General features: G+C 37.1%; 1 protein-coding gene across 1 annotated transcript; it reads right to left on the reverse strand.

Moving 5' to 3' along the window:
- Positions 1-20331: 20331 nt before the first annotated feature.
- On the reverse strand, positions 20332-230818 carry NRK (Nik related kinase). The gene is made up of 29 exons (XM_037821841.1): positions 230762-230818; positions 223893-223958; positions 118044-118100; positions 116630-116701; positions 110377-110502; positions 105895-106005; positions 94089-94179; positions 91315-91445; positions 90187-90241; positions 78956-79034; positions 77707-77882; positions 76122-76185; positions 74536-75700; positions 72040-72147; positions 51728-51795; positions 49836-49930; positions 47244-47341; positions 45861-46219; positions 42629-42971; positions 39370-39556; positions 38770-38925; positions 36890-37033; positions 35168-35326; positions 30827-30928; positions 29041-29181; positions 28611-28762; positions 25572-25731; positions 22142-22281; positions 20332-20427 (listed from the first exon to the last, which is right to left on the reverse strand). The coding sequence occupies exons 1-29, from the start codon at positions 230816-230818 to the stop codon at positions 20332-20334; spliced, it is 4758 nt and encodes a 1585-aa protein (XP_037677769.1).
- Between the last annotated feature and the right edge of the window lie 57540 nt (positions 230819-288358).

The raw sequence follows: 288358 nt of genomic DNA on the forward strand, positions 1-288358 counted from the left end.
AGTACCATGCTATTTTGAGTACTGTGGTTTTGTAATAAGTTTTAAAATCAGGAAGTGTGAGACCTCTAATTTCATTCATGTTTCTCAAGATGGCATTGCCTATTCAGTGTCCCTTATCTTTCCATAAAACTTTGATGATTGAGTTTTTCATTTCTGTAAAGAATGTTGTTGGAATTTTGATTGAGATTGCATCAAATCTATAAATAGGGTAGGATTGACATCTTTTTTTAATTCATTTTATTGAGATATATTCACATACCACGCAGTCATACAAAACAAATTGTACATTTGATTGTTCACAGTACCATTACATAGTTGTACATTCATTACCAAAATCAATCCCCAACACCCTCATTACCACACACACAAAAATAACCAGAATAATAATTAAAGTGAAAAAGAGCAACTAAAATAAAAAAGAACACTGGGCGCCCTTGTCTGTTTGTTTGTTTGTTTGTTTCCTTCCCCCACCTTTCCACTCATCCATCCACAAACTAGACAAACGGTGTGATCCCTATGCTCGCCCCCCAATCCCACTGTCCCCTCTCATAAGCCACATTTTTATACAATTGAGGATTGACATCTTAATGATATTTGGTCTTCCAATCCATGACCATGGAAAGTCCTTCTATTAATTTAGTTCTTTGATTTCTTTAATGATGTTTTGTAGATTTCTGTGTGCCAGTTACATCCTTGGTTAGATTTATTCCTAGATATTTGATTGTTTTAGTTGCTGTAGTGAATAGACTTTTTTCTTGATTTCTTTGCCTGATTGTTCATTGCTTTTATATAGGTACATACTATTGATTTGGGGTTGTTTCACTTGTACACCACCACTTTGCAGAATTCATTTATTAGCCCTATGACCTTTGTTGTGGATTTTTCAGGATTTTCTGCATATAGGACAATATCATCTGCAAATAGGGAATTATTTGTTTCTTCTTTTACAATTTGGATGCTTTTTATTTCTTTTTCCTGTGTAATTACTCTGGCAAGAACTTGCAGTACAATGTTGTATAACATCAGTGACAGTGGTCATCCTTGTCTTCTTCCTGATCTTAGAAGAAAAGTTTTCAGCCTTTCACCATTAAATAGGATGTTAGCCGTGGAATTTTCATATATGCTATTTATGATGTTGTGGCAGTTTCCTTGTATTCCTAGCATTCTAAATATTTTTTCAAGAAGGGGTGCTGGATTTTGTCAAATGCTTTTTCTGCATCAACTTAGATGATCCTGTGATTTTATTCTTTCACCATGTTGATGTGGTATATAATAGCAGTTGATTTTCTTATGTTCAAACAACCTTGCATATCAGAGATAAATCCCCCGATCATGGTGTATAATACTTTTAATGTACTCTTGGATTGCTAGTATTTTGTTGAGGATTTTGCACCTGTATTCATAAGAGATATTGGCCTGTAATTTTCCATTCTTGTGGTATCTTTATCTGGCTTTGGTAGGAGCATGATGTTATCTTTATATAATGAATTAGGGAGTGTTCCATCCTCTTCAATTTTTTGAAAGAGTTTGAGCAGAATTGGAGTGAAGTCTCCTTGGAATATTTGGTAGAGTTCTCCTGTGATGCCATCTCTATTGAGCTTTTATTTGTTGGGATGATTTTGATTATTGATTCAATCAATTTACTAGTAATGGGTTTATTGAGATCTTCTTTTTCTTCTTGAGTCAGTTTAGATAGTTTGTGTTTTAAAGAATTTGTCCATTTCATCTAGGTTATCTAATTTTTTGGCATGCAGCTGTTCATAGTATCCTCTTATTGTCCTTTTATTTCAGCATAATTGGTAATAATGTCCCCCTTTTCCTTTCTGATTTTCCTTATTTGTATCATCTATCTCTCTTTTTCTTTGTTGGTCTAGCTAAGGGTTTGTCAATTTTATTGATCTTTTCAAAGAAACAACTTTTGGTTTTGTTGATTTGCTCTATTTTTTTCCATTTATTTATGTCCACTCTAATATTTATTTCCTTCTTTCTGCTTGATTTGGGTTAGTATTGCTCTATTTTTAGTTCCTCCAGTTTTGACATTATGTCTGATTTTTATTCACCCTTCTTTTTTAATGTAATCATTTAGAGCTGTAAATTTACCACTTGGTACTGCCTTGGCTGCATCCCCCACTTTTGTTTTGCTGTATTTTCATTTTCCATTCACCTCAATATATTTCCTAATTTCCCTTGTGATTTTCTTTTTAACCCATTTGTTGTTTAAGAGTATGTTGTTTAATTTCCACATATTGTCAGTTTTCCAAATCTCCCTCTGTTATTGATTTCTAGCTTCATTCAATTTTGGTTGAATAATGCATATTGTATGATTTCAATATTTTTGACTTCTTGAGACTTGCTTTGTGACCCAACATATGGTCTATCCTGTAGTATGTTCCATGTGTATTTGAGAAGAATGTGTATCCTGTTGTTGGGTGAAGTGTTCCATATATATTTGTCAGTTTGGTATGGTTCATTTAGAGTGTCTTCCAATTCTTGTATTTCCTTATTGATCTTCTGACTAGATGTTCTAACCATTATTGGAAGTGGTGTATTAAAGTCTCCTATTATTAACATCCTCAATTTCTTCCTTCAAACATTGCAGTATTTGCTTCATATATATTGGGGTTCTGTTGTTAGGTGAATATATATTTATAACTGTTACATTATCTTGTTGAATTGTCCACTTTATCCATATATAATGACTGTCTTTGTTCCTCATAGCTGTTTTTGACTTCAAGTCTATGTTATCTGGTATTAGCATAGCTACCCCAGCTCTCTTTTGTTTCAGATTGTTTCTACCTGTTTAATATTGTTCTGCTGGAACTCTCTTTTCTGCCATCTTTCCACAATCCTCATAATTGCCTTTAATATGGGATGGTGTGATTTTTAAGACCATGTGTCAATTTGGCCAGTTTATAGTGTCCAGATGTTTGGTCAAGAAAAAATGGCCTGTTTGTTACTACAAGGATATTTCATGGACTTAAATCACTAGTATGCTGATTGCATCTGTGGCTGATTACATCTAAAATCATCTGAGGAGATTGCCTTCAACAATGGGAGAAGTCTCATCCAATAAGTTGAAGGCCTTAAAAGGTGAAGGGATGGTTTTAGCCTTCAGAATGGAGAATTTCCAACTCTACTTTAGCCAGCCTGCTGCTCCTGTGGAATTCACTGAACGCCTTCATTGCAGTTCCCAGCTTGCTGCCTGTCATATGGAATTCAGACTTGCCCATCCCCACAGTTGTGTGAGCCAACTCCTGTAAAAAAAAATCTCATGATATTTATATTATATATGTGTATCCTGTCTTTCTGTTCCCCTAGAGTACCCTGGCTAATACTGTTTTTGATACTGGGAGTGGTTCTTGTGAAATAGAATCTTAAGTATGAGATTTCTGAGTTGGTTCTGGAGGTTTAGGAATTGCTCCCTGAAACTTATTATGTTCAAACTCACTAGTGACTCTATTCACAGCAATCAAGATGGCACTGATAGTCCATGGTGTGCATTGGCAATAGAGATGCACAAAATATCACCACTGGATAGCCTCACTTAAATGTTTATAAGAGACAAGGTTCTGCATGAGAGTGTTTTCTGACATCTTGATGGAGATTTGTGTAGTTAAAAAGTATAATGATGTTGGCTTGCTGTTCTTAAATATATTGTATACTGTTCTAAAAGAAATGCAAGAGATGAAGGCTGAAAATTTCCCAACCTAAGTGCTGCATGAAGGACTCAAAAGATTCTATGGGTGCCATGAAATAAAATCTTATTTCATGTAGCTGCAGACTTGAGATTTCTGAAAACCAGACCCAGAGTCTCATTGTGTGTGGCTGACTTATGACCAAAATTGAATTCCCAACCTTGCAGGGTGTCTGCTGTTAATGTGAGGACATTGATTGGAAAGGAATGAGATCCTGAAAATTGAAACAGGGTCATATGTGTTGATAATTATAATTGTGGAAACATTGAAACCCCAGATTCTGCTGAGCCTTTGTCAGATAAACCTGTGATGTTCTGCCCTAAGGAATCAGCTACCTAATCTCCACCTGAAGAGATTAACTCTACTGTGACTGATAAAGATGTAAACATTTCCAAGGAAGAAATATCCCTTACACCTCTGTCTGAAGAGATTAATCCTGTCCAGATGAAAATGCAATGGAATGCTTTGAGGTAGTTGGCTTGAAAAACACTTCTAATTTTTCTTATGACCCACCCCCAGCATTCCTCTTTTCTTCCAGACCTATAACTAAACTGATGTCCCAACAGGCCCCAAACATGAAGTAAAAAGTGTGACCCATGAGGAGGTGCACTATACTCCAAAAGAACTGCATGATTTTTACAATTTATATAGGCAGATTTCAGGGATGTATGTGTGGGAATGGATATTATGAGTGTGGGATAATGGTGGAAGGAACATAATGTTGGCTCAAGCTGAATTTATTGATATGGGCCCACTAAGCAGAGTCTCTAGTTTCAATGTTGTAGCTTGAGGGGTTAGAAAGGACATTAACAGATTGGGTGGTTGGTTGAAACATGGATCAAAATATGGCCAACATTACCTCAGGTTGAAATGCTAGAACTGCCCTGGTATAATGTGGATGAGGGGATTCAAAGGCTTGGAGAGTGGAATGTTAGAGTTGATTTATCATGGAAGACCTACTCACCCACCCCAGGAATGTTCAGAGGACACATCTTTCACCAGGAGTATGGGAATAAATTTGTGAGACTAACTACTCCATCATCCCTGAAGATCTCTGTATTTGCCCTTCTCTGTAGGTCAGATATTACTGTGGGAACTGCTGTCAATGAGCTGGAATCCTTAAACACAGTAAGGATTATTGGATTCTGAGTTGGCAGAAGCATGTGGTAGCACTTAATCACCAAAGACAAGGTGTGCATGGCTACCATGATGGAGAACAGACCAAAAGTAGCAGTCAAAATAATCAGACTCTCAGGGACCTATGCATTGGCTGGTAGATCATGGGGTACCTAGAAGTAAAATAGATGGGAAATCTAATAAATTCTTACTTGATCCATATAAGCAGAAGAGTTCCAGGTCAAGAGAACAAAAGTCTAATTTGAATTACAAAAACAGAGAGTCGCAGGCCCTTAATCAATTCCCAGACTTGAGACAGTTTACAGACCCAGAGCCCCTTGAATGAAAGGATGCTTGGGTGCCCTTGGAAAAGGATCCTGCTACATTGCCAAAAATTTTTACTGTTAATCTTACTTCCACTCTTCTTCAAACAGACTTATGGCTTTTTGCCAGAGTAACTGTGCACTGAGGAAAAGAAAATAATCAGATATTTGGGAGGGTTATTAGACACCAGTTGAATATGACATTATTTCCAGGGTACTCACAACATCACTGTTGTCCACCATTCAGAGTACAGGCTTATGGAGATCAGGTGATCAATGGAATTTTAGCTCAGGTCTATCTCACACTGAGTCTAGTGTGTCTCTGAACCCATGCTGTGTTTATTTCCCCAGTTCAGGAAGGCATAGTTGGAATAGACATACTCAGCAACTGGCAGAATCCCCACATTTGTTCCCTAACTTGTGAACTGTGGGCTATTATGGTAGGAAAGGTCATGTGGAAGCCACTAGAACTGCCTCTACCTAGCAAAATAATAAATCAAAAGCAATAACTCATTACAAGGGGGATCACAGAGGTTAGTGCCACCATAAAGTGCTTGAAGGATGCAGGAGTGTGAATCCCACCCCATCCCCATTCAACTCTCCTATTTGGCCTGTGCAGAAAAGAGATGGATCTTGGAGGGTGACAGTGGATTACTGCAACCTTACCCAGTTGGTGACTCCAATGCAGCTGCCATTCCAGATGTGGTATCATGGTTGAAGCAAATCAACACATCCTCTGGTACCTGGTATGAGACTATTGTTCTGGCAAATGCTTTTTTCTCAATTGCTGTTATCAAATACCACAAGAAGCTATTTGTTTTCACTGGCAATTGGGGAATGCAGTAATGCATTCACACTCTCCTACATCAGGGGTATATCATCTCTCCAGCCCTATGTCATAATCTAGTCTGCAGGGAATTTGATAATCTCTCCCTCCTAAAGACATCACACTGGCCCTTTTTATTGATGATATCATGTCAATTGGACCTAGTGAGGAAGAAGAAGCAACTACTCTATACTTAATTGATAAGGCACTTATGTGTCAGATGGTGGGAGATAAATCCAACAAAAATACAGGGTCCTTCCACCTCAGTGAAATTTCTAGGTGTCCAGTAGTGTGGGACATGTCAATATATCCCTTCAAAGCTTAATGATAAGTTGTGGCATCTGGCCCCTCCTACAACTGAAAAAGTGGCACAATGCCTATTTGGCTTCTTTGGATTTTGGAGACATCATATTCCTCACTTGGTGTGCTACTCTGGCCCATTTATTGAGTGACCCAAAAAGCTGCTAATTTTGAGTGTGGACGAGAGCAAGAGAAGGCTCTGTGACAGGTGCAGGCTGCTGTGCAAGCTTCTCTGTGAATTGGACCAAATGATCCAGCGGATCCAATGATTCTGAAGGTGTCAGTGGCAAATAGAGATGCTGTCTGGCACCTTTGGCAGGACCCTGTTTGAGAATCACAACAAATGCCCTTAGGGTTTTAGAGAAAAGCCTTGCCATCCTCTTCAGATAACTACTCTCTGCTTGAGAAGGAGCTTTTGGCCTGCTACTGGGCCATAGTAAAGATTGAACACTTTACCATGGGCCACAAAGTTACCGTGAGACCTGAGTTGCCTATCATGAGCAGGGTGTTGTCTGACCCACCAAGCCATAAATTTTGGCATGCACAGCAGCACTCCATCATAAAATGGTAGTGGAAATACAAGATAGAGCTTGAGTGGGTCTTGAAGGCATAAGTTACATGAGGACATGGCCCAAAGGCCCATGACCCCCACTCCCACCACAATACCTTCTCTTTCCCTGCTGGCAACTATGACCTTTTAGGGAGTTCTTGCCTGGTTAACAAATGGCGCTTCATGATATGCAGGCACCACCAAAAGTGGACAGCTACAACATCACACCCCCTTTCTGGGATCTCCCTGAAGGACAATAGTGAGGGGACATCCTCCCAGTGGGCAGAACTTTTCAAGCAGTGAACCCAGTTGTTCATTTGGCATGGAAGGAGAAATGGACAGAGGTGTGTTTATATACTGATATCTTGGCTGTCCCCAATCATTTGGCTTGATGTTCGGGGACTTGAAAGGAACATGATGGGAAAATTGGTGACAAGCTTGGGGAAGAGGTATGTGGATAGACCACTCTGAGTGGGCAGAAAAACAGGAAGATATTTGTGTCCCATGTGAATGCTCACCAGATGACTTCAGCACAGGAAGATTTGAATAATCATGTGGATAAGATGAACAATTCTGTAAATACCAGTTGACTGCTTTTCCCAGCCACTCCTGTCATTGCTAAATGGGCTCATGAACAAAGTGGTCATGGTGGTAGGAATGGAGTTTATGCATGGACTCAGCAATATAGTCTTCCACTCACCAAGGCTGACTTGGCTACAGCCACTGCTGAGTGCCCAGTCTGCCAGCAACAGAGACCCACACTCAGTCCCCAATATGGCACCATTCCCCAAGATGATCAGCCTGCTACCTGGTGGCATGCTGATTACTTTAGACCACTTCCATGGCAGAAATGGCAGTCATTTTTTCTAACTGGAATAGACACATACTACAGATATTGGTTTGCCTCCCCTGCACACAGTGTTTCTGCAAAAATTACCATCTGGGGACTTATGAAATGCCTTATTCACTGTCATGGTATTCCACACAGCACTGCCTCTGATCAAAGAACCCACCCCAAAACAAAGATATGCAGGAATGGGCAAAGCTTATGGAATTCTCTAGTCTTACTATGTTCCCCATCATGAGGAAGCTGGATTGGTAGAATGGTGGAATGGCCTTTTTAAGAATCAACTTTGGTGCCAACTAGGTGGCAATACCTTGCAGGGCTGAGGCAATGTTCTCCAGGAGGCTGCATATGCTCTAAATCAGTGTCCACTCTATGGTGCTGTTTCTCCCACAGCCTGGATACACAGGTCCAGGAAACAAGGGGAGGAAATAGAAGTGGCAGCATTCACGATTACTTGTAGTAATCCACTAGAAAACATTTTTGATTCCTGAATTGAAGCCTTAAGGTCTGCTGGTTTACAGGTCTTAGTTCCAAAAGTAGTAGTGCTTCCAGCAGGAGATACAACAACAATTCCACTGAACTGGAAGTTAAAACTGCCACCTGGCCACTTTGGGCTTCTCATCCCTCTGAGTGACAAAGAAGGGAATTACTGTACTGGCTCAGGTGATTAATCCTAATTATCAAGTGGAAATATAACTGCAACTACACAATTGAGTTAAAGAAGAATTTGCCTGAAATACAGGAGATCCCATAGGGTGCCTCTCAGTACTACTATACTGTGTGATTAAAGTCAATGGAAAACTGCAACAACCCAATCCAGGCAGGATTATCAATGGCCCAGAAACTTCAGGAATGAAGGTTTGGGTCACCCCACCATGCAAAGAACCACACCCAGCTGAAGTGCTTGCTGATGGTAAAGGAAAATGGGATGGGTAGTAGAAGAAGGTAGTGATAAATACAAACTATGACCATGTGACCAGTTACAGAAACAAGGATTGTAATGGTATGAATATTTCTTCCGTGTTTTGTTATGAATATGTTTGTATATGTACAAAAAGTAAATATCTTTGTTTTCTTTTCCATCTTATCCCTTTAACATATGACCTAAGTTGTGCTAGTTCATGTCATAGTATTTAAGTTATAGTATATCAAGTTTAAGAGTGAATATTACCCAAGGACTTGCACCCTATTTTGGAGAGATTTAGTGTGTTTCCTGTTGTATGCAGAACAGTTGAATACTTTTAAGAAAAAATGTCTGTTATTGTTTTTCCTAATTTACATATTAAGAATGGTTTAGAGTGATGTGTATAGTTGTCAAGTTGACAATGGATGGACTGTGATGGTTAAGTTCATGTGCAAACTTGGCCAAGTAATGGTACCCAGTTGTTTGGTCAAGCAAGTACAAGCCTAATTGCTACTATGAGGACATTTAATGGACTTAAACCATCAGTAAGTTGATTGCATCTATGGCTGATTACAGCTATAATCAACTGAGGAGATTGCCTTCAGCAATGAGAAATGTTTCAACTAATCAGTTGAAGGCTTTGAAAGGAGAAGTGATTTCAGCAGTCAGAATAGAGATTTTTCATCTTTACTTCAGCCAGCCAGCTTCTCCCAGACAATTCATGAAAAACCTTTATTGGAGTTCCCAGCTTGCAGTCTGCCCTGCAGAATTTGGGCTTGTACATCCCCACTGTTACATGAGACAAAACAAAAATGATTTTTTTTTATTTGCCAAGTGAAATCATTTGAAATTGCTGACAAATATCATTCTTTTGTCACCAGAACTCAGATGGTACTTTGGTGAATCAACAAATGGATTTGTGAATTTTAAACTGTTTTGAATAAAATAGCACTAAGGCAATCAATCCATGAAAAACAGGCCCAATTCTCACTTTTAACTCATGTTACTCAGCCTTTGCTGTATGGTAAGCACCAAACCAGGCACTTGAGCATATAGCATGGTAAAGCTATAAGAAAGAGTCAATCCCAACCCTGATTTTGTATTAATCCACAAAGTAGGCTGTAGATTAGCTCCTGGAAATACAAATGACATAAATATGCAAATCATAGAAGCCGAACAAACTCCAATAGAATAAATCCAAGTAGGCCTCCTCTGAGACATATACTAATCAGATTGTCAAATGCTGAAGAGAAGGAGAAAGTCTTGCAAGCATCAAGACAGGAGTGATTCACTACATACAAGGGAAACCACATAAGACTAAGTACTGACTACTCAGTGGACACCATGAAGATGAGAAGGCAGTGGCATGACATATTTAAGATTCTAAAAGAGAAAAATTGCCAGTCAAAAATTCTTTATCCAGCAAAGCTCTCCTTCAAAATTGAGGGAGAATTTAAAATTTTCACAGACAAACAAATGCTGAGAGAATTTGTTAACAAGAGACCTGCCTTGCAAGAAATACTAAAGGGAGCTCTACCAGCTGAGAAAAAGAGAGAGAGAGGTCTGGAGAAGGGCACAGAACCAAAGAATATTAGTAAGGGTAACATAAAGGAAAAAAAAAGAGGGGGGTAGATCTGACAATTAAAAACTGAAGGATAAGATGGCTGGTTCAAGAAATGCTTTCACAGTAATAAACTTGAATGTGAATGGATTAAACTCCACAATTAAAAGTTACAGACTGGATGAATGATTTAAAAGTATGACACATCAATATGCTGTTTACAAGAGACTCATCTTAGACCCTGTGACACACAGAGACTGAAAGTGAAAGGGTGGAAAAAAAATTAAAATGCAAGCATCAACTGAAAAAAAGCAGGGGTAGCTATACCAAAATCAGACAAAATAGACTTCAAATGCAAAGATGCCATAAGAGACAAAGAAGGACACTATATATTAATAAATGTTACAATTCACCAAGAAGAAATTATCTTATGTGTTTATGCACCTAATCAAGGAGCTCCAAAGTACATGAGACAAACATTGGCTAAACTTAAAGGAACAACTGACATTTCCACAATAATAGTGGGAGACTTCAATACACCACTATCTTCTATAGACAGAACCAGACAGAGGAACAATAAGGAAATTGAGCACCTAAACAATGTGATAAATTAATTAGACTTAACAAATATAGATCATTATATCCCAAAGTACCAGGATATGCATTCTACTCTAGTTCTCATAGAACATTCCCCAGGATAGATCATATGGTGGGGCAAAAACCAAGACTTAATAAATTTAAAAAGATTGAAATTATTCAAAGCACATTCTCTGACCATAATGGAATGCAACTAGAAATAAACAACCACCAAAGAACCAGGTCTTTCACAAATATATGGAGGTTAAAAAACACACTCCCAAACAGCAAGTTGTTCAAAGAAGTTGGAAGAGAAATAGGTAAATATCTAGAGATAACAAAAATGAGAACACAACATAAAAAGACCTATGGGATGTAGTGAAGGTGGTGCTGCAAGGGAAATTTATAGCTCTAAATGCATGCAACAAAAAAGAAGAAAGAGCTAAACACCAAAGACATAACTGAACAACTGAAGAGGCTAGAGAATGATCAGCAAACTAACCCAAAAGCAATTAGAAGAAAAGAAATAATTAAGATTAAAGCAGAAATAAATGAGCTTCAGGAAAAAACACAATAGATGGAATAAATAAAACCAAATGTTGGTTCCTTAAGAAGATCAAGAAGATTGACAAACCCTTAGCTAGACTGACAAAGTAAAAAAGAGAAAAGAGACAAACAAAATCAGAAATGAGAGCAGGGTCATTACTATGGATACAAAAGAAATTTAAAAAATCATAAGAGGATGCTATGAACAATTGTATGCCAACAAACTGACAACCCAGAGAAATGGACAATTGTCTGGAAACATATGAACTTCCTTGACTGACCCGAGAAGAAATAGAAGACCTCAACAAACCAATCACAAGCAAAGAGATGCAATCAGTCATCAAAAATCTAACTAGAAATAAAAGCCCAGGGCCAGATGGCTTCAGAGGAGAATTTTACCAAACTTTCCAAAAAGAATTGACATTATTCCTGCTCAAAGTCTTTCAAAAAATTGAAGAAAAAGGAACATTACCTAATGCATTTTATTAAGCTAGTATCACTGTAGTATCAAAATCAGATAAAAATACTACAAGAAAGGAAACCTATAAGCCAATGACTCTATGAATATAGATGCAAAAATTCTCAACAAAATACTTGGAAATCAAATCAAAAGGTACATTAAAAGAATTATACACCACAACCAAGTGGGGTTCATTCCTGGCATGCAAGGTTGGTTCAATATAAGAAAATCAATCAATGTACTACAACACATTAACAAATCAAAAGGAAAAAAACACAAATGATCATCTCCATAAATGCTATAAAAGCATTTGAAAAAATTCAGCATCTGTTTTTGATAAAAGCACTCCAAAATGTAAGAATTGAAGGAAACTTCCTCAATATAATAAAGGGCATATATGAAAAACCCAGAGCCAGCATTGTACTCAATGGTGAGAGACTGAAATCTTCTTCTTAAGATCAGGAATGAGACAAGTATGCCCACTCTCACTACTATTATTCAACATTGTGTTAAAATTTCTGGCCAGAGCAATTAACCAAGATAAAGAGATAAAATGTATCCAAATTGGAAAAAAAGAAGTAAAACTGTCATTATTTGCATGATATGATCTTATATTTGGGAAATCCTGAGAAATCAATGACAAAATTACTTGAGCTAATGAAAAAATTCAGCAGATTGACAAGATACAAGATTCATGTGCAAAAGTCATTAATGTTCCTATACACTAGTAATGACCTAACTGAAGAGGCAATCAAGAAAAAAAATTCCATTCACAATAGTAAATGAAAGAATAAATTATCCAGGAATAAATTTAACCAAGTATGTAAAAGACTTCTACACAGGAAATTACAAAATGTTACTAAAAGAGTTGGAAAGATATTCCATGTTCATGGATAGGAAGACTAAACATCGTTTACATGTCAATTGTACCCAAACTGATCTACAGTTTCAATGCAATTCCAATCAAAATTCCAACAACCTAATTTGCAGACTTGGAAAAGCTAGTTATCAAATTTATTTGGAAGGAAACAGGGCCTTGAATTGTCAAAAACATTCTAAAAATGAAAACAAAGTGGGAGGACTTATACTTCCTGACTTTAAAGCCTACTAGAAAGTCACAGTGCTCAAAACAGCATGGTACTGGCACACAGATAGACATACTGATCAATGGAATCAAATCTAGAGTTCAGTAATAGACCCTCAGATCTATGGTTGACTGATTTTTGATAATGCCCCCAAATCCAGTGATTTGGGACTGAACAGTCTGTTCAACAAATGATGCTGGGAGAACTGGATATCCATATCCAACAGAATGAAAGAGGACCCTTACCTCACACCCTATACAAAAATTAACTCAAAGTGGATCAAAGACCTCAATATAAGAAACAGCACCATAAAATTCTTAGAAGGTAATGTAAGGAAACATCTTCAAGACTTAATAATAGGAGGTAGCTTCTTAGACTCTACATCCAAAGCACAACCAATGAAAGAAAAAATAGATAAATGGGAACTCCTCAAAATCAAAAGCTCCTGAACTTCAAAAGCCTCTGTCAAAAAGGTGAAGAGCCAGTCAACTCAATGGAAGAAAGTCTTTGGAAACAATATGTTCCAGTTTGGATGTATTATGTCCCCAAAAATGCCATGTTCTTTGACACAATCTTGTAGGGGCAGATGTATTAGTGTTGATTAGGTTTGGACCTTTGGATTAGGTTGTTTCCACAGAGATGTGACCCACTCAACTGTAGGTGATAACTCTGATTAGATACTGTCCATGGAGGTGTGGCCCTGCTCATTCAGCATGGGCCTTGATTAGTTTACTAGAGCCCTGTATAAGAGCTCAGACAGAAGGAGCTTGAAGCTGTAGCTGAGACAGACATTTTGAAGACCAATGTTGGAAGGTGACACTGACATTTTGGAGAATGCCATTTTGAAACACAAACCTATGAGCAAGCAGATGCCAGCCACATACCTTCCCAGCTAACAGAGGTTTCCCGGATGCCAATGGCCTTTCTCCAGTGAAGGTACCCTATTGTTGATGCCTTACCTTGGACACTTTATGGCCTTAAGACTGTAACTCGGTAACCAAATAAATCCTCTTTATAAAAGCCAATCCATTTCTGGTGTTTTGCACTCTGGCAGCATGAGCAAACTAGAATACAATATATCTAATAGGCGATTGATATCCTGCATATATAAAGAAATCCTACAAGTCAATGACAATAGGACAAACAGCCCAATAATAAAATGGGCAAAAATATTAAAAGATATTTTTCTGAAGAGGAAATACAAATGGCTAAAAAACACATGAAAAAATGTTCATCTTCACTAGCTACTCGGGAAATGCAAGTCAAAATCACAATGAGATACCATTTCATACCAGTAAGAATGCCTGCCATTAAACAAACAGGAAACAAGAAATGCTGGAGAGGATGTGGAGGAATTTGGAGTTCATTCATTCCTAGTGTGAATGTATAATGGTACTGCCACTGTGGAAGACAGTTTGTCTAGTCAAAAAACTAGATATTGAGTTACCTTATGATCCAGCAATTCCACTTCTCAGTATATACCCAGGACATCTGAAAGCAGTGACACAGACATTTGGACATCCATGTTCATAGTGCCATTGTTCACAATTGCTAAAAGAAGGAAACAATCCAAGTGTCCTTCAACTGACAAGTGGATAATCAAAATGTGGTATATACACATGGTGGAATACTATGCAGCAGTAAGAAGGAATGAGGTCCTAAAACATATGGCCACATGTATGAACCTTGAAGATATAATGCTGAGTGAAATAAGTCCGACGCAAAAGGAGAGATATTGTATGTTACCACTACTATGAACTCCCTGAACAATGTAAAATCAGTGTCTTATAATGTTAGAATATAGGGTACCTAGAGATAGACAGAAGCTAGTAAAGGGGGAATGATAACCTAATATGTTCAGATATGTTAATGAATGTGAATTTAAATGTATGGGAATAGATAGGGGTGATGATTGTTTGTTAATGGGGTTATAAGTATCAGAGCTGCATTGAGGCTAACATGATTGAAAGGGGTTGTTTAAAGGTATGTATCCCACAGATTAGCACTATAAATATAAATAAGTGCTTGCATGATCTACTTCTAAGGTATGACACTGGTACAAAGAGTTAACAACAGAATGGTATATGGGAAAAGCTACCTATTGCATACTAGGGACTATAATTAATAGGAATACTTTAATAGTACTACAAAAATACTAGGGATAAATAATTAAGGGCTGATAAGAGCTTTGAGGTGTTTTGGGTCATGAGAATTGTTTAAAACGGAGAGTGATGATTATTGTACAACTAAGTGAAAGTGAAGACAATGTGAGGTACTGATTGTTTATCTTGGAAAGAACATATGGTATGTGAAATTAGGAACCCCCTACTTAATAAGTCAAGCCCTCAATCTTGAAACTTGCTTTTGTGTAACTTATAGCTATAAAGGGGAGGCTAAGCCCACCTATAATTATGCCTAGGAGTCACCCCCAAGATCCTCTTTCGTTGCTCAGATGTGGCCTTTCTCTCTCTAAGCCCAACTATGCAAATAAATTCATTACCCCCGCCCCCCACATGGGACATGACTCCCATGGGTGTGAGTCTCCCTGGCAATGTGGGACACAACTCCCAGGAATGAGCCTGGCCCTGGCATCAAGGGATTGAGAGTGCCTTCTTGACCACAAGGGGGAAAAGTAAGGCAACAAAATAAGGTTTCAGGGGCTAAAAGATTTCAAATAGAGTCGAGAGGCTGTCCTGGAGGTTACACCTATGCAAGCTTCAGCTATGTATGCCAAATGGCCACAGCATGGCAAGCCCAAATCAATAGTAGTCTCAAAAACCCTAAAGAACACCCTGGTCCCTATCTGAGACTCTATAAAAAGTTTCACTCACTAAGTTTATTTTTCAGAAACTTAAATTCTCTAGAGTATTCTTATGCCAGATAACTCCCCAAACCCAGAGGCAACAGCCTTTTCAAGAACATCAACCAGATGCACCCCCCTTTCCCATAAAATAGACACCCTTTTCAACATGAACATGTTAGGGTGGTCACTGCCCAGCTATCCCTGAAGATTGAGAAAGTAATCAAATGAGAGGGAGGGGTGGCAGCAGACAAGATATGATTTAACAAAGATTATGAACACTGAATCTCTATATAAATATATTTCTTTAGTTTCTAGGTTATTAGAATAGCTAGAAGGAAATAAATGACATGGTGGAACTGTAACACATAGCATTCTTTGAAATTTGCTCTATAGCTACGTGTTAAATTGTACTTTGAAAGTTATCAGCTTTCTGTATATATGCTATATTTTAGAATAAGGAAATAACTGAAACTATGGTACTGTAACAATATCATTCTTTGAAATTTCCTGTATAACTACTTGCTAAATTGTATTTTGAAAGATATCACCTTTCTGCATATATGTTATATTTCACAATAAGGAAATAACTGAAATTGTGGAACTGTAACCCATAATATCCTTTGAAATTTGCTCTATAGCTACTCATTGAATTTTATGTTGAAATTTATCACCTCTGTGTATATATCTTATATTCCACAATAAAAAATGAGGAAAAATAAAAGAGTGGCCCCGATCATTGGCTTTAGTATTTTCAGAAACCCAAGTATCCTTGAGTGAAGGTGTAAATCACATTGCTGCAAAAAATATTCAGTCTAGATTTCCTGCATTGGGGTCCATAAACTCACTGTTTCATTTGTGAATGAGAAAGTACTAAGGTTACTTATCATGACCTATCCCATCACTATGCTTTGGTAAAAGGTCCCTAGGATAATTCCCTCTCTCAACATTGGGGCCTCACCCCACCCTAGCTAGTTCCAATTTGCAATGATACTTTTTCCTCTTGGCTCACAAAACCATCCATTCAAGTACTTGAAGCATGTTGCCCTACATATAAAGCTGAATAAGTCAATTTAATTATAATAAAAATTGAATTTAGTCTCTAAATGTCTGGATACACTTGACGCGTCTGGGTAGCCCAGCTCCTGAACACCTGGCCACACTTGAAAATTTAAGACCACATCCAGCTGGCCATAAAGGGAAGGTCTAATGAACATCTCTCCGGAATGACCTGAGAAAATAGGATGTGCTTGGGATCATGCCACTAATGCTTCACTGTTGGCCCCAAACAAAGGACTTAATTTCCTTGACACCCTGCAGGCTGCCATAATTATTTCATCTTCCATTTTCCACCATCAGCTTACACTAGACACTTTCTTGAATACTAAGAAACTATAAATTTGTACTCCTCTTTGGATAGGGTTTACTCCTCCTTCTTCTTCAGTACACTTCAGGATACTGGGGTGAGGTGGGAGGTAAGGCAGCATTAAAACTTGCTTGGGTTTTATCCATACTGTGTGAATCTGTTCCTTGGTGTAAAATCCCATAAATTTGGAGAGAAAACAATATGTTCCTAATTCCACCAGAAATTTCTTAACCAGATTAATAGCCCCTTCTTTGGCCAGACTTTCTTTTGGGACAATAGGTATAATCCCTAATATCTTTCAATCAGTGCCTAATTACAGGTTTTAAATAAATGAATATTCCACCAATGATTTCTAATTCTAAGGCACTAGACAAGGATTTTTCAATAATGTCATAGACCAATAATTTTAAACATTTTTATTTTCACAAGTTAAACAATTATTCATTGCAGACTTTCTGATAAAACAATTAGCAGTCTCAAAGATCATTTCAAGATTATTTTGTTAGAGCACAGATTGAATACAAATTGATTTAAATAGGTGCATTTCTCAAAACTAATTTAAAAGAGTACTTAAAAGATCCCATTGAATGCCTGTGACATTATTCCTAGTTTTATGAATACTGTCTCAATTGAATGACTTGATAGAAAAGTGATTAATTTATCTAGAAACAGATAGCATTGAAAATAATAAAATTTATGCATTCTAATTGTGTGTGTGAGATTCTCCTTTGTTTATCTTTATAATGACTATTCCCCTCTTCTTGCTTCTTCTTCTGATCACCTTATTTAAAGGCTTTATCTCACAGAAATTTTCTTATCATGCATTTTCATCTACCATTTTCTAGTTTTCAAATATTTCCAATAATGCTATTTTGGACTAGGGCTTTGATTGAAAAACTAAATTACACTAAAATAAAACTGTAGTCTTGTCCCCAGTGCTGCTCATAACCTGTTGGAAATTTCATGCTTCAAGTCCCATGGCTAGGGAAACTGGCTTGTCAGGAGTCCCCCTCCATACTTCTGTGATTGGTAGGGCTTCAAGGTGCTGCTGTTTACAAGGTGGGGTGTATATATGATTTCTTCTATTACAAAGTGCACTGATTAAAATATCATTGTACCTTCACTTTCTTGTTTCAGCTGTCAAAGGATCTAAAGATTCCATATGGATTGACATCTAAATTGGAAATATTCATTACCTATGAACTACTTCAAATACTTTCAATCCCTTCTGTTTGCTCACCCAACATTACAATCTCTCTTCTTAACATGTGCCCAGATTCCTTTCCTCATTAACAACTTCTCCTTTAAAGCTCAGTTACACATCTATAGTCTCTCTTGCTTGGTTACTTTGGGACATTTTTGTAGATTTAGTTCACATTTTTCAATGTTTACTGGAATAATAGGCACAGAGCATAGTGGGAGCTGACTTCCTAAAATAGTTAACTGTCTTATTGCCTTAAAAATGATTTTAAGATACAATTATTTTTGAACCTTAACTTTAAGTAACTATTATGAAGAAAATGAATTCTTAAAAGATTTGATTCTACACTCTACTTAAATGAGAAAATTTTCTGAAATTCAAACATAGCAAGCTCCATTTGGTTAGTGATGAGGTACTTGCACAAAGTTCCCCACAGCCTTTTTGGTGTACAAATTTATAATAATAACTACTCCTAAAGAAATAATTTGACATAAAAGTTCATTTTCTTTTTTAATTACTACATTTGAAAAGTCGTTTGAGTTGTAAACACTCAAGGGTAAGCCAGTTGTAGGATTACATTATTGTGTCGCAGTAATAGAAATGTGAATCACATTTATTTCCTTAATTCATGGATTCAGGCTCTCCTAAATTCTCAATATTGAGCTACTACACTCTGATATAAGTTGTTAGGAAAATCCAAATCTTCATTTTTGCCACCAAGGTGTTGAGAAATGATGTGCTGTTATGAAATAACACAGCTGCTTTTGTATTTTGGTTAACAAGGTAGTTTGAAAATTATTACCCCACTAGCACTGCCTTCAGATTTTAGAAGCAGAACTTAGAGGAATTATACTGAGGTATACTTCGTGGTAGTTCTGTTGTTTCTCTCTTTCCCCAGAACTAACCATGATATTGAGAATGGATATGCAGAAATTATGCTTTTCACAAGGTTGCAATTACCATAGGTGACCAAACTCACCCACCCCCCCCCCCATATTTATGGCATCTATAAGATATTTCGATAACGGACTACTGTGACTTTCACTATTCAGTCTAATTTTGTGAATTTAGATATGTGATGAAATTTGTATTTTTTTCAAAATCACATTAAGTCCCTACATATGGGATTAATTGCTGATTTTACAGCAATAAAAACTTGAAAAGACAAGTATTGGCAGCCAAAATTTTTGTGGCTATGCTTTTTGTTTGTTTGTTTAATAACTGGAGGGCAGCTTTGATATAGCTTAATCTGGGATTGGTAGAATATTTGGTGCTGTCAGATGGTCACCCTGCTGGCCAGTTAGGAATTTTGATAAATTAACCAATCAGTAGTTGGATTAGACTTTGACACCTACTATAAAGTATTAAGACACACACACACACACACACACACACACACACACGGAAAAACTCATTCTACAGTACATGTGTATAGGAGTTCAGCCTTGTAGTCAGGCTTGCAAGTGTATTATTTTGCAGTTTGTAAAAACAGCTATTGCACATCTTTGGTGATCTGAGGGAAACTGAGAATCTGAGGCTTTCCTCTTATCAGCAGAAAACCAGCTTAGCATTGGGTGAAAATAGCACAACTGGTCTCTAAGCTTAAATGTGATGGAGTTTCTTAAAACAAACCATTAGGAAATGAATGGCCTTTTATCACTGTAGTTTTCTCCAGGAATGAAAGTTGTTCCACCTTAGCCTGGTTTGCAGCATGGACCCTATTATTTTCATTTTGTGATTTAACATTTGGTTCTTCATATGACTTTGGAAAAATCATATATGAGTTGTTGCTGTTTTACTTTTTTTTTGGAAAATTTCAGTCATGGTCACGTCTTTTAAAAACTTCTTGGAATCTAACCCATAACAGTTTTCTTTACTCCATGTTGTAAAATCTCAATATTGATACTGTCCAAACTGTCCAAAGAGTAATGTTTGAATTCACAGTAACAGCAGTTACAAAGTTTGTGCAAAAGATATTGTACACCATTGGAGTACATAGAGCTTGCTATAATTAATTTTATATAAAGTTGCATTTTTTGTTAAAACTATTCTATACTACAGTAAAAGTTAAGTGTCTGATTTAATTTTTCCCTAACAATAAAACTGAATGCTCGTTTAATCACAGAAATTTGAAGATTCAATTTGTATAATGTTGCAATAAATCATTGGAATCTTTTAAACACAACAATTGCTTTGGAACTCTTCAAGTTTTCCAAGGGTCATGAAGTAAACACGGCTATGGTGATTGCGCAGAGTAGAGGTAAAAAACAGCTTTAAAAAGAGAAAAATACACCATCAGTAAATATTTCATACATTTTAACCTGATGCTTGATAAGCAAAAGTTTTAAGTACTAGGAAACTACTATAACCTCAATTTATCCACATCTGCCAAATAAAATATAAAGCCTTACTATTTTTCTGAACAAATTTTCTTCAAATTAGGGAAAAAGAATTTAGATTAGTATGGTATTTAATTTATATATTTTTAAATAACCTTTTACCACATTCTGAGAAATTGTAGTTTGTGTGCTTTAAATAAAATTAGTTCCTTGTAAGTGACATTCATCTGCTGATGTTCTTGATTACTTTTGGCGAAAAATTTCCTTTTCCTTTTTTTTCAAAAATAGTCTATTACTTTTAACTCAAGTTTGCTTTTCTTTTTTTTAATATGAGGAAACAATTAAATTATTTAGACATTGCTTACCATTGCTTCTGGTGTTGAGTGGCTGCTGAAATTTTCTACTTTGTTATTTGCTATTTCAATGTAATGGACCAAGATCAACAGGTTGATATAATGATTTAACCACAATAGCTTAGAGGAGGACCTATTGTGTAAATATAGTCTGTGCCATAATGAAACTTAGAAAAGAACATGGACATAAATATCAGAGACTTCCTTTTTAGGATGAGTGTTCTCAACATCCACAATTGTTATACTTAGGAGCAGGTTGTGAAAGAATAATAATGATGATAAAAACACACCAGCTACCCTTGATTTAACACCTTTTATGTGCAAGGTACTTTGTGAGAGCCTTATTGACACAGTAACGACAATTTTCACAATGACCCAAAAGTAGTTATTAATATCTCAATTTTAGAGATGAAGAAACTAAGGCTCAAAAAGATTCATCAAACTTCCAAGGTTCTCACTCCTAGTTTGGTGGCAGACCTAGCACTGCATCTTAGGTCTGTCTCACTTTGAACACTGGTCCTCTTCCCATTACATCCCTTTGCATTGCCAAATCAACAAATTACCCTTCTTTGATGTAGAGTATTTTATCCTGATGTTCTGCAATCTTGAATCCTCTACAATCCCTTTTAAACATGAATGTTTTCTAATCCTAACTTCACACTATTATTTCTCATAATATGTATAATATGTGTGGATTGTAATGATTTATAGTGACTTTTCAATCTAAACTATCTGAATTGGTTGTCAAATGTATCAAATTACACAGTTTCCAAATCTTGATTTTATTTTTCTTTCCTGCAAAGTAGACACAGTAAATATTAAATGAGATAGCTTTTAAAGTACCTAAACACAAGACCTACCACATAATTAGGTACTCAGCAAAGGCAAGCACTTTTTCCATCTTCTGTTATTGGATTGTGCTGAAAGTTCCAAAAGACAGATTTGCTCTACCATTCTAAATAAAAATATCATTTTAACATGAAAATGAAAGGACTATAGGATAAAGACAATAATGGATTTTGCATTAAACTAAATAATAGCTAAGCTTTGCTTACTTAGGGTGTGACAAGAATGTTTACTTTTCTGAAAATGGTTTCCCTTTGAAACCAAATTTCATTATTTACCAAATCATTGTTTCTGAAACAAAATGTAAAATTGTTTTTATCAATATATGCCTGTTTGAAAAATGTAGCACCAATACATTTATGGCCAGAGGGAAAAGGACATAACTTTCTTTAGTTAATTTTCAATGCTTGCTTTATTTTTCCCACAACTGGAGGATGTAAACTATACCTTGTCACCTCGGGTACACAGGAATCTCAGCTTCTTAATTGACCTGCGCTTCAGCTCACTTTCCAGAATGCTTGTTTGCAAAGAGCGCACTTCAATGGCCTTCTGACCCCATCCTGTGGTTCGCTGTGTACACGCATAGGCTATAATAAAAAAAAATCAGAAAAGCACAAAATCTTTCTAACAGTGATAGAAAATTATAACCACAATCAATTTTTTATTATTAAGGGGCTCATTATTACAGTTCAAGTAAACAAATCTCTTTTTTTCCCTCCTTGTATAATCAGTCATTTGGCCATTTTACTGCTCGGGAGTGATGTTCAAATTAGCACCACTGTGACCAACACTGAATTTTTAGCTCTCGATTCTTCCTTGGTTTCATATTCTCCAATATTCTCCAAAAGCTAAGGGTTAATTCTACCCTGTTTGTAGAAATTCAAATATACCCCAAGCCATCCTTTATTTTACAGTCTAGGTGAAGTACAGCATTCCGTAAGGGTTTGTATTTGTGCTCAAGTGACATATATGGAAACCTAACTCATAAAAATGAAAAATGTTAAGAAAAATGACTTACTCAAATGACTTTAGTAACTCTAATGCAATTCAATAAATTACCGTGCTACAAGCAGAGCAAAGCGAATTGGTATCATTAAGGCTTTCTCCTGTTCAGGGATTTTTTATAAGATTTTAACGTTTTGGCCATATTTTATATTACTTTGTAACAATAAAGATTATGACAATAATTGCCTTAATGCTGGAAACTTAATTATGTAAATAGCCATATAGTCAGCTGCTCCTGAAAGGGATTTTCTGGTAAGGCGAACAGCATTACTGTTAACTGTATAACTTTTAAGTAGATATTCTTTATGTAATTTATGGGGAAGCAAATTTCCATTTAAATAATACCAATAATATCAATAATATCAAGATTTTGACTCAAGCTAAAATAGTCTAGAAAACAACAAAATTCCCATAGCACCTTGATTAAAATCTCAATACAATGAATTAATTTGACTTTCCATTTTCTTTTATTATAAAGGCAATAAATTCACATTGATATAATTATAATATAGTTTTTAAAAAATTCTTCATCTTTCTCAGTTTCTAAGATGACTTTTTTAAAACCAAAATTTATCTGGCCTATATTTGTATACATTAACTATGTATAAAGGGACTCAAGAAGGAATTATTAAACTTCCATAAAAATGATTGTTATTAGGCATGGTATGAGCCATTTTTAATCCCTCAGCTATAATTTACCAAGCATCCAATATCTCCTGCTTCCTTTTACAAATCAAATTATTTACTTGTATGAAAATGACATCAAAATTGTAATTAAATTACAATCATATTTTGATTCAGAAAATTGTTCTACTAGGAAAAAGATTTGTAAGTCCAATTTCAGACTAGACTTAAAATCACCCAAGATATAAGGGAAGTAAGGGGAACCATAGTGGTCCGAGTGATGGGAAAGTAATAGATTTATTCTGTCTGGATTTGAACATTTTCACTTATGTTACTATGTCATTAAAACTGGTATTTTTGTCAAAAACCATTCAGAACACAGATTTCTTAATGCACAGACTACTTGCTGTGTCCAAGTACAAAATATGACTTCACATAATTTCCACTTTAGTCCTGAAACCAAAGTCTGCTGAAAAATTTGACATATGAATCTACCACTTAACCTTGTTAGTAAATAGCTGTATGGGTCGGCTTGCTTTCTGAGATGGGACATGATGATTTGGAAGTAATACCTGCTGAGGTTGTTAAGACTCTGTATATTTGTTTGGAAATCCACAGCAATGATCCAATTGTTGCAAACATTTATTATAACTCAAGAAAGTATAAAATTCAGATTGGGGGCATTGGGATCTGGGTTAGTTTTAAATAACTAAGCATTTTTTTAAGACAGAAAAATAGTGATTTACTTAATATCAGTGTTACACTGTAGTCTTTGGAATATTTTCACAATCAAAATAACATTTTCTTGTAGTGCTATAATTTATTTTATATATATAGAGAGGGAGACATCTTTCAAATTCCGGCAATTTAAAATAGATTTTTCTTTTAGGTCAGAAGTTGTCCTGCCTACGGGCAAGAACTATACCAGATGGTATAAATATAGAGTTTGTTCAATTTCCCATTTGAATCGATTATTCCCATTTCTGATTAACACATTGATAACAGAAGTATCACTGTAAAATTTAGAACAAGATTCATTATTTTTAGTTTCTTTTGTCCCAGTTCTGTCAATTATGTTGTAAGCATTTACCTTCTGTCACTTAAATGGTTTAAAACCCTCTGCTGAGTTCTTACCTGCTTGAAGAATTTAGAACAGGTTTTCAGGACAATCCTTACACTGAATATGTAAGCAAAAAAAAAAAAGGTTTTGCAGATGCACTGCAAAAATGCCATCATCCAAAAATGAGAAAAATGTCCATTAAAAGGCCATTTTTTCAAACCAGTCTTTAAAGTCATATGAATACCACATTTAGCAATTTTATACAGATTTTAGAAGCCTCTGGTTTCTCTATTCTCCCCTCCACCCCCACTCACACTCTACCTCTGATGTTTTCTCCATTAAATTTTACCTCCGTTCAGGAATAGTTATCCTCCATATAATCTTTCTATCCTGTCTTAAAATTCCTGTTTCTCATATGCACCCTGTTTCCCATCTAGAATCACTCCCATAGTCCCCAAGCTTCAGAGTTATACACAAGAGTCTTTGATTATTGTGATTATTACATCATTACTATGATGATGCTGATGATGATTTCCCAGCTCAACAACACTGCATTAATTATAAAGAGAAAAATATCCTGGTCTGACAAAGATGAAAAGGCAGTTTTCTTTATTTTGTCATCTGGATGGGCTATAATAAGTGTTCCAATTAAGACAATCTATCTATTTTCTAAATGAGGGATGACGAAGTTTTAGTGACAAACAATATGTCACATATTTAGTTTGTATTTGATTTTTCCACAAGAATATTTGGCACTAAACATAACATTACTGACTGAAAGAAATAGAAACATTTTGTTCTTTTTTATGATTATTTGTCAGTCTCCTAAGATAAGTGAAAATCCCTTAAAATCAATGTGATGGAAAGAAACATTTTCAACATCTGTGTAAAGTCTTCAAGCACAGAAAGTTAAAACAGAGTTATAAATTATTATGAAATAGAATTAGTCCATGTTTCAACTATATAATTATTGCAAATTAATGACTCAAATGACCAAAATCAGCCTCTTCATGGTATTATCATAAATGTTTTAGGTATAAGACAAACGTATCACCTTACAAAAGGAACTGGTATGCAGGATCCCAAATTAACACTCTGTGCCTTGAGAAAATGTGATAATTCAGGAAACCTTTCTTAGGACAATTTTTTACACTTGAGATGCTTCTCTGAGATCATTTTCACACATACCTACGGAAGATGGTATGTCTTTCCACACTTCAAGGATCTTCTTGAAGAGTTGTTCATTTGCTTCCATAGAAAGGGCTTCGGCATTGAAGGTGAGCATCATGCCAATTCCCAAGCAATTAGGTAGAATGATGATATTCTGTGGTATAATGATTTCCAGGGGCTGGAATTATGTTTCATAAAGTTTTATATGTCTAACATTTTATCACTACTACTTTAACTGAAGCAGCTTGGCTTAGCAATAAAGAGCAAAAGGGGTTTTAAAATGCAGGGAAAGGAAGAAAAACCTCTATTGCAAAATTAAAGTGCATGCCATCTAACAATTGAAAAGAGCCTTCTTTATGGCATGAAGTAGTCATTGTTTAATATTCTCCCTTTATATTTGTAAGAATCTGTTGCTTGAAAAGGGTTGAGATATGTTTCTAATGCAGAAAAAGTTTGCTGAAATTTCAGTTTTATGTATAATGATAGAAGAAACGTTGCTTGTACAGAGTTAAATTTAAGCTTCATATCAGCATGTTAATGAACCCTTTAGTAATGAATGTGTGAACCAAATAGCAAATACACAATTGCTGATTATCAGCCAATTCATTCAAATCAGAAATAAAAATTAATTTTAAAAATTGCTTGAGCTTAAAATGTTTACAAAGCGCAACTTTATAATATTTTTCACTACTTGGTATATAACAGCCTCACACACACACACACACACACACACACACGCCTCAAAAAAAATGTAGGATTTCTTGTCTAATTTATATAATACTAAAATACATTCAATACATACAGGTGTATGACTCACATGAACCAAGTAATTTATCAAATTCAAAGACTTATTAGGTGACATAATATGAAAACCTAAGAAATACTTAAGCATTTCTAATTTTCATGTGACCTTTGCTTAAACTATAGATATTGTCACATTGACATTTCTCTGAAAAATGAATGATTATAACAATTATGCTACTTTTATCATTTCTCCAAATTAGCAAATTACAGGAAAAAATAAAATTCAGAAACTATACTTGCCAAGCCTGGCGTACTCGGGACAATTGCTTGAGGCCATGTCTCAGCAACTACTATCCTTAAAACTAAAATGGGGATCCAGAGGCGAAAAGCAATTTTAATGCGTTGCCTGGGCACTCTCATGAGCATTTGAATCAGAGAAAAGATGCAGGAAGAGAGAAAAAGAAAGTACAAGAAAGGTTGTCTCAAATAAAATCTGTTTAAATAAAACTCGACTGCTGCAAATCCAGAAAACCTCAGCCTCTTGCTCCTCAGATGATTCCTGAATTAATCAAATATTCTTTAACACACATGGCTCTCTTGAAGCATTGCAGCTTTTGTAATCTAGCACTCTTGGAAAAATATTATTTTTAGTATGTTCTGTCTCAGAAGATATCTTTCCTTGCCTTAGATTAGAATCCTTTCTTGGTGGGTCAAGTCACCAAGGCATTTAGCTAAAAATATTTCTTATGAATGTACTACATAAGGTACCCTAATTAGGTCAGAAAATGATTTTAAGTAACTCATCTTCTCCCGTTCTAGCTTCCACAATAACTAACTAATGATTGCTTAAAAAGAAAATAATTCTCCTTACTTATCAGTCAAGTGGCACACAAGGTTCAGCCTTCATGAATGGCTTTTCAAATAAGTGTGAACTTTGACAAGAACAGAAATGTTCAGTACTGCACTAGTTTTTAAATACAGGCTATCTGACATGACATAAAAAATAAGATGTAAGGAAGTTATGGTAGACACACCAATCTGACGAATACTGTAAAATTTATCTCAAAAATAACCTGACTTCATATCTAAGTGGCTTTGCCTGGGCTTGGTTAGGTATTTTCTGTTATCAACAGGGTGATTTCTATATACTCCTAGTTGACAACTGGGAAAACACTTTCTTTAAAAAAATTACCTAGTAATGGTCTGACAATTGCTCTCTATAATTTTTCAGAGATGTATGAAAACTTCTGAAGGCTATTAAAAATATTATGCAACCAGTGATTTAAAAGCACATGTTTTCTCCTGGACTTTTTATATTATACTAAACCACTAAAATTGTAGTTGTTTATAAGTTGTGGAATTAAGAAAAGGTGAAGGAGAAAAATGTTAAGCTTAGCCCTTCCTATTAATAATTTTTAATAGGACAAACATAATTACCATCATCAATCCTGAGATACAGTGGAATGATGTGTATGTGTATATATTATGCTATGTTGGAACTCCTTACATAAATGATGTGTATGGTGTTTTATAACTATCCATTTTGCAGATGTTGTAGCATATTTTCACTATAATTAATTATATAATTAATTTCACTATAATTAATTATAATTAAAAGAGATTGAGTTGACATGCAATTTATTCGAAAACATTGAATTTTTTGAACAGCTATTTCAACTATAACCGATATTATAAGAGAACATCATGATAATTTGCTATACAGCAGAGTTAAAGTAATATAAACTGGAAAAAGAAGGGGGGTATGCATAATGCTGCATATTTTAATGCTTGTGTTATATTTTTAAAGAATCTGTTGAGGAATTATAGGGGTATAGAATGACTAAAGAGCAAGGATTGCAAATTCAAATGCTTACTAGGGCCAGTTACTATAGATGCTAATGGTGACTAGATTGGGAATGCAGAGCATATATTCCATCTAAAAGGGGACAAACATGAATCAGTTCTGGTTGATAATGACCAGATAGAAATAAGTGCCTGAGGTTATCAGATCTTCTGGCTTTTAAACAGGAGTCCAACTTTTTAAATGTAAATTACATTCATTAAAATGGACAAAAAACACTGTGTCAGACAACAAAATCTATCTGCATAATAGATTCACATGCCTGGACTATGAGACCATCAGCAACTTTTGTTTATCCATGGTCATTCTATGGCACTCTATACTTACCTTTTAGGTCTAGTTCTGGTATAGATATCACTAATCATATTTTTGAACCTTTAATGGTTTTGACAATTGGAAAAGCTCAAATAGCAATAAATAATAATTTCTGAGATCTGAAGGTGTTATCTTACGTTATTTGGCAAGGTCACATCAGACATAACCTCAGATTCTGCATCAATGATGTGATAGTCATCTGCTGAGCTGAAGAAAATCTTTAGTCTTTTGTCAGAACCAATAGCCAGGTCAACTGTCACTGGCTTATGGCCAAGTGTTGGAAATACCTATAAATATATAAAACCAGATATGGACAAAAGGTAAAAAAAATTACACTATAAGGCAAAAATTTCCCTACCTTTCTGCTTAACAGATATTTAAAATCCAGATTGATTTTAAGAATGTTATAATATACTTAGAAACCTATATATTACAACTTTCCTTAAGTCTGTTACTGCAACAAGGATATATTTATATTCAGATAATAAATCTTGATTTTCCCTTCAAAGGTCAAATTGCCAAGGATAATAAGAGCCTTTCACTCTGCTGTATTTAAATTCCTTGTGTTAAACTTCAGCAAATGAAGGAGCTCATCTGGTCTCTTAAACCGGTTCACTGGATCAGCTGCCTGTATTTTTGCCAGTATTCGAATATAGGTTTCATAGGACATGTAATCTCCCTTGGAGTCTGCTGATTGATCAATGCATAATTGGTAAAGAGTGAAAAAGGCCAGACATGTTAGCCTACCATATACCAGGGTAACTCTAGGCTCCAATAGTTCCTTGTCCAAGGAAATATAAGGCCCAAATAGGATTCACCGCCAAGATCAGTTCACAGTAGAGGACTGAGAAACACAGGATTCATGATATTGTAGTCATGAAGTGGGATTCAAGAACTGAAGTGAGGATATATATCAGGAACTGTAAATCAGACTAGACGAAACATTGGTACTCATCTCTTTTCTTTCCAGCTCAGTACCAGACAGCTTTGACCAATCAGCAGACTCCAAAGAACAACCCATATCCAAATACTGACAGCTGATCCAAGGCCCAATTAAAGGAGGTCAGATCTAAGATGTGATCTTGTCAGGGCAAACTCAGGCTGTCTATATATTAGTCTGTACTATTTATAAAAGAGCAAATTTATTGTACAAATAGACATTGAAGGCAGTCATATGAATTAACCCATCTTTATTTTATATGTATGTTGCTTTGGCCTACAAAATATACCAAGCAACAGATCCTGACCTAAGGTACAGACTTATTTCATGAATGCTTTGCTGGGGCCTATCAGGATGCGTATCTATCAGTACTTTGTAAAACCTTGTCCATGGGCCAATCAAGATGTGTATTTATCAGTACTTTGTAAAAACTTGTCCATGGAGTTCAAAACCTCCTGGGACATTTGTTAAAAGTATAGATTGCCAGGCCTCACTCCAGGTCCACTAATTCAGCCTGGGAATGGGTCTGAGATCTGAACTTTTACAAATACTCCAGATGATTCTGATGTATAGCCTAGGTTAAGAGCTACTGGATTCTATATAACACTGCCAGTTCATTAATCAGTCCTATGAAATAAATTTGAAGTAATCCTATTTAAGTGGAATGGCTTTAATTCTGGAGCATTATACATGAGGCATTTTACATTAAAACCATCCCAAGTTTATGGGATGTGATAAAAAATAAAAGTTCATCAGTAACTTAATTGTTTAGGACTCCAAATGGTTAAAGTCCAAGTTTGAGTCAAAGAAATTCATTTAAACCATAATCAAGGTGAAAACAGTACTAGTAATCCAAATAAGCCTCATAATATTTCTAGAGAGAAATGTGTTTAGAATTCCAATTTGGGAGAAATATAGACCCACACCTTTCCTCCCACTCCCCTCTATTATAGCCTGTTAATCACATCACAGGCTGGTTCTTCCCTCATTCCTCCTCCAATAGGGCTCTGCCCTTTACCACACCTTTCCCTACCTTCCCTCTGTTCTCTGCCCCCCACTAAAATAGAACAGGGACTTTATCAGCTTCAAGCCACTGGTGTGGCATCCAAAACCCGTGTTTGGGACTCTAGAAGAGTAGGTCTTCATGTTGACTGCAGGAATTGGGAGTGAGAAGTTGTTGGGAACATCCTCGAAGGGGAGGGGTCAGGGATTTCCCTCACATTCTCCCTTGTTCTGGTTCCTTTGAATTATCTAACAAAAGTGTTAAATGATAATTACTGACAAGGTATATTCAAATAAAATTAATTGTAGTAGAATGATTTGTATTTCTGCATTTATATTCCAAGATACTGTTCAGTTTACAATTTTTTCAGAAAAGAAAAAACATGATACAAAGGGAAAGGGGATCACTCACTTTAATGGCAGTGTTTTCATCAAAGGACTTTGGTGCCCACACATAAAGATGAATTGAAGATTTCAAAGCAATTGCAATATATGTCGTTTCTTCATGTTGGACTATAATGATAAAATACAAAGAAGAAACAGTTGTACAGAGTTAACAAGAACACTTGTGTATGTGCATTTGTCATTGAAAATGTTATAATCACACTATAAGATCACAGAGCAAACATTTTTAGAAAAGCTACTTGATTCTTTTTTTTAAGTTAGAGAAGATGTGGGTATACAGAACAATCATATATAAAATACAGGATTTCCAAATTTCACCCCACCGCCAACACCTTGCATTGGCATGAAACATTTGTTACAATTAATGATAGCACCTTTTTATAATTGTACTATTAATTAAAGTCCACAGTTTAACTTAGCATTCCCTGTTTGTATTGTGCAGTTCCATGGACTTTTTAAAAAATTTATTCTGTTACCATATATACAATCTAATATTTACCCTTTTAATAATGTTCAGATATAACTGCATTTAAAATGTTGTGCTACCATTAGCACCAAAACACTTCTGTAATTACCAAAACCAAATTACCATAATTACCATTACCATAATAGTAAAAAACCATAATTACCATTAGAAAAACACTTCCATAATTCCAAATAGGAACTCCATAGAATCAGAATCTCTAATATAGGTTATCATGGGATGATTGGTAAGTTACTTGATTGCAATTTGATGCCCCAAAAAAGGTGAAAAAATTACTACCAGTTTTATGGAGTGTATGCATTAGCTTTTGAGAGAACTCTACATTGTATACTGAAAACTACAAAACAAATAATGGAAATTAAAGAAGATCTAAATAAATAGCAAGACACCATGTTCATTAACTAGAAGTCTTAATATTGTTAAGATGATGGTATTACCAAAAGCAATCTACAGATTCAAGACAGTCTCTGTCAAAATTCCATCAGCCTTTTATGCAGAAATGGAAAAGCTGACCCTAAAATTCATGTGGAATTTCAAGGGACACCAAATAGCCAAAACAAACTTGAAAAAGAAGACCAATGTTGGAGAACTCACACTTCCTGATTTCAAAACTTGCCATATAGCTACAGTAATCAAAACAATGTGGCACTGTCATAAGGATAGACATATAGATCAAAAAATAGAATTGGGAGTCCAGAAATAAACCCATACATAAACAATCAATTGAGTTTTTACAAGGATGCCAAGAACCTTCAAAGGGAAAGAACAGTCTCTTTAACAAATGGCACTGGGAAACTGCATATCCACATGTAAAAGAATGAATTTGGATCCCTACATAACACCATATGTAAAAATTAACACAAAATGGGTCAAATACCTAAATGTAAGAGATGTAAGGGCCACAACTATAAAACTCTTAGAAGAAAACATAGGGTCAAATCTTCATAACATTAGAGTTCACCATGTATTCTTAGGAATAACAACAAAAGCACAAGCAACAAAAGAAAAAATAGATGAATTGGACTTCAATAAATTAAAAGTTTTTGTGCATCACAGGACACCATCAAAGAAGTGAAAAGACATTCTACAGAATGGGAGAAAATATTTGCAAATTATATATCTGATAAAGATCTATTATGAAGATATATATCAAAAAACATTTACAACTTAACAAAAAGAGAAACAATCCAGTTAAAAATGGGCAAATAAATAAACATTTCTCCAATGGAGATAAGCCCTTAAGCCATTTCATGGCCATTAAGAACATGAAAAGATGTTCATCGTTAATTATTAGGGAAATGATGATCAAAACCACAATGAGATACACATTTTACACTTACTAGGATGGCTATAATCACAAGACAAGTGTTGGGGAGGATGTGGAGAAATTGGAACCGTTGTTCATTGTTGGTAGAAATGTAAAATGGTGCAGTGTGGCAATATTACCCAAGAGAAAAGACAACATACACATCCACAAAGACATGGAGGAAAATGTTCATAGCAGCATTATTCATAATAACCAAAAAGGGGAAGTGTGCAAATTTTAATCAACAGGTGAATGGATAAACAAAAGGTGGCATTTCCATATAATGAAATACTATTCAACAATAAAAAGGAAGCACTGATGGATGTTGCACACAATACAACATGAATGAATCTCTGAATCTCGAAACATTATGCTAAGTGAAAGAAGTCTGTCACAGAATACCACATATTGTAATGTATGATTTCATTTATATAAAATATCTAGAATAGACAATACTATAGAGAAGAAAGTGTATCAGTGGTTCCCTATGACTGGAGGCAGGGGTGGAAGTTGGAAGAAGTGTGAAATTGGGAATAACTGATAATGGATATGGAGTTTCTTTTTGGGATGATGAAAATTAGATCTTGGTGATGTTTGCACAATTCTGTGAATATAATAAAGACCATTGAATTTTATACTATAAACAGTGCATTTTATGATATGTAAGTACATCTCAATAAAACTTTTTTTTCTTTGCAGAAAAAGACCTTAAGTAACAGTGTACCAAGTCACAAGCTAGTAAACGTATGATTGCAATAATGTTTGTCCACCTCTATCTGTGTCCTTGACCATTATGCTATTCTGCCACTTCCCCCAAAAGAGGACTTTGAAACACAGATGATGCTACTTTTTCTCTTGATTTTTGACATTGTCCCCTTGAGCCTGCTCTTCAATGACTTCCCTGGAGTTAACTTCTTGTCAGCTTGACCAATTGTATCTTCTTGCTCTCAACTAACCTTTCTGACTCATATGGAATTTATTATCTTATCTGTTAGACCTATACCTTGTGGCTAGGATATTCCTTCTGGCTTTTCTAGGCAAACTCTATATGAGATCAATATGCAAGGTCTTTTTCTCTTAGTATGAGCCTCGCTTACCTTTTCATTGTCTTTTGTACTCTTCCCAAGTAGGTCAAAGGAGCATGATTAATTAACCCCCATCAAGCAAGGAAATTATCCATTTAGGAAACACTTCCTATAAATTTAAATAGGGCAGTAATTGGTGTTGATCCATTATTTCATGGATCATGGAAGGCTATGAAAATCCCATGCAAGTATGAATACTTTGCTGTCTTCCTGTGTGAAGATACTACTGTTCTACTTGCCAGTAGGACAAATGTTTTTGGTTGTTCTGAGAGCGGGGATGAATTTTTCTGGGGTGTGCTAGGAAAACTGGACTTACTTAGTCTATCCTCTTACCAAGGTCACAGATTTACATGATGACTACATTTGTAACTATCTCTATTGAACTAAAAATTTACAATTAAGTAGGAGGCAGTTCTGCTATAGAAACTCTTGTATTAAAGACTGGGGATATATTTCATCTCTGGGACTTCCAAATTTACATAATTGGATTTGGAGAGAAGTAATGACACTTAAAACTAGAAGAAAGTATGTATTTATTTAATGCCTAAATTATCTGAGTACTTAATTCTCCATTTAATGGTGTGCACATACATATGTACACACATGTGACAACATATCCTGGGAAAGCCACTCAATGTGTAGAACAGAAATGGTCAGGCAGGATAGAAATATCTTGTTGCAATTCATATAATGGAATTCCAGCTGTGTCCTATCTATGTCACTAGTTCTGCCTGAGGAAGCAATTAGTGAAGAGGGAAAGAAGTAAAAGAAGGCTGAAAAAAATAGAAAGAATTTGCTTCAGAAATAGAACAGAACGGGATGACATTACTTCCCAGTTGCTGACAGCTGAAAGCAGGATTCTGAGACACTAGAGTTGTTACTCCATTTCACAGTGGATGTTTGTAAAGAGACAGAGTCTTTGAAAACACTCTAATCGGGCAGGAAATATTTGGCAAATATATTCATGAATATTGACAGTGTGAGCAGGAGTCAGAAGATCACAAAAAAAATTTCTTTTTGACTTGTAAAGTTTCCTGGTCATTATGAAAAGAAATTTTCCAACTAAAATTAATGATTTGATTCTATTTTATTGCCGTTCCAAAGAAAGACACTATCAAATGAATCTCCTTTCAGGTTTCTAAAGATACATCTAGAATATTTATATATTTGAAGCTACTAGGGGCAGGAAAAAACAATCAGTTTATCTGGAATATTTAGGGTGCCAGAAAAAAAGAGGGAAAGTGAAAAGAAAACCAATCTTAACTTCAATAGCAATTTCAGTCGATCAACATTTTATTGCTAACAACCATGACATAAAAGACCTGGAAGATGTCTCAATGAAATTCACTCATCTTTGTATTTGAAACTGTAAATTTCTTTTCTTTCTCTACTTTGCCTTTCATAAAAATTTATTTCACTGAATGAAAGGAAGCAAAATTCGTATAGATATAATAAACATAAAAGGTACTTACGGACACTGAAGTGTTCACAGCCTGTCAACTTGTCAATAGCTTTGCAGGCTTTTTCTATTGTAGGCATTTCCTCTTGCCTTCTTTTACTTTCTGGATCATCATTCAAAATCTTGTTCCTAAGCCAGGTCAAATGATATACCCGAAGTCTGTTCTTATGGCCTGATAAGCAAGAAAAGAGAGTATTTCAATTCAGCTTTTCTATTTAAAATACATTGCATCAGAGTCTCCCCTTCAGAGTTTGGAAATGTGATAGTGAAGTCTTTCTTAGTCTCTTGCTCCCAAGAGATAATCACTTTCTTATCTACAGTCTGCCTACATACCTGTCTGAAGTAGATTTAATACTGTCCTTTGGGGCAGGTTAATACTTCCACTGTGCAGGCAACAGAATTACTATCCATTCATTTGTACCTTGGCTTTTCCCTAAGTCATGCTTCCTCCCTCCCTGGGGTTCAGAGACCCAGAAGCTGTCCATGGTAGCGTCAATACTTGTGTATGTATGAGAGGTGCATGCGATAATATTGACTGGGTGTTCAGGACTGGAGTGGGCATCTTTGAGCTCTGTTTTTTAGCATACTTACAAAATAGTTGAACAGTTTATTTTTTAATCCAATTTCTCTTTAATTTTAATATTCTAATTGTAAATCACATCAAATTCTTACAATTCATTTAGAAAAAACAGGTCATTAAAATTACACATTTCTCTTCCTATACAGTGACTCTATAGTCATTTTTCTTAGTCATTTTTAGCGTTCATTAGTAGAAGATTTCTAGGTCCAACAATAGGATTCTTATGTGATGTTTATGTTTTTATGTAACATTTTTGAAACAGTGTTAAGTTTCAGGTATCTATTTCTATTATCATTTTTTTCTATAATAGTAAAATAAATATGTGCTTTAAGCTATTAGATATCTTTGTATACTGATGTTCTCAACACTATTTGATACAAAAATTATCCACATTTGAGAGAAATGGAAGCATTAAAGAATGGCAGATTTGGATTAGAGAAAGCTGGATAAAAAGTGAAGAAATTCATTATCTCTAAGCCACCTAGATGTTTTCAAAAGCTAAATGTTGCTCTGTGTACCTCAAACAATTATAAACAAGTGATCATGAAAAGTGATCAACAAATCATGAATTCTGAGGATACCTATAGAGGGTTTTCTTCTCTAATCAAAACTTTAAGCAAGAGTTCTACTACTGTGTGAGAAAAATTCAGAGGTTTTAGGGGCTTCAGTCTTGTTTCTAATCCTATCTGTAGGCTTTTGTGATAAGGCTGTGCTGGGGATGACAAAGTCTCTCTCTTATTCAATTATTGCCCATTTTTTTCTTTGTTGCTTCTAATGCATCACAAGAAAGATGTATGGTGGATGTTGGTGGTGGTCCTATATGCATGTGTGAGTGAGAATTCCAGCTGTGAAGTAGGTGGCTACTCAGAAAAGAACCTGAGAGAATGCAAATGGAGTGGGTTTTCTCATCCTTGATATCCTAGTTGCATTACAATCAAATATCCAGACACCAAAAGAGTCAAGCTTAACGTACCTCAGAAATTAGTTTATATTGTAAATAGATAAGAAAATACAAATAGCAAAGTTGGAGTCCCAATTAAAGGTTATATTGAAAGTGTTCTCTTATGAACACTTTCACCTGTGAAAGTCTTTAACCCAGTTTGCAATCTAATTAATCTGCATAATTACTCAGTTAATTTTAGTTCTTAAACAAACCAGAGATGGTAATCAGCAAATTGAGTGGCTCTAGAACTTGAATCTGACGGAATGGTCTTCGTTTTATAAGTTTAGTAATGTCTGCTTTTCCACTTCTGTCCATCAGATACAGATTAGCTCGGGTTCCCAACAGCAAATTCACTCCTGTTCATATTTTAAAAAAAGTTCTATATTAGCTCATATTATTTTTTAGAATTGCATGTATATTAGTATTTTTAATATTCCAGTGAATTTTACCATTTTAAGCTAATATTAACCTCAGTCTGTGTAAATGTAAACTCACTACCAACTGAACAAATTTCACAGAAGTATATTAACATAGAGAAATTACTGTAATATTCCAGTGGCAGGTATCTGGTGCACTGCCTCACAAATAGATCTCTGTACCCTTTGGTAGTGTCCCAAACTTTTTATCAAAACAATCAACCCTTTTGAAAGTGACCAGTAAGCAGTAAGGTTATCTAGCACATACAAATAATTCAATTCTGTTGATTTCTCATTCACAACTATAACTAAGGGTTTTAATGCTTTTAAAATAATTATATGTGAAATAATTATTTTAATTGAATGATTGCTATGCTTAACCATACATTAAAAAACTGTTACATTGCTAAATTCTTGTGAAATTAGTTCCAACTTTCACGTATCTAATTTCCTACACTCTCTTTTATTTGTTGGCTGGCTCTTTTGGTTCGAATATAACCACTGTTTAAAATCCAAATGAGAGAACTGAAATAGAAGCTAGAACTAAAGTTTTAATACACTTCAAACCACTGTGGGGATTTTCCCCCACAAATTGAGAAATAGGAGACAATCAGCCAAAGTATTGTAAAAGAGGAGATATAATCAGGGTCTTCCTACTTCCTCTTGGAGACTATTTTTGCTCCGTAGGTATAGGGAGAAAAGACAGGTGTCTTTGGCCTCACTTTCCCATTCTGTTCTTTACCAGTTCTTTAAGTCATGGCCAGTGGCAGATTTAGGAACTGCATCTTCCTCCCACAGGGGAATCAGGGAAGCATGGGCAAGTACAGTTAATTTGACTATAATCTTTTATTTATCAAAATATGAAATTGCAAGTTATAAAAATAAATAACTGGACATTAACCATATCTCTGGGTAATTGCCTGACTGAAACGTTAAGGAAGTAAACTTTGCTCTTGTTATCTGACACATATTAGCAAAACTTTGATGATGACATGCTTTTTCTCTAAGTTGTTTAATCCATATAATTATAATGTTTTCTACAGTACTCTATTTTTTTTTATTTAAAATCCTGTCCCTCATTCAACAATACATTAAGGAAAATCTGTGAAATTGCAAGTCAGAGGATGGCATGCACTTTGGATTTCTCCCCTCCTTTTTTCATTTATGATTCAGACTGGCATGAGGTAAAATATTGTCTCAGCACTATCAATGTGTTTATAATTCTTCTGAAACAAAAAGATTGAAAAATTCTATCAAAGTTAAGACATTATAGAAAGAACTTTCTCTACAAATCCTAGACTATTTAAAAAGAAGATCCTGCAGAATTCTTTCTTGTAATACTTCATTATGTATCATATGGTGGACACTACCCTGAATTAGAAATACCAATCTCAAATTTTTAAGTCATGATGACCTAGTCAAATATTATATTTTAGCTAAGTTACTTCCAGTTAAAAATAAAAAATAGAATAAAAAGGTGGGGTGTCAATTCAAACATCAAACTTCATTGAGTGAAAACAAAATAGCTGAACCAATTCTGAGCAAAGTATCTACTAAAAATATATTTTTTTATTTGACTGGAAACGTTTTGCTAATAGTAGACAAATGTTTTAACTCTATGATTTTCACAGATTTGTTACACAGGTTAAAAATTTATGTTCTTTAAAAAAACTCACCCCACAAAGATCCACAGCAGATCTCAGAAGTGAATTCCTTATCATACATGTGGATTAGTGGTTTTTTACATGCAGGCGAGACATAGGGTGGGTTAACATTGACATCAGAAGGTTGCTTAGGTAGTTTCTCAGGTACTTCCACTAATCCGGCATATGCTGCAAAGAAGTAAGTGGAAGATACTGAGGGAAATTACTAAACTATATACCATATGTGCTTGGATGTTTCCACTAGAAAAGTTCCTTTTACTTTATTTTAATTTTAACTGGAGGTATTATTTCAATAACTCCTAAACCATCAGATAACACAAATCATGTTGGTTAAAGTACAATGCTGAATATGGATGTATTTCAAGTTACTGTGACTAGAAGCAAACAAACAAAAACTTAGATGAGGGACTCAATTTCTCAACTGTTGTTCCAATTGGGTACCATAAAGATTCAGTAAGTGATAGATTTTTTTAAAGCACATATAAATCTGAATTTATGTCAACCAAGTAATAGCGTGATTTGATTCTTTGCAAATAATCAACCAGTGGTCAAACACTGTATTTAATACATGAACAGATAATGGCATTTGGAGATCATATTAAACACACTTACAGATGGCATTGGCAAAGTCAGCATTTCCAGCCCTACCAGAATCTTTGGAAGGAAATGAATGGCTGGCAGAAAAATCTGATTTTGTTGATGATTCGGATACATCCTTACTGTCATTCTCATCATCAGGTGCTGGGGGTGCAGTGCTGGAAGCACTAGCATTTGAGGCCTCACTTCCACCATTTGGCACCTAAAAACAGAATCAAAAACCATTTTGTTAGGAACTTAATAGTGGGAGAAACATGCATAGATGTCATTTGAAAAAGAGAATGCAAAATTTGCATCATTTATAATTCTACATTCTTATAAAATCCACATTTACTAATAGAACTCAACAATGTTTTCAAGAGAGAGGAGAAACATAAGCTTCAAGTCCTCAATTATACAATTTGGGGACCTAACGTTTGTGGAATTTTTACCATATAGCAAGTAATGTGTTGAGGCACCTTATTTACATATTTTCATGAATCCATACAAAAACCTAACTATTTCATTTTACTTATCAGGAAACTAAAGCTCCAAGTTGATATAGTCAAGGTCATAGAGCTAGTAATTAGGGGAACTAGAGCTTAAAACCAAAGTCTATTTGATTGGAAAGCTTACATTCAGCCAAGTGAAAAAATTAAAAGCACTGGTGTTGGGGTATCAGTTCTACTGCTTGTAGGTTTCTTCACAAACTGGGGAGCATGAAAAAACCTGTACTGATAATTTTCACATGACAAAGCTAATGATGAAATTTAGCCTATTTACATTTACTTTTAGAGAAGAAACTCCAGGAAAGGAGCCACAACATGTGACAGAATTTATGTGGGATGCCATATTCTATGGAAAAAAAACCAACTAAAGGCCTGTTTGTTGATACCCTCTTTCTTGTGTCTAAACAGACATTCTTGACATTGAGAGAACTGTGATGTCTTATAGCCTGGCTTTTGTGACCTTTCCAACCATAAAAGTATGTCAGTATGTACTTTTTAAACTTAAAATGAAAGTTAGATCCATTCCCTCTGGAAATGTCAAAAACACTTTTTAAGATAACTGGAGATACACTGTGGTAGTATGAAACCTGTGTTGGGACATCCTGTTTTAATGTATTGAATTAAGATGGATAGATAGATAGATAGATAGATAGATAGATAGATAGATAGATGATAGATAGATATAGTTAGATAGAAAGATATACTTTCCCACTGATACTGCTTTCCCATTGGAAATATCTGGGGAGTTCCCTTCCTCCCGTTTTGATTTTCTTTCCTTTTTTTCATTGATTTATTCCATAATTATCTTGTGCCTATCATGGGACAGGCTCAAGGTTGGACCCTGGGTTTGGGTGAGTGGATTGTGTTGATTTGAAACTGTATGGACCCCAGAAAAACATGTTCTTAAGGGTATTTGACCCATTGTAAGTGGGATCTTTTGATGAGGTTACTTCAGTTGAGATGTGGCCCAGATTGGTCTCAATCCTCTTACTGGAGCCCTTTATAAGAGAATGAAACTCAGACAAAGAGAGAGAAGCCACAGAAGCAAGAAGCTGAAAGCAACAAAATCTGTAAGAGAACGGAAAGACCAGCAGACACCACCAAGTGCCTTTCCATGAGGCCGAGAACCTGAGTATCGCCAGCAGCTGGTCTTCAGGAAGAAAACATCATCTTGATGATGTCTTGATTTGTACAATTCTCTGCCTCAAAACTGCAAGCTTGTAAACTAATAAATTCCCATTGTTAAAGCCAATACATTTCATGGTATATGTTTTCAGCAGCCTAAGAAACTAAAACAGGATAGAGGAAAATGATCAAGGGTGGATTATACATAGTTCCTATCTTTTGAGAGTTCATAATCTAGTGTGATGAAAGTCAACTAAACAAATAACTAAACTACAATGTGACACATACTGTCTTAGTTTACTAATGCTGGAGAATGCAAAACACCAGAGATGGATAGGCTTTTATAAAATGGGGGTTTATTTCACTACACAGTTACAGTCTTAAGGCCACAAAGCGTCCAAGGTAACACCTCAGCAATCGGGTACCTTCACCGGAGGACGGCCAGTGGTGTCCAGAAAACCTTTGTTAGCTAGGAAGGCAGCTGGCGTCTGCTCCAAAGCTCCGGCCTCAAAACGGCTTTCTCCCAGGACGTTCCTTTCTAGCAAGCTTGCTCCTCTTCAAAACATCACTCCCAGCTGCACTCTCTTTCTTCCCCCCCGAGTCAGCTCATTTATATAGCTCCACCGATCAAGGCCCACCCCGAATGGGTGTGGCCACGCCTCCATGGGAACACCTCATCAAAACCATCTCCCACAGCTGAGTGGGGCACACTCCAAGCAAATCCAACCAGCACCAAAACTTCTGCCCCACACAAGACTACAAAGATAATGGCATTTGGGGGACACAATACACTCAAACCGGCACACATACTATAACGGAATTATGGGCAAAATATTTGCAAGCACAGGGGAAGTGGTGTAAAATTCTGTGGCTTGGAAAGTCAAAGACAACTTTTGAGTTGGATCTTGAAGGATGAGTAGTTCACCAAGCAGAGAAAGGCTGAGGAGGCAGCTTTTCAGACATAGGGAACAGCTTGCACAATGGCACTAATTCATGAAATAGTATGGCATCTTCAAAGCCAGTTTGTGTGAAAGGGCAATAAGCTGGGAAATTAGGTTGGCATGACCTTTCTCTGTCAGGAATCCCTCCTGTGTTATCTAAATACTCTCCATTTTTCATGTACTATTCAAATTCCTTGTGCTCCAGGAAATCTTCTCTGTGACAATTCTTATTGATTCCGCATCTGTGAATCTATCTAAGTATTTTAAGCCTATTTATAAAGTCAATAAACATTCATAAGCAACAAAATAATTTTCTAAATATAGTACATTACTTCAGTTAAAATTATGTTGAGACACCATTGTGAATGTAATTAATGTCACTGAACTGTATACTTGAATGCGGTTAAAATGGGAAATGTGCTGTATATATGTTATAACAATACATTTTTTAAAAAAAGAACTCTGTTGGGATACTACCACAAGCAAATGATCTGAGTAAAAAGGCAAACAAAAAGAAGAGACTTTTATCACTGGAAATAAGTAAGAACCATCAGTATTAGAAGAAATAAAGATCTACCATCCAAAGCTACAATTAAGAATGTTTAAGGCTTCAGGTAGAAGGTTAAAATCTATCTGGAATAGTTGCAAATGGTACATATCACATGCGGTAATACATTCACAATGAGAGGAGTTCAATTTATTTTATGAATGATGCATTACCTCCTGTTGATGTTCACGGTTCTGGAATGCTTGTCTTTCCCATCCTGGACCACATGCCTCTGAGCAATTTTCTCCTCTTCTGAGTCCATGGGTTCCACTGTCTTCACTGGTTCCACTAAGTCCCTTACCTCTATTACTCCTGCCTCTTCTTCTACTGCCTATATTGGCTCCATGTCCTTCATGGTCGCCAAAGGCTGCACTGACCACACTGGTTGCACTTCCTCCATGATTTCTACTAGTTCTTTGGCTTCCATAGCCTCTACAGGCTCCTTCTCTTCCACCACTTCCATCTCTGTCATCTTGTTTGTAGCTTCTACCTCTTCCACCTCTGACATAGCTTGGCCTGATAACAAGCTCCAATTAATGAAAAAAAGCAACCAACAAAAGTACATTTGAAAGTCAAAATGTATAGGATGCATCTTATACACATCTATCATATCCAAGACATTTTGTGATATATGTGAACACACTAAAAATGCCCTTGTCTTGTCAATCTTAAAAACTGAAACAATACCAAAGCCACTGTCAATTCCCTAGAAGCATTTGAATGACAGAGACAAGAGAATGTCTATTTTTTTGTCAGAATATTTGTTAGATTAGTGGCATGGATTACTTCATGCATTAACATCTTCACAACCATCTGAATGGTCTAAGGCATATTTTTTACTCAATCAAAACATATTTTAATAATTATTGCAGATTATGTAATTTATGTTGTATTAATTTTAACATCTGCCTTGATTCTCTAACCTGTGTGTGAAGTGCTTTGCTACAGAGTCAAATTGGTCTATTACTACCACCAGGACATTCAGTAACATAACTTATATTGTATAGAAGTAGTATGGTCATTTAGTTCTTTGATAAGAACACTATGTTTAACAAAACGTCCCAATTCTCTCTTCTTGCATAAGAGACAACATTAAAAATGTGCCTATAGTCATTCTAAAAGCAAATTCTTTGGACAAGTGAATTCCTGGTAGATATTTTAGCTGGAAAAAGTATTCAAAGAGATATTGAGAATTTCTAAACAAGTTAACCACATAAAGATTATCCTATGCCTAATTTAAATTTATTATATATATGGAAATGCCTCAATTGTTTGAGAAGTATATAACTATGGAAATTAAAATTGCTTAGTGGATATTATCTAAGTTATCTAAAAGATATTTATAAGGGTCATACCTATTTACAAGCAAATTTTCTCATAATGATAAAGCACTCCACAATAACCCTTTGCTCATATTTTCCTCCTTAACCGTTGCTATTACTTACCATCAACAACAACTTGAGGCAACAAAGGAAAAGGGAGACATTAGAAAGATTAGCCTTATAGTGACTTGAACATTTGCACTCCCCTGTTTGGCTTTTATAAAAGTAGCTTAGATTCTGGAGATACAGAGGGCATGACAAAAAGGGAAATGAGCTCTTGAACTACCTGGCTGACAACTGAAAGATCTAATCCAACAGAGAAGAAGAAAACAATTATAAGGTTGGGCAGGCAGACAAAACTCAAAGCATTTAAGACATCATTCATTTAAACATGGTTTAGGCTATATACAAGTAGATGAACTGAGAAGAGTTTGTAAAGAGTTCTTCAGTTTTCCTATATGGAACAAGTTATTTGGTTAAAGACCAGATTCCCCCAGTTCTTTAAATAGACTTTGTAGAAGTCTAGGAAAGCAATACTATGTATGCGACCATTAATCAATTTTCTCAGAATTTCAGCTATAAAATATTTCTGCTCTAAAACTAGGTTGTATTTGACCAATTGGCATTCTGATTTAATTGATCTAGGTTGTAGCCCAAGTAACAGTAATTTTTTAAAGTCCCCAGGTGATTCAAATGTGCAGCCAAGATTGAGAGCTATTGCCATCAAGCAATGAGTTAATTATAACAAATCCCTTTATTAAAACTGTACAGAAAAGGTGGAGACATTTATGGGTCATAATGAGATCCTATTTGCAAACACTAGTTCCATGCTCAGGAAATAAGCTTTTAATTTCTTTTTAGAGAAAGAACTCCAGTTTACACAGTAAGAATAGTTTTACAAATGAATAGAAATATTTATATGATGATGATGTGACTCTCTAGACCAGTGGCACTGAGGCTTTAGTTTACAAGGGATACTCTGATATAGGATATTTGTAGTGGGGCTAATATTCCGTACTTTAAAGAAGCTCCCTAGCAGATTCTAATGCAGGGGTTTTAGACTGTAGTTCCTCTATAAAAGAACAAGCCTTGTATTTGATGATAAAATAAATGGCGAAAGCTATGATTTATCTATACAATACTCTGCCTAAATCTATTTCTCTAAAGTTTGATGTTCATCACAACTGTAATTGTTTAATGTTTTTGCTGAGTTATAATTTTAAATATATATTTATATTATATAATTATATATTTATATATATTCTTGCCTTTATAAACTGAGTTTTCTTAAAATGTGGATGATCTGTGGTCTGTTCTGTCATGTACTTCCCCCCAATGACATTATTTGAAAATTTAGCAAAGTTTTGTATGAATTGTAGTATTATAAAGCAAACAATTCTTCTACTGTTAATGTTTTTTCTAAAAATGTAAACAAATACTATACTAACTAATCTTTGAAAGATGTTTAGAGCATGGGTGATGAAATGTACATAGGAAACAAATGGTGGCATGCCAAAAGCACTACTTCAGCAAATATTATCACTTTGGGAAGCTACATTATAAAAAGATAAAGTAGACTGGTACTGAATTAATTTACAGCAGTTTTCAGAATTCCAAGAATAACGCTTTGCTAGTAAGCTGCAGTCTGAACATATCAAGCAGTGAGAGTCGATTTTGCAATTCATTTCTCTGAGCAAATTTCGAGCTTTTGTTAGCAAATACCAGGGCTTCATCTTATAGATTTTAGGTAGTACATTTCATTTGTTTTGCAACTTACACTGATGCATTTTACAAGGTAAAATGAGTCACTAGCAATAATTTTAACAGAAACACCCAGACCATTTCAGACCTAAAGAATGAATAAATACTTGAAAGCTAACAAAATGTAGTCCACAAATAATGCAACATTAAGTGCTCTGCATTAAGAAAAACCCTCAAAATCTAATTGAAAATCAAACCATTAACCAATATGCGAGTGCATTTAATTCACCCTTTTGGTAATGAATTCTGAAAATAAAGGAATGATATAAATAGTTCTGAAAGTGTAAAACATGGGTAGTACAAGTAACACAGAAAAACCAACCTTGGCCAATGAGCATCTTCATCACGACTATTGTCTTCATCATCAACAGTTTCATAGTTGTCATTATCATCATGATCATTGCAGATATCATAAACCTGATCAATCTGGTTATTGAAGCCATCATTGTCATTGTCTTGGTCATAGGAATCTTCATAAACATCATCATCATTATTGCCATCAGTATCAGCACCAGCATCATAGAGTTCAACATAATCACCATCCTCTTCAGGTGGCTGAATGACAGGTGCAGGAGTTAACCAATCATTCCGGAAGATTTCAGAGAGTGCATTATAGCCTACCCATTCATTTGTCAAGTATACGGGGGGTGATATTTTTCCTACTTTAAATCCATCTGGAACCTGTGTGTACAAGAAAGGTTAATGCAGTCACTAGAAGCAGTTAATTTGCTTCTAGATTGGAAATTTTCCAAGCAAAAACATTTTTAAAATATTTTTTCAGTTAAAATGAAGATGTCCACTCAATGGCTAGAGTCAACATTTTAGTAAAGATGAGATGGCAAAACCTAAATCTCAGGCTGTGATTGTTAATGACCTTTCACGATCACACAGGGCAAAATTTACTCTCTTGGTTTTTTATTACCCTACTTATCTGCTGAAGAGTAGACATTTTCTTTGATGCTGGAAAGTAGAACAGATGATTTGATGACCTAGAGTACACTTTTTCCTTTTGTTTTATCCCCTGATATATTGGGAAAAACACATAGCTCTTAAAGTTAGTATGTTAATTTCCCAGCTCTTGTTTTACATACCGTAGGTTGCCTTAAATCTTCTGAAACACCTCTAAAATTCAAATTAATATAAATCCACCTTTTAAGGATTATATGTGTCATATAGCATAGCACCTTTGGTGAGCCTGGAAAGGGTGTATGTGTATTAAGGTGGTGTAATTACAAAAGTAAAATAGAATGTTCTGAAAGCCCAACTGCAGGAGGAGTTCATAGACTTTTAAAATTTATGCTATCAGAAGACACTTTATTTTCACTAAATGTTTTATTTTTATACATTGCTACATCACTCAAGAAATATTTGGCAAAACTTGGGCATCTAATCTCTATCCCTTTATTTGAGGTTAGTTTCTACAAATAGCTCTTTATTACTCTTCTCTCAAGTATGTTCTATCTGACTCAAAAATGTGAAACTAAAGTATTTTCTGACCAATTAAAGTGTTTTCCCATTTCAAATTTAATTTCTGGATTTTGTTTTCTGCCTGCTAACATAGCAGTAGAAATCTGTCATAAAAGGATTAACAAAAAACACTAAATTCTTTAACCTTTCCCTCTTTAAGTTAAGACCAAAATGTATAAGTCAAAACAAATTGAAAATTAAAAAGGACAGACATGAATGTATTAAGAAAGAAACCTACATGGACATCAAGCAGCAACTTCTGATCAATAGTAGAATAAGGTGGTGATGACTGGGACCTCCTCCCAGTCACAGGACTCTCCTCTTCAGAAGATGATTCTGTGGAATGCCAAAAGGAATTAATAATAGTGGTGACCACAGCAATTGCCTTTATTGTATAGTGTGCCAGTTCAACTGGCTAGTATTTTTCTCATATCTTCTTATGATTCAATTCAAGAAATATCATCTGATAAATTCTCATGATGTCAGGACCCCAAGTTCTGTTTTCAGCATTAGTAGCAGGCTCAAGTTTTGTTCCATCTGTAGACCTACATGGCTAGTCTGTTTCAATATTAAATGCACACCTGCTAAACATTTCTATCTATGCAAGAATTGAAGGGAACTGACAAGTAGCTAGGTAGTTCCATTAAAAAGTGTATCAAGAATGGGAAGGGCTAGGTCCTACTACTGACCTCATGTACTAACCAGTAGAAAAAGAGCCCAGCATTGTGTTTTAAGATGATGGAATAGCTAAAAACCTTAAGAGGAGAGTAGACTCTGATTCTTAGTTTCCCATTTTCCACTCAATGATATATCCTCAAATATTCCAGTATACTTGGGGAGTGTAGTACTGTTGAGAGACAAAACTTATCTGGGAAACTTACTATAGTAGTGGTATAGAACCTTCTATGGTAATGTAATAGAACTTTCTTCAGAAGCGCAGTATAACTTTCTGTCGTCGTGAAAATGTTCTGTATTTGCATTGTCCAGTACATTAACCACTAGCCACATGTGGTTATTGAGAAGTTGAAAGGTGGCCAGAGTTACTAAGGAAATGATTTTTTTTAATTTTAATTTTAATAGCCATGTGACTAGCTGCTATCACATTGGACAGCTTAATAATAATGTGAATGGTTTCATTTATAAAACAAATTTATTCACTTGGAAATTTGGCTTTTTCAGACTAAATGTTGTATATAAATAATACCTGTTGTTAAAATCCATTGAGTATGTTAAACAGGCTCAAAAATCAGTAGGTCTGGGTGAGCACACTTAGAAAAAACTTCATTAACAGGCAATTCAGGTCTCTGTTTATTGTTTTTATGGGCTTGAATTTTGAAGATAAATACTACTACCCCTCTTTTATTTGCAGCCTTGGTACATATAGGCAAGATATAGACACTACAACTCCAAAAAGCATGTATTTGCAAATATTGTTATATTGTTTATGACATTACACTGAACACTTATTACATTTTGGCCCCTTTATTCTGGCATAGTACCACTTGTGCTGTTTATTATTTTTCTGCAGGACAGCATTTTCTCTCAGGTGTCTTGGTGTGGTATTAGAGAACTTGAAGCAAGTTTTTAGTTTGGTACTCTGATTTCCAGCATGACGAAGCATGTAACTCATGGGAACTTCCAATGGCCTATGTAGCACACATAATAAAATAATAGAATTTTAGAAGTGGAAAGAACATTGCCTATTATCTGCACAGATGCTATCTCCTTCTCCCTCTCACCTCTATTCATGAATACTTTGGGGCCTAATACAGAATTTCATTATTTCAAAAAGGCAAAACTTAACACATAAATTAACTTTGAAATTTTGTTTGCCTAGTATTAGTAAAATTAACCCTCATCAGCCAGAAAGAAAATATTCTGGGGAAAAAACAATCCTAAAGTAACTGTACACTCTGGCTTTTCTTAATTTTCACAATGCAGTGTTCCTACACTTGGGGACACTATCTATAAGAATTCTGCCATTATCTGAGTCTCTTTAGAAAAAGAGATATGGAGTTTTTAAGTTTAGATCTTTGAATATGTGATTTTCATAAAGTGAGGTATACCTATATGTCCTTTTAAAAATTAACATTTATTAAAATCTGTATGCTGCATTTTTACTGATGACCTGGGGATTCAATAAGGCATTTTGCCTTTGTTTAACTTACCTAAATTGCTTAAATGGATAATTACAGATTTTATGATCCAAGGCACAACTTTTTGCTTTTTTATCCTAATATTTCACAAATCTTTAATTAATGTAAATGCTCAAAAAAATCTTAAAGTAAAACACTTTTTTGAAACTCATTACAATTTAAGTCATTTTCTATTGGTTAATTTATCATATATTCTAAGAAAATCTTCAATTTATACAATTAGAGATGTTTATGAGATTCTGTATATATTTTATTTTTGTGAGGTGAGATAACAAAGTGATAAATAAAACCCATGCCCACAATTATTCCAACCAGTATTCTAAACGTTACCTATAAATTTTAGGTTGCTGATAAGACATCTCTTAAGTTCCTTTCCCATATTTTTCTTACCTGGTACAAAGACTAAATGAAGGTGACTCTCCCCACAACCTTAGAAACATTCCTCACTACTAACAAAGTGAAAGAAGAAACTTCAGAAAAATTAATTTCCATTTCTTAAAGGTCACCACTGATTACCCAATTGCCAAATCAAATGACTTCCTGTTGTTAATCCTAATCGACCTCCATAAAGCTTTTGATACATTCTGTGTTGAAATTCTTTCTTGGCTTCTGCAAAATAACTGTTAAGCATTAGCTCAGTGTTGTGATTCTTGAAATTTTATGGTTTGAATCACCTGGTGCTGCTGGGCAACTTTGAGGATTTTGTGAACTCCTTTGTCTGATATCAATGGGTTTCTGAGCTTGTTCCAAAGGTGACCGCTGAGGAACACTAATGAAAAGACAGAAAAACACATGCCATGTCCTAACATTCATAAAGGTAATGTACAACTCAACATAAAGACCAACAAAAAGCTTTGCTTAAATATATGGGTATATTTCAAACTGAAAAGAAGTAGCGCAAGTAATATTTTCCAATTTCCATTTTCCTCCAAACCTGCTGTTTTACTTAGAACTGAGAAATAATATCCAAAATATATAAATAAAAAAACTGTTTCCATACAGTATATATGTCCTTCACATATAATATTTATAAAAGTTCCTATAAACTTTCTTTAAACTAATATTTAGACAATATTACTATCTGAGTAACAACAGAAACATATACCATATATGAGGATTTTAGCAAGATAAAAAGCTGAGTAATCGATACGTTAAATATTCCACTATTATCATCTATATTTTAAATGCTTGGGTTTCATGTCTTTTATGTCCTGTTCCTGATTTAGAGGGATGGATGGATGGATGGATAGATGGATTAGATACATAAAATTAGAAAAATAAAATTTTCTTTACATTTTAGTTCTTGCTATTCAAATTCAGTGAATACTTAGAATTTTCCTTTGGACCAGTGCTGCTAAATTTTGCAGCTGCTTTGGAATTTCTATGTAGGAATGACTTTGTTTGTTGACTTAAGCCTGGAACTGACAAAAATATTTTCTATGACCCCAAATTTTAAGAAAACCTTGTGTTTTATTTAAATTATTTTTATAAATTTAACCATATTTAAAGGCAATGTATTAGCTATGCATAAATTTAAAGATCCTTTGGTTAAAATGAACAATCACTTTTAGCTTAAAAGTTGGTTTGACTTTTATATATTGGATTTTATCATAAAGCCATGCCCCACTTTATCAAAAATAGCTTCTGAAAACTAAAATTTTTTCTTTCTTTGTGGTCAGAAGGGCCATGCCACCCCACTCATTGAGTGCAGAGAAAGAGAAAATTCCCAGTCTTGCTTTCTGGACTTTCCAAGATTTCTGAACACCATTAAATCTGAGAACATAAATATATAAGGTTAAAATATTGAGGTAGGTATATACATACTACATACTATCAATTCTCTGCCATCTGACCATATTATCAAGTACCTTGAATATAATAAGTGCTCAATAAATATTTACTGAATGAATGAGTGAATGAATGTAGGCTTAGTTCTCTCCATTATGATTTGGGTTTGGAGGGGCTGTGATTTTCAAGGAGAACATACTTTGAAATTTGGCTTTCAAATATAAAAATATCACACAACATCTAAAATATGGATCTTTGAAAATTACTGAAAATCACCATTATTAAAGTGATTTAAACATCCAGTGACTTATGTAAATATGATAAATAATATTTTATTGATAGACTAATTTGAGTTTTAGATTTGATTTTGGCTATATGTTATTTTCAGCCTTGCCTCTTTTAAGACGTTAGCTTCTGAGGCTAAAGGGATCGTCTGTGAATGTTTTATCATGCAGGGAAAGTCACTTCAAAATTTCATGTCTTTTTATCCCTGTTATTAAAGAATTCATGATTTTCTTTCATTAAATTGTGGATCTTGACAGTAATTATCAAATGAAATGACACTGAGGTTGAAGTACATACAAATGTGAAGGACCTACTTAATGGATCTTTGCAGCTGAGGTTTTAAATGTGGACCAATGATCAGAATGAGGATGATGTTCTCACTAATATTTCAGTTTTTAGCTCAGTCAGCACTTGGTGTAAAAGAAACAATCTTTAGTTTTCCATGTGATAGTAAATGATTAGCAATTTGAATATTGAAATCAGAGACACATACCTTAAAGGGAACTTGGCATGGTGTGCACAGTCTTGGCTGTAAGGCATAGAGTTAGATCTTTCTTGAACCTTAAAGACATAACCCAACACTTCACTAGGATTTTCAATAATTAATTCTTTTGAGTTATTAATTTATGGGAAACGCCTTTCTTTATATATATATCTTCCTAAAAGACCAATTCATAAAATCTGATTTTCATAAATGCTTCCTATTTTCCCAATTATTATAGTATAACATTAGAAAACTGCTTAACCATAATTTGTGAAGGAATCCTTGCCTCCAATCTCATCAACTCATTCTACAGAAGTACAGAATTTTGTACAAGAACAGATTCTGAAGATAATATAATCAAACATCCTCATTTTATTGTTGAGAAATCTGTGTCACAGAGAGGGAAAATGTCTTTTCTAAGGGTTTGACAAGTCAGTGAAAGATCTAGAAGCAGAAAGCAGGTCTCCTAACTCCTAATTTAATGTTCCTCCCTTTGTATCATATTGTTTTTGTACCAAGTCCAAACTTTGCACTCAAAATTTAAGAATTTAAGTCACAACTTCTCACTCTTCACCCTTTTAAGCCAACCATAAATTTTCACAAGTTGTAACACACACAAATGCATCATTAAAATCTCTCAAGAGAGAGACGTGGGCCAAGATGATGGCATAGGGAGGTTTGGAATTTAGTTTGTCCTCTAAGGCAGCTGGTAAATAGACAGTAACTGTCAGGAACAACTGTCTGGGGGCTTTCATGACCAGACACACATTGTACACCAGTCTGGGACAGGTGGAAGGGTGGAGATCACAGCACAGAACTGTAAATAAAGTCTCCCAAGCCATGAGGCTGGTGCTTCTCCCCTACTAGCATGGCATGCTTTTTGAGGGTCATTTCCCATGGGAAAAAGAAGCAATCTCTACTAGCAACAAGGGAAGATAGCTCAACCAACCTCCAATTGCAGATTTAATTAACAAATTCAGGCTGCTGAAAACATGCTACAAGTATAGATAAACCTAGTAAAAGCACAAAAAGAAGTGAGGGGTCTCACCCCAGCTGAGAGGAAGTGGGGCTGACAGAAAAAAAGCAGAGGCTTTTGCAGTTGGCTGAGTGAAGAATACTGGAAAAGGGCTGTGCCCCAAGAAAAGGGAAACATAGAGCCAGTTACCAACTCCTGATCTTGATTGGCAAACCTGTGGGGCTGGGGATTGGCTCTGAAAAGGTTTTAATTTTTTTTTTTTGTTTTTACTTTTTAGCAGCCCACTAAAGAAAACAGGAGGCACTTTCATTTGTCCACACTGCTCCAGGCAAGGGTTGAGTTAAGATATGTCTGAGAGACAAAATAACTAGTCATGTGAAGAAGATAATTCCCTGAAAGACATATCTTCCCCAAGAAAAGAGGGAGGCAGGGCCCAGCACAAGGTGTGGCCCTCATTCAGAGAGTTCAGATGCCAGGGTCTGGAAAACAGAAAGAGTTTAAGCCTGACTTCTGCCTCAATCTCTGTTTCACCATGCCCTGGGCCGGGACAGGGTCTGCTGAGAATTAAAGGCACTACACCACTTTACACCAGGGGAGAGCAGTGGGTTGGCAAGCACCAACTGTTTTCTGGGACAGGAAAAGCACAAAATCAAGAGGCTTCACAGAAATGATTGGAATACTACTGGGTCTCATCCCCAGGGAACCTTGATACTGATTAAATCCTCTTTCTGTGACCTGGGCCTGTCTTGTCTGCAAAAATCTGATTGGGGTCTATCCTATCTGGGGATACCTTCTTCAAAAAGACTCCCACATAGTCAGGGCAAGAACCAGAGAAACGAGAGCTGAAAAATTCTGATCAGTTGAACAGAAGCTATTCTTGAGGCCTAGAATAAGTTGAACTGAATGTCAAAGAGCAGATAGAGGACACAGCCAGCCAATAAGAATGCCCTAGGTAAAAGGGAGAAAATGACCTCAAGGATAAACAAATAAAGGAAATCATGCTGAAAACATGCAACAAGCATAGATGAATCTAGAAAAAACACAAAAGAAAGTCAGAGGTCTCTCCCTGGCAGAGTGGAGGCAGGTCTGATGGAAAAAAAGCAGAGGCTTTTGGAGTTGGCTGAGTCATACCAGGGTGTATGGAGATATGGCTCAGTCAAGAGATCAAACTAATTTCCAGTGAGATACAGGAGTTGAAAAAATAATTAAAGATGTTCAACAAATCTTCTAAATCAAATAAAAAAGTTGAAAAAAATATGGCAAAAGAGATTAAGACATAAAGAAGACCCTGGGTGACAATATGGAACACCTTGAAAGCTTGGTAAAAAAGGGCAGAACTTATGGGAATGAAAGGCACAATAGAAGAGGTGAAAAACACAATGGAGACATACAACATCAGATTGGAAGAGGCAGGAGAAAGGATTAGTGAATTAGAGGACAGGACATCTGAAATCCAGAACACAAAAGGACAGGGAAAAGAATGGAAAAATATGAACAAGTTCTCAGGGAAGTGAATGACAACATGAAGTGCATGAATATACATATTATTGGTGCCCCAGAGGGAGAAGAGAATGGAAAAGGAGAAGAAAGAATAATGGAGGAAATAATCAACAAAAATTTCCCAACTCTCATGAAAGACAAAATTACAGATCCAAGACGCACCGCATACCCCAAACAGAAGAGATCCAAATACACCTACTCCAAGACACTTACTAATCAGATTGTCAAATGTCAAAGGTAAAGAGAGAATTCTGAAGGCAGCAAGAGAAAAGGCAATCCATCACATACAAGGGAAGCTCAGTAAGATTATGTGTGGATTTCTCAGCAGGAGGCATGAAGGCAAGAAGGCAATGGTATGATATATTTAAGAATTCTATATCTGTCAAAACTGTCCTTAAATTATGAGGGAGAATTTAAATTATTTTCAGACAAATAGACATTTAGAGGGTTTGTGAACAAAAGATTTGCTTTACAAGAAATACTAAAGGGAACACTACAGTCAGATGGGAAAGATGGGAGAGAGAGGTTTGGAGAAGACTGTAGAAATGAAGATTATCATTAAGGGTTAAAAAGAGAGAAAAGAATAAAGTATGACTTATAAAATCCAAAAGACAAAATGGTAGAAGAAAGTACTGCCTTTATAATAATAACATTAAATGTTAATGGATTAAACTCCCCAATCAAAAGACATTGTTCTAGTTTGCTAATGCTGCCAGAATGCAAAACACCAGAGATGGATTGGCTTTTATAAAAGGGGGTTTATTTGGTTACACAGTCACAGTCTTAAGGCCATAAAGTGTCCAAGGTAACATATCAGCAATCAGGTACCTTCACTGGAGGATGGCCAAAGGTGTCTGGAAAACCTCTGTTAGCTGGGAAGGCATGTGGCTGGCACCTGCTCCAAAGTTCTGACTTCAAAATGGCTTTCTCCCAGGATGTTCCTCTCTAGGCTGCAGTTCCTCAAAAATGTCACTGTTAGTTGCACTTGGGGTATCTGTCCTCTCTTAGCTTCTCCGGAGCAAGAGTCTGCTTTCAATGGCCATTTTCAAAATGTCTCTCATCTGCAGCTCCTGTGCTTTCTTCAAAGTGTCCCCCTTGGCTGTAGCTCCTCTTCAAAATGTCACTCACAGCTGCAGCTGCACTGAGTTCCTTCTGTTTGTCAGCCCATTTATATGGCTCCACTGATCAAGGCCCACCCTGAATGGGTGGGGCCATGCCTCCATGGAAATATCTCATCAGAGTTATCACCTATAGTTGGGTGGGGCACATTTCCATGCAAACAACCTAATCCAAATGTTCCAACTTAATCCCCACTAATATGTCTGCCCCACAAGAATTCGTCAAAGAATATGGCTTTTTCTGGGGGACATAATACATTCAAACCAGCACATTCCACTGCCTGGACCCCAGAAAAACATATTCTTTCCAAATACAAAATACATTCATCCCATCACAATATCACAAAAACTTAAATCATTTCAGTAACAATAGTTAAGTACAAGATCCCATCAAAATCAATTATAGGCGTGGTCTCTCCTAAAGCAAAATTCTCCTTTAGCTGTGGATCTGTAAACTTAGAACAAGTTATGTGCTTCCAATATACAAAGGAGAGACAGTCACAGGATAAACATTCCCATTGCCATAAGGAGAAACTGAAAGGAAAACAGGGCTAACAGGACCAAAACAGCTCCTAAAACCCATAGGACAAACTCCATTAGATTTCAAAGTCTGAGAGTCATTAACAGAACAAGGTTGCATCCTTGGGGCTTGAGAGAGTGGGAGTGTAACCCTTCCTAAGGGCCTTTGTAGCAGCCCTTTCCTCTCCAAAAGCTCGGGTGAGTGTTCCAACATATCCACACTTTGGGTAGACCACCTTCTTGGCCCCACCCTCCTCAAATATTGGGGCAGCAACCGGATTCCCTTCCATCTCCGGGGCACACACTCAACCCCTTCAGAACAGTGTGGTGGCAGCCAGGCTCTCTCCAATTTCTTGGGAATGTGCTCCACCCTCTTTGGGACCTGGGGTGGCAAAACTCTTCCAGAGCATGAGGCAGAATGCCCACCCTCAACCTCTGGGGCAAACTCACCCTTTCCATGCATGTAGGCCACTCTGCACTCCCAGCCCAAGGCCTTTTGACTCCAGACCTCAACCTCCATGGCTCTGTCTTTGAAGAAATTTTTCCTTCAATTTGTTCCTTGTCTGTCTCCTCCAATCCAGACCAGCAATGGCTCTGTCTATAAAGATCTCAGAAAAATTTTGTTGGCTTTGCATGAAGCACACAGGGGTCAAAGCCGTCAGACAATAGGACTTTCCACAAATCCTTTCTGCTTAACTCCTTTTCCAATCTTGGCTTGTACTGAAATGGCGGCTGGGTTCCATGTTTGGTTACATCCTCAGGTTGGGCTGTAGCTTCTGGGATTCCACACCCTGGAAGCTCGTAATTTTCCAAGCCATCAACTTCTGGTTTCTTTGATCCCAATAGTTCAGTTCTAAGTTTATTTCTCTCTGCTTGCATTTTACTATAAGCTGCAAGGAGAAGCAAGGGTACATCCTCCACACATAATCTGGAGATCTCCTCAGCTAAGTATTCCGGGTTGTTGCTTTCAAATTCTTCCTTCCATCTGACACCAGGACTCAATTTTGCCAAATTCTTCACCACTTTAAAACAAAGGATTGCCTCTCTTCCAGTTCGCAACAACACATTCATTGTTTCTGTTCAAGGCCTCCTCAGAAGTATCTTTAGAGTCCATATTTCCACAAACAGTCTCTTGAAAGCAGTTTAGGCTGTTTCTATCAAGCTTCTCACAATTCTTCCAGAATCTTCCCCTTATCCATTTAAAAAGCCACTCCAACATATTTGGTATTTGCAAACTCAGCAGCAAAAGCACTCCACTTCCCTGGTACCAAAATCTGTTCTAGTTTCCTAATGCTGCTGGAATGCAAAACACCAGAGATGGATTGGCTTTTATAAAAGGGGTTTACTTGGTTACACAGTTACAGTCTTAAGGCCATAAAGTGTCCAAGGTAACACATCAGCAGTCAGGTACCTTCACGGGAGGATGGCCAATGGTGTCCAGAATACCTCTGTTAGCTGAGAAGGCATGTGGCTGGCATCTGCTCCAAAGTTCTGGTTTCAAAACAACTTTCTCCCAGGATGTTCCTCTCTAGGCTGCAGTTCCTCAAAAATGTCACTGTTAGTTGCACTTGGGGTATCTGTCCTCTCTTAGCTTCTCCGGAGCAAGAGTCTGCTTTCAATGGCCATTTTCAAAATGTCTCTCATCTGCAGCTCCTGTGCTTTCTTCAAAGTGTCCCCCTTGGCTGTAGCTCCTCTTCAAAATGTCACTCACAGCTGCAGCTGCACTGAGTTCCTTCTGTTTGTCAGCCCATTTATATGGCTCCACTGATCAAGGCCCACCCTGAATGGGTGGGGCCGTGCCTCCATGGAAATATCTCATCAGAGTTATCACCTATAGTTGGGTGGGGCACATTTCCATGCAAACAACCTAATCCAAATGTTCCAACTTAATCCCCACTAATATGTCTGCCCCACAAGATTGCATCAAAGAATATGGCTTTTTCTGGGGGACGTAATACATTCAAACCAGCACAGACATACACTGGCAGAATGGATTAAAAAACGGAACCCGGCTATATGCTGTCTACAAGAAACTCACTTTAGACACAAGGACAAAAATAGGCTGAAAGTGAAAGGTTGGAAAAAGATATTTCATGCTAATAGCAACCAGAAGAAAGTGGGAGTAGCTATATTAATATCAGATGATGTAGACTTCAAAAGTAAAACAATTAAAAGAGCCAAAGAAGGACACTATATATTAATAAAAGTGAAAGTTCATCAAGAAAAAAATAAGAATCTTAAATATTATGCATTGAGCCAGAGTGTGCCAAAATAAATGATGAAAACACTTACAACACTTCAATACACCACTCTCATCATTAGATAGAACATCTAGACAGAGGATCAATAAGGAAACAGAGATTTTGAATAGCATGACAAGTGAACTAGACTGAACAGCTATTTATGGAACACTAGACCCCCCAACAGCAGGCTACACATTTGTCTCAAGTGCTCATGGTTCATACTCCAGATTTGCATTGGGTCACAATGCAAATCTCAATAAATGTAAAAAGATCAAATTATACAAAACACTTTCACAGATCATAATGAATGAAGTTGGAAATCAATAACAGGTGGAAGCCTGTAAAAGTCACAAATATATGGAGGCTAAACAACACACTCATAAACAACCAGTGGGTCAAGGAAGAAAAACCAGAAAACAATAAATATCTCAAGGCAAATAAAAATGAGAACACAACACATCAAAACATATGGTATGTAGCAAAGGCAGTGCTGAGAGGGAAATTATTAACCTAAGTGCCTATATTAGAAAAGAAGAAAAAAATTATCAAGGAACTAATGGCTCACATGTAGGGACTAGATAAAGAACAGCAAACTAACCCCAAAGCAAACAGAAGGAAATAAGTAGCAAAGATTAGAGCAGAAATAAATGAAATAGAGAGCATGAAAAGAATAGAATCAATAAAACCAGAAGTTGATTCTTTGAGAAAAGCAGTAAAGTCAATGGAACCTTGTCTAGGCTGACAAAAAAAAAAGAGAGATTATGCAAATAAATAAAATCAGAATGGAGAGGGGAGACGTAACTACTGACCCTGAAGAAATAAAGGAGTTAATGAGAGGACACTATAAGCAACTATATGCTAACAAACTAGACAACTTACACGAAATGGACAACTTCCTAGAAAAGCACGAACAACAAACACTGACTCAAGAAGACATAGAAGACCTCAACAAACCAATCAAAAGTAAAGAGATTGAATAAGTCCTCAAAAACCTCCCAAAAAGGAAACATCCAAGACCAGATGGCTTCACATATAAATTCTACCAAGCATTCAAGAAAGAAATAATACCAATACTGCTCAAACTTTTCAAAAAAATTGAAGAGGATGGAAAGCAACCTGACTCATGCTATGAAGCCAACATCACCCTAATACTAAAGCCAGACAAAAATAGCAAAAGAAAAGAAAATTACATACCAATCTCCTTATTGAATATAGATGCAAAAATCCTCAACAAAATACATGCAAATCAAATCCAGCAGCACATTAAAAGAATTATACACTGTGACCAAGTGGGTATTATGCCAAGTAAGCAAGTGTTGTCTAACACAAGAAAATCAATTAATGTAATACACCACTTCAATAAATTGAGGGGAAAAAACTACATGATCATCTCAATTGATGCAGAAAAGGAATTTGAGAAAATTCAATATCCTTTCTGGATGAAAATACTTCAAAAGATAGGAATAGAAGGAAACTTTCTCAACATGATATAGGGAATATATGAAAAACTCACAATGAACATCATACACAATGGGGAAAGTTTGAAATCATTTACTCAAAGATCAGGCACAACATGAGTATTCCACAGTAACCACTTGTTGTTAAACATTGTGCTGGAAGTTTTAGCTAAAGCAATTAGGCAAGAAAAAGGAAAAAAGCCTTCCAAATTGGAGAGGAAGAAGTAAAACTTTCACTGCTTGCAGATGACATGATTCTATATGTAGAAAATCTCCAAAAATCTACATTAAAGCTACTACAGCTAATAAATGAGTACACAAAAGTGTCAGGATATAAGATCAACACTCAAAAATCAATAGTGCTTCTACACACTATTAAGGAGCAATCTGAGGAGGAAATCAAGAAAAAAATCCATTTAAAATAACAACCAATAGAATCAAATATTTATGAATAAATTTAACCAAGGACATAAAAGACTTATATACAGAACTACAAAACATTGATAAAAGAAATCAAGGAAGACCTAAATAAATGGAAGGACATACTGTGTTCATGGATTGGCAGACTAAATATAGTTAGATGTCAATTCTACCCAAATTGATTTATAGATTCACCGCAATACCAATTAAAATTCCCCAAACTTATTTTGCAGAAATAGGAAAACCAATAATCAAATTTGTTTGGAAAAGCAGGGTGCCCTGGATAGGTAAAAATAACTTGAGAAAGAAAAATGAAGTGGGAGGTCCACACTACCTGATTTTAAAACATATTAGAAAGCTACAGTGGTCAAAAGAGCATGGTTCTGCAATAAAGATAGGTATACTGACCAATGGAATCCTATTGAGTATTCAGAAATAGACCCTTTTATCTATGGACAATTGACCTTTGATAAGGTGGTCAAGTTGACTCAAATGAGACAGAGCAGCCTTTTCAACAAATGGTACTTGAAGAGCTGAGTATCCACATCCATAAGAATGAAAGAGCACCATCTTTCTCACAACTTATACAAAAATTAACTCAAAATGGGTCAAAGACCTGGACATTAGAGCTATGACCATAACACTTACAGAGGAAAATGTAGGAAATTATCTTAAAGATCTTGTGCTAGGAGTTGATTTCCCAGAACTTACACCCAGAGTGTGAGCAATGAAAGAAGAAATAGATAAAAGGGATCCCCTCAAAACTGAATACTTTTGCACATCAAAGGACTTTTGTCAGGAAAGTAAAAAGGCAACCTATGCAATAGGAGACAATATTTGGAAACCACAAATCAGATAAGGGTATATATATATATATATATATATATATATATATATCAGAATATATAAAGAGATCCTACAACTCAACAACAAAAAGACAAACAACCCAATTTAAATAAGGACAAAAGATATGGCAGATACTTTTCCAAAGAGGAAATACAAATGACTCAAAAACGTATGGAATGGTGCTCAACTTCACTAGCTATTAGGGAAATGCAAAACCACAATGAGATATCATTACACACCTACTAGGATGGCCATTACCAAAAAAAAAAAAAAAAAAAAAAAAAACCCCAAAAACAAGAAAACAGAAAACTACAAGTGCTTGAGAAGATGTAGATAAAGAGGTATACTTATTCACTTTTCATGGGAATGTAGAATGGTGCAACCACTTTGGAAGGCAGTTTGCCGGTTCCTCAGGAAGCTAAGTATAGAATTGCCATAAGATCCAGCAATCCTATTACTAGGTATATATGCAGAAGAACTGAAGGCAGGGAAATGAACACATGGACATGTGTACACCAATGTTTATAGCAGATTATTCATGATTGCTAAGAGATGGAAACAGCCCAAATGTCCATCAGTGGATGAGAGGATAAATAAACCGTGGTATATACATAAATGGAATATTATGCAGCTGTAAGACAATAATGTTAGGGCACATACAACAATGTGGATGAACCTTGAGGACATTATATTGAGCAAAATTAACTAGAAACAAAAGGACAAATACTATAGGGTCTCACTAATATGAACTAACATTAATGAGCAAACTTTGATAACACAGGCTGATAACACAGCTATCAGGAGATAGAAAGAGGGTAGAGATTGGGCATTTGATGCTGAAGGACTACAGAATGTTCAGCAGGATTGATTGTATAGATCAAGAAATAGATAGCATAATACTGTGTGATGGTAGCATAATATTGTAAAGCTGATTGTGAGTATAGTTGGAAGAGGAAGGCTAGGGGCATGTATGACATCAGAAGGAAACAGAAGATAAAGACCAGGACTGCATAACTTAGCGAAAACTACATTGGACAATGAAGGTAATTAAATGTGCAAATATTAGAGTGTTTTTACACGAAGGAGAACAAATGAATGTCAACATTGCAAGGTGTTGAAAATGGGATAGTATATGGAAAAATCCAATCAATGCAAATTAGAGCCTATAGTTAACAGTAACATTGTAATATTCTTCCAGTAATTGTAACAAAGGCAATATACCAAATCCAAATGTCAATAAGGGGACTATAAAGGAGAGGTATGGGATTCTTTTTGTTTTTATCATTGCTTTTCCTTTTCATTTTTCATACTTTTTAATTTTTTCCCTCTTGTTCTTTCTTTGTGAAAGAAATGGAAATGTTCTCATATAGACTGTGGTGGTGAATGCATAACTATGTGATTATATCAGGAGTTATTGATTGTTCACTTAGGATGAATTGTATGGTTTGTGAATAAAACTGTGTAAAAAATAAACAGAAGGATTTAAGTCCTGGAGAAGATGTGGAGAGAGAGATGCCTATTCACTGTTGGAAGGGAAGTAGAATCGTGCAGTCCTTCTGGAGGGCAGTGTGGTTGTTTCATAGGAGGCTAAGTATAGGGTTGCCATATGATCTTGCAACCCATTATTTGGTGTATGCTTGAGAGAACGGAAAGCAGGGACATGAACAGACATTTACACACTGGTGCTTATGGCAGCAGTATTCATGATTTGCAATGAATGGAGGTGGCCTAAGGGTACATCAACAGGTGAATGTAAGTGTGAACTGTGGTGTATGCGTACAGCTGAATATTGAGCAGCTTCAAGAAGGAATCAAATTGTGAGACCTGCAACTAGGTGAATGAACTTTGAGGAAATTATATGGAGTGAAATAAGCAAGAAATGAAAGGACAAATACTATAAGGCCTCACTAATATAAACCCAGTATAATGAGCAAGCACTGAGAATTGAACTTGAGAGCATAGGTTATCAATGGGATAGAAAGTAGCCAGAGATTGGGCAATCAATGATGCAGAAGTACAAAATATTCAATACAGCTTATTGTAAATGTTCTTAGAGTGTAAGCCCTTACAGCAGTCAAATCTATTTCTGGGTTTTAACTGTTATTTAAGGGAGGTTTTTTGGGTACTAAACTTATATTCTCTGTAGCACACCATCTAATTTAACCTGGGTGGTCAGTTTATTTAATAACATAATTACATGGAACCTAGAATAGGGAATGAGATCTTGGTATTCCATACAGGTCAGTGTACTACCCTGATATATCCCAGAGTATTTTGGGCAGAAAATAAAAAAAGTATTAGCAACGCTCCCTTAGGGAATGAGGAAAATGTGGAAATATTAAACTTCCCCACCTGGGGAATTCTTGATATTCTCACAAGCATTAGGAACTCCCATTTTAATAAGTCAAGTCCACGATCTTGGGGCTTTCCCTTTGAAACTTATTCCTGCAAAGGAAACACTAAGCCTACTTAAATTATGCCTAAGAGTCACCCCCAGAGACCCTCTTTTGTTGCTCAGATATGGCCTCTCTGTCTCAGGCAACTCTGTAAATAAATTCACTACACTCCCCTCTACGTGGGACGTGACTCCCAGGAATGAGCATGGCCTTGGCAATGTGGGATTGAAAAATGCTTCTTTGACCAAAAGGGCAAAGAAAGTGAAACAAAATGGTGTTTCAGTGACAAAGAGAATTCAAATAAAGTTAAGAGGTCATTATGGAGGTTATTCTTATACATTATATAGATATCCCTTTTTAGTTTTTGTTGTATTGGAATAGCTAGAAGTAAATATCTGAATCTGTTGAACTGTAATCCGATAAACTTGATTCTTGATGATTATTGTATAAACTTATAGCTTTTATTCTGATCATGTATTTGTGAAAAACTTGTGACTCACACTCCCTTTATCCAGTCTATGGGCAGATGAGCAATGAGGGGGATAAAGGATTTGGGATGTTTTGGGTTCTCTTTTTCAGTTTTATTTTTTTCTTTATTTTTGGAGTAATGAAAATGTCCTAAAATTTATTGTGGTGATGAATGTACAACTATATAGTGAAACTGTGAGCCATTGATTGTATACTTTGGATGGATTATGTGGTGTGTGAATATATCTCAATAAAATTGTAGTTAAAAAAATCTCTCAATAGTGAGTAGTTTTATCCCATTTTCAAGAAAGTATTTTTCTTCACTTTACAATTTGACTATTCTGTCATAATCAGCATTCCAAAAACTTTCACTTCTAAATGAATTAATTTGGATTTCATTAATTATACTGCCATCTAATATAACAAAAACCTCAAGAAAGAGCATATATGATGAACTAGCTTCTATCAGAGAGGTAAATTTCTGTCAACATTAGTAGTCAGGACTACAAGATGTTACCTTGTTTAATTTAGTTTAATACCATTAGGTTTCTACTCACAATGGTTTTAACATGTGCTTTAAATAGGTCATTCTGACAAGCAATGAGGCAGTCATCTTAGATTCTTTTTTATGCAATTTTATAGAAATATATTCACATATCATACAATCATCTAAAGTGTAAAACAATAGTTCACAGTTTCATCATATAGTTGTGCATTCAACAGCACAATCAATTTTTGAAGTTTCATTACTCCAAAAAATAAAAATGAAAATAAGAAATAAAATAAAAGTAAAAGAGAACACTCAAAACATCCCATACCCCTCCTCCCCCCACTTACTTTTTAAATTTTTAATTGAAATACATTCACATACCATACAATAATCCAAAGTATAAAACAATTGTTCACAGTATCATCATATAGTTGTGTATTCATCACTGAAATCAATTTTTGAGCATTTTCATTACTCCAAAAAATAAAAGAAGAGTATAAAAATAAAAGTAAAAAGAACACTCTAAACATCCCATATCCCCCTCCTCCATATTATAAATTTACTTTTTGTCCCCATTTTCTACTCTTTTGTCCATACACTGGGTAAAGGGAGTGTGAGCCATAACGTTTTCACATTCACACGGTCACACCATATAAGCTAGTTATACGCTTGCCTTCAAGAATCAAGGATACTGGATTGCAGTTCAACAGTTTCAGATATTTCCTTCTAACTACTATAATAAACTAAAAATTAAAAAGGGATATCTATATTACACATAAGAGTTATCTTCAGAATGAGCTCTCAACTCCATTTGAAATCTCTCTGCCATTTTTTTTTCAAGCTTATGAGTTCTTCTTCATGATCATCCAATGTCTTCTTTATATCCTTCATGTCTTTTGTCACATTCACTCTCCCTTCATTGATTTGATTTAAAAGATTTGTTTGAACATCTATAATTAGTTGTTTCAACTCCTGAATCTCAGTTGAAAGGTTAGTTTCTTCCTTTGACTTGGCCATATCTTCCCATTTCCTAATGTGGCTCATGATTTTTGCTGTTGTCTTGGCATCTGAATTTCTTGATTGGTTTATTCTGGAGGTTGCTTTCTCTCTTTTGCCTAAGGTATTCTTGTTGGTTGACTTTGATCTCTATCTTTTCTTTTTTCTCTCCCTGGTCAGTTGTCAGATTGGCTCTGCCCCCTGGTCTTCCCCCCAAAATCAGGGACCCACCATGGCCTGCCACAGGGATGGTAGGTAGGCACTGGGCACTCCAGCAAGTTCACTATGCATGGTAATACAAGTCTGCTGGCTTCCAGAGGTACTCTATTTTCCACTGGCTAGCAAAACCTGGATTTGTTTTGGGGCCCTACTTTAACGGCTGTGTCTTCCCTATTTCTGAGGCAAAACAGGGCTGGGTTTTCATACAAGGCATGCAGACTGTTCAGCAGATGGTGCCGTTCAGTAACTTAATCATCCTCAGAGTTTGTTTTGCCTTTGAGCACAGGCTTTGTCTGACCCAGCCAGGTGAAACTGCAGGATTCCTATGCCCTCATCTCCCCCCACCCACCCAGGTCCTGAAGTCTAAGTTCTCTGAGGGAGGGCTGCTGCTTGAGCTGGGCCCCGCTCCCTTTACTTAGGGAAGATTCCCCCCACCCCCCACTGAGGGAATTATCTTCTACACTTGAATTCCTCCTTTGTCTCTCTGACTATCTTAACTTCACCTCTGCCTGGGTCAGCACAGACAATTGAAAATGCCTTAGGCTTTCTCTAATGGGCTGCTTAGAATGAGAGATAAAAAGGAAAAATAGCAAAAGCCCCTTTTCAGAACCAGTCTCCAGCCCCTCAGTTTCACTGGTTGACTGGTGTTTGTACCCAGTTCTCCATGCCTCTTTTCCTGGGACACAGCCATTTTCTAGTTTTCTGAGCTCAGTCATCTCTAAAAGCCTCTGTTTTTAGTTACGTATTTTTCTTCTTCAGCCCTGCCTCCTCTATGCAGGAAGGGATCTCAGATTCCTGCTTGCTCAGGGCTTATTTGTGCTTGTAGGTTGTATTCAGCAGTCCAAATTTGTTAAATTAAAACCTCAGTTGGAGTTTAAGCTACTTTCCCTTGCTACCAGCAGGGACTTCTTCCTTCTCCCACAGTAAAGTTTTGCAACTCACCCTGCCATGCCAGCAGGGAGGGGCACCAGTGCTACAGTTTTACTTACAGTTTTTATGCTGTGATCTCAGCTGTTCCACCCATTCCCGATTGGTGTACTATGTGTGACTAGTCACGGATGTTCCCCAAAAGTTGTTCGAGACTACTTACTAGTTGTTCCTGGCTATTTACCAGTTTCTCTAGAGGAATAACTAAATTCTTCACCTCCCTATTCTGCCATCTTGCCCTGGCCCCACCATGTTAGATTCTTATAAAGGACATTTCAGCATGTTACATTTTATTTAAATTCAGTTTTACTGAGAAATATTCACATATCATACAGTCATCCATGGTGTACAATCAGCTGTTCACAGTACCATCATATAGTTGTGCATTCATCACCACAGTCTATTTTTTGCACATTTTCCTTATACCAGAAAAAGTTAAAATAAGAATAAAAAATAAAAGTAAAAAAGAACACCCAAATCATCCCCCCCATCCCACCCTATTTTTCATTTAGTTTTTGTCCCCATTTTTCTACTTGTATTAGTTAGGGTTCTCTAGGGAAACAGAATCGATGAGAGATATCTATAAATACAAGATTTATAAAAGTGTCTCATGCAACTGTGGGTATGCACGAGTCCAAATTCCATAGGGCAGGCAGCAAGCTGGCAACTCCAATGAAGATGTTCAATGAACTCCTCAGGGAATGAACTGGCAACTTTGGTGCAAGTGTTCGATGAACTCCTCAGAAAACAAACTGGCAACTTCAAAGAACTCCTCAGGAAGTGCTTTGTTAGTCAAAGAAGAAGTGAATGTCCTCTATCTGTCTCACTTAAAAGTCTTCAACTGATTGGATTAAATCCAGCTTACTGCATTCTCTCATTGTGGAAGACACACCCTTCATTGATGCAATCAGTCACAGCTGCAGCCAATTGACTGATGGTTTAATAAACCAGCCTGTTGGTTTACTAACCACCCACAAACATCCTCACAGCAACGGTTAGTCCAGGGCTTGCTTGACCAGACAGCTGGGTACCATCACCTGGCCAAGTTGACACGTGAACTTAACCATCACACTACTCATCCATCCATACACTGGATAAAGGGAGTGAGATCCACAAGGCTTTCACAATCACCTTGTCACCCCTTGTAAGCTACATTGTTATACAATTGTCTTCAAGAGTCAAGGCTACTGGGTAGGGGTTTGATACTTTCAGGTATTTACTTCTAGCTATTTGAATGCATTAAGACCAAAATGGTTACCTATATAGTGCATAAGAATGCCCACCAGAGTGACCTCTTGACTGAAACTTTATTTCATTTCATTTCTCATCCCCCTTTTGGTCAAGAAGATGTTCTCAATCCCACAATGTCGGGTCCAGATTCATCCTCAGGAGTCATATCCTGCATTTCCAGGGAGATTTACACACCTGGGAGTCAGATTCTATGTAAGGGGAAGGGAGTGAGTTCACCTGCTGAGTTGGGTTAGCTAGACAGAGAGGGCCACATCTGAGCAACAAAGAGGTACTCAGGGGGAGACTCTTAGGCACAATTATAAGCAGGTTTAGCCTCTCTCCTTTGCAGTAACGAGCTTCATAAGGGCAAGCCCCAAGATAGAGGGCTTGGCATAACAAACCACCAGTCGTCAGTGTTTGTGGGAACATCAGCAACAATCCAGGTGAGGAAGTCCAACACTTCTGCATTTCCTCCCAGCTCCTCATGGGGGCCCTGCATATATATATGTTTATTTTCTGCCCAAATTGCTTTGGAATGTGTCTCTATTTCACACTAATCTGTACAAACCTACCAGGTCTCACTTCCTATTCAAAGGTCCGTGTAATTATGGTATTTGAACAAACTGTATGAGTTAAATTATTTAGGAAATATAGATCCTGCACCAAATAAACATCTCTTCCCTTGACCTCACATGGAAGTTGAAGTTTTAAAACACAGTCAGCATTGTTCTTTATCCTTTGGCCCAATTTGCCCTAGTCCTAACCAGATCTGCTTAATTCATATCCTAATTGAAGACTGGACTCTTTTTCAGCTTTTTAAAAAGTTGCTGTATGTGCTAATACTGACATTCATATCTGCCAAGCTCTAGCATTGAGTTTCAAGTGTCACCCAGATACCCTAAGTTCCAGGGATTGAACAGGTTATACACAAAGGGATCAGCATCTCCGAATCTGGAGGGAGCCACTATATGAACTCAGGAATAGATGTGACTGCTGTAAGAGCTTACAATATATGAAACATTACTATAAGTGTTCCCCTGATAAGCTGTGCTCTAAGATTCAATTCTGAGTTTACACATTGTAGTTAGTCCATGTTGGTGAGGCATTATAGTGTTTGCTTTTGTTTCTGGTGCATGTCACTCAAAACACTGTCTACAGGTTCCATTCACCTAGTTGTGTGTCTTACAGCTTCATTCCTTCTTGCAGCTGCTTGATATTCTATTGTATCCACAAACCACAGTTCGCCATTCCGTTCATCATTCTATGCACCCCTAGGCCACCTCCATCCATTGCAATCATGAATACTGCCACCATAAACACCAGTTTGCAAATGTCCATTCATGTCTCTGCTCTCAGATCTTCCAAGTACATACCCCATAATGAGGTTGCAGGACCTAATGGCACCCACATACTTAGCTTCTTGTGGAACCTCCAAACTGTCCTCCAGATAGGCTATACCGTTCTGCCTCCTAACCAACAGTATGTAGGTACATCCCTCTCTCCATGTTTTCTCCAGCACTTTTATCCCTATTTATATTTTTTCCTACAATTTTGTATAGCTATATTCACATACCATACAATTATCCACAGTATACAATCAGTTGTTCACGGTACCATCACCACAGTCAGCACTTGAACATATTGATTACAATGAAAAAAAGTTTTTTTAATGAATAATGAAAAAGATAATAAAAAGAAAAATAAAATATACAATAGTAGGGTCAGACAACCACTACCAAGAATCCCATATCCCTCCTTATATCCCCCTCTCATACACATTTAGCTTTGGTATATTGCCTTTGTTACATTTAATGGAAGCATATAACAATGTTACTGTTGACCATAAGCTCCAGTTTGCTTTGATTATATTTTTTCCCCAATACCATCTCCTTTTCAACACTCTGCATGGTTGACATTCATTTGTTCTCCCACATGCAAGAACATTTATATATTTGTACATTTAGTCACAATCATTGACCACCCCAGGTTTTGCTAAGTTAAACAGCCCCAGTCTTTATCTTCTATCTTTACCCTAGGTATCGTACACGCCCCTAGCCTACCTCTTTCAGCTTTACTCACTGACCTCTTTGTTCCATGTAGTTACAATATTGTGCTACCATCATACAGTATTATGTTATCTATTTCTGGATCTATACAATCAATCCTGCTGAACATTCTGTAGTCCTTCAGCATCAAATTCCTGATCTCTACTCTCTTTCTATCTCTTGATAGCCTGTGCTATCAGCTTTTAACTCTCAAAGTTTGCCCATTAATGTTAGTTCATATTAGTGAGACCATACAGTATTTGTCCTTTTGTTTCTGGCTAAGTTCATTCAACATAATGTCCTCAAGGTTCACCCACGTTATTATGTTCCATGTCTGTGTGCCAGTTGCTCTAGCGGGCTAACTAAATTACACACCTCTCTATGCTGCCATCTTGCCCCACCCCCCATGTTAGATTCTTATAAAGGACATTACAACATGCTACATTTTTAAAAAATCTAGCATTTTTATGATGATAAAATCACTCTCTAGTTTCCAGAAACTATGCTAGCCTTAGTGTATTATTTTTTTTCTCTATAAAATGACTTAACAAGGCTGTCTTTACCCTCTAGTAGACAGATAGGTGATAAATTAAAAATGTTGTCAATGTTTCACATGATTTTCTAACCAGTGTTTTCAAATATAACCAAATGTTTGGCAGTATGCAAGATAAGCATCTGCCTGACTAACTTTTTCCACAGATAGCTGGAATCATGTTGACCCAGTCTAGACCTCTTGGTTCACAAAACTGATTTCAGAAAGTTGACCTGAAGCTAAAATTCCTCAGAATAGATAAAGGCCCAAGATGAGAAAAACAATACCTATTATGAACAGTATATGACCTGAGAAATGGAGAGAAAAAATGATTAGTAAGAATAGCAAGGCTAATGATGCATTCCAAACCAATCAGACACACTTCATTACATTTCCTGCTTAAGATACCATGCTTAATAGTTATTACCCAAGAGTTAAATTCCTAATTTAACAAGGCAGAGAGAAAGACATATTGCCTCTGCTAATTAAATAATGAAATCCAGTTTAAATTTCTTCTGCTGGTGGTTAGTATATATAAAGAATTACTCTTTGTTTTCACTTTCACATGATTATTAGTATCAGGGGAGCATATTTAAAAATAATTACCCAAGAAAGACTTCATAGTAGACTCCTGAAGAAATACAGTGGTCTGGGTCCATCTGAGGCCTTTGTGTCAGTTAGGAACAATGATCATGCTCCTGATCCCTCATCAACAAGGCAGGTGTTTGAGGTCTCTACACACTCACATAGTTAATGATGCTACCTTGTCTACATAGGAAATGAACCTATAGCTCTGGCCTCACCAATAACATGTGCTAACCAACATTTAGTATACTGTTAACATAGTAATGGAAACAAAAATGAACCTATATATTAAGACTGACTTGATTATTCCCATAAGTAAGAAAATAAAACACAGATTAAATGACCCAGACCCTGTCACAAACTGCATCCCAGGACAGAGACAATTAAGAGAGCTACTTGCTTATTCCATGGACAATAATTTTACTTAAAAGAATGGCAGTTAAACTGTGATTATTCAAATTTGGGTATTCAGGAGACATTTTATTTTAAATTAATGGAGTAAGACTGTCAATTCCAGGAAAAATCAACTGATGTTATTTGTTAACAATGGAAAACTTTGAGCTTTCAAGAAAAAATTAAAATTTTTGAAATCTTGTATATGTCACTGTGCTCTTGAAAACTTCCCAATACTCAATAATTTTCATGATGAAATAGGGGGCAATATTAACAAATGTGAATTTTTTGATGTTGCATAATGAAACATATAAATATTTGGAAGATCTGCATATGCAGTAAACCGATATTTTCCAACTGATCAATGCATGATGCTGCACAATCATGCAGGAGCAAAAAATCTATTCATAATACAAAGGAGACCAAATTCTTAAAAATTCGTTGATATGATTTTAGTATTCATTTGTCTAGTTTTTATATATTATCACAGAAAATCCACAATCATCTGAAAAGGCTATGAAAATTCCCCTTTTCTAACTATCTATTATGTAAGAAGCCAACTTTCCTCATAAAATTATACCAAAACAACATATGGCAACAGACTGAATGCAGAAGCAGATATGAGAATCCAGCTGTCTTCCATTAAGCCAGATAGATTAAAGTGATCTGCAAAAATGTAAAACAATGTCATTCTTCTCTCTAAAATTTTTGTTTTGGAAAATATGTTCATTTTCATTGAAAAATCTATTTATGTTAACATGTAATGGTTTTATTATATTTTAATGACAATAAAGAGCTTTTAAATTTTTTCAGTTTGGTTTCTAATATGATAAATATTGACTAATACAACCCATGTTTAAAAAAAGGTCTCCAATTGTAATTGTACAGGAGAAAAAAAGCTTTGAGAACTGCTGTTCTAGGAATTTATTAATATCACAGCATCTCATATTGAGAAATTTACCTCATTTCCTTTAGGATTTGGGACATATGGCTGCAATGGTTCTATTTGTACTTCAGCCTGAATTGAATGAAATACTTCATCATTGTCTGATGACTCCTCTTCTTTTTCCTTGAAAACAAAAAGGGAAATACATTTTTTAATTGTTGTTAAAATGCAAATTATGGGAGCAACTGCTGCATCCCAATAAACAATTTAAAAAAGTAATTTCCTGATATTAAAAATTGTTTTACACTGGTATTTTGTAAAAATATTTAGTTTGGATTCCTTTCAGTATTTGAGAAATGATACAGATTCTCCATAGAAACTTATAGACGTGCATTTTTGCATATATATTCAGGGGGATCACTGACCTCCTGAAGCTCCTCTATGGGACCCAATTTAAGAATCCCCATCTAAAGTTTCATTAACTCATCACTCCAGACTAGTTATTACATTTCATCAGCTGTTATAACTCCAAAGTTTGGTCCTCCTGCTGCAGTGGGAAATCTCTAACATCATGGCACAAATATTTTCCACTAATTGAGCACTAAGAGTTTAGGAAAGATTCTGTTTTCTCATTTGAACCAGTAAATTTTATCTCTTCAACTCAGAATAATGAAAAGGCATTTTCTCTTTTGTTGGTGAGTTGAAGCACCCACATTTGTCTCCAAGTTCTAGTAGAATTTCAGGTATTTCAGAAGACATAGGATTTTTACTACATTATCAATAATTTTCTTTTCCTTTATGTTTTCTTTAAGAACCACATAAAAGCTATAACTACTCATACAAGATCCTAGGGTCACAGGATTGGTAACTATTATTATTGGCTTTTTCTTCCAATTTAGAATGGTTTCCCACTTATATATTTAAAACATGGAATGGTAATAAGTATGTGTCATGCTAGTAATATTGAGTCTCTTAGGGATGCATAAAATTATCTTTGTTTATGAATATTTTAATGGATTACAGTGGTATAATATTTCTGTTTGGGGGTGGCAAAGTCAACAGATGTTCACAATTTAAGTAACTTCCCTAAGTAGGTGGGGAAGTGTTTTAGACAACGACTATATAAATTCAAAGCTTCAAATTAAAAATACAAAGAATTCTCAAAGGATCATTGAAGCAAAATTTCTTCTCAACTTACAATTATCCGGAAATTTCAGGTCAATTTATTTGAAACACAAATCATTTAGATAATCTTCTCTGGAACAAAGGAATATTTATTTCATTTGCTTTTTTGTTTTTTGTTTGTTTGTTTGCTGTTTTTTATTCTGTCCTCACAAAGTTTACAATTTATTTGGGAAGATAAGAAATAATGCAGACTATTTCAATCACAAGAGACAAGAGCAGTGCAATATAACAATAAAGAAATGTTCAAGGCAGTCATTGATAACATAATAAAAGAGGGGACAAAAAACAACTACTAAGAATTAAGATGGAAAATAACACTGTGGGCTAGCAAAGTAGGGAAATGGGCCTCTCCAAAGGTATTTGAACCTGGATTATAAGGATCAGTGGAATTTCACAAAATGAAGAAGGGAAAAAAGAATTCCCTATGAAAAGTGAAGGCTTAGCCAGATGACAGTGCATCTCTGCTAGGCAAGGAGGACAAGAGAATAGTGAAAGTGTGAAGGAAATCAATGAATGTTTGTTGCATAGATGGATGCATGGATGGATGCGTGGATGGATGTGTGGGTGAGTGGATGGATGAATAAATGGATAAACCCATAGGTTGCAGAGGCTGAAGCTCATTTTTCTGAGATTTTCTTCAAACACAGCAGCATGATTATGAGTTGTATTTACTTTACAGAATAACTACTTTAACTTGTCCAGATGAAAGAAAGGCATTGTGAAAATCCATAATTACTTGTTGAATTAAATCACTTGTGTGTGATCAGAGCCATAACGACAGGTCTGGACTTAGGAGGTAGTGTGGCCTTTCAACATTGCATGTGTGTGCTTTTTCACAAATGCTTGTGCAGAAACAGACACAAATCTTTGTTCAGGGAATTTATTTTCCTTTTTACTGTGTGATGCCAAATGTCTGTTTTGACTCAATTGTCATCTTTCAACTTCCCATGTGTGGGAGCCCAAGGCCCCATGAGTCAGAAGAAATGAGACTCTTGGACCCATAATAATGGTTATATCAAGTGTTTACTTAACTTGGGTAAAGGATCCAATTCAGCTGGCAAGTAGTCCTTGCTCCTTATTCTCATCCTTATCCCTGACAAAAGCGTGGCCTAGGACCAAGGGCTTCTGGGAGCAGCATGAGGTGGAAGTCGCCCCCTCCTCTAGCTTTTAATCCTAATAACTAACAAGGTCACATTACTAACATAATATGCTTAATTCCTGCCTTATTCCACAATAGGATCCATTGTCTGGGGTTTTGATACTGAATTTATGACTTGGCCACAGAGCCTGGGGCCATCATTTGGTTTTAAAGAGGAAACCGTGAGTATAAATTAGCACATTTGGACTGCACATTTGACTCAGAGTGAAAATATCAGAGACTCTTACTTTTGTGACTTGTCTCAATTCTTCATGCTGATTAAAGACATCCTCCCATTTGTGTTGGCGCCTTTGCCTGCGTGCTTCTAAATCTGATAGTTCAAACTCCTCAGGACTCTGTGACGACTTGGTCTGAAACTTCTTTGGTGATAGTCTTTTTGCCAGTGCCTGCCTTAGACTAGAAACCTTTGATTTTTTCTTATGTGCCTGTTCTGGTTGAGAGTAAAACATGTTTGATGAGAGATTTTCCATCAGAGCTTGCAGTGGACCAAGTGGCTTTGAGTTATGTGAATTTGGTGCTCGAAGCAAGTTTCTTGATAGTCCTTCTATCAGTTCTTGAACTGAATTGACTGCAAGCAGGGGATTTAGTGCCCAGGCCTGTGCCTGAGGTGTCCCTTCAGTTTGCCCCTCTATTGGAATGAGCACCTGAGTATCCAAATGTAGTGGCAACAGCACGTGGTGGTTCTGCGACAGTAGTGGCAGGAACACTTGGGCGTGTACTCGCAATACCTCAGGTTCCTCTGTCTCAGGCTCTGCCTGTACAGGCTCAGCAGCCTGTTCCTGTACCTCTGGCTGTTCAGGTACCTGGTTCTGCTCCAGCTGCTCTTCTGGGCCCTGGTTCTGTTCTTGTTGCTGTTCAGGGGCCTGCTCTTGCCTTTGTTGTTGTTCAGATATCTGACCTTGCCCCTGAAACTCCTCTGGTACTTGATCCAGATCCTGTGGCTGTTCTGATACCTGGGCCTGAGTCTGAGCATGCTGTTTTATGGTTACCTTGACCTGTACCTGTAGAGGTCTATATGCCTTAACCTGAGCCTGTAGTGGCTTGAGCACCTGGGCTGCCCTCCGTAATCGTGGGGGTGCCTTTACCTGCATCTGTAGAGGCCTAGATTCCTTAGCCTTAACCTGAGCTTGTAGTGGCATGAACACTCGAGCTGCCCCTTGTAGTCGCTGAGGTGCCTGAGCCTGCCCTGGTAGAAGCCTAGATGCATTGTCTTGAGACTGTACTGGCATGAATACCCGGGCTGCTCCCTGTAGTTGCTGAAGTGCCTGGACCTGTGGCTCTACTTGATCAGGTAACCAACGTGGCTGAGAGGATTCTCCATGCAGGACTCTAAGTGGTCTACATGTGCTGCTGGTTGGCAATCTCAGAAGCTCATGAGTACAAGAAGGTCCTCTATATACAAACATAAAAATGGTTACCACACAGTTAGAATTTTCAGTGTAATTGAAACCATTTAGTGAATGCTTTTATTTATTTTAAAAGATGTACATTTTGTGTAGTGAAGATATTTTCAGTAAATCTTTCTTGAATCATTCCTATAATATCTGAAATATCCTTTGTATTATTAATATATTCAATTCTGAATGAAGTCAGATAATCCACTTAATTATTCTATTGCCAGATGTTAAGGAGTCTTTGGATAGTAATAAAAAATTCTCCTCAACATTTACATTCAATATTTCCTGAAAATATAGACCTGTTATTTGTGGTATCAAAAAAAGATTGTCTTTCTGAGTCAAACGCAGCAGTACACAATTAACTGCCTTATGTGAATTACTATTATCAAATTACATATGTAATTATTCTAACACACCTGAATCTTCTCATGTTGTACTGTTCTTTAATAGCTTCTTCTCTTTCAAAGATCAGAGGTATCCCTTTTTATGAAAGAGAAAAAAACACATAAACAGTCAGCAGAGATGCATGATTTAAGACTCAGAATAATCACTGAATTCACAAGGGCAAGAAGAAAGTAGCCTTCCAAATATACTTGGTTGATGATGTAGACAATATCCTAGTTCCTAGGCCTACTTTTGCAGCAAAGTGCAGATATCCCATATAGAAGAATTTCTCTGGTCATAGAAAAGAGAATTTAGCCATATAATTGCTGAAATTCTGAAGAGAAAGAAGAGAGACACAGGGAGAATGTGACAAAAGAAACTCTAAGACATAGGTAAGCATGGTTTGCAGCTATGGTCTTTAGATGTAAGGACTTCCTGGTTTGAGAGTAATCTTTGGTCTTTTAAATGAAAAGGTAAAATCTTAATCAGAGTTTACATTTAACATGAATAAAATGCTCAGTTTCTTTCCCATCAGCTGTGCTGTTATTTCTTAAATATATGTTTAGAAGCAAAAGATGTTCCCTTTGAATTTCCTATATTAAAATGTTTAGAGCAACTATGTTTTCATCTTCCTTTCAACCTCCAAATAAATCAGACTTCTGCAGCTAGCATGCTGGAAATCTTGCAACTCTGGGAATTAGTTGATTCTCAGTATACATGTGGTCTTCCTGCACCCATTTAAGACTGGCTGGCCTCTGTGATGTTGCTCCAATGAATTATGCACCGTGATTAAATTAATTAATTCCTGTTACTCCTTATTCTAAAACAGGATATATATATACTTAAGCCAATGGAAAAAGCTCCACTGCAAATAATCCTACAGCAGATCTGAGGATGCCTGCTATCTTTTTCAATTTCCCCTTCTCCACTCCACTATCACTATCAATCCTGCCAAAAGACCATCAAGGTTAATGTGGAATGTGCCACATCATCTATATTTTAAACTAGAACATCCTAAATAGTTTCCTCTGGACTTGGTGAAAATACATCTTGCTATTTTTGGTATTAATAGAGAGATGCTTATTTTTATTTGTATAAATTAGTTCCTTTAATTACATCTTGTAGTTGGAGATTGGTGCCATAAAACTTGCTTTATATGGTACACAGACATTACATTAGAATTAACAGTCAATAATTGGTTAATTACAAGCTCCATTTATCTCAGTAGAGTTAATTAAATTTCAGCCAAAAAAGAACAGTAAGTTATAGATTCCATTAACTTTTTATTAATTTATTCCTTTGATTAGAAGTTTACTTAAAACACAATTGGCACATCCCAAAGTTCTTTTTGGGACTTTAAGGTCTTTGTAAATATGAATACTTTCCAGATAATTGGCAAAAATTAATAATTACACACACACACACACCCCTCCAGAAAGATAATGGATTGAATAAGAGCACATGGCTCATTAATGGAAAAGCTAATATTAAAGGTTTCAGAGTTATCACTTTCAACCCAATTCTTAAACAAATATTACTTTCTCCTGAAGAAAAGTAAATGTATTCTGCTTCCATCTGAATATTCATTCCAGTAACATGAAACTTTGCAGATTCTACCTTTTTTCTGTCTTGTTTTAATGATTCCAGTAAGATGCTTCTTTAATGACTCAACAACGTGTCCTTCATGTTTTATATTTTGAACAAATGGGTGATGAAGCATGTTCACAGAAGTGGGACGAAATAGGAAATTTTTTATCATGCACTTTTCCATGAAATTGTGAAACTTGCGAGACCTAAAAGTAATGAACCAAAGGGATAAAAGAACATTCTCAGGCCTACAACACCTCCCCCCACTCCCCATCCACATTCCATTCTGCAGGCCATATATTTGGATAATGCTGCTTCTAGCAATAATTGTCTTTTAAACTGCCAAATATTCTGCAGTTTTATAATATGTATTATACATGAATGTCATTAAAATCTCAGAAAAAAAAGGCAAGAGTCAATGGCATTTTCTACCCTAATAATAGTAGCTATTTCAATGAGTTCAGCTGTATGTTCATGGTAAAATGTGAAGTGGAGATGTGGCAATTAAATGGTTAATACAATATACGTAGACCATGAGACTAGCTTGGTCAGCCCACAAAATCATACTTTGCATCCCGAATATTTCACTTGACTATATGCACTTTGAGCTACAGAAGCATAGATGTAATGATTCCAAAAAGAAGTTAACAACACAGGGCTAATTAATCTTATAAAATGGTCCATGCAAAAAGATGTGGCCCGAAAGCATGAATCTGCATAAAGGACTAAACAGAATCACAAGGAAGAATATCAGCAACCAAATCATAATCACTATTTGACCACAGCAAGCAATAAATACTAAGAACAGCAAGAGTTGCAGGGACAACATCTACAAGCTTCAGAGAGGAGTTCCCAAGTTTAGCTGGCCTGTAGTACCCTGAGAGACAGAGTCCTTTGCTCTAGGTCTATGAATGTTTAATGGGCCAAACAACAGGGTTGCATAGCATAATCATTGATTGTCTATCTAAGCACAGTGAACAAATTCACAAATGGTTGCCCTTGGTCCATCCCATTACTGGGGAAACAAATGAACACACCCATTAATATCAGGATAGAAATGTCATCATAGTATACTATAAAGGATATTATTTATTTCTAGTTGGCTAACTAGTTCTTAATGAAAAACTGGTCATTTAGATATTCTTGGTAAGGTACTGGATATTAGGATATACTGTCCAACAAGGATAGTGAAGCAGGACTCATAAAATGCATTAAAACTTCTTTGCTACATAAAAATGTCAAGTCAATGTGTTTAGGAGATTAAGACATTCATTTTTACCATCCACTGGATTTGACTGTAGGAGCAGATTCCCGCAAAATAACGAAGAGGGCTTCCAAGGGCTGAAGATTGCACAGGGCTGCAAAGGGAAATAGGTGAGTTTAGAAAGAATGAGAAGGGTAATTACAGAGCATACTCCTCATTCCAGAGGGAATTCTCAATGTTCTTTCACACATCATGTTGAATAGACACTCAGGAATCAATAAAAACAGAAAAATGTAATTAAAGTAAAAGCTCATTTTAACACAAACAGTACATCATTCAAGATTATACAAGATTCTGAAGCTTTGCCATCACTGGATGTGTAAATGCAATTCAAAAATCAATAATAAACTAGATAAAAATTTAAAATATGTGATTGATGAATTATATCTAGAAAAGCAAACCAAAGGTGGAGACAAGCACACTTCTGTGTTTTTGTATTGCAGGTATCTACAGTTGTACAATTGGAATATGTAATGATAGGCTGAAAAATACAGCCAGGCTGGTAGTTATGCATGATAACATATAAAGGAGGATGATTTAGTAATATAGAAAGCTTAGAGCAATATGTTTGGGAAGCTTAGAATCCTATGAAAATAGATAGTAATCCAACTGTTAAGGGCACATCCTCTAAGGTAAGAACACCTGGGTTCAAATTCTAGCTTGGCCTTTGTGGCAAATTACTTAACTATCTGTGTCTCAGTTACTTCATCTAAAAAACAGGGAGTAGATCAGGAACTCCTTCACAAAGTTGCTGTGAGGATTAAATGACAACCTAACTTATAAGTGTCTTGCACCTGGTAGATGCTTGATAAACACGAGCTTTTAATATTATAAGAAAGATTTCAACTATCTGGCACTTCATGTCTGTGCCAAATTACTGGGATTTTTATTCTTTTTCATATACACAGCCATGCAAAGTAAGGCTTATTCCAAATATGTGCTGGATAAATTAACTACCCCATGGGTTTGGAAATTCTGTCTCACGTCACTTATTTCTTCATATGTTTTGATTAAAGAAAATGGGCAGTGAAAAAACTCTCCAATGGAGAGTCAGTGTAAATTTCATATTCATACTTCAATTATACCATTCATGTGATGGCAGTTTGATATTAATGACCCTTCAGAGACATCTTTCCTCTCCAAAACACATCTCTGGTAAAACTACAATGCTAGACTGACCTCTCATAGTAGTAGAAAGAACTCACAAAGGTGATTTTGTTAAAATGATATAAAGGCAATTGTTCAAAGGTTAAGCTTTGATCTCAATTACATAGGTATTAATAATACATGGTGCAGATTATAATTGAGGACAGAATTAGTTCCAAGCTCAAAAATAAGGATCATATTTGACTCTTTTCATTCATTAACTGTGTCCAATCAGTCACCAGTTTCTGTCTTTTTAACATTTTGTAAGGGAGTTATACTATATTAAACAGTAGTCATCTATCAACATCTGAACATCATTCAGTCAACTAGCAGCTTCTTGAGATGTCAAGAAATAGGGCAAAGACTAGATAACTTTTCATTAAGGGAAGGGAGAAGTCCACAAAGGAATGGAGCATAAGGTGGGTATAATAACTATGTGACCACTAGCTGTGGATGTTTTCCTATATGGACTAATATTAGTAATACTGGTAAATATCACCCCACTCCCATATCTCTTAAAACTGCCTAAGTTTTCACCATTAGAGGTTCATTCCTTTGATATAGCAAAACTCCTTTAAAATATATATATATCTCCTTGGGTGAGAAGTGATTTAAGTAATAGAATAAGGAGGCAATGGGGATGGCCCTGACATTCTTTGAGAAGAATTTCTAAGAAGTGACTGGCATTTGCAGAGGAAAAAAAAAGTTAAAATCAGAAGATTTCTTTTCTTTATGTAAAGAAATACATCTCTTGAGGGGTTAGAACCATACTAAACTGGGCTTAGTTTGAATTAGATTAAATAATGTGGTTCACTCCTAACAAATGTTGAGATCTGAAGTAATCTTCTGAATAATGAAGGAACAGGTCTTTTGATGGGAGAAGAGTAAATTTGAATCATGAAGCATTCTGGTAAATATTGACCCAGACTGTGAGGGAGGGAAAATACAAGGAATAGAGGTAGGACTACAAACAAGCATGGCTGAGCTGACAATATTAGAAATAATCTCTGCAATTTCAAAGAGAAAGTCAAAATAGGGAAAGATAGGGTTCAGATTAAGGTAAACTGACTAGTGTAGATCCTTGACAAAGTAAACTGATGACTTTACCTGTTTCTCCAGGAAACGATTCACCTTTCTATTATGAGTAGAGGAGCTAAAACTCTTGTCTACTCAGTATTAATCAGCCTGTGATATTCTGATGTTATGTGCTTGGTTTAAAGCTCTCCATTTTAAGTTTGAATTCCTACACAGAACACAAGAACTGAAGGAAGCTTGAAAGGTCTTTTTGTACAAGGGTCCAGGTCTTCTCTCTTCTTAGAATCTCTACAGAACCCTTTCAATTCTTTTCTCTTTTTATCTTTCCAGGAAAGACTCACCAAAGAAGGGCAAAATGAAGGGAATTTTGTTATCTGGACCTCAGAGGCAATTACCAGATAACTGTCACTTTGGAAGGCCCTCTCCTTTGAGATGATAATTATCATAACCTGAAGGATATCTGCAATTAAACTGAAGACCTTGAATTCCATGTAAAGTTAGCACTCCAGGCAACAAAGGAGATTAGCAAAAGAGAAATGTTTTAGTAGAGTGGCGATTTCAAACTGCTTATGGCTAAAGATGTTACATTCCAATTACTTATCCAGGCAGGCATGCCCTATTTTCTTTTCTTTGTAAATTCAGAATCTCCTGGCTCTCCTTCAAGAAGCTTGACAGGTGCATATTCTGTACCAAGCTCCTTCTCTGTACTCCTCCTCTGAGTATGCTCATCTCCCTTTCTACCCTCCCATGACTTAATATTTTAGAATGAAAAAGCAAAAAAAAACATGATCAAGAAGTGCAGCCCTGTCTGCTCCCACACTTGCTCACTCTCACCACCACAGAACCTAAATGCGATCTCAGAGGACTTATTAAATCTTTTAGGGAGAACAGTGTAGATCTTCCTACCAAGCCTCACTTTGGTAAAATTACCAGTATTCCCTCCTATCCTGTGGATGGGTACTCTAAACCAAACTATAGTTGAGACTGTAGGTAGAAACTTATAAAAGATCAAGGGGGGTGACTTCCAGGAAGACGATGGAATAGGATAGGCAGAGTTCAATCATCCACCATGGAAACACTAGAAAAAAGGTAGAAAATGACTGGGACAGTGACTCCAGGGTACAAGTGACCAGACTTCTACATTATAAAGGGAGGACCCAGATGAAAAAGCAGAGAAAATATGACTGAGAGGATGGGATGAGTTTATTCAATCATGACTACACCTGGGGCTGGCTGCTATATGCTGGCCAGAATGGGTGCTGGAGGAGCGGTACACTCCTGCATTCCCACTTTTGTAGCCAGCTGGGGATATCCTTTCTCTCAGACCCGCAGCCAGGAGTTCCCACATGGGAACATGGGAGCCATCCGACTTGTTTTGTCTATGCACAGAGATCTTGATGAGGTACCCAGTGCCTAGACCCCATCCCAACCTTGGTTTTGGGGGAGACTTGGGGGCACTCCCCTCAGGAGTAGGAGGGGAATGTAGAACAGAGCTGATCTGATAATTGGCCAGTGAGAGAAACTATCTGGGTCCTGCTGCCCATATCATTTCTCCACGGAGGCCCAAAATGCTCATGGCCTGGCAGAGATGTGGGGACAAGGGAGGAAGCAGCACTGAAGTTCCAGGAGCTCTTTTCCCATCTCAAGGCCCACAGATGCACACCAGCCTGGATTTTGTGGGCCAGCTAAAAGCAAGGTACTCCTGAGCCAGCTGCAGGCTGGGCAAGCTGAACCTCTCAGTCCTACAGCCTGAGGGCAGTCCACATGGGAGCCTGGGAATCACTAGACCTATTGTGCCCACAAGCAGATTTTCCATTGAGGTGCGCAGTGACCCCACCAAGGGATGGCCACTTCCAGCATGCATGGAGACCCATGGCATTGACTGGACTTTCACCTGTTCTGGACCCTGCCCAGCCAGCTGCCACAGTCAGGGAGAGACAGGCTTGAAAGGGAAGAGGTGATCCAAGATCACCATCTGCTGGGAAGACAGGGAAAGTGCACTCTGGCAAAATGTCTTTCTGCCCAGCCTTTAACTGGACCTCAAATAGAGTTGCACCTCCTGTGTGAGGCCCTGGACTTGGTTTGTCTGGGAAATACTGACAAAACAATTACCAAACTAGACCTTCAAAACAACCGCAAGCAACTACAAACTCTTAGGTGAATGAGGGAAATCAACTTTGGAAATAACTTTTTCAAGATAATCAAATGCCTAGAAACCAAGAAAAAGTCACAAAACACATGAAGATGAAAGAATATTTGGCCAAGCCAAATGACCAAATTAAAAAGCCAGAAGAGACACAGAATTTGGAACAGCTAATCAAAGATGTTCATACAAATCTCCTAAATAACTTCAGTGGGTTGGCTAAAGACATAAAGGATATCAAAAAAGACACTAGAAGAATATAAAGAAGAATTTGAAAGGGTAAATAGAAAAATAGCAGACCTTACAGAAATGAAAGATACTGTAGGTCAAATTAAAAATATACTAGACATACACAGGAGCAGATCTGAAAAGGCAGAAGAAATAATAAGCAAACTAGAGGACAGGGCAACCAAATCTGAATGCACAAAAGACCAAATGGTGAAAAAGATGGAAAAAGTTGAATTGGATCTCAGGGAAATGACGACATGTAGCACAAGAATATAAGAATCATTGGTGTCTCAGAAGGAGAAGACAAGAGTAAAGGGCTAGGGAGATTATTTGAGGAGATAATTGGGGGAAACTTCCCAACCCCTATAAAAGACATAAATATGCAAATAAAAGAAGACCAATGAACTCCAAAAAGAATAAATCCAAATAGACCAACCCCAAGACACATAATCATCAGACTATCAAATGCTGAATAGGAGAGCCCTGAAGGCAGCAAGAGAAAAGCAATTCACCACATATGAGAGAAGCCACATAAGAATAAGTACTGACAATTAGTGGGCACCATGATGGCAAGAATGCAGTGGTGTGATATATTTAAGATTTTGAAAGAGAAAAATTGCCAGCCAAGAATTCTTTATCCAGCAAAGCTCTCCTTCAAAAGTGAGAGAGACATGGATTAGCACCATGGCTTCCTGACCTGACTCCTTGTTTCCATCCATGTTCCTTTTCAATCTATTCTCAACATAGCAGCCAGAATGATCTTGTTACAAAATAATCCAATTATGAATTATGTCTCTCCTCTCTCCAGAGCCATGTAATAACCTTCCCACCTAACTTGGAGTAAAACTTAAGTGCTTACAATGACCCCTGAATACATTTCTGACCTCATTTTGCATTTACACTTCTCTTATTCTCAGGGCTCTATCTAGATACACTATCTCCTTTGCAGCTTGGTGTCTTTGCATTTACTGTTCTCTCAACCTGAAACAGTTTTCCACTAGATACCCTCATGGCTTGTTCCCTCTATCTTTCAGATCTTTACTCATAGGCCAGGCTCTCCATGGCCATGCTATCTACATTGCAACAATCCCCACTACTCATTATACTCCCCTCCTTTATTTTCCTTTAGAGCATTTTCCACTTTCTAAATGCTCTCTCTTTTCTTACTTGTCTTATTTATTGCCAATCTCCCCACTTCATTAGAATGTAAGCTCTAAAAGATTTTTTGTCTATTATGTTGATTGTTATTTCTCCAGTGCCTACAGCAGTGAATATGACATAACAGATGCTCCATGTAAATTTATTGGGGGGTAGGGACAAATGAATATGAGGCAAAACAAATAATAAAACCTAATATATCAACCAAAAAAAGTGAGGGAGAGTTTAAAATTTTAAGACAAACAAATGCTGAGAGAATTTATTAATAAGAGACCTGCCTTGCAAGAAATACTAAATGGAGTTCTGTTGGCTGAAAAAAAGAAAGGAGAGAGAGGTCTGGAGAAGGTCACAGAATTGAAGTATATTTGTAAGGGTAACTTAAAGGATAAAAATAGAGAAAGGAACAAAATTGATCAGACAAATAAAAACCAAAGGATAAGATCAGTGAATCAAGAACTGCCTTTACAGTAATAACTTTGAATGTTAATGGAATAAACTCCCCAGTCAAAAGACACAGATTGGCAGAATGGATTAAAAATATGATCCATTTAAATGTTGTTTACAAGAGACTCATTTCAGACCCAACGTTACAAATACATTGAAAGTGAAAGGATGGAAAAAGGTATTCCATGCAAGTTGTAGCCAAAAGAAAGCAGAGGTAACTATACTAATATCAGAAAAAATATACTTTGAATGCAAAGTTGTCATAAAAGACAAGGAAGGACACTATATATTAATAAAAGGGACACTTAAGCAAGAAGAAACAACAATCATAAATATTTATGCACCAAATCAAGGAGCCCTAAAGTACATGAGGGAAACATTGGCAAAACTGAAGGGAGCAATAGAGGTTTCTACAATAATTGTGAAAGACATCAATGCATGACTCTCTTCTATAGATAGAAAAACCAGACAGAGGATCAATAAAGAAATAGAGAACCTAAACAATGTGATGAATGAATTAGACCTACAGACATACATAGGTCATTGCCCCTCAAAACACCAGGATATACATTCTTCTTAAGTGCTCATGGAACATACTCCAGGATAGATCATATGCTAGGGCACAAAACATGTCTTAATAAATTTAGAAAAACTGAAATTATCCAAAGATCTTTCTCTGAACATAATGGAATGAAGCTGGAATTCAATAAGCACCAAAGAACCAGAAATTTCACAAATATATGGAGGTTAAACAACACAAACTTAAGCAATCAGTGGGTCAAAGAAGAAATTGCAAGAGAAATCAGTAAATATCTAGAGACAAATGAAAGTGAGAATACAGCATATCAAAACTTATGTGATGCAGCGAAGGCAGTGCTGAGAGGGAAATTTGTAGCCCTTAAATGCCTACATTAAAAAGGAAGAAAGAGTTAAAACAAAAGACATAAGTGAACAACTGAAGAAACCAGAGAAAGGACAGCAAACTAACCCTAAAACAAGTAGAAGAAAAGAAATAACAAAGATTAAAGCAGAAATAAATGAACTATAGAAAAAAAAAAACAATAGAGAGAATCAGTAAAACCAAAAGTTTCATTCTTGGAGAAGATCAACAAGATTGACTAACCCTTAGCTAGACTGACAAAGTCAAAAGGAGAGAAAAAGCAAATAAATAAAATCAGAAATGAGAAAGTGGTCATTACCATAGATTCTGAAGAAATAAAAACAATCATAAGAGGATAATATGAACAACTGTATGCCAGCAAACTAGACAAGTTAGATGAAATGGACAATTTCCAAGATACAAATGACCAAAATTATACTGACTCAAGAAGAAACAGAAGACCTCAACAAAACAATCACAAGTAAAGAGATTCAATTGGTCATCAAAAACCTTCCTACAAAGAAAATCCCAGGGCCAGTTGGCTTCACAGGGAAATTAATCAAACATTCCAGAAAGAACTAACACCATACCTGCTCAAACTCTTCCAAGAAATAGAAGAGAGCACTACTTAACTCATTCTATGAAGCTAACATCACTCTAATACCAAAACCTGATAAAGATACTACAAGAAAGAAAAACTGCAGGCCAATCTCCCAAATGAATATAGATGCAAAAATTCTCAACAAAATACTTGGATACCGAATACAATGGCAAATTAAAAGAATTATACACCACAACCAAGTGGAATTTACTCCAGGCATGCAGGGGTAGTTCAACACAAGAAAATCTATCAATGTAATGCAACAAATTAACATATCAAAAGGGAAAAATGATATGATCATCTCAATTGATGCTGAAAAGGCATTTGACAAAATTCAGCATCCTCTTCTGTTAAAAACATTTCAAAAAGGTAGGAATCAAAGGAAACTTCATCAATATGATAAAAGGCATATATAAAAACCCACAGCAAGCATTGTGTTCAATGGTGAGAGACTTAAACTCTTCCCCCTAAGTTTGGGACTGAAACAAGGATACCCACTGTCACCACTGTTATTCAACATTGTGCTCTAAGTTCTAAATATTAGAAGGTCGCTTCTTAGAACTTACACCCAAAGCACAAGCAATGAAAGAAAAAATAGATAAATGGGAACTCCTCAAAATCAAATACTTCAGTGCTTCAAATGACTTTGTCAAAAAGATGAAGTGGCAGGTAACTCAATGGGAGAGAATATTTGGAAACCAGATACCTGATAAGGGTTTGATATACAGTATATGTAAAGAAATCCTACAACTCAACAACAAAAGGACAAACAACCCAATTATAAAATGGGTAAAAGATATGAAATACAAATGACTAAAAAGCACATGAAAAGATGTTCAGCTTTATTAGTTATTAGGGAAATGCAAATCAAAACCACAATGAGTGAACATCTCACTCCTATTAGAATGGCCATTATTAAGCAGGAAATGACAAATGTTGGAGATGATATAAAGAAATTGGAACACTCATTCACTGATGATGGGAATGTAAAATGGTACAGCCACTGTGAAAGACAGTTTTGCAATTCCTCAGAAAGCTAAATATTGAGTTGCCCAATGACCCATCAATTATATATATGATGGAATATTACACAGCAGTAAGAAGGAATGAGGTGTTGAAGCATGGGACAACATGGATGAGTCTTGAGGACATAAGGCTGAGTGAAATAAACCAGTCACAAAAGGACAGATATTGTATGATTTAACTGATATGAACCACCTACAAAATGTAAATTCAGAGTCTTAAAATGTAGAATATAGGGGATCTAGAGATAGACAGAAGCCAGAGAAGGGAGAGGGGTTACCTAATATAAACAGAATTGTTAAGAAGTTGAACTTAAATGTTTGGGAATTGATAGAGGTGATGGTAGCTCATTAATGGGGCTATAAATAATAGTGCCATACTGAAGGTGAATTTGATTGAAAGGGGTTGTTTAAAATCATGTTCTCTCACCAACTAACACTACAAATATAAAGAAGTTCTTGTATGAAATACTACAAATGTATTGCACTTGTACAAAGAGTTAATAATAGAGTGGTATATGGGGAAAATTTACCTATTGTATGCTATGGACTATATTTAATAGTAATACCTTATTAGTACCATACCAAAATTAGGGGCAAATAATTGTGGAGGATAAGGGATATGGGGTGTTTTGGATTTTCTTTTGTGTGTGTGTATATCTATTGTTATTTTTCTCTTTGGAGCAATGAAAATTTTCAAACATTGAAAGTGATGATTATACAACTAAGTGAGGATACTGTGAGACACTGATTGTATATTTTGGATAGAATATATGGTGTGTGATTAAATCTCAACAAAATCTGCAGATTCAAAAAGTAAGTAAATGAATAAAAAACAGAAAGATACAAGTGCTGGAGAATATGTGGAGAAAGGGATATATCTATTCACTGTTGGTAAGGAAATAGAATGGTACAGCCCATTTGGAGGGCATTTTTGTGGTGAAAATTGTTGAACTGTAACCCAGTAGCCTTGATCTTTGATAATGTTTGTATAATTATATAGCTTTTGTCTTGTGACCATGTGCTTATAAAAACCCTGTGACTGATACCCCTTTTATCCAGTATACGGATAGATGAGTAATAAAATAAGACATGCATGGGAAAAATTAAAACAAAACAAAACAAAAAAGAAGTGCAGACCTTCAAAATATAGACAGCTGGTTGTTTGAAAAGTCATGGCAAGAAACACGCAAAAACAATGGAAAAATATATTAACCTTGATGCAGTCATGCATCCTGACCAAGTCCATGCATCAATACCAATATGAAATACTATATTGTGCATTTAAAGAGAAAGAGAGAGAGAGCACAAAGATAGCTCTATCTAACACAATCTAAGCATGTTTCCCAAACAGAAATAATCAGGAGAGGATGAGGAATAATAGGAATCTCACCAACTTAATTCAACTTTTCACATGCTTCATATGTAACTTTTTACCCGATATAAAGTTTTCCATCATTAAAAAATTCCTCACTCAAATTTGGGCCTTTCTAGCTTTCTGGGCACTAGAAAAGAGGTAGCAGCAACCAGATCTTCACGTCTCCCCCAGCTTTATCCCAGCCCCTTAGTGATTTTCCAAGGGACACCAGGAATCCTTAACAATTGTTACTACTATTTCTACTCATTGACATTTCTCCCATTGGCCTTGAAAAATAGTGCTAAAGCAGTCTAAGCTTAGAGCTGTTTGGGTGTACATTGTGTAGATGGAACATAAAAGAACATAGGAACCTATATGGTCTTATTGGAGAAGGGAAGCAAAGCAATCCCCCTACAAACACACTTGACATTTTCCCACTTCTCACCCAACAATACCAGAAATGCTTTTACCATTTATGCCTTTGGAATTAGATATTGAATACAGCAAATATGTCATCCTTATGGAGTTATACATTACATCATTAGCAATCATTTATAACAAAGTTCCCATTCCATTTTCACTTTTCTAACATAGTGCGGTGCACTGAGAGAACAGGTTGTTACAGGTTGTTTGAATGATGGGGATTAGAGGGAAACAAGAGGAACTGCTCACATCTTCTGTGGCAAAATCATAGAGGCTTGTGGGAAGCTGAGGGCATTGGGCTACCTGAAGGGGCAAGGAAGGCAGCAAAGGTGAGCTTGATCAACTCCAAAGAAAAAAATGCTTACTTCCCAACATTGTTGTGGATTGGCCAATTTCAATGAACCATTGGTGCCTTTCCTCAGCTGTCACAAAGAGTCTGAACAGTAGCAATGAAGCACTGTAAACGTTCTGAAATCTAAATATCCCTCTAGTCAATAAGAACCAGAAATCCTTTGGATTCTGGTTGGTCAGGACTATTGAGGCTGAATTTCAACAACAGACAGTCATCCTAAAATAAGATATCATAAGGAGAAAAGTCCAAACTGGTTTCATGTACATGTATCTGACCATTCTGATGAGAGTGTTTGGCAATCACCAGAAAGCCCCCCATTTAACTTGACACATAATGTGTGGCATCTGTGTGGTCAATAAAGGCTGAATAGTACAAGTAGAAATCTCATCTTTTACAGAGACAGAATTCTATAGTTTGTTTCCCTAACTTTTAACAAATATCTAACATTTTTACTCACGAGGAGCCCCTTCAGCCATTTCAATAGCAGTGATTCCCATGGACCACACATCACTCTGCAAAGAAAAAGATGGCAAACAATGTCACTAAGAACTGGGAATCTGTTGCAATGATCCAAACAATTTAATTGAATTCTTAGAACCCCAGTTTATTGATCTGATAGCTTCAAAGGGTTGTTGTGAATGTCTAAGCTTAAGCTTTCTTTCATCTACATAGGGCTAAAAAGTAAAAATAAATAACTAGAATGTGTGAAAGAATGTTGAAAAACTAAAATAATTATACAGCTATAAAGTATTATTTTTACAGCAAGCCACTTGTAGAACATTATGCTCCCTTATTTTCCATAGATCCTAATTCAGCACTGGACATATAATAGGCCCTCAGTAAATAATTATTTTGTCAGTCAGAAAGAGGGTATTTAAGGGAAAGGGAAAAGAGATGAGCCAAATTAGTCAACTTCAAGTATTGAGTCCTAGGTTCCACACAGAGAGACCACAATGAACTTTTTGGATGAATTATTATATGAATAATAAGTGAGGTTTTCCAGTCTGTAGCAAATGGAGAGTTCTCGTTCCATATCAGCTTTTTGAAATGTGTGTGTATATATATATAGACCAAATTGCAGCTTCAGTGGAAATTTTAATAAATAGTATGAATTGTTACTTAATTTGCCTATTACACTGATTTTCTCTGTGGTTTTGGAGGTGAACCCTGCCAAGGAATTTCTCCATTACCCTAAGTAGTCAAATTATTTTTTTCTTTTTGGATCTAAATTGCTGTGGGGATTAATAATAGCTTTACATTTATTCATTTTTAAGTATACAGAGCCCTCTGCCCCTGGAAGTTAAATTTCCAAATAAAGCCATGTAACAATTTTTACCAAGACATTGCAAGAAACATGAAATAGATATTCTTCCTCAAATCTGGATCACTTCCAATGGTCTACTTTGCAAATGTTCTTAGAAAATATTATTTTTATGCATATAATCAAACCATATATAGGAATAGAGGTTAGTATTTCTTACAATGGTGTAATGCTATTCATTTTTCTATTTTATCATTAAAAATAAACTTTAGTCAAAAATCCTTTCCAGACTTTGATTCTCACTGTCTGAATCTTCATACTCACTCTGTAATCATAAGAGCGTCTTGGGTCCTCATCACAGTTTATCACTTCAGGTGCCATCCAGTATGGTGTCCCAATGAAGCTATTTCTCCTCCCATTTGTTCTGCTCACCTGGGCACTTACTCCAAAATCCACTGCAAATTCAGCATATGTCAAAAGAATTAATCAGTAATAAAATGCTCAATAAGTTATTGCTTTAACTTGGAAAGCCAATACAAAAATGACAATGGGTAAGAGATTTTCATTAGAGCCCATGAGCTTTACCATGAAGTCTACTCCAGGAATACTGGGAAATAGGCTTATGCTGCTGTTTATGTTGGAAAGAGACTCAGCAGTGCTAGTATAAATCTATGGTAGGTTTGGCTGGATGTTTCCCATTGATATTAAAATAACATTCCAACAGTACACCCTGAACTTCTGAAGTGATAACATATGTATTGTTTGGACCTGCCCCCAAGCTGGAGGAAGAAAAGTACTCTAAGTAACATCTAAAAAATACAAAATCATTTGACTAGATTCCTTGCTGTTTATAGGAAGCTTCACCTATGACATGAAAGTCCTATCATGTTGATGAAGAAAAATGAGTATTCTGATAGAATTTAGTTTAAATTTAATTTAAATTCTTCTACAGATCACCTGAATCCATTGCAATATCTTAATGTTGACTATAAATGTTCTGTCTTCTATTCATCTGTGGGATACAGTATTAGAAAATAATTGGCATAGTATATTCAGAAACAGACCAAAAAATGGCTAGAGTATAGTTATTCAGTCCAGAAAAAATAAAACAGAGATGAAAAATAAAGTAGATTTTCTAATTTAGAATGATTTCCAGGAATCTCGAGTATGGGTAAAAATGCCAAAAAAGCAGCTTGAAGAATTTTTAGGAGGAGAAAAGAAAAAAAAAAACTAACAATTTAAGGGATTCCTTAAGGAAGGCTATAACAAGATGAAAATGTGCATAATATTGTGAAGATCACTACTGGTTATTTTGGGAGTAGGTTAAATCGTAACTCAGCATTTGCTCTATTGCTTACAGACAACTTTAAGGGCCAAGAAATACCTATGAAGACAATATAGCATACATCCAGGGAAGAAAATGAAAGTATAAAAGAATGGAAGAGAGGTGAAAATGGAAGAAAAGGAAAAAATAAAGAAAAAGAAAAGCTGAAATTAAGATAAAAGACCTCAACCATGGTTTAATTTTACCTTTCTTTTAATGACCTAGGGATTGGAATATGAGGATTATTAATCAACTGCAATTGTAATACAAGCATTTTCCTGTCTCTTTCCTTTCTTTCAATTCCGGGTCTTCCTTATAATGTGTTGCTAAAATACATTGTGATCTGAGAAAACTAAAGCTAAATATATAAAGATTATGTGTAAAATAAGCCTGATTAAATTCTAATTGCTAAAAGGTTTCTCTTACAGACTAAAGCACATGAGTACATAAGTTTTAGTGCATGGATTTCATGACAGATTATTTCAGTGGCTTTTTGCTTACTTCCAATTTCTCCTCTGTGTTGCAAATGATTGGGTTGGCCAGCAATTTAACAGAAGTATGAGGGAATGTTGCTCTATGTTATAATGTAGTGTTTAGCTTTGTGTTGGACATTTGAATGTGAAATCTACATGCCCCTCATGTAACACTGTTTCTTAAAATTGTGTTTTAAAGAAAGTGTTAAGAAATTTTTCTTAAAGTTGTCTATCTTTGTAGTTTTCAGACACAAAAGATATAAATCACTTTCTTGAAATTACTTTTCACTTATTTAAAGAACAATAACTACTCCCATGTTTCTTTCACAAATATTCAGTGAAAAATATCCTCAATTAATGAACAAAAGCTCTACTCTGGTTCTAGTTGTTTAGCAGGATAATGAGAAATATCTTAAGGTCATATGTGAGATATGTTAGGCAAGAGTTGATATACTTAAAAAATAATAAATGCAGGGTATGATACCTATGATTTATGTTATCAATGAAGTTATTTGCCATTGCATCATATTGCCATTATTCATATGGTATTATTTAAGAATCAACCAAAAATATTTATTTTAAACATTAGAGGATGCAATGTATTATTCCCCATGTGCCCATGATAACAATATTTGTAGTCATTTTCAAATACATCATGCCACGCAAACCCTGGAATAGAGGGACTAGGACTTCTTGTCTTTTGATTTCTAATTCTGAATTTGATTTGGATATTATTAGAGCATCATTTCTAACTGATATCATCTCTTTAAATATTTGAGGAAAAATCCCAAAGAAGAACTCATCCTTAAGTAATTTAAAAGCTATCACATATTCTTGGGAAAATATAACTCTGTGATGTAGAAGAATTGTTTTTCTTCTTCTTTTTACTTTTTTGCATCCTCATCCACTACACAGACACTTGCACATGGTAAGTACTCAGTCCAATTGTTGAAATGCATATAATAGCTATATTTAATAGAAAACCATGTAATGACTAACAAGTATGGGATTTTATATGAATCAATGTATAATAATATAATTAAATCATAAATTACCTATAATTAAAAAGTTGTTTTTGTCCACATGATTTAAGAGAAGCAGTTAAGTTCATCTTCTTTCCTTGCTCCACCTCCTCTACCCGAAAAATTTTCAAATTTTGACTGGCTTTGCAGGTGAGGAAGACCCAGACAATAAGTAGAGGATACTGGCTATGACATGAAAGAAAGCGCAGCTATCTAAAAGGAGTTTTCTCCATTGAGATATTTTGGGCCTCATCTAAAGTAATGTAAGAATAAACTTACCCAGTTTTACTTCAGCGTTATGAGTCAGTAGCACATTCTGACCTTTAATGTCCCGGTGAATTACTTGGTGTGCATGAAGATGAGCTAAACCCTGTATATACATATAGATAAAAAATAAAAGTCACATTAGTATATTATTCTTCTTTACTGGCACTGTTTTTAGTACTTTGGGAGAAATTTTTGGTAAGAAAAGTGGCCCAGGTTTAAGTTTTGATGTGATACCCTTTCTTTAGACTGGAATTACAACCAGTTCCCAGAGTACTACCTTTGGCTATACAGAAAGGAAAACAAATCAGAACAACCATGCAAGAAAAGGAACACCAAAAGGAGTATTTATATACATTGGGCTACTTTACCTTCCTTCCTACCTTCCATATTTCCAACTGAACATGAGTAAAAGCCTGTGTATTAGTTAGGGTTCTCTAGGGAAATATAATCAATGAGAGATATCTATAAATATATGATTTATAAAAATGTCTCACGCAACTGTGGGTATGCACGAGTCCAAATTCCATAGGGCAGACAGCAAACTGGCAACTCCAATGAAGATGTTTGATGAATTCCTCAGGAAACAAACTGGCAACTTCGAAGAACTACTCAGGAAACACTTTGTTAGTCAGCCAAAGAAGAAGTGAAGGTTTTCTATCTGTCTCGCTTAAAAGTCTTCAACTGATTGGATTAAATCCAGCTGACTGCATACTTTCATGGTGGAAGACACGCCCTTTGTTGATGTCATCAGTCACAGCTGCAGCCAATTGACTGATGATTTAATAAACTAGCCTGTTGGTTTATTAACCAGCCACAAATGTCCTCACAGCAATGGTTAGGCCAGTGCTTGCTTGACCACACAGCTGGGTACCATCACCTGGCCAAGTTGACACATAAACCTAACCAACACAGTCCAACCCTTGTCAACTTGGCAGTTATACACATCACCTAAAACCATACTTTATCTCTAAGTAGAGAACAATAACAGACATATTTTGCCTGACAATACTCCGCTGTGCATTGTACAACCGGAAATGCATTAAATCTCTCCAGAGTAGGGTGCAAGTCCTTGGGTGACATTAACTCTTAAAATCAATTTCCTTTCGCTTAAATACAGCAAAATGAACAATACAGATGTCATATGATAAGGGGATAAGACAGAGAAGAAAACAAAGATATTTGCTTTACAGACAAATACAAACATACTCAACAAAACAAGGAGGAAATATTCATGCCATCATAGTCCTCATTTCTGTAACTGGTCATGTGGGGGTAGTTCATATTTACCACTACCTTCTTCCACTACCCATTCCATGTTCCCTTTACCCTCAGCAAACATTTCAGCTGGCCGTGGTTCTTTGGCTGGTGGGGTGACCGAAACCTTCATTCCTGAAGTTTCTTGGCCATTGGTAGTCCTGCCTGGATTGGGTTGTTGCAGTTTTCCATTGACTTGAATCACAGGGCATGGTTGTGCTAAGAGATGCCCAAGGGGATCTCCTGTATTCCAGGAAAACTCTTCTTTACCTCCATTGTGTAGTTGCAGTGCTATTTCCCCTTGATAGTCAGGATCAATCACCCCAGCCAGTACAGTAATCCCCTTCCTTGCCTGTTGATTCAGAGGCATAAGAAGCCCAAAGTGGCCAGGTGGCAGTCTTAACTTTCAGTTCAATGGAATTACTGTTCTGTTTCCTGGTGGAAGCACTCCTCCTTTTGGAACTAAGACTTGTAGACCAGCAGAGCTTAAGGTTGCAGGGACAGGAAGCAAAAATTTTCCTAGTGGATCACTAGGAGTGATAGTGAGTGGCTCCAGTCCTGTTTACACCCCTTGATTCCTGGACCTGTGAAACATGGCTATGGGAGAAAGAGCACCATAGAGTGGACACTGATTCAGAGCATACACAGCCTCCTGGAGAACACTGCCCCAGCCCTGCAAGGTATTGCCACCTAGTTGACACTGTACTTGAGTCTTCAACAGCCCATTCCACCATTCTATCAACCCAGCTGCCTCTGAATGATGGGGAACATGGTAAGACCAGAGAATTCCGTGAGCATGTGCCCATTCCCTCACTTCATTTGCTGTGAAGTGGGTTCCTTGGTCAGAAGCAACACTGTGTTGAATATCATGATGGTGGATAAGGCATTCTGTAAGTCCATGGATGGTAGTTTTGGCAGAAGCATTTCATGATGAGAAGGCAAACCCATATCCAGAGTATGTGTCTATTCCAGTAAGAACAAATTGCTGCCCTTTCCATGATGGAAGTGGTCCAATGTAATCAACCTGCCACCAGGTAGCAGGCTGATCACCTTGGGGAATGTTGCCATATTGGGGACTGAGTGTGGGTTTCTGTTCCTGGCAGATTGGACACTCAGCAGTGGCTGTGGCCAGGTCAGCCTTGGTGAGTGGAAGTCCATGTTGGTGAGCCCATGCATAACCTCCTTCCCTACCACCATGATCACTTTGTTCATGAGCTCATTGGGCAATGACATGAGTTGCTGGGGAAAGAGGCTGATTGGTATCCACCAAATGGGTCATTTTATCCACTTGGTTATTAAAATCTTGTTCTGCTGAAGTCACGCTCTGGTGAGCATTCAGATGGGACACAAACATCTTCATGTTTTTTGCCCACTCAGAAAGGTCTATCCACATACCCCTTCCCCAGACTTCTTTGTCACCAATCTTTCAATCATGTTCCTTCCAAGTCCCTGACCATCCAGCCAAATCATTAGCAACAGCCCATGAGTCAGTGTACAAAAGCACCTCTGGCCAGTTCTCCTTCCAAGCAAAGTGAACAACCAGGTACACTGCTTGAAGTTCTGCCCACTGGGAGGATTTCCCCTCACCACTGTCCTTCAGGGATATCCCAGAAAGGGGCTGCAGTGCTGCAGCTGTCCACTTTCAGGTGGTGGCTGCATATCCTGCAGAGCCATCTGTAAACCAGGCCCGAGTCTTCTCTTCCTCAGTCAACTGATTATAAGGAACTCCCCAAGATGCCATAGGTGTGAGCTGGGAAAGAGAAGGCAAGGTGGAAGGAGTGGGGGCCAAGGGCATTTGGGCCACTTCCTCATGTAACTTACTTGTGCCTTCAGGACCCGTTCAAACTCTATCTCATGTAAACCATTTCCATTTTCTGATGTGCTGCTGTGCATGCCCGACTTTATGGCTTGGCGGGTCAGACAACACCCAGCTCATGATAGGTAACTCAGGTCTCATGGTAACTTGGTGGCCCTGGTTAAGTGTTCTGTCTCTACTAAGGCCCAATAGCAGGCCAACAGCTGTTTTTCAAATGGAGAGTAGTTATCTACAGAGGATGGTGAAGCTTTACTCCAAAATCCTAAGGGCCGGCATTGTCATTCTCCTATAGGAGCCCACCAAAGGCTCCAAACAGCATCTTTATTTGCCACTGACACTTCCAGCACCATTGGGTCAGCTGGATCATATGGTACAAGTGGCAGAGCAGCTCGCACAGCAGACTGGACCTCTCACAGAGCCTCATCTTGTTCCAGTCCCCACTCAAAACTAGAACTTTTGTGGTCACTTGGTAAATGGACCAGAGTAACACACCCAAATGAGGAATATGTTGTCTCCAAAATACAAAGAGGCCAACTAAGCATTGTGTCTCTTTTTTGGTTGTAGGAGGGGCCAGATGCAACAGCTTATCCTTCACCTTAGAAAGGATATCTCATCCTGCCCCACACCACTGGACATCTAGAAATTTTACTGAGGTGGAAGGCCCATGTATTTTTGTTGGATTTATCTCCCATCCTCTGCCATGCAAATACCTTACCAATAAATCTAGAGTAGTTGCTACTTCTTGCTCACTAGGTCCAATCAAGATGATCTCATCAATATAATGGAACAGTGTGATGTCTTGTGGGAGAGAGAAATGATCAAGATCACTGTGGACAATATTATGACATAGGGCTGGAGAGTTGATATAACCCTGAGGTAGCACAGTGAATGTAAACTGCTGGCCTTGCCAGCTGAATGCAAACTGTTTCTGGTGGTCCTTACTGACAGCTTGTCCTAGTCTGCTAATGCTGCAGAATGCAAAACACCAGAGATGAATAGGCTTTTATAAAACGGGGGTTTATTTCACTACACAATTACAGTCTTAAGGCCACAAAGTGTCCAAGGTAACACATCAGCAATCGGGTACCCTCACCGGAGGATGGCCAATGGCCTCCGGAAAACCTCTGTCAGCTAGGAAGGCAGCTGGCATCTGCTCCAAAGCTCCGGCCTCAAAACGGCTTTCTCCCAGGACGTTCCTCTCTAGCAAGCTTGCTCCTCTTCAAAACATCACTCCCAGCTGCACTCCCTTTCCTCTTTGAGTCAGCTCATTTATATAGCTCCACCGATCAAGGCCCACCCCGAATGGGTGGGGCCAAGCCTCCATGGGAACATCTCATCAAAATTATCTCCCACAGCTGGGTGGGGCACACTCCAAGCAAATCTAACCAACACCAAAACTTCTTCCCCACACAAGACTACAAAGATAATGGCATTTGGGGGACACAATACACTCAAACCGGCACATTCCACCCCCTGGAACCCAAAATGGCATTATCTTTCCAAATACAAAATACATTCATTCCACAATACCACAAAAACTTAAATCATTTCAGTAACAAAAGTTAAGCACAAAATCCCATCAAAATCAATTTAGGCATGGTCAGTCCCAAGGCACAATCTTTCTTTAGCTGTGGATCTGTGAACTTAGAACAAGTTACGTGCTTCCAATATACAAAGGAGGGACATTCATAGGATAAACATTCCCATTGCCATAAGAAGAAACAGTAAGGAAAACAGGGTTAACAGGAGCAAAACAGTTCTTAAAACCCACAGGACAAAGTCCATTAGATTTCAAAGTCCGAGAGTCATTTACAGAACAATGTTGCATTCTTGGGGCTTGAGAGAGCGGGAGCCTAACCCTTCCTAAGGGCCTTTTCGACAGCCCTTTCCTCTCCAAATGCTTGGGTGAGTGCTCCAACATTTCCACACATTGGGGAGACCACCTTCTCGGCTCCACCCTCCTCAAACCTCGGGGCAGCTCCCGGATTCCCTTCCATCTCCGGGACACACGCTCAACCCCTGCAGAACAGTGTGGTGGCAGCCAGGCTCTCCTCAATTCCCTGGAAATGTGCTCCACCCTCTTTGGGACCTGAGGTGGCAAAACTCTTCCAGAGCATCGAGGCGGAAAGCCCGCCCTCGACCTCCAGGGCAAACTCACCCTTTCCATGCATGTGGGCTGCTCCGCTCTCCCAGCCCGAGACCTCCTGACTCCAGACCTCAACCTCCATGGCTCTGTCTTTGAAGAGATTTTTCCTTTAATTTTTTCCTTGTCTGTCTCCTCCAGTCCAGACCGGCAATGGCTCCGTCTATAAAGATCTCACAAAAATTCTGCTGGCTTTGCATGAAGCATGCAGGGGTCAAAGCCATCAGACAATAGGAGTTTCCACAAATCCTTTCTGCTTAACTCCTTATCCAATCTTGGCTTGTCCTGAAATGGTGGCTGGGTTCCATGTTTAGTTACATCCTCATGTTGGGTTGTAGCTTCTGGGATTCCACCCCCTAGAAGCCTGTAATTTTCCAAGCCATCAACTTCTGGCTTCTTTGAACCCAAGAGTTCAGTTCTAAGTTTATCTCTCTCTGTTCGCATTTTACTATAAGCTGCAAGGAGAAGCCAGGATATGTCCTCCACACGTACTCTGGAGATGTCCTCAGCTAAGTATTCCAGGTTGTTGCTTCCAGATTCTTCCTTCCATCTGACACCAGGACTCAATTTTGCCAAATTTTGTGCCACTTTAAAACAAGGATCACCTTTCTTCTAGTTTGCAACAACACATTCATCATTTCTGCTCAAGTCCTCATCAGAAGTATCTTTAGAGTCCATATTTCCACAAACAGTCTCTTTAAAGCAGTTTTGGCCTTTTCTATCACGCTCCTCACAATTCTTCCAGAAACTTCCCCTTATCCATTTAAAAAGCTGTTCCAACATGTTTGGCATTTGCAGACTCAGCAGCAAAAGCACCCCACTCCTGGTACCAAAATCTGTCCTAGTCTGCTAATGCCGCAGAATGCAAAACACCAGAGATGAATAGGCTTTTATAAAACGGGGGTTTATTTCACTACACAATTACAGTCTTAAGGCCACAAAGTGTCCAAGGTAACACATCAGCAATCGGGTACCCTCACCGGAGGATGGCCAATGGCCTCCGGAAAACCTCTGTCAGCTAGGAAGGCAGCTGGCATCTGCTCCAAAGCTCCGGCCTCAAAACGGCTTTCTCCCAGGACGTTCCTCTCTAGCAAGCTTGCTCCTCTTCAAAACATCACTCCCAGCTGCACTCTCTTTCCTCTTTGAGTCAGCTCATTTATATAGCTCCACCGATCAAGGCCCACCCCGAATGGGTGGGGCCAAGCCTCCATGGGAACATCTCATCAAAATTATCTCCCACAGCTGGGTGGGGCACACTCCAAGCAAATCTAACCAACACCAAAACTTCTTCCCCACACAAGACTACAAAGATAATGGCATTTGGGGGACACAATACACTCAAACCGGCACACAGCTATTGAGAAAAAGGCATTTGTCAGATCAATAGCTCATACCAGGTACAAGGGGAGGTGTTGATTTGCTCAAGCAATGATGTCACATCTGGAATAGCAGCTGCAATTGCAGTCACCACCTGGTTAAGCTTATGATAGTCCACTGTGATCCTCCAAGACCCATCTGTTTTCTCACAGGCCAAATAGAAGAGTTGAATGGGGAGGTGTTTGGTATCACCACCCCTGTATCCTTCAAGTCCTTAAGAGTGGCATTAATCTCTGCAATCCCTCCAGGAATCCAGTATTGCTTCTGGTTTACTATTTTGCTTGGCAGAGGCAGTACTCGTGGCTTCCACTTGGCCTTTCCCACCATAATAGCCCTCACTCCATGAGTCAGGGAACTAATGGGAGGATTCTGCCAGTTGCTGGGTATGTTTATTCCATTATGCATTCAAGCACTGGGGAATAATCACAGAATGGGTTTGGGGACCCACTGGACCCGCTGTGAGATGGACCTGAGCTAAAACTCCCATCGATCACCTGACCTCCATAAGCCCCAACACTGACTGATGGACCAGAGTGATGTTTTGGGTCTCCGGGAATTAATGTCACTTCTGAACTAGTGTCTAATAATCCATGAAATATCTGATCATTTCCTTTCCCCCAATGTACAATTACCCTGGTAAAAAGCCATAGGTCCCCCTGGGGAAGGCTGGGAGGAGATTAACAGTATAAATTTTTGGCAGTGTTAACAGGGTCCTTCCTCAATGGTACCTGGCCTTCCCCTCATTCAAGGGGCTCTGGATCTGTAAACTGTCTCAAGTATGGGAATTGATTAAGTGGCCATGACTCTCTCTTTTTGTAATTCAAGGGAGACTTTTGTTCACTTGACCTAGAATTCTTCTGTTTATATAGTTCAAACAAGAATTTAGTCAATTGCCATCTATTTTACTACTTGGTACTCCATGGTCTACTAGTCAATGCCATACGTCTCTGTGAGTCAGATTATTTTGACTGCTGCTTTGAGCCTGTTTTCCATTATGGTAGCCATGCCCACCTTGTCTGTGGTGATTAACTGAAGCCACTTGGCTTCTGCCAACTTGGGATCTGATTATCCCCATTGTGTTTAAGGATTCCAGCTCAGTGACAGCAGCTCCTACAGCAATATCTGACCTACAGAGAAGGCTGACTACAGAGCTCTTCAGGGATGATGGAGCTAGTCTCACAAATTTATTCCTCACAGTCCTGGTAAAAGGTGTATCCCCTGGACATTCCAGGGGTGTGTGAGCAGGTCTTCCATGATAAATCCACTCTAACATTCCAGTCTCTCTAAGACTTTGAATCCCTTCCTCTACATTATACCAGGGCAGTTCTGGCATTTCAACCTCAGGTAATGCCTGCCACCTTTTGATCCATGTTTCAGCCAACCACCCAAACAGACTGTTAACACCCTTTCTAACCCCTGGAGCTACAACATTGAATGCAGAATCTCTGCTTTGTGGGCCCATATCAGTAAATTCAGCCTGATCCAACCTTATATGCCTTCCACCATTATCCCACACCCTTAATATCCATTCCCACCCATGTTCCCCTGGTTTCTGTCTGTATAAGTTGGAAAACTTGTACTGTTCTTTTGGAGTATAGCATACTTCCTCATGGGTCACACTTTGTACCTCACACTTCTGGGCCTGTTGGGAGTTTAGTCTAGTTATAGGTCTTGAAGCAAAGACTGGTGGTAGGGGTGGGTCATGAAAAGCATTAGAAGTATCCCTCAAGCCATTTACCTCAGAATATTCTGTTGCATTTTCATCTCATAAAACAGGATTAATCTCTCCAGACAGAGGGGTGAGGGCTGCTTCCTCAGGGGAGGTGATTACAGGATTAGCAGGCACTGAAGAGTTAATCTCTTCATGTGGAGGTTGGATGGCAGGCTCCTTAGGGCAGACTGGAGGTGGGGAAGCTGTTTCCTCAGGGCAGACTGGAGGTGGGGGGCTGTTTCCTCAGGACAGCCCACTACAGGTAAATCTAACAATGACTAAGCAGAATCCAGGGTTCCAATGTCCTCACTGCCATTATTACCAATCCGTATGTCCCCATTCCAAGTTTCAGGATCCCATTCTTTTCCAACTAATGCCTTTACTTTAACAGCAGACACCCTAAGAGGTTGAGATTTTAGTTTACATTTTAAATCTGCTACTTGTACAATGAGTCTGCATCTGGTTTTCAGAAATCTCAAGTCTGCAGCCACAGGAAATAAGATTTTCTTTCAGGGCAAATGTAGAAACTTTTACATCTGTCATACAGCACTTAAGTTTTAAATTTGAAGCCTTTAGCTCATCCCTTTCCCTTATAACTTTATCCAACGTATCTAAGAGCAGCCAGCCAACATCATTATACCTCTTAATTCTGCAAAACTCTGTGAAGGTGTCAAAAACACTCTCACCCAGAGCCTTGAGTCATACAAGAGTATGACTAGGAGAATCAAACGGTGCTATTTTGCATATCTTCATTGCCAACTCACGCCATGGACTATCAGTGCCATCTTGGTTATTGGAAATGGAGTCATTAGTGCCTTTGAATCTAATGAGTAGAAAAAATACTGTAAAAGCCTATTTTAAGATTCCATTTGTCAAGAACCACTCCCAGTACCAAGTTGTATTAGTTAGGGTTCTCTAGGGAAACAGAATCAATGAGCAATATCTATAAATATATAAGATTTATAAAAGTGTCTCATGGAACTGTGGGTATGCATGAGTCCAAATTCTGTAGGTCAGGCAGCAGACTGGCAACTCCAACGAAGATGTTTGATGAACTCCTCAGGAAACGAACTGGCAACTTCAACGAACTCCTCAGGAAATGCTTCACTAGTCAGCCAAAGAAGAAATGAATGTCCTCTATCTGTCTTGCTTAAAAGTCTTCAACTGATTGGATTAAATCCAGCTGACTGCATTCTTTCATGGTGGAAGACACACCCTTTGTTGATGTCATCAGTCACAGCTGCAGTCAATTGACTAATGATTTAATAAACCAGCCTGTTGGTTTATTAACCAGCCAGAAATGTCCTTGAAACAACAGCTAGGCCAGTGCTTGCTTGACTAGACAGCTGGGTACCATCACCTGGCCAAGTTGACACACGAACCTCACCATCACAGCCTGGATATCTTAAATATCCTAGCTCAGCCATAGTTTTGCTCCATTTCTCATCCATTCATTTGTTTGGTCTAAAATATTTCTCCACAGCCTTGTAAGGGATAGGGTAATAAGGAAATTCATTTTAAAGCATTTGTAATGTATTGGCTTACCACACTCACTCCAGCCTATTCAACAATAAAATAACCCGTGACATGGTATGTAATGTTAGGCTGCAATGTAATCTCTCCAGTGCTAACTGCTGATTATTAATTGTAGTAACCATAAAAATAGCTAAAATTTGTTGATCCTTTTTACTTTGCCAGGCACTGTGCTGAGTGCTTTACATGGAGTAAATTATTAAATCCTCACTGAAACCCTTTGAAGAAGGTACTAAATCACCCATATTTCAGTTGAGGAATGAAAGACTTGGAGAAATTAAGTAAGTGACTCAAATTCACACAGTTAATACGTGGTGAAACCAGAATTCAAACTCAATTCAGAATTTGCACTCTTACTCTTTATACTATTATCACAAGTGAATCCAGACAAGATGGGTGGAAGGGCAGTAATATTTTATGAGTGGTGCTGTTGAGTTCTTTAATATCCTTCTTGAGTGTCCCTAAGCACTTTGGCCACAAAGAAATACTTGAGTTTGGTTGATCAAGTAGATTTTTGCTTTCATACAATTTATTGTCAGAGTAAAGAAATTAAAAAGTGGGGCAGAATTCATTGGAGGTTGTCTGTCTGCAAAAAGGTTGCAGATAGTTTTTGTCCATTTTGTAAACCAATTATTTCATCTGTTTCACCTTGCTCTTAATTCCTAATGATAGCGCCATAATTAAAAAAAATTCTAAAAATTTATAAGAACTTAATAAATATTCCCAAGTGGCTGTTTCCACCATCCATTGAACACAGTAGTCTAAGTCTGACAGAGTCATTAAAGGTTATGATTTGGAAGTGTCAGGTTACCCATCTGTGGTGGATTGAATTGTGTAACCCAATTTGGAAATGTTCTTGGTCTTCGTCCACATTCTGGTGGGTGTGACCCATTGTAAGTAAGATTTCTTCATTATGTTACTTTAGTTAAGATGTGGCCCAAATGAATCAGGTTGAGCTTTAATTCAGATTACTAGAGTTCTTTAAAAACTGATTGAAAATTAAATGGAGAGAGTAAGCATGGGAATCAAGAAGATGGAAGTCAATGGAACCCAGAAGAGAAAGGAGAAGATGCCACCATGTGCACAGCCATGTGATAGAAAAGCCAAGGACCAAGGATTACAGGCATCCAGTCCCAGAACACCAGTCTTCTGGGAGAAAGCTCATCTTGCTAATGACTTGACTTGAACTTCTCTTAGCCTCAAAACTGTGAACCAATAAATTACCACTGTTTAAGCAAACCCATTGTATTAGTTAGGGTTCTCTAGGGAAACAGAACCAACAAGAGATGTCTGTAAATATAAGAGAGTTTATAAAAGTGTCTCATGCAGCTTTGGGGATGCATGAGTCCAAATTCCATAGGGCAGGATGCACAAGTCCAAATTCTGTAGGGCAGGATGCATGAGTCCAAATTCCACAGGGCAGGCAGAAAACTGGCATCTCTGATAAAGGTGTTTGATGCACTCCTCAGGAGACATTGGCTAGCCAAAGAAGAAGTGAAGGCTTTCTCTCTTTTTCTCTTAAAAGTCTTCAACTGATTGGATTAAATCCAGCTGATTGAATTTGAAGACACGCCTTTTGTTGATGTAATCAGTCACAGGTGAAGTCAATTGACTGATCATTTAATAAACCAGCCTTCTGGTTTATTAACCAGCCACAAATGTCCCTGCAGTAATGGTTAGGCCAGTGCTTGCTTGACCAGACACCTGGGCACCATCACCTGGCCAAGATGACACATGAACCTAACCATCACACCCATTATATGACAATTGTTTTAGCAGCTGGAAAAATAAAACACCATCTTACAGTCTACCTGAAATCTACTTTCCCCAAAAGCTTTCTGGACATTTTAGAAGTCCTGCTCCAGAGTTTATGTTTATAATTTTTAATCTATAGTAATCAAATATGAGCAGGTATAAGATAAATTTTATATATTATTATCAGGTTATTTGAAAGCCAGGAGAGAACGATGATATGGAGACTCACCTGAAGAATTTCTCGGCAGATATAAGCAATCCAATCTTCTTTTAAACTCTGATTTCTGGTCATCCTTACTACATCAGTGACTGAGCCTGCTGCACATAACTCCATTACCATCTACAGGGAAGTCAGCAAAGTATCAAGAATTAGAAAGTAATTCTCTGAAAATATCTGGAGAGTTTTAGTACATATGGCTTGCATTTAGAGATTAAGACACTGAAAACACTGACTTAATTGTATGGAGGAAGATTCATTCCAAAGTCTACTAGAATCTGAAAGAATTGTGGGAAAAAAACAAAGATTTATGGAAGAAGGGAAGCCAGGTACCACACCAGAGATATTTAACCAAGTAGTAGGATTTGAGTTAAGCCTTGATGGATATGTAGTGTTTGGATATGCAGAGAAGGAAGAACATTCAGTTTATGAAAACAAAATAAGAACATGCCCTTAGAAAGCAATTTGGGCAGGTGACAAGTCTGAGTGATGAGTGGAATGGAATGAAAGGGATAGTTGAGGAACCCGTTTTATTGGGAGGTGGAGAGGCAGGTTATGGAGCACCTCAAAAGAGTTTGCACTTCAACATTCAGACTATGTTTGTTTTTTTGTTGTTTTTATGTTCAAATTCCAGATTATTTTTTCCCCAAGGATTGGCAAACTACAACACTAATGGAGAAATTATCAGTTACATTACTGTGGGTAATTCTTTCCAAATGGGATTACTGCTAAGGCAGGTCCATTTTAAGGCTAACGTCCTTGACAGCATATCTTGTATTTTATTTTGTTTTAATAATAAACTCAGTTACTCAGAAAATCTATTTTTGCTAGTGACTTGAGTGTTCAAATCTTTTTTTTTTATCTTCAGGCACTGAATTTCCTTCCAGAAAATATTAGCCAACTAGAGGACTGATCCATTTGAAGGAGAATATAACTATTATAGTCAACCTAGACTTAATAGGAACCTTTTCTTTAAACATAGGTTTATGAACGATTTCCCATGTCAAAGCTGCTCTATTAATAGAACAAAATATGTCTTTTCTTTTTTAGCTGTGTGTTATGGTCAAGTTCATGTATCAACTTGGCTAGGGTATGGTGTCCAGTTGTTTGGTCAAGCAAACACTGGCCTGATTGTTACTCTAAGGTTATTTTGTGGATTTTAATCAATAGTTGATTGCTTCTATGGCAGGTTACATCTACAATCAACTGAGGAGATTGCCTTCAACAATGAGAGAAGTCTCATCCAATCAGACAAAGACCTTAATGGGAGAGCTGATGATTTCAACAGTTAGAAGGAAGAATTTCTGTGTCTACTTCAGCCAGCCAGCTTCTATTGGGAAGTTCATCAAAATATTCTTTGGAATTCCCAACTTGCAGCCTGCCCTGACTAATATACTGTAGCAATTTAATTATTGTCACAGATGAAGGGAAGCAAAAGGATAAACTCAAAATTATGAATATTCAAAAAGCTACCTTATTTCCTTTTGGAATACTAAGATTTTCATTTTAGGAAACACCCCCCCCCCCATTTATATTTTTTCAAAACTGATGTTGCATTTCTTTCACCTGAACACACTCTCACCAGAAAAAAGAGAAGAGGTGGTCAAGGAAAACCAACAATACAGATAAACTTCAAAATGATAACTTTCATATGGAGAAATCAGGGTTGACTATAGGGAAGGGGTACAACATATATATATATACTGTGGTAGTGAAAGGAAAGGGGCTCATTTTGAACCATGAAAAAGATGAATTGAAATCATTCACAGAATCTATAATATAGGTTACCAAGGGCTGGGTTGGGGGCAGGGAATGGGGAGTTAATGCTTAAATTGCACATAATTTCTGTTTGGATTGATTGTAAAGTTTTGGAAATGGATGGTGGTGATGGTAGCACAACAATGTGAATATATAAGTAACAGCTATGCATTATATATATATGCATGTGATTAAAAGGGGAAATTTTAGGGTATATATATGTTACTAGAATAAAACTTAAAAGAAAAGTAATAGGAGTGTACAATACAGTGAAACTTATTGTAAATGATGGACTATAGTTAATAGTACAATTATAATATTCTTTCATCAATTGTAACAAAGGTACCACACTAATACAAATTGTTAATAATGGGAGGTATATGGGAGTGCTGTATTTTACATGGTTTTTCTGTAAACCTACAACTTCTCTAATAAAAAATATTTTAAAAATTCACTAAGATGCATCTCAAAAAATCTTGCCAGCATTTCCTGAGTCAGAAAATCTCTATGTGAAAGTAAGGGAAACTGTGCTAGTTTTTAAGCACAGTTCTTGGAATATATTCTTTATAATTGGTAATTAGAGAGCCATTTACTTGCTATTTGTTGTTCTGATTTACATGGGCAAGAAAGCGTGAATGGTTCCATGAAAACACATCCACAAGTATTTTATGCATTAAGTGCATTTTCATCCTTAGATCTCAGTTCAAGATTAATTCAGGTTCCCTTGTGATTTTCCCACATAGAACAATGTCATTTGCTTTCTGACAAATTATACACTTATTATTCTGATTATCTGATTAATATTGACCAGCACAAATAGACTGTGAGCTCCAATTGGCCCAGGACATGTCTATTCAGCTTACCTCTGTATCCCCAGCATCTAGCAGAATGCCTTCAATATAGATGGTGCTCAATGAATATAATTTTGAATGACAATGCACTGAGTACTAATAATATATATACAATAGGGAGACTTAAACATATCTCATAGCTTTCCATATTGTCAAGAGGAAAATCTTACAAGTTAAAAAAAGGCAAATAGTATATGAAAAAGCCAAACATTAGTCATTAATCTTGTGTAGCACCATTTAATAAACTCTCAACTGGAATTGTCATAGGATAGGAGATTCTAGTTAAGTAGACATTTGGGAGAAAATAAGGTTAAATTGAAGAGATTGGAATTTGATATTTCTCAAAGTATGGCACCAGACCAGCACCATCAGTATTACCTGTGAATGTGGTGGAAAGTGCAAATTTTTGGACCCCAGTCCTAAACCTACTGAATCAGAAACTGGGCAAGGGGCCCAGGAGATTCTGATGCATGTTAAAGCTTTAGAAACACTGTTTTAATTCAATCCCTGTTGAAAACCCTTCTATAATGCTCACTGTCTTGCTTCCTAAAGGCCAGAATATAGAATGCAATGAAGATCCTGAAAAGTCTCAGTCATTGTTTTGAAAAAAAAAAAAAAAAAGAACTATTATTTGATTGGGCTAAAAATATAAATTTAACAAATGTAGAGATTAAGTGTACACTAATCTCAGTTTATATTCTAAATATTCCTTTTTTAAAAAAATAAGGACATCCTTGATTGTGATGGTTTGAAGCTGTTATGTACCCCAGAAAATCATGTTCTTAAAGCTAATCCATTCCTGTGGGTGTAGAACTATTGTGGATAGGACTTTTGATTAGGTTACTTCCACTGAGGCATGCCCCAGGTGATTGGGTCTTACTCCTCTTACTGGATCCCTTTATAAGAGCATGAAATAGAGAGAAAGCACAGAAGCTAAGACAGAAGGACATGAAAGCTCTGGAAGAAAGTCACAGACGGAGCAGCCATAAGCTGAAAGCAACAAAACCCAGGAGAGAAGGACCAGACCATGTGACTGAGGGGTCCAGAATCACCTGATCACCTGTTGATGCCTTGATTTGGACGTTTTCACAGCCTCAGAACTGTAGGATTTTAAACTAATAAATTTCCATTGATAAAAGCCAGTCCATTTCTGTTATATTGCATTTCAGCAAATTTAGCAAACTAAAACATTGACCAAGGCTCATTTTCCTGTGATTTGCTTATTTTTCTTATAATGGAAGGCAGCAACAATTCTGGTAACTGTGGCTTAGGCATCATGGGTTCCAGTTAGCCAAGGCTTTCTGTAATTTATAGCTCATTTATCTGGAATATGTGATATTCCAGGCATGAAGACTAAGAAAATGGAAGGTCTATTAACCATTTAGAAAAGAGAGTCTAGATGTTATGTTTATATTTAAGCGCATATACTTTGCAAACACTTAAAATAAGCTCAGTCCAAGTACTAATTAAATTAATTCTTATCTAGTCATTTGCCATTATACAGTCTCATTTGCCAGTCCATTAGGTAGTCTCCTTGACCATACCTCTAATATATCAGCAAATGCAGTTATTACAAAAACAAAAACAGCAGAGCTATGTATTTGAAAAGGAATATGGTAGATATTTTCAGTATTCCTTTATGTCCTCCCCCATATCGCCCTTAAGCCCACTGAAAGGCACTTCAACTTATTTTTCCATATTTTATCCCCCCTCCCCCACCACAGGAATCAGAGCTCATTTTATCATACTACCTTGAGTAGTTGAGTGCTTAAGTTTCTTAAGTTTTCCTGTAGGTGCACAAAAGTGACATCTCTGTTCACAAAAGCTTATATCCTTGGGTAAGAGTTATTTTTATGGAATAAGAGCAGGGTAATTAAAAACATACCCAAAGTTGGTGTCTCTGACCAGGGGGACTCAGCTTGAAAAATGCACCATAGAAGGAAACAATATTTTTGTGAAAAGAGTACTTCTTCAAAAGGTTGAGTTCGGTTCTGAGATCCTCTTCCTCATCCTAAAGTATCAAAGAAGGAGAATCCTATAGTGACCCATTATATCCCACATAAGTTTATAATAAAATCATCAACTGGAATTGTCAATGAATGGAGGTCTCTGGCTAATTGGGAATTTGGGAATAAATAAGGGTAAAATGGGGATCTTTTAATTTGCTGGTTCTCAAAGTTTGATTATTGGAACAGCAGCAGTACTAGCCACTGTATAAAGTTTTTACTGAATGGAGTCATTATATTTTGTTTGTTTTTAACAGTTTTATTGAGATATAATTCACTTACCATACAATTTGCCCATTTAAAGTAGGCAAGTCAATGGTTATTAGTACATATACAGAGCTGTGCAACCATTACCAAAATCAGTTTTAGAACACTTTCATCACCCCAAAATGAAACCCTGTACCCTTTTGCTATCACCTTCAATTCTGCCATCTCTCCCAGTTTTTGGCAACCACTAATCGTCTTCCTGTCTCTATAAATTAACCTAATCTGGATATTTCACAGAAATTCAATAACATGTGGTCTTTTGTAACTGATTTCAAGGTTCATCTGTGTTTTAACATGTGTCAGTACTTCATTCTTTTTGGTTTGCCATTCATCAATGGATGGGTATTTATGTTGTTTCCACATTTTGGCTATTATGAATAATGCTGCTATGAACATTTGTATACAAGTTTTTATGTGGACATATATTTTAATTTGCATAATTTCTAGGTCAAATGGTAACTTTATGTCTAACATTTTGATGAACTAACAAACCATTTTCCACAATGGCTTCACCACTTTATATTCCCAACAGCAATGTATGAGGGTTTCAGTTTCTCTACATCCTCAGCAACACTTGTTATTTTCCACTGTTGTTTTTTTTTTTTAAATTCTAGCCATCCTAGTGGATGCAAATTGGTATCTCATTGTGGTTTTGTTTTACATTTTCCTGAGGATTAATGTTGTTGAGCATTTTTTCATATGCTTATTGGTTGTTTGTACAGATTCTTTAGAAAAATGTCGAACCAAGTCCTTTGCCCACTTTTAAATTGGATTGTCTTTATATTGTTGAATTGCAAGTGTTCTTTATATATTATAGATGCAAGTGCCTAATCAGATACAGGATTTGCAAATATTGTTTCCTATTCTGTGGGCTGGCCTTTGACTTTCTTGATAGTGTCCTTTGAGATGCAAAAGTTTTTAATTTTGATGAAGTCTAATTTGTCTATTTTGTTGTTGTTGTTGTTGTTTGTGCCTTTGGTGCCATTTCAAGGAAATCCACTGCCAAATCCAAAGGCATAAAGATTTACCCCTATGTTTTCTTCTATGAGTTGTACAGTTTTAGCTCTTACATTTAGGTATTTGATCCATTTTGAGTTAATTTTCCTATGAGGTAGGGGTCCAATTTCAATATTTTGCATGTGGATATCCAGTTGTCCAAGCACTATTTTTGAAAAGACTATTTTCCCCCATTGAATAGTCATGGCACCCTTGTTGAAAATCAAGTGGCCATACATGGGTTTATTTATGAACTATCATTTTATTCCATTGAACTATAAAACTATCCCTATGCCAGTACCACACTGTCTTGATTACTATTTGTGAGTCATCACATTTTAAAGGTGTTGGTTTGAGCTGTGCTGATGTTTTTAAAGGGTGTTTTTTAGATAATTTATTTTCCTAATCATAACAGTGGTACATGCATGTGAAAACAAAACCCAGAAGTATATGAAGTGAAATATGTAAGTTGTCTATCGTCACTTCTCCAACCAATGGGAACATCCTTCTAGAAATTTTTATATGCTAGTGCTGTAGCCAGAGAGATGACTAATAGAGATAAAGATATGATCTATAGACATAAATGAATATATTAGACATTTTAAAAATCAAAATAAGCTCATGGTGTTCTCTGCTGGATGTGTTAATCAATATATAGAAAACACCTTCCTATGTCAATAAACATAAATGCACATCCTTTTTTATGGCTGCATAGTATTGCATAGCATAGAGATATGAGTTTTGAGCTCAGGAGACAGATCAGGGCCAGAAGTATTGTTTTGAGAATCATCTATATAATGATACTTGAAGCCATATGAGTGGATGATATTGTTGCGGGAGAAGACACTGCTTCAAGAGACAGCTCTAGCTGAAGTTATTGAGTTGTCAGTCAGAAAGAGCATTTATACTGGTCATTAGAGCTCTGAATTTTACTGCTGATAGCCAAGAGTGGGAAATTCACTTAATCTTCCCAAGGTTCAACTTACCAACAAACAACTGATGGAAAATGGCAGCTATTACCTACCTCCATGAATGTTAGTGGTACCAAATGGGATAATATGCATAAAATTATTTGAAATTCTTGGGGAAATTGCTATAAATGCAAGCTATTATCACAGTGTATCTTCCTTACTTGACCTTCTCGTGAATTAGTCAGTATTATCAGAACTATGGACCTGCTCTCTCCACTTTTTACCCTAATCTACAAACATCAGCACCCTTCATTCCCAGCACACCTATTATAGGGAAGTGAAATGGGAAGCAATTCTCTTACATTAATCTTCAGCTATGTCTGCTCATACCATAACAACAACATGGTTTTGATAGTCCTTTTGTAACTTATTTTTCAGCTAATCTTAAAAAAATCTCTTTGCTTCTTAATAATCTAAAAATCACCAGATACTTTTTTTGTATATAGGTGCAATCCACTGGAGAAAAATCTTTTAAAATATTAACCTAAAAAAGACAAATTGCTGGGAATTTCCATGAATGTATCATTAAGTTTTGCCTTTAGGTGTTTTAGTCCTGTCTTAAAGGAACTCACAATCCAGGGGAACGAGATTCACATACATGAAAGTCATAATGCGAGATGAATACAAGATGTATACAGTGAAGTTGAGGGTGATGTGAGATGACTCGGGAAGTAATTCTACACTTGACAAATGGAGTCTAATTTTGAATTCCTTCTAACTTTAAACTTTATTTGATTTTAAATAGAAAGCTCTCCTACTAAATCTATAGAGGTTCAATTTATACAATCTATTCTGAAATATACTCTTATTTTATAAAGTGAAATAAATTTATAGTATGCAAAGGAAAGAAAACTTTTGAATTAATGAAACAGTCAAGCTCCTGTTCTGAAATCCAATAATCAAGGATAACTTTGACTTCTTTTAGGCAATGAATCAGAAATGGACCAATTGACATGAAAAGGGGTTTACCTCCAATTTTCTTCAGTTTACCCAGCATTTTCCCTCACTTTCCTGATTTAATGACCTGGAGGGGGAGGGGAGAATCAGACCTTTACCTGAAATGCATAGGTAACTGAATATATCTACTCATTTATCACCTTCCTTCTAAGTTTAATCTCTAAAATCCAGTAGGAAAGGTGGGCAGCCACATTTTATATATAGCTGTATTGTGGCTGGACCATACAAATCATTATGAAATAAATATAAGGCAATGCACTAGGTTCTGTAATGTCTCAAAGTTGATTTGGTATTTGTGTGTAAGTTATACTCTACCATATGCCCAGTATTCATAACATAGCTGGTAAAAGAAGTTTGAAATCTCAGAGAAGTGGCTAGCAGCTGCAGAACATTCTTTATCATTTCTCTAGGACTTTCCTGTGTATTTTCCCATAAACATTCAATTACTAGAAAATAAACCTATTTGTCTTTGGGGGGAGGGAAATGGAGCCTGATTTGTCCAGTTAATAACACCAATATATTGTTTTATAAAGGGAAGAACAAATAAAATAAAATAATGGCATAAAAAACAAAACAACCAATTTGCATGAGAATTATGAGGAATTAGGGTTCAAGTTTTGTCCCAACTTTCCAAGGAAGCTCAGTTAATAAGTTCCCTTCAAATTCACCTAACTTGTTTTCTATAAAGCTAAAATTTGAACCTTATGACTTTCATTCTTGTCAGGTAGGGACCATAAACTCATTTGTTTTTTCTATGATGTGGCCTTTCTTGAAATTGTAACAATATCTGCAATTATATAGAAACAAACTACAGGGACTCACAATTCTATGTGTACATGGGCATTCTCCATTTTTAGTAAGATACTGAGGTCCTGCAAAGAGGAATATGAACTCACAAATAGTGCAATAAACAGGAATGAGATGGTGGTGTGAGGTTAATAACACCAAGAACAGGTTAAAGAGAATCAATGGCAAAGCTGATTCCTCTACATTTCTGGGAAGGTTGATTTCAGGGAGGTTCTTTTTCTTTTTGAGTTATAAATGTCATGCCCCAAGAATGAACAGGAGGTCTGTACCCTTTACCTTGGGCTCTAGGAATCTACGTAGTTGCATTTGACCATACTTCTATCACTGTTTATAGGTAGGCCAAATATTCTGGTGTCATTTTATCTGTGAGGAACTAAGGCCTAGAAAGCTAAGAAGACCACTTTCCAAAGTACTTTCATGGCTTTTTAGTGGTCAACTTGGGATTTCAACTCATATTTCTGGACTTCCACACCATTACTTTTTCCATAAAGTCTTGACTTCAAAGAGATGTGTGCCCAAGTTATATACTTCTACCAAAAGATTCAAGATGATTTAGAATGCTAACTGGTTGATCAGTAAGTAGTTATTTTTTCTTACTAAAATATATAATGAGAGAATTCAAAGTCCCCAACTAAAAAATCTTCTAAGAGTGAGTTTCCTATAAAAAATGCAAACTCCCCCATAACAAATAAACCAAGATCAGATATGTTTGGAAAGCATTTGTGTGTTTGCCAGTCTCAATTAACAGGAAGCTGAGCTTGTGAGAAAAGCATAAGTACATAACATCCTTCAGATCAAGTGGATAATTTAAAACTTTCACACATCTCCAAGTAATATGATTCTGCAGCATTTCCTGGATCAGGGCCAATTGATCCCAGAGTGGCCCAATATTCTGCTTTTTGTCAAGAAGAGGCAGCTCAAGGATGCCAGAACTTCCTTTGTAATTTCACCCAATTGAAGAATCAAAATCTTTTTCCTTGTAGAAGGAACTACCAGAGAGGGTTTGGGGAAGTTCTTTAAAAGAGTTTTGTCACCAGAAATGTTTGATGAGGCCAGAATTGGTCAAATAATTATATTTTTCTTACATTCTCTCTTGCAGTTTCTTGAACCACCAAAACATGTTATTGATCAGTTCTAGACATTTCATTTGGATGTAAGTTGTTTCTCAAGATATATTATAAACAAATCAGGAGCCTAGTACTTAATAGATGAATCATGAAGCTATTTAGCAATACTTTTTTAATATTAGTAGAAAATTTCTCTGAATGTGATTGTGTGAATGAGAAATATTATTTTTAATATTCCTGAGAGAGCATGTTTATTAAGGCACAAAAAGTTGAAAGTATTTTAATAACAAATAGTTGACTACAGGAGGGAAAAATAGGAAAAAGATACCAGTGAATTATACCGATAACAGTAGGAATCCTGCTTTTAGCACCACAGAATATTTTGATAGATCACCAACATCTACAGAAAAGGGGGAGCTCTCTTTGCCCAATCTTATTCTATAGCCAACGAATGATCTGGGCCATAGAGACTACTTTATAAGGCAGTCAAAAATCTGCATCTTCACAGTCCTTCATGTATTGGGAACTCTGGACTTTCTGTTCAATTTTTCTATAAACCTAAAACTGCTCTACAAAATAAAGTCTATTAAAAAAGAAATGCATAGTAATTTTTAAAGCAGCCCTCATTTGTCTCATATGCAATGGCAATATTTCTTAGAATCAATAATGGCAAAAAAATCATTCAGTCCAGATCATATAAGAAGTTTGAAAAGAACCTTGAAAAGGCCAGCTTTAGGCAAGATTTGGACTTTGTCCCATTACCTCCTCATTTGTTGCCACCCAGCCAGAGTGTTCTGTGCTCTGTACATTTACTCAATCCCTCTACTACATTCAGGGTTTACCCCATTTTTTCCTAGTCGCTGCTTTCTGCCAGATGCAAGTGTTCAAATATAGTGAATGTATCTATGTGAATATGGTAAAATATATAACCATATTACCACTTCTTCCAATCAAGAACATTTTCATCGTGACCTTCTAGAGATAATGACACAACTCAAGGGGGTGAGTCTAAATCTGAAATTAACAGAAAGAATACTTGGGAACTAATGAGGACTTTAAGTACTCACGCTGTATCTCCACCCAACAGACTTTTGATATTTATTCACTCTCACTCGTCTTCCTATTTCAGGTAAAGGGGTCTGTAAAACACAACAACAAGCTGTTGTTAGACTCACTGGTACAGTCTGAAAATTATTTATGCTTAAATACTTGGTGCTTGTTTAGGACTCGATAGAAGAGTAGCATAATATTATTATCCCTCTCACAATTTTCGCTAATAGTTTTAGTAAAAAATAATCAGGTTCTTATTATATACAGAAACTTGGCACCAGATCTATAGTAAGATATTTAATGGTCATATTTATGGAAAAATTACAATTTGATGTTATTAAATTGCTTTTTTCCCTTACAATACCAGATAACTGACATTAACAACTTATGGAATGAACATAATTTTTTTAATATTTCAAAGGTCTGAGGATCTGAAATGTTGATTAAATGTGGGTCAAGTTCTCTCAGTTAAATAAGGAAATAAGTATAACTGTTTCAGAGAGTACTTTTACTCAAGAAGTACAAGGTTAATTATTTGGAAGCCATGGCTTTTAGGGCAAAATGAATCCACAAAACCCTATAACCCCTTGGAACTCACATTGGTTTGTGACATTTGACTTTTACTGGCAAAACAAAAAACATGCAACTCTTTAAATATTTTAAGCAATTCCCTGCACAAACTGGAAAAGAACAGTTTATGGCATTGATAACAGTTTGGTGAATCTGTATAGTTTTTCAACATAATATTTGAGAATATTCCTTTAGGGTATAGTGAAGTGAAAACTTTTTGACCTTTTCTATGTTCATGCTGATAGTATTTTGAGAAAGAGAGAAAGTCATGCTAAAGAAAGAGAACAGAAAAGAGTGCTTAGCAAATTCTATTATAATATGCTATGAACCATGACACAGTTTTGTGAATGTTATCAGGAACATTGTCAATTAAACTGTCTTTCTGTTCATCTGTTAGAAAATACATAGAATATGTGCATCTCTGACAAGTTCTTTCCTTCTATCGGTCATTGAGAATCTGATGGCTTCCATTCTCCAAAAAAAAAAAAAAAAATGTCTGGTGAGGGAAAAGAATATGATGGAACACAGAGGGATTAACACAGTATTAGAGGAAATTTCCTGTTTGCTATCCCTGGAAACAGATAAGCAACTAGAAATAGGAATAAAGATATTTTTCTCAACTTAATAGTATACCAAAATATATGGAACATCCATCCTGAGTGAGGCCTTTTTGTGTGGAAATATGATAAATGAATAATTAATATAATATACTAATAAATATAAATAATATTGAATAATAAGTATAATATAATAAAGCCAATTAATATAATTATAATTATATACAGTAATGACTTAAAAACTAATACAATATTTCCTGAACTGTTTATTCCAAGAACACTCTATTCAGGGACATAATATTACCTTACGAGCACTCATCACTTTAACAGCTGTAAATGCACCAGTCTTTTCATGGAGGCCCTGAAACACAGGACGGTGATAAGCATCAAATGCTGGACAGATAATTCAGCAACCAAGAAGCAAAAAAAATATATATATTTAAAATAAACAAGGTTGAAAACTATAGCATATAAGGTTTTATATAGAAATTAAATATAAGGTATCAAATAGTGAGCAGATATATTACATTTTCAACATTTTAAAGATACCTCAACCATTTCACTCAAAAAATTAAGCAAGCTTATGGAATATCTTTGCTTTATAATATTTATATTAAATAGAAGACTTAACTGGCTATTTAAAATTACTGCTTACTTATCCTTTGTTTAGGCTTATACAGTACCAAAACATCCAGGGGATGCAGACCTTTATTTCCACTGGACCCCACTTAACACCCCTAACAAGTTTCTCAATAATGATCACTGGTAAGAGTGATTCATAATTAATTCAATGGCTTCAAAACCAATATGTCCATATGCACCAAACAGATTTATGAATGGAAGAAGTTCTGGAAGATTCTTTCTTAATGAAAATGTGATTTCTAAGAACTTACTCTTATCCTGAATGCAAGTAAATGTTACAGATCTATAATTTAAAAGAATGAACATATAAGTTTGGAGTCAGAGCTGTTATTTTGTGGCTGGTGTCTTTTAAAAATATTTCATATTGTAGTCATAGAAAAAATTTCAGTCAGGTATTGAAATGAATAAGACTTCAACTTAAAAGAGAATGCCTTCTGTTGTAGTTCTCTAACAGAGAGCTTGTATTTGGGGCATTCAAACCAAAGATGTCACCTACTTACATCTCTTATATGAAAGCAGTAGCACTTTTACTTAGGAGTATCAGGATAATGTCAGTATCTGGGTAACCCATAAAGTGAATAAATATGCAAAAACTTTGATTCCTTGATTCCAGGAATATTATCTATATTGTCAGTTTGCTGTCAAATTTCTTTTATAAAGCATATACTTTGAAGTATATTAATGCTGCTTTTAAATGATTCCTACTTGTTTTCTCATCAAAATAAAGCCAGTTGATCAAAGTATTCCCAAAAGGAAAATAGCCTCACTCTATCACCAATGTTATATGCTACATATGAGTGTCAACACTTCTCTACTCTTCTCATTAAATAAGATTGATTGGATTTGACCTCACTGATTTCAGGTGACTTCAGTCTGAGTGAGCAAGCTCCCCCAGCAATGTCTTTCCTTTACCAGAGGCCAGTAAGTAGGGCCATGTGTCAGAAGTGGGCCATAAGTCTTTCCAGGAAATACAGTAACTCTAGATACACTGGCACCTTGACTTAACCCTAGTTCTCGCCAAAGAATTAATCATTGAACAACTCTACTGGTTAAATGGTTGTAGCACTGATGGGAAGTGACAGTGGATTGCTGGTTTCAGTTCAAAGAAAGGCCAGGGAGAATGAGGTCAAGGCTAAAAGAGAAGGAAGGAAACTAAGCAAGTAAATGGTCTGGACTTAGGATAAGGTTCAGAAACTAGTGATGGAGGTATGAGGAAATCACTAAGACCAGGCCAGCAGCTTAGGCTGGAATATGCCAGCTACCAAGCAGTAGAATTTTTAAAGGAAAGGATAAAAGTTAAAACATATTGATTGACTGGGATAAAGTAGAAACCCAAGGCCAAGACCTGTTTGCATAATCTAAAATCTTGGGAAAATATCAGAGGCAAATTCAGTACTAAATGAGAAATGGAAATGATACAGATTTTGTAGGAATCCATCCATGGAGCAATAGCATTGGGTTCTAGGAATAATCTTCTCTTTTTTCAGGGAACAATCAACTCCTTTGCAACCTCTTTAACCTGAGTTTGGTGCTTTCAAAAGAGTATGCATATGTGTTGTTTTCTGTCATTTGTCTTAATTTGGGCACCCTGTTTGGATGGATTGAGGTTATTTTACCAGACAGTTCAAGAAAGGGTTTTAAGGTGTACTTTTTGTAGGATTATGAAAACACCTGAGGTTGAGATGAGTCTATAAAACACTTGTAATATGTTTGAGACTCCCCAAGTTTATTTATATCTCTTGGAGAAATTACATATTAATATCTTTTATTTAGTCCTTATCATGACTAAGAAAGTGTTGTTTTACTAATTATTCATAAAACTTTTACTAGCCAAATTTTTCCTACAGATATATTCATAAATATGTTGAAAACTGATTCTCACACAGCTCTTAGTTAAAGGAGTTCAAATGTTTCCTTGCTTGATTCTAACAGGTAACTTATCAGCCAAACTACTCTTCTATTATTATGTGCAACACAAAATATTTAGCATATTAGCTAAAATATCAGTCATATATTGTCTGATCCGACCAAAGGTCAATAAGCTACAAAGATTTTAAAGTTTGGAATGCACAGCCATCATACTTATGTCAGACATTAATGAGATAACTGAATATTGTTAAAAGGTGAAACCAAGGGCCACAGAAGAGAGAAAATCAGCTGGGTTCTACCCTCATTACTCATGATTCTTTCACTTGAAAATGGCATAAAACTACTTTGCCAGACCATATATCCTAACATGAGGTTTGTAAAATATGCTCACTCTGTCTATAGAGGAATAAAACCTCAGGTCTTAAAACCATCTAATGGGTAAATATGCCAAAACCATTATACAAGCTTTCATGGAAGTCTGGTATATCCAGATAATAGAAAAATGGAAAATTGCTTCCTGTTAGTTAGCATTTCAGACAATTCCCCCTATACCTTGAGTTTATCAAACTTTTATTTTGAAATAATTTTAGACTTAGAGAACAGTTTCAAGATAGTACAGAATTCCTGTATATCTTTCATCCAGCTTCCTCCAATATTAAAATCTTACATGACCATAGTACAATGGTCAAAACCAAGAAATTAACAATGGTATAATGGTCTTAAATAAACCATAGAATTTATTTGGATTTCCCAAGATTTTCCACTAATGTCCTTTTTCCTGAATACAAACCAGGATCCCACATTCCATTTATCTGTCATGTCTCTTTAGTCCCCTCCAATCCATGGCAATTCCTCAGTCTTTCCAATTTTTCATGATCCTGACATTTTTGAATAACACTAGTCAAGTATTTTTTAGAATATCTCTCAACTTGGATTTGTCTGATGTTTTTCTATGATTGACAGGTTATAGATCTGGGGGAAGTATACCACAGAGGCAAAGTGCCCTTCTCATCTCATCTTACCAGGGGTAATGAAGGTTTGATAAAGAATTATCTAGTTTACAAATTATAAATTTCAAAACTAAACTTATCAAATTTTTTTGGAAAGTCAAATTACGACATTTCAAGTTATTTCCAATTTGGGGGAATATCTCAAAAGTAATAAAGCAAGGTATCCAGAATGAAACTATAGGTTACTCAATGATTGTAAGGAAAATTATGAATTGTATGTGTCCTGGTCACCTGAGATTTATCCTTGCTGACTTCATTATTAGCTATATTTTCTGTCAGTAAATCTAGGATACAGGCTCAGGTGTTTGTCTGGGGATGGGGGGCACCCAGTGCTAGAGCAGAGAACAGGCGATGGCTCTAGGTGGTGTCCATCTTCTAAAATCCTTTGTAAGCACAGAACCACATTGACAATGTTGAGCAAGGTACATGGTCAGATTAATTAAATACAGAAAGTGATAGTGGAAAAATACATTAAGGCAACAAAGCCTAATTATCAAGCATATCACTGTATCAAGATTTAGTCACTCCATCAGTGAAATCAGGCAAACCATAAAAGTTCTTGAGGTCTAGGAATATATTTCTTTCATCTTAGTGGCTGGTACATAAACCCTTTTTAATGAATATTAATTGAGTGAACCATGAATGGAATAACTGGGAAGGCTGCCTGGAAGAGGTAGAATGTCAATTGAACCTTTTTGAGGCACTGAAAAACCAACACTGAATTGCAGTAATGATCAATTTCTTGGGGATTACACATTTTAAACCATAACAGATGATTTAAAATAGCAATTGTGACAGCTGTGTTGGAAAAATCCATCATTCTGCAGCAGTTGATTACCAAGTTTTCCCCCAAAAAGAGTACAGGACAGTCCTTGATGGGCTCGTAAGTTTGATTAGATTAAAAACTCTTTTTTTAAATCATGCAGTTAAAGAAACTGTGTGGAAAGACGGCCAACTCTCTAGCAGTACCTACATAGTCTTTCCAGTTATTTGCTTTGCCTTCTGTTGGCAAATCCAAGCCACATAATCCCCAGGGCATTTTTTCTTTCTTTGAAATTGCTTTTTGTGTGGCAGAAGGCCATGAGGTATTCACTACATGCATGCCCATTGTGTAACCTTGCTTTTCACCCACACAGTTTTGTCTTTCTAGTTATTTGTTTGGGTATCAGCTTTCTCCTAGCAAACAAACCAAGTGATATTTCAAGGCCACCAAGAGTGCAGCCTTAAACAGCACCTGGGAGTACTTAGTGCTGTGCTGCAGAGGAATGACAAAACATGGTTAACAGGATAGTTTCTGTCAGCACCATGTCCATGCAGTAAAACAACCACACAGGAATAGAGAGGACTTTCAAATGTTAACAAGTCTGTATCATTACCTCCAACCAAGACCTTTCCTTAGCTAATTCTTAAGATGGGAAGTGATGATGGTTTGGTTCTTACTTTTTATTTATATTTTTTTATCTTTTTAATTTTTCCTTTCTTAGTCTTATCATCATCTACACCCTCAACAGCCTAAAGGGACAGATGGGTTCAGAACATTTAGGGTTAGAGGGGTGGCTGAGATAGGAGAGTATCTACTGCAGATTGATGGTAGTGGTGGGAGACTAGAGTTGAGGATGTATACAGGAGCACACCAATCACCTCCCAATTTACACATCATCCATCAGGAAGTTTTACTTATTTCTAAAGATTGTCAAAGGAGGAGATATAGTCTGTTTAGGGAGCGCCTCAAAGGAATTCTACAGACTTCAAATTTAGATTTGCTTTTTTAAGAAGTTTAAGGAACTCATAGAGGTGCAGATGTTTGATAAGTGTTATTTTATAACTGACAGGGGTATTAAGACACTTTTTTTTTTATAACTCTCACAAAGCCTACTACACAAAATTGTGCTCAGTTCATTTCATGGAGAATAGTCCCTTAACTGCCTAAGGGTGCAAAAGAGAGTCTCTGATTCAATACTTCTATGAGAACCTCAAAACCACAAATGTTTTGATATGTCCAAGTGTATCAAAATTGGAAGTTTCTTCTTGCATATGATTTTCTCCTTTTGGAGAGAATGCAGAATAAGCAGGAGCAGATATTTCTGGCTTTGAGCACGTTGAGCCTGGAGTTGAATAGACACTATTGTAGCAGTGACACCTTAGGATTGAAGCCTTCTATAATCAAGCTGTAACAGGGGTGAAAAACAACAGATATTCTTCCTTTAAGAAGAGTAACAAATAGATTTTTTCTGGACTTAATAAATATTGTTATGACATAGCCATCAATTTTAGATCACTGTTAAATTGTCATATAGTCACGCACATCATAAGGGTAAATTTGCACTCAAGCATGTGTATGTGATGGTGGGGAAAACAAGAATAACTTTAATGACAAGATATGTGAGAGAAGAGGTAGAGAGGAAAACCAAAGCACAGTATACCCCCAGGATACACCGGAGTTTTCTGAAAACAGCTGTAAAATGCTGCACCAGAGCAGAGTGCTCCAGGAGTGCAAAGGTCATTACTTGTCCGTAGGTGAATATTTTTCAATCCTATGATCATCTTTGTGGCTCTATTGTAAAGCCACTCAAAGTTTCTCACAACTCTCTTCAGTTAGAGAGCCTCAAGGGAGAATATATGAGCTAGTTAAGGTCTGAGGGCATTAGCCCACAGAAGTAACAGAAGTGCCAAGATTCTTGTCAAACTGGCACAAGTTTGGCATGTCAGGTGACATTATCTAATTCTCATCCATGCTTTCGCTAACCCTTAGCTAGTATCCCCAAGCCTCTTTTTTCACCAAATATCTGTTGCTTATACCCCTTTATTTATATCAGCTACAGAGATGAAATAGTAAGAACTCCAAATTCCTCACCTTTTCTTTATTTTCTTAGCAAACCAATTAGCTACTGAACTACTTATGGACAAATAATGACCTTTGAACTCCAGCAAAATCCAACAGAATAATGTTTTTCCTCTTCCAGAAATATGGAAAAGACATGGTCATGTTTATTATAACTGTGAAAGGGGTCAGAAGAGGGCCTTTGTGGTTTAAGAGGCTTTGTAGCTTAGAAACTGCCCTGTAATTTTAGGCAGTTAGGTGTGCTTATATAGCAGCTTCAACTGAGTTTTATTACCCCTGATTTTACTCCTGCAGGGAAAAATAGGTCTAAACATGTAGTAACATCATTTGCAAATGGAGCTACTCTCCATTGCACTACAGCCCTCAAATGGTGAATTGCACAAAATGGACAATAAAGTTCAATGTTTTTGGCTGTTGGATACTGTTCTAGTTTGCTAATGCTGCCAGAATGCAAAACACCAGAAATGGATCGGTTTTTCTAAAGGGGGTTTATTTGGTTACAAAGTTACAGTCTTAAGGCCATAAAGTGTCCAAGGTAACACAGCAGCAATTGGGTACCTTCACTGGAGGATGGCCAATGGTGTCCGGAAAACCTCTGTTAGCTGGGAAAGCACATGGCTGGTGTCTGCTCCAAAGTTCTGGTTTCAAAATGACTTTCACCCAGGATGCTCCTCTCTAGGCTGCAGTTCCTCAAAAATGTCACTCTTAGTTGCACTTGGGGTATTTGTCCTCTCTTAGCTTCTCTGGAGCAAAAGTCTGCTTTCAAAGGCCGTCTCCAAAATGTCTGTGTAAGCTGAAGCTCCTCTCTCAGTTCCAGTGCATTCTTCAAAGTGTTCCACTTGGCTGTAGCTCCTCTTCAAAATGTTGCTCTCAGCTGCACTGAGTTCCTTCTGTTTGTCAGCTCATTTATATGGCTCCAGTAATTTAATTCAGACCCACCCTGAATGGGCGGGCCAACACCTCCATGGCAATTATCCAATCAGAGTCATCACCCACAGTTGGGTGAGGCACATCTCCATGTAAACACTCAAAGATTGACACCTTCAATGCTAGTCACAAATTCAAGTTTAAAGTCACAGGCTATAACTGTGCACCTACTGAGGAAACTATATAGGAACGCTATGAGATTAAGGTCCACACTATGCCACACCCTCTGAAAACACTTCTAAGTTGCTCTATCTATCAAATTCTAGTGAAGTCATAATCAACTGAGAGAGATAATTATTTAGTTCCCTATATATGCAGCTTCCCTATCAAGATACCAATTCTTATTTTCCTCTGAAGGACCATAGACTACAAAAACATAAAGGAACTCAGGTACCAGAAGCCACTTTTGTCTTCAGATTTTTTCCTCTGAGTTCTTATTTTCTCCCATCATCACAGATTGCATACATTTTTAAAAATGGTTGTCAGGACTCGACCAAGGGGCAATGGGTGAGGGCAAGGATAAGGGAAAAGAATCAAACCCACCATAAGCAAACGGGTTTTAGCATACCACAGATAATGCTTCACTGCAATGTCACAATGTTTAAACACAGATTGCATTCTTTATGCAATGCATGAATCAGTTAACACTCATGCAAAATGCATTCCATCTGCTCAGACAGATGTAAGCTGCAGTATTTATAGTTCTATCAAACAGCACAACTAGTTGAAAGAAAAGCACAGAGACAGATGGGTGATGAGTGTGGAGAGGGGCTCGACTGAAAGAAGTGACTTTGCCTCAAAGTCTATCCAATCAAAATGAGATTCTCAACACTTCCAGATCTGTCCATAGAGGTAAAAGCACAACAGCCCTAAATGAGTATGAAGCTAAGGTGGAGAGCATTGATGCCTTAAAGAAAAAAAGAGTCCTTGCAAACTGAATAGTCTCTACAATCTACAGTGGTGATTAGCAGTAATCAAAGCTTTAGAAGTGGGAAGAACCTAAGATGGTGGCTAGGTGAGACAGGGCAAAAAAAACACCTCCATGAAAAATACTAGATAAAAACCAGAAAGTGACCCAGAACTCCAGTTTCAGTGATGCACCAGCTGGACAAGGTCTGCTAAAACCACAGGGACCATGCACTTGGTGAAACCGGGAGTCTGCATTCTGAAATGAGTGAGTAAGCCAGCTGAAAGCCCCATGGCCATGCTGCAGTGTGGGGAAACCAGGGGTTGGCATTTGGAGATGGACTAGTTCTTTAAAAAAAAAACAAACCCAGGAGCGGCTGCAGTTACAACGGTGAGAACTGTGCAGTGAAACACAGCAGGAGCAGGAGCGGGCTGTGCCAACCTCTTGGTATCTAGTATGAAGGATAGACTGCTGCTGATTCCCTCAGGGCCAGGGGGCAGAGGGGAGAGCCAAAAGGAGAAAGAAACCACGCTGCTTGCAGCCAGCTCCCCGGTGGGTTGGAGACACTCCTGCCCGGGGCTGTACCCACAGCCCAGAGCCGCACCAGGAAACCCAGTGTGACAGGTAGTGTATCCCACAGCACAGCACACACGCCACAATATCAGCCATGGACAGTGGCCTTGGGTGCATACACAGCTAGTTGTCCTGGAGCTGGGAAGGCAGAGCTGTGTGAAAAGGGGGAGGGGGTTGAGACGGCCCATTCAGCCACCTTTGCATCAGGCTGGGAGCACCCCTGCATGGCCCGGCGGCCCGGGGCTTCCCTTGAGGGATGGCATGCACTTGTGATGTAGCACAGCCGTCCCTCAGCAGAGGTCCTGGAAGATCACAGCTGAGAAGGGGGGACTGCTCGGAAAACCCAGGGACACTACGTCAATGCCAGGAACTTGTGGGTCAATGGCAGAGAAAATCTGGGGCAAAACTGAAATGAAAGCTTAGACTCTTACAACAGCCTTGAATCTCTGGGAACACCAGGGAGATTTGATTATTAAAGCTGCCCTGCCTCCCTAACCACCCAGACACATGCCCCACAAATTGTATTTTTTACATCTTGAAAAAACCCTATCAAGCAAAGCCAATGCCAAGAGGCCAAAAACAACAGAAAATCTTAAAGCATATGATAAAACCAGATGATATGGAGAACCCAATCCCAAATACCCAAATCAAAATATCAGAAGAGACATGGTACTTGGCACAATTAATCAAAGGACTACAATCAAAGAACAAGAGCATGGCACAGGATATAAAGGACATGAAGAAGAGCATGGCACAGGATTTAAAGGACGTAAATAAGACCCTAGAAGAGCATAAAGAAGAAATTGCAAGAGTAAATAAAAAAATAGAAGATCTTATGGAAATAAAAGAAACTGTTGGCCAAATTAAAAAGATTCTGGATACTCATAATACAAGATTAGAAGAAGTTGAACAACAACTTAGCCTCCTCGAGGAGCACAGAACAGAAAATGAAAGAACAAAAGAAAGAATGGGGAAAAAATTGAAAAAATTGAAATGGATCTCAGGGATATGATAGATAAAATAAAACGTCCAGATTTAAGACTCATTGGTGTCCCAGAAGGGGAAGAGAAGGGTAAAGGTCTAGAAAGAGTATTCAAAGAAATTGTTGGGGAAACTTCCCCAACCTCCTACACAATATAAATACACAAAACATAAATACCCAGTGAACTCCAAATAGAATAAATCCAAATAAACCCACCCCAAGACATATTCTGATCAGACTCTCAAATACTGAAGAGAAGGAGCAAGTTCTGAAAGCAGCAAGAGGAAAGCAATTCACCACATACAAAGGAAACAACATAAGACTAAGTTGTGACTACTCAGTGGCCACCATGGAGGCGAGAAGGCAGTGGCATGACATATTTAAAATTCTGAGAGAGAAAAATTTCCAACCAGGAATACTTTATCCAGCAAAACTCTCCTTCAAATTTGAGGGAGAGCTTAAATTTTTCACAGACAAACAAATGCTGAGAGAGTTTGCTGATAAAAGACCTGCCCTACTTCAGATACTAAAGGGAGCCTACTGACAGAGAAACAAAGAAAGGAGAGAGAGAGAGAGAGAAAAATTTAACAGACATATATAGAACCTTACATCCCAAATCACCAGGACACACACATTTTTCTCTAGCGATCATGGATCTTTCTCCAGAATAGACCATATGCTGGGACATAAAACAGGCCTCAATAAATTAAAAAAAAAAAACAAAGCACATTCTCTGACCACAATGGAATACAAATAGAAGTCAATAATTTTTGATTTGTAGCTCCACTATTTGCTTCCTACATGACATAAAATACACAAACTCTAACGACAAATCAGTGGTTTTGGACTCAATGTAAAATATGTAATTTTTGACAAGAACTATATAAAGGTGGGGGAATGGAGGAGCATAGGAACATAGTTTACATGTCATATTGAAGTTAAGTTGGTATCAAAGAAAAACAAGATTGTTATGGATTTAAGAGGTTAAATTTAAGCCCCACAGTAAACACAAAGAAATTATCAGAGAATATGACCATAGAGATGAAAAGTAGAGTATGGGTTATGAGAAGTGGGGGAAGGGGCAATGGGGAGTTGAGAAATGAGTGTAGAGTGGCTGTTTGAGGTGAAGGGAAATTTCTAGTAATGGAAGGTGGGAAGGTGATTGCATTACAACATTCTAAATGTGATTAATCCCACTAATGGAATGCTAGGGAGGGGGTGAGATGGGAAGATTTAGGCTGTATATATGTTTTCACAATTGAAAAAAAAAAGGCAGTCTAAATAGATGACAATTGAATGCCAAGGATGATCCTGGATGGGATCTGAGGATGGAGGACAGGAGGCTCAAAGGAACACAGTTGAGACATAAGAAAAAAAAAAGGAAATATAGAATGTAAGCTTTGTATCAATGTTGAATTTCTTGAACTTCTTAGCTGTGCTTAATGGGATTGCGTAAAAGAATGTTCTTGTCCATGGGAAAGGTATATGTGAATTATAGTGTTTGTTCAAGGATGTGTGCAGCTAGCTCTCATATGTTCAGAAGACAGAGCAATAGATGATGGTTGATAGATAGGGAGGGAGGGAGGGAAAGAAACAAACGGTGGTGTGACGGGATGTTAAAGTTGGTTGATTGGGGAAGAGGGGGAGGGCTGTCAGGGTATGCTGGAGTTCTGTGTATGGGGTTTGTATTGTTTTTGCAACTGTTCCTATAACTTTGAATTTATTTCAAAATAAAATTAAAAAAAAAGTCTTTAGAAGTGCCTAAATTTGACTGGAATAGACATTAAGATGAAGGCAAATGTTGCATTGATGTAAAGAAAGTAAAGGACATACTGATATCAGTTTGGTAGTTTACCATATATCTCAGGCCCTGCCAGACCAAAAAAGTTCAGGAGTCCACAGTCTAACCCTGAGTTGACTTAGGGCTACTTCTCCATGGAGGCTTCACATTCAATTGACCTTCGTGGGTAAAGTCCTATGCCCCAGTTAATACTTCACTCTATGTCCTATTCCTTCAGGATCCTGATATGGTCTTTTCAAAGTCAAAGAACTAGTTAAGAAACTAACATTTCCTTACTGATATATTGGGGGGAGGTCTCGTCTAGTGACCTCCCTTCTCACCATGGTACTACATGTGCATTTTAACTGGAGCTGTCTGCTTTTTTTATGAGGGTCGTTTTTTTAAATTCGTTTTTACTGAGATATATTCACATACCATTCAGTCATACAAAGTGTACATTCAATTGATCACAGTACCATTATATAGCTGTGCGTTCAACACCAAAATTAATTTCTGAACATTTTCATTACCACACACACAAAAATAATGAGAATAAAAATTAAAGTGAAAAAGAACAATTAAAGTAAAAAAGAACACTGGGTGCATTTTTTTTTCTTGTCCCCATTTTTCTACTCATCCATCCATACACTGGACAAAGAGGAGTGTGGTCCATATGGCTTTCCCAATCACATTGTCACCCCTCAGAAGCTACATTATTATACAATTTTCTTCAAGATTCATGGATTCTGGGTTGTAGTTTGATAGTTTCAGGTATTTAGTGTTAGCTATTCCAATTCATTAGGACCTAAAAAGGGCTGTCTATATTATGCCTAAGAGTGCCCACCAGAGTGACCTCCTGGCTCTTTTGGGATCTCTCTGCCACTGAAGCTTATTTCATTTCCTTTCACATCCCCCTTTTGGTCAAGAAGATGTTCTCCATCCCACGATGCCGGGTCTACATTCCTCCCCAGGAGTCATATTCCACGTTGCCAGGGAGATTCACTCCCCTGGGTGTCTGAGGATCTATATTTTCTAAACAGTATAACTACAGTTGGTTTGCTCAAACATCACGATTGCATGGAGCATTGAATAGAAAGTGAGATACGGTGGGTTGGTATAGGTTAGAGTGAAATAGTGACACATCCCATGGTACCATCATACAGCTGTGCATCCATTATTCCACAAAGGAAATAACAAAAAGGAAAACTCAAAGCTTCCCATACCAATAACCCCTCCTCCATTATTGAATCATGGTATTGGTATAGTACATTTGTAACTATTGATGAATGAATGTTAAAATACTACTAACTGTAGTATACAGTTTGCCATATGTATATTTTTCCCTATATAACCCTCTATTATTAACTTCTAGTTACAGTGTCATACATTTGCTCTAGTTCATTAAAGAGATTTCTAATATTTGTACAGTTAATCATGGACATTGTCCACAAGATTCACTGTTTTATACATTTCCATATTTTAACCTCCAGCTTTCCTTCTGGTGACATACATTACTTTAAGCTTATCCTTTCCACCACATTCACACACTGTTCAGCATTGTTAGTTATTCTAACAGTAACATGCTACCATCACATCAGTCCATTTCCAAACATTTAAGTTCAACCTAGTTAAACATTCTGTTCATAATATGCAACTGCCCCTCATTCTTTAGCCTCATTCTATATCCTGGTGACTTATACTTCATGTCTGAGTTTGCATATCATAATTATTTCATGTCAGTGAGACCATACAATATTTGCCCTTTTGTGTCTGACTTATTTCACTCAATATAGTGTCCCCAAGGTTTCTTCATCATCCCATTTTTTGTTTTTACTTAAGATATTTTTGTTCACCCACCATATATTCTATCCTTAGTAAACAATTGATGGTTCCCTGTATAATCACATATTTATGTATTCACCACCACCACTTTCTATATAAGGACATCTCCATTTCTTCCACAAAGGAAGAGGAAGAGTCAAAGAAGGTAGAGAGAAAAAAGAAAAAGAAAAAGAAAAAAAATGACATCAAAAAAGCAACAAAAGGAAAGATAGAGCTAAACTAAAGTAGAGTTAGAATCAGACAACATCACCAATGCAAAAAGTCCCACACCCCTCCCTTATATTCTTCTCCTATAGGCATTTAACATTGGTATATTGCCTTTGTTATATTAAAGGAAGCATAATATAATGTTTCTGTTAACTACAGTCTCTAGTTTGCATTGATTGTATTTTTCCCCAATACCATTCCATTTTTAACACCTTGCAAGGTTGACATTCATTTGTTGTCCCTCATGTAAAAACATATTTGTACATTTTATCACAATTTTTGAGCACTCTAGATTGCAATGAGTTATACAGTTCCAGTCTTTATCTTTCCTCTTTCTTTCTGGTGTCCCACATGCTCCTAACCTTCCTCTTTCAACTATACTCACAGTCATCTTTGTCCAGTATACTTATATTTTTGTGCTACTGCCACCCAAAATTGCATCCCAAACCTCTCCCTCCTGTCTTTTCCTATCTGTCTGTAGTGCTCCATTTAGTATTTCCTGCAGAGCAGGTATCTTTTTCACAAACTCTCTCATTGTCTGTTTGTCAGAGAATATTTTGAACTCTCCCTCATATTTGAAGGACAGTTTTGCCAGATATTGGATTCTTGGTTGGCAGTTTTTCTCTTTCAGTATTTAAATATATCACACCACTTCCTTCTTGTCTCTGTGGTTTATACTGAGAAATCCACACATATTCTTATCAAGCTTCCTTTGTATGTGATGGATCACTTTTCTCTTGCTGCTTTCAGGATTCTCTCCTTGTCACTGATGTTTGATAATCTGATTATTAAGTGTCTTGTCATAAGTCTATTCAGATCTATTCTGCTTGGGGTATGCTGCACTTCTTGGATCTGTAATTTTATCTTTCAAAATGATGGGACATTTTCATTGGTTATTTCCTTTATTGCTGTTTCTGCCCCTTTTCCTTTCTTTTCTGCTTCTGGGACAACCATAACACATACATTTATGTGTTTCATGTTTCATTCAATTCCCTGAGACTTTGCTCCTATTGTTCCATTCTTTATCCTATCTGTTCTTTCGTGTATAGGATTTCAGGTGTCTTGTTCTCCAGTTTGTGTTTACTTCTGCCTCTTGAACTCTCCTGTTATATGTCTCCAATGTGTTTTTCATCTCTTTTGTTGTGCCTTTCATTTCCATAGATTTCTGTCAGTAGTTTTTTCAAATTTTTGATTTCTACCTTATGTTCATCTAGTATTTTCTTTATATCCTTCATCTCTTTTGCCATATCATCCCTGAACCTGTTGATTTGGTTTTTGATTTGATTTAGCATATTTCTTTGAAAATATTTAATTGACTGTTGCATTGAAGTAAAACAATATCTCCACTGTATCTTGATTGAGGTGTAAGTTTATTCTTTTGACTGGGCCATATCTCTGCCCTTCCCAGTATAGTTTGTAGTCCTCTGTTTTCTAGGCATCTGGCTTCCCTGATTACCCCAATCAGATTTTCCCAGACCATAATAGGTTCAGATCTCAGAATGGTGTCATATTCAGTTTCAAGTCTTCCTGAGGGTGTGTCTTAGAGTTTGACAGACTTTCCTGTGAGGTCTCTAGTCACTGTGCTTTTCCTAACCTGCCCAGCAGGTGTTGCCTGTCAGCCTGTCACTCCCAACTGGTGTAAAGAGGTGTGCCCCCTTTAATTCTTAAGTTAGGTTGTTTCTGATTTGGCTGCTTTCCCCCAGGCCCCGGGGGTCTGAGTTCTGAGGGGGGTGCAGGCCCTTGAGCTGGGTCCCACCTCCTTCCTCTTAGGGAAGATACACCCCCTAGGGAGCTATCTTCTGCATTTCAATCATTTCTTTGTCTCTCTGGCTCTGTCAACTCCACCCCTGTCTGGGTCAGAACACTGTGAACTGAAAATGGCTGAGGCTCCACTGAGCCACTCAGGTTGAGCAGAGAAAGAGGGAAAGAAAGCCCCCTTTTAGAGTCAGTCCATAGCCCCCAATTTTGCCCATAGGTCAAATAGAGCACCTGGTCTTCTGGGCTCCCCCTCCTGGGGCACAGGTGTTTTCCAGCTCTCTAATGTCAGTCTCTAAAAGTCTCTGTATTTTTTTCTTTTTTTTAATTATTTTCATCTCCATCAGCCCCACCTCCTCTCCACTGGGAGTGACCTCAGGGTACTTTGCTGCTTGTTAGGGTTTTGTGTTTGTAGCTTGTATTCAGCAGTCCAATTTTGTTAATTAAAACCCCAGTTGAAGCTGGGCTGAGCTATATATGCTCACTCAGAGAATGCTGCTTTCTCCCACAGGGAGTTCCTGCTGCTTAGCCTGCCATGGAGGGAAGGCGCTCCCTGCAATGGGTCTGCAGTTTTTGCTTCCAGATTTTATGCCATGATCTCAGCCTTTCTATGCAATCCAGGTTGGTGTTCAATTTGTGTACAGTTACAGTTGTCCCCCAGCAGTTGTTCCAGATTATTTATTAGTTATTCCTGGTTGTTTATTAGTTGTTTCAGGGGACTAACTAAATTCCACAACTCTCTGTGCTGCCATCTTAGCTCCTCCCCTATCCCTCATTTTTGACAGAAAGTTTTGCTGGAAACAATTTATGGTTGGCAGTTTTACTCTTCAGTACCTTAAATATATCATACCACTACCTTCTCACCTACATGGTTTCTGATGAAAAATCAGTTCTTAGTCTTATTGAGGATCCCTTGTATGTGATGAACTGCTTTTCTCTTGCTGCTTTCAGAATACTCTTTGGCATTTGACATTCTGATTAGTGTATGTCTCAGAGCAGGGGTTCTAGAATTTATTCTGTTTGGAGTACATTGCACTTCTTGGCCATGTATACTTATGTCTTTCATAAGAGTTGGGAAATTTTCAGTCATTATTTCTTTAAATATTCTTTTCCCTTATCTTCTCCTTTCATGATATCCATGATGCATATGTTTGTGCACTTTGGGCTGTCACTCAAATTCCTGAGACATTACTCAATTTTTTTGTATTCTTTTCTCTATCTGCTCTTCTGATGGTATGATTTTGACTGTCTTCTCTCTTAGTTCACTGATTCTTTCTTCTGCCTTTTTCAATCTGCTGCTGTATGCCTGTAGTGTATTTTTAATTTCTACTATTGTGCCTTTCATCCCCATAATTTCTTTTATGTTTCTTTTTATACTTCCTAATTCTTCTTTATGCTAACACATTGCCTTCTTAAAATCATTTCTCTTTATCTCCTTGAATTGATTTATGAGATTTGTTTGAATACCTTTGATTAGCTGTTCCAACTTCTGAGTTTCATCTGAAGTTTTAATTTGTTCCCTTGACTGAGCCATATCTTCCTCTTTGTTAGCATGGCTTGCAATTTTTTGCTGACATGTGGAAGCATCTGATTATCTTGATGAATTAACTCTGCAGGTCTGTTTCTCCCTCCTGTCTAGGATTTTATTGTTGGCTGGCTTTGTGTTAAGGCTCTTCTTTGATGCCTGGTCCAAATTATTCTGTATCTTTAGAATAGCCTGTGTTTAACTGTTCAGGTTTTCTCAGGTGTTCATCTGATTGTTGCCCTGGATATGTGGTGCAATTTTTAACATTGCATATTTTGTGCAATTGTTTCAACTCTAGGAGGGAGCTTCCTTTCCTCTGTTACTTCTCCAAGAATCATGATCTGTTCTGTTTGCTTTTGTGGAGACTTCTCTCTCCAGTTCCTATGATTTGTTTAAATAACTTCCTTCACTCAGTGCCCCATTTACATTATACTTTTCAGTTCTGGGACCCATCCTATCTTATGATAGTTCAGTTTTACCCCACTTTTTTTCTGTGAGGCTTTTCTGCCTCTGGTTTCTTCCCTATTAGGGTATCTCACTCTGGCAAGCAAGATGGGGTCAATCCATAAAGGTTGGTCACTTCAGAAAAGTCTGCTTTGCCTTTAGGTGGTCCAGCTGACTGCACCTGGATTAAGTGATGGCACAAAAGTTCTTGTCCACATTTCTATTGCAGTCTCTCTTTATCACCCCTCCCCCCAGGGCCTTTTGTATTCAGCACGCCTCAATGGCTTGTGTTCTCCCCTGGGTCTTTGTGGACTTAGGTCCCTATTTGCAGATATATGTGGAATTCAACTAGCTACTGTGAGTCACTCTACAGTGTTTGCTTGTGGTGGGAGGGACCTAGGCCATGCATTCTCTATGCAACTCCCATGCTGCATGGGACTGAGTGAGAGGTGGGGAATGGGAACAGATGGGAAGTCTGGGACAGAATTTTCCTATCTTATATTTTTATTTCTCTGCAATTCAGCATTTGTGTAGTCCTTCTCTATTCTCTAAAATCCTCCATCATTCTATGCAAGTGAGATTTGACCTTTACTTTGCTAAATCTCTGGGGAGGCTTTTCCAGGGGGTGTCTGACATTGCCATATTGATGATCTGAGATTTACTTTTGAAGTGGGCTTGTATAAAAAGCAAGGTTCAAAGTCAGCTTCAATTCTTAGTCTGGAATTAAGTATAAATTAGGTGGCCAATCTATAGTTTATCAAGCTCATCCTGGCTAATCAGTAGACCATTCAAAAACTCTATGTCCACACCTGTTTCAGGGAACAGAGTGTGGTGTCCAGAGAAGAAACTTCATCCACACCCTGACCTGGGTAAGAAAGTATTTATTAGATATAGTTTTGAGACCAACTTTGTTTTTGAAAAGATAAACAAACATATTATGCCCCATTAATTTAGGAGAATTTTCAGGAAGGTCAATCTGAATAACCTCAAAATCTAAAAAGAGGTAAATTCGGTATATTGACTAAAGTTGCCTAATAAAGAACCTTAGAGAATCTACTTTAATAATTGAGTAAAAATGATTTTCAATTAACTCATCAAGACTATAGCCATGTTTAGCCTCTTCACTGTTCTTTACTGCATTTAATCCAATAAAAAATAAATGAATGCCTATTTCCAAAGCACTGTGCTAGGAAGTGTGTGACAGAAAATCTAGTGTTGTGAAATGGCTTGTGAAAGTTGTTGTCCTAAATAGACTAAATATTCTTCTTAGAATTTTGCCTGTTATATTAATTTTCTTAATAACATTTTTTTTCCAAGTAATCAACAGGCATTTATGAATCATTATGCTATGGGTGTATTATTATTATTTTATATTCTGGGGAGGTCTAAAATTCTCTTCCTATTTTATTGAAAGTATTATGCTTTTGATTGAATAATTAATCTCAGAATTACATGAAAATAATCATTTGACAAGTAATTATTTAGATGTGGGTGTGTTCAATTTCTAAACACATGAAGATTTTTCTTGTCATTTTATTGTTGCTTTCTAAGTTGAATTGAATTTTGGTCAGAGAATATGTTCTATAAGATACTGATTCTTTGGTGTTTTTGAGTTCTTCTTTATAGCCAAGCTATATAATCAATTTTTCAAAAGGTCCCATTTGTGCTGGAAACTATTGTGTATTCTCTAATTGTTAAGTGCAGGATTCTACATATTTCTAGGAGATTCAAGCTTAATTAATCGCATGCTTCAAATATTCTATATTGCTAACATTTTTACCAACATGGTCTATAAAGTTCTGAGACAGGCATTTCAAACTTTCCATTGTGATTGAGGATGGATTAATCTCTCCTTTTAGTTCTATCAGTTTCATCTCACTTATTTTTAGAATGTATATTTAATCATGTATACATAGATGTTCATATTTTTAAAAATATTGTACCCATAGTATTTTAATTTCTTCATTATGTAATAAAAATCTTTATCACTAATAAAAACAAATTTAACCAAGAAAAAATATTCATTTGGGACTTCATAACAGATTAAAACTGACCATGAAAATATCCACTTACTTTTATTGTTTACTTTTTGCTTTTTTTGTTTTGTCTCTGACTTGCAGTTTTTAAGAGTTATGCCACCTAGAGTATTTCTGAGGTTAAGCAGTGTTCCTTGGGCCAAACTTTGAAAACAATATAACTGATTGAACTAATTTTTTCCTGAATTGAGCAACTAGTGCCCTTTTTTAGCAGAATCTAAATGAGGAAAACATTGTTTTGCTATAGTAATGCTTATGAGGCTGTGAGACCAAATATCTTTATCCTAAATAAATATCTTTTTCAACAGATATAGAAATAGAGCTAGAGGCCTGAAAAGAAAGGTGGCAAAGGCATATGGCTTATTTTCTTTCTTTACTCCAATTTTATTTATTAATACACAAAATCTAATTTCTTCAGTCCCAAATTACAATATTTACATAAATAGCAACTCAGCAGCCTTTGCCACTTGTGTGGGTTTAAATGTTTGTTGCACTCCTTAACAGCTGCTGAAATGTATTGCAGGGTTTCCACTTCAGCAAGACAATTATATATATAAAAAAGATTTCACTATCTCTCTAAGCCCCCACTTGGGATTTCACAAAACCAAGTACTCTGGCTTCAAGGATCTTCACTGCTCTATGGTCATGAGTCATTGTCATTGAGGTAATTTAGAGGTTGCTTTTATTGATTTTGTTTTTTCAAATGCAAAATATATCATTTATTTGGTAATGACTTCAAAAATCTTAAATTAGGGGGCCTCAAATGAATTAAGCATCATCAAATTCATTTGTTTTTGTTTAAATTCAATTTTATTGAGATATGTTCACATACCTTACAGTCACCCAAAGTGTACGATCATTGTTTACCATATCAAAATATAGTTGTAATTCATCACTCCAATCTATTCCCCAAACATTTTCCTTGTATCAGAAAAAGTGAAAATAAGAATAAAAAATAAAAGTAAAAAAGAACAGCCAAATCATCCTCCCCCTCCCACCTTATTGCTCTTATCATTTATTTATCATATACTATATTGACACTCCATTGTGAATCCTAAGGAGTCAGAAATGCCTATACTCTTTATGGGTCAGTACTTGGAAGATTGTGAACTCAGGGGCTTCCTTCGGGAGAATAATGTTCCTGCAAAAATTAAGCCTTCCCTCCAAAGGTATGCACTGCTACTCTCCACTACTTTCCCTCCCACTATCGCCAATCCACCACTCCAGGTTTGGGCTTAGAGAGTGAGATTGTTTTACAATTGTCTTGTTGTAGTGGAAACCCTGCAATATGTTTCAGCAAATGTTTAGGAGTACAAGCATTTACATGCAGAGAAGATGACAGTTTAAAATAAACATCAAAGGCAATCTGGAAATGGAAAATAATGTCCCAAGAGGGGCTTATAGGAGACCATAGGTAGCTGTGTAGATAGGAGGTGTAGACCCATAAAATTTGACTGGATATTGGAGGGAGTGCTGATGGGCTGATTTAGCTTCCAGCCTGAACTGTTGAAAGAGAGAGGCTAGGTGAGGTGAGGCAAGGAGAGGATAGAGAAAACCAGACTGTGTAGGTAAGGGAATAGGGTCAGGCTGTGGGTTTTTGATATCAAGAGAGTGGAAAAAGTGTGGACAGAGCAATTCATTTGATGAGATTTTCTGCCTAAAATCTGTGAAGTTCACTAGTCTCTCAACAAAATCCAGACACCCTAAATGACCTAGTTTTAGTCCCCAAAATTAACTCTGGCCTCACCAAGTATTGCCTTACAGAAAACCAAAAGGAAACTAGTTTACTACCTTGACAAATTTAAATCAATAGGATTATTCAGGTACCAAGAACCATGTATATGCATGCTTGCATGTGTGTGTATCAATTAATATGTATATATTCATTTCACTTTAGGCAACTTGGTAAGACCTTGCCACCAGCTAAAAAAGCTATTTCCTTTAAAAATCTAGTTTCTTCCTCTACTTGGAATATTTGATGGCTCAGAGTTTTTCCATGGATGCTCATTTTATTCTTTTTCTTTTAAAGGATTTATAAACTTCCATCTCAAACAATAGGGAGAGTTTTTACTAATAAATAGGATGAGTAAATTGGCAGAATTTGACAGTTATAACTGGGCAGTGACCCATAGATATCTCAAATTCTCCCTTGTGTTACATTGTAACTAGATGTACTACACACTATCACAGGCTTAAATATCTATGATCTGTCAGTGTCCCATTTAGACTTTTTATATTAAGCAGCACTGACAACTGTGGGATCTTTTCTATAGGGATTCATAATTCTATATTTTGCCCTTCCAATATATGTTAGACTCAGCATATCTCTGTGGTATACATTCTAAATAAAGCCAGAGCAATAGAGAAGAACACTTTTTAATCCAAATTTTAATTCTCCATCCAAATTACAACTTAATATTGTCAAGAATGACACTGAATAACTTTGGATAAGGGAAAGACTGGAAGATTGTCCTATTGCACAAAGTGACTCACTTTAGTTAAACACATTGTTCTTATAGGTTGATGACCAAATTGACTCCAATGGCAAGAATCTTTGAGAAATGCTTTGGAAAAACCTTGCTTATATAGTCACCAGAAGTCACATAATATGGTGAGAAATGGCAGTCTGAGAAACATCAGATGGAGAAATGGAAGTTTAATAGAATTCAAGAGTGTGCAGCTCTCTCTTTCATCCAAAAAAGTGTAAAACAAAGTGCAGACTCTCACAAAAAGACTATATTTAAGACAATTTGGGGAATTATTATCTTGTAAAGAAGGAAATGAGAAGGGGATGTAAAACAGATCTTTCTAGGAAAGTTTGTAGGCATTAGAGTTGTTAAACAGAGAAGAAGAGGTTGAATGGTAACTTGGAAGATTGTTTTCAAATATACATAAGTCATGGATGCTGCTGAGACTAGAGGAAAAAGGAAAGGCATAAATAAAAACAAAATAGGAAAAGGGCTTTAATGAAAGCAGGAAAGATCTTGAAAGATTTTGCAAAATTTTGCAAGATTTGGCAAGAATTCCTCAGTAACTAGGATAACATATGGGAATAGCTAACTGCCTTTTCACAGATACTTAAAAAATGTGGGGGTGGGAGCACATGTGTGCACTTGCATATGTAACTATCTAAAATGAAAGTTTAAAATTTGGACAGTCTAAATAGAGGGTGTTGGAACAAAACTCCCTAATCCCTGATAGTTATTTTATTCAGTAATATAACTGCCTTCTTACATTCTGCAACTTCCACATCCTTAGAATCATCCCTAGTGTCTTCAGTGTCCTTTTTACCTTTTAGGAAATGCAATCACTGTTTCTGGTGTAAAAGCCTGGGCTGAGATTTCATGAAAATCATATATTATCCCACAACTTAACTATTGTTCCTTATCCACCATTTATACAACATTGGTTTTGTTTTTCCCAGTCATGACCTGGGGGATAGATGGAATATGACTTCTTTTGCTATTTTCTAAGATTCTAGTGAGTAAAATATTAAATTTTTAATTCTTAAACCAACTATACATTATACAGATCTAAAAGCAGTTTAAGCATTAATTTGCTAAATACAATGCAGAGCCACTCTGTCACAAATATACTGCCCACTGTAAACAAATTTAATGCACTTGCTAAGAAGCATAAAGGACAGAATAAGCACAAGCCCCACTACCTTGGTTTTAACACCTGTCACTAATTGTATCCATCATAAATGTTGACTTAGGAAAGTTAAAGCCCCAAACACACTCATTTAAAAACCAACTTTTTCTCCCAAATAGTTTGTACATCAATTGATCCATAGCCTAGTCCCCATATATCTTGTAACCCATTGCTATTCTTTGAAACAAATCTCTGGATATTCTCAGTCAAAGTAAAATCATGAAGAAGATAATATTCCTGAGATTTGAAAATTTATCTCTTCTTCATTTTGTAGACGTGTAATGACTTTTCTGTTATTCTTATTTTTTTAATTTTTTAATGAATAGATTTAATTTGTATAGGATAATTACCTAGATGTCCCTCTTTGAAATTTTAATGGCTCACCAATAAAAATTCTTCTTGGATTTAACAGAAGGAAGCCAATGATCACATTTATATGTTACCTTATTCAAAACTAGCTCTTTGATAATCCATTTCATTATGAAACTTAAACTATAGTAGATAATAATAATTTATTGTAACAAAGCCTCCAATATATTTATTTTCAATGTTAGAAACCACTCACATTTGCTTCTTTTGATGAAAAAAATTTCCAATAACTATTTTACAGCTAGTAAGCAAAATTTATATCACATCACTGTCTTTTGTGTGAAGTTCAAATATCTCAATAAAATTCAAGGCAGACTTCATTTTAAAAGCTTTGAGACATGGTTGAACTGTAGCCTATAGCATCCTTTAGGATTTGTTCTACAGATGCTCATTGAATTGTGCCTTGAATGTCTTCTCCTCTCTGTATACACCTTGTATTGCATAATAAGGAAAGAACTGAAATTGTGGAACTGTAACCCATAACAATTTTTGAAATTACCTATATTACTGCTTGTTGAGCTGTACATCAAGAGATGACAATATTCTGTATGTATGTTATATTCTACAATAGTGGAAATGGCTGAAGTTTTGGAACTGTGACCCATGATATTCTTTGAGATTTACTCTCTAACTACTTTTGAAATCATACTTTGAAAGTTATCACTGTTATGTATATATGTTAAAGTTCACAATAAAAAATGAAAAAAATAAAAGCTTTGAAAACTAAATGAAAAGAAGTTAAATAAACCCATATATTTATGGTCAATTGATTTTTGACCAGGGTGCAAAGTCATTTCAATTGGGGAAGGAACAGTCTTCAACAAATGGTGCTGGGATGATATGCAAAAGGACAGAGTTGAATTCATCCCTCAAACCATATTCAAAATCATCTCAAAATGGATCAAAAACCTAAATGCATGGACCAAAACTACAAAACTCTTAGAAGAAAACTTACGAGTAAATAATCATGACCTTAAATTAGTTAATGATTTCTCAGATATAATACCAGAAACACAAGCAACCAAAGAATTTTACTTCATCAAAATTAAAAACTTTTGTGCTTAAAAGGACACAATAAAGAAAATGAAGATAATGACAGAATTGCAGAAAATATTTGCAAATCATATAACTGATAAGGGACTTGAATCTAGAATATGCAAAGAACTCTTACAATCCAACAACAAAAAGACAAATGACCCAATTAAAATATGAGCAAAGGATTTGGATAAACAATTATCGTAAAGGAAATGCAAATCAAAACCACAATGAGATACCACTTCACATCCACTAAGAGGGCTATAATAATAATTTAAAAAAAAACAGGAAAGAGTGTTATCAAGGATATGGAGAAATTGAACCCTCATAACTACTGGTGAGAATGTAAAATGTGGTACAGCCACTGTAGAAGGCAATCTGGCAGTTCCTAAAAAAATTGAAGACAGAGTTACCATGTGACTTGGTGAGTCCACTTCTAAGTATATACCCAAGAGAAATGAAAACATGTCCATCCAAATCTTGTACATGAATGTTCATAGCAGCATTATACATAAGACCAAAAGGAGGAAACAACCAAAATGTCCATCAACTGATAAATAAAATTTGGTATAACCATATGATGGAATATTATTCAACCATACAAAAGAAAGAAGTACTGATATATGCTAGATGACCCTTAAAAACATCACACTACATGAAAGAAGTCAGGGGAAAAGGCTACATTTTGTATGGTGCAATTTATATGAATTGTCCTGAATATGCCAATCCATAGAGTCAGGTAGCAGATTAGTGGTTGCCAGGGTCAGGAGTAAGAGAGTAAGGGGGGATGACTCCTAATGGGTACAGGGTTTGTTTGGGGAATAATGAAACTATTCTGGAATTAGATAATGGTGATGATTGCACAACTTTGTGGATATACTAAAAACCACTGAATTGTACACTTTAAAAAGCAATTATGTGACATATCTTAATAAAGCTGTTATTTTAATAAGAAAATAAGTTAAATAATGCTGTGGACACTTTAAGTATGGATTTCTTCTAGTCTGAAGAACAGTTTATCAAAATAAATATTTTTTCATGATGCAATTTGATGTCTTAATAAGTAAAATCATTTAAAAATATGAAAATATGTACTTCATTTTTGTTCAGAATATTCCAGTCAGATGTGTGATTTCTTCATGGCAGAACTATGAATACAAAACAATTACATATACTGTTTCCTTTATTCTCATTTAAATAATGACAGTTATATAATCCAGCAACCAAAGAAACCTTCCAACCTAAAATTTACAGACACAGATTGGTTATTTCATGAAAATACAGATTTACTTTAGCATAATATAACAGGAAGAATTACTATTAAACTTGACCTACATTTGTAAAGTTTATGTGAAATTTTACTGGATGTAACTCAATAATTACAGAATTTTAAGTCTAAAAGAATATGTCCTTATTATTCTTTCTTGGATTTTCTGCAGCATATTTATGGTTGACTTGAAATGGAGGTGGTGATTATAAATCCATTGTCACATCCCATAATTTCCTTCAGCAAGATATTGCAGGAAGCAAGTTGGAGAAACGTTGGTTTATACCCAAGAGAATTTCTGGAGTATTCAACATCTACATCCCCAGAAGAAAGGGAAAAGGAAGTCAACAGAAGAGAATGCAGCCCTTTAATTCAATTCAGCAGTTCTATATACAATTATTGAGCTGAATTTAATTCAAATCTCTGTGCAAAGTTTGAAAATCAGTACACTTTGATCAGTGTCCTCAAGGACCCTCTCCTTTTCCTTTCCTAAAAAGGCACAGGTTTTCTTTAGGAGACTCCCCTCCTTTATTATGTAGCAGCCATATGCTTTGGAAATGACCCAATCCCAGTTTTAAGTATAGGACTGAATTGGTTGAAGTCAAGGATTGATAATCTATATCTCAAAAGGGCTGGATAGTAAATATTTCTGGCTTTGCAAGTCATAGTCTCTGCATAACTATTCACTCCTGTCCTTGTAGGAGCCATAGTGAATAGTTTGTGGGCAGTGTTGACCCCTAGTCTAAACCAAATTCCTGGGCTATGATAAGCCAATCCATGCATGATATTTCCTCAATTAAAGGGAGCCTTAGGAAAGTCCTGGTTAAAGGAGGTCAGTCAGCAGGCAGCTCAAGATTTCTTTTTCAATTATTATGGGATATTATATTTGGTATGCCCCAGATGTGAAGGGGGAAGTTATGGTTACAGCCAGCAGCCAACTTAAAACCATGAGGGAAGCCAACTCTGAGGGTGGAGCCATTACTTGCAGGAGAGCAGAATGAAAAGACTTGAAGAGTCACAGATGATTGAAACTCAAGTCCTGTTTAAATCATGCCTAAAGTCTGTTCTACTTCTGGATTTCTCAGTTAAGTTAGTTTTGTTTTGAGAGAGCTTTATGTTACTTGCAACTAAAAGATCCCAACCAATAGACACCTCAAATTTATAAAAAGAGGTGCTAAGACATGCACATAAGGTAAACTAGTGTGCCAATTTGGATGTATTAAGTCTCCCAAAATGCCATGTTCTTTGATGAAATCTGGTGGGGACAGTTGTATTAGTGTTGATTAGGTTGGAATCCTTTGATTGAGAGTTTCCATGGAGAAGTGACTCAATCATCTGTGAGTGAAACTTCTGATTTGATAATTTCCAAGGAGGTGTGGGCCCCACCCATTCAGGGTGGCTCTTAATGGAATCACCAGAGTCCTATATAAGCTCAGACAGAAGGACCCTGCTGCTGTAACTTACAGAGACATTTTGAAGATGGCCATTGAAAGCAGTTTTGCTGATGCTTTAGAGGTACTAGCCCAGAGTTTGTCCTGAGATGCTGACACAGAGACATTCTGGAGAACACCATTTTGAAATGCAACCTGGGTGCAAGCAGATGCCAGCCATGTGCCTTCCCAGCTAACAGAGGTTTTCTGGATGCCAATAGACTTTCTCCAGTGAAGGTACCCTGTTGTTGATGCCTTACCTTGGACACTTTATGGCATTAAGACTGTAACTGTGTAACCAAATAAACCCCCTTTATAAAAGCCAATGCATTTCTGGTATTTTGCATAATGGCAGCATTAGTAAACTGGAACAACTAGTACAAGCACTATAAAAGAATTGCCAAATATCAATGAGGCTCAGAGAAGAGAGAATCATAATTGGTTTGGAGTTCTGGGAAAGTTTTATTGAGTAAAAGATTTAAATTAGATTTTTGTAGCAGGGGTAGAACACAAGAACCAGCATGACAAAATATTCACAGGTGAAAATAGTGGGTTGAATTGGTGGATAGTCAAATATTACACTATGAAGGAGGCATAGGGTTTCCAAGGAAGAACAGCAGGGAATTATACTGGGGTCAGCATGAGGAACTGAGTAGTTTGCTTCCGAGTGGAAAACTTGAAGATAAATAAGAGGACCTGGCAATTGAACTGGGATTTCCAATAGAAACCAGGAAATATCTGAGGCACTGCCATGCAGCATGGTGATATTGACCATTAATCTGGAAGATAAACTGTATGTGCCAGCCACAGGTTGCTAACCTGTGTAGAGTACACATAAATCTCTGGGGAATCAAGGAGAATGTAAAACAGGCTTCAAATTTTATTTCCCAGATCAATTTGAGGGAGAAGATGGATGTGATTAGTAGGAGTATCAATAAAGCACTTGGGAGAGGTAGATGTCAGTAAAGCACTTGGGAGTGGTAGAGGTGAAACTTTCAACAACAAGCTTAAGTGACATCAGATTGACACTGAAATTACCTTGAGGAGGGTGAATTAGTTAATTGCAAGGCTTTTCCTTTGCAAGTTCTGTATGCAACTTTGGGTACAGTGCTAATTTGTACCCGCACTAGAAGGGAGCCAGATTATTATCACCTGCTCTTCTTGGTCTTTCCCAAAAGAACCTTTTGGCTGTCTTCTAAACTATGGTCAGCCAATATTTAAAGGGGATATCAGAACAAAAAATATTTTAATAAAACAAAACAAAATATTTTAAAGGAATACATTTGTATATGGTCAATCATTTAACACTGAATGTATGGTATAAAGAGCACTTTGGCACTCTGATGTGGTACAAAGATCACTTAGGCTTTTGAATCCTAGCTGTTTACCATCCCTTAACTATGTGACAGGCAAATTATCTAGCCACCCTGAATCTCAGTTTCCTCATCTATAAAATGGCAATGATGATACCTTCCTTACAGAACTCTTTTAGTGAGTAAAAGAGATAATGTACATGAAAAGATAAGCACAATGCCTGACATATAATATGCACTAATCAATACAAAAAAACCAAACAGGATTAATTCATTCAATGCAAGGTGCTAGGCATGAGCCTTAAAAACAAATTAAGTGGAAGTGGGGCAAGATGGCAGAGTGGTGAGGTGCAGAATTTTGTCTCTCCTCTAGAGCAGCTGGTAATTACCCAAGAACTATATGAAACAGTGTTTTAGGGGTCTCCAGTAACCAGTCACACATTGGACACAAGTTTGGAATTGGAGGAAAAGCTGAGATCACAGCAAACATTGTAAGTTCCCCAGACGAGAGGTCTGATGCCCCTCTCCACCCAGACCCCATGGACTGTCTTGCTGCTGACTCCCTGAAAGGGAAAAAAAGACAAAAAACAATCTGCTGAGGACAGGAAGGGGGGGCTCAACCCAGCCTCAACTGCAGAATTAATTAACAAATCAATTAATTTTTGGAGCCGGGGGTGGTAAAGAAGGGCTGGGCTCCAAGAAGGGGGGGGCACATAAAAGCAGGCACCCATTCCTAGGATCCAAAAAAAGCCTTTTTTTTCTTTACCCCTACATTTTGTCCCTTCTCAGTTCTCACTGACTCCTTATCTTTTCACATTTCAATAGCCCCCAGCAGGGGCAGAATTGAAGCTGTTGTAGAGTAATTATCAGACAATAGCACAAAGTACATCATTAAATGCTCTATTCTGACACTGACAAAACTTCCAGGCTGGGGAAAGGCTTTTAAAAGGGACTCCTTTTTTTTCTTTTTTCCTTTTTTGTTGTTTTTCTTTTCTATTTTTTTAATTGAAAAGTAACATATGTGGTTATTTTCTATCAGAAAACCCAAGTTGAAGGACTAGACTAGGATTGAGGGGAGACAGAGTACCCAGAACATCTTTGAATTCCAGATTCACTTCTGGAGAAGGTCTCCACAACTGTCTTTAACTGGCAACCCAGGCTGACCACGGAATTTAGCTGGAGATGCCCCAAAGAGGAGAGGGGAGAAGGGAATAGTGCCCCTGAGAGACAACTGGAGTTCCTAGGATTGGGAGAGTGGAGGGAGGTCTAGCTCAACTGGCAGCCCTCCTTCTGGGAACTCAGACCACAAGGGCTGGAATTCAGATTCCAGATTCAGTTAGCCACATCCTCAACAGGATCATAGTCACCAGAACTACAGGCATCATACCTCCTTACACTGGTGGGTGAGCTGTAAGCTGGCAAGTTCCACCTGCTGGAGAGGAGAGGAAAAGCACCAATTCTAGAGGCCTCATATGAGGGTCTCATTCTCAGGAAAACTCCATATCCTCCTCATGAGAACTGGGCATCTCTAGACTGGGAAAATCTGTCTGGGATCGACCATATCTGAGGAGACCCTCTCACAAAAAGGCTACACAAAGGCAGGGCAAGAAACAGAAAAACAAGAGGTGAAAAATTCTGATCAACTAAATGGAACCTAAGGTAGAGGTCTAGAATAAGTTGAACTGAACAACAGAGGTCAAAGAGCAAAGCCAACCAACAAGAAATCCCTAGGTAAAAGAGAGAAAACAAGTTCCAGAATAAACTAATCAAGAAAATCAGATGCCTAGACAACTTAAGATAACAAGCCATACTAGGAAACATGAAAATATGGACCAGCCAAAGGAACAAACTAATAGTTCAACTGAGATACAGGAGCTGAGGCAACTAATGCTAAATTAATTTAATGAACTGAAGGAAGATATAGCAAAAGAGATGAAGGATATAAAGAAGACACTGGATGACCACAAAGAAGAATCCATAAACATGAAAAAACAAATGGCAGAATTCATGGCAATGAAGGCCACAATTGAGGAGATGAAAAACACAATGCAGGGACACAACAGTAGATTTGAACAGGCAGAAGAAAGGATCAGTGAACTGGAAGACAAGACATTTGAATTCATACACACAAAAGAACAGATGGTGAAAAAAATGGAAAAATTTGAGCAGGGTCTCAGGGAGCTGTGTGACAACATGAAATGCATGAATATACATGTTATGGGCATCCCAGAAGGAGAAAAGAGGGGAAAAGGGGCAGAAAGAATAATAGAACTATTCACTGAGAATTTCCCAACTCTTTTGAAAGAGAGAAAATTAGAGATTCAAGAAGTACTGCATACCCCAAACAGAATAGATCCCAATAGACCTACCTCAAAACACTTACTGATCAGATTGTCCAATGTCAAAGACAAAGAGAGAATTCTGGGAGCAGCAAAAGAAAAGCAATCTATCACATACAAGGGAAGCTCAATAAGACTATGTACAGATTTCTCCACAGAAACTGTGGAGGTGAGAAGACAATGGCATGATATATTTAAGATATTGAAACAGAAAAACTGCCAACCAAGAAGTCTATCTCTGGCAAAACTGTCCTTCAAAAATGAGGGAGAGATTAAAACATTTTCAGACAGAAAGACACTGAGAGAGTTTGTGAATAAGAGACCAGTGCTACAAGAAATACTAACGAGAGTGCTACAGGCTGATAGGAAAACACAGGAGAGAGAGATTTGGAGAAGAGTGCAGAAATGAAGATTATCAGGAAAAGTAAAAGGAGAGAGAGGAAAAAATAAAATATGACATACAAAATCCCAAAGACAAAATGGTAGAAGAAAGTACTGCCCTTACAGTAATAACACTAAATGTAAATGGATTAAACTCCCCAATAAAAAGATGCAGACTGGCAGAGTGGATTAAAAAACAGGACCCATGTATATGCTATCTAAAAGAAACTCACTTTAGACACAAGGACAAAAATAGACTGAAAGTGAAAGGTTGGAAAAAGATATTTCATGCAAACAACAACCAGAAACAAGGAGTAGCTATATTAATAACAGACAAATTAGACTTCAAAAGTGAAGCAATTAAAAGACACAAAGAAGGACAATATATATTAAGAAAAGGGTCAATTCACCAAGAAAACATAACAATCATAAATATTAATGCACCAAGCCAGAATGCCCCAAAATTCATGAGGCAAACACTGAGAATGCTGAAAGGAGAAGTAGACACCTCTACAATAACAGTTGGAGACTTCAATACACTCTCATCAATGGATAGAACATCTAGACAGAGGATCAATAAATAAAAAGTGATGTTGAATTGTATGATAAATGAACTAGACTTGACACGTATAGAACACTACATCGAACAACAGCAGGATACACTTTTTTTCTCAAGTGCTTATGGAACATTCTCTAGGATAGACCACACTTTGGGTCACAAAGCAAGTTTCAACAAATTTAAAAATAATGATATTATACAAAACACTTTCTCAGACCATAATGTAATGAAGTTGAAAATAAGAGGCAGAAGGTCATAAAATTCACAAACATATGGAGGCTAAACAACACCCTCTTAGAAAACCAGTGGGTAAAGAAAGAAATTACAAGAGAAATTAGTAAATACCTCTAGACAAATGACAAAAAGCACAACATATCAAAACTTATGGGATGCAGCAAAGGCAGTGCTGAGAGGGAAATTTATGGCCTTTAATGCCTATATTAAAAGAGAAGAGAGAGCAAAAATTGAAGAATTAACTGTTCACCTGGAGGAATTAGAGAAAGAAAAACAAACTAACCCTGAAGCAAACAGAAGGGAAGAAATAACAAAGATTAGAGCAGAAATAAATGCATTTGAGAACAGGAAAACAATAGAGAGAATCAACAAAACCAGAAGTTGGTTCTTTGAGAAAATCAATAAAATTGATGGACCACTGGCTAGGCTAACAAAAAAAAAAGAGCGAGATAGAGATAGAGGTAGAGATAGAGATAGAGATAGAGATAGAGATAGAGATAGAGATGAGATAGAGATAGAGATAGAGAGGTCAGTAGATAGATAGATAGATAGATAGATAGATAGATAGATAGATAGATGTAAATAAATGCAATCAGAAATGGGAAAGGAAACATACCTACTGACCCTACAGAAATTAAGGAGATAATGAGAAGATACTATGAGCAACTATATGCTAATAAACTAGACAACTTAGATGAAATGGACAACTTCTTAGAAAAGCATAAACAACCAACATTGACTCAAGAAGAAATAGATGACCTCAACAAACCAATCACAAGTAAAGAGATTGAGTCAGCCATCAAAAAGCTCCCCAAAAGGAAAAGCCCAGGACCAGATGGCTTCACATGTGAATTCTAGAAAGCATTCAAGAAAGAATTAGTACCAATCCTGCTCAAACTCTTCAAAACAACTGAAGAAGAGGAAAAGCTACCTAATACATTCTATGAAGCTAACATCACCCTACTACCAAAATCAGACAAAGACACTACAAAAACAGAAAATTATAGACCAATCTCTTTAATGACTATAGATGCAAGACTCCTCAAGAAAATACTTGCAAATTGAATTCAGCAGCACATTAAAAGAATTATACACCATGACCAGGTGTGATTTATTCCAGGCATGCAAGGCTGGTTCAACACAAGAAAATCAATTAATGTAATACATCACATCAATAAATCAAAGCAGAAGAACCACATGATCACCTCAATTGATGCAGAAAAGGCATTTGACAAAATTCAACATCCTTTCCTGATGAAAGAACTTCAAAGAATAGGAATAGAAGGGAACTTTTTTAATATGATAAAGGTGATATATGAAAAACCCATAGCTAACATCATACTCAATGGGGAGAGACTGAAAGCTTTCCCTCTAAGATCAGGAACAAGACAGGGATACCCACTGTCACCATTGTTACTCAACATTGTGCTGGAAGTGCTAGCTAGAGCAATTAGGCAAGGAAAAGAAATAAAAGGCATCCAAATTGGAGAGGAAGAAGTAAAACTTTCATTATTTGCTGAGGACATGATTCTATATGTAGAAAATCCAGAAAAATCTAGATCAAAGCTACTAGAACAAGTCCATGAATACAGCAAAGTGGCAGGCTACAAGATCAACATGCAAAAACCTGTAGTGTTCCTATACACAAGTAATGTGCAACAAGTGGAGGAAATCAAGAAAAAATTTCCATTTACAATAGCAACCAAAAGAATCACGTATTTAGGAATAAACTTAACCAAGGACACAAAAGAACTTTACACAGAAAACTATAAGAAACTGCCAAAAGAAATTGAACAAGACCTAAAAAAATAGAAGAACATCCCATGTTCATGGATTGGAAGATTAAATATAATTAAGATGTCAACTCTACCTAAACTGATTTATAGATTCAATGCAATACCAATTAAAATCCCAACAACTTATTTTACAGAAATAGAAAAACCAATAACCAAATTTATTTTGCAGGGCAAGGTGCCCCAAATATACAAAAATATCTTGAGAAAGAGGAATGAAGTGGGAAGTCTCATACTACCTGACTTTGAAACATATTACAAAGCTACAGTGCTCAAAACAGCATGGCACTAGCATAAGGACAGGTATACCGACCAATGGAATCAAATTGAGTGTTCGGAAGTAGACCCTCGCATCTACAGATAATTGATCTTTGATAAGACAGTCAAGCCAAAGCAACTGGGAGAGAGCAGCCTCTTCAATAAATGGTGCTTGGAGAACTGGATATCCATTTCCAAAAGAATGAAAGAGGACGCCTATCTCACACCTTATAAAAAATTAACTCATAATGGATCAAAGACCTAAATATTAGCACCAAGACCATAAGACTCTTAGAAGAAAATGAAGGGCAATATCTTAAAGATCTTGTGATAGGAGTGGTTTCCTAGACCTTACACCCAAGGCACAAGCAACCAAAGAACAAATAGACAAATGGGAGCTCCTAAAAATTAAACACTTTTGTACATCAAAGGACTTTGTGAGAATAGTAAAAAGGCAACCTATGCATAGGGAGATGATATTTGGAAACCACATATTAGATAAGGGTTTAATATCCCAAATATTTAAAGTGATCCTACAACTCAACAACAGAAAGACAAACAATCTAATTAAAAAGTGGACAAAAGACATGGACAGACACTTTTCTGAAGAGGAATTACAAAATGGCTCAAAAACATGAAAAAATGCTCAACTTCACTGGCTATTAGGGAAATGCAAATCAAAACCACAATGAGATATCATCTCATACCTGACAGAATGGTCATTATCCAAAAAACAGAAAATTACAAGTGCTGGAGAGGATGTAGAGGAAGAAGCACAATTATTCATTGTTGGTGGGAATGTAGAATGGTGCAACCACTCTGGAAGACAGTGTGGAGTTTCCTCAGGAAGCTAAGTATAGATTTGCCATATCACCCAGCTATTCCATTGCAAGGTATATACCTAGAGGAACTGAAACTTAAGACACAAATGGACATTTGTTAAGCGATGTTTATTGCAGCATTATTCATGATTGCCAAGAGATGGAAACAGCCCAAATGTCCATCAATGGATGAGTGGATAAACAAACTGTGGTATATACACCTGATGGAATATTATGCAGCTGTAAGACAGAACAAAGATATGGATTGTATATTAATGTGGATGAACCTTGAGGACATTATGTTGAGTGAAGTTAGCCAGAAACAAAAGGACAGATACTGTATGATCTCACTAATATGAACAAATTTTAATGAACAAACTTTGAGAGTTAAAAGCTGACAACAAAGGCTACCAGGAGACAGAAAGAGGGTAGAGATCAGGCATTTGATGCTAAAGGACTACAGAATGTAGAACCAGAAATAGATATCATGATACTGTGTGATGGTAGCACTTTATTGTAAGTACACTGAACAAAGATATCTGTGAGTAAAGCTGAAAGAGGTGGGGTAGGAGAATGTATGACACCAGAGATAAAGATAGATGATAAAGACTGGGACTGCATAACTTGGCCAAAACTGGAGTGGCCAATAACTGTTATTAAATGTACAAATATAAAAATATTTTTACATGTGGGAGAGCAAATGAATATCAACATACAGAGTGTTGAAAAAGGGATGGTATTTGGGAAAAAACATAATCAAAGCAAACTGTAATCCATGGTCAGCAGTAACATTGTAATATGCTTCAAAGGCAATATACCAATGCTAAGTGTGTATGAGAGGGGGATATAGGGGAGGGGTATGGGATTCTTGGTAGTGGTGTTGTTTTCTGTACTTACTATTATATTGTATTGTATGCCATGTTATTTTTCTTTTTATCATCTTTTTACTATTCACTAAAAAGAAAAAAAACAACTTTTTTTTAGTAATCAATATGTTCAAGTGCTGATTGTGGTGATAAATGTAGAACTTTATAATGGTACCATGAACGATTGACAGTACACTGTGAATAAATGTATGGTATGTGAATATAACTATGAAATTGTAGGAAAAATTATATAGGGTAAAAGTGTTGTAGAAAACATGGAGAGCAGGATGTACCTATCTACTGTTGATGAGCAGGCAGAATGGTGTAGCCTTCCTGAAGGTCACTGTGTTGGTTCCACAAAAAGCTAAGTATGTGGGGGCCATAAGGTCCTGCAACCTCATTATGGGGTATGTCATCAGAAGATCTGAGAGCAGAGACATGAATGGACATTTGCACACTGGTGTTCATGGAGGCAGTATGTATGATTCACAATGGGTGGAGGTGGCCTAAGAGTACATAGACTGAGGAATAGAATGGTGAACTGTGGTGTACACATACAATGGAATATTGAGCAACTATGAGGAGTGAAGCTGTGCGACACTGAACGAGGTGAATGGATCCTGTACACAGCATTTTGAGTGAAGTACACCAGAAATAAAGGCAAACACTATAATGCCTCACCAATATGGACTAACTACAATGTATGTGCCAGTATGAATGTATTATGTCCCCCAAAATGCCATTATCTTTGATGTAATCTTGTGTGGGCAGACATATCAGTGTTGATTAGATTGCAATTCTTTGAGTGTTTCTGTGGAGATGCACCCCACCCAACTGTGGGTGATGACTCTGATTGGATAATTTCCATGGAGGTGTTACCCCACCCATTCAGGGTGGGTCTAAATTAAATCACTGGAGCCATATAAATGAGCTCACAAACAGAAGGAACTCAGTGCAGCCGTGAGTGACATTTTGAAGAGCAACTGAGTGACATTTTGAAGAGGAGCTACAGCCAAGAGGGACACTTTGAAGAATGCACTGGAACTGAGAGAGGAGCTTCAGCTTACAGAGACATTTTGGAGATGGTCTTTGCCAGCAGACTTTTGCTCTGGAGAAGCTAAGAGAGGACAAATGCCCCAAGAGCAACTGAGAGTGACATTTTGGAGAGAAGCTGAAGCCTAGAGAGGAACATCTGGGGAGAAAGCTATTTTGAAACCAGAAGTCTGGAGCAGACACCAGCCACATGCCTTCCCAGCTAAAGAGGTTTTACAGATGCCATTGGCCATCCTCCAGTGAAGTTTCCTGATTGTTGATACATTACCTTATAGGGCCTTAAGACTGTAACTGTAACCAAATAAACCCCCTTCATGAAAGCCAGTCCATTTCTGGTGTTTTGCATTCCAGCAGCATTAGCAAACTGGAACAGATTTTGGTACCAAAAGTGGGGTGCTGGTGCTGCTGTGCTTGCAAATACCAAACATGTTGGAATGGCTTTTTAAATGGATAAGGGGAAGGTTCTGGAAGAATTGTGAGGAGCTTGATAGAAAAGGCCTAGACTGCTTTGAAGAGACTGTGGAAATATGGACTCTAAAGATAATTCTGATGAGGACTTGAGCAGAAATGATGAATGTGTGGATGCAAACTGGAAGGAAGGTGATCCTTGTTTTATAGTGGTGGAGAATTTACCATAATTGAGTTCTGGTGTTGGATGGAAGGCAGAATTTGAAAGCAATGACCTGGAATATTTAGCTGATGAGATCTCCAAGCAAAATATAGAAGCAGTAGCCTGGCTTTTACTTGCAGCTTATAGTGAAATATGAGAGGACAGAGATAAGCTGAGAAATGAACTCTTGGTTTCAAAGAAACCAGAAATTGGTGGCCTGAAAAACTCTGGGCTTCCAGGGGGGAAACCACAGAAGGTACAGCCCAATGTGAGGATGCAACCAAATATGGAACCCAGCTGCCATTTCTGAACAAGCCAAGATTGGAGAAGCAGTTCAGTGGAAAGGATTTGTGGAAAGTCCTATTGTCTGATGGCTTTGACCCCTGTGTGTGTCATGCACAGCCAACAGAAATTTTGTGAGATCTTTATAGATGGAGTTGCTACCATTCTGGACTGGAGGGGACAGACAAGGAACAAACTGAAGGAAAAATTTCTTCGAAGACAGAGCCATGGAGGTTGAGGTCTGGAGTCAAGAGGTCTTGGGCTGGGAGATTGGAGTGGCCCACATGCATGGAAAGGGTGAGTTTGCCCCAGAGGTTGAGGGCGAGCCTTCCACCTCAATGCTCTGGAAGAGTTTTGCCACCCCAGGCCCCAAAGAGTGTGGAGCACATTCCCAGGTAATTGGGGAGAGCCTGGCTGTCACCCCACTGTTCTGCAGGGGTTAAGCATGTGCCCCAGAGATGAAAGGGAATCCAGGTGCTGTCCTGATGTTTGAGGGTGGGGCCGAGAAAGTGGTCTCACCAATGTGTGGATATGTTGGAGAACTCACCCCAGTGTTTGGAGAGGAAGGGGCTGCTGAAAAGGCCCTTAGGAAGGGTTAGACTCCCATTCTCTCAAGCCCCAAGGATGCAACATCCTTCTGTAAATGATTATCAGACTTTGAAATCTAATGGAGTTTGTAACTGTTTTGGTTCTGTGAACCCTGTTTTCCTTTCAGTTTCTCCTTATTGCAATGGGAGTGTCTAACCCATGAATGTCCCTCCTTTGTATATTGGAAGCACATAACTTTTTCTAAATTTACAGGTCCACAGAGAGGAATTTTGCTTTTGGACAGACCACACCTGTAACTTATTTAATGAGATCTTGTACTTAACTATTGTTATGGAAATGATTTAAGTTTTTGTGATATTGTGATGGGATGAATGTATTTTGTATATGGAAAGATCATGTCATTTTTGGGTTCAGGGGGTAGAATGTGCCCATTTGAATGTATTATGTCCCCCAAAATGCCATGATCTTTGATGTAATCTTGTGTGGGCAGACATATCAGTGTTGATTAGATTGCAATTCTTTGAGTGTTTCTGTGGAGATGCACCCCACCCAACTGTGGGTGATGACTCTGATTGGATAATTTCCATGGAGGTGTTACCCCACTCATTCAGGGTGGGTCTAAATTAAATCACTGGAGCCATATAAATGAACTCACAAACAGAAGAAACTCAGTGCAGCTGTGAGTGACATTTTGAAGAGCAACTGAGTGACATTTTGAAGAGGAGCTACAGCCAAGAGGGACACTTTGAAGAATGCACTGGAACTGAGAGAGGAGCTTCAGCTTACAGAGACACTTTGGAGATGGTCTTTGCCAGCAGACTTTTGCTCTGGAGAAGCTAAGAGAGGACAAATGCCCCAAGAGCAACTGAGAGTGACATTTTGGAGAGAAGCTGAAGCCTAGAGAGGAACATCCAGGGAGAAAGCCATTTTGAAACCAGAAGTCTGGAGCAGACACCACCCATGTGCCTTCTGAGCTAACAGAGGTTTTACAGATGCCATTGGCCATCCTCCAGTGAAGGTACCAGATTATTGATGCATTACCTTGGACACTATATGGCCTTATGACTGTAACTGTGTAACCAAATATACTCCCTTTATAAAAGCCAATCCATTTCTGGTGTTTTGCATTCGAGCAGCATTAGCAAACTAGAACAATGTGTAAACTCAGAATTGAATCTTAGAACACAGTCTAAGAGGGGAGCAATTATTGTAATGGTCCCTAGATTGCAAGCTCTTACGGCAGTCAAATCTATTCCTGGTTCGTAATGGCTATCTCCAAACTTTGAGATGCTGATCTGTCAAGGTATAACCTGATTGGTGTCTGGAACAATGGGTATTTCTGTGACACTTGAAACTCAGAGCTAGAATTCAGCAGATATGAATGTCAGTATTAGCGCATAAAGCAACTTTTTAAAAAGCTGAAAAAGAGCCCAGACTTCAATTAGTGATATGAATGAAGCAGATCTGGTTAAGACTAGGGCACACCAAGCCAAAGGATAAAGGTTGAAACTGACTGTGTTTTAAAACTTCAACTTCCATGTGAAACCAAGGGGAAGAGATGTCTATTTGGTGCAGGAGCTATATTTTCTAAATAGTATAACTCTACAGTCAGTTTGTTCAAACACCACAATTACATGGAAATTTGAATAGGAAGTGGGATATGGTCGGTTAGTATAGGTTAGAGTGAAATAGTGACACATCCCAAAGTAATTTTGGAAGAGAATTAAAATATACTTACAGGGCCCCCCCTGAGGAGCTGGGGGAAGGTGTGAAAGTGTTGGACTTCCTCACCTGGACTGATGCTGATGTTGTCATGAACATTAGGACTGGTGGTTTGATGTGCTGAGCCCTCTATCATGGTACTTGCCCTTATGAAGCTCGTTACTGCAAAGGAGAGGCTAAACTTACATATAATTGTGCCTAAGGGTCTCCCCCTGAGTGCCTCTTTGTTATTCAGATGTGGCCCTCTCTCTCTCTCTGAGCCACCTCAGCAGGTAAACTTACTGCCCTTCCCCTATGTAGGACCTGACTCCCAGGGGTGTAAATCTCCCTGGCATCCCAGGGATGAATCTGGACCCAGCATTGTGGGATTGAGAATATCTTCTTGACCAAAAGGGGGATGCAAATGAAATGTTTCAGTGGCTGAGAGATTTCAAAAGGAGTCAAGAGGTCACTCTGGTGGACATTCTTATGCACTATATAGATAACACCTCTTAGGTTTTAATGTATTGGAATAGCCAGAAGCAAATACCTGAGACTATCAAACTCCAACCTAGTAGTCTGGACTCCTGAAGATGACTGTATAACAATGTAGATTGCAAGGAGTGACAGTGTGATTGTGAAAACCTTGTGGATCACACTCCCTTTATCTAGTGTATGGGTGGATGAGTAGAAAATTGGGGACAGAAACTAAGTGAAAAATAGGGTGGGATGGGGGATGATTTGGGTGTTCTTTTTTACTATTTTTTATTCTTATTCTGATTCTTTCTGATGTAAGGAAAATGTTCAGAAATAGATTGTGGTGATGAATGCATAACTATATCAAGTTACTTTGAACAGTTGATTGTACACCATGGATGACTGTATGGCATGTGAATATATTTCAATAAAACTTAGAAAAAATCAAGTCAAAGACTGCACCTTAAAGGGATTCATTGTCAATTATGCTATAAAAAATTACCATCAACCAGTTATATTATTCTTTTCAAACTTTCTTAATGTCAGGGGATCACAAACTAACCATGGGCCCCCTCAGAAAGTTTCCACACACAGCCATTCCTACATATACAATTAGGGGAACATCACATATGGTAGTGCAAAAATCATATTTATGCATGTCACTGTACTAAAGCAAGGTATTTTAATTTAAGTGAACACTATAAAGGAGTTCTCTCTCATTGGATAATTTGACATGTTTTCTGGAAGTATTTTGCAATAGAAGCCTGGCTTCCATGCACTCAGTTGAGGAACATTCCAGTGTGTTTGAAAGATATGCAAACTTCTCAGCTTACAGGTTTAAGCCACATATTATCATAACCATAACTTGTTGAGTTATGAGTCACTAAATTCATGCTGGAACTGGCTATATACAATGATTTGACAAGTCATTGGTGTAAAAATAACCCTACTTTATCACAGGAGAATGTTATTTGTTAGGTTTTACTTATAGATGTTCCATAGAAGTTGAAGATAATCAAGTTCAACCACAGAATATGGTTTGCCTTGGCTCCCAGTTTTATTTTTTTTCAAAATCATCATCAAGTTTACTATTTCACCTTGGTCTATTTGTGTTTGGAAATGGAAATCCACCTCTCCCAAACATAATCAGGTTATATTATGTTAGCACAATGCAATGTTGCTAAATGAATTATTATTTCACATTCTATATTGATGCAATCAATAATACAGATTTTTCTCCTTTCTCTAATTCAAAGAGATATATTTAAGCAAGAAATTAGAAAAAAGCAAAACAGTAAAATACTCAGAAAAAGACACCTTCTCCTCTTGGAGGCAATGTTTAGTCTTTTAAGATGCAATCATTTTCATTCTATACCTTTTCTCATTCTCTTACACTGAGAACAACTTTTTATTAATTCACTTTCCCCCTGACCCTTTAGCTCCAAAAAACAAATAAAAACAAAAACAGAAAAATCCAACAATTCTCCAGAAACAAAGAAACTAAAGATGGTGAAAACAATCCTTTAAAACTATACAACTGGAGGGTGGGCAAGCTGGTGGAGTGGTGAGGTGTGGAATTTAGTTATTCCTCTAGGGCAGCTGGTAAATAGCCATTTCAGGGAAGTCTGGGATCAGTCATGCATCTTACAACAGTCTCGAATAAGTGGAGCTGCTGAGATTGCAGTGAAACCTGTAAGTTTCCCCAGCCAGTGGGCTGGCACTCCTACCCCCCAGGCATGGCAGACTGTATTGAAGCTTGATCCCTGAGGGAAAAAGAAACAATCTGTGCTGGGAACAAGGAGAGGGGCTCAACCCAGCCCCAACTGCAGAATTAATTAACAAACTCAGACAGCTGAATAAAAGCTCCAAGCACAGATAAGCTCAGAGCAGACATGAAAGAATATGGGAACAATCAGTCCTGCAGAGAGGAGGTGGGGCTAACAAAAACAGCAAAAATTAAAAAAAACAGGGACTTTTGGAGTTGGAGGTTTTCAGAATACTGGAAAGGGTCTGGGCTCTAACAAAATGGGGCACATAGAAATTCCAATCTGCAAACCTGGGAATCTGGGGTCCCATCCTGAAAAGCTGGCTTTTGGCAGTATTTTTTCCTCTTTTCTTGCTCTCCAACTCTTTATCTTTTGGCATTTCAATATCCCATCATAGCTCCTGCCTCAGCCCAGACCCCCACAAGGGGAGAATTAAAGTTGTCTCAGAGTAACTATTCAGGTGAAAGAGATAATAGCCTAAAGGGCTTATCTTTATAAGTCTACCCTGAAAAACTTGGGGGCTAGGGAGAGGCCTTGAAAAGGGATTTCTTTTTCTTGATCATTCTTTTTTTGGTACTTTTTTTGAAATAACTATTCTAAGTAGCTCATTACAGAAAGCCTCAAATATTTTCAATTGGCCACTGGACCCAGGCAAGAGAGGAGCTAAGATGGCTCTGAGAGACAAAGTGATGAGTCATGTGGGGGAGACAAACCCCTAAAGGGCATACTTCCCCAAGAAAAGGAAAGGTTGTGACACAGCTAAAGTGGCCACCCTCCTTCAGAGAACTCAGTGCCCAGAGGCTGGCAAACGGAAACTAGGTTGAGTCAGTCATACTGCAGGCAGGGACAAGGTCTGCAGAGAATTAAGGCACCTGTGGAATCTCTTTACACAGGTGGGGAGCTATGGGATGAAAACTGCCACCTGCTGGATAGGATAGGAAAAGCACAGAGTCTAGAGGCTTCACAGGAGGTCTGACATTCTGCAGGTTCTTATTCTCAGGGAAACTCCATACCCTCCTCTTAAGACCTGGGCCTGTCTGGACCGGAAAAATCTGATTGGGGTCAATCAAATCTGGGGAGATACTCTCACAAAAAGTCTACATAGAGGCAGAGCAAGAACCTAATTCAAGAGACAAAAAATGCTGATCAACTAAACAGAAGCTACAGTTGAGGTCTAGAATAAGTTGAACTGAATGGCAAAACACAAAGCCAACCAAAAAGAAAACCCTAGGTAAAAGAGTGTAAACAAGTTCCAGAATAAACTAATCAAGAAAATCAGATGACAAGACAGCTAAAAATAATGAGCCATACTAGGAAACATGAAAATATGTACCAGCCAAAAGAACAAACTAACAGTTCAACTGAGATACAGGAATTGAAACAACTAATTGAACATGTTCAAATAAATCTCCTAAACCAAATCAATGAGTGGAAATAACATGTGGTAAAAGAGATGAAGGATGTAAAGAAGACACTTGACCAGGAAGAAGGATTCATAAGCTCAAAAGAACAAATGGCAAAACTTATGGGAATGAAGGGCACAATAGAAGAGATGAAAAACACAATGGAGACTACAGCAGTAGATTTGAAGAGACAGAAGAAAGGATCAGTGAACTGCAAGACAGGACATTTGAAATCATACACACAAAAGAACAGGTAGGGAAAAGAATGGAAAAATACAATCAGGGTCTTAGGGAGCTGAAAACATGAGTGCACAAATATATGTGTTATCAGTGTCCCAGAAGGAGGAGAGAAGGGAAAAGTTTCAGAAAGAATAATAGAAGAAACAATCACTGAAAATTTCCCAACTCTTATGAAAGACATAAATTTACAGATTCAAGAATTACAGAATACCCCAAACAGAATAGATCCCAATAAACCTACTCCAAGACACTTACTGATCAGATTGTCCAATGTCAAAGACAAAGACAATTCTGAAAGCAGCAAGAGAAAAGTGATTCATCATATACAAGGGAAGCTCAATAAGACTATGTACAGATATCACTGCAGACACATGGAGGTGAGAAGGCAGTGGTATGATATATTTAAGATACTGAAAGAGAAAAACTGCCAACCAAGAATTCTATATCCAGAAAAGCAGCCCTTCAAATATGAGGAAGAGATTAAAATATTTTCAGACAAACAGACAGTGAGAGAGCTTGTGGATAAGAGACTGGCACTACAAGAAATACTAAAGGGAGTGCTACAGGCTGATAGGAAAAGACAGGAGAGAGAGGTTTGGAGAAGAGGGTAGAAATGAATACTATCAAGGAGAGTAAAAGGAGAGAAAGGAAAAAATGACATATAAAATCCAAAAGACAAAATGGTAGAAGAAAATACTGTGCTTACAGTAATAACACTAAATGTTAATGAATTAAACTCCCAAAAAAAGACATAGACTGTCAAAATGCTATAAGAAAACAGGACCCATCTGTATGCTTCCTACAAGAAAATCACTTTAGACACAAGGACAAAAATAGACTGAAAGTGAAAGGTTGGAAAAACATGTTTCATGCAAACAACAACCAGAAAAAAGCAGGAGTAGCTGTATTAACATCAGACAAATTAGATATCAAAAGAAAAACAATTAAAAGAGACAAAGAAGGACACTATATATTAATAAAAGGGTCAATACATACAGAAAAAGTAACAATCATAAATATTTATGCACTGAGCCAGAGTGCCCCACAATACATGATGCAAACACTGAGAACACTGGAATGAGAAGTAGATACTTCTACAATAATAGTAGAAGACTTCAATACATCACTTTCATCAATGGATATATATCTAGACAGAGGATCAATAAGCAAACAGAGGTATTGAATTGTATGATAAATGAACTGTACTTGACAGACATTTAGAGAACACTGCACCCCACAAAAGAAGGATGCACATTTCTCTCAATTGCCCATGGAACATTATCTAGGATAGACCACATGCTGGGTCACAAAGCAAGTCTCAAAAATTTAAAACTATTGATATCATTCAAAACACTTTCTCAGATCATAATGGAATGAAGTTGGAAATAAATAGCCAGCAGAAGGACATAAATTTCACATATATATGGAGTATAAACAACACACTCTTAGAAAACCAGTAGGTAAAGGAAGAAATTACAAAAGAAATTAGTAAATACCTTGAGGTAAATGACAATGAAAACACAACCTACCAAAATTAATGGGATGCAGCAAAGGCAGTGCTGAGAGGGAAATTTACTGCCCTAAGTGCATATATTATAACAGAAGAGTGAATCTCCAAGCTCTGAGATGCTGATCCCTTTGTGTATATCCTGATTGGTCTCTAGAACATTGGGTATATGTGTGACACCTGAAACTCAGAGCTAGAACTTCGCAGATATGAATGTCAGTATTAGAACCTATAGAAACTGTCAAAAATGTTGAAAAAGAATCCAGAATTCAACTAGAGATATGAATGGAGCAGATGTGGTTAGGACTAGGACAAATCCGCCAAAGAGTAAAGGAAAATACTGACTGTGTTCTAAAACTTCAACTTCCATGTGAGACCAAGGGAAGAGATGGTTAGTTGGTGCAAGAGCTATATTTCCTAAAGAATTTAACTCATATAGTTTGTTTAAATTCCATAATTACATGGAAATTTTAACAGGAAGTGAGACCCAGTAGGTTTGCATAGTTTAGTGTGAAATAGCAACACATCCCAAAGTAATTTGGGCAGAGAATAAAAATATATATGCAGGGCCCCCTGAGGAGCCAGGGGAAAATGCAGAGGTGTTGGGCTTCCTCACCTGTATTGTTGCTGATGTTCTCACAAACACTGAGGACTGGTGGTTTGATGTGCTGAGCCCTCCATCATGTGAGTTGCCCTTATGGGGCTTGTTACTACAAAGGGGAGGCTAAACCTGCTTATAATTGTGCCTAAGAGTCTCCCCCTGAGTGCCTCTTTGTTGCTCAGATGTGGCCTTCTCTCTCTAGCTAAGCCAGCTTGGTGGGTGAACTCAGTGCCCTCCCTGCTACATGAGGGGTATAAATCTCCCTGGAAATGTGGGCTATGACCCCCAAGGATGAATCTGGACCTCACACTGTGAGATTTAGAACATCTTCTTGACCAAAAGGGGGATGCAAAATGAAATGAAACAAAATTTCAGTGGCTGAGAGATTCCAAATGGAGTTGAGAGGTCACTCTGGTGGGCATTCTTATGTCCGATATAGATAACCCTTTTTAGGTTTTAGTATAGTGAAATAGCTAGAAATAAATACCTGAAACTATCAAACTACAACCCAGTAGCCTTGACTCTTGAAGACAATTGTATAGCAATGTAGCTTACAAGGGGTGACAGTGTGATTGTGAAAGCCTTGTGGATCACACTCCCTTTTTCCCGGGTATGGATGGATGAGTAGAAAAATGGGGTCAAACACTAGATGAAAAATAGGGTGGGATGGGGGATGAGTTGGCTGTTCTTTTGACTTTTATTTTTTATTCTTTTTTTACTTTTTCTTGTACAAGGAAAATGTTCAAAAATAGATTGGGGTGATGAATGCACAGCTATAACTATATGATGGTACTGTGAACAATTGATCGTACACTTTGGATAATCATATGGTATGCGAATATATCTCAATAAAAATGAATTTAAAAAGAGAGAGGAGCCAGCAAAAATCGAGGAATTAACTGTTCACCTGGAGGAACTGGAGAAAGAACAGTAAACTAACGCAAACAGAAGGAAAGAAATAAGGAATAGAGCAGAAATAAATGAAATTGAGAACAGGAAATCAATAGAGAGAATAACAAAACCAATAGTTGGTTCTTTGAGAAAATCAATAAATTTGATGGACCCTTAGCTAGGCTAAGAAAAAAAAAAGAGAGAGAGTGGATGCAAATAAACATAATCAGAAATGGGAAAGGAGACATAACTACTGACCCTGCAGAAATAAAGGAGATAACGAAAACTTACTATGAACAGCTATATGCTAATAAACTAGACAACACAAATGAAACTGACAAATTCCTAGAAAAGCATGAACAACCAACATTGACTCAAGAAGAAACAGACGACTTCAACAAACCAATAACAATCAAAGAGATTGAGTCAATCATCAAAAAGCTCCCAAAAAAGAAAATCCCAGGACCAGATGGCTTCATATTTGAATTCTACCAAGCATTCAAGAAAGAATTCATACCAACCCTGCTCAAACTCTTCCAAAAAACTGAAGAGGAGGGAAAGCTACCTAATTCATTCTATGAAGCCAACTTCAGCCAAATTCCAAAGTCAGACAAAGATACTACAAAAAAAAGAAAATAATAAACCAGTCTCTTTAGTGAATATACATGCAAAAATCCTCAATAAAATACTTGCAAATAGAATCTAGCAGCACATTTAAAGTATTATACACCAAGACCAGCTGGGATTTATTACAGGTATGCAAGGTTGTTTCAACACAAGAAAACCAATTAATGTAACACACCACATCAATAAATCAAAGTGGAATAACCACATGGTCATCCCAATCAATGCAGGAAAGGCATTTGACAAAATTCAACACCCTTTCTTGATTAAAACAACTCAAAGGATAGGAATAGAAGGGCACTTTCTCAATATGATAAAGGCAATATATGAAAAACCCACATCTAACATCATATTCATTGAGGAAAGACAGAAAGCATTCCCTCTAAGATCTGAAACAAGAAAGGGATGCCCATGGTCACCACTGTTATTCAATATTGTGCTGGAAGTTCTAGCTAGAGCAACTAGGCAAGAAAAAGAAATAAAATGCATCCAAATTGGTGAAGAAGAAGTAAAACTTTCACTGTTTGCAGATAACATGATATTATATGTAGAAAATCCAGAAAAATCTAGACCAAAGCTACTAGAACTAATCAGTGAATACAGCAGAGTGGCTGGCTGCAAGATCAACATGCAAAAATCTGGAGTTTTCCTATACACAAATAAGGAGCAACAGGAGGAGGACATTAAGGAAAAAAAATTCCATTTACAATAGCAACCAAAAGAATCAAGTATTTAGGTATAAACTTAACAAAGACCACAAAAGACCTATACAGAGAAAACTACAAGAAACTGCTAAAAGAAATCAAACAGGACCTTAAAAAGTGGAAGAAAATGCCAAGTTCATGGATTGGAAGAATAAATATAGTTAAGATGTCTATTCTACCTAAACTGATTTATAGATTCAATGCAATACCAATTAAAATCCCAACAACTTATTTTGCAGAAATAGAAAAACCAATAACCAAGTTTATTTGGAAGGGCAATGTGACCTGAATAGTGAAAAATATCTTGACAAAGAGAAACAAAGTGTGAGGTCTCACACTAAGTGACTTTGAAACATATTACAATGCTACAGTGTTCAAAACAGCATGGTACTGGCATAAGGACAGATATATTGACCAATGGAATTGAATTGAGTGTTCAGAAATAGACCCTCACATCTGTATACAATTAATCTATGATAAGGCAGTTGAGCCAAAGCAACTGGGAGAAAGCAGCCTCTTCAATAAATGGTGCTTGGAGAATTGGATATCCATATCCAAAAGAATGAAAGAGGACTCCTATCTCACACCTCATACAAAAATTAACTCAAAATGGATCAAAGACCTAGACATTAGTGCTAAGACCATAAGACTATTAGAAGAAAATGTAGGGCAATATTGTAAATATCTGGTGATAGGAGGTAGTTTCTTAGACCTCACACCCATAGTGTGAGCAACCAAAGAAGAAATAGATAAATGGGATCTCCTCAAAATTAAACACTTTTGTACATCAAAGGACTTTGAAAAGTAAAAAGGCAGCCTATGCAATGGGAGACAATATTTGGAAACCACAAATCAGATAAGGGTTTAATAAACCAACTATATAAAGGGATCCAACAACTCAACAACAGAAAGACAATGCAATTAAAAATTGGGTAAGAGACATGGAAAGACACTTTTCTGAGGTGGAAATATGAATGGATCAAAATATGAAAAAAATGAAAAAATGCTCAATGTCACTGGCTGTTAGGGAATTGTGAATCAAAACCACAGTGAGCTATCATCTCATACCTACCAAATGGCCATTATCCAAAAAACAGAAAATTGCAAGTGCTGGAGAGGATGTGGAGAAAGAGGCACACTTATTCATCATTGGTGGGAATGTAGAATGGTGCAATGTCTCTGGAAGACAGTGTGGAGGTTCCTCTGGAAGCTAAGTATAGATAGATTTGTCATATGATCCAGCAATCCCATTACTAGGTATATACTCAGAGAAACTGAAAGCTAAGACATGAATGGATATTTGTAAACCAGTGCTTATAGTGGCATTATTCACAATTGCCAAGAGATGGAAACAGCCCAAATTTACATAAATGGATGAGTGGATAAACAACCTGTGGTATATACACAAAATGGAATATTACACATCTGTAAGACAGAACAGAGTTACAGAACATATAATAACATGGATGAACCTTGAGGTCTTTATGTTGAGTTAAGTTAGCCAGAAACAAAATGACAAACACTGTATGGCCTCACTATTATGAACTAACGTTAGTGAGCAAAGTTTGAGAGCTATAATCTGAGAACACAGGTAATCAGGAGATAGAAAGGGGGTAGAGATCAGGCATTTGATGCTGAAGGATTATAGAATGTTCAACAGGACTAATGTTTTGGAGCCAGAAATTGATAGACTAATAATGTGATGGTAGCACAATATTATAAGTACACTGAACAAAGATGTCTCTGAGTAAAGCTGAAGGAGGAGGGCTAAGGGCATGTATGACACCAGAAGTAAAGATAGATGATAAAGACTGGGAGTGCATAACTAGTAAAAACAAGAGTGGTCAATGATTGTGACTAAATGTACAAATATAAAAATGTTTTTACATGTGGGAGAACAAATAAATGTCAACCTTTCAAAGTGTTGAAAAAGGGATGGTATTGGGGAAAATATAATCAAAGCAAGCTGGAGTCTATGGTTAACAGTAACATTGTAATATGCCTCCAGTAAATGTAACAAAGGGAATACCAAAGCTAAATGTGTATGAGAGGGCGACATAAGGGAGCCACATGGGATTCTTGGTAGTGGTGGTGGTGTCTGACATTATTATACTGTATTGTACGGTAATTTTTATTATCTTTTTTATTATTCCTTAAAATTTTTTTCTCATAGTAATGAATATGTTCAAGTGCTGATTGTGGTGATGAATGCACAGCTATATGATGATATCATGGCCAGTTGATTGTGCACTGTGGATAATTGCATGTTATGTGAATATATCTCTATAAAATTGTAGGAAAAAATATAAATAGGGATAAAAGCACTGGAGAAAACATGGAGAGAGGGATATACCTATTTACTGGTGATGGGGAAGTAGAACAGTATAGCCTAGCTGGAGGACAGTGTGGTGATTCCACAAGAAGCTAAGTATGTGGGTGCCATAAAGTCCTGCAACCTCATTATGGGGTATATACTTGGAAGATCTGAGAGCAGGGACATGAATGAACATTTGCTCACTGGTGTTTATGGAGGCATTATTCATGATTTGCATTGGATGGAGGTGGCCTAAGGGTGCATCAACTGGTGAACAGAATGGCGAACTGTGGTGTATGCATACAAAGGTATACTGAGCAACTGGGAAAAGGAGTGAAGCTGTGAGACACGCAACAAGGTGAATGGACCTGGTGGACATCATTTTCAGTAAAGTACACCAGAAACAAAAAGATAATTAGAATGCCTCATGAATATGGACTAACTAAAATGTGTAAACTCTGAGAGTTGAACCTTAGAGCACATCTTATCAGGGTAATGCTTATTGTAACGGTCCCTGTAAGCTCTTACAGCAGTCTCATCTATTCCTGAATTGTAATGGCTATCTCCAAATTCTGAGATGCTGTTCTCTGTGAATGACCTGGTTGATCTCTGGAACATTGGGTATCTGTGTGACACATGAAACTCAGAGCTAGATCTTGGCAGCTATGAATGTCACTATTAACACATACAGCAACTGTTGAAAAGTGTGGAAAAGAGTCTAGACTTCAATTAGAGATATGAATGAAGTAGATCTGGTTAGGACTGAGACAAATTAGGCCAAAGGGTAAAGGACAATTTTAACTGTGTTTTAAAACTTCAACTTTTGTATGAGACCAAGGGAAGAGATGTTTATTTGGTACAGGATATATATCTTTTGCACCACTAAATAATTTATCTTGTATGGTAGGTTTACTTGGACACCCTGATTACATGGAACTTTGAATAGGAAGTGAGATCTGGTAGGTTTGTACAGGTTAGTGTGAAATAGTGATACATCCCAGAGCAATTTGGGCAGAGAATAGAAGTATATTTGCAGGCCCCCCTGAGGAGCTGGGGAAAAATGCAGAAATGTTGTATGTCCCCACCTGGGTTATTGCTGATATTCTCACAAACATTGAGGGCTGACAATTTGGTACACCAGACCCTCATCTGGGGGCTTATCCTTATGAGGCTTGTTATTGCAAAGGAGAAGCTAAGCCTACTTATAATTGTGCCTAAGAGTCTCCCCCAGAGAACCTCTTTTTTGCTCAGTTGTGGCCCTCTCTCTCTAGCTAAGCCAACTAGGCAGGTGAACTCACTGCCCTCCCTGTTATGTGGGACCTGACTCCCAGGGGTGTAAATCTCCCTGACAATGCAGGATATGACTCCCAGTGACGAGAGTGGACCTGACATCATGGGATTTAGAAAATCTTCCTGACCAAAAGGGGGAAGAGAAATGAAACAAAATGAGGTGCCAGTGACTGAGAGATTTCAAATGGAGTTGAGAGGTCACTCTGGAGGGCATTGTTATGCACTATATAGATATACCTTTTTAGGTTTTAGTGTATTGGAATAGCTAGAAGGAAACACCTGAAACTGCCAAACTGAAACCCAATAGCCTTGATTCTTGAAGACAATTGTATAACTATGTATCTTACATGGTGTGACTGTGTGATTGTGAAAATCTTGCGGCTCACACTCCCTTTATTCAGTGTATGGATGGATGAGTAGAAAAATGGGGATAAAAACTAAATGAAAATAGGCTGGAATGGGGTGGTGGTGGAATGATTTGGATGTTTTTTTACTTTTATTTTTTATTCTTATTTTTATTTTTTTGCTGTAAAGAAAAGGTTCAAAAATTGACTGTGGTGATGAATGCACAACTATATAATGGTAATGTGAACAGTTAATTGTACACCATGGATGATTGTATGGTATGTGAATATATCTCAATAAAACTTAATTAAAAAAAAAAACAACTGAGCCTTTACATGGTACCATATTTCACAAAGTTTTTAAACTTCCCTTTATCATTTTTCCTGCTAGCCCTAGAATATTAGCATAAGAATAATGCCCTTAATGCTTGGGGATTAGGCAGTGGCAGGGAGAGGTATTCCCCAGGGGAAAACATATAACAAAAAATCACTCAATGTAAGCTAAATGTGTGAGTAAATGATGCCAAAATTGAACCGACTTATTTGTAGGATAATCTCAAAACTTTTGTACATGCATTCATTCCATTCAGTCAACAAAAATTTACAGGACCCATAATTTTTGCCAGGTACTGTGCTGGGTACTTGGTCACCCAGAAATTATTACTGAAAGGTAGAGCTACAAATGCCTATTGATCTAAAATTCTGAATAAACCATCTCATCTTCTTCCTAAATTAAAAATACATAACAATCAAAAAAACTTATACAACTATGATAATCTTTTTTATACACTGGCCAAAATGTCCTGGGTCAACTAGATTCTGATTTCAGCAACCTGATACACTACTTTGACCCAGGTGGCTCCATCTTGACCCAGACACTGCTATAGGCAAACAGATGTTTCTCAAATTTCACATGGCATTTTCCATTCCACCTGTTTTTGTGACAGATGATTTATTTGCTGACACTTAAACAAATCTTCATACTCACCCCTCCCACCCTCTCCCCAAATCAGGCCACCTCAACAGAGAATTGCCTGAGCTTAATGAGAATTTGAATCCCCCTCCCTTAAATTTCTAGAGGCCAAAACAAACCCCAGATAGGAAAAGTAACTTCCCTGGTGTCACTTTGGGGAGTGGGAAGAAGTCAGTGGTGTGGTTGAGCCTGAAATTTTGCCTCTAAGGTCACAGTCTCAGTCTCTAAACACCAGCTTAGAAGTTATCTTCCTTAAAACTTAAAAAAAAAAACATTATCTATATAGCATTTTTAATATCTGTCTGTTCTAGTTTGCTAATGCTGTGGAATGCAAAACACCAGACATGGATTGGCTTTTATAAAAAGGGGGTTTATTTGGCTACACAGTTACAGTCTTAAGGCCATAAAGTGTCCAAGGTAACACATCAGTAATCGGGTACCTTCACTGGAGGATGGCCAATGGCATCTGGAAAACCTCTGTTAGCTGGGAAGGCATGTGGCTGGCATCTGCTCCAAAGTTCTGGTTTCAAAATGGCTTTCTCCCAGGACGTTCCTCTCTAGCAAGCTTGCTCCTCTTCAAAACGTCACTCACAGCTGCACTCCCTTTCTCTCTTTGAGTCAGCTCATTTATATAGCTCCACCAATCAAGGCCCACCCTGAATGGGTGGGGCCACACCTCCATGGGAACATCTCATCAGAATCATCTCCCACAGCTGGGTGGGGCACATTCCAAGCAAATCCAACCAGCACCAAAAATGTCTGTCCCACAAGACCACAAAGATAATGGCATTTGGGGGACACAATATATTCAAACCGGCACACTGTCCTTTCATTTATACACTATCTCTCAAATACCTCCCTTTTAAATACTAAAAAAAAAAAAGAAAAAGGAGGTGAAATATTTTGGGTGTCAGGTTTTTGAGGTGTAATTTACATCAGTATCACCCATTTTAATATACAGTTTTATGAGTTTTGACAAACACATGCAGTCATGTACCACCATCATAATCAAGATATATGTTATATATATCTGGGTATTACCCCCAGGTGGAACTTTATTCTTACTATGTTGACTATACTGGCAATGAAACTTGGCAGTTAATGGAATGTTTGGCTAAATTTTCAGATTAACAGAGGGGTATCCAAAAAAACCCTTTTTGCCCCACTTTTGCTGAAAAGTTTTCTAAAATGTCAGAATCTATTCACTGTCTTAATAAGTAGAAAAAAGATAGGAATTATGGGAAAACTGGCCTAGTCAAGTAGGGTTCTTCAGGTGACAGATCTGGTCAACTGAGGGTGAAATACTAGCAAACAAGAAAAAATATAAGGAACAAAAGAAGAGATATGGAAAAGGAAATTTTGCTTATTCATATTTTTGTAGATTCAGCCTTGACTATTGATGTAGACAGACACAGAAAGTCTGTGAAAACCTGCAGAATGTGTGTCCACCCTCCCCCACCCTTCCCAAATATCTGGAAATAGTTTTTAAAGCTTGTTTTATTTTCCTTATTTTCTACAACTTATTTGTGTACAAATCCCCTAGTAAATTATGGGCTCCTTTCAACCGGTCTTAACAAATCAAGATTTGATTGCAAAAAAATATTTTTTTTCTTTTAGGAAATATAGTTCTCTATAAGTTATATAAATGTCATCATAGTTTTCAGCATGTTCTGTGTGGTTTTTAATCTAGGATGCCAGGAAATCCAAATCTGTATTATTCACCTGAACTCATTATCTTACCTTAAATTCTTGGAATAATTATCTTTATTCTTCTCCTAATTAGTTTCTGATCTCTCATCTTGATCTTAATGATGCATATTAATATTGTAAACTGCCTCAAATCCTCTAAAAAAAACAGTGCTTAATTTATGAATTGTTTACATCTGGTTGCTTGGTAACTGGCTAAAAAGAATGATGTGAAACATGTATTGTTCCAACATTTTGCTTCTTCACTACTAGCCCACATTCTAAGAGGTGTGTGAGTCTATTCAATGATTAGACAGCAACATTATTTTCTTAAAACCAGAATAGAGCAATAAAAAATAAGTAAGAATGATCGGTTTAAAAAGGAAATGGATCAATCACAATTCCGTTGATATGTTGGTTACTGTGTCACTATTACTCCAGGACAAGGAGCTATGAGACTCAAATTACTACTAATAACAATAATATGTAATTTTAGATGATTTACTGTGTATCACATACTATTCTTAGAAATGTTACACATTAACTTGTTTAATCCTCACAACTGCCCTCTGAGGTAAGTAGTAGTATTATACTCACTTTACAGAGAAGAAAAATTGAGAGACAGAGAGATCACATGTCCAAGGTCACACAGCTATTTAAGTAGTAGCTCCAGGATACAAATCCAGAAAATCTGACTCCTAGTCCCATGTCCTTAACAATAGCACCTTTCACTATTTGTTGGGTCAGATAACTTCCTTAACTGACTCCACAGAACCCACTTAATGTTCAAACCTACTTGAATTAGTATCTATTTGAAACACCTCCAGTATATGGATAGTGAAGTTTGGATACTGCTGTATCCAAGAAAATCAGGTCCTTTTATCTCTATTACTGATCCCATGGTCCCTATTTCTTATCTAATCAGTGGATCCGTGACAGTGATTCCTTAGCCTGGTAGATTATACTCTTCTACTTTACCAAAACTGGAATGGCCTACAAGCATAATAAATAGTGATATAGTTTTCTGGCTGGAGTTGCATCCATGAAGATTCTTAAATAACTACCATGCACATGATGTAATAACATTCAAATGTTATAAAATACCCAGATATTAAGCATCTTATGTACATGAGCACTAACCATATGGCATAATGGACTAAAATAAGATTTTCATGGCATTCCAGGAGCATTATTGTTACTATATTACAGACTGTTTACATACCATTGAAGATCAAGTGGCAAAAAGTAAAGAATAAACACAGCTCCAGAATTTGAAATTCTTTTAAAGACAAGGATACTACTGAGAATTCTTTGTTAGGTACCTAGGCGTTTCCTCAGCATAGCCTTCTCATACATTTCTCAGTTTTTCAAATTTGTTGTAAGCAACTATTAATGTGTCTAACCAAGAGAAACCATTATATATATGTATATATTTTCATAAGGTATCAACTCAAAGCTTTAGCAAAACTATCCAAAAATAGCTTTTTTTTAAATCAAAGAAGGATCACAGAAAACAGATCATAGAAATAATTACAGAAAATAGAGCAGTAGAAACAATAAAAAGTTCTTTCCCAAATTTTCCTTTTTAATGTGGTTGATAAACATAAAATTTGGGGAATAAAGGGGGTGTGGTAAAAATTATTATTTTCATGGATCAAATGGCTCACAGGAAAACTTTTAACTATTGTTGACTTATTAATAACTATAGAGTGACTATTAGTCTTAGTGATCCTCAAGTTTGCTGTTTTCTTAATGTTAGGTACGTTAGAGTAGTGTTAAAGGTGATGCATAACTTGATACCCTACTTGTATATTTTATCTTCCACAAAAAATATGGTACCTACAGTGGTTTAGTGGATCTTTTTGTTTCAGAATCAGAGCAAAATTAAAGAATATTACTGTCTAAAAAAAGTGGGACAAGAATATCTATAGGTCCCTATTACCAATAATTTCCCTACATTCTTTTGTTTTATAAATTAGATAAAGATCATATTTCAGGAAATAGTCACCTGAGGAGATAAACAATTATGTATGCTGCAAATGCACACTTCTCTCCCAGCCAGAGGAGGTGAGACAGCATGTGGAGAAAGCTTCCAGAAATTCCCTCACCCTCAATCTTCTCAATCAGAATGATTTTAACCCCTTTCTCTCATTCTCTTCCACAAATACCAACTGTCCTTAGCTGTTTCTAATAGTTATTACAGTATGTATTGTACTAAAATTATTTCTGCATGCTTTTCTAGTGCAATTAGGAAGACAGTTTCTTCTCTTCCTCTCTATTCTGTCCTCCAAACTCTAGTTTTTACTTATTACCTCAGAATTCTGTACTTACATCTTACTTTTAGGTAATGGTTTCTCCATTGAATGGAAAAACTTTTAACCATTTTTTATTAAGTCAAACAGAGTCTAACCTTAAGCCTGTATGCCTTCTCTTCTCCTCTGATCAACTTATATATTACCCATGCCCACAGCTCATGATAGACTCTGAGAGGAAGACAAACACTGTACTCCCTCAAGTTCCCTGGGACAACTCAGTGTCCTTTCATCTCAATTAAGATTAGATTCAAGTTCAATTTCAATCCTTTTTCCTGAAAGGGGCTAACATTTACTGACCACTTACTATCAGGCACTGTATCCTGTGAGATCCTATCTTTAATTTCACAGATGAGAAAACCTGAGGCTCATATAGGTTAAGCATTTTGCTTAAGGACACACAGAAAGTAGGAGAGTTAGGGTTAAAACCTAGGTCTGAGTGACTCCAAAGCTCAGGCCTTAAGCAATACACCATGCAATTTCCCAAGGTAATCCATGTTTTATTTATTTAAAATAAGAATAAAAAGATCAAATACAACCAAGGATTCTCTTGTAAATATTGAAACCCAACCACAGGGAGAGCAGAATATTTATCAACCGACCTGTCCACTTAAAATGTTATGTAACTTCTGGGAAGATGGCAGATTAGGAGAGGCAGAGCAAAATTCTCCTCCATGAAAAAGATGAGAAAAATGGCATAAAGTGCTCCGGAACAGCAGTTCCAGTGTGCCACCAGCCAGGCAGGGACATTCATACCACATAGTGGGGATTTAGCTGGAGAGCCACAGAGACTGCATTTGAAAGGGCAAGGTGTGTTCAGCCCAGACTGCCACTGGGGATGGGTGGCTGGAGCTTGCTGACTAGTGTGGGAGGGAGCAGCTTTCCATGCCCTATGCACACATCTCAGTAGTTGGCTGGTAGAAAACCCTTCACAGCCCTGCAGCTGAGAGCTCCCATGAGGGAACTCAGGATTCAGTGGACTGGTGGTGATTGCATTCACTCTTCCTCTATGGAAGCCTGCAGTGAGTGCAGCCAAGAGGCATGGACACCACATGAAAACACCAAGAGCCCCATTCCCAACCACAGGAACTCACAGGCACACAGCAGATAGGGACTGTGTTGCATTTGATCTGGACAGTGAGATGTGCAGCTCCACAGCTCCAGAGTGGTCTCCTTGCAGTCCCAGGAACCAGCAGGAACACTATGCCCTGGAATGGATCCCATACTGAACTGTGCATGGCCTGGTCTCTAACACAGGGCTGACAGTCCCAAGTGCACATGGAGAATTGGTGCAATGATTGGATTTCCATTCAGGTTGCGCCCCACCTAGTGCACAGGTGATGTTAGGGGAGAGCTGGCCTGAAAGTAAAAGCAGGCTCAAGAGCACCATCTGCTTGTAGGACAGGGAAAGTGCACTCCACCAAGCTATAGCTCTGCCAAATTATAAATAAATGTTCAAATTATACTGTATATGCAAAAATAACCTTATCAAGATAAGCAAATGCCACAAGTCCAACAACAGAAAATCATAAAGCACATGAAGAAACAAGAAGATATGGATAACAAAAACAAATTAAAAAGCAGGAGACACAGAATGTGGAGCAATTAATCAAAGAAGTACACTCAAATCTCCAAAATAAATTCAATGAGTTGGCTAAAAGCATAAAGGACATCAAGAAGACTCTAGAAGAGCATAAAGAAGAATTTGAAAGAGTAAATAAAAAATAGGAGATCTTATGGAAATAAAAGATACTGTTGATCAAATTAAAATATACTAGAGACACACAACAGCAGATTTGAAGAGGCAGAAGAAAGAATATGTGAACTAGAGGACAGACAATTGAATGTGAATGCACAAAAGAACAAATTGCGTAAAAATTTGAAATGGATATCTGAGAAGTGATAGACAAACTGAAGTGAACAAATATAAGAATCACTGGTGTCCCAGAAGGTGAAGAGAAGAATAAGGGCTAGGAAGAGTATTCAAAGACATATTTGGGGAAAACTTCCTAACCATTCTAAAAGAAAAATAAACACATCAAAGATTCCCAACAAACTCCAAATAGAATAAATCCAAATAAACCCACCCAGAAAAATATACTAATCAGATTGTCAAATGCTGAAGAGAATGAGAAGCCACTGAAGGCAGCAAGAGAGAAGTGATTCACCACATACAAGGGAAACCACATAAGACTAAGTACTAACTACTCACAGTGGGCACCATGGAGATGAGAAGGCAGAGGTAGGACATATTTAGGATACTGAAAGAGAAAAATTGCCAGCTGTGCCAGTTTGGATATATTATGTCCCCCCAAAACACCATGTTCTTTGATGCAATCTTGTGGGGGCAGGTGTATTAGTGTTGATTAGGTTGGAATCTTTGGACTGGCTGTTTCCATGGAGATGTGACCCAACCAACTGTGGGTAATGCCATTGATTGGATTATTTCCATGGAGGTGTGGCCCTGCCCATTCAGTGTGGGTCTTGATTACTTTATTGGAGTCCTATAGTAGCTCAGGCAGAAGGAGCTCAGGGCAGCTGCAGCTGAGAGACACATTTTGAAGATGGACATTGAAAGCTGATGCTGACATTTTGGAGAACACCATTTTGAAACACAACCTGGGAGCAAGCAGACACCAGCCACATGCCTTCCCAGCTAATAGAGGTTTTCTGGACACCATTGGCCATACTTCATTGAAGGTAACATGTTGTTGATGCCTCACTTTGGACACTTTATGGCCTTAAGACTGTACCTTTGCAACCAAATAAACCCCCTTTATAAAAGCCAATCCATTTCTGGTATTTTCCAAAACAGCAGCATTAGCAAATAAGAACAGATTTTAATGTACCAGTTTGCATGTATTATGTCCCCCAAAATGCCATGTTCATTGATGCAATCTTGTGGGGGCAGGTGTATTACTGTTAATTAGGTTGGAATCCTTTGAGTGTTTTCACAGAGATGTGACCCAATGAACTGTGGGTGAGACCTTTGATTGGATAATTTCCATGGAGGTGTTATCCATTCAGGATGAGTCTTAACTGAATCACTGGAGTCCTATAACAGAGTTCACAGACAGAAGGAGGTTGTGCTGGTTTGTATATTTATGTACCCCAGAAAAAGCCATATCTTTGATGCAATCTTGTGGGGCAGACGTTTTAGTGCTGATTAGATTGGAATCCTTTGAGTGTTTCCATGGAGATGTGACCCACCCAACTGTAGGTGATAACTCTGATGAGAAAATTTCCATGGAGGCATGGCCCCACCCATTCAGCCTGGGCCTTGATTACTGGAGCACTATATAAGCTCAGAGAGAAGGAGTGAGCTTGCTACAGCCAAGAGTGACACTTTGAAGAATGCACAGGACCTGAGAGAGTAGCTGCAGCTGAGAGACAGTTTGAAGATGGCCATTGAAAGCAGACTTTTGCTCCAGAGAAGTTAAGAGAGGAAAAATGCCCCAAAAGCAATATTTTTGAGGAACTGCAGCCTAGAAAGGAATGTTATGGGGGAAAGCTATTTTGAAACCAGAACTCTGGAGCAGATGCTAGCCACATGCCTTCCCAGCTAACAGAGTTTTTACAGATGCCAATGGCCATCCTCCAGTGAAGGTACCTGATTGTGGATGTGTTACCTTGGACACTTTATGGACTTAAGACTATAACTGTGTAACCAAATAAACCCCGTTTTATAAAAGCCAATCCATTTCTGGTGTTTTGCATCCCAGCAGCATTAACAAACAAGAACGAAGGTGCTGCTGCCAAGAGAGACACTTTGAAGAATTCACAGGAGCTGAGAGTGGAGATGGAATACAACCTGGGATCAGCAGATGCCAGCCACATGCCTTCCCAGTTAGCAGAGGTTTTCCAGATGCCATTGGCCTTCCTTTGGTGAAGGTATACTTGTGTTGATGCCTTCATTTGGACATTTTCATGGCCCCCAGACTGTAATTTTGTAAAAAAATAAACTCCCTTTATGAAAGACAATCCATTTCTGGTATTCTGCATAACAGCAGCATTAGCAAACTGGAACACCAGCCAAGAATTCTTTATCCAGCAAAGCTCTCCTTTGAAATTGAGGAAAGAGTTTAAAATTTTCACAGACAAATGCTGAAAGATTTTGTAAACAAGAGACCTGCCGTACAAGAACTACTAAAGAGAGTTCTACCTGCTGAGAAAAAAAGAAGAGAGAGAAGCCTGCAGAAGGGCACAGAACTGAGGAGTATTAGTAAGGTAACTTAAAAGAAATAAAGAGAGAGGGGGAAAATATATCTGACAAATAAAAACCAAAGGATAAGATGGCTGATTCAAGAACTGCCTTCACAGTGATAACATTGAAGGTGAATGGATTAAATTCCCCAATTAAAAGATATAGAGTGACAGAATGGATTTTAAAATATGAACCATCAATGTATTGTTTACAAGAGACTCATCTTAGGCCCAGCAACAAAAAGAGATTGAAAGTTAAAGAATGGAAAAAATATTCCACACAAGTTAAACTGAAAAGAAAGCAGGAGTAGAAATAATATCAGAAAACAATAGACTTAAATGCAAAGATGTCATAAGAGACAAAGAAGGGCACTATATAATAATGAAAGGGACAATTCATCAAGAAGAAATAACAATCATAAATGTTTATGCACCCAATCAAGGTGCAGCAAAGTAAATGAGACAAACATTGGCAAAAATGAAAGAAGCAATAGATGTTTCTACAATAATAGTGGGAGACTTCAATACACCACTCTCTTCTACAGATAGAACAACCAGACAGGGGACCAATAAGGAAATTGAGAACCTAAACAATGTGATAAATGAATTACTTTTAAAATACACATATATAGCATTTCATCCCAAATTACCAGGATATGTATTCTTCTCTAGCAGCCATAGTACATTCTCCAGGATAGATCATATGCTGGGACATAAAACAAGCCTCTATAAATTTAAAAAGATTGAGATAACTTAAAGCACATTCTCTGACCACAATGGAATGCAACTAGAAGTCAATAACCACCAAAGATCTAGAACATTCACAAATATCTGGAGGTTAAACAACACATTCCAAAACAATCAGTGGGCCAAAGAAGAAATTGCAAGAGAAATTGCTAAATATCTAGAGAACAAAAGAAAATGAGAACACAACATACCAAAACTTATGGGATGCAACAAAGGTGGCATTAAGAGGGGAAATTTTATAGCTTTACATGCATATATTGAAAAAGAAGAAAGAGCTAAAATCAAAGAAGAGAGCAATTGAAGCAAATGAATGATCAGCAAACTAACACTAAAGCAAGTAGAAGAAAATAAATAACAAGGATTAAACAGAAATAAATGATATGGAGAACAAAAAGAAAACCATAGAAAGAATAAATAAAACCAAAAGTAGTTTCTTTGAGAAGATCAAAAGATTCACAAACCCTGAGATAGACTGACAAAGTCAAAAAGAGGGAAGACCTAAATAAACAAAATCATAAAGGAGAGAGGCAAAATTACTGTGGATCTGGAAGAAATTTTTAAAAATCACAACTGGATGCTATGAACAACTGTATGCCAACACACTAGAAAGTGTAGAGGAAGTGGATAATTTCATTGACACACATAAAAGGCTTAGACTGACCCAAGAAGAAATAGAAGATGCCAACAAATGAATCACAAGTAAAGAGATCCAATCAGTCACCAAACAGCTTCCCACAAATAAAAGCCCAGGGCCAGATGACTTCACAGGAGAATTTTATCAAACTCCCCCAAAAGAACTGACACCATTCCTACTCAAACTCTTTCAAAAAATTGAAGAAAAAGGAACACTACCTAACTCATTTTATGAAGCTAACATCACTCTAATACCAAAACCAGATAAAGATGCTACAAGAAGGAAAAACTATAGGCCAATATCCCTAATGAATACAGAAGCAAAAATTCTTAACAAAATACTTGCAAATTGAATCCAAAGACATATTAAAATAATCATAAACCACAACCAAGTGGGGTTCATTCCAGGCATGCAAGGGGGTTTCAACATAAGAAAATACATCAATGTGATACAACACATTAACAAATAAAAAGGGAAAAAATCAAATGATCATCTCAATAGATGCAGAAAAAGCATTTGACAAAATTCAGCATCCTTTTTTGATAAAATCACTTCAAAAGGGAAGAATTGAAGGAAACTTCCTCAATTTGATAAAGAGAATATATGAGAAACCGACAACCAGCATAGTACACTACAGTGAGAAATTAAAAGCCTTTCCCCTAAGATCAGGAAGGAGACAAGAATGCCCACTTTCAACTCTATTGTTCATCATTATGTGATAAGTTCTAGCCAGAGAAATCCAGCAAGACAAAAAATAAAAGGCATCCAAATTGGAAAGGAAGAAGTAAAACTGTCATTATTGCAGATGATGTGATCAGATATTTGGAAAATCTTAAGAAATCAATGACACATATCAGATAAGGGTTTAATATCCTGAATATATAAAGTGATCCTACAACTCAACAACAGAAAGACAAACAACCCAATTAAAAAATGGGCAAAAGACATGGACACTTTTCTGAAGAGGAAATACAAATGGCTTAAAAACATGAAAAAATACTCAACTTCACTGGCTATTAGGAAAATGCAAATCAAAACCACAATGAGATATCACCTCACACCTAACAGAATGGCCATTATCCAAAAAACAGAAAATTACAAGTGCTGGAGAGGATGTGGAGAAAGAGGAACACTTATTCACTGTTGGTGGGAAGGTAAGATGATGCAACCACTCTGGAAAACAGTGTGGCAGTTCCTCAAGAAGCCAAGTATAGATTTTCCATATGACCCAGCTATCCCATTACTAGGTATATACTCAGTGGAACTGAACGGACATTTGTAAACCAAGGTTTATCATAACATTATTCACAATAGCTAAGAGATGGAAACAGCCCAAATGTCCATCAACAGTCGAGTGGATAAACAAACTATGGTACATACACATGATGGAATACTATGCAGCTGTAAGACAGAACAAAGACATGGATCATATAATAATATGGATGAAACTTGAGGACATCATGTTGAGTGAAGTTAGCCAGAAACAAAAAGACAAATACTGTATGGTCTCACTAATATGAACTAACATTAATAAGCAAACTTTGAGAGTTAAAAGCTGATAACACAGGCTACCAGAAGATAGATAGAGAGTAGATATCTGGCACTTGATGCTGAAGGACTACAGAATGTTCAGCAGGATTAATTGTATAGATCCAGAAATACATAGCATAATACTGTGTGATGATAGCACAATATTGTAACTACACTGAACAAAGATGTCCATGAGTAAAGCTGAAAGAGGTGGGCTAGGGGCATGAATGACACCTGATGTAAAGATAGAAGATAAAGACTGGGACTGTTTAACTTAGCAAAAACTGGAGTGGTTAAGGATTATGACTAAATGTACAAAGATAAAACTATTCTTTCATATGGGAGAACAAATGAATGTCAACCATGCAGGGTGTTGGAAAAGGGATGGTATTTGGGGAAAAATATAATCAAAGCAAACTGGAGTCTATGGTCAACAGTAACACTGTAATATGCTTCCATTAAATGTAATAAAGGCAATACACCAAATCTAAATGTGCATGAGATGGGAATAAAAGGGAGGTATATGGGATTCTTGCTAGTGGTATTGTCTGACCCTACTATTATATTGTATTGTATATTTTATTTTCTTTTTTAATATCTTTTTTATTATTCATTAAAAAATCTTTTTTTTTCATAGTAATCAATATGTTCAAGTGCTGACTGTGGTGATAAATGCACAACTGTATGATGATACCATGAACAACTGATGGTACATTGTGGATACTTATATGGTTTGTGATTATAGCTCTATAAAATTGTATGGAACAATATAAACAGTGATAAAAGAGATGGAGAAAACATGGAGAGAAGGACGTACATATTTGCTGTCAGTTAGGAGGTAGAATGGTATAGCCTTTCTGGAGGACAGTCAGGTGGTTCCACATGAAGCTAAGTAGATGGGTGCCATAAGGTCCTGCACCCTCATTAGGGAGCATTTACTTGGAGGATCTGAGAGCAGGGGCATGAATGGACATTTGCACACTGGTGTTAATGGAGAGAGTACACATGATCTGCAGTGGTTGGAGGTGGCCTAAGAGTATATTGACTGAGGAACAGAATGGTGAACTGTTGTGTGTGCATACAATGGAATATTGAGCATCTGGGAGAAGGAGTGAAGTTGTGAGACATGCAGTGAGGTGAATGGAACCTGTAGACAGAATTTTTTTATGAAGAGGGTTTATTAGGTCAAAAATTTACAGTTCTGAGTCCATAAAAGTGTCCAAACCAAGGCATCAACAAGTGGATACTTCACTGAAGAACAGCCTGTGATGTATAGATAGCATTTTGAGTGAACTATGCAAGAAACAAAGGCAAACACTATAATGCCTCACCAATATGGAGTAACTACAATGTGTAAACTCAGAATTGAATCTTAGAGCACAGCTTAACAGGAGAATGACTCTTGCAATGGTCCATGGATTGTAAGCTCTTAGAGCTGTAAAAACTATTCCTTAATTGTAATGGCTATCTCCAAACTCTGAGATGCTGATCCCTCTGCATATAACCTGATCGGTCTCTAGAACATTGGGTATCTGTGTGACACCTGAAACGCAGAGCTGGAACTCGGCAGATATGAATGTCAGCATTAGAACATATAGCAACTGTTTAAAAAGCTGAAAAAGAGTCCAGACTTCAACTAGAGATATGAATGAAGCAGATGTGGTTAGGACTAGGGCAAATTGGGCCAAAGGGTAAAGAACAATACTGACTGCATTTTAAAACCTCAAATTCCTTGTGAAACCAAGGGAAGAGCTGTTTAGTTGGTGCAAGAGCTGTATTTCCTAAACAATTTAACTCATACAGTTTGTTCAAATACCATAATTACATGGAAATTTTAATAGGAAGTGTGAGATAGCAACACATACCAAAGTAATTTGGCAGAGAATAAAACATATACATGCAGCACCCCCCCCCCCAGGAGCCAGGGGAAAATGCAGAGGTGTTGAGCTTCCTCACCTGGATTGTTGCTGATACACTCACAAACATTGAGGACAGATGGTTTGATGTGCCGAGACCTCTATAATGGGACTTGCCCTTATGAGGCTCATTACTGCAAAGGAGAGGTTAATCCTGCTCATAATTGTGCCTAAGGGTCTCCCCCTGAGTACCTCTTTGTTGCTTAGATGTGGCCCTCTCTCTCTAGCTAAGCCAAGTCGGCAGTTGAACTCACTGCCCTCCCCCTACATGGGCTCTGACTCCCAGGGGTGTAAATCTCCCTGGCAATGCAGGATATGACTCCCAGGGATGAATCTGGATCCAACACCATGGGATTTAGAACATCTTCTTGACCAAAAGGGGGATGCAATAAGAAACAAAACAAGTTTCTGTGGCTGAGAGATTCCAAATGGAGTCAAGAGGTCACTCTTGTGGCCACTCTTATGCACTATTTAGATAACCCTTTTTAGGTTTTAGTGCAGTGAAATAGCTAGAAATAAATACCTGAGACTATCAAACTACAACCCAGTAGCCTTGACTCTTGAAGACGATTGTACAGCAATACAGTTTACAAGGGGTGACAGTGTGATTGTGAAAGCCTTGTGGATCATAGTCCTTTTATCCAGTGTATGGATGGATGAGTAGAAAAATGGTGAAAAAAAACTAAATGAAAAATAGGGTGGGGGGATGATTTGGTTGTTCTTTTTTACTTTAATTTATTATTCTTTTTTTCACCTTTTCTGGTACAAGGAAAATGTTCAAAAATTGGTTGGGGGGAACTAAGATGGTGGCTAGGTGAGACAGGGCAAAAAAAAAAAAAAAAACACCTCTGTGAAAAATACTAGATAAAAGCTAGAAAGTGACCCAGAACACCAGTTCCAGTAATGCACCAGCCAGACAAGGTCTGCTAAACCCACAGGGAACGTGCATTTGGTGAAACCAGGAGTCTGCATTCTGAAGCAAGTGAGTAAGCCGGCGGAAAGTCTGGCAGCCACACTGTGGTGTGGGGAAATCATGGGTTGGCATTTGGAGATGGACTAGTTCTTTTTTTTTAAAAAAAAAACCGGGAGCAGCTGCAGATATGGCAGTGAGAACCGCACAGTGAAGCACTGTAGGAGCAGGCTGTAGCCAACACCTCGGTGTCTGATGTGGAGAATAGCCCTCCCCACACCTGCTCCTGATTGTCTCAGGTCCAGGGGGATAGAGGGAAGCCAAAAGGAGAAAGAAACCATGCCCCTTGCAGATATCTCCCTGGCGGGCTGGAGACACTCCTGCCCAGGGATGGAGCCATAGCCCAGAGCCACGCCAAGAGTGTTTCCCGCAGTGCCACGTACATGCCACAATATCGGTCATGGACAGTGGCCTTTAGTGCACACACAGCTAATTGTTCCGGAGCTGGGAAGGCGGAGCTGTGCGAAAAGGGGGAAATTAACACGCCACATTCAACCATCCCAGCAGGCTGGGAACTCCCCTGAATGGTCCAGCGGCCCAGGGCTTCCCTGGGGGCTAGCACATTCTTGTGACATGGCACAGCCTTCCCTCAGCAGAGGTCCTGGAAGAGCACAGCTGGGAAGGGGGACCCACTCAGAAATTCTAGGGACCCTACACCAATACCAAGGACTTGTGGTTCAGCAGCAGAGGAAATCTGTGGTGAGACTGAAATGAAGGTTTTGACTCTTGCAGCAGCCTTAAATCTCCAGGAACACCTGGGAGGTTTGATTATTAAAGCTGCCCTGCCTCCCTAACTGCTGACACACACCCCACATTCAGGGCAGACAGCACCAATAACACACCCAAACTTGGTGCACCAATTGGACCCCACAAGAATAAGACCCCCACACACTACAAAGACAAAGTTGGGGAGAACTGACTTGAGGGGAATAGGTGACTCGTGGATGCCATCTGCTGGTTAGTTGGAGAAAGTGTACACCACCAAGCTGCAGTTCTGACAAATTAGAGATCAAGTAAAGCAAATGCCAAGAGGCCAAAAACAACAGAAAATCTTAAAGCATATGATAAAACCAGATGATGTGGACAACCCAAACCCAAACACCCAAATCAGAAGATCACAAGAGACACAGTACTTGGCACAGTTAATCAAAGGCCTAAAATCAAACAATGAGAGCATGGCACAGGACATAAAGGACATTAAGGAGAGCATGGAACAGGATTTAAAGGACGTAAATAAGACCCTAGAAGAGCATAAAGAAGAAATTGCAAGAGTAAATAAAAAAATAGAAGATCTTATGGAAATAAAGGAAACTGTTGGCCAAATTAAAAAGACTCTGGATACTCATAATACAAGATTAGAGGAAGTTGAACGACTCAACGTCCTTGATGACCACAGAATGGAAAATGAAAGAACAAAAGAAAGAATGGGGAAAAACATCGAAAAAATCGAAATGCATCTCAGGGATATGATATAAATAAAATGTCCAAATTTAAGACTCATTGGTGCCCCAGAAGGGGAAGAGAAAGGTAAAGGTCTTGAAAGAGTATTCAAAGAAATTGTTGGGGAAAACTTCCCAAACCTTCTACACAATATAAATACACAAAGCATAAATGCCCAGTGAACTCCAAATAGAATAAACCCACTACAAGACATATATTCTAATCAGACTGTCAAATACTGAAGAGAAGGAGCAAGTTCTGAAAGCAGCAAGAGAAAAGCAATTCACCACATACAAAGGAAATAACATAAGACTAAGTTGTGACTACTCAGTGGCCACCATGGAGGTGAGAAGGCAGTGGCATGACATATTTAAAATTCTGAGAGAGAAAAATTTCCAACCAAGAATACTTTATCCAGCAAAACTCTCCTTCAAATTTGAGGGAGAGCTTAAATTTTTCACAGACAAACAAATGCTGAGAGATTTTGCTAGTAAAAGACCTGCCCTACTTCAGATACTAAAGAGAGCCTACTGACAGAGAAACAAAGAAAGGAGAGAGAGAGAGAAAAAAATTTAACAGACATATGGAACATTACATCCCAAATCACCAGGACACACATTTTTCTCTAGTGATCACAGATCTTTCTCCACAGTAGACCATATGCTGGGACATAAAACAAGCCTCAATAAATTAAAAAAAAAACAATTGAATATATTCAAAGCACATTCTCTGACCACAATGCAATACAAATAGAAGTCAATAATTCTTGATTTGTAACTCCACTATTTACTTACTACATGATATAAAATACATAAACTCTAATGACAAATCAGTGGCTTTGGACTCAATGTATAATATGTAATTTCTGACAAGAACTACATAAAGGTGGAGGAATGGAGGAGTATAGGAACATAGTTTATGTGTCCTATTGAAGTTAAGTTGGTATGAAAGAGAAACAAGATTGTTGTAGATTTAAGAGGTTAAATTTAAGCCCCACAGTAAACACAAAGAAATTATCAGAGAATATGACCATAGAGATGAAAAGTAGAGTATGGGTTATGAGACGTGGGGGAAGGGGCTATGGGGAGTTAAGAAATGAGTGTAGGGTTGCTGTTTGGGGTGAAGGGAAATTTCTAGTAATGGATGGTGGGAAGGTGATAGCATTGCAACATTCTAAATGTGATGAATCCCACTAATGGAATGCTAGGGAGGGATTGGAATGGGAAGATTTAGGCTGTATATATGTTTCCACAATTGAGAGAAAAAAAAGAAAAAGCCTAAATAGGCAATGACAGTTAAATACCAAGGATGATCCTGGATGAGATCTGAGAATGGAGGAGAGGACATAAGGAAAAAAAAAGGAAATATTGAATGCAAGCTTTGTATCAATGTTGAATTTCTTGAACTTCTCAGCTGTGCTTAATGGGAATGCATAAAAGAATGTTCTTGTTCATGGGAAATGTATATGTGAATTATATTGTTTGTTCAAGGATGTGTCCAGCTTGCTCTCGTATGTTCAGAAGACAGCGCAATAGATGATGGATGATAGATATGGAGGGAGGGAAAGAAAGAAATGGTGATGTGACAGGATGTTAAAGTTGGTGGATTGGGGTATCAGGGGAGGGGGGGTCAGGGTATGCTGGAGTTATGTGTATGGGTTTTGTATTGTTTTTCCAACTGTTCCTCTAACTTTGAATTTATTTCAAAATAAAATTTAAAAAAATTGATTGGGGTGATGAATGCGCAGCTATATGACGGTACTGTGAACAATTGATTGTACACTTTGGATGATTGCATATGTGAATACATCTCAATGAAAATGAATTAAAAAAAAAAGCTGAGGGGAACTCATTTTGCCTGTTGCCTTTGCCACAAGCCCCACTCAATGCTAATATCAGTAATGGGTACATCTAATCTGCAAGGCATATCTTGGCCCACTCCCCTTAAAGCTTGAGCCTGTGTGACAGCTTGTTTACCATTTTCAAAGGCAGCCTGCTGTGGAACATCCCATTCCCATGTTTTTCTTTTCTGACTTAGGACATAAAAAGTTTTAGGATGTGTGGTTAATGGGGTATAAACCAAGGAAACCCGTTAGCTGTTTAGAAATATGTGGGGTGGGATAGTTTTGCACTTTTTCAAGAACAGTAGAGGAAATAGTCTAAGCAGCAGTTTCTAATTCTGCAAGGACAGTTACTTGTCAACATAACATCATCAATATAATGAAAGAGAGTGACCTCTGCCAGAGGTTTCCAAATTTTTAAATCTTGAGCCACCAAACCATGGCAAATAGTGGAAACATGAAGAAATCCCTGTAGCACTGCAAATGCCCACGGTTGCTCCCCCACCCCCCATGTGAAGGTGAATGCAGGCTGGCTTGAAGATCTAAAGAGATGCTTAAAAAAGGTATTAGTAGGATCCAACTCAAAATGAAACTGGACCAATTTAAGCACTTATGTCCCACAACAAAGTAGCTATGTTTCATACAGCTCTAAACAAGGGATTGAATTCACAATTTCTATAATAAAATATTAAAAGAAAAGGGCTTCAAACCAATAAGAACAAGATAAATAACTGGTATAATGCCCTTTTCAGGTTTCCCAAAGTGCTTATACATAAGTAGTGTCATTTGATACCTGAAACATCTCTGGGAGTTTTGTAGTGCAAGGATTACAGGCTCAATGTCATATAACTCATGATCAGGAAGAGCTGAGATAAATAGTGTAATATGTGTACAAAGATTTAAAAGTGTATGGCAATTCTGTAATTTATGCATGATTGCTTTGTAAACCCACAACTTTTTTAATAAAAAAATTGAAGTGTGGGTGAAGAAAGGCAGCATATAAACTGCCTAATTTTGTGGATTTCAGTATAGAAGAGTAGCAACTTTGAATAAATTGACAAACTTGCCCATGTGTCTAAGAGCATGTAAGAGCTTATTAGAGCATGAGACTTCTAAAAAATTCAAAAATAAATTTTAGACAAAGAAAACTTTGTTATACCTGTGTTGATATCTTCAACAATCATCTAGCCAAGTATATTTCTCCAGCTATTCTCATTGTTCTCTCTTTATCATCAATTTTTTCTCTATTTCATTCCTTTAAAAATACAAAGTTCTCCCAGTTTAAATGTATCTTCTCTTGACACACTTTCATCACCACCTATTGCTCTATTTTCTAAGCCCCTGTTCAGTAAAGCTTTTCAAGAGGTTATGTTCTCCCTGTTCCCAATTGCTTTCCTTCTATTCTTTTTTAAACCCATTCCAATCAGGATTTTGCCCCACCACTCCTGTTACCATAACCAACAAATTTTTATTGCTAAATACAATAGCCAACTTTCAGCCTTCATCTTAGTTGACTTCTCAGCAGCATTACACATTGTTGATCACTCTTTCCTCCTTGATGTATTTTTCTTCACCTGCATTACAAGAAACCACACTCTCCTTTTCTCTTACCTCACTGGAGGCCCTTTCTCTGTCTCCTTTCTTGGATATTCCTCTTCTGTCTGACTTCCTAATATTGGAGGACCCCGGGGCTCAGTCCTCTTTTTCTTCTCTATCTATACTTTCTCTTTTTCAGCGATCTCACTCAGTTCCACATCTTTCAGTGCCATTTATATGCTAATCATTTACAAATTTTACTTCTATTTAAGATCCTATAACCAAAGGCATACATCTAATTGCCTATTACATATCTCAACTTGTATATCCAAAAGTAATTTCACATCTAAAATGTCAAAAACTTACCTGTTGATATGTGCCATAAAACTTGCTCCATTTTCTCCATCGCATATGATAGCAATTTCATCTTTTCAGTTATTCAAGCTAAAGAATTTGGGATCATCCTAAAGTCCTCTCTATTTCTCATACCCCACATCCAAATTATAAAGAAATTAAATTTGGCTCTACCTTCAAAATATATCCAGAATCTGACTACTTCTTACCAACTCTACTACTAACCACTAGATTCTGAACCATCACAATTTTTTACCTGGATTATTGTAATTACCTCCTAACAGGTGTCCCTGCTTCTGTCATTGGAATCCTGCAGTCTATTTTCAATACAATAGAAATTAGAGTGATCTTTTAAAATATATATCAAAATATGTCAACCATGTGCTAAAAACTCTACAAATGCTTCCCATTTATGCAAGGCTCTACAGGATCTTGCTTTTCTTATATTCTGACTTAATTTTAAACTCCATCCCAACCACACTGGCCTATTGACTTTCAAGTTACTCTTCCCTCTTCCTGGAATAATCTTCTTCCAGATATCTGTATGGCTAATTCCTTTACATCCTTCAAGCCTTTGTTCAAATGTCACCTTTTAAATTGCAATCCATTTTCCTCACTTCATACACAATTCCTCCACTCTTCTCTGCCTATTTATTCTCTATAGCATGATAAACTTTGTAACATACTACATAATTTACTTATTCATAATATCTGTAGCTTATTGTCTTTCTCCCTAGCTAAAGAATAATCTCTGTGAGGGCTAGGATATTTCTTTCATTCCTAATGAGGCTGACATGCTTAGAACAGTTCCTGGAAAATCTTAATCAGTTAATAAATACATGTTCAATGAAGGAATAAATGAGTATCACACTCTTTTAACCATGATTATTTATAAACTTTGATTTGTAGAACTTAATTATAATATCAGCATTTCAAGTTTAATTTTAAAACTCTGTTGAAATTTTGGTTGGAATTGCTAAAGTTAATAAAGTAATAAGGGGAGAATTGTCACCTCTGCAATATACTGTCTTCCAATTCATAAAATGGCTTGTATCTCCATTTGTATATTGTTTTATGTTCTTCAGTAAACTTGTATAATTATTCTGTATTTAGGTCTTTCAGATTGTTAGATTTAATTCTAGGCACTGATAATTTTTGTTGCTATTATTGTGGTTATCACCTTTTCAAATTATATTTTCTAATAACTGGTATATATTAATGCTATCAAGTTTTTAAATATTGATATGGTTCCAGCAAACTTGCTAAAACCTATTATTTCTAAGGGTTTGTTGTACTCTTAGAACCTTTTATGTAACAAACAAAGTAAGGAGGGTTTTATTCTTTCTTCTCATTCTTTCCACTTTCTATTTCTTTATTTCTTTATTTCTTACATATTGCTAAGACTTCATGTACAATGTAGAATGGTATAGGTCAGAGGAGGGGCATACTGAACTTTAATGCTAATGCTTCCAAGATCTAGATTTTAGTGATAATTCTTTTCAAATTTTATCATTAATTTTGGTGCTTTCCATAGGTACTGGTAGACATCTTTTATCAGATCTGGAATTTCCCTTTTATTATAAATTTTCTAAGGGCTATTATAAAAAATAATCTAACTTTATTTCTTAAATGGTAGATTTCCTTTATAGATATTCTGTTGATAAATTATTTTTCTATTCTTGGAGATAAACAATTTGATTTTTATGTTAAGCATATGTATGCTTTCCTCACAGATATTATTTTTTAAATAGAAAAATTATTTTTAAGAGTCCAAAGCTCAAATAATCTGAACAAGAGCAACTACTTAATTATATGAACCTATCTGAGAAAATGGGTTTTACTGATATCTGAAAAGAAAGATAAAAGGTATAGTGGAATTCATGGTTACCAATGTCAAAACTTTTTTTATAGCCATGACTGGAACTCCTACTCTATCACTATATTTCAGTAAACTTAAAACAATGGAATGTACATGACCATTTCCCCTTCTCCATCAGCTCTCCTTCAGCCTTGGTCCCCATGATTGCTACCACTTTAACACTTTCAGCAAATGAAGGGTCCTGAAAATAGTTTTTTTCTTTCACCCACACATCAGTTCCCTTGTCCACTAGAGTTAGAAGCCTCCACAACTCTGGCCCAGTTTTAGACGAACAAACAGAAAATGGCATTTGCAAAGAGATTGAAAAAGTCATTTATCCATTGGTCTACCTTGGTTTAACTGCTTTCTCTGAATTGACAAATAAACAATTGCTTCTATGTATGATCATGTGTTTTCCTTCTACTGAATTGGCCACATCAATCAGCTGTTAAATAGCTTATAGTCTAAATGGTAGGATTGAGTCCCTCCAGCCTTTCTTCCTTTTGTTACTATGCATTTGAATCAACCAGAGTCAGTGAAATCATTCTAAGCAAAAAGAGACTTGAATCTAACAGAGAGAGAAGGCTTCCTCCAACAAGGGCAACTGGATAACCTCTGGCAAAACTGTAGTTTGCCTTCACTCCACAGTGGCTCCCACCTTCCACCTCCCACATCCCCCTTCAGGCTCTCTCCTCTCAAGGAGGCACTACATCTGGTCTTGCTTTCCTTGGTAACAACTCCCCATATTACAAATCTCTCCTTCCCTCTTCTCTCACAACCATCAAAAATATTTACCTTCTTTCTGCTTCCTTTCCCTTGGGATTAAGGTGAGAACTGATCTAATCTGTGATAAAGCATTAATTAGTAGTTGAATGCATTACTTAATGTATTATTTTCATATGCACAGGAGATTTCTAGTGGGGAAATGACTTAAAGCCCAAAGGAATGACTCTTTAATAATGGGAATTTTGAGGAATGTGTCAAGTTGGTCTGTGGGACCTATTTTTTTTTTTATTACATTCAGTTTTATTGAAATACATTCACACGCCATACAATCATCCATGGTATACAATCCACTGTCCACAGTATGATAACATAGTTATGCGTTCATCACCACAATCTATCTCTGAACATTTTCCTTACATCAGAAAGAACCAGAACAAGAATAAAAAATAAAAGTGAAAAAAGAACACCCAAATCTTCCCCCCATCCCACCCCATTTGTGTGGGACCTATTTTTGGTCTGGGATATCTTCTCTACAAATCACACCTTGTTGGATCAAATATCTGCCTTCCCCAACACACATGTTTAATTTTTTTCAACTTCTGAAAAAAGTAATAAACCCTCTCTGAGATTTCTAGTTCATACCTAGAAATTCAAGCTCTTCTAAGTAGTGGTTCCTGACCAAAATCACTTAGGGTAGGTCTCAATCATTTGCATTTTCAAAGGATTCCTCCATAGAATTTTGATGTGACCCATACTTAAGAACCACTGAAAAAGTAAAATGAGAGAATTCTTCTCCATCAGAGGGCAGTAAGTTCAGGACATGTACCACTTCTGCACACAATGTTGCTTAAATACAGTTTCTCAATTCATGTCAAATTGTGGATTACCCAGGAAAGAACTCAACATTGAGATACATAATCTATTATATTCTCTCTTTCATTCCCTCCCCCTCACCCCCTAATTCCTCCCCCCCCCACAAATCTACTATCAGAAGTCATTTGACTTGCTACAGGAACATATAAAGAACAATGCAGAGAAACATTTTTAAAGGCAAGGCTGGCCAAACTTTCCTCTTGATTCAGTGTTTTCAAATGTTCATCAACATCTAATACACTTGGGACAAATTATTCAAAACTTTACATAATAATAAAAGCATATGCAAATAAACATGGTGGGATGTGATTCTGAGAAAACAATGAATACATTTCTTTTACATATCATCAGATAGCATCCAGAAAGCAAAGTTAATAACCAAACTGAGAGCTGTTGGTATCTAAAGAAAAAAAATAAGGAAGGGGTAGAAAGGTGGGAAGACGGCAGAGTAGGAAGCTTCAGGATTCAGTATTTCCACAAAAACAACTATTAAACAAGGAGGAATTGTCTGAAACAACTATATTGAAACTCTGGAGATCAGAAGAACACTGTACACCATCCAGGGAAAAGTGGGAAAAGAAGTTGATAAATTACTGTAAGACCCATAAGTTGCTCTGTCTCCTAGAAGTGGTTACTGGTACTCATCCCCCATGCTTGTAGCAGGCCACTAGGGGCACTAGCCCCTGGCTAACTTGCTGTTGACATAAAGGGACATAAAAATTCTCTTTCTCAAGTCCAGGGTGGGCATGACAAATCAATAATCACACCTCTTGATTACTAACTTTGGATTGCTGGGGGCATGGCTCTGAAGGTGGCCATCCTTCCAACCTACCCTGGACAAAGGCTGCTAGGGAGACTTACAGATACTAAGCTCCTCAGGGGGACAGTTAGTGAAGGGCTGCCTTTGCTGGGCAGGTCAAAAAAGCTCAGTTTAGGGAAGCCAAGGAAGAATCCCCTGGCAACATTCCTGATACACTCCCCGGGGCAGTTTGGAGCCTGGTTGCAGTTTGGGCACAGCTTCCTGTGTCCCTGGTCTTATTCAGGCTTGGAGAGACTGACAGAAAATTCCTCTCTGAAATACACCCCTCCAAGAATTTTCCCTCCAGGCAAAAGCAGCTTGAAATAACAAAATGAATTTAATAAACTATAGGGGGGGACAAAGGCAAACGTGTACCTGATTTAACATAGGGGACAGCCAAACACTTGTAAACAGGGGAACTCTGAAACAAGTAACAATCAATTGCCCAGGAAAAGGCACAGGACCAGAAAAAACGGAGAGGACCCTGTTCTCTGCATTTGCCTTAGGAAGACCATCCTGATAGTAAGAATGACACTCAAAAGAATCTCTGTCCTATCACCAGATGGTTACAAAATCAAGAAACAGACATCTCAAGGAAAAAATCTCAGAGATGACATTTTAAAATATCAAAATGTACAGTATGCAACAAAAAAGCACAAGAAAAGAAACAGGAAATGATGGCCAATCAAAAGTAAAATGGAGGATAAAAATCCAGAAAACATGGATGAAGAAAACCAGAATGTGGACATACCAAAGAGTTAAAACAACATCTTAAAAATGCTCAAGGAGATGAAGGTAAATACAGAGAAATAACTAAAGGATATCAGGAAGTCAGTGAATGAGCAATATGACAACCTTAGTAGAGAGGTAGAAATTTTTAAAAGGAAACAAACAGAATTACTGGAATTGAGGATCACAGAAACTAAAATGAAAAATTCCCAGGAGGGTTTAAACAGCAAACTGGAATTGGCAGAAGAAAGAATCAGCAAATTCAAACATAAGAAAATTGAAATGAGTCAGGCTGAGGAGCAGAAAGACAAAAGAATTATAAAAAGTGAAAATAGCTTAAGACATCTCTGGGACACTAACAAGCATACCAAATTATGCATTATGGGAGTCCCAGAAGGCAAAGAAAGAGAGAAAGGGACAGAAGGAATATTCAAAGATATAACAATAGAGAACTTCCAAAACTTAGCAAAAGATGTGATTATGCACATCCAAGAAGGATAAACATGAAGAAAAATATACCCTGTCATTTACTGATCACACTGTCCAATGCAAAGTACAATGAGAGAGTTCTGAAAGCTGGAAGAGAAAAGCAAAGTGTTATGCACAAGGGAGTCCCAATTAGACTGAGTGCCAATTTCTCATCAGAACCTATAGAGGCAAGAAGGAAGTGAGTTTAAGTACCTGAAGGGCTGAAATAAAGCAAACTGCCAGCCAAGAATTTTAATATCCAGCAAGACTTTCTTTCAAAAATGAGGGAGAGAAGATGGTGGCATAGAGAGGAGTGGAAGCTAGTTAGTCCCCCTGGAACAACTAATAAACAACCAGAAACAACTAGTAAATAATCCAGAATAACTGTGGGGGGACAAACTTGACCATCCACTCATCATACACCAACCTGAATTGGGAAGAATGCCCAAGATCGCAGCATAAGATCTGTAAGTAAAAACTGCAGATCCAAGCCAGGAGCCCTCTTCCCCCACAGCCCAAGCTGCAAAGCCTCATGGTACTAGAGAGAAACTCTCTCCCAGCAAGCAAATATAGCTCAGCTGAGCTCCAACTGGGGTTTTAATTAACAAGTGTGGACTGCTCGCTACGTGCTTCAAATCCTCAACAAGCAGACAGAGGATTTGGGTGATGACTGACCTTGGAGAGCTGGAGGGTGGCCACAGACTGGCCCTAAGGGGGTTTTCTGTCCCTGTTTTGGCTCAGTGGAGAAAGGCTCAGCCATTTTCAGTTCTCAGCACTCTGACCCAGACAAGGGTAGAGATAGCACAGGCAGAGACTATTCAAATGCTAATGACCTCTCCCTAGGTGGTCTAGCTTCCCTAAGAGGAAGACTCCTTACACCAGTCTGGAATTACAGGCTGACAGGCACCACCTGCTGGGCAGAAAAGCACAGTGACCTGAGGCATCACAGGGTGTACCAATTTTCTAAGACACATCCTCAGGGAAACAAGATACTGAATATTTCTTCCTTCTGGGACCTGAGCCCATTCTGGTCTGGGAAAACCTGATTGGGGTAACCAAGGAAACCATGCCTAGACAACAGAAAACTACAACCTACACTAAGAAAAACAAAGTTATGGCCCAGTCAAAGGAACAAACTTACACTTCAACTGAGATACAGGAATTGAAACAACTAATAATAAGTCAATTCAAAAAGCTTAGGGAAGATATGGTGAAAGAGATGAACCATATAATGAAAACACTGGGCGTACATAAGGTAGAAATTGAAAGTTCAAAAAACTAACTAGCAGAATCTATGGAAATGAAAAGCACAACACTAGAGATGAAAGACACAATGGAAACATACAACAGCAGATCTCAAGAGGCAGAAGAAAACACTCATGAACTTGAGAACAAGGCAACTGAAACCCTACACAAAAAAGAACAGATAGAGGAAAGAATGGAAAAATATGAGCAATGTCTCCAGGAACTTACAGACAAAAGGAAAAGCAGGAATGTATGTATCATTGGTGTCCCAGAAGGAGAAGAGAAGGGAAAAGGGGCTGTGCCAGTTTGAATGTATTATGTCCCCCCAAATGCCATTATCTTTGATGTAATCTTGTGTGGCCAGATGTTATCAGTGTTAATTAGATTGTAATTCTTTGAGTGTTTCTGTGGAGATGTGCCCCACCCAACTGTGGGCGATGATGACTCTAATTGGACAATTTCCATGGAGTGTTGGCCCACCCATTGGGTGGGCCTTGATCAGTGGAGCCATATAAATGAGCTGACAGGCAGAGGGAACTCAGTGCAGCTGTGAGTGACATTTTGAAGAGGAGCAACAGCCAAGAGGGACACTTTGAAGAAAGCACAGGAGCTGCAGATAAGAAACAGTTTGAAGATGGCCGTTGAAAGCAGACTCTTGCTCCAGAGAAGCTGATAAAGGACAAATACCCCAAGTGCAACTAAGAGTGACATTTTTGAGGAACTGCAGCCTGGGAGAAAGCCATTTTGAAACCAGAACTTTGGAGCAGACACCAGCCACGTGCCTTCCCAGCTAACAGAGGTTTTCCGGACACCATTGGCCATCCTCCAGTGAAGGTATCCTTTGATGATGGACACTTTATGGCCTTAAGACCATAACTGTTTAAACAAATAAACCCCCTTTATAAAAGCCAATCCATTTCTGGTGTTTTGCATTCCGGCAGCATTAGCAAACTATAACAGAGGCAGAAGCAATAATAAAGGAAATAATCAATGAAAATTTCCCATCTCTTATGAAAGATGTAAAATTATGGATCCAAGAAATGCAGCATACCCCAAACAGAATAGATCTGAATAGACCTACACCAAGACACTTAATAATCAGATTATAAAACATCAAAGATAAAGAGAGAATCCTGAAAGCAGCAAGAGAAAAGCGATCCATCACATACAAAGAAGTTTGATAAGACTATGTGCAGATTTCTCAATAGAAACCATGGAGGCAAGAAGGAAGTGGGGCGATATATTTAAGATACTTAGAGAGAAAAACCACCAACCCAGAATCCTATATCCAGCAAAACTATCCTTCAAATATGAGGGAGAGCTTGAAATATTCTCTGACAGACAATGGCAGAGTTTGTGAGCAAGATACTTGCTCTACAGGAAATGCTAAAGGAAGCACTACAGACAGAAAGGAAAAGACAGGAGTGAGAGGTTTGGAAAACATTTTGGGAGAAAGTAGCACAGCAATGTAAGTACACTGAACAAAGATGACAGTCAGTATGGTTGAAAGAGGAAGGTTGAGTCCATATGGGACACCAGAACAAGACAAAGGATAAAGACTGGGACTGTGTAACCCAGGGAAACCTAGGGTGCTCAGTGATTGTGATAAAAGGTAAAAAATATTTTTACATGAGGTAGAACAAATGAATGTCAACATTGCCAGGTGTTAAAAATAAGGTGGAACTGGGGGATGAAATATAATCAATGCAAACTAGAGACTATAATTTATGGAAACATTGTATTATGCTTCCTTTAATATAACAAAGGCAATATGTCAAAGCTAAATGCATATGGGGGGTGGAGAATAGGGGAAGGGTATGGCATTGGTGATGTTATCTGACTCTTTATTCTACTTTAGTTTAATGCTATCTTTCCTTTTGTTGCTTTCTAGCTGTCAAGTTTTGTTTTTGTTTTGTTTTTCTCTCTCTCTTTTCTTTTTCTTTTGTCTCTCTGCCTTCTTTGACTCTTCCTCCTTCTTTGTGGAAGAAATGGAGATGTCCTTATATAGATAGTGGCGATGGTGCTGAATACATAAATACATGACTATACAGGGGACCAACAATTGTTTACTTAGGATGGAATGTATGATGTGTGAACAAAACCAACTAAAAGAAATGGGTTGATGAAGAAACCTTGAGGGCACTATATTGAGTGAAATAAGACAGACACATAAAGGCAAATATTGCAGGGTCTCACTGATATGAACTGATTATAATATGTAAACTCATAGACATGAAATATAAGTTACCAGGATGTAGCATGAGGCTAAAGAATGGGGAGTGGTTGCTTATTGTGAGCAGAATGTTCAACTAGGGTGAACTTAAACTTTTGGAAATGGACAGGGGTGATGGTAGTATGTTGTGAGAATAACTAACAGTGCCGAAAATGTGTGAAGGTGGTGGAAAGGGAAAGCTCAGCGTCACATATGTCACCAGAAGGAAAGTTGGAGGTTAAAAGATGGGAATGTATAAAACAGTGAATCTTGTGGTGGACAATGTCCATGATTATACAAATATTAGAAATCTCTCTCATGAACTAGAACAAATGTATGACACTATAACTAGAAGTTAATAATAGAGAGGCATATAGGAAAAAAATATATACCTGTTGCAAACTATATACTACAGTTAATAGTATTTTAACATTATTTCATCAACAGTAATGAATGTACTATACCAAAACTATGAATCAATAATGCAGGGGGGCATAGTTAGGGTTATGGGAGGATTTGAGTTTACTTCTTTTGTCTTTATTTCTTTTGTGGAGTGATGAAAATGTTCTAAAATTTGAAAAAAAATAATTGTGTTGATGGATGCGCAGCTGTATGATGGTACCATGGGCAATTGATTGTACACTTTGGATCTTTGGATATTTGTATGGTATGTGAACAATCTCAATTACATATATATAGATATAGATATAGATATAGATATAGATATAGATATAGATATAGATATAGATATAGATAGATAGATATAGATATAGATATAGAAATGAAGGAGAGATTAAGACATTCTCAGATAAACAAAAACTGTGGGAGTTCTTCTCCACTAAACCTACCCAACAAACAATGCTGAAGGGAGTTCTTCAGATTAAAAGAATGGACACTAAACTGAGGTTCAAAGAAACATAAATAAATAAAAGTCCATGGTAAAAGTAACCATTTGGGTAATTAAGAATGCCAGTATTATTGTATGGTATTTTTGTATGCAACCCCACTTCTTCCTTCCTACAGGTGCTAAAATGAAAATGTATAAAAAGTGATGAAAAATCTATGGTTTTGAACCCACAATGTACAAAGATATAAGTGGTAACAGGTAAAAAAAATGGTAGGGGCCAGAGCAGTATAGAAAATTATATGCATATGCTATTCCAGATTAGTTGGTATCAAACCAAATAACATTTTTATATATTTAGGATATACAAAAAGTAGGGGAATGGAGGAATACAGGAAAAGTGTATGTGTATGCTTTTGAAATCAGTTTGGTTTTAATCAAAATATGATAGTTATATACTGAGAATGTTTTAACCCCAGGGTAACCACAAGTAAAATATGTGAAAAACATGCCAATATAGAAAAGAAAAGGCACTCAATGTGGTACAACAAAAAAAATTAAATAATTATAAAAGTAGTCATTAACAGAAGAATTAAGAGACAAAAAATATACAAGAATTAAAAAGACTAAATAGCAAAATGGTGGAAGAAAATCCTGCATTATCAGTAGTGACTTTTAAATGTAAATGGATTAAAATACACAGTCAATAGGCAGAGATGGGCAGAATGGATCAAAAGAATGACCCAATGATATGCTGTTTACAAGAGTCTCACCTTAAATCCAGACATAAGCAGGTTGAAAATGAAATGATGGAAAAAATATTCCATGCAATTGATAAGCAAATGAGAGCCAGGGTAGTCATAGTAATAACAGGTAAAATAGACTTTAAGACAAATCTCTTAAAAGTGATAAAGAAATTCATTATATATCAATAAAGGGGACAATTCAACAAAAAGACATAAGAATTATAAGTACATACACAATTAATAGTACAACCCCAAAATATATGAAGCAGATATTGACAGATTTGCAGGGAGAAATAGATAGTTATACATTAATATTGGGATATTTCAAAACTGCACATCTGGACAGAAGATCAATAAGGAAAGAGAAGACCTGAACAACACTCTAAACTAGCTAGATGTAACAGACATATATAGGACACTTCAACCAACAGCAGCAGGATACACATTTTTCTCTAGTGCACATGGATCATTCTCTAAGATAGACCATATATTGGGTCACAACACAAGTCTAAATAAGTTCAAAAACTTGAAATCAGACAATGTATATTCTCCAAAGACAATAGAATGAAGCTAGAAATCAACAACAGAAGGAAAAAAGTAAAACTCACAAGTATGTGGAAATTAACAACCTACTCTTAAACAACCAATGGGTTAGAGAGAAAATCAGAAGTGATGTTAGGAAATACCTTGAGGTGAATGAAAATGCAAATACAACATACCAAAACTTAAGGATGCAATGAGGGCAGTGCTGAGAGGGAAATTTATGTCTCTAAATGCTTATATTAAAAAAGTAGAAAGATTTCAAATCAGAGACAACCTCAAAAATTTTAGAACTAGAAAAAGAAGAGCAACTAAACCCAAAGCAAGGAAAGGAAGGTAATAAGGAGATTAGAGTGGAGATAAATGAAATAGAAAAAAAAATAAAGAGAATTAACAAAACCAAAAGTTGGTTCTTTGAAAAGATCAATATGATTGACAATCCTTCAGCTAGACTGACAAAGAAAAAAAGAGAGAGGAAGCAAATAACAAAAATCAGAAATGAAAAGGGGTGTATTACTATTGATCCTGCTAAAACAAAAAGGACTATAAAAGGATACTATGAACAACTGTGCACCAAAAACTAGATAACCTTGATATAATGGACAAATTCCTAGAATCAGACAAACCACAAATATTGACTCAAAAAGAAATAGAAGATCCCAACAAACCAATTACTAGTAAAGGGATTGAATCAGTAATCAAAAACCTCCCAAGAAAGAAAAGCCCAGGACCAGATGTGTTCACAAGGGAATTTTACCAAACATTCAAAGAAGACAACACCAATTCTGCTCAAACTCTTTCAAAAAATTAAAGAGGAGGGAGCACTCCCTAATTCATTATACAAAAGCAACATCACCATTATACCAAAGTCAATAAAGATACCACAAGAAAAGAAAAGACCAATATTTCTTATGAATGTAGATGCAAAAATCCTCAACAAAATAAGAGCAAACCAAAAACAACAATGCATTAAAAGAAGTATACACCATAATCAAGTGGGATTTACCCTAGGTATGCAAGGATGGTTCAACATTAGAAAATCAATTAATGTAATATACCATATTAACACAATGAAGGAAATTAAAAACAGGTGGATTGTCTCAATTGGTGCAGAAAAGGTATTTGACAAAATCAAGCAAAACTTCTTGATAAAAACACTTAGAAATATAGGAATAAAAGGAAACTTCAAGATGATAGAAGGAACATATGAAAAATCCTAAGATAACATCCTACTTAATGGTAAAAGATTGAAAGCTTTTCCTCTGAGATCAGGATAAAAAAAGATGCCCACAGTCACCACTGTTATCTAACATTGTACTGGAAATTCTTGCCAGAGAAATTAAGTCAGAGAAAGGAATAAAAGTAATCAATTTTGGAAAGGAAGAAGTAAAAGTTTCCTTATTTGCTGATGACATGATCCTATATACAGAGAATCCTGAAAAATCCACAACAAACCTCTTTGCACTAATAAATGAATTCAGCAAAGTGGTGGGGTACAAGAACAATACCCCTAATCAGTAGTGTTTCTATACACAAACAATGAACAATCAGAAGAAGAAATCAAGAAAAAAATTTCATTTACAATAGCAATTAAAGACTCAAATATCTTGGAATAAATCTAACCAAGGATGTAAAGGACTTGAACACAGAAAACTACAAAATATTATTAAAAGAAATCAAAGAAGACCTAAATAAATGGGAGGATATTCCGTGTTCATGGATTGTAAGACTAAATACTAAGATGTCAATTTTACCCAAAGCAATTTACAGATTCAACACAATCCAAATCAAAATTCCAACTTTTCTCATATAAATGGAAAAGCCAACCATCAAATTTATATGGAAGGGTATGGTACCCAGAATACCCAATGCCATTCTGAAAAAGAAGAATGAAGTTGGAGGACCCATACTTGCTGATTTTACACCATATTACAAAGCCACAGTGATCAAAACAACATGGTACATGCACAAGGAAAGACATATAGACCAATGGAATCTAACTGAGAGCTTAGAATCAACCCTCACATTTATGGCTAACTGATTTTTGGCAAGGGGGCAAAGACCACTCAATTGGGAAAGAATAGTCTCTTCCACAAATGGTGATGGGAAATCTTTTTTGCAAAAGAAAGGAGGACCTCTACCTCACACCTTATAAAAATCAACTCAAAATGGATCAAAGACATAAATTTAAGAGACAGAACTCTCAAATTCCTGGAAGAAAATGTAATAGGCATCTTCAGGTCCTTGGATTAGGCAACCGTTTCTTAGAATTTACACCCAAAGCACAAGCAGCAAAAGAAAAAAAATAAAGGGGTTGTCATCAAAATTTAAAACTTTTGCTCCTCAAAGGACTTCATTATGAAAGTAAACTGACAACCTACACAATGGGAGAATATTTGGAAAATACAAATCTGATAAAGATTTAATATTCAGAATATATAAAGAAATCCTTCCACTTATTAACAAAAAGAGAAACAACCCAATTAAAAGAATGATCAAAATACTCGAAGTGCCATTTCTTCAGATATACAAATGGCCAAAAAGCACATGAAAATATGCTCAACATCATTAGCCAGCAGGAAAATGCAAATCAAAACCACAATGAGATAACAGTTCACATGTGCTAGAATGGCTATTATTAAAAAACATAATTACAAGTGTTGGAGAGGATGTGGAGATATAGGGAACCCTCATTGCTTGGAGCAATGTAAAATGGTGTAGCTGTTATGTAAGAGAGTTTGATGGATCCTCAGAAAGTTAAGTATGGAATTACCATGTGACCCATCAAATCCACCCAAAGGAGTTGAAAGCAGGGACTTAGATATATATCTATTCATAGTGATACTATTCACAATTGCCAAATGATGGAAGTAACCCAAGTGTCCATCAACTGATGAATGAATTAAAAAAACTATGATATATAATGCAATGGGATATTATCCAGCCATAAAAAGCAATGAAGTTCTACTACATGTGATAATATGGATGAACTTTGAAGATATCATGTTGAGTGAAATAAGCCAGATACAAAAGGACAAATATTATATGATCTCACCAATATGAAATAATTAGAATAAGCAAACTCATGGAGTCAGATTCCAGATTAAAGTTACCAGGAGACAGGGTGGGATTAGGGAATAGGAAGTTAAGGCTTAATGTGCAGAGTTCTTTTCTGGAACAATGGAAAAGTTTAGGTAATGGATATTGCTGATTATGGTTACAGAAAAAAATATTTTAAAAAATATGTGGAACAGCACTTCACAAATTGTGAACCCTAAGTTAAACCATGGGCTATAGTTAATAGCACGATTATAAAAATGTGCTTTCATCTATTGTAAGAAATGTACCACATCAATGCAGGATGTCAATAATAGGGTATATATGGGAATTCTGTATTTTATGCATGATTGTTCTGTAAACCCACAACTTCTCTAATAAGAGAAATTTAAAAGGAGATATTATGCAAAATAAAATAGAATAACATGTCAAGGGAAAGAGATGTGAAGTGGGGTTGATGGGAGCTGAAGGTGGAGGACTCATTTCTCAGAGGCTGGAGTAACTTAAGCTTGATTTATGAAATGTTTTCATCCTTGCATTTTAACGAACATCAGTAAACCTCCTTAAAGTAAAATGAATAATATCCTTTACACATAGCCATCAGTCATAAGATTCTGGAGGTATATTTGAATTGTCATTTTGAAATTCAAAATCATTATAGTTCCACTGGTTTAATAAGGCAATAGTTACTACTATAAATTTGAATTATCACTATTTTATTTACTCATAATCTGGTATGAGAGGGGAAAATAATGAGATATTTCTCCTTCAGCTCCCTAGGAGGAAGTAGGATACTTAGGGGATGACTACTTGGAAATTGAATATTAGTTAATATCTGTGAAGCCTTGATTGAGTGGGAGTGTGTAAACAAGGGATAGGAACAATGTATGACTATAGCACAGTTAGGCTTTACATAATTAATTATTTGACCTTAAGCAAGTCACTTTCCCTCAGGGCTTGAGCTTTCCCACCTGTAAATAAAGGGTTAACCAAAGATATCTGGTTAGTTCTTATAGCTCTGTTCCACAGTAGTGTTTGATTCTTCCACATATGCCTCAGCATTCTGAGTAGTTAAATATTAAAATAAACTTTGTTTCGACTAGATGTTCTACACAATATTGAAAGTGGTGTATTACAGTCTTCTACTACTGCTAGTGGGAATGTAAAATGGTGCAGCCACTGTGGAAGACACTTTGGTGGTTCCTCAGAAAGTTAGGTACAGAATTACCATATGTGCTGGTTTGTATATATTATGTTCCCCAGAAAAAGCCATATTCTCTAATGCAATCTTGTGGGGGCAGATGTATCAGTGTTGATTAAGTTGGAACCTTCTGATTGAGTGTTTCCATGGAGATGTGACCCACCCAACTGTGAGTTACACCTTTGATTAGGGTGTGACCTCTTGATTGAATGTTTCCATGGAAATGTGGCCCCACCCATTCAGGGTAGGTCTTGGTTAGTTCACTGGAGTCCTATAAAAAGAGCTCACAGAGGGACTTCGGAACAACTGAGAGCGACATTTTGAAGAGGAGCTGCAGCTAAGAGAGGACAAAACACCCCAAGAGCAACATTTTGGAGAATGCCATTTTGAAACACAACTTGGGAGCAAGTGGATGCCAGCCACGTGCCTTCTGAGCTAACAGAGGTTTTCCAGATGCCAATGGCCATCCTTCAGTGAAGGTACCCTATTGTTGATGCCTTACCTTGGACACTTAATGGCCTTAAGAGTGTAACTTTGTAACCAAATAAACTCCCTTTATAAAATTCAATCCATTTCTGGTGTTTTGTAACATGGCAGCATTAGCAAACCAGAACACCATATGACCCAGCAATCTCATTTCTAGGTATATACACAAAAGAATTGAAAGCAGGGACTCAAGTAGATATTTGTTCAATGATGTTCATGGCAACATTATTCACAATTGCCAAAAGATTGAAGTAACTCAAGTGTCCATCAACTGACAAATAAATAAAGTGTGGAATATACGTACAATGGAATTTTATTCAGCTTTAAGAAGAAATGAAGTCCTAATTCATACAATAACATGGATGAACCTTGAAGATATAATGTTGAGTGAAATAAGCCAGACATAAAAGGACAAATATTGTATATCACTGATAGGAAATAATTAGCATAAACAAACTCATAGAGTTAGAATCTAGAATACAGGTTACCAGGGGACAGGGTAGGGATAGGGAATGGGAAGTTAAGGCTCAAAATGTACAGGATTCCTGTACATTTAGAAGGATAGAAATGTTTTGGTAATGGATGGTGGTGATGGTAGCACAACATAGTGAATGTAATTAACAGTGCTGAATTATGTATCTGAATGTGGTTAAAAGGGGAAATATTAGGTTGCATATGTGGTAACAGAATAGAAGTTTCTTAAAAATCTGTGGAACTACACTAAATAAACTGTGAACCCTAAGTTAAACCATGGACTACAGTTAATAGCACAATTATAAAAAATGTGCTTTCATCAATTGTAACAAATGTTCCACACCAATGAAAGGGGCTAATAACAGTGGTATATATAGGAATCCTGTATTTTATGCATGATTGTTTTATAAACCCACAACTTCTCTAATAAAGAAAAAAATAAACTTTATATTAAAGAAAGGCATTCCTCCACCAATTACTCCACTCTCAATGGTATTAACGTTTTTATCATGTTTTCAGTATTGACGAAAGGCGTTTGCATGTTCTCTCATGGGGATAATAACAGGTATACTGTATAATATGTTTTATTATAGCTGGTATTTTTATGTGGGAAACTGAGGCTTAGAGAGGTTAAGTGAACCAATCTCCACATTCACCTCAGTCACTCACCTCTTTGTGCCAGGAATTAAACTCAGATCTGTGTAACACCAAAGCACATGCCCTCACTGTGGCATGGCAGGGGACTAGGCTGAGTTTGATTATTAAAGGATAGAAGCTGCATACTCCAAACTTGTGTTAAAATAAGTCCACACATCAATTTTTAGCTGACTATTTAAAATTTATTCCATGAAACTAAACTGATAGCTTCCTAGCCAGGGCACTCATCAAAGATCAGTACAATTTTTTTTACCAGTGTGTCTACTGTCTAGTTTCTTGAGAGAAGAGCTTTCCCTCTTGAAATTGTATAGTACAATATCAATAGCATGTCTAATTTATTTCTGTTCTGGTTGGTTCCAAAACCTATATTATACACTGGGCACTTTGCTGCTGAAAGATTTTACATAAAATTTATTTTTATAAAAGCTATTTCTCAGTGAAAAAAATTTAATTGTACCCCTCCTAAATATTTACTATTCAGTACAGGCAGTTTTTGAATGACTAATTAATTTCTCATTTGGCTTTTAATGTTCCACATAAGATGTACCATGAAATTTGCCTTTGTCAATTCACTGAAAATGATAATTCTCTAATTCTCTCTGTCTTCATCAGAAAGGTTCTTTGAGACTGACTGGAGGAAAACAATAATGCTACCAGAACTAGCACAGTTGCACAGACTGGAGCCTCATTATCAACTCTGATTGGGGGGATTGGTGGAATCACCTTCCAAGTCATCTGTGATAAGACTAAATCACGTAGAAAGACATTCCTTTTTGTACTCAAAGATCCTCTTGTAATTTCAGATATTATAGTTAAATGGGAGCTTTACAGTTCAGAAAAACCTGGTTTCTCAAAACCTGGCTAAGCCACTTACTGCATGACTTTGGAGAAGTTATCTAATCTCTCTGTGCTGTGGTTTCATATACAAAACATGAATAACATTGATAAAATCTACTTCATGGGATTTTTATGAATATCAAATGAGTTAGTGCCTATAAAGTTTATAAAACTATATCTGAGAGCACTTAATGGTAACTTTGTTACTGGCTAGAATTGAAGGTTGATTTATTTTGTATTAATATATCACAGTGCAGGGTTTCATTAACTTTTTAATTAGGAACTACTTTTTTTGGAAGCACTGGAAAGAGAAGGGCAGCAACTGAAGCCCGTAAGAGGGCTGGGAGAGAGTAATGCTGCTGCTGGCACTATTTTCCTCTCCACAAGGACTCTTGGAAAGTCAAGAGAGGATATAACCAGATTGCCACATTAACTGGAGAACTCTCCTATATCTGTTCAGTTAAGTACTGCCCCTTTTAGGGTCTTCTTAAAAAGAAGCTACAGAGGGGAGAAAGAAGACGGTGGCATAGAGAGGAGTGGAAGTTATTTAGTCCCTCTGGAACAACTAATAAACAGCCAGGAACAACTAGTGAATAATCTGGAATAACTGTCAGGAGACAAATGTGACCATCCCCTCATCATACACCAACCTGAATTGGGAGGAATGCCCAAGATCACAGCATAAAATCTGTAAGTAAAAACTGTGGACCTGAGCTGGGAGCCCGAACTACAAAGCCTTGTGGTGCTAGACAGCAGCACTCTTCCAAACTGTAAAGCCTCACTGTGCTAGAGAGCAGCACTGTCTGAGCAAGCTAATATAGCTCAGCTGAGCTCCAACTGGGGTTTTAATTAGAACACATGGACTGCTCAATAAAAGCTATGAATCTCCAACAAGCAGACAGAGGCTTTTAGTGGTGACTGACCTTGGAGAGCTGGAGGACCTCTCTGGGAGGGAGGGGGAGCCCAGAGGACTGGGTGCTGTCTCTGTCCGATGGGTGAAACTGCAAGGGGCTGCAGACTGACCCTGAAGGGGGTCTTTCTGTCTCTTTTTTGGTTCAGTGGAGAAAGCCTCAGAAATTTTCAATTCCTAGTGCTCAGACCCAGATAAGGGTGGTGATAGCAGAGACAGAGACAATAAAAATGCAAATGACCTCTCCCCAGGGGGTATATCTTCCCTAAGAGGAAAGAGGCAGTGCCAAGCTCTACTACCCACCTTCCATTCAGAACCAGACCCCAGAGCCTGGGGGAAAACAGCCACGGGCCACACCTCCTTACATCAGTCTGGAGCTACAGGCTGACGGGCACCACCTGCTTTGCGGAAAAGCACAGTGACTCGAGGCCTCAGAGGGTGTATCAATCTTCTAAGACACCCTCAGGAAGACCTGAAACTACTGCCTCCTTCCAAGACCTGAGCCCATTCTCATCTAGAAAAACCTGATTGGGGTAACCAAGGAGGCCAGATGCCTAGAAAACAGAAAACTACAACCTACACTAGGAGGGTTGAAATTATGGCCCAGTCAAGGGCACAAATGTACACTTCAATTGAGATACAGGAATTTAAAAAAACTAGTGCTGGATCAATTCAGAATGTTTAGGGAAGATATGGCAAAAGAGATGAAGCGTATAATGAAAACACTAGGTGTACATAAGGTAGAAATTGAAAGTTTGAGAAAACAACTGGCAGAATCTATGGAAATGAAAGGTCCAACACAAGAGATGAAGGACACAATGGAGACATACAACAAGAGATCTCAAGAGGCAGAGGAAAACACTCAGGAACTGGAGAACAAAGCATCTGAAAGCCTACACACAAAAGAACAGATAGAGAAAAGAATGGAAAAATATGAGCAACGTCTCCAGGAACTTAAGGACAAAACAAAATGCAGAAACATACGTGTCATTGGTGTCCCAGAAGGAGAAGAGAAAGGAAAAGGGGCAGAAGCAATAATAGAGGAAATAATCAATGAAAATTTCCCATCTCTTATGAAAGACATAAAATTATGGATCCAAGAAGCGCAGCATACCCCAAACAGAATAGATCTGAATAGGCCTATGCCAAGACACTTAATAATCAGATTATCAAACATCAAAGATAAAGAGAGAATCCTGAAAGCAGCAAGAGAAAAGCAATCCATCACATACAAAGGAAGCTTGATAAGACTATGTGCGGATTTCTCAATAGAAACCATGGAGGCAAGAAAGAAGTGTGGTGATATATTTAAGATACTTAGAGAGAAAAGCCACCAACCAAGAATCCTATATCTGGCAAAACTGTCCTTCAAATATGAGGGAGAGCTTAAAATATTCTCTGACAGACAATGACAGAGGTTGTGAACAAGATAACTGCTCTAGAGGAAACACTAAAGGGAACACTACAGACAGAAAGGAAAAGACAGGAGTGAGAGGTTTGGAACACAATTTTGGGAGATAGTAAAACAGCAATGTAAATACACTGATCAAAGATGACTGTGAGTATGGTTGAAAGAGGAAGGTTAGGAGCATGTGGGACACCAGAAGGAAAGAGGAAAGATAAAGACTGGGACTGTATAACTCAATGAAACCTAGGGTGCTCAATGATTGTGATAAAAGGTACAAATATGTTTCTGCATGAGGCAGAACAAATGAATGCCAACATTGCAAGTTGTTAGAAATGGGGTTGGATTGGGGGGAAAATGCAATCAATGCAAACTAGAGACTTCAGTTAACAGAAACATTGTATTATGCTTCCTTTAATATAACATAGGCAATATACCAAAGCTAAATGCATATGGGGGGGACATAGGGGAAGGGTATGGGACTCTTGGCATTGGTGATATTGTCTGACTCTTTATTCTACTTTAGTTTAATGCTATCTTTCCTTTTGTTGCTTCCTAGCTGTCATGTTTTGTTTTGTTTTGTTTTTGTTTCTCTTTTTCCTCTCTTTCTTTTTTCTTTTTATCCTGTCTCCCTATCTTCTTTGACTCTTTCTCCTACTTTGTGGAAGAAATGGAAATGTCCTCATATAGATTGTGGTGGTGAATGTATAACTATGTGATTATACCAGGAACCATTGATTGTTTACTTAGCATGGAATGTATGGTGTGTGAACAAAACCATCTTAAAAAAAATAGGTTGATGAAGAAAACTTGAAGGCACTATATTGAGTGAAATAAGACAGACACATAAGGACAAATATTGCAGGGTCTCACTGATATGAACTAATTATAATATGTAAACTGATAGATATGAAATATAAGTTATTGGGATATAGAATGAGGCTAAAGAATGGGGAGCAGTTGCTTATTATGAGCAGAATGTTCAACTAGGGTGAACGTAAATGTTTGGAAATGGACAGAGGTGATGGTAGCACATTGTTAGAATAACTGACAGTGCTGAATGGTGTGTGAAGGTGGTGGAAAGGGGAAGCTCAGAGTCACATATGTCATCAGAAGGAAAGTTGGAGATTAAAAGTTGGGGATGTATAAAACAGTGAATCTTGTGTTGGACAATGTCTCTGATTAACTGTACAAATATTAGAAATCTCTCTCATGAACAAGAACAAATGTATGACACTATATCTAGAAGTTAATAGTAGAGGGGCATATAGGAAAAAAATATATGTATTGCAAACTATACACTACGTTAGTAGTATTTTAACATTCTTTCACCAACAGTAACAAGTATACTATACCAATGCTATGAATCAATAATGGAGGGGGTGGTGGTTAGGGATATGTGAGGATTTGAGTTTCCTTTTTTTGTGTGTCTTTATTCCTTTTCTGGAGTAATGAAAATGTTCTAAAAATTGAAAAAAAATTAACTGTGGTGATGGATGCACAGCTGTATGATGGTACCATGGGCAAGTGATTGTACACTTTGGATATTTGGATAATCATATGGTATGGGAACAATCTCAATAAAAGATGGGAAAAAAAGAAACTACGAAAGCATTCTTCCTTTATGAACTGTCAGTTGACCCTGAGAAAACATTACTTACAAAATGAAGAAAATAGTACATTCTTCAGGTCATGTTGAGGAAATTAGAAGCTGGGTGATGTAAAGGTTTAATTTAAACAGTTCAACTGGCAGTCTATCTTGATTCCCTACTATAGACCCTGTCATGACTGGGCAAAACTCCCAGCAGAATGGACTCAAGTGAGTGATTTAACTCTCAAAGGAAATGGACTACATGTGATGCAGCTCTAAACACAAGTGGTCTTTCTGTGAAAAATCTGTATATTGAAGCCAGTGGCAGCTTGACTTTTCACAGGAAAAAAATCAACATTATTGATTAATATTGATTGCATTCCCACTAGGGGCTTGGACTGGAGAGTTACTAATCAAGTCACCAGCCCAGAGTCCTTCCACTTTTGAAAAAAAAAAGAAAAGAAAACAACAACAGAATAAAACGGAGTCACCTTGATTCTCTTCGTCATTCTAGGGGGCTGAGCAGGCAAATGCTCTCCTAGTCATGTCAAGGAGAAAACTCTCCTTCCTTTCTCCACCCAACCCCTCAGTTTGAGGAGATGATTACTCACCAGGACCCAGCAGTCCTTACATGTGCCAGCAAAGCAGCTTTGTTATGGAGCTCTGAAAGCAGCATAAAGTAACATTTACCAGAAGAAGCTGGGAAGAGTAACAACTGCTCTGGGATCAGAAAACCACCCCCCTCCTTAGCCTTTGGCAGCTTCTTAGATAGGCTGACCTGGCACTCTCTGCCACACAAAAGTAGGTGGGAGAGACAGTTTCTCTCTTATTTCATAACAGAGTTTGGTTGGTGGCAAATCTGTGACTTGGATAAAGTTGGTTCTGGATAAGTTTGCTAATAAAATACAAGAGCATGCCCAGTTAAATTTGAATTTCAGATAAGCAAATCATTTTTAGTATAAGTATGCACCATTGGGAAATACTTTACACTAAAAAATTAATCATTGTATACTGAAAATTCAAATTTAACTGGACAACCTGTACTTTTATTTGCTAAATCTGGCAAGCCCAATTCTGGGGTCTCTCTTACTCTTCTGTTTCTCTCCTTTATCTCTGCACTGCCCCCCAGTACCTGATTATCAGGGCCCTGGAATATAGGCTTTCAAAAATGAAAACTGCAAAATATAGAATTAAGCAACAAAATTTGATTCATCACAGTGATGCTGCACAGTATATTAAAGAAGCAGTGCATATTATCTAGTCCATGTCCTCATAGCTTTATTAGAATGAAAATTTGATTGGGGCCAAATGAAGTTGCTTGTTCCACATCTCATTCTTCATGTTTTTAATGCAAATAGAGGGCAAGTTTCATCTTTAAAGACTCAAGTGGCTTTTGCTTTCATAAGCCTAGAGACATATCCTCAGGCAATAAATCTCTGTTACTATAATTCATTAAGACTGAATTGTAATTCTCTACCAAATGTGTAATGATAAATAAAATTCAAGTAAATGGCAAGATAACTCACAACACCAACAGAACTCTGAGGAAATGAGCACTTACAAAGATGAGAGCACAGTACTATAAAACTACCAGCTGTTCTAGGGAGGCCGATCCTTTGCTTATTTAAAAAATTACAAATTCTCCTGTTTCATAGGGAGCAAGAAAGGCTTTAAAACTCAGCCTCAATGGAATCATGGAAATAATTACTTTGCTATTCATTTTTTTAAATGAATTATCTTGTATAAACTATCTGGCCATATTCTAATGGATTTCTGCAAAACCACTTCCCCACCCAACTCACTTATTCTCCAAAGCCCATGCCACTGCCAGATACAAAAGGATAGAGACAATGAGGGAAGTTATCTGGAATTTTATGGCCTCATGCCGTGGCATCCCATTTGAAGAGCCTGAAGGAGGTTGTTTGATAGTGGGTTATGATTCTCTAGTCTCCCTCCCTTGAGTCCAGGCATTCATATCTGCCTAATTCCCTTCTAAAAAGTATTTTGGATGCAATGTAAAACATCCATTTTCCATTTTGATAAGGCTGTGTGTACCATATGCCAACAAACATTTTGGTAATTTCCATCAAATAACCACTCAATTCTGTCTGTATATTTTGGGGGGTGGTGCTGGTGGTGAAGAGATCAGTCAAACCAATTTTCATATTGCACTGGCAGGAGTAAAAACAAACTTTTCTGTCTACAAATGTCACCTCTCTGTTTTACAGTTCTCTTAAACTAGCCTGCACCTTTCTCTTCAAGTCTGCTACTTCTGTCCAGAGTGCAGTTGTGGGGAGGATACCAGTCTTTTACCAAGTAGAACATGTTGTTCAACTATGGAAATCCAAGCATAGATATGTAGGGTGACCAACTGTCGTTGACTGAAGGAGTTACTGTGACATGGGACTTTCAGTTTTAAAACTGGGAAAGTACCCAGTGAAACAAGAAATCTTGGTCACTGTACATATATGTGACAGGGTAAGACATGCAACCCATGTTACTGAACTGTTAGTTTATATTATATTTTTTGACCATTTAATCTTTTGAAACTAACTAAAATTTGAGGTAATTAAAAAAACTATGACAGCAACTGGCTAGCATAGTTATAAGATGAAGAGAAGCAAGGTCATTTGTGGATTCTTATTTATATGTGTTTTTCTTTCTAATGACTGCCAATCTTTCAAGTCAGGAAATATTTGCACATGTTCTAGACATCTTCCTGAAGGTACGAGTCTCTCTTGAAACCATCCTTATACTTGGCCATGCCAACAACACTACAGCAAACTACAGTACCCAGAGAAAAAGTATACTCTTTCAAGCTTCCTAAATGACTCATTCAGCAGAAAGCAATAAAAAATAAGACTAATATTTCCATCCATTGAAAATATTTATCTCTACATAGTGCCACCTTTTTTTGATAGTTACGTAGGTGGCGTAATTTTGAAAGACAAACCTGTCTCCAACATTGGCTTAACGAGGCATCATTAGTCAGTCTTTCCCATCAAGGCACATCTGCAAAGAGCCCCTAAATTATGTCATTTAGGAGGGGATCACTTTTTCACACTTGTTTTTATTCCCACAAGAAATGGCACAAAGCAGTCATATATATAAGGTATTGTGATGGTTCCAAAGAGATTACAAAGGTGATTAAGATAGATTTTCTGGACATACCCAACTTTTCCCACAATAACTTCTCATAGAATGCCAGCACAGATAATAAAAGGGGAAAATGGGTGAGCAGTAGAAAACATACTAATAAGTCTACACCGAAATTTTTATTTGTCATATATCTTGGTACTCTTGTGCTTACTGTGTGCAAGACATTTTACTAGGTGCTCTGGGGATATTGCAGAAATAAACAAGACTTGGTCCCTGCCCCTGATGAAATTCAAAAAATAGTTTTAAAGACTAATGAATCCTTAGGCATAGACACCAAGTCGTGTTGCTGGTTTTCTACTGTCATTGCAACACTTTATTTTGTGACAAGGTAGAAGGAACTCAGTTGCTTGCAAAACTTTTGTCAAAGTTAACCACCAGGAATGCCTTGAGTTGTAAGTGCAGGAAGGCCTTGAGCTGTAAAGTGTTGTTGAAACCTGCAGTCCTATCTGATGTGAAAAATGTAAGGAGAGTTTTACTTGAACAAGTCACCTGGTATTCACCTCCTTATCTCAATGCCAAACACTTACTGTCTCCATCCACCTCAACTCTCTGCCTCTATCACCCTCTAATCTTCCAAACTGTGCCCACTTAGCCCCTACATGTAACTGATTACAGCCCAAACTCTAGGTTATGTTTTTTCAGTTCTCTTCTTAAGCAGGGGACAAATGAAGTAACCCTACATTGTATTTTATTTTTCATATTTTTAAATTTTCACCCATGTTCCCAGGAATGTATCTATGACAAAACATAAAACTTATGTTTTTAATTTTTTAATTTTTAAAATCCCCACAAATTAGAAACCAATCATCTACAAAAGAAAGATAGTTCATCTTTGAAAGGAACTAACTTTCGATGATCCTCTGGTGCCTTTCTCTTCCCTGGTACTCCCAGTGGAAGCATTAACTGAGGGAAAATGCTCTTTTTCCTAGAACAGCCACTAGAAGATTAGACATTTTAGTAAGAGAGTAAAAGGGTGACTGCAAGCACTTCTCTGCTTTCCTAGGGCTTCCTGGAGCCTGAGTAGGAATTTAGTCATGAGCTTCTAGTGTCATATAAAGCCTATCTGCTTGTCCCCATCCACTTCTGCAATTCTGTTAAGTCCCATTGGAGAGGTACTCCCAAGTTCTTCAAGACTCCACCAGAGGAAGTCATCACAAAACATTTCAGACCAGAATGTGCATTAGTGTCCATCACAAAGGAAGCAAATATACTGGAGGGGCACATAATTAATGATCTTCATCACTGACCTCAGCTCACCAGTTTCCTGTAAACTTGTGTATTTGCTAAGATAATTTTTCAACTGGCTGATCTAACTGAATTTTATTTTACCCTGGCATGTACATGTTGACCCGAATATAATACAGTGGCTGAGAGGAGAACAGACCCAGGGTCCAGGAATCTTGGTTTGAATCCTAACTTTGCCACTTACTAGCTTGTAAACTTTGCAAGTCACTCAAGATCTTGGATCCTCAGTTTCCTCATTTTCAGATGGGAGACTGATGATAACAATGGTACTCACCTCATAAACCTATTATGATATGTAAATGACATAATACAAATAAAGCACTAAGCACAATATTAGTACTCAGTGTTACCCATATTTGAGATGATGAAGTCATTATCTCTAAAGTGACTGACATTTCAATCTCATCTTGCTTTTTCCTCACCAAATCTGTATATCAAATACTTTTATTTAATATTAACTTTTTTCTCAGAGTCACAAAAAGTTTTCTTTCTCTGAGGACTCTTAGACTTGTCCTATTTGATCACGGTGGTGAGGTTTTCTGTTTGTTTGGGTTTTTCCTCCTTAGAGTTAATGATTTTTTTCAAAATGTTACTGGCAGTGCTTAGAATATAATCAATCTTCTTTTCCCTCAGGGGACACTGAATAATCCAATAAAGAGACTCTACCTAAAAAAGATATACCTAAAGGGAGCTTTCTTGGTTTTGCCACATAAATTACACATAAACTGCCTCCATATCATTTTTCTCCAATTGAAATGACCACAACTCATCCCTCTTTTTTTCCCCTCTTTCTCCATGCTCTGGTAGAGGGGGAATTTATTATAACCTGAATGTAGATAAGCAGGGATAAATAAGCCTCCAGGTTAAAGTACTGCTTTTACTTTTTCACATTCTTTGATATTTTAGCATAGTTTTATTGACAGGCTCTTTGTAAGAGCTGCCTTCAGAGTAGCCTTAGCAACATAAAATTATAAGATTTTCCACATTTCCTTTGGCAACCCTGGAGAACTACAGTGGCACATTAATTTCTAAATGCAATTTTGGTATCACTCACAAAAGTACCTTAGATGTAGATAACCAGATATGGTAGAATGTTGGAAAGTATAGTCCTAAAACCAACTTAGGACTCATTCTTATTTCAAGAGTAAGAACTGTCTAAACGTTATTTTCCAAAGTGCTTGTTTCATGAAATGTGGTAAGGATCTAGATACCTAGGTTTTAGTGGTCAGCTACTAAAAAATCAAGGAAAGTAATAATTTTTGATACTTCAACCACCTTCTCTGAGTATTCTCTGAGATTCTGACCACAATCCAAAAAATTATATATATATAAAGCCAAATAAAGAAAACCTTGCTTTTCAATTTATTAGTCAGAGTATATTAGTGTTTCTAGCACTGCTCCCACCCACCCCCTCAACTATTTAAAATGGTTTATAAATGTTCCAAAGACTGATATATGAAAAATAACTTTTAAGTGTAAATGTTAAGCATTAAGTAGGCAACTTTATATGTCTATTTTGAAGTAATTATATTATCTCCCCCATACAGAGATTTATGCTTGCATTTTATAAAGATTTTAATAATATTTGAGATTCATATGATTGACCAAAGCTACCATGCAGTGAAGAGCATATCTTGGCTTTTGTGTAGAAATGTATATTTGTCTCCAAATATTTTGATTTGTCTTTTCTGCCCCTGGAACTTTATAACAACGAACTGGGGTAAATATCTGCAGATATGCAATAATTATTTTTGTATAACCCATACACAGCAAATATAGACTTTAAATTGCTCCCCAAATATATCTGTGAACTTATTAAACAGATTAGAGTAGCTGTGGAAAAAATTAATTGCAGCCTCTTGGGAACACAAATCCCAAACATGACTGTTACTTTCCTTTTTCATTGCTATCATGTTAGTAACTGCATCTTCCTCTCTCAAGATTTATTGGGAGCCAGAAATAAATTCTGGTATAGCACAGAAAGAAAAAGACAAGCCTACAACTTAGAGACCTGAGTTATACTCCATAGGTGGAAAGATGTCATGGCCATGATAGAAATATTCCATTTTCTCCAAGGCCTTTAAGCCTCATCACTTCCCACTAATTTGGTCCCCTGAGTCTCAAATGATTTATCTTATGCTGATTCTTTTTACCCCCACAGCAATTATTCAATCTTAGTTCTCTTACTGAGGAACAACCTGCTCCTGGGGTCTTAGAAGCTGCATTACACATTTCTTCATCCATAATGAAAAACTACATCAATATTTTCTCCCCCCCCCCTTTTTAACCAAATCACACTCTCGCTCTCCCCTTTCTTCCTGTTACCTAGCACTCCCTGCAGAAATTTGGGGCGAGAATCATGGGGAAATTATCTTCTTCTTTATCTCTACTAAAATTAAACTGATAAAAATCCCCCCCCACCCCCAACAAAAGTTTTCTAATCATTTTAACTAGGTCTAGTGCCTAGCACAGCACTTAGGACATAGTGGGCATTCAATAAATATTTTTTAACATTTTATTATGTAAAATTTTAAACATTCAAAACAATGCTTTTTTAATGGATAGATTTAATGTTTCTTATGCTAGAGCAGCCTGAGGATTAGGAAAGACCAGTCCCTTTTTTGAGGCACATTTATCACAAGGGGATAATATTTCAGGAACAAGGTGGGACCAGGAGATGACTCTGGACTTGTGGTACTGCACTAGCAAGGCACAGCAGCCTAGTATGCCTCTTGCCTCAAATCAGCTCCAGCTTCAGCTTCAGCTTCTGAGGCTTGCAAGTGTAACGAAATGCACAGTGTTATGCACTTTATTAGGACTCAAGCAATATTTGTTGGCTGACTGAATTGAGCTATATTTGCAAAATGGCAAGGTTGTGAGGAAACTTTCCTACCTAAAAAGAAAGCATTCACAGTGCTAGACATTTGGTAGGCAAATAAACAGTATGATTTCAGGCCTAAAAGGAAAAATACGCAAAACCCTATCCAATAGTCCTGGTGGCTAAGGAACCCAAATGTCAGCACCATGTTTCTGAAACTTAATTTAAAATATCATAAATTGTTTGTCATCAACTTTGAGGACAGCATTTCTTTCTTTCCTTTCCGTCCCCACTCCCTGCTTTGACTTCAATACCAGGAAATGTAACTAATAAACCTAACACTCACCTGTCTTGTGAAGTTTGCAAGTTAAAAACAAGCAGTGCTTTAAAAAATCAAATTTGAGAGTGATTCATTGGACAGTGTTTTGAAAAGAAATTTCCATATTCAACGGTGTACTTCCAGACTGCAAGCTATTCAGGAATTTGCTCATGATTGTAATGCCACATGTTCATATACCTGACTTAATCTGCTGACTACCAAGAGACAGGTGACTGCCCTAATCTCTCAGGGATAGATGCTTATTTATGCCTAACATATGTTTGTAAGTTTTAGAATAAGAAATGTGGGACTCTCCTTTCCTCCCACCAGTATTAATTGAGTTCTAATTATAAACCAGGCACATATGGCACTTAGGTTCTTGACCCAAACATAGAGGTTTATTTTATTTCAACTGAATTTTTTCCTTGCTTGAAATGGTTGCCTTGAAACTATTCTACTCCTGTTTTGTCCTCACTACCTATAAATAGCAATGTAGGAACAGGTGGTTAAAGTTTTTGGTGCAGTCAAGGCCTCTTGAAGGCCAAAGCAAACTAATCCATTTTTGAAGATTCAGTTCAATGTCTTATTTTACTAGTACTATGTTTAACAAAATGGCATTAGTTAAGAGTAATATATAATGAAACATCCCTGCCTTCCCAATATACCTATTACCCAATTTTACCTTTATATTGGGTGTCATAGTACTTACTAAAATAAATCTCAGGCTTCACTATCAGGTGGTGAGGTAGAGGAAAGAATAAAAGAAAAAAATGATGAGAGTAATTTTATTTGGTGAAATGTGGAACTATTCCAATGAATAGCCAATTATCAGCTTCTATTCTGCAAGTTGGTGAAGGGACTATATGGAAATTATTATGCTAATGACAGTAAGAATAAAAATAGCTTACATTTTATTGAGTGTCAGGCACTGTACTAAGTGAGTTATCTCAGAGCTAGAAGAAACACTTGAGATTATCTGGTCTAACACATTTATTTTATAGTTAAAATGTTCAATGACAAGTTCAGTGTCAGTTCAGGGTAGAATCACATTGCCAACTCCCACTGTCCCACCCAAAGGGTCTTGCTCTCTTTCTTAATGTTTCCTTAAATAACTATGGTCTCTGTGTACATTGCTCTTTGGAAATGTTTTTATTTTGTAACAATACGTTACAGAATAGGTTCTAGCCTATTTTTGTCAATATGGTCTCACATGGCCAAATTTTAAATATTCCTTCAATTCCAATGATGACAAGCAGCCAAAGGTGAAGCAGAAACTACAATTTCCAACTCTATTGGGGAAAAATAAATGAAGAGTAGTACTTCTCTATATTAAAAAGAAAAAGACAAAAATAAAATTCACAATTGTAAGTGAGGTTTGCACTATCATGAATTGGAAGAGGGTGGGAGGCTAGGCATTTAATTAGAAGAAAAAGAAGGAAAGGAAAAGGGTTACAAGGAGGAGTGTGTGTGCCAGGAAACGAGGTCTTGGAAGCAAGTTAGAAGATATTGAAAAAACTTTAACCAAAACAAACACTAGCGGGGGATGTGTTTGGCAGCACTGAAAAAGCAAAAGGACTCGATGAGTCACTGTGACATTAATTTTGAATGGTATCATGCTTCCATTTTGTTTTATAGGATATTTGTACGACATTTGGTACTATCTAATACATTTACACATATATAAGATTTATATATAAGCACACATTTTAGGAAACACATATATGTTTATATATATATTTGTTATCTACCTAAATAACATTATAGATTTTAGAAAATATAGAAGAGAAAAAAATACAGAATATAAGAACACCTAATATCTCACTATTTTAACCATTTACTTCACCATTTTTCATATACAAGTTTTAACATAGCCATAATCAGAATGTATATATAATAGGAATACTACTTGTCTTAACATCTTAAGCATAGTTCTATGCAGCTAGATAACTTCACAAACATTGATATATTGACAAGGTATAATGTAATTTACTTCATCTATTTTTTTACTATTTAGGATGTTGCTTAATTTTGACTTTTAACAGATATCTATCACATGCCAAGTATTTTATATACAGTGTTTCAAAATTTTATCAAACTTTGAAAAGTTGGTATTATTAGCTTCTTTTTATAAAGAAGGAAATTTATATTTAGAGAGGTTAAGTGACTTGCTCAAGGTCATACAGCTAGTTAATGGCCAAGTAAGCATTGCAACAGGTCTACCGGTTCCAAAGCAGGTGCTCTTTTAACCACAGTATGCAACCTCTCTGCTTCGATGAATATTTTTATGCTTTTTCCATAGTGGTGGTGTTTATTATTAATTTTAAAAACTGGAATTATTGGTGTAAAAAGTATAAGCATTTTTGAAGCATTTATTATATACTCTAGATTGCTTTCCATGAGAGCTGTATCAGTGAACAGTGCTACTGTCCTAAACCTTTTTACAGAAGGAAATTAATTTGAAGTGAATAAAAAGAGGTAAGGTCAAAGAGTGACAGCAGGAAATCTGCCTGATATAAAGCTTCTGTAAACTTCAGCCTTCAGTAACACAGAGGTTTCTACTTTGAACATCTGAATGTAGAGTGTATTCTCTACCTGTGGTTCTGAACAGGTACACATAAAATCCTTAGGAATTATAAATGAGTTCAGGACCTAGAATATGGTAGATGCTTCATGAAGATTTGGACTTCTGGTTTCTGATGAGGACATGGAAACCTGGAAAGAGTTCCACTTTACCCTAGCAAAAAGAAAGACTTGAATAATATAGAAAATCATAAACTTTCTTGAACCCATCTGAGAGGTGAAGTCTCAGAGCAACCAACTAGCCTGAAGTCTGAAGAAACAGAAGTTCCAGGAAGGAGAAATGGGACACTGGCTCACCTGGGGCAGCAGGGGGAAGACACATTCACCAAATAAACAGGTAAAATGAATTCAGCTAAATTTTTTAATGAATTGCTAAAGGCCAAATGTGAGTTAGTGTGAGAGGGCAGAACACCTGGAAGCCACAGGCATGAGGAGAATTCATACACACATAAAGGTTCTTCTCAACAGATTTGCGGTTCAGGCCTGGTGGAAAGGAGAAGCCACCACTTTGGGAAAGGTATGAAGCCATGCCCAGTTCCTTTCTCTCTAAGAACAAAAGTCATAAGCCCTAAGGGAGGACAGGAAACTCTTTTGCACCCAGGGTACAGATGAAGACCTACTGCAACTTGGGGAAAGGTAAAAGAATAAAGACCTCTACTTCTGGAGTTGGGGTGGAAACTAGTATGGGGCCCAGACCATTAGAAGTGTCCTCCCACTCAAGGAGGAGAGCATAACTAAGTACCACTCTCAAGACCCACAGGAACAGAGTCTGCCTAAGGCTGAGGTTGAATCAGGTAAACAGAAAACCAATCCTTACCCCACACCACAAGGCCAGCAAGAACTGAGTAAGATGTAACAGTAGTACACCACTAGGGGAAGAGCAAGAGCATGGAGAGACAACCTCTCTGAGGCAAAGTGCACAGGGCACAGGGATGGTCTAAAGCTGAGGATGGAGCAGGAACATTGAGAAAAAACATTCCAGCAAGCCAATCCCACTCTAAGCACAAGGTAAAAGAGGAATTTGAAGCTGGTAGTGAACTGAGGGTAACCATAGCAACAACATAAGCCAAACCTAGCTCATCTCCTTACTAGATTGATTCAATCTCCCACACTAATGATCTTGTAGAACAAGTGTGCTCATTTTGAGGTGTAAATAGTATTTATTTCAAGCTCTATTGTTCTACATACTATGTCTGCTATTCAATCAAAATTTTGAGATGCATAACAATGTAAGAAAAAAGAGACAAAACAATCAATATCACTACACTCAGAAATGACTTAGATGTTGAAACTAACAGACATAGAATGCAACATAACTGTGATTAATCAATATGTGAAAGAATTTAGTGGAAAATTTGGAAAAAACACATGAACAAATGGATATTTTTCAATAGAAATACTAGCCATAAGAAAAAAGTCAAATAGAAATGCTAGAAATGAGAAACAAATAAAAGAGATGAAGAATGCCGCTGATAGAATTATCAGTAGACTTGAAACAGTTGAGAAAAGAATCAGTGAACCCAAAGACAGTTAAAAATTTATCCAAACTGAACACAAAGAGAAAAGAGAATGAAAACAACAAACATACACAAAAACCAGAACAGAGCATCCAATAGCTGTGGAACAATATCAAATGGTCTAACGTAAATGATATTGGATTTCCAGAAGAAGAAAGAGAATGTGGCAGAAGAAATATTTGACAAGATACAGGCCGAGAACTTTCCCCGAAATAATGAAATATGTCAAACGACATATCCAAGAAGTTCAGAGAACCCCAAGCATGATAAATAACCCAGCAAACCACACACACACACACACACTCACACACACAATACACACACATACATGTAAAAAAAACCTAGGTATATCATATTTAAATTGTTGAAAAATAAAGAGAAAACTTTTGAAGACAGTCAGAGAAAAAAGACAAAGGAAGAAAGATAAGTAGAGCAGACTTCAGAACCTACGCAAGCCAGAAGACATTGACGTGACATCTTTAAAGAGACATTTGGCTGGTTGGTTCACTATAGATTCGACAATCCATTTCTTTTGTAATAATAAATAGTAATTCTTACAAATGTTACAGAGCTATCTGAATTTGATTCATCTCTCAAAGGGAAATGTTTCATTTTGCATTATTTGATTTGCGGTTTGGGATATGACTCACAACCATTGCTCTTATTATAAAATGAAGAATGGATAAGTAACTTTACTTACCAAATAGATTCTGCCATAAGTACCAAGACCAATGGTTTTATCCAGTGAGAATATTCCAGTTGGATCCTGCAAAATTAAAAAAAAACATCAATCTTCTTGGGAAAATAGCCAAGCATTCAACTATATTGAATAATATTTCCAATCTGCCTTCTTCCTTTAGAATTTCCATGGGAAGAACCTAAATCTCATTTAGCAAAAATTAGACATGTCACCATCTCCCTGTACTGAGTGTAGTCATTTGTAAAAAGGAAACAATGGTATGAACATTTAGTGGCTGTTTAATAAATTATCATAAAGCTGTAAAATGCACAAAATTATATAAAGCTGAGGCATATTCATGATTTAATTAGAAAGATAAATAAAATAGAAGTAAGCTCATTTACTTACAATTGAATATTTATCTTTTGAGTGCTAACCAGACAGGCAGAAAGTATCATATAGTAATGACGGCTAGATATCAGCTACAACATCTTGATGATTATTTACATAATAGCAACTCTTAAGAAAGAAATAGTCTTTCTAAATATGAATAAAAAGAAAATCAATTAAAAGAGCATTGTTTTGTTTTTAAATGAATATTTGAATCAGTTGAATACTTTTCAATGCCATAAATTTACTAATGAAGTTTTCTACATCTTAAGCCTAAATATGGCATCATAGGAGGCAAAATATAACATGTTGAAGCACAGCTTAAGGCTTCCATATTTATCCTCAAACATTGGTTTCTTACCTTAAAATATGGGTGTTTTCATTCTTGTTCACCACAAAGCATGGTTTGGGTTTGTTTGTGTGTTTAACAAAATGACACATCTCTGGGATTACTTCAGTCAACAAGTATTCAACTGGACAGAATCAGGCAACTTGAATTTTAGTCCTGGCTCTGCCATTAATTAACAATATAACTTTGGGCTGGTTATTTACTCTTACTGGGATTTAGTATTCTCACATATAAAATGAAAGCGTGTGAGGTGATTTCCCAGTTCCACAATTCTACAGGGAAAAATAAGATTCTATCATTCAAAACTCCATATATTTCCTCTGGATTGGTGCAACCATTGTTAGAGAAAGCAGCATTTACTTTCTCAAAATCATCATCGAAATTAATGTCACAATACTCACAGTATCACTATTAAGCAAATAGTTCAGGGAACAGACGCTCATAAAAATGTAAAAGTTGTAAATGTTGATAATTTTGAGGATTCAGGTAAAGTAAATAGTTATAATGCCTTTGATATTAAACACACAACTTTGGTTATAATTCACTGAATGCTTTATGGGAAAAAGTACACATAGGAGTTGCTAAGGATGAAGACTTTGTCACCGTGGCACATTTTTTGGAGGATATCATTGAGGGATTTATATTAGACATTATTATTTCTAGAGAAACAGCCTCTGGTAATCTGTCAAAAGAAACAAAAGGTTAGCTGCTTCCCACTGGTAAACCATTCTTCGTTATAGCCAAGGCTGCATTTTAGCTGAAAAAGACACCATGTATTAAAGAATTACTGTATTGTCTGTACAACCTTTATTTTTAAATCTTTGTGCACAGGGTTAAATTTCTCTAATCCATTTTCTGGCCCTCAATAACATCACTACCTTTACTCAAATTTTTACTCAAGTATCTAATTACTCAAAAAATATATCAAGGAAATGGATTGGGGCAATAAAGTATCTGTGGAAATTCATGGAGGACTTATTTTGTCTATATTCAAATTGTTAGGAATCATTTTCCTGTTCACAAATCATCAAATCAACTTAATTCTCTTTATGCTCACATTTAATTAAAGAATGGTTACTTTTTAATTTACCTCTTTTCTTAAAGGCAGTTCAACAAAGTGTCTATTCTACGACTATATTTTTTCATTAGTTTTATGGTAGTTATTCCTCCTGCAACTCCACAATAATATGTCTTTCAAGACTAAATGATTGTCAAACTTGGAAAAAAAGGGGGAAGGGACTAAGCCAATTAGCAGTATAATAAGACTAAATTCTTATATCACATTTTCTACTGAATTATAGCCAAAACAAGTTTATTCTGAGCTCCAAAGGAGGAAAGCATTGAAAAGGCCACTGAGAAATTAAAAGGTCTCCATCAGAGGGGTCGCCATGATAACTTGGTTCTCTGCCTTGTAACCCCAAGGCAAGGATAAAAAAAAAAAAAAAAAAAGTAAAATCTTTACATCTATGACCACGATATCAGTTTAGAAATTATTTGGAGTTTCATTATGTTTTGGTGTCACGTTTGGGTAAACTAAATGGTTAGTAAACAAGAAATCAATTTGTAAAAGCTTTTCTCATAAGAAATTACTGAAGTCTGAGTCTTGAAACATTTTTGAACCATAAACTGTTAGGCAAATCCTTTATACTTTTGTTATATCTTACTATGCAATTTAAAACTCCTAGTCTGGCTGCCCCCTGAAACTCAGAATTTTGGAGAGCTGTTTGTTTCTGAGTTCAAGGGGAGGGGGAAAGAGTGAGTACCTTGATGGGTAATTTTATTAACAGGGAAGGGTAACAGGAAGAAAAGGTGCCACTAGAAGGCAGTGTTTAGTGGTCTAGGGAGATTTTCAAAAGCAGAGAATCTTCAACAGAACCAAATATGGCAGAGACTGAGGAGAAATGGGACTTATAAATGGTCAATATAGGTAGCAGGAAAGTCATGAGTCAAATGGGGGTTGTGATTTCAGATTTGGAACAATAAAGAAGGAGAAGAAGCAAACACATTCCATTAGTCAAGCAGCAAAAAGAAGGAAAGTATCTAGAAAGAGAGAGCAGAGGTTTTTAAAACAAAAACAAAAACAAAAACAACTAGCAACAGTGATTTTATGAAGAGAGTTTATGGAGAGAGAACAAGAAGATGGTGGATATGACAAAGATATATGCCAGAATTTCAGAGATAGTTGGAGGGCTTTAAAATCCAAATGGAGAGTTTAGAAAGGAATATCTCTTTCTCTACTGTTTCTCAAACTGTGGACTGTGTGGACTCCCTTTACATGAGAATTATCTGTGTAATCTTGTTAAAAATACAGATTCTTTGACCCTCCCATGGAACTATGAAATCAGTATCTCTAAGGGTGAGTCCAAATAATCTTAATTTTAACAAGATCCCCAGATGTTTCCTGTGCACTGACAGGTGAAATCCACAGCTCTAGAGAATGGAAGATTGAGAAAATAGATTGAAATATAGTGAAATGCTGAGTTGATCCTCTAGGGTACATAATGGAGGATAGGCTGAAAATGTGTTAATTCAGGGAGACTCAAGAGCAAAACTGCTTCAAAACAGGAGCTAAGCGTCTTGGTAAAGTGAGAAGGTTCTCATGACTAAATTGTGGAAAGTAGGCTTGGTCTAGGTGGTGGTGGAAGATCGAGAGAGCTGGTAGTTATATTTAAATATGAACCTAATGTAATTCAAATATAGTTTTTGGATCATGTGCTATTTCAGATCACCTCTGCCATTGTCTTCCAGGCCTGTCTAATCCTGACCCCAATATAGATTAGGACTACACATGGCAGTGTCAAATACCAAGGCCACAGCCGTGAGGAATGCCATTACCATACTGGGCACAGAAGGCAAAGGGAACTATCATAGTGAAAGACATGCCAGATTTGGAGATGAAGAAATAGTTTCCAGTCCCAAGGATTGAGTGCCACAGGCATATTAGAAAAAAAATACACACACACACACAGGTATTGCTGATAGGCAGGGTATGCACACACACACACATACATACACAGATATATATGTGTGTGTGTGTGTGTGTGTGTGTATAAAGACATCAGGCTTTGCAATTCTCTTTTCAAAAAGGAACCAGAAATCTCCGGACCTTGTTTTTTGTTTGATCACCAATGGGAAATATTTATTCAATAATAAAACAGGAAAATTAGAGCCATTTATTAATTAACAAATATAATGCAGTTGACCTTTTCATCTCTGGTAATTACACTGGCTCTCATTTTAGTTTCTAACTTTAGGGAATTCTGCAAAAAAAAATTAAAAATAAAAATAAATTTCTCCTCCTTTCCTGCTTCCCCAGCTTTCACTCCCATTCACTATTTTAAGTTTAAAAAGAATAGCTAATGACTATCCAATAACAAAAATACTAAACAACCTTCCTCCCTCTTTCTTTAAATCCCAGTTAACACAACACTCCTGGCCTGTCTCAAGGATCCTTGTCTTGTGGCCATTTAGCTGGCCAGCCCAACAAAGACCATAATATACCAATCTTCAAACTAGACCCATCTTTAATTATTCTTCTATTCTTTGGAAGATTAATTTGCTCAATTTTAAACTCCACATTATGACTCTCCATTCATTGGCTGTTGCCAATTTGCTATACTTGGTGTTGACAGATGCCAACTTTTAGACCCACACAAACATCTTATTGAGGATAATTATTGCAAAGTACCCTACCATATGCATGTTTCTTTGTTTGCTTTATCATCCCACTTTACATCAAGATGCAAACTTCCAAACAACTGACTTAGATATTTCTTGACCATTTCATTTTCTTTTACTTCTTCAGAGGCTCTGGAAATAGTCAAATGCAAAGAAATTCCAAATCACTATATCCCAGTGACAAAAGCAGCAGTGGGCTTTTCTGGTTCTCTAAAAATTTGATGTGAAGGAAATTTTAAAGGGGGTGCTGTTCTAGATTTCTAGGATTTGGACTGGGTGTTCAGGGAGGTATGGATAATTTGGTCAGAATGTCAAGCCCTCCACAATGACACAAAATGGCTTCCATATAAAGTTCAGAAATTTAAAAATTGGACTTTAGAATAGGACGTTATGAGGCTTTCCTGAAGTCTATAAAATGAGACCAAACAGCAATTCCCTGAGGTTTTGTATCAGTTAAGGGCACATTACAATCAATATCCTCACCCAGTCCCACTGTTCCTACATTAAAAACCAACCTCATCTTTCTTCTTTCTCCACTACTCCCACCCCCAGAAAACTAATATTCCACTGGACTACGATTGCAGCCTTTCCATTATCTCCTCCACTTTGACCAAGTTTTTATGTCCCAGGTCCAAGACTGGGTCAGTTAGTCTGGGGCTATTTTCACCCATTTGTGTGTGTGTGTGTGTGTATGTGTTTGTTGCAATAAAACCTTTCCTTCCTTCTTTCCTTGGCTTTGAAATTCCCTGCCCTATCATTTGTAAGAGGTATTTCCCATTCTTCACCTTAGTCATTTTTAGAAAAGAGTTTATTTCAATTTGCCCATGTGTAGTTTCACATACTTGCCCTAGTTTGCTGTTTTTTCTTCTCTTTCTCCCACCATACACAGAGCAAGTTGGAGGGTAACATTTCATTCGTTGGTTTTACACTTTTACTTCAGACCAAATCTAATCTGAATGTGAAAGTTCTGTTCAGAAAGGAAAACACCAGTTGAGCCCTCTATATTCCAGAAATCTTATAGGTGCACACTGAAAGGAAGGAATTCCAGGTACCTGTGAGATGGAAAAAGACTTAGCTTTAAAAAGTTTTGTGACATAATTTTATGAAGCTCCATCAATGACCACAATGCTAATATTTGTAATTTAACCCAATATGTTTGCATTGAGGTTTGGGTTTGTTTGTTTGTTTTTAACAGCCAAAAAATTTTTGCTAAAATGTTACCCACATGCTCCACCTCCCCCACACCATTCTAGTATAAAATTATATAAGAGAAGCTTTGGAAATACCCCTTTATTTGAGGAGACTGGCCTCTGTCATCATCAAGAACACAATCTTTAAATGCCAAATAGGTATAAAAGTAAGGCAATGCAACTTCGAATAGTCCTATAACCTTAAAGTTAATATTTAGCTTTTCCTGAAGCAAGCAGGCCACTGCTCTGAACTACATTTGCCTGGCAATCATTCCAGTAAGGTGCCGGTGCCTGCTTATTCCCTTTCAGAGAGTCCGGGGGATCTTTGCAATCAAGAGAGTGTGCTAGTGAAATGCCAATCTAAAAAGGGAACTTGAAAAATGGATTTGGGTGGGATCCAATATCATCCAGAAACAAGATGCCAATGAAATAAACGACACTGCTAAAATAATAAGTCTACTAATAACGACCACGATAATAGCTCAGAAATCAATTACAACTTCGTTGGAAAGCTGAATATTTGGGAAAAGGAAAACCCACATAGGAAAACCCATGAGGATAAGTTAAATCTGGTTAGCTAGGGAGTGCAATGCGGTTTGTGTGTGTGTGTGTGTGTGTGTGTGTTTTCTTTTTCTTTCTTTCTTTCTTGTTTTTTGTCTTGTTTTGTTTTGTTTTGTTTTGGATGAGGATGTGTAAAATTCACTTCTTCTCCAAATGGCATAGAGTTCTTAAGCTCCCACAACACTAACTTGGGGGAACATTGCTCTGTCAAGAATCAGAAAGTTTTGGAAAGTGCTATCAAAGTGTGAGAGAGGTGAGACTCAACACTTTACTTGTCTGGCTAGTCATCACCTAGAAGTAAAAGTCAGTCCGTGCCTGGGTACCTCTGCTGGCAACAGAAGCAGCAAAGGATCCAGAGGCCCAGTGGCAGGTCAGAGTGCTCTCAGGAAGCTGCACTTCGTGTGCTCTTGTGTCTCGCCAGGAGCCTAGCCAGGGCAGTTACCTGAGCACTGCTAGACCAAGCGAGCTATGGGCACGCTGTTTAGAGCTCATCCCACTCCACTGCCACCCCCTCCTGGCGTCCCTTTGCCTTTCCATGTAGTTTTACCGGGACCCCGTGCCCATGAGGGGCTTTTCCGCGTGCCCACTCCCAGAGTCCACCTCTGTGCTGCTGTCGGGTCGAAGTCCTAGGCCAGACCGGCTAAAGGGTATCTGCCCTCTCCCTCCGTGCTCAGAACCCGCAGAAAAGAGCACTTCGGAGCGACGGGCGTTTCTCTACTCACCGGCAAATGTCCCAGATCAATGATCTCCTTGTCCCTCCAGGCCCCAGTCCCAGCCATGGCTTTGAGCCGAATGGGAGCCAGCGACTGAGGTGGGCGCGCGCTGGAAGTCTGAGGTGGAATCGGAGGAGAAGTTGAAGTGGGGAGGAAAAGGGAGAAAAGGGAGAGGGAGAGGGGGAAAGGAGTTGAGGTCTGGGTTTCGGGTGCGGGAGCCAGAAGACGGGAAAGTGGGGGGGGGGGAAGCTGGGAGTGGAGGGAAGCAGGAGTTTGAGAAGCGGGAAAGCAGTTTGGCTAAGGAAAGAGAAAAGACTGACTGTTGGTCCCGGAGACCAACAAGCAAGAGGGGTGCTCCGCCAGTGGAAGTTCAGTGTCCGCACGGGCTGGGTGCGCCTCTTTCAGGGTGGGGAAGGGGCGGTGCGAGGAGGAGGGGGCCCCAGGAGCAGCTCGAAGTGGATTGGTGTAGCGTCAATTCTCCAGGTGGGCAGCCGCGCCGCGGGGAGGCGAGCGAGGGGAGCCACTGGCTGAGGGAGGTGCGGAAGGACTATAACGGTTTGCGAGTCTCCCCTCACGGCCTCCCCCCGCCCATCGCCCCCTCCTATGTCCACTGCTGCGCCCGCCACCCCCGCCCCTGCTGGCAAGTGTTCCACAGGAAACTTATTCGAGGCAGCTGCCAGCCCCGGAAAACCCGTCCAGCCCCGCGCCTTTCCCAGTCTGGGCCCCACAGTTCTGCCACAGTTCAATCAGCCCGCGCCTGCGTCTCCCCAAGAAACTTTGCTGGCTTTTCACAACCTTGTCTTTTTTTCACTTTCTGCTCCTCTGATTTTATTGCTCCATTTACTGCGAAGACCCATCAAGTTAGAGAAGGAAGTTACTAGCCACTGGGTTATGGATCAGACCTAGGCGAACCCCCTGAGAGCGGGAGAGGGCACCGATCATTGCCCAGAGCTGCCAGAGCTCAGTCTTCAAAGCCACTAGATAAGGGCAGCGCGGCGTGGATAGGGCTACTTGCGAAGTCCCCTCCAGGCGGGCCTCATCTCTTCTGACCCCGGGCGAGTTGGTGACAGGCCCGGGCTGCTCACTCGAACCGCACCCGTTCATAGGTGTTACGGGTGGGTTAAGAGAAATGGATTGAATAGCTGAAGATTCTGCTGTCCCAGATCCCACGTTTGTAGCTCGCCTTGCTCAGAACGCACAAAGTTCCTGAGTCCTACTGGTACCCAGTACTCCAGCCGCGTTTCATTCATTCGCTCATTCATTGCAAAACATTTCTCCAGCGCACAGTCTGTTCTCCTTCCTTTCCCCCCTGCCAAGAGCAGGGGATATGACACGCGGTTTAAATGAATCTGACAAGTGCGATTTAGCGTTGAGAAGTAAGGCGCCCCTAGAAACGATTATGGGAAAGGGAGTCGGTGGGTAAGGCTAACTGCAATCTAAGCCTTTGCACTGCAAAGAACACTTTAGAAAATGCCCCTTAGCTGTTTATTTTCCCTCGAGCTCACAGACTGCGTTCCGCGCACAGGCACTCCGGGGTCAGAACGCGTTGAGGAGAATTTGTTTCCTTTTTCTATTTCTTTTATAATTGAGAAATTTCTACCTCCTCTAAAAAGATTTATACAAATAATTCTTACCGCTGACTTCGAGCTCGCCATTTCTGACACACATTCTTAATCTTTGTAACTATTTTCTATATATTGGTGGATTTATTTAGCATGTGCATCAATGCCAGGGTTTAACTTCCATACATTCTTTAACCCCTGAATCTTGAGTCTGGGCGAGTTCTGTAATGGCCACAACGTGTCTGAGGAATCAGGTCTGGCTAAATAAAATTTTCTGTTAACGTGTGTGCAGAAAACCAACCACTTCCTCCCCCTCCGACAAATAAACCCGTGAGTTCTGGATCAAATTTTCCTGTTAATTCAGCTGTGATATACACCATTACCGAAATTACATTTTCCAAGAATGCAAATCTGACAATTCCACCACACAAAATCTTGCCCCTTCAAAACACCATTTAAGAATTCCTGGATTATCAGTAAAACTCCTCTGGATATTGCTCAACTTTAGTCTGAAAACCACTTTTCATAACCAGGAAGGGCAGGTGAGCTGGTTAATAGAAAGTTACACTTTTACTTATGTATCTAGTTTTTAGAAATCAAGTCACAGAGTTAAGAAATACAACATCTAAAGGAACTTCAAAGAGAGTCTTCACTAAAGGGAAGAAGTGTTCAGAAGATGAGTTTTTATTTTTTAATTTTCCTTCTCTTTTTGATAATGTGGTATGCTGAAAATTGGGTGTGGGGAAATACCCTGTGGCCCCCAATGGCAGAGACTGTTTTAGGCTGCCTAAGGGGACAAACCCAGACCAGGCAAAAGAATGCAGGCTAGATCATTGGGCTTTTTGGTTGCAAGGTGCTGTGGGAGGCTAGCAGCTTCCTGACTCCATGGGGATTAGCCACATCCCTGGTGGGAACCCTGGCGAGGGTGGGGGGTGGGGAGAAGAAGCTAGGTGTTGGACTAGAACTTGACAGAGAACTTACAAATTTTTAAAATTATTATTTTCAAGGAAAATAGAGGCATGGAAGAGCTTGGAAACTTTGCCTTATAAACTGACATTATGGGGATTTTTTGTGGCAGTCTTGGGGAAGGTCAGCCAGACTGGAAGGCCAGAAGGCAAAAAGTGGTCCCAAAACATGAGGTTCTGCTCTGGGCACAACCTTGAAATAGAACACTTGTTTTACAACTTCAGAACTTCTTATCCCCTCAACCCATCATCTTCGCATTCCCTCCCTCCCCTCCCCCAGATATTTTTTCTTTTCTCTTTCTCCCCTGACTTCAAACTACATAAAAATAATCATCATCTCTGCCTTAGTCAGTCCAGGGTCTAGGTTCTTGTCAGATTGTATTCTACCTAGAAATGGTCTTTCTGCCATCATTACATGTCCCATATTTATTCTACCCCTTTCTCCTCCAGTATGTTCTATTTTAAGGCCCTGAGCCCTTTGCAACTTTTTTCCTGTTGCTATTTTTTAATAGCTAAAATTAATTGAGTGCATACTTTGTGTTCTAGACTAAGTGCTTTGCATGCATTATCTCATTTAATTTTGACAAAAACCTTTTCAGATAGGCACCTGTTATTATTCCCACTTCATAGGCAAGGAAAGTGAGGCACAGAGAGATAAGCAACTTGCCTAAAGCCTCACAGCTAGTAAGTGGAAGAGCCTGGCTTCCAATTCAGGCAGTCTGACACCAGAGCACACTTGTCAATAATTGTTGAAAGGCCAGTTCATATTTCCAGACTGTGAAGAGGAGCCAAATTCACAAAAGCCTCAGGGTAAGAGAGATCAGGTGACATTAGTTAGGCCCCTGAGCTATCCAGTTTCCCCTTCACCTTTTCAGCTCTCAAGCCCTCCTAACAGAAATAACATGGACTTTATAAAAAGAAATGGAACCCAGTCCTAGCCTAAGAGTAGCCAGTGACCTGCATGAGCTAAGATCATGGAGTAGATCACTTCACAGGGAAAAATCATGGATTTCAAGTTTAAGCAACTTCAAGAAAAAAACAACAATTTTTGATTCTTAAAAAAATGAAAATATATTTTCAAATCCTTTCAGAAATAGTTTTTTTGGCTGTGAACAAAACGTATTCAGTGAGGACTGGAAGAAGGCTGGGCTTGTGAGCAATTTTGTTTAGTAGACCTGAGATGTTAAGCGGTAAGCTTACAGCCAGTTAGCTCAGTTAGCAGGAGTACTGAAAACATGGTGCCAAGTGCATGGGTTTGATTTCCCAATGGACCAGTGTGCATCTCTCCACGCTCTGACCCTTGAAAGTACCTCCCATCTGGCCAGACAGTGATGTGTTTTACTGGAAAAACAACTCCAGAGTCAGTACTTTCATCTTTGTATACAAAGAATTGCACATTCATTTTTTTCATTTAAATTGCTAATCACAATTATCTGGGTAAATTACACTGCAAAGAGTACATTGTGTTATGAAAAATACAGATTGAGAAGATTCTAGGCTTCTATATTATTTTTATCATTTTCATATTTAAGGTTATAAATATATATATCTTAATAGATACATTTAAAAATTTCAATCACATAAAATGCTTTATTAAAATATGCAAGTACACAAAAAGGTCTGTCATTTTCTTGTTTTCCTTTACTCTGGTTTCCCTCTATTTGACACTTCACATTTGAAAATAAGTGTCTTGCAAACTTCTGTTAGCACGTGTTTGTTGTCTATATTACTAAGTCCTGGGTGGGAATGGTGAAGTAAGGTTATTTAGCAACCTTTTTGAACTTCTGGGGCAGCTTGAGGGAGCCTCAAGAAGTCCTAGTTGAGGGAGGGCACTCCTCTGGAAACTACTGGGCGAAAGGACCTTCTTGTGATTTTCTTTCTTCTTTATGGAGACACCTTTGCAACTGTAGAATTTTCTCTATAGTTCCCAACTCTCTTGCCGTCTCTCCTTTTGATTTTTCCTATGTACCACCCCTCTGGAGTCAAAGCAACAAGCTACCTGATGTTCCTCAGTCTAAAGGTCGTGAAACGTGCCTTGTGACCATAGTTTTCAAAGTTTCTGTTGCTTTTCATGGAATGCTCTTAAGCTCGGCATAATTTCAGTTACACTAGTTCTAAAATGGGGTCCTAGAAACCTGATCGTAGCTGAACATGGGTCTCTTTTCTATTGAAAACTAGAATGCTACACTATAAAAAGACAACTGTTTTATAAAAAGAACTAAAACAGGAAAATTAAAACCAAAGTCAGATAGATTTTTGAAGTTGGACTTGGGGCCTCAGCTTTTACCCTCTTTGGAAGCCATGCCATCCCAGTCCTGGAAATCCTAACCCAACAACTTCATAAGCTACCCATTTCCCTTCACCAGGCACAAATGCACACTGGGGCAGATTTACTATGATGTTAAAGATGCTTAAGCTTCAAGTCTCCTCATTTGTACTTCCAAGGCCCTGGGAGTGGCCCTAGTAATTTTGTATATAACTTTATATTCCTTTTCTTAAGAGAGCTGCCCAAATTATAAAAGATTCAGATTCAACAAAATTTGGACTCAGGCCCTAAATGTAAACTTGAATATATCCATGTATTTGTATACCTGTATCTAAATATATATGCATACATAGAAAAATATATTATTTAACCATATAATCTACATAAACCATATAATCTATAATCACTGAGGCTTGACAAAATAAGAGTTGCAACTAGCAGTTGACAACTAGAATGTGTGTATGATTATAAGAGAGAAACCCCAGAGAATGAGAGGAATAGCACTGAAGTTTAAGAAAGGATGCTTCTATATAGAAAGGAATACATCACATAAGCAGGATGGATATCCTTTTTATTGTGGATAAAAAGGAAAGAGAAAATCAAAATGATATAGTTATGGGAGTATGTTACAGACTGGCCTTATGAGCTATATGGGCACTATTTCCTAAATCCAGATCACAGGGCTGCCACAGAGAAGGAAGTAATAATGGTAGAAAGCATATTTTTCATGTGGTATCTTATTTAATTAGACAAATTTTAAAAATTAAGTTCTGCTTATTGTAACAAGTTAAGAAATTCAAAGGTGAATATTGAAAAATGTAGTAGTCTCTGAAGTGGGGTCCCTTTCCCTTAATCCCAAAACATCTGCAAAGCAATAGTGTTGTGTAAACAGCATTAGGCCATGAGGGGGGGGAGTGAGACTGGGCCTGTACCAGTTAAAGAAATCAAAACTTTACCTTTTAGGGGAGGCAAAGCTGTGGTTGCACGCATCAGCCAAGCGTAACCCTTTTAACAATAACTGCTCCAGGTCCAAGTGAAACTTTTTGTAACCCTTTAATAATCAGTAGCTGCTCCAGTCCCAAGTGAAACTCTTTGTGAAATTGTTTTTGTGAAATTGTTTTGTATGATCAATAACTGCTCCAGTTCCAAGTGAAACTCTTTGTGTAATTGTTTTTTGTGATCAAGAGCTAAACTGCCAACTCTGCTTCTGTTAGAATAGCTTGCTTGCTTGCGTTTCTAGGATACGGTTTCTGTCTATATAAGGCACCAGCGCACACAGGTGGGGGCTGCTTGCTGAACTCCCTGTGCGGAGTGAGAGACAGACGGCAGCTGCCTGCTAGCTGGCTAATAAAAGGCTCTTTAAATTCTGTTTGGCTGTCTCGTACTTTAACTCGCGGGCACCGTAACAGTCTCTAACTGTTCATCCAATCACAACACCACCACCACTCCCTCCTCTAAGATATGTTAATAATATGGTGTGTATCATTCCATACCATTTTCCTTGAACCTAAACTTTATGTAAACACACACACAGACACACACACACACATACACAGAAGTCTCTCCCTATTCTCTCATTCTTTTTTTATTTTAAAAAAATATGGAACTATGTGATACATATTACCCTGCAACTTGCCTCTTTTCTTAACAATGTACATCAATTATATCTTTCCAGGTGAAGCATATAGATATAACTCATTCTAAAATTATTCATTAAGATTTTTTCTAAATAAAGAAAGAAAATTTAAGTTTTTGAATTATCATGCTGACCATTTCAAGTATTAGAAGACAAAGGAAACAATTAGTAAAGCTGCTAATCTGGATTTAATTTTAAGCAATATGGAGAAGCTTGTAGGCAATCTGGAATTCAAAGGATATGTGGGATAAAGTATCCACACTATTTTAGAGATTTTTAATACAGAAATAGGTGAATGCTGGGCATAGTCAATATTGCACAACACACCTTAGGAAATGAGGTGGATATGTTGAAATTCAAAATGTGTGCAGTCATGCATGTTTGTATGTATAGCAGTATTTCATCCATCTCATTTTCAGTAGATATTCTTTAAAATGGTGTAGTCTGAGAAGGATGGAAAGATCAAATCAATGAAATTCTGCCTGTATGACAATATATGTGTGCATGGATATTTATTATATTTATATGTTTATAAGTAATATATAAGAATAATGTTCCCTTAGCTGGCATAAAGAATGTGAATTTTTGTAAATATGCTAAAGTGCTAGAAAATGAAGCAAAATTGTTTACCTTCTGTGTGTGTGTGCAGATGTGTGTGCATGCATGTGTTGCTCTATACAAAAAAAGAAAAAAAAAAAGCCACCAAGAAGAAGAATCACTTCTTGAGGTAAATATATGGTAATAGTTTAGGTGAAATGACTTTTTACTTCCTATTTTACTTCTTTTCACCATCAAGAACAATATTCTGATTATACTTGGAGTGCAGGCCAGCTGGGGAAGAGGTTAGCTTAGGTTAACCAAACATCACTAGGAGGAATTGAGGATCAAGATCTGGGAGAACATTCATTCAAAAAAATGATTGTCAGGCGCTAAACAAGTTTGGGGAAGAGAGAAAATGGATAGAGAGTACCCAGCTATTGTGCATAAGGGCTTTTCTCCAGGCCCAGAAAACTGACAGACTTAAAATTAAAAACAAAAACAAAAACAAAAACAAACAAACAACAACAACAAAACACTGCAGAAGTGATTGTGGTGATCTTTGAAACACAGTAGAAGGGCCACAAGTTTGGAAAACAGGCAAAATTCCAATTTTCAAAACCTGACAGAAGCAAGGCCTGCCCTGATGATGGAGTTTGATGTTTCAGGGTTTCATCCCCCTACAGAAGCTTTGAACAACCAGGAAGAACTGGCAGAAACATGTTTCTCAGAGCTCCAGAAAATAGTTAAAAGACTGCAGTAACAGGGCAAGCACCAAATCAAGAAAAAGGCTAATTAAGGCTACTTAAGGCAGTAGGATCCTCTTCCCCAGCTGGCCTGCACTCCAAGTACAATCCCTGGTCCCAATACTGGAAGGAGCAGAGTAATCCTCATGTACCTACTAGGAGCTTATATGTTCAGCCCAATCTGTCTGGTGGTGGCCTGAGGGACTTGCCATCCAATAACTTGTCCTGCACATAGAAGGCAGCGATGAGCTCTCCTACAGTTAGCTGTAGGAGAGCAGTCAAGTTGTGCTGCCTGGAGCAAGACATTGCTGGCTGTAGAACATTTAGTGCAGTGCCTGGACCATGAGGAAACTGTTTCCTAGGGAAGAGGGGACGTTCAAAACTGTGTAAAGGGCCACATGTGCATGCCCAAAATAAGACACATGTACAAAAACTTCAAGGAGGCCTCTATGAGTTATTCTCGAAACTTATTGTGTGGATTAGCTCTGAAGAAGAGCACTTGCATAGGTCAACCTGCAAAGACAGGGAAAGATGCTTTCAGTTTTCCTCCTCCTCCTCCTCCTCCTTCTCCTCTTCCTCCTTCTTTTCATCAGCTCCTGGCAATCAAGGTTTTTTGGTTAGCTCTTCTCATACCACTAGCTGGATACAAGCATAAGGAAAAGAAGCCTCAGAGTCTAAATTCCAGTGACAACACATCATTAAAATATTAAAATGTCCAGGTTTCAACAAAAGATTACAAAACATACAGAGACAGGAAGTGATGGCCAATAAAAAGGAGAAAATTAAACCATTAGAAGTCATCGATGAGGAGGACCAGACCTGGAACATATGAGAAAAGACTTAAAAACAATGGTCTTAAACCTGCTCAAAGAGATAAAGGGAAACATGGACAAAGAACTAAAGGAAATCAGGGAAACAATAGATGAACACAAAGTGAATGCCAATAGAGAGATGGAAATTATTAAAAGGAACCAGAGTTGAAGACCACAGTAACAGAAATTAAAAAGTCTCTAGAGGGGTTCAACAGCAGGTTGGAGCTGACAGAAGAAAGAATCAGTGAAATTGCAGATAAGACAATTGAAATAATCCAGTCTAAGGAGAAGGAAGAAAGAATGAAGAAAAGTGAACAGAGCACAAGGAACCTGTGGGATACCATTAACTGTACCAATTTACTCATTGTGGGAGTCCCAGAAGGAGAAGAAAGGGGCAGAGAGAATATTCAATGAAATAATGGCTGAAAACTTCCAAAATTTAATGAATGACATGAATATACACATTCAATAAGCTCAACAAACTCTAAAGAAGATAAACCCAAAGAGACACACTCCATAGCATATTAAAATTAAACTGCCAAATGTCAAAAATAAAGAGGAAATTCTGGAAGCTTCCAGAGAGAAACAACATATCATGTACAAGAAAGGCTCAAAAAGATTAAGTGCCAATTTCTCACAGGAAACAATGGAGGCAAGAAAGCAGTGAAAGGACATATTTGCAGTGCTAAAGGCAAAACACTGCCAACCAAGAATTCTATACCTGGCAAAACTGTCTTTCAAAAATGAGGGAGAGATTAAGACATTCCAAGATAAACAAAAGCTGAGGGAATTCATCACCACCGGACCTGCCCTATAGGAGGTGCTGAAGAGAGTTCTACAGGTGAAAAAGAAAGGACAATAGGCAATAGATTGAAGCTGCTTGAAGAAATAAAGATCTCTGGTAAGGGTAATGACATGGGTAAATATAAATGCCACTACTATTGTATTTTTGGTTTGTAAGTCTTTTAGTTCATATAGGATCTAAAAGGCAAATGCATAAAAGGTGATGATAAAATCAGTGATTTTGGGTGCATGATGTATAAACATGTAATTTGAGACAAGAACTATATAAAGATGGGGGGATGGAGGGGTGTAGGAACATAGTTTGTGAACACTATTGAACTTAAGTTGCTATCAAGGCAAATGAGATTGCTGTAGATTTAATATGTTAAAGTTTCATGGTAACTACAAAGACAATGTCAGAGAATATGCAAACTTACAGAGATAGAAATTGAAGTACAGGTTTCCAGTGACAGGGGCAAGAGAAATGAGGAGTTAATGCCAAATGTGTGTAGGGGATCTGTTTGGGGAGGCAGAAAAGTTTTAGTCATGGAAATTGGTGAGGATACTGCAATGTAGTGAATGTGATTAATCCCACTGAATGATATGCTTGGGAATGATTGAGATGTTACGTTGTATATATGTTCCCAAAATTCAGAAAGAAAAGATAAAGCAACTAAAAGGACAATGGAAATTAAACGCAATATGGGATCCTGGATGGCATCTAACAAAGGAGGGGAGAAGTTTCAAAAGAATAGTAAAGTTTTGGTAATGAATGGTGGTGATGGTAGCATAACATTGTGAACCAAATTAATGGCACTGAATTATATATGTGAATGTGGTTAAAAAGGGGAAATTTTAGGTTATATAAATTTTACTTGAGTAAAAATTTTTAAAAAATCCTTGAAGCATACAGCACAAACAGTGAATTCTATTGTAAATTGTGGGCTATAGTTAATAATGCAATTTTAAAAATGTTCTTTCATGAATTGTAACAAATGTACCATACTAAAGCAAGGGGTTAATAATGGGGTATTATGAGGGAACTCTGTATTTTATGCATGATTTTACTGTACACCTACAATTTCTTTAATTTAAAAAATAATTTAAAAAGAAGGAGATTGGAGAGAGTCATTCCAAGTAGAGAGAGAGGGAGAACAAGGTCTCATAGCTACTATAAAATCTGGCAGGTTTGGGCTCCAAACCTGTGCAGCTAAAGGGAGATGGGCAATATTGGACAATGAGACTAGAAGTCTGATCATAAAGGATTCTGACTGCCAGGTTGTGACCCACTGGTCACACATCTGTTGTGAGTTGCTCAGCCACCTAGCAATTTCAGCAATGTTGTCACACTTCCCTGTCAACCCAGGAAAAGACAACCAAAAAGGAGTAACAAATTCTTTTAATGCATCACCTTAAGAGGAGTGAAATAAATGAGGAATCATTGCCTTGAAAAGGAAAAGTGGCATGTTATACCCATTTGGCTCTTTAGAATTTAGAACATCAGCAACAATCCAGGTGAGGAAGTCCAACACTTCTACATTTTCCCCCAGCTCCTGGGGGGGGGAGCATATATATTTTTATTCTCTGCCCTAATTACTTTGAGATGTGTTCCTATTTCACTGTAACCTATACAAACCTACTAGATCTCACTTCCTATTCAAAGTTCCATGTAATTGTGGTGTTTGAACAAACTGACTGAAGAAGTTATATTGTTTAGAAAATATAGATTCTGCACCAAATAGACATCTCTTCCCTTGATCTCACATGGAAGTTGAAGTTTTAACACACAGTCAGTTTCAATCTTTACCCTTCAACCCTATTTGCCCTAGTCTTTACCAGGTCTGCTTCATTCATATCTCTAATTGAAGTCTGGACCATTTCAGCTTTTTTAACAGTTGCTGCATGAGTTAATACTGACATTCATATTTGCCAAGCTCTAGCTCTGAGTTTCAGGCATCACACAGATATCCGAAGTTACAGGAATCAATCAGGTTATACAAAAAGGGATCAGCACCTTGGAATCTTGAGATAGCTATTACAATTCAGGAATAGATGTGATTGCTATAAAAGCTTACAATCTAGGGACCATTACAATAAGCACTCCCTGATAAGCTGTGCTCTAAGATGCAATTCTGAGTTTACACATTGCAGTTAGTCCATATTTGTGAGGCATTATAGTATTTGCCTTTGTTTCTGGCATACTTCACTCAAAATGCTGTCTACAGGATCCATTCACCTGGTTGCATGTCTCACAGCTTCACTCCTTCTTGTGGTTGCTCAATGTTCCATTGTATGCATACACCACAGTTCACCATTCTGTTCCTCAGTGGATGTACACTTAGGCCACCTCCACCCACTGCAAATCATGCATACTGCCTCCATAAACACCAGTGTGCAAATGTCCATTCATGTCTCTGCTCTTGGAACTTCCAAGTACATACCCCATAATGAGGTTGCAGGACCTTATGGCCCCCACATACTTAGCTTCTTGTGGAACCACCATACTGACCTCCAGAAAGGCTACACCATTCTTCCTCATTAACAGTAGCTAGGTACATCCCTCTCTCCGTGCCTTGTCCAGCACTTTTACCCCACTTAGATTTTTCCTACAATTTCATGGAGATATGGATATGTTCACATACCATACAATTATCCACAGTGTACAGTCAGTTGTTCATGGTATCATCATACAGTTGTACATTTATCACCAGAGTCAGCACTTGAACATATTGATTACTATGAAAAAGGTTTTTTAGTGAATAATAAAAAAGATAATAAAAGAAAAATAAAATGTCATGCAATATAATAGTAAGTTCAGAAAACAACACCACTGCCAAGAATCCCATATCCCTCCCTTATATCCCCCTCTCATACAGAGTTAGCTTTGGTATATTGCCTTTCTTACATTTAATGGAAGCATATTACAATATTACTGTTGACCATAGACTCCAGTTTGCTTTGATTATATTTTTTGCCAAACACCATCCCTTTTTCAACACTCTGCATGGTTGACATTCACTTGTTCTCCCACATATAAAAATATTTTTATATTTGTACATTTAGTAACAGTCATTGGCCACTCCAGTTTTTGCCAAGTTATACTGTCCCAGTCTTTATCATCTGTCTTTACTTCTGGTGTCATACATTCCCCTATCCAAACTCTTTCAGCTTTATTCACAGATATCTTTGTTCAGTGTACCCACAATATTGTGTTACCGTCACATGGTATTATGCTATCTATTTCTGGATCTCTACAATCAATCCTGCTGAACATTCTGTAGTCCTTCAGCATCAAATGCCCAATCTCTACCCTCTTTCAATCTCCTGGTAGCCTGGGTTATTAGCTTTTATCTCTCAAAGTTTGCTCATTAATGTTAGTTCATATTAGTAAGACCATACAGTATTTGTCCTTTTGTTTCTGGCTAACTTCACTAAACATAATGTTCTCATGGTTCATCCATGTTATTATATGTTCCATGTCTTTGTTATGTCTTACAGCTGCATAATATTCCATCGTGTATATACCACAGTTTGTTTATCCACTTGACTGTTGATGGACATTTGGGCTGTTTCCATCTCTTGGCAATCACGAATAATGCCACAATAATTGGTTTAAAATGTCTGTTTGTGTCTTAACTTTCATTTCCTTTGAGTATATGCCTAGCAATGGAAAGGCTGGGTCATATGGCAAATCTACACTTAGCTTCCTGAGGAGCCTCCATACTGTCTTCCAAAGTGGTTGCACATTCTACATTCCCCACCAACAATGAATAAGTGTGCCTCCTTCTCCACATCCTCTCCAGCACGTGCCATTCTCTGTTTTTTGAATAATGGCCATTCTGTCAGGTGTGAGATGATATCTCAATGTGGTTTTGATTTGCATTTCCCTAATAGCCAGTAAAGTTGAGCCTTTTTTCATATGTTTTTGAGCCATTTGTATTTCCTCTTCAGAAAAGTGTCTGTCCATGTCTTTTGCCCATTTTTAAATTGGGTTGTTTGTCTTTATGTTGTTGAGTTGTAGGATTGCTTTATATATTCAGGATATTAAACCCTTAATTGATATGTGGTTTCCAAATATTGTCTCCCATTTTGTTGGCTGCCTTTTTACTTTGCTAACAAAGTCCTTTGATGTAAAAAAAGTGTTTAATTTTGAGGAGATCCCATTTCTGTTTGTTTTTTTTTTTTTTTGGTTGCTCATGCTTTGGGTGTAAGGTCTAGGAAACCACCTCCTATCACAATATCTTTAAGAAATTGCCCTATATTTTCTTCTAAGAGTCTTATGGTCTTAGCACTAATGTTCAGGTGTTTGATCCACTTTAAATTAATTTTTGTATAACATGTGAGGTAGGATTCCTCTTTCGTTCTTTTGGAAATGGATATCCAGTTCTCCAATCACCATTTATTGAAGAGGCTGCTCTCTCCCAGTTGCTTTGGCTTGACTGTCTTATCAAAGATCAATTGTCTGTAGATGCGAGGGTCTACTTCTGAACACTCAATTTGAGTCCATTGGTTGGTATACCTGTCCTTATGCCAGTGCCATACTGTTTTGAGCACTGTAGCTTTGTAATATGTTTCAAAGTCAGGTAGTGTGAGACCTCCCACTTCATTCCTCTTTCTCAAGATATTTTTGTATATTTGGGGCACCTTGCCCTGCCAAATAAATTTGGTTATTGTTTTTTCTATTTCTGTAAAATAAGTTGTTGGGATTTTAATTGGTATTGCATTGAATCTATAAATCAGTTTAGGTAGAGTTGACATCTTAATTATATTTAGTCTTCCAATCCATGAACATGGTATGTTCTTCCACCTTTTTCAGGTCCTGTTTCATTTCCTTAAGCAGTTTCTTGTAGTTTTCTTTGTATAGGTCTTTTGTGGCCTTCATTAAGTTTATTCATATATACTTGATTCTTTTGGCTGCTATTGTAAATGGAATTATCTACAGATTTTTGCATGTTGATCTTGTAGCCTGTCACTTTGCTGTATTCATAGATTAGCTCTAATAGCTTTGATGTAGATTTTACTGGGTTTTCTACATATAGAATCATGTCTTCAGCAAATAGTGAAAGTTTTACTTCTTCCTCTCCAATTTGCATGCCTTTTATTTCTTTTTCTTGCCTAATTGCTCTAGCTAGAACTTTCAGCACACTGTTGAATAGCAGTGGTGACAGTGGGCATCCCTGTCTTATTCCTGATCTTAGAAGGAAAGCTTTCAGTATCTCCCCATGGAGTACAATGTTAGCTGTGGGTTTTTCGTATATTGCCTTTATCATCTTGAGACAATTCCCTTCTATTCCTATCCTCTGAAGTGTTTTAATCAAGAAAAGATGTTGAATTTTGTCAAATGCCTTTTCTGCATCAATCAAGATGATCATGCGGCTCTTCTGCTTTGATTTATTGATGTGGTGTATCACATTAATTGATTTTCTTATGTTGAAACAGACTTGCATAACTGGAATAAACCAGGTGTATAATTTTTTTAATGTGCTGCTGGATTTGATTTGCAAGTATTTTGTTCAGGATTTTTGCATCTATATTTATTAAAGAGATTGGTCTATAATTTTCTTTTTTTGTAGTATCTTTGTCTCATTTTGTTATTAGGGTGATTTTGGCTTCATAGAATGAGTTAGGTAGTTTCCCTCCTCTTCAATTTTTTTGAAGAGTTTGGGCAGGATTGGTATTAATTCTTTCTTCAATGCTTGGTAGAATTCACATGTGAAGCCATCTGGTCTTGGGCTTTTCTTTTTTGGGAGTTTCTTGATGACTTACTCAATGTCTTAACTTGAGATTGGTTTGTTGAGGTTGTCTATTTTTTCTCGGGTAAATGTTGATTGTTTATGCTTTTATAGGAAGTTTTCCATTTCAGGTAAGTTGTCTAGTTTATTAGCATATAGTTGCTCATAGTATCTTATCATATCCTTTATTTCTGCAGCATCAGTAGTTATGCTTCCTTTCCCATTTCTGATTGCATTTATTTATATCCACTCTTTTTTTGTTTGTTTGTTAACCTAGCTAGGGGTCGATCAATTTTGTTGATTTACTTGAATATCCAGCTTTTGGTTTTGTTGATTCTCTCTATTGTTTTCCTGTTCTCAGTTTCACTTATTTCTGCTGTAATCTTTGTTATTTCTTTCCTTCTGTTTGCTTTGGGGTTAGTTTGCTGCTCTTTCTATAGTTCCCCCAGGTGGACAAGTTAATTCCTCAATGTTTGCTCTCTCTTCTCTTTTAATATAGGCATTTAGGGCAATAAATTGCCCTCTCAGCACCACCTTTGCTGCATCCCATAAGTCTTGATATGTTGTGTTTTCATTGTCATTTGCCTCCAGGTATTTACTAATTTCCCTTGTAATTTCTTCCTTTACCCACTGGCTTTATAAGAGTGTGTTTTTTAGTCTCCATATATTTGTGAATTTTACAATCTTCTGCCTGTTATTTATTTCCAACTTCATTCCATTATGGTCCAAGAAATTGTTTTTTATAATATGAATATTTTTTAAGTTACTGAGATTTGCTTTGTGACCCAACATGTGGTCTATCCTAGAGAATGTTCCATGAGCACTTGAGAAAAACATGTATCCTGCTGTTGTGGGGTATAGTGTTCTATAAATGCCTGTCAAGTCTAGTTCATTTATCATACAATTCAACCTCTCTGTTTCCTTATTGATCCTCTGTCTAGATATTCTATCCATTGGTGGGAGTGGTGTATTGAAGTCTCCAACCATTATTGTAGAGTTATCTACATCTCCTTTCAGTGTTCTCAGTGTTTGCCTCATGAATTTTGGGGAACTATGGCTTGGTGCACAAATATTTATGATTGTTATGTTTTCTTGAATTGACCCTTTTATTAATATATAGTGTCCTTCTTTGTCTATTTTAATTGTTTTACTTCTGCAGTCTAATTTGTCTGATATTAATGCAGCTACTCCCACTTTTTTCTGGTTGCTGCTTTCATGAAATATATTTTTCCAACTTTTCACTTTCAGCCTATTTTTGTCCTTGTGTCTAAATTGAGTTTCTTGTAGACAGCATATATATGGGTCCTGTTTTTTAATCCATTCCATCAGTCTGTGTCTTTTTATTGGTAAGTTTATTTCATTCACATTTAGTGTTATTATTGTAAGCACAGTACTTTCTTCTACCATTTTATCTTTTGGATTTTATACTCCATGTCTTATTTTTTCCTCTCTCTTTTTACCCTTCTTGATAATCTTCATTTCTACACTCTATCTCCTCTCTTTTCCTATCAGCCTGTAGCACTCCCTTTAGTATTTCTTGCAGCACTGGTCTCTTATTCACAAACTCTCTTAGTGTCTGTTTGTCTGAAAATATTTTAATCTCTCCTTCATTTTTGAAAGACAGTTTTGCCAGATATAGAATTCTTGGTTGGCAGTTCTTCTCTTTCAGTATCTTAAATATATCATACCACTGTTTTCTTGCCTCCATGATTTCTGTGGAGAAATCTGTACATAGCCTTATTGAGCTTCCCTTGTATGTGATGGATTGCTTTTCTCTTCCTGCTTTCAGAATTTTCTTGTTGTCTTTGATGTTGGACAATCTGATCAGTAAGTGTCTTGGAGTAGGTCTATTGGGGTCTATTCTGTTTGGGGTGTGCTATACTTCTTGAATCTGTAATTTTCTGTCTTTCATAAGAGCTGGGAAATTTTCAGTGAATATTTCTTCTATTTTTATTTCTGCCCCTTTTCCCTTCTCTTCTCCCTGTGGACACCCATCACATGTATATTTGTGTGTTTCATGTTGTCATTCAGCTCCCTAAGATCCTGCTCATATTTTTCCATTCTTTTCACCATCTGTTCTTTTGTATGTGTCATGTCACATGTCTGGTCTTCCAATTCACTGATTCTTTCTTCTGTTCTCTTCAAATCAACTGTTGTATCCCTTGATTGTCTTTTTCATCTCCTCTGTTTTGCTCTTCATTACCATAAGTTCTGCCATTTGTTTTTTCAAGTTTATGACTTCTTCTTTATGGTCATCCAGTGTCTTCCTTATATCCTTCATCTCTTTTGCTATATATTCCCTCAGTTCATTGACTTGATTTTTGAATTCATTTAGGAGATTTGTTTGAACATCTTTAATTAGTTCTCCTTCATTGCATTGAATTGATTTAGTGTTAGTTGCCCCAAGTCCTGTATCTCAGTTGAACTAGTAGTTTGTTCCTTTGGCTGGTCCATATTTTCATGTTTCCTAGTATGGCTCATTATCTTGAGATGTCTAAGCATCTGACTTTCTTGATTAGTTTATTCTGGAGCTTGTTTTCACTCTTTTATGTAGGGTTTTCTTGTTGGTTGGCTTTGTTCTCTAACCACTGGTGTTTAGTTCAGCTTATTCTAGGTCTCACTTAGGTTCTATTTAGTTGATTGGAGTTTTTCACCTCTTGTCTTTCTGTTTCTTGCCCTGCCTCTGTGTAGCCTTTTTATCTGAGCATGTCTTCTGATATGGTCAGCCCAAGTCAGGTTTTCCCAGTCCAGAGAGGCCCTGGTCTCAGGCAGAAGGTATGGAGTTTCCTTGAGAATGAGACACTCCTGTGAGGCCTTTAGACTCTGTCCTCTTCCTATACTGTCCATCAGGTGGTGCTTGCCAACTTGCAGCTCCCCCACCTGGGTAAGGAGGTATGGTGCCTTTAGTTCTCCCATCAGCGGCATGGCTGACTGAAGCTGGTTTTTGAATTTCAGCCCCTGGGTTCTGAGTTCCCCAAAGCAGGGCTGCCACTGGACTGGGCCACACCCCCCTTTTCTTGGAAGTTATGGTCTTTAGCAAATTTTCTCCACCATTAGACTTATTGCTTTGTCTTTCAGAGCTATCTTAGCTCTGCTTTTGCCTGGGCCCAAATTGCAAGTCTTTGAGGCTTTCTGTAATGAGCTTCTTAGATTCTTAGAATAGTTATTTAAAAATTAAAGAGAAAAAGATAAAAAAAAGAAAAGAAAAAAGAAAAAGAAGGACCCGTATATACTATTTACAATCCTTGCATTTCTGATGGGCTATGGAGATGCAAAAAGACAAAGAGCTAAGGGCCATTAAGGAACAATCAGGAAACCAGAAAAGCCAGCTTTTCAGAGAAGGGCTCCAGCCCCTTCTGATTCTGTTTGAGCTGGACTTTCTCCATATTATGTTTATTCAACTCCAAAAGTCTCTGTTTTTATTTTTATTTTTTGCTGTTTTTCCTAGTCCTATCTCTTCTCAGCTGGGCTGACTGCTCCCACATTCACCAGTGTCCGTTCTCAGTTTATCTGTGGTTGGAGTTTTTGTTCAGCAGTCTGAATTTCTTAATCAGTGCTGCAACTGCAGTCCTCCCTCCTAGTTCCCAGCACCAATGGCCTCTCCTCCCTTGGGATTGTGCCTGGCAGGGGGTGGCACAGGCCCACTGGCCACAAGAACTGATGATTTCACTGATATCAGCTGCTCCATGCATTCATGAGTGTTGTATGAAGCATGCCCAAATTCCTCTGTGATGTCTGGTCCACACAGTTCCTGGTTATCTACCAACTGCCCCAGAGGAGTAACTAAAACACACACCTCACCACTCTGCCATCTGGCCCCACCCTCAGTATTCAGTTTTGAGGATCATGATGAATACTACATTACCTACACTCAAGTGTTCAGAAAATTGATTGATAAATAGATACAGATAGACAGAGAGACAGGTGGATTCATAGATTTATGAATAGATAAATAGCATGATTCAGAAATGTGGCAAAATATAAAAATTGGTGTATCTTGCTATCTGGGAGTACAGAGGTATATTGGAATTTTCTGTATGTGGTTTGTATTATTTTTAAACTGTCCTGTAAGTTTGAAAATCATTCAAAATAAAAAGTTTAAAATTAAAAATAAACAGGAGCAAGAAGATATATTTCAAAAACTATAGACCAGTAAACTTGATGTTGGTTCTGGGGGAATTTCTCACAGAATATAATACAGATGGCTCCTAACAGATGGTTACTTGAAGAAAGCAGGGGGTCACAAATAATGAACCTTGATGTTGCCCCTGGTGAACCAGACATGCTGGCATTCTTGATGCAACATTTTGTCTCCTCCTACACTGAATCAGGGCTGTCCCTGTGTAACCAATAGAATACAGCAGAAGTGATGATGTGTAACTCATGATACTAGGTAATAAAAGGCATGGAAGATTCTAGCTAGTTCTCTTTAGTTGTTTGATCTGAAGGAAGCCATGTGCCAAGCCTGGATGTCACTGAAGCAAACCTGTGGAGAGGCCAACATGGAGAAAAACTGAGGCCCCTGAACAATAGCCATAACTAATGTGCCAGTCATGTTAATAAGCCACATTGGAAGTGGATTTTCCAGCCCCATTCAAGACTTAAGATGATAGCAGTCCCAGTCAACATCTGATTGTAACCACAAGAGAGACCCTGAACCAGAAAAATCCAACCAAGCCACTTCCAAACTCATGATCTACAGAAAGCATGATTTATTAGTCAGGGTTCTCTAGGGAAACAGAACCAACAGGAGATATCTGATAATATGAGATTTATAGAAATGTCTCACACAACTGTGGAGATGCATGACTCCAATTTCTGTATGGCAGGATGTGTGAGTTCTCATAGTAATACTTGACATACAGTGAAGGGGGACTACAGTGTTCTTCAGGGATGATGGAGCTAGTCTCACAAACTTACTCCTCAAAGTCCTGGTAAAAGGTATGTCCTCTGGATATTCCTTGGGTGTGTGAGCAGGTATTCCATGATAAATCCACTCTAACATTCCAATGTCTCTGAGCCTTTGGATTCCCTCCTCTACATTATACCAGGGCAATTCTAGCATTTCAACCTCAGGTAATGTCAGCCACCTTTTGGTCCATGTTTCAGCCAACTACTCAGTTAATGCCCTTTCTAACCCATCAAGCTACAACATTGACTGAAGAATCTCTGCTTAGTGGGACGATATCAATAAATTAAGCCTGATCCAACTTTATATTCTTTCCACCATTATCCCACACCCTTAATATCCATTCCCGTACATATTTATCTGATTTCTTTCTATGTAAATTGGAAAACTCATGCAGTTCTTTTGGAGTATGGGTTATACTTTTTACCTCACCATTTAGGGGCTGTTGGGATTTTTGTCTAGTTATAGGCCTGGGAGAAAAGAGTGGCAGTGGGGATAAGTCATGAAAAGAATTAGAAGTATCCTTCAAGCCACTTATCTCAGGGCATTCCCTTACAGTTTGCTCTGGTGAAACAGGATTAATCTCTCCAGATAGAGGAGAAAGGGCTGTTTCCTCAGAGGAGGTGGTCACAGGTTTAGCAGACACTGAAGGGTTAATCTCCTTAGGCAGAGGTTGGATGGCAGGCTCCTTAGGGCACAATTGAGGTCAGGATGTTGTTTACTCAAGGCAGACTGAATATCAGGTAGCTGTCTCCTCAGGGCATGCTGGAGATTGGGTGGCTCTTTCCTCAGTGTAAGCTGAATGTGAGGAGGATGTTTCCTCAGGGCAGACCGTTACAGGTATATCTAGCAAATACTCAGCAGAATCCAGAGTTCCAATGTCTCCACTGCCTTCCTTAGCAACCCAAATGTCTCCATCCCAATTTTCAGGACCCCATTCTTTTCCAATCAATGCCTTTACTTTAAGAGCAGACACCCTGCAAGGTTGAGATTTTACTTTATATTATAAATCTGCTACTCATACAATGAGACTCTGGGTCTGGTTTTCAGAGATCTCAAGTCTTCAGCCACAGGAAATAAGATTTTCTTTCAGGGCACACATAGAAATCTTTTGTACAGTGTTTAAGTTGCAAATTTGAATCCTTCAGCTTGCCACTTTCTCTTATAGCTGTTTCCAGCATATCTAAGAACTAGCCAACCTAATTATATCTCTTAACTCCACAAAACTCTGTTAAGGTGTCAAAAACACCACCGCCAAGAGCCTTGCCTCACACAAGAGTATGGTTAGGAGAATCAAATGGTGATATTTTGCATATCTCCTTGCCAACTCACACCATTGATGGCCAGTGCCATCTTGATTATTGAAAATAGAGTCATTAGTGCCTTTGAATCTAATCAGATTAGAAAACCAATTTTGAAAGCCCATTTTACAATTCCATTTCTCAAGAACCACTCCCAGTACCAAGCTGTATTCATCAGTGTTCTCTAGGGAAACAGAATCAACAGGAGATATATGTAAAAATGACATTTAAAGAAGTGTCTCATGCCATTGTGGAGATGCACAAGTCCAAATTCTGTAGGGTAGGCAGCAAGCTGGCAACTCCCATGAAGGTCTTTTGATGAACTCCCCAGGAGAGACTGGCTGGCTGAAGAGAAATTCTATAGGGTAGGCTGTGAGTTGGCACTCCAGTGAGGGTCTTCAATGAATGCCCCATGAGTGGCTGATCAGCTGAAGGAGTGAAAATTCTCTTCTCCCTTAAAAGTCTTCAACTGATTGGATTAAATCCAGCTGTTTAAATTCTCTCATTGCAGAAGACACTCCCTTCATTGATGTAATAAGTCACAGATGCAATCAATTGACTGATGATTTAATAAACCAGCCTTCTGGTTTATTAACCAGCCACAAATGTACTTGCTTGACCGGTACCCCTGGGTAACATCACCTGACCAAATTGACACATGAACATATCCATCACACATGAGATAAGAAATTATTATTGTTAAAAGTCACTAAATTTTGGGATGATTTAAAACAAAGCAATACAAAAATTAATCCAATGGTTGCTCACTGATTAGACAAGGATACTATTCTAGTCAATGTATTTTTATTTTAGCAAAGGCTTTTGTAATATCCTTGGAGACAAGATAGAGAAATATATACTGGATGATAGAACAGGCAGGCAGATTCATGATTGGCTGGACAACATATTTGTTAATCTGTGAAGGAAACTTGCAATATTGATATAATGCTATGCTGGGCATAATCAAATATATATTCTATAGCAATGCTGTCCAATAGAGCCTTCTGTGGTGGTGAAAATGTGTTATAACTTCACAGTCCAATATGATAGCCACTAGATACATGTAGGTGAGCACTTGAAATGTTGTTTAGTGCAACTTAAGGAAAGAATTTAAACTTTAATTAATTAATTTTAATTAAATTACTTTTAATTAATTTAAATGGACACATGTAGCTAGTGGTTACTGTATTGAACAGTGCAATTCTAGACATTGCAATAAATCATATTTGTTAAAGAGTATAGAAAAAATAAATAGGATCCTTGGAATAGAATCTCTTAAAATGTGTGGTACAGATTTTCTGTCATTGTTTCAGTGTTCAATTTATTTATCAATGCTTTATGTGACAACATAAAAGATATGCATATAACTTTTGTTGGGGAAACCAAATTGGGAATAATATTTTGGTTGACAGTATTTTCTTGGGTCTGATGCTCCAAAGTTGGAGCAAGAAGGAAGTAGTTCTAGGGGAGTGGTCAGACTGAGACATAAAGTAGTCTTCAGGAATAGTTCAAAGAAAAGGACCTCAATGCCAGAACAATGTAGCAGAGATGAGCAATACATTGGACATAGGCTTTGGTGGCAACAAAGTAGACTGAGAAGATAGAACTAGAGATGAGATTGAAGCTAACAGGAAGCTAGAATGATGAATGAGCAGGGTCTTAGGAAAGGGAAGCAGGGGGCAAACTGAAATGGAGCAAAGAATAAGCACAAAGGCCAGTTCATGCCCGCTTTTAGCTGCCTTGTTTTTCCTGCTGCTTCTGCTGATGGATTTTTGCATTTTCTCTGGGAATGGGCTGGTGCCTTAAAGCATCAAGGCCTTTCTGGACATAATCAGACTATTCAAGATCTCAGTAGCCCAGAATTACTGACCCAAACAAGCCAGAGGACATTTCAAAGAGAAAAATGTTTAAAAAACAAACAAACAATTCCTTAAGAATGGATGTGAGAAATCTGACTTAAAAAGTGGATGCTAATCTAGGGTGGCAATGATACTAGAGTGACTAGTAAAATATCCCAATCAAACGCAATTGTCTCAATTTCATCTTATGTCAGGTAAATACATCTGAAGAAGTGTGACTGCTTCAAAGTACTATATATTTAAAAAAAATAGTCTCCACATAAGGGAAAGTAGGATGGGGAAAAATCTAGAAATTGTGACATATTTGGAAAGTTTGAGGAACAGATAGCATGTAGCCTTTTAAGGAGAAGACTTAGGGTAAAATATTAGCTGCTGTTACATATTTTACTGGGCTGCCATAAGGAAGAATGACCAATGGCTAGAGGTTATAAAAAGGTAAAATTCAGATAAATTAAAGGAAGAACATTCTAACAGTTATCACTGTAAGAGAATTATTTGCTTTATAAAGGAGAGTTATCTCTAACTAGAAATATTTCAAGCAGAGACCAGATGATCATCTGTCACATGTGTGTAGAAAGAACTCATGGATTCGAAGATAGATTTGACTATAAAAACTCTAAGTCCTTTCCAATTCTGAGAAACTATGCAACTACTGTTCTTTTCCTTTATGCATTGTGATGCCTGGTTGTTTATCCAGAAGGCATTGCTATTCTGTTTCCAACTTAGGGACATATACTATCCTTAAGTTATACCCATGAGAGTATATTTTATAAAAGGTCATAGACAAATGCTGCACTTCATTAGAGCTCAAAGGCCTAAATAGCTATTTTTATATGTGGGTCAAGCATCAAGCAATACAAACATGCTACCACTCCTTCCCTTCCACCTTACCTTCCTCTCATCCTTAGGCACTACCATGCAAATTGAATGCTTCTCAAAATATGAAAATATCTACTTCCTTCTATGCTTTTCCATTTGTGCTGTTGGAAGAATAGGAGGGTCTTCAAGGTCTGGTAATTTGTTACCACTGGGAATGTGTCTTAGTGACCTTGCTACTCACCCTACCATACACTATGGAAGAAATCCAGTAAATTATTCATCTTCAAGTGGTTCCAAGGGTAATATGTGAGAGAGGATGATGCTTGCCTACATGATGCACATTCTCCTCCAAGGAGGATTACTGAAAGCACAAAAATGACTTCATTTTTTCCCTTTATTGGAGTAATGATGTCAGCAAATATCCATCCTTCCACAGAAAAACTGAAAAAACAAACATAAACTGTCAGGACAAACTTTGTCAGAACTCTAGAGACCATTCAAAGGGTTACAGTGAATATTGAATCAAGAAAATAGCAACTTAAAAAGAATAGGAAAGTTTGTGACATTTTTACATACCATTGCTTTATTTCTTCCCAATCTTGGTGGCAGTCTTGAAGACTGCAGCCTGTGATCCCAATGTAGAAATATGAACCATTTTATATTTAAAAAAATTTAAACCTATCAAATACCTAGTAACAAATATAACAAAAGGTGTGCTGTAACTCTATAAAGACACCACAACTCCTAAATAAATGGAGGGATATATTTTTTAAAAAAATGAAATGTGTGATGAGCCTCAAAATAAAAATACATTGCTATATTTAAGCACTTATTCCCACCATCCCTGCCATCCCTTCAAACTAACACTTGAAAGAAAAAAATCAAAACATTCATGATCCTACCAAAAGATTTAAGTACACAGTTGAATAACAAATGCATATCATCGTTGGCTTTGATGTGCTGGAATATTTGTAAGCTTGTAGTTCTTCACAAACTAAGAAGTATACAAATACCATGGCTATTAAAAAAAAAAAAGAAAAAATGATTGGCAACATCTATTGTAGCAAAGCTGTGGAGATATGGGAGCACTCACAATAATGTGCTAACATCACCACCATCCTTTTCTGAACCTTTACAATAAACCTAAATAGAAATTCTGTACAAATGAAACATCAGATCCCCATTCTGTATCCCCAATCTATCCCCTGGTAACTTATATTCTAGATTCTAACTCTATGAGTTTTCATATTACAATTAGTTCATATCAGCAAGGTCATACAATATTAGTCCTTTTGTGTTTGCATATTTCACTCAATATTATGTCCTCAAGGTTCATCCATGTTGTCACATGCATCAGGACTTTATTCTTTTTATGGCTGAATAATATTCCATTCTATGCATATATCACATTATTTTATCCATTCATTGGTGGATGGATATTTGGGTTGGTTCCATCCTTTGGCAATTGTGAATAACACCACCACGAACATTAATGTGAAAATATCTGTTTGAGTCCCTGCTTTCAATTCTTCAGGGTATATATCTAGTAGTGGGATTCCCAGGTCATTTGGGGACTTCTTTATATATATTGGATATTAAACCTTTGTAAGATATGTGGTTTCCAACTATTTTCTCCCATTGAGTCAGTTGTCTTTTGACTTTCAAGACAAAGTCCTTTGAGGCACAGAATTTTTTAATTTTGATGAAGTCCCATTTATCTATTTTTTCCTTTTTGCTTGTGTTTTGGTTGTAAAGCAAAGAAACCATTGCCTAACACAATGTACTTCAGATGCTTTCCTATGTTTTCTTTGTAGAGTTTGATAAATATACCTCTTATATTAAGGACTTTGATACACTTTGAGTTGGTTTTTGTATATAGTTTGAGGTAGGAGTCTTTTTTTTCAAATGGAGACCCAGTTTCCCAGCACCATTTATTGAAGAGATTATTCTTTCCCAATTGAATTGTGCTTGCTACTGTGTCAAACATCAGTTGGCCATAAATGTGAGGAATGATTTCTGAGTTCTCAATTCTATTCCATTGGTCTATATGTTTGTTCTTGTGCCAATACCATGCTATTTCAATGCAATTTTATTGATATATATGCACACACCGGAAAATCTTCCAAAGGGTACAATCAGTTGTTCATGGTATCATCATATAGTTGTGCATTCATGATTACAATTTTTGAATATTTTCATTAATCCAAAAAAATAAGAATAAACATACAAATAACAAAGAATACCCAAAACAACCCATGTCTTATCCACCTCTATTATTTATTTTTGTCTTTATTTTCTTACTCATCTGTCCATACACTGGATAAAGGGAGAGTCAGTCCCAAGGTTTGCACAATTATACAGTCTCACCATAAAAGCTATGTAGTTATACAATCATCTTTAAGAATTAAGGCTACTGAATTACAGTTCAAGAGTTTCAGGTATTTCATCCTAGTTATTCTAATATGCTAAAAACTAAAAAGGGATATCTATATAATTCATAAGAATAACCTCCACAATGATCTCTCAACTCAATTTGAAACCTTTCAGCCACTGAAACTTTGTCTCATTTCTCTTCCCTCTTTTGGTCCAAGAAGGCTTTCTCATTCCCACAGTTCCAGGGCCAGGGTCATCCCCAGGAGTCATGTCCCACATTGTCAGGGAGATATAAATCCCTGGGAGTCATGTCCAACATAGGGGAGAGGGCAGTGAGTTTACTTGCAGAGTTGGTTTACAGAGAGAGGCCACATCTGAGCAACAAAAGAAGTTATCTGGGGTGACCCTTAGGCATAATTATAAGCAGGCTTAGCTTCTCCTTTGTAGGAATAAGTTTCATAAGGGCAAGTCCCGAGAACGAGGACTTGGCCTATTAAATTGATTGTCCCCACTGCTTGTGAGAATATCAGGAATTCCCCAGGTGGGGAAGTTTAATGATGCCACTTTTTTCCACACTCCCTCAAGGGGGCTTTGCAAATACTTTTTATTCCCTGCTCAAATTACTTTGGGATGTTTCATAGCATCACACTAACCTGTAAAACAAAGAAGATCTCACTGCCTATTCAAGGTTCCATGTAATTATGGTGTTTGAATAAACTGGCCATACAAGTTAAGTTAGTTTGCTATAGGAAATATGAATTTTACATCAAATAAACATCTCTTCCTTTGGTCTCACACAGAAGTTGAAGTTTTAAAGCATAGCCAATATCAGTCCTTTGCCCTTAATTCTGATTTGCTTTAGTCCTATCCAGATCAGCTTCATTCACATCTCTAACTGAAGTCTGATCTCATTTTCAGCTTTTTTAACAGTTACTATTTGGAATAATGCCAACTTTCATAGCTGCAGAACTCTAGCTTTGATTTTCAGGTGTTACACAGATAATCAAAGTTCCAGGGAATGACCACGTTATACACAAAGAGTTCAGAATCTCAGAATTTAGAAATAACCATAAAAACTCAGGAATAGATGTGACCACCACAAGAGCTTAAAATCTAGGAATATTTACAATAAGCCTTCCACATATAACCTATGCTCTTGAATTCAATTCTCAGAGTTTCCACATTATATTTAGTCCATATTAGTGAGGCATTATAATGTTTGTCTTTTAATTTCTGGTTTGTTTCATTCAAAATATTGCCCTCAAGGTTCATTCATCTGGTTGAATACCTCACAACTTCATTCCTTCTTGCCACCACTCAATATTTCTTTGTATGTATCCACCCAAGTTCACCCTTCTGTTCATCAGTTGATGTATCCTTAGGCCACCTCCATCCATTGCAAATTGTGAATAATGCTGTCATAAACACCAGTGTGCAAATGTCCATTCATGACCCTGCTTTCAGTTCTTCCAAGTATATACTTGGATACAAGGTTGCAGGATCATATGGCAACCCTATACTTAGCCTCCTTTGGAATCACCACACTGTCCTCCAGATGAGCTGCACCATTCTACTTCCCTACTAACAGTGAATAGGTAGATTCCTCTGTCCACATTTTCACCAGCAATTTTATCTTTCTGTTTATGTTTAGTCAGTTTTATTCACAGACCATACATCCATTTTATGTAAGCAAATGATGGTTCCTTGTATAATCACATGGTTATGCATTCACAACCACAGTCTATACAAGGACATTTCCATTTCTTCCACAAAGAAAGAAGAGGAAAAAATGAAGAATAAAAAAATAAAATAAAATAAAAAGGAGAAACAAAACCAATAATCCCAGACTCCTCCCTTAAATCCCCCTCTTATTGACATTTAGATTTGTATATTGCCTTTGTTACATTTCATGGAAGTATATTACAATGCTACTGTTAACTGTAGACTCTAATTTGCATTGATTGTATTTTTCCATATACCATCCCATTTTCAACACCTTGCAATGTTGACATTCATTTGTTCTTATTGATGTAAAAACATTCCTATATTTATGCATTTAATCACCATCATTGTCCACTCTAGGTTTTGATAAGATATACAGTCCCAGTCCTTATTTTCTATCTTTACTTCTGGTGTGATTCATGCCCTTAGCTTTCCTCTTTCAACCATAATCAAACTCAGCTTTGTTCAGTATACTTGCAATATTGTGCTAACATCAGGTAGCATTGTAATATATATTTCTGGATTTTTACAATCAATCTTGTTGAACATTCTTTACCCCTTCAACATGAAATGCCCAATCACTACCCTCTTTCTGTCTCCTGATAACCTGTTTCTCAACTTTAACTCTCAAAGTTCACTCATTAATGTTAGTTCATATTAGTGAAACCATACAGTATTTGTCCTTTTCTTTCTGGCTAACTTCACTTAACATAATGTCCTCAAGGTTCATCCACATTTTTAATGTGTCATGACTTTATTCCATCTTACAGCTGCGTACAATTCCATCATACAATTCCAAAGTTTGTTTATCCACTTTTCCAATGATGGATATTTGGGCTGTTTCCATCTCTTGACAATTGTGAATAATGCTGTTATAAACATCAGTGTACATATGTACTTTCATGTCCCTGCCTTCAGTTCCTCCAAATAAATACCTAGTAATGGGATTGCTGGATCATATGGCAATTCTATACTTAGCTTCCTGAGGAACCACCACACTGCCTTTCAGAGTGGTTGCAACATTCTACTTCCCCACCAACAGTGAATAATTGTGCCTCTTTTTCCACATCCTCTCCAGCACTTGTAGCTTTCTGTTTTATGATAATGGCCATTCTAGTAGGTGTGAGATGATATCTCATTAGGGTTTTGAATTGCATTTCCCTAATAGCCAGTGAAGTTAAGCATGTTTTCATATGTTTTAGAGTGATTTGTATTTCCTCTCCTGAAAAGTGTCTGTCCATGTCTTTTGTCCATTTTAAAATTGTGTTGTTTCTCTATTTGTTGGTAAGTTGTAGGGACTCTTTATATGTTCTGCATATTAAACCCTTATCCAATGTGTGGTTTCCAAATATTGTCTGCTATTGCTATGGCTGCTTTTTTACTTTACTGAAAAATTCCTTTGATGCTCAAAGTGTTTCACTTTGAGGAGAACCCATTTATCTATTTCATTTTTCATTGCTCATGCTTTGAGAATAAGGTCTAGGAAACCAATTCTTATCATGAGATCTTTAAGATATTTCCCTACACTTTCTTCTAAAAGTTTTATGTTATAAGTCTAATGCTTAGGTCTTTGATCCATTTTGAGTTAATTTTTGTATAAGATGTGAGATAGGGGTCCTCTTTCATTCTTTTGAATATTCATATACAGTATCCTAAGCACTATTTATTGAAGAGGTTGCACTCTCCAGTTGAGTTGACCTGACTGCCTTTTCAAATATCAGTTTTCTGTATATGAGAGGGTCTATTTTTGAACACTCAATTCATTTCGTTTAGTCAGTATATCTATCTCTATGCCAGTTTTGAACACTGTAGCTTTGTAATATGCTTTAAAGTTAGGTAGTGTGAGACCTTCATTTCATTACCCTTTCTCAAGATATTTTTAGATATTTGGGGCACCATGCCCTTCCAAATAGTTATTTGTTCTTCTATTGTTACAAAGTAAGTTGTTGGGATTTTATGGTATTGCATTGAATCTATAAATCAATTTGTGTAGAATTGACATATTAACTATAATTAGTCTTCCAGTCCATGAAGAAGGTGTGAACTTCCATTTATTTAGGTCTTCTTTGGTTTCTTTTAGCAGTTTGCTGTTGTTTTCTATATGTAGGTCTTTTGTAGCCTTGCTTAAATTTGTTCCTAAATATATGATTTTTTTTGTGATTCTAACTGGAATTTTTCTCTTGATTTCCTCCTCAGATTGCTCATTACTAGTGTATAGAAACAGTACTAATTTTTGCACGTTAATATTGTACTCTGCCATTTTGCTGTACTCATTTATTCACTCTTGTAGCTTTACTGTAGATTTTTAGGGATTTTATACATACGGTGTCATGTCATCTGCAAACACTGAAAGTTGTGCTTCTTCCTTTCCAATTTGGAGGCCTTTTATTTCTTTTTCTTGCCTGATTGCTGTAGGTAGAAGTTCCAGCCCAATGTTGAATAACAATGGTAACAGGGGCATCCTTGTCTTGTTGCAAATCTTAGAGGGGCATCCTTGTCTTGTTGCAAATCTTAGAGGGAAAGCTTTCTGTCATTCATCATTGAGTATGATGTTAGCTGTGGGTTTTTGTTATATTCCCTTTAACATGTTGAGGAAGTTCCCTTCTATTCCTATCCTTTGAAGTGTTTTCATTAAGAAAAGATGTTGAATATTGTCAAATTACTTTTCTGCATCAATCAAGATGATAATGTGATTTTTCCTCTTTGATTTATTGATTTGGCATATTACATTATTTGATTTTTTTGTGTTAAACCTGCCTTGCCTACCTGGAATAAAACCCACTTGGTCATCATGTATAATTCTTTTAATGTGCTGCTGGATTCAATTTGTGAGTATTTCATTGAGTATTTTGCATATATATTTATTAAATAGATTGGTCTATAATTTTCTTTTCTTGTAGTACCTTTGTCTGGATTTGGTATTAGGGTGATGTTGGCTTCATAGAATGAGTTAGGTAGCTTTTCCTCCTTTTCAATGTTTTTGAAGAATTTGATCAGGATTGGTACTAATTCTTTCTTGAATGCTTGGTATAATTCAAATGTGGAGCCATCTGGTCCTGGGCTTTCTTTTTTTGGGAGCTTTTTCATGACTGATTCAATCTCTTTACTTGTGGACAGTAAGTTGCAGTTGTCTGTATCTTCTCAAGTCTATATTGGTTGCTCATGCTTTTCTAGGAAGTTGTCAATTTCATCTATGTTGCCTAGTTTAGGTCTAGAATATAGTTTCTCATAGTATCCTCTCATTATCTCATTTCTTTCTGTGGGATCAGTAGTTATGTCCACTCTCCCATTTCTGCTTGTATTAATTTTCTTCCTCTCTTTTTTTGTCAGCCTAAGTGTCCATTGATTTTATTGATTTTCTAAAAGAACCAACTTCTTGCTTTATTTATTTTTGTCTACCATATTCATGTTCTCAATTTCATTCATTTCTGCTGGAATCGGTTATTTCTTTCATTTTGTTTGCCTTTCAGTTAGTTTGCTGTTCTTTCTCTAGTTCCTCCAGGTAAACCATTAATTCCTTGATTTTTTCTCTTACTTATTTTTTAATATAGGCATTTAGTGCAATAAAGTTCCCTCTCAGAACTGCCTTTACTGCATCCCAAAAACTTTGTTATGTTGTATTTTCATTCTATTTGCCTCAAGATGATTACTGATTTCTCATCTTAATTTCTTCCTTGACCCACTGGTTGTTTAAGAGTGTGTTATTTCACCTCCATATATTTGTGAATTTTCTGGTCTTTCATTTATTATTGATTTCCAACTTCATTCCATTATTATTTGTGAAAGTGTTTTGTATAATTTCAATCTTTTTAATTTTATTGAGACTTGCTTTGTGACCCAACACATGGTCTATCCTGGAGAATGATCCATGAGCCCTTGAGTAAAATGTGTATCCTGCTGTTGTGGGGTGTAGTGTTCTATAAATGTCAAGTCTACTTCATTTATCATACTATTCTAAATCTCTGCTTCCTTACTGATCTTCTGTCTAGATGTTCTATCCATTGATGGAAGTGGTGTATTGAAGTTTTCAACTATTATTATTATAGAGATGCCTATCCCTCCCTTCATTGTTGTCAGTGTGTGCCTCGTATTTTGGGGCACTCTGGCTCAGTGCATAAATGTTATGACTGATATATCTTCTTGATGAATTGTCCCTTTTATTAAGACATAATGCCCTTATTTGTCCTTTTAATCATTTTACATTTGAAGTCTAATTTGTCAGCTATTAGTATAGCTACCCATGCTCTGTTCTGGTTGTTGTTTTTATGAAATATTTTTTCCAACATTTCATTTTCAACCTCTTTTCTGTCCTTGGTTCTTAAGTGAGTCTCTTGTAGACAGTAAGTAGATGGATCCCATTTTTTTTATCCACTCTACCACTCTATGTCTTTTGACTTGAGGTTTTAATCCTTTAACATTTAATGTTATTACTGTAAAGTCAGTACTTTCGTCTACCATTTGCCTTTTGAATTTTATATGGCATATCTTGTTTTTCTTTTCTCTCTCTTTTCACCCTTGCTGATAGTCTTCATTTCTGCACTCTTCTCCAAACCTAACTCCTGTCTTTTCCTATCTCTCTGTAGTGTTCTCTATAGTATTTCTTGTACAGCAGACCTCTTGTTCACAAGCTCTCTTAGCATCTGCTGGTCTGAAAATATTTTTAATTCTCTGTCATTTTTGAAGGAGACTTTTGTTGGATTTAGAATTTTTGGTTGGAAGTTTTTATCTTTCAGTATCCTAAATATATCATACTACTGCCTTCTCACCTCCATGATTTCTGCTGAGAAATCTGTATATATTCTTATCAAGCTTCCCTTTATGTGATGGATCACTTTTCTCTTGCTGATTTCAGAATTATCTCATTGTCTTTGACATTTGACAAGCTGGTTAGTAAGTGTCTTGGAGTAGGTCTATGCATATCTATCCTGTTTCAGTTGCTGTGCCTCTTGGTTCTGTAATTTTATGTCTTTCATAAAAGATGGATAATTTTCCATGATTATTTCCTCCATTATTCTTTCTGCCGCCTTTCCCTTATCTTTTTCTTCTGTGACACCCATGATATGCATATTCATGAGCCTCATGGTGTCATTCAATTCCCTGAGACCCTACTCAGGTTTTCTTTTCCCTGTCTGTTCTTTTGTATGTAGAATTTCAGGTGGCCTGTACTCTAGTTCACTAATCTTTTCTTCTGCCTCTTCAATTCTGCTGTCATAAATCTCCATTTTGTTTTTATCTCTTCTATTGTGCTTTTCATTCCCATAATTTCTGCCATTTGTTTTTTCAAACTTTTGAGTTCTTCCTTATGTATCCTTCATCTCTTTTTTCAATCTTCCCTCAACTTGTTGATTTGATCTTTTAATTGATTTAGCATGTTTGTTTGAACATCTTTATTTAGTTGTTTCTACTCTTGTATCTAGTTTTAAGAGTTGTTTTTTTCCTTTGTCTGGGCCATATCTTCATATTTCCCAGTATGACTTGTAATTTTTTGTTGTTGTCTAAGCATCTGGTTTCTTTTATTAGTTTGTTCTAGAGGCTGTTTTCACCCTTTTACCTAGAGTTTTCTTGTTGGTGGTTTTGTTCTCTATCTGTTCTTTGTTCACTTCAACTTATTCTAGACCTATAGCATAGCTCCTGTTTAACTGATCAGAATTTTTCAGCCCTTGTTATTCTAGTTTTTACACTGCCTATATAGAACCATTTGTTTTTGAGGATGGTCTACCCAAATATGATTGAATCCAATCAGATATTCCCAGACCAGACAGTCCCAGCTCTCAGGAGTAAAGCATAAACTGTATTAAGTTTCCCTGATGAGACCCAGCAGGTTGTCAAACTTTATTGTGAGCCCTCTAGACTCTGCTTTTCCTATCCTGTCCAGCAAGTGGCACTTGTCAGCCTACATCTCTATGTCGGCTTAAAGAGGTGCCATGTCTTTAATTCCTAGCAGACACTGTCCCTGACAGAGGCATGGTTGAGACAGTGGCATGGAAGGCTAGCTTAAGCAGTTTTTATTTTCCCAGCCCCTGGCCTGGTGTCTGAATTCTCTGAAGGAGTTCCACCACTTGAGCTGGACCCCACCCCTCTTTTCCACTTTAGGGACTTATCTTCTTCACTTGACTCCTTACTTTTTGTCTCAGACCTATCTTAACTCCACCCTTTCCTGGGTCAGCACTGACAATTGAAAATCCCCGAGGCTTTCTCTATTAAGCTACTTAGAATAGTTTTAAAAGAGAAAAAAGAAATCCCCTTTTCAGGGCCATTCCCCAGCCCCCAAGTTACACCAATTAAGAGCCATAGTTGATACTCAGCTCTTTGTACCACTTTTCTTAAGGCACAACCTTTCTCCAGTATTCTGAGCTTGGCTAACTCCAAAATCTTCTGTTTTTATTTATATTTTTCCATCTGCTCCACCTTCTTTCTGCCAGGAGAGACCTCAGAGTTGCTTTCCTGCTTACTCTGGGTTTATTTGTGCCCATAGCTTGTATTCAATAGTCCAAATTTGTTAATTAAAACTGTAATTGGAGATTGGTTGAGCTACCTTCCCTTGTTCCTAGTAGACTCTGCTTTTTCTTCCCACAGGTGAGTGTTCCAACTTAGCCTGCTGTGCCAGTGGGGGAAGGCCACCAGTTCCACAGATTGTGGTCTTTAATTAGAGTTCTGTGCTATGATCTCAGCCCTTCCACCCATTCCAGACTGGTGTACAATGTGTGTCTGGTCATGAATTTCCCCCAGTTCCTGGTAATTTACTAGCTGCTCTAGAGGACTAACTAAATCCCACACCTCCTTATGTTGCCAGTTTGCCAGTACCATAATATTATAATCATTGTAACTTTGTATTATGTTTTAAAGACAGGAATTGTGAGTCCCCTAACTTCATTCTTCATTTTCAAGATATTTTTGGCTATTCAGGGGCCCTTACCCTTTGAAATAAATTGCTTATTGACTTTTCCATTTCTTTTCCATTTTAGGCTGTTGGAATTTTGATTGGGATTGCATTGAATTTGTAAATCATACTGGTAGAATTGACATCTTAATGATATTTAGTCTTCCAATCCATGAACATCGAATGCCCTTCCATTTATTTAGATGTTCTTTGAATTTTTGTAGCAAACTTTTTTAGTTTTCTGTGTATAAGTCCTTTACATCCTTGGTTAAATTTACTCTTAGATATTTGATTCTTTTAATTGCTATTATACTTGGAATTTTTTTCTTAATTTCCTCTACAGAGTTCTCATTACTAATGACTTTAGCATATTGTTCTTGTACCCCAGCACTTTGCTGAATTCATTTATTAATTCTAATACATTTGCTGTAGGTTTGGGGAGACTTTCTATATATAGGATCATCTCATCTGCAAGTAATGTTTTACTTCTTCCTTTCCAGTTTTGATGCCTTTTATTTCTTTTTCTTGCCTAACAGTTCTGGCTAGAACATCCAGTACAATGTTGAATAACAGTGTTGACAGTGGGCTTCCTTGTTTTTTTCCAGATCTTAGATGAACACTTTCAGTCTTTCACCATTGAGTGTGATGCTAGTTGTGAGTTTTTCATATATGCCTTTTATCATGTTGTGGAAGTTTCCTTCTATTCCTACTTTTCTAAGCATTAATCATTTTATTTTATTTTATTTTATTTATGTCTGCAGAATTCTTGACCTTCACCTTTCTAGTAGACTTATAAGAATTCCAACTAACACTGCCAATGTGCCAACTAATATTTAATGTCACTCTTTCTCCACCACCCAGCCAAAGCAGTATGATAATCATAATTTCACAAAGGAATTAAGTTATCAGTATAGTAGTATGTTTTTATAGAGATTATTTTGGAGATTAGTAACCCACCAAAAAGGTAACTTTCATGTTAAATTTGTGGTAAGGGAAATAATTCCAAATACTGAATGGTTTTCCAGATTTCAGCCTAGACATTCTTCATCAGATATACCTTAGTAAAAAATCAGAACTGCCACCCAGAGCTCTTTACTATTCCATAGAGCCCAGAATTTTGTCTTTGTCCCAGAGATTATTTGTAACAACTTTCATTTATTGAGTGCTGAAAATATGATAGGTATGCTGGTTTGAATCTATTATTTATCCCAGAAAAGCCAATGTTCTCTTAATCCAATCTTGTGGCAGCAGACATTTTGTGGGTGGGAAATTTTGATTAGGCTACTCCATGGAGATGTTACCCTGCCTATTCAACGTGGATATTAATTCCCTTGCTGGAGTCCTCTGTGAGAGGATAAGAGGCAGAGACATTTTAGAGAGAGCTCAGAGAGAAGATGCCCTGGGAGAAAGCCTTTTTGAAACCAGAACCCAGGAAAAGAAGAACCAGCAGACATTGCCTTGTGCCTTCCCATGTGACATAGCAATACTGGATGCCATCAGCCTTTCTTCAGGGAAGGCATCTACTTCTTGATATCTTAATTTGGACATTTTCATAGCATTAGAACTATAAGTTTGCAACCTAATAAAACCCCACTGAAAAAGCCAACCCATTTCTGGCATATTGCATTTTGGAAGCTTTAGCAAACTGAAAAAAAATAGGCACTGCTAATGTTTTACATTCATTATCTCATTTAAATCCTATGACATACTATTAATATCCCCACTTTCTGGATAAGAAATTTGAGACTCAAAGAAATTAAATAAGTTGCTCAAAGCAGAGTTAGGAATTGAAACTAATTCTTCACAACCTCAAAGTTACCATGGTCTTAGTTGAGATAAACAATCTTTTTACATAAAGAGCCACTTAGTAAATATTTTTGGTTTTGTATATCATACAGCCCCTATCACAACTCCTCCACTCTGCCACTGTAGCATGAAAATAGCTATATTCAATATGTAAATGAATGAACATGGCTGTGTCCTAATAAAACTTTATTTATGGACACTGAAACTTGAATGTCACATCATATTCATATATTTTGAAATATTATTATTTTTTATTTTAAAAACCATTCTTTGTTGCCAATACTAAAATAAGTGGTGGGTCAGATTTAGTATTCTGGATTATGTTTGCTGACCCATGCTCTAAGGCATATCAAAGGTTCCACAACATACAAACCAAACAATTGAAGAACTTCATCAACCACCTTTAATAACTCAACTTGGGTTAGTCATGTATGCACACCCATAAGCCAATTTTGGAGCTACATGTCTAGTCAGATATACGTATATATATTTACTGATTTTATCTGACACAAAGTAATGCTTTTCTGAGGAGTCATTTAAACATTCTAGAACTTGGCAAACAAGCTTGTATTTATTGTATGTCTTTTATTTTTTTTTTAAACTGGCTCTTCTTTAATTGAAATACCATGCTTTGCCAATTTGAAACTGTTATGGACCTCAAAAGAGCCATCATGTATTTACACAATCTTGTTTGGTGGAAACTTTTGATTGAGTGTTTCCATGGAGATGTGACTTACCCAACTGTTGGTGATACTTTTGTTTAAATTACTACCATGGAGGTATGGACCCTATCAATTCAGGGTGGATCTTGATTAGTTCACTAGAGTACTTAAGAGAGCTCAAGAGCTGACACAGACCCAGATGCTTAGAGATGCTTGGAGAGGCAGACAGAAGGACATTTGGAGATGCTAAGCAAAGAGGTGAAGCCCAGAGTTTGCCCAAGAGAAGCTAAGAGAGGACCCCCAGATGCTTAGAGAGAAGTGCCCTGGGGGAAAGAAGCAAGGATGCATAGGAGCTGAGAGAGAGGAACAAAGACAGAAGCCCAGAAACCTTTTGGAGAAAAACATTTTGAAACACAACCTGGGAACAAAGGACCAGCAGATTCCTGCCATGTGCCATCCCAGCTTACAGAGGTGTTCTAAATGCCATTGGCCTTCCTTCAGTGAATGTTTCCTCTTGTTGATGCCTTAGTATGGACACTTTTATGGCCTTAGAACTGTAGATTTGTAACCTAATAAAATCCCCTTTGTAAAAGCCAGTCCATTTCTGGTATTTTGCATAACTACAGCATTTGCAAACTGGAACACATGCAAAGGCTTGCCCACCATGACAACATTTATTATCCTCCAACAGCTTAGAGACATCTTCTAGGCAACAATTAATTCACAAAAATAACAGGTATATAACTTTTTAAATATTAAGAGTGATTGAAGGATTATGCTCTTGTAAATTATTTCAACAATGGATGGTCTTACAAAAAAGCTCTTAGACATTTCAGTACATTCCAAGAAATGTCCATTTTTCTTCTTTCTTGACCCCTTTAAACATTACACTTTGCCCTGTTTCCTTCAATATGAAGAAAATGAGATGCATGTATGCAAATTTGTTCTCAACTGTGCCTAGCACAGTGCCTGTCACATAGTAGGTACTCACTTGTTGACTTAATGACTGAATCGTTTAGTTTCCCAGATAAGCTGGAAAATACACACACATCAGAAATCACAGATCCTGAGGGTTTTCGTGAGTCACAGCACAAGGTAGTCAGTCTCTCCAAAAGGATTTACTGTTCCCCCAAATGCTCTAAGGTCAGGAATTTTCTGAAGTATTAGGAGGGAGAAAAATAGATGTTTTTGTTTTTTCTTTGACAGAGGAATCTCTGGTTTGCCCAAGTTATTCAATGACCTGAAGATAAGGATATCCTCCAGCAAGGAAAATATCAAAGTTATTTCTCAGTTGCTGTGGACTTGGCTTTATGCCCTATATGGTCTGTTATCTGAATAAATGCAGGGAGATAAAGGTAAATAAGACTGAAATTGTGAGTGTAGTTTCTATGTGGGCCTTTTAAAGATTTTGCTGTAAACCAGAACTTCAGACTCTGGCACTAACCATGGCCAAATCTATGGTTGACATATTACTTAGATCACAAGATGGGCAGAGAGAATGAGAGAATGCATGTGAATAGTTCAGAACAAACTTCTTTCTATCACCTTGAAAACTTACTGTTGGTGACGGATTAAAAGTGTCTGTCCCCTTGGGAAAAAATTTTTAGAGGGAAATAAAATTAAGTGGGGAGTAAGGGGTAATTATTGTTTTAGTTTCCAAAATAAGAAAGCTATCTATCATATCCCCAGGCACTGATGGCCCAAGGTGAGTAAGAAAAGGTCATTGAATGATATTTGGCTTTCTTGGAAAGAAATGAGATTCATTCATTTAAGAAGTTTTTATGAAGTACCTACTATATGTTAAATAGATAAATGAAGAAAATAATTGAGTCTTTTGAGAAATGCTATGAAAATAAATAAGGTACAATAAAGAGAGTACTAAAAAAGAGGACTGCCATTATATAAGGTAGATAAATATCCAATGAGGAGGTGAAACATAGTCGAGGATGCTGTCTGCTAGTCAGGCTTTGTATTTCATTTTGCCCTACTTTAAGCCCAACACTTTTTATTGGGATGTGGAGACACCTTTTTAAATAAGAAATTTTTCCATAAAATGAATAATTTTCTCTGATTTTAAGAACTGTTTGTTAGGTTCTGTGCAGAAAGGAAGGGAACTTATATTTATTGAATATTTGCGCTTGAAGCAAACACCTTACATATATTATTTTAATTAATTCTTATAAGATACCCTTTGTTATTATTTAGATTTTGTGGATTAATAGACCTGTTGTGCTTTTAAAATCCATGTTCTTGTCATTGTACCATGAAGCTACACAGCGCTGTGAGTTAATTCACTATGAATACTAATTTCTGTCATTAGCAAGGAGGTGCTGACTTACAAGTTTGGGAACATTATTTCACTTAATCCTCAATTTGTTCTTGCCTAAGACAGGAACTACTGACCCTTTCTGTATGAGAAGAAATCAAGGCTTGGGGAATTTAAGCAACTTGTTCAGTCAAAAGGCTAGTCAATTATGGACATCCTTATTTAACATTCAATAATTTTCAGGAGTAGATCTTCTTTTCAAGCTTTGGACTTATAACTGGACCCAAAAGTTGAAGAAAAGAGTAGACTTTCAACTGGGTCCTCACATTTCTCCACACCAGGTCCAGCTTCTCTGGAACCAATATGAGGCAGTAAAGCAAACTCACTATGTAGGGTATATAAAAGCCAAAAAAAGAGAGAAAAGAATGTAGCTGTGTATGCTATTTAAGTTAGTATCAAACAAAATGTAATTATTAAAGATTTAGGATGTTAAACTTAAGCCCCATGATAATCACAAAAAAAATAGAAAAAATATGCAGTATAGGAGGAGAGACTCATCCTTCAGCTCACTGAAAAAATCAAATAAGTAAGAAAGTAGGCAGTAATGGAAGGATTGAGGGAAAAAAACATAAGATTTACAAAAAACCAATAGAACTAGAACAAATTTATGACACTATTACAAGGAGTTAGTAATAGAGGGATGTATGGGGAAAATGTACCTATTGCAACCTATGGACTATACTTAACAGTAATACTTTAATACTTTTTCATCAACAGTAACAAAGGTACTACACCAATACTATGGGGCAATATACAGGTATAGGATTATGGGAGGATTTGTTTCCTTTTTATTTCTTTTCTGGAATAAAGAAAATGTTCTAAATTGATCATGGGGTTATATGCACAGCTATGTGATGATACTGTGAGCCAGTGATTGTACACTTCAGATGGTTTGTATGGTGTGTGAATATATTGCAATAAAACTGCATTAAAAAACAAATAGCAAAATGGAAGAAAAATGTTTGACATTATCAGTAGTTACTTTAAATATAAATGGATTGAACTCTCTAGTCAAAAGAGAGATTTGAAAAATGGCTAAAAAATAATGTTGCCCAAATACATGCTGTTGACAAGAGACTCACTGTAAATTCAAAGACACAAATAAAGGAGGGGTGTAGGTGGTGAGGATAGCAGGAGATACCAACTCCATGTGGAGCTGCTAAATCCAAATTTGAATTCCCCAGCTGGACCAAGACAGCAGTGCAAGACATTCTAAGGTTCCATTTCCCCACAAAATATTTGAACAACTAACAAAAACAGGCAAAACTATTTTCCTCCAAAGTTGGGACAACAGTTATAGGGGTGAAGTAACTGAGTGCTGAATCAAAAAAAAATACAGCTTTAAAAGTAGCAGGAGAAGCTCAAGGCATCCTTGCTGGCTCCTTCCTAGTGTGGTGTGGAGCCAGTTTGCACTCACATCGTGGATTCATAATCCTGCTCTGGTAAGAGCAGAGTAATCCCTATGTGCATACTAGGGTGCCCATGTGTCAATACAAATCAATCAGATGGTAGCACATTGATAGAATGGTGGGGGAAAAAACAATATAATCACCACAATTGAGGCCAAAAAGGCATTTGAAAAAATCCACCACCTCTTCTTCATAAATACATTTATAATCTGAGAATAGAAGTGAACTTCCTCAACATGATAAGGGATATATATATAAAACACACATGTTCAGTGTTGAAAGACTGAAAGCTTTCTTTTTAAGTTCAGGAACAAGACATGGAGACCCAATATCAATACTATTATTCAACATTATACTGGGATTTAAGCCCAGAACAATTAGACAAAGAAAAGAAATTAAAGACATCAAAATGGAAAATGAAGAAGTAAAACTTTCGCTATTTGCAGATGAGATGATCTTACATATAAAAAAAATCTGAAGAATAAACAACAAAGTTATTAGAGCTAGTAAAGAGATTTGGCAAAGTCGCAGGGCACAAGATTAATGTGCAAAAATCAGTAGCATTTCCAGACACTAGTAATGAACAATTTGAAGGAGAAATTAAGAAAAAAAGTTCATTTACAATAACAGTGAAGACAATCAAATACTATGAATATTTTTTCACATGAAATAAGCATTCTTTATTACTCCTTGGGTTCTTACAAATGAGCACATGTCTTTTTTCTTTTCCTTGATATGAACATTCTATGAATAAATGAACCAGAATTGTAAAGGACCTATACATGGAAAACTATGAAATATTGCTAAAATAAATCAAAAACATAAATAAATGGAAGGACATTATGTGTTCATGGATTGGAAGACTAAATATTGTTAAGATGGCAATTCTATACAAAGAAATTTTCAAATTAAAATAATCCCAGCAAAATTCCAACAATCTTCTTTGATGGAATGGAAAAGGTAGTCATCAAATTTTTATGAAAATAAGGGACCCCAGATATCAAAAACTGTCTTGAAAAATAAGAAGTTGGAGGACTTACACTACCTGATTCTAAAACTTATTACAAAACTACAGTAATCAATACTGCATGATACATGAAAAACGAGAGATATATAGATCAATGGAATCAAATTGTGAGTTCAGAAATAAGTCAACACATTTATGGCCAACTTAATATTGTCAAACATGCCAAGTCCACTAAATGGAGTACAAATAGTCACTTCAACAAATGATGCTGAGAAAACTAGATGTCCATATGCAAAAGAAAGAAGGTGAACACCTCACACCATATAAAAAATACTATATCAAAATTGATCACACACCTAAATATTAGAACCAGGAGTATAAAACACTAAAATGAAATTATAGAAGTGCCTCTTCAAAAACACTTGTTAGGTAATAGTTCCTTAGGCTTTACACAAAAAGCAAGAACAACAAAAGAAAAAAATTCATAAATAAGACTGTGAAAATGAAAAACATTTGTGGATGAAAGGACTTAATCATGAATGTAAGAAGGTCACCTACAGAACAGGAGAAATACTTGGAAAACATATCTGATAAAGGTTTAATAATCTGAAAAATACATATAGAAAATGTACAGGAGTCTATCATGGGAAGATGCTAGAGTAGGGAATTCAAGGACTCAGTCAATCTATAAAAACAACTATAAAACAGGCAGGAACTGTCTGAAACAGATATTTTGAAACTCCAGAGGCCAAAAGAACACTGTACAGCATCCAGGGAAGAGTGAATGGGAGAGGATGATATGGTAAAGAACAGTAAATTGCTCTCTGCACATGGCAGATACTGGTGCCTACCCTGCATTCTTATGGCAGGCTGCCATGGGGCCCAGCCCCTGGCTATCTTGTAGATGACAGAAAGGGACTTAAAAATCCCCTTTCCCATGACAGGGTGTGGGCACAACTGGTCACTGATCACATCTTTTGGTCAGAAAATTCATATTGCTGGGGACTCTTCTCTGAGGGCAGCCATTGTTTCAACTTTCCTGGATCACAGCAGCAGCCAATCTTTCATTCCACTCCTGACAGGGGAAGAGGTGTTGGAGACTTAAAGACACTGCACTTGCTTGGGGCTGCAGGGGAAAGTTAGCTGAAGGGCTGCATTTTCTGGGCAGGCCAAGAAAGGCCAGCTTTGTAGAACCATCAGAGAAGTTATTGGCACCTTCCTTGATCCCCTCCCCAAGGTACCTTGGAGTCTGTATGTGCCCCCTTCAGGGGTCCCTGGCCCTGTTATGGCTAAGGAAGACTGACTTGGGAAAGTCCCCTCCAGTGTGCCTTCCTCCCATAATTTGCCCTCCAGGCAAAAGCAGCTTGAGACAACGAAAGGAGTGTAAAAATGTGTAAAGGCCAACAATATGGGAAAAAAGACCTGGCTTCAAACACCTTGGAGAAGCATGTCTGTCCCTGGGAAACAGAGGGAACAACCAAACTTCTGTAAGCAGGGGAACTTCAAAGCAAATGACAAGCAAAAACAGAGGACAAGATAGAGGCACAGAAACAAGGAAAACCCTGCATACTGCATTCGCCTTGGGCAGACCTTCCTGATAGGAGGACTGAAGCTCATGGAAATCTCTGTATTATCACCAGCTGGATGCAGCACCAACAAGCAGACATCTGAGGAAATAAATCCCACAATTAACATTTTAAAACATTAAAATGCACCGTATACAAAAAAAGTGCATAACAAACAAAGAAATGGGAAATGATGGCCCATCCAATGGAAGAGGATAAAAATTGAGAAAACGTGACAAAAGAAGTCAAGAATGTTGATATATCAAACAAAGACTTTGAAAAAATGATCTTCAAAATGCTCAAGGAGATGAAGGGAAATACAGAGGTAAAAGCTAGAGGATATCTGGAAAACAATGAATGTGCAATATGACAATCTTAGTACAGAAATGGAAATTTAAAAAAAGGAACCAAACAGAACTACTGGAGTTCAAGACCACAATAACTGAAATGAAAAATAAATATCCAGGAGAGATTTAAGAGCAAACTGGAGCTGGCAGGAGGATCAGTGAATTTGAAAACAAAACACTTGAAATGAGTCAGGCTGAGGAGCAGAAAAAAATATTAAAAGCAATAATTAACTGAGACACCTCTGGCACAACACCAAGTTATACCAATATATGCATTATCGCAGTTATAGAAGGAGAAGAAATAGAGAAAGAAGCAAAAGGAATATTCAAAGAAATAATGACAGAAAACTTTCCAAACTTAGCAAAAAACATGAATACTCACATCCAAGAAGACCAGAGGACACCAAACAGGGTAAACATGAAGAAAAATACAGCTCATCATATATTGCTCACACTATCAAATGCAAAGGACAAGGAGAGAGTTTTGATAGCTCAAGAAGAAAAGCAACATGTTATGTACAAGGGAGTCCCAATTAGATTGAGTGCTGATTTCACATCAGAAACCATGGAGGCAAAAAGGAAGTGGGTTTAAATACTTAAAGGGCTGAAACAATAATTTTATATCCAGCAAGACTTTACTTCAAAAATGAGGCAGTGATTAAGAAACTATCAGATAAACAGAAGCTGAGGGAGTTCTTCACCATTAGACCTGTCCTACAAGCAATGCTGAAGGGAGTTCTTCAGACTGAAAGGAAAGGACACTAGACTGAGGTTCAAACTGATGTAAAGAAATAAAGATCTGTGGTAAAGGTAAAGATTGGGGTAACTGAAATGCCAGTATTATTATAGCATATTGTTTTGTATATAACTCCACGTCTTACTTCATACATGTGCTAAACTTCAAATGCATTAAAAATAATGATAAATCTATGTTTTGGGGACATACAGTGTACAAAAATAAAAGTGGTAACATACAAAATATGGTGGGGCAGAGGGTTATAGGAAATGTATATGTGCATGCTATTCTAGTTTGCTAATGCTGCCGGAATGCAAAACACCAGAGATGGATTGGTTTTTATAAAAGGGAGTTTATTTGGTTACACAGTTACAGTCTTAAGGCCATAAAGTGTTCAAGGTAATATATCAGCAATTGGGTACCTTCACTGGAGGATGGCCAATGGTATCTGGAAAACCTCTGTTAGCTGGAAAGGCATGTGGCTGGCATCTACTCCAAAGCTCTGGTTTCAAAATGGCTTTCTCCCAGGACGTTCCTCTCTAGGCTGCAGTTCCTCAAAAATGTCACTCTTAGTTGCACTTGGGGTATTTGTCCTCTCTTAGCTTCTCCGGAGCAAGAGTCTGCTTTCAACGGCTGTCTTCAAGCTGTCTCTCATCTGCAGCTCCTGTGCTTTCTTCAAAATGTCCCTCTTGGCCATAGCAGCTTGCTCCTTCTGTCTGATCTTATATAGTGCTCCAGTAATTTAATTCAGACCCACCCAATGGGCAGGCCAACACCTCCATGGAAATTATCCAATCAGAGTCATCATCCACAGTTGGGTGGGGTGCATTTCCATGCAAACAACCTAATCCAAACATCCTAACTTAATCCCCACTAATATGTCTGCCCCACAAGATTGCATCAAAGAATATGGCTTTTTCTGGGGGACATAATACATTCAAACCAGCACACATGCTATCAGAGTTAAGTTGGTATTAAAACAAATATGATTGTTATTATTTTTTTATGTCAAAATTTAACCCCAAGATAATGATGAAGAAAATAGATGGAAAATATATCCAAAGAGAAATGAGAAGGCACTTAATGTGGTAAATCCTCCCAAGTTAAATAAATATAAAAGTAGGAACTAACAGAAATGACAGGCAAATAGTTATAAGACTTACAAAGTTTAGATAACAAGATGGTAGAAGAAAGTCCTATATTGTCAGTAGTGACTTTAAGTGTAAATTGTTGTGGGGCAGGGCAAGATGGCAGAGTGCTGAGGTGTGGAATTTAGTCCCTACTCTAGGGCAGCTTGTAATTAGCCAGGAACTGTATGAAGAAGTGTTTTTGGGGTCTCCAGTGACCAGTCACACAATGCACACAATTCTGGAATGGGTGGAAAAGCTGATATTGCAGCAAAATTTGTAAGTTCCTCCAATCAGGGGTCTGGTACCCCTCTGTGCCCAGACCCCATGGACTGTCTCATTGCTGGCTCCCTGAAAGCAAAAAACCAATCTGCTGGGAGCAAGAAGGGGGCTCAACCCAGCCTCAACTGCAGAATTAATTAATTAATTAATTAATTAATTAACCTTTGGAGCTGGGAGTGAAAGAGAAGGGCTGGGCTCTGTGAAGGGGGGGTCACATAAAAGTAGGCACCCGGTACCCATTCCCTGGCTTCAAAGAGACTGTTTTCTTTTCTACATTTTGCCCTTCCTCCTTGCTTGCTCTCTGACTCCTTATCTTTTTTAAACATCAATAGCCCACCGGCAAGGGAGGGTTTAAGCTGTCAGAGAGTAGTTATCCAGATAATAGCCAAAGCACAGTTTTAAATACTCTATTCTGACACTGACAAAATTTCCAGGTCAGGAAAAGGCTTTAAAAAGGGAATTATTTATTTCTTATTTCTTTTTTCTTTTTTTCTTTTCTGTTTTTTTAAAGTAACATATTGGCTCAAAAATTTAAAGTAACATATATGGCAATTTTCTATCAGATAGCCCAAGTTGAAGGTCTAAACTAGTCTTAGGGGGAGGCAGAGTACCCAGAACTTCTGTTGAATTCCAGATTCACTTTTGAAGTGTCTCCAACCCAATCTTTAACTGGCAAGTCAGGCTGAACAAGGAATTAAGCTGGAGTTTCCCCAAAGAGGAAAGGGGAGAAGGGAATAGTGCCCTTGGAAACAGTGGGAGTTCCTAGGATTGGAAGAGTGGAGGGAGGTCAAGCTCACGTGGCAGACCTTCTTCAAAGAATTCAGACTCCAGGGGCTGGAAATCAGAAAACAGCTTCAGTCAGCCACACCACCAACACAGTCAGAGTCATCAGGATAACTAAAAACACTGCACATTCTTACAATGGTGGGGGAGCCGTGGGCTGGCAAGTGCCATCTGCTGGACAGAATAGGAAAAGCACTGAGTCTAGAGGCTTTGCAGGAGGGTCTCATTCACAGGAAAACTCCATACCCTCCTCATGAGACCTGGGCCTCTCTAGACTGGGAAAACCTGACTGGGGTTGACCATATCTGAGGAGACCCTCTTGCAAAAAGGCTACATAGAGGCAGGACAAGAAATAGAAAAACAAGAGATGAAAAATTCTAATCAACTAAATAGATCCTAAGTTAGAGGTCTAGAATAAGTTGAACTGAATACCAAAGGATAGAGAACAAAACCAAACAACAAGAAAACCCTAGGTAAAAGATTGAAAATGAGCTCCAGAATAAACTAATCAAGAAAATCAGATGCCTAGACAGCTTAAGATAATGAGCCATACTAGGAAATATGAAAATATGTACCAGCCAAAGGAACAAGCTAACGCTTCAACTGAGATACAGGAATTGAAACAAATAATAAAAAATCAAAAAGCTCTCCTAAATCAATTCAAAAATCAAATCAGTGAGCTGAGGGAAGATATGGCAAATGAGATGAAGGATATAAAGAAGACATGGGATGACCATAAAGAAGAATTTGCAAACTTGAAAAAACAAATGGCAGTGCTAATGGGAATGACGGGCACAATGGAAGAGATGAAAAATACCCTAGAGAGATACAGAAGTATATTTCAACAGGCAGAAAACAAGATCAGTGAATTGGAAGACAAGATATTTGAATTCACACACACAAAAGAACAGATGGTGAAAAGAATGGAAAAATATGAGCAGGGTCTTACAGAGTTGAATGATGACATGAAGCACATGAATATATGTGTTATGATTATGTCAGAAGGAGAAGAGAGGGGAAAGGGGGCAGAAAGAAGAATAGAATAAATATTCACTGAAAATATCCCAACTCTTATGAAAGACATAAAATTACAGATTCAGGAAATACAGTGTACCTCAAACAGAATAGATCCCAATAGACCTACTCTAAGACACTTACTGATCAGATTGTCCAACATCAAAGACAAAGAGAGAATTCTGAAAGCAGTAAGAGCAAAGCAATCCATCATGTACAAGGGAAGCTCAATAAGACTCTGTACAGATTTCCCCATAGAAACCATGGAGGTGAGAAGAGAGTGGTATGATATATTTAAGATACTGAAAGAGAAAAACTTCAAACCAAAAATAATATATCCAGCAAAACTGTCCTTCAAAAATGAGGGCGGGATTAAAATATTTTCAGACAAACAAACACTGAGAGAGTTTGTGAATAAGAGACCAGTGCTACAAAAAATACTAAAGGGATTGCTACAGGTTGATAGGAAAAGACAAGAGAGAGAGGTTTGGAGAAGAGTGTAAAAATGAGGATTATCAGGAAGGGTAAAAGGAGAGAGAGGAACAAATAAGATATGACATATAAAATCCAAAAGACAATATGGTAGAAGAAAGTACTGCCCTTACAGTAATAACACTAAATGTTAATGGATTAAACTCTCCAATAAAAAGACATAGACTGGCAGAATGGATTAAAAAACAGAACCCATCTATTTGCTGTCTACAAGAAACTCACTTTAGACACAAGGACAAAAATAGGCTGAAAGTAAAAGGTTGGAAAAAGATATTTCATGCAAACAGCAACCAGAAAAAAGCAGGAGTAGCTATATTAATATCAGACAAATTAGACTGCAAAATTAAAACAATTATAAGAGACAAAGAAGGACACTATATATTAATTAAAGGGTCAATTAAACAAGAAAACATAAAAATCATAAATATTTATGCACCAAGCCAGAGTGCCCCAAATTTCATGAGGCAAACACTGAAAATACTGAAAGGAGAAATAGATATATCTACAATAATAATTGGAGAATTCAATACAACACTCTCATCAACAGATAGAAATCTAGACAGAGGATAAATAAAGAAATGGAGATATTGAATTGTACAATAAATAAGCTAGACTTGACAGACATTTGTAGAACACTATACTGCACAACAGCAGGATAAACATTTTTCTCAAGGGCTCATGGAATATTCTTTATAGTAGACCACATGTTGGATCACAAATCAAGTCTCAACAAATTTAAAATTCTTGATTTTATATATAACTTTCTTGGGCCATAATGGAATGAAGTTGGAAATAAATAACAGACAGAAGGTCATAAAATTCACAAATATATGATGGCTAAACAACACCCTCTTAGAAAATCAGTGGGTAACAGAAGAAATTACAAGGGAAATTAGTAAATACCTGTAGTCAAATGACAATGAAAACACAACATATCAAAACTTATGGGATGCAGCAAAAGCATTGCTGAGAGGGAAATTTATTGCCCTAAATGCCTATATTAAAAGAGAAGAGATAGCAAAAATTAAGGAATTAACTGTTCACTTGGAGGAAATAGAGAAAGAACAGCAAACTAACCATAAAGCAAAGAGAAGGAAAGAACCAAGATTAGAGCAGAAATAAATGAACTTCAGAACAGGAAAATCATAGAGAGAATCAACAAAACCAGAAGTTGGTTCATTGAGAAAATCAATAAATTGATGGACACCTAAGAAAAAAGAGAGAAGTTGCAAATAAATACAATCAGAAATGGGAAAGGATACATAACTACTGACCCTGAAGAAATAAAGGACATAATGAGAAGATAGTTTGAGCAACTGTATGCCGATAAACTAGACAACTTAGATGAAATGGACAACTTCCTAGAAAAGCATAAACAACCAATATTGACTCAAGAAGAAGTAGATGACCTCAACAAACAAATCACAAGTAAAGAGACTGAGTCAGTCATTAAAAGCTCCCAAGAAAGAAAACCCCAGGACCAGATGGCTTCACATGTGAATTCTACCAAGCATTAAGAAAGAATTATTAGCAATTCTGCTCAAACTCTTAAAAAAAACTGGAGGGAAAGCTACCTAACTCATTCTATGAAGCCAAAATCACCCTAATGCCAAAATCAGACAAAGATACTACAAAAAAGAAAATTATAGACCAATCTCTTTAATGAATATGGATGCAAAAATCTTCAACAAAATACTTGTAAATCAAATCCAGCATCACTCCTAAAAGAATTATTCACTGTGACCAGGTGGGATTTATTCCAGGTATGCAAGGCTGAAATAATGTAATACACCATGCTAATAAATCAAAGTGGAAGAACCACATGAACATCTTGATTGAGGCAGAAAACGCATTTGACAAAATTCAACATTCTTTCTTGATGCAAACACTGAAAAGGATAGGAATAGAAGGAAACATTCTCAATATGATAAAAGCAATATATGAATAACCCACAGCTAACATCATACTCAATGGGGAAAGACTGAAAATTTTCCAAGATCAGGAACAAGACAGGGATGCCCACTGTCATCACTGTTATTCAACATTGTGCTGGAAGTTATAGCTAGAGAAATTAGTCAAGAAAAAGAAATAAAAGGCATCCAAATTGGAGAGGAAGAAGCAAAACTTTCACTGTTTGTACATGACATGATTCTTTGTGTAGACAATCCAGAAAAATCTACAGCAAAGCTACTAGAACTAGTGATTGAATACAGCAAAATGGCAGGCTACAAGATCAACATGCAAAAATCTGTCATGTTCCTATACACAATTAATGTGCAATAAGAGGAGGAAACCAAGAAAAAAATCCATTTACAATAGCAACCAAAAGAATCAAGTATTTAGGAATAATCTTAACCAAGGCCACCAGTGACCTCTACAGAGAAAACTACAAGAAACTGCTAAAAGAAATTGAACAGGACTGTTCTAGTTTGCTAATGCTGCAGAATGCAAAACACCAGAGATGGATTGGCTTTTATAAAAGGGGTTTATTTGGTTACACAGTTACATTCTTAAGGCCATAAAGTGTCCAAGGTAACACATCAGCAATCGGGTACCTTCACTGGACGATGGCCAATGGTGTCTGGAAAACTTCTGTTAGCTGGGAAGGTATGTGAGTGGTGTCTGCTCCAAAGTTCTGGTTTCAAAATGGCTTTCTCCCAGGATGTTCTTCTCTAGGCTGCAGCTCCTCAAAAATGTCACTCTTAGTTGCACTTGGGGTATTTGTCCTCTCTTAGCTTCTCCGGAGCAAGAGTTTGCTTCCAATGGCTGTCTTCAAACTGTGTCTCATCTGCAGCTCCTGTGCTTTCTTCAAAGTGTCCCTCTTGGCTGTAGCTCCTCTTCAAAATGTCACTCACAGCTGCACTGAGTTCCCTCTGTCCATCAGCTCATTTATATGGCTCCAGTGACTCAACATAGACCCACCCCAAATGGGCAGAGCAACACCTCCATGGAAATTATCCAATCAGAGTCATCACCCACAGCTGGGTGGGGCACATCTCCGCAGAAACACTCAAAGAATTACAATCTAATCAACACTGATAATGTCTGCCCACACGAGATTACATCAAAGATAATGGCATTTGCGGGACACAATATATTCAAACTGGCACAAGGACCTAAAAAAATGGAAGAACATACTCTGTTTGTGGATTGGAAGACTAAATGTTGTTAAGATGGCAATTTTACCTAAACTGATTTATAGATTCAATGCAATAGCAATTAAATCCCAACAGCTTAAATTGCAGACATAGAAAAACCAAGAACTAAATTTATCTGGAAGGGCAAGCTGCCCCAAATTGCCAAAAATATCTTGAGAAATAGGAATGAAGTGGGAGGTCTCACAATACCTGACTTTGAAACATATTATAAAGCTACAGTGCTCAAAACAGCATGGTACTAGCATAAGGATAGATATACCAACCAATGGAATCAAATTGAGGGTTCAGAAATAGACCCTCAAATCTATGGACAATTGATCTTTCATAAGGCATTCAAGCAAAGCAACTAGGATATAGCAGCCTCTTCAAAAACGCTGTTTGGAGAACTGGATATGCATTTCCAAAACAATGAAAGAGGACTCCTATCTCACACCCTATACAAAAATTAACTCAAAATGGATGAGAGACCTAAATATTAGTGCTTAGACCATAAGACTCTTAGAAGAAAACATGGGGCAATATCCTAAAGATCTTGTGATAGGAGGTGGTTTCATAGACCTCACACCCAAAGCACGAGCAACCAGAGAACAATTAGACAAATGGGATATCCTCAAAATTAAACACTTTTGGACATCAAAGGACTTTGTCAAAAAAGTAAAAAGGCAGCCTATGCAATGGGAGATGATATTTGGAAACCACATATCAGATAAAGGATTAATATCCAGAATATATAAAGGGATCTTACAACTCACGAACAGAAAGACAAACAACCCAATTGAAAAATGGGCAAAAGACACAGACAGACACTTTTCTGAAGAGGAAATACAAATGGCTCAAAAACAGATGAAAAATGCTCAACTTCACTGGCTATTAGGGAAATGCAATTCAAAACCACAATGAGATATCATCTCACACCTACCAGAATGGACATTACCCAAAAAATAGAAAATTACAAGTGCTGGAGATGATGTGGAGAAAGAGGAACACTTATTCATTGGTGGGAATGTAGAATGGTGCAACCACTCTGAAAGGCAGTGTGGATGTTCCTCAGGAAGCTAACTATATATTTGCCATATGACCCAGCTATCCCATTACTAGGTATATACTCAGAAGAACTGAATTTTAAGACATGAACAGACATTTGCAAACCGATGTTTATTGCAGCATTATTCACAATTGCCAAGAAATGCAGACTTCCCAAATGTCCATCAATGGACAAGTGGATAAATAACCTGTGGTATATACACATGATGGAATATTATGCAGCTGTGAGACAGAACAAAGACATGGAACATATAGTAATATGGATGAACCTTGAGGACTTCATGTTTCATGTAGCCAGAAACAAAAGGACAAATACTGTATGGTCTCACTAATATGAACTAACATTAATGAGCACATTTTGAGAATTAAAAGCTGATAACACAGTATATTAGGAGATAGAAAGAGGGTAGAGATTGGGGATTTGATGCTGAAAGACTACAGAACGATCAGCAGGATTGATTGCATACATCCAGAAATAGATAACATAATACTGTGTGTTGGTAGCACAATACTGTAAGTACACTGAACAAAGATGTCTGTGTGTAAAGCTGAATGAGGTGGGATGGGGCATGTATGACACCAGAGGTAAAGATAGATGATAAAGACTGGGACTGTATATCTTAGCAAAATCTGGAGTTGTTAATGACTGTTACTAAATGTACAATTATAAAATGTTTTTACACATGGGAGAACAAATTAATGTTAACCATGCAGATTGCTGAAAATGGGATAGTATTGGGGAAAAATATAAACAAAGCAAACTGGAGTCTATGATCAACAGTAACATAGTAATATGCTTCTATTAAATGTAACAAAGGCAGTATAACAAAACTTAATGTGTATGAAAGAGAGATATAAGGGAGGGATATGGGGTTCTTGGTAGTGGTCTTCTCTGACCTTACTTTTATATTGTATTGTATGACATTTTATTTTTTTATTATCTATTTTATAATTTGCTAAAAAAACTTTTTTCATAATAATCAATATGTCCAAGTGCTGATGTAGTGATAAATGCACAACTATATGATGATACCATGAACAACTGATTGTACAATGTGTGTAATTGTATGGTATGTGAACATATCTCTATAAAATTGTAGGAAATAATATATAGAGAGATAAAAGTGATAGAGAAAACATAGAGAGAGGGATGTACCTATTTACTGTTTTTGAGGAGGTAAAGTCCTATAACGTTTCTGGAGGTCAGTGTGGTGTTTCCACAAGAAGCTAAGTATGTGGGTGCCATAAGATCCTGCAACCTCATTGGGGGCATATGCTTGGAAGATCTGAGAGCAGAGACATGAATGGACAGTTGCACACTGTTGTTTATGGAGGCAGTATTCATGATTTGCAATGGGTGGAGGTGGCCTAAGGATACACAGACTGAGGAAAAGAATGGTGAGCTGCGTTGTGTGGAATATTGAGCAACTATGAGAAGGGGTGAAGCTGTGAGACATGCAATGAGGTTAATGGATCCTTTAGACAGCATTTTGAGTGAACCATGCCAGAAAAAAAGGCAAAACCCTATAACGATAATGCCTCACCAGTATTGACTAAATATAATGTGTAAACTCAGAATTGAATCTTAGAGCACAGCCTATCAGTGAAATAATTATTGTAATCATCCCTAGATTTGTAAGCTCTTCCAGAAGTCAAATCTATTCCTGAATTGTAATGAGTATCCCCAAACTCTGAGATGCTGATACTTTTGTATAAAACTTAACCATTATGATGATAGTGAATAGCAAAGAGTGAATTCTGCGTGTTTTTGCTGTAGCACTGAAGTGAAGAGATATTAGCTTTGGCTGTCACAGAATAGAGCATCATGATTTTCAGTGTTTGAGAGAAAATTGATGGAAAAAGTTTGCAGTACTGGACATGTATTTGCAAGCATAAAATGAAATTATTTGTCCACCTTCAAAAAAAAGCCTAGTCAGTCTCTGGAACATTGGGTATCTGTGTGACACCAGAAATTCAGAGCTGGAGCTCGGCAGAGATGAATGTCAGTATTAGTGCATACAGCAACTGTTTAAAAAAAAAGCTGAAAAAAAGCCCAGATTTCAATTAGAGATATGAATGAAGCAGATCTGGTTAAGACTAGGGCAAATAGGGCCAAAGGTGAAGGTCAAAACTGACAGTGTTTTAAAACTTCAACTTCCATGTGAGACCAATGGAAGAGATGTTTATTTGGTGCAGGATCTATATTTTCTAAACAATATAACTTCTACAGTCAGTTTGTTCAAACACCATGATTACACAGAACTTTGAATAGGAAGTGAGATCTGGTAGCTCTGTATAGATAGTGTGAAATACTGACACATCCCAAAGTAATTTGGGCAGAGAATAAAAATATATATCCATGACCCCCCTAAGGAGCTGGGGAAAATGTGGAAGTTTTGGACTTCCTCACCTGGATTGTTGCTGATGTTCCCACAAATATTGAGGACTGATGGCTTGGTATGCCAAGCCCTCTATCTTGGGGCTTTCCTTTATGGAGCTCCTTATTACAAAGGAGTGGCTAAACATGCTTATAATTGTGCCTGTCTCCTCCTGAGTACCTCTTTGTTGCTCAGATGTGGCCCTCTCTCTCTAGCTAAGCCAACTCTGCAGGTGAACTCACTATCCTCTCCCCTACATGGGACCTGACTCCCAAGGGTGTAAATCTCCCTGGCAACATGGGATATGACACCCAGGGATGAATCTGGACCCAGCATCATGGGTTTGAGAACAACTTCTTGACCAAAAGGTGGATGTGAAATGAAATGAAATAAAGTTTCTCTGGCTGGGAGATTCCAAATGGTGTTGAGAAGTCGCTCTGGTTGACATTCTTACACAGTATATAGATAACCCTTTTTAGATTTTAATATTTTGGAATATCTAGAAGTAAATACATGAAACTATCAAACTCCAACCGAGTAGCCTTGACTCTTGAAAATGATTGTATAACAATGTAGCTTTCAGGGGGTGACAGTGATTGTGAAAACTTTGTGGATTGTACTCCCTTTATCCAGTGTATGGATGGATGAGTAGAAAAAATGGGGACAAAAACTAAATGAAAAGTAGAGTAGGATGGGGGGATGATTTGTGTGTTCTTTTTTACTTTTATTTTTTATTCTTATTTTTATTCATTCTGGTGTAAGGAAAATGTTAAAAAATAGATTGGGGTGATGAATGCATAACTATATGATGATACTATGAACCGTTGATTTTACACCAACAATGATTGTATGGTATGTGAATATATCTCAATAAAACTGAATTTCATTACAAAAATGTAAATGGATTAAATTCTCCAGTCAAGACACTGATTGGCAGAATGGATAAAAGCGCATTATCCAACTATATAGTGTCTGAAAGAGACTCATCTTCAAGTCAAAGATACAAGTGGTTTGAGGGCAAAAGGATGGAAAAATTTTAAAATCCAGTGGTAGTAACTGAAAGAGAGCTGGGGTGTCTATACTAATATCAGGTAAAATAAACATTTTGTTTGGTGGAGGAGGGAGGATGACTTGGGGAGTATTTTCTTTATTTTTTGAAGAAAGTAAGCTCCTGACTCTGAATCATCAAATGACACTGTGGAAATCTACAAACAAGAGGAGACATCATGAAGGTGGCTTTTCTTTTCTTGAGCTAAAAAATAGGCATGGGCTACAGGACTATGTAAAATGTCTCATTTACAGTATATGCTCAAAGGTAGATGTAATTTTTACACCTATGAGTATTTGTCCAATTTCTCTCTCTTCCTTGCCACTGGGTATCTATTCTTTATGTGTAAATAAGATAAGGTAATTGATAGCCTTATACAAACATCATCATTTTCATTCATCAAAGATTGTTTCTATGTAGATTGGATATTTATTGTAGCTCTACTAACTGACTTAAAAATCAGTAAATGAATTAGCACTTTCATATTGAAACAAGCCTGCTAGCCTATGTATAAAATAGCAAAATGTTTGCTGTTTATAAAAAGAAGGGATGTAATAGGGTGGGATTCAGGGGAAATTTTGAGTTAATTTAAAAAGGAAATAGCAATTTTGTACCTGGTGACTTTGTGGTGAACTCACCTCTGATAGTGACTTGAATTCGGTATGTAAAAGGGGTTAATGATAATTTCATTGCTGCCAAAAATATGGCAACTTCCTCTGTGTCCTATGTTTTTTCTTAACTCTCAATGTACCAGTGGAAATTTGGATACAAGACCATACTGTAACAAATAAGAAAGGCTATCTTATCTGAAGCATGTAAATTGGATATAAAGTTCTATTCTTAAAAGAGTAGATTGAAGAGTGTGGCTAAACATCTATATATGCAATCTATTAAAAGAACTTAATTTGGCTAAAAAAAGCAGTTACAAGGGACAAACATGGTCATTATATGCTGATAAAGGGAACAATTCAATAGGAAGACATAACAATTATAAATATATATGCACATGCCAACAGAGCTCCCAAATATATGAAGCATGTACTGACCGATTCAAAGAGAGAAATTGACAGTTCTGCATTAATAGTAGGATAAATAAATACATCACTCTCCATAATGGATAAAACATCTAGTCAGAAGATCAATTACAAAATGCAAGACTTGAATGATACTTTAAACCAACTAGACCTACCTAACAGACATATATAGAACACTTCACCCAAAAAAAGAGAATGCACATTCTTCTCAAGTGCACATGGATTATTCTCCAGTACAGACAATATGTTGGGTCACAAAACAAGTTGCAATAAATTCAAAAATATTGAAATCATACAATGTATATTCTCTTTCCACAACTGAATGAAGCTAGAAATCAATAACAGAGGGAGAAACGGAAAATTCACAAATCTGTAGAAATTAAATAAGTATTCTTCAGCAAACAATAGGTTAAAGAGGAAATCAGAAACAAAATTAGGAAATATCTTGAGGCAAATGAAAATGAATATAAATCATATCAAAACTTTTGTGATGCAGTGAAGGCAGTGCTGAGATGGAAATTTATAA

The sequence above is a fragment of the Choloepus didactylus genome, chromosome X (assembly GCF_015220235.1).
Source record: "Choloepus didactylus isolate mChoDid1 chromosome X, mChoDid1.pri, whole genome shotgun sequence".
Taxonomy (NCBI): Eukaryota; Metazoa; Chordata; class Mammalia; order Pilosa; family Megalonychidae; genus Choloepus; species Choloepus didactylus.

What these genes read in the sequence shown, in the direction of transcription:
- NRK (XM_037821841.1), bottom strand. Translation starts at nt 230,818, where the DNA reads ATGGCTGGGACTGGGGCCTGGAGGGACAAGGAGATCATTGATCTGGGA. An exon ending in AAGTGATGAGTGCTCGTAAG is followed by an intron (nt 116,702 to 118,043) that starts GTAATATTATGT and finishes TGTGTTTTACAG; the next exon opens with ACCCCTTTACCTGAAATAGG. An exon ending in GTCAGAGACACCAACTTTGG is followed by an intron (nt 106,006 to 110,376) that starts GTATGTTTTTAA and finishes ACTTCCCTGTAG; the next exon opens with ATGGTAATGGAGTTATGTGC.